The sequence below is a fragment of the Cryptomeria japonica genome, chromosome 8 (genome assembly GCF_030272615.1).
Source record: "Cryptomeria japonica chromosome 8, Sugi_1.0, whole genome shotgun sequence".
Taxonomy (NCBI): domain Eukaryota; kingdom Viridiplantae; phylum Streptophyta; class Pinopsida; order Cupressales; family Cupressaceae; genus Cryptomeria; species Cryptomeria japonica.
The window spans coordinates 116,938,497-117,226,854 of record NC_081412.1 but is presented as its reverse complement, the minus strand read 5'-3'; the positions used below and the strand labels follow the sequence as shown (position 1 = coordinate 117,226,854).

Below are 288,358 nucleotides of genomic sequence, written 5' to 3'. Positions count from 1 at the left end.
GGAGATTCGCTAGACTAAAAACTCTTCATTTCTTAATACAGCCTGAGTTGGCTTATTGGTGAGAACTTGTGCTCTTCAAAGAGAGGTCACAAGCTCAAATCCCACAGGGGATAAGGTATGTATGCCTCGTTTGTAGAACACTTAGGTGCCTCCCACAAGGAGAACAAGGTAGTTGCATATTGCTCTAAGTCATTTGTAGACCCACATATAGACTGCCCGACATGAAGGAGAACGAGGTAGACGCATATTGCTATAAGCCATACCTAGACCCATATACAGATTGCTCGGCATCGTGGACTATAAAAGATATGTAGACCCATATATAGACTACCCGACATCAAGGAGAAGTGGGTAGTCACATATTGCTATAAGCCATTTGTAGACCCACATACAGACTACCTGACATCAAGGAGAGCAGGGTAGACGCAAATTGCTATAAGCCATCTGTAGACCCATATATAGACTGCCCGACATCGTGGACTATAAAAGATCTGTAATCCATATACAGACTGCCTGACATCAAGGAGAATGGGGTCGTCGAGTACTGCTATAAGTCATCTATAGACCCACATACAAACTGCCTGACATCAAGATGAACGGGATAGTCACATATTGTTGTAAGCCATCTGTAGACCCATATACAGACTGTCCAATATCGTGGACTATAAAATATCTTTCTTTCTTCTTGATTAGAAAAAAATATCAGACTATCCACTTATCCGCATACAAAAATGACAAATAATAATCTTATTTCAAAATTAAAAAATTCACCTTTAATTGGAAAAGGCCCAAACAAAATAGTATACATATTTTAACAAAAACTTTCCTTCACAAATTTTGATGACTTCAATTGTATATTTTGCAATGGGACAAAAGGCCAAGCATGCATTGAATGCTGTTCCAAATAAACAAACGATTCGAAAGCAGTCTATTATGGAGGATAGCACTACGTAACTGTCTCTCCACCATACCTCGTCACGCCACTTTGTCAATAGCCTTCTTATCATCCAACACATTAAAAGCATAATGACAGAATACATCCATCAACACCAACCCTTTTTGTTTTCAAGTTATACACTTCTAAACGGCTGGAGAAAAATTGTATTTTTGGACACATCATTCCTAAAGCTTCCTATATATATAAGTAGGAAGTGAATGCATTACTTCAAAGTAGAGCGTCACTGCCATTATAATCAGCTTGGGAAGTGTTTTAGTTGTTTGCAGAGTGTATTACCAAATGGAAACCAGAGGGTTTAAATATGGTGGAGCAGTGTTGGTCTTTTTTTGGTTGATAAGCTCTGCTTCTACAGCAAACACCAAATTCTTCCACTTCAATGTAATCTTGAAGACTTACTGATGATGCCCTTTTAAAGGCTAAATTCATCATTCAAGTTTTTATGTTTACATATGATTACTAGGCTTCAGGATACATTTTTAAGTTTAAGTTTTACTTGATTGTACTGTTTTAGTATTTTGTGCATCAAATATGTGTAAGTGAATCTAATATGATTGGAAGAGGTTACTTACAGATTAATTACATAAAATAGTTTCAAATGTAAGTTGGGTGAGTTGTACAAGGTTCTAGACTCTTTAAAATCTGTTTTAATTAATTATTTTACTATTGATGGACAATTTTTATACTGATATTTTGATGCAAATAAAACCCACTAAAATCTAATTGATCTTGCAATAGAAAAGATGAAAAAAAAATTTGAATAACCAAACAAAGTTATGACAATATTTATGCATATACGGTGATCACCTTTGAAAGATTGTTATTATTTTTGCCAGTGAATTGTTGTATGTGACTTCAACTGTTGTTGGTTGTATGGTGTTGCAGGTGCAATATGCTAATATCACCAGGCTATGCCATTCAAAATCTCTTTTAACAGTGAATGGGCAGTATCCAGGGCCAAACATTGCCATTACTGAGGGTGATAATGTGGTTATAAAGGTCTCCAACCATGTCAAGTCTAATACTACTCTACACTGGTAAGTATCATGTGGTATATCGTTTTATATTGCTTGAACAAGTAGCTTTCTAGTTAACTTACTGAAGACTCTTGATATTGTTTACGACTTATTTAAGGTAAAAGAAGATATTAAGAATGAGAGTACAGATCCCGTTTAAAATCATCATTTTTTCATCAACTTACTTCGTATGCACTAATAACAATCTATGTTCTCCTAACACAGGCCGTTATACTGATTTACTCTCTCTATAAGATAGTCTAATTAAAAAGCTGTTGTGATAGCCATAGTTGGAAGATTCTGCAGACTCGCGAGCCGAAGACTTCCGAGTTTTTTGGGCTGCCGAGTCTGCAGCGAGTCCGAGTTTTCCAACTATGGTGATAGCTCTAGTTTATAAAGGCTAATAACTCATGATTTTTTTTTTATATTATACATTAAAATGAACTTTTTAATTAGGTGGCATGGGATTATGATCTGAAGTTAAATTGGTAAAGTTGGGATCAGGACAATCATATTGTTTCGGAAATAAGAACCAACTACAAAATAAGTTCGTTCATAGTCTCATAACTATCAAGTTACCAATCTAACAAAAATAAATAAGAACCAATACATTAATGTCACAAGGATACACTAATATAGGATGGGGACCTTCCTCATTAGTTTTATCCCATCCACCACCTAGCAAATCCTTACCATTTTCTACAAACTCTCAACCAATAAGAATAACATTGCCACCATCCTTTGGTTATCCTTTCCCTTGATTTTGTACAAAGCTTAGCTAAAAAATGGTGTGTCAACTAAGAAAATTTTCCCTAATCAAGCGGGGCCCATCCACACCATTAAGGTAATCAAGAGTGATGTGAAGTTGCTTAGAGACCATCAACTTTGGTTGCTAATGAATTAAGGTGGAGGTGGGGTCTAGCAAGAATATTGTTTTGCCAATGATGGTGGCAAATGAGTGGTGGCTCTCTCACCACTATGTTGGCGATTATATGAGGACTTTGAGTACCTTTGCCTCCAATCCGTATGAGAAGATTTGACATTATAGGGTCGTGAAGAAAAAACCCTAGTCCAACAAAGGGCATCCCCCAATGGTCCAACAAAGTTTGAATATGCTAAACTTCAAACACAATATTGTTGACTAGGTGAATTTGAATAAATACATTAGAAATCACCATAAACACATTTAATTCAAGTTTAAATGAATTTGATTAATGATCAAATTTTGTTTGAATTAAAGTTAAAATCTTAACTCATATTAAATAATAGATAGTAATATTTTAACTAGTTATTTAATATAAAACTAATTGGAATGGTCATATTCTAAACTATTACTATTGCTTTATCATTCGAATATATTGGTAACTTATGTGTACTCTATTGATTGATTTATTTTTTTTGGTTAAAAATAACATTTTTATATTATTAAATGGATGATTTATAAGATAATATTTGTAAAAAAATAAAAAATAAATAATAGATTAAATGATTTGCTGAAGGAACTCTATAATTAAAAGGGATGATAGATAGCCTCTTATAAAATTACTTCACTTCTATAAACTTCACACAAATGCATAAAATGTATATGTTTAAATTCATTTTTTCCCCCTATTTTATGTTAAATAGAAAATAAATATATTTGGGTTGACATGTCAGGCATGGAATTCGACAAATTAGAACAGCATGGGCTGATGGGCCTGCATATGTAACACAATGTCCAATACAACGAGGACATTCATACACATACAAATTCAGGGTTACCAAACAAAGAGGAACTCTTTGGTGGCATGCTCACATTTCATGGCAGAGAGCATCTGTACATGGTGCTTTTATCATTTATCCAAAGAAAACAATTCCATATCCATTTCCCAAACCTGACTTGGAAGTACCCATCATATTCGGTATTATTTTTATTTATGTATGATTTTTCAGTCATCAATTTTACTTCATATTTATCTCAAGCCATCTACTCTTTATACATTTATTTTAAAACTTTATCAAATTGTGTCATTTTATTGAGTTTTCTCTTTCTTTTTTTGAACCAGGTGAGTGGTGGAATGAAGATGTTGAAGGAATAGAAAAAGACATCATTCAATATGGTGGAGGTCCCAATGTATCCGAAGCATATACTATTAATGGCTTGCCAGGGTCTCTTTATCCTTGCTCTAACAAAGGTACAATATTTGATTTGTCATTATTGCATACATATCAATCAGAATAATAATTAAACAATCAACAAATTTTTTATATTTCATTTACATTAATTGACAAATAATTATTTTACTTTTATTCATAAAATATGATTATTTAGACTTGCTTTGAATTGGTGGAGGCTGCAACGAGGGACCTTTCCTCTTAATCAACATTAATCCACTTGATAGTCCAGTTCACTAGGCAATTAACCACTTTATAATACATAGCCAATTACATGAATTCAACCACCCTAGAGTGGCCAAATAAATGTTGAGAGGTAGCAATCACAACAAGATAGTCAACCACACATTAAGACGTAATGACCACAACTAGACGACAAACAATGCACTTAAAGGTGACAATCACACCACTCAAGTACTTAAATATATACATATGCACAATAGAAGCTCATAAATTATCACTTGAAAATCCATAGTAAGAATCCAATGCTTTCACAACTTTATCTAGCTTATTCTAGCAAGGGCATTAATGAACTGTTTGCCCTACAATTCTATGGAGCGCATGAATGACTGATTAATTTAAAGAGGGTTGCTCTTTAGCGATATTGTTTATTCTAGCCTATTCTAGTAGGTTTATTAATGAACGGTTCAAATTTACGTATGTGGGACAATTTGAGCAGCTTGCTAAAATAAGACGACATAGCCCTACAATTCTATAAGACCATATTAATTCTCCAATTAATTGATTGATTAATTAACTAAGTAATCAAGTGGAAAAAAATAGAATTAAATAAACCCACCACTACCCTCGAGAATAGTAGGAGAACTAATCCCCTTTCACAATTCTCTCCTATTGTTAATAGCTAATTTTTAAGACTATTTGTACAAATGACACAATTTATTTAAGAGTTAAAGGTTAACACTTTGAATGAGCTTTTTGAAGAGACAAACAAAACAGGGAGTTTCTTAATCAAGATTCATAATAGAAGAACCATTCTTAATCAAGATTCATAATAGAAGAACCAACATGATAAAGAATTTGAAAACTTGACAATAGATTAATTTTGATTCATGATCTCTTAAACTGCTGAATCTCGTAGAAATCATTAAAATTCCTTCATTGATTCATTAGTTTAAAAAATTCATCATAATCATAATTAATTTAATCTTAATTCCAATATCATTGTGCAGATACCTTTGTGCAAAAAGTGGAAAGCGGCAAGACATATCTGCTACGTCTCATAAACGCAGCGTTAAACGACGAGCTGTTCTTCGCAATCGCAAACCACACGATGACAGTTGTCGAGATCGACGCCTCCTATACAAAGCCATTCACGACAGAAGCCGTGATGATAACTCCAGGCCAAACAATGAACGTCCTTGTCACAGCCAATCAACGGCCAGCAAAATACCACGTGGCAGCTTGTCCGTACGTCACGTCAAAAGCGCCATTTGACGAAACAAGGACCACAGCACTCTGGCTTTACTCAAAACCATCTCTGTCAATTGACGGCAACCAGGACGAACCAGTCGTGACGGAGAATCTTCCCGTCATGAGAGACACGGCCTACGCCACAAAATTCACTGCAAGTCTCAGAAGCCTCAATTCCAGAGATTATCCGTCAAATGACGTGCCTAAGAAAATCGACCGTGAATTCCTCTTCACCATTAGCCTCGGCCTGCAAGATTGTCCAAGGGGGAAAATTTGCAAAGGATATTATGGAGGCAGATTCTCGGCTTCAATGAACAATCAGTCATTTGTCCGTCCATTAATGGCAATGTTACAGGCTGCTTATTATAATATGAGTGGGGTTTTCTCAAAGGATTTTCCCGCCCAGCCGCCGAGAAAGTTCAATTATACAGACAATTTGCTTAGTATGAACATGAATCCTCAGTTCGGATCCAGGATTGCAGTCGTTAATTTCAATGATAATGTTGAGATTGTTTTGCAAGATACTAGTCTTCTAAGCTTTGAGAATCATCCCATTCATTTACATGGCTTCAATTTTTATGTTGTGGGGAATGGATTTGGGAACTTTGATCCAGAAAAGGATCGCGCTGCTTTCAATCTCGTGGATCCTCCTCTGCGTAATACTGTTGCTGTGCCGAGTGCAGGGTGGACTGCATTGCGGTTTAAAGCTGATAATCCAGGTATGAAATCAACAGAATTATGTAGAAAAGTATTTCAATTCAGCTCTTAAACTTTAAACCTTAAATTCTTAAACTCTTAACCCTAAACCTTAAAACCCTAAACACCAAAACTCAAAACCCTAAACCCATAAAATAGTGCTGTAGTCTTGTGGATCCTCCTCTGCGTAATACTGTTGCTATGTCAAGTGCAGGCTGGACTGCATTGCGTTTTAAAGCAGATAATCCAGATATGAAATCAACAGAATTAAGCATTAATGTTTTTTCATTTTCATGATGGATCATGAAATGTAATTCAAAAGGTTGATGAAAAAAAATTCTATACAATTGAATCCAGAAACAAAAAATAAGAATCATAGTAAACTGAAAAAATCTAATCTCTTTTATATAAAAGATTTATAGAAAATTATCTCAAAACTCTAAACCCTTACTTATGCTATTTGTCTATGGTTAGAGCAATAGGATTTTTATTCTTTCAAATATGCTGTAAATCCTTCAAAGATTATCCACCTCTCTAACCACCGGATTGTTGCAGGAGTAAAATAGGTTTGGGAGAAGAACATGATTAAATTTATTTTGAAGAAAAATTTAGAATACCTCAATGCTAATTGGATTCTTTGTGTTTTATAGGTGTCTGGTTCCTGCACTGCCATCTGGAAATACATACAACATGGGGTTTAGCCACAGCGATCATGGTGGAGAATGGGCCTGGTCCTGGGCAGTCTATACTTCCACCTCCCAATGATCTACCTCCATGTTAATCACACACAGAAGCTTCATGCTTTGAATGTTTTGAAGAAGTATTAGCTTATGGTTGTGTGGCGTTTGTTACTTTTTTGGTCTTGAAAATGCGAGCATACATACCATCTTGGAGTTCCAAGGGTATATTGGGAGAGGCTATACCATATGAAATATGAAAGTTCATTTAAAAAAAATAAAATTTAAAGTTGTAAATTCGAAATCTATGTAAATATAAGTGATGTTTAGAAACATATTTTTTTTAGAATCTATTATTTCATGTTCTCTTTAGTTAGATCTCTAGTTGGATTGATTTAATGGAAATGGTTCAAGATTGAGGATAATAAGAAAGTGTACAATAGATCTAAGATGAGTGCTACGATATAGCTTCAATAAATGTTGATAGAATGCACCAAGATATTTTTAATTATTTTCCAATCAAAGAAACTTCAAATTCCACTAACAACAATAATGTATTTTTAAATAGAGAAAACAACCATAAAACAAGTTTATGGTCTCACAAGAAAAATAACTTTCAAGTTACAATTTATAATAATAAATAAAAACTAACAAATCTATGTCGCAAAGACAATAATGGTATTAGGAGAGGGATCTTTCTCATCGAGGTTATCCAACCCACTAGTTGGAAAATCCTTACAATTTTCCATTGAACCCAAGACAAGACTAAGAGGGGGGGTGAATCAGTCCAAACAAACAATCACAACAACACATGTAAACAATTGATGAACAACACATATACAATTAATGAACAACACATATCAAACACATGAACACCAAGATTTATAAGTGAAAAACACACAAAGGGAAAAACCATGGTGGGAGTTAACCGATAAGAATATATTCACTATATATAAAATGATTACTAAGATAGAGCTCACTGCTCCAAACTTGTACACCAAGGCTAATTGTTCATGGGACAAGATATAAAGAGGACTTACAAAACCTTGAAGCTAATTGCACTCAGGGCAAGATATAGAAAAAATAATCTGAAAAGAAGGATCTCTTGATCATGAAGTTGTCCTTGAACTCTGCATCAAGCAACCAACATCAACACACACAACTCTGATCTCAACTGCCAACACTCTATCTCAACTCTCTATCACAATCACAACACAACTTATATATCATTTGAACACAACTCTTCTTCGATGTTCACACTTCCTCTAATCTTGGCACTTAACCACATCATCTACACTCTCTCATTTTGATTTTCCACTAACGCAAACATTCAAAATGCCTTATATACAAGATAGATCATCAAAGCTCAAAACAAGTCGGCTTGAAACAAAATTTACTTTTCGAACCAAAAAAATACATGTTGATCCACTCTAGGAGAAAGAGAGGACCAAAACACATCTTCCAAAGATTAATTCATCAATCTGCAATCACTAGAACCTAACCAACAACATATCCACACGCTACGCAACCATATAAGCAACTACTGATCAAAACATACTCTTAAAAGAAAATAACTCAAATCTGAATCTCCACAAGCTATGATGAGACCCATAAAACATCAAATAAGCTTCCCCAAATCATATCCAAACCTAAGGATAGGTCAAACATAGAATCTCACAACCAGCAATGAACAATACCACAACTATTACAAATTGCCACAGAACACTGTACATACGCAAATCTTGTCTACAAATGTACAAAAGGAGCCTGCACGGGCGCAAGAGCAGCCTACATAGGTGTAGAAGCTCTGGGTCACAACTAAAAAGCCTTTTTTTCTTGCAAAATTTGACCTGCAACCTGATAAACACTCAAACAACAACAAAAAGATAAAATCGACCCTTGAAGTGGGTCCCACCGGGTGTGCCATAAAATGTGTGATGAAAAATGTGTGCAAATACGAATGATTGAAAACCTAAATTAAACAATCCAAGCTAACACAAAATTCATTCAAACACCTCAATATTGAGAACGTTATTTAAAAGGAAATTGGAAATATCAAATAACAACAAGTAAATGCAAATCAAAGTCCCTTTGATTTGATTGTTCTTCAATCGGATGTGTGCTCGATGACGTCGTGAATGCTCGATTCTGCTCCATGATATGGGACATGCAAGATGGATTCAAAATATGAGTGTGGGATGATGGGATGATTGTGCAAATGGGGTTCAAAAGCATGAAAAGATGGATAAAATGGTTGGATGGAATTTCTGCATTATGGGGGTATGATTGCAATAACATAGATGAAATTCGGCATTATGGAATTATGAGCATATGAAAGTGGATGAATGGCTTAGAAAAGGGAGTGGTTTAGAAAAGGAAGGGAGATGAAGGGTCCCTAAAATGCAACACGTCCTCAAGGAGGACAAGTGGCAATCCTAAGGGGGCCATGTGGAATGTGATTCCACACTTGTCCTCGAAGTGAATCAACAAGGAAGGACAAGTGTCCCCAAGTTGGACAAATGTCAAGAAGGGGCATGACATGTATCCTCAAAAGACATGTCCAATTTGGGAGATGGCCACCCAAAATTGGTTGCAATTTCCTAAATATTAGGAAATTAGGAATGTCCACACACGTGTGAGGGGGGAGGTTAGTTAGGAGGATAGGGTTGGTTAGAACCCAAAGGTTAGGTTAGAAGAGGGGTTAAATTTAGGAGGCTCAAATGAAATATTTGAATTAATTAAATTCAAATAAGGAGATGGAAAAGGGGAATTAATTATTTAAGATATTTAATCAATTAATTGGATATGGCCCTATTAATTAAATTAATTTGACCAAAGGGGGATGTCATATTTAATTAAATGATATAGACTATTTAATTTAAACAAGTGACCAAGGGAATTCAATTTGACTAAAAAAGCCCTAGATTGGACTGACGACGAACGAAGAATGAGGGAAGGGGTGCCCCCTCGAGAGGGTGCACAGGAAATAGGGGCTTGGGCGGTGTCTCAAAAGAAACAATTCCCTAACTGACAGGATGGTATGCAAGAAGCAGACGAAAATAGGAGAAAATACAAATGTAGTGGAGATGGAGATGGAAACATTATAGAGCGCAAGCACTTGCGAAATGAGATACCATGTAGCGAGCACTTATTTTGAATTTGGAATTGTATGTGAGTCACTAGGGTATAAGGAACCAAGGTGGGATTTCACAGCCAATGCATGGACTGACACAGATAAATAGACACACAAGCTAATCTACCACCACACAAAGTTATAAAAAACACTGTAGTAAATGATGCTACAGCAACCACAAGAAGAAGATATGCCCCGGTGTAACATAAGATAGCTGAGACCTCATGAGGGTACAAAAAGGAACACATCCAAAAGACACACCAAGCAAAAACCAAAAGCAACAATCAAAGCTATTAGATTTCCACAATCCATTCAATTAATGTATACAATTTCTGGATTTGATTGTGTAAAATTTTTTAACCATCAATGTTTTGAATCACACTCAGTGATCCATCATCAAGATGAAGAGAGCTCAAGGTGTTGTGATGATAAATCACAAAGTGTGATTCAAAATGTTGATGGTTAAAATTTTTTACACAATCAAATCCAGAAATTGTATACATTAGTCAAAAGCAACAAGATCACATCCCAAGCCTTTCTATTCCCAGCACAACATGATATAAAATATCGTGGCAACCAAGAGGAAACAAGGCCCGAGGAGCTTTGAAAAGATAAACAAAGATTAAAAAAAGAACCAAATCCAACACAAGTGTCTCAGATATCTTTTGTTAAAGGATGACTGGCATATGAGGATTGATGATGATGTCTAACTAGAGGAAGGATACATCCTGCATAGACTGATGATGAGATGAAGGATCAATGAGGCTGACTAACAAAAGGAACCTGATAGGATTGCGATGACAATGATGCTGAAAGATAATTGGTGAAGAACTATCTGATAGGATATGATCTCGAAGGACAAGACCGACACTGCAATATATACAAGATGTGCAAGAGCTATGAATGATGGATGGAGACCCAAGGATAGGCATGATGTTGCCCTAGTCAAGATGAAAAGCCATGAGAGATTGATGATGGATGGGGTGTTGTTGATGTGAGAATGATATATCCAAAAACAACACAAGGATTGGGAAGGATGCATCCCAATGATGATGATTGGATTGCGATCAAGACTTGCAGCAAGGTGGGGAACAAGACCAAGGATGTGATTGGATGATTTGATTGGTGCTTGAATTTGTATAGATGAGGGATATGGATAGGATTTGCATGTGATGGTGGATTGCAAGAAACAAATGGATTGATTGGGTGGATGACATCGGGTTGCGTGGGGGTAGTCTAGAGCTAGATACCAATGACATGGGATGCAAGAGGCGATGGAATGATACAAGAGGAGGGATGAAAGGATGGTGGATAGGATGAAAAATATAATTTGGAGACAGAAACATTAGGGATGTGGTTGGGAGATGAAAGGATGAGTGACAAAGGGATGGAGGTAGATGAGAATTGGGAGAGGATCAGGTTATAGATGAAGGGATGGAGGAATTGGGAGATAAGGATTAGGGGATGGATAGATATGATAAGATGATTGTCAAGAGGATAGGAAGTTAAGGGAAGTGGATGGAAGATAGGGTGATGGGTAGATAAGGACTATGAAGGTATGCAAAAGGATTACATGGAAGGGAGAAAGGATGGGTGGATAGGAAGGCGAATGAAGGAAAAGTGTGATGGGGAAATAGAGGCCAAGAGGTGTCCAAAGCATGTATACATGGTGGCATTTTCTTTTTATCAAGATCCAAGGGAAGAGGGAGGAAGTGAAATGGATAGGATACGATATATTGGGTATGGTAGGTAGATGGAATGGAGGGGGTGATTTATGGATGGCTAAAATATTTTTCCCCCAAGTGTAGAGAACAAAAGGATGAGGGGGAATTACACATGACGCCTGTTTGCCAGGTTTTCATCATGGTACTTGTCCAAGGCACCTATTTGTCAAGTTTTCATCATTGGACAAATTTTTTGATTTTTAAGAGGAACTTTATGGATGGAGATTGATTAAATGGATTTAGAAGATAGGTGATAAGGGAGATGGATGGAGGAAACAAGCATCAAGTTCCATATCAAGGTAGTAGGAGCTCATTTAGAGTGATCACTGGATGTTTGTACAACTTTTATTAGGAATGAGTGGATTACGCAAAGGCTTGGATTAGATGGTTTTGATGGGGAATGTATGTGGTGTAAGGGATATGGTAGTGGCAATTATTTTGATGGAATGAGGGAAAGTGAATGTGATGGGGGGATGTTGTCAGGAACAACATTGGCACATGTTGTGGGGGATGTAGGATGAGTGGAGGGGAGATCGATGTAGCATGTGGATATGATTAAGGAATTATGATAGGTAACTTTGGGACATAGGGACCCAAAATAGATTTAGGATATGGATTGGATGTTTAGCTTGTGGAATACCAAATTTGAATGCCATTGGAGATTTTACTTTTGGATGTATTGCTTCTTTTTTCTTTGGGATCCACATTGTTTTTTCTTTTACTTCAATGGGCCTTTGTAACCTTTGGGATTCATTGCATTTTTGTATCAGATTTTTCTTTTTTGGAGCACATCTTTTGAAGTGGACATGGTCATCTTTATATTGTTGTGGATGTTTATCTTTATGCATTTGTGATTTGGCATCCAAACTGCTACTAGTAGCCTTGGAAGGAGTGTGCGAAGGTATGGGAGATGGAGGGAATATGGATGGAGTGATGGATGGAGGATGTTGGATGGAATATGGGGATATGTGTCTTTGTTGATCTTGATTGGGAATGAAAGAAGTAGGATGTTTATGATGGGTGATGGGGATATGGGATCTATATCTGAGGGGATGAGTAGGGCAAGATGGAGCATAGGGTTGTGGGATATAAGGGCCCAAAATGGATTTAGAATGTGGGGGATATATTGAGATATAGGAACCCAAAATGGATTTAAAGGATGAAGGAGGGAAATAGATGGATGTTTTTTCTTTAAATGATGGAGGAGGGCAGATGGCAAAAAATAATTTTGAGGAACGATGGGAAGATGGGATGGTAGGTTTGGAAACACACTTGGATTTTGTATTAGTTGTGCCAATATTTTTGGATGACGTACCTTGAGATGTAACTAAGACTGTGAGATCTTGGATGTACTTTGGACATGGATTGGCTCCAAAGTACCTTTCTCATGTAGACCTAATCCTTTACCGTGCTAGTTCATTTTTTTGAGAATTTTATCTAAAGTAGGATACTTGTTCTCTGGGTAACAAGATGTGAGTCCTTTATCAAATGGAGGATGGGTGGTGTATATGAGATGTTCTTCTACTATGATTGAACTACCATGGATGAATGTAAGCGAACCAAGGGGATATAGTGATGGTAGTGGAATGGTTTGCATAAGAGGAATGAAGGATCAAGAAGTGGAGTATATGGGATGTGAGAATCTTGACTTGGATGGGGGGATGATAAGGGATCTTGAGATGGGGGAGGTGGAACAATAGGATCTTGATTTGGATCAATAAATATGTCAATATGCTCTAGAACAAGATCTTGGCATGATGGAATTGGTGTAGATGGTGTGATGAGGGGTGAGTGGGTAGACTCTTCAGATGGAGTGGAAGGAAGGATGGGAGGTTCATCAACTAGGGTAGACAATGTGGATGGAAGGATGGGAGGTTCTTCAACTAGGGTAGGCAGAGTGGATGGAAGGATGTGAGGTTCATCGACTGGGGTAGATGGAGTGGATGGAAGGATGTGAGGTTCTTCAACTAGGGTAGATGGAGTGGATGGAAGGATGGAAGGTTCTTCAACTGGGGTAGACATAGTGGATTGAAGGATGTGAGTTTCATTGGATTGAGTTTGAATGATGGTAGGAGTAGGTTATGGGGATTGTGGTTGGATGGTCCTAATGGATGGGAGGTTTTTGATGGTGTTAGGAGGTGGGAGAGGAATGATAGGTTTGGTTGTTGGAAGTGAAGTTGGTGGATTGAGGTAATATGGGGTGGACGATGGTGGATTAAGGTAGGATGAGATGGATGAAGGTGTTTTAGTGTATGATGGAGTGGAAGATGGTGGATTAAGATAAGATGGGATGGATGAAGGTCTTTTGGCGTACGATGGAGTGGAAGATGGTGGATTGAGATATGATGGAGTGGATGAAGGTGTATTCATGTAGGATGAAGTGGATGGTGGGTTGAGATAGGATGAAGTGGATGGTGGATGGAGATAGGTTACGGATTAGGATTGGATGGAAGCTTGAGGTAGGATGGAGTTAGGATTGGGGGATTAGGATTGGATGGAGGAGTGAGGTAGGATGGAGGATTAGGATTGGATGGATGAGTGAGGTAGGATGGGGGATTAGGATTATGGATTGTGTAATGGATTTGGGGGTGATGAGATGGTGGATTTGGATCATGGACATAAGTGGTAGTGTTGTTATGAAAAGATGGAGGTTGGGATAGGATCATGGGAGAAGATGGAGGCATGGATGTTGCATATGAGAGATATGTGGATCTGATATATGAGGGAGCTTTCGGTGGAAGACATAATGGATTTACCTTGTCCAAAGTGAGATAAGGATTATGAGTGGATGCACATGGAGGAATGGTAGGGTATCTAGAATGAACAGTTGGATTTTGGTATCTGACATTTGGTGCAAGCTTGCTAAGGATGAGGGTATCGAGGTTTTCAATTTCATACTCATCTTGATCAACAAGACTCTCATTGTCATCAGAATGGGATGAAGTGGAAGAAAATGAAGGAAGACCAAACTCATCATAATAAAATTGTGACATGACGATTAGTTGATGAGTTGGAGAGATGAAAGATGAAAATGGAGGATAGACTAAAGCTCATAATAGGATGAATGACAAGCATTGACTAGGATGGGGACTGACTTTGAGGAAGTTGAAAAGTGGATGAAGTTTGATGTTTGATTTTGGATGTATGATGTTCTCTAACTTAGGAAGGAGGCATTGATGATGCAAATTGGGAGACAAGAGGTGACAATGGATGATAATGACAACACAAGAATCGAGAGGATGACAACCAACATGACAACTCAAAAATTGGGAGGATAAAATAAACAATAGAATCAAGACCCTGGGAATAAGGCAATCCTCCCAGACTATGAAGCAAACTTGCTAGATAGCTTTTGGCATCATAATGGGACAACCAATGCAAATTCACTAGAATGAGAGGAAAATTCGTTGAAGGACAAGACCAAACTAGGACCTAATGATGTGAAATGTTTGACACTTTGGATTGATTTTGACAAAAGGTTTTGTGACACCAAACACGACAAACACACAAGTATAATAAGTGCATTAATAGTCATGTACTTCTTAGACTAGTCAAATGACAATATTTGTTGAATCCCCTTGCCTAGAATGCCACATTCAATTGGATAGATAGAAGCTTGGCAACATTGGTTTCATTGGCTCCACACCACGACACACACTTCTTGGGCATGCCAAGCTTCAAATTTCTAAGGACCCAAAGATCCCAAGAAATTTACTGTCTCAAGTTGAAGAGTACATGAGGGGTTTCATCGGCATGTGTGTATCACAACACTTGAGTCAACAAGTAGAAGGTTTTTGGCAACTAGAACAATGGTTCATAGTAATTTTTCGACGAGTCCAGTCCAATGAAGAATTCTTTAAGAAATCCACTTAAGGATTTAATTGAGCTTATCGATGCAAAGAAGGCCTCCAAATATGACAAATTCACTCAACACTTCAGCCTCATGACCGAGTTTTTTATATAGCATCTCAAAAAACACTACTTGAGAACCTGCTAAGAGAGACGATACCACGAAAGTGCCTCTGTTTTAAAACACTCCATTGAGGTGTCGAGGTTCCCAATATGTGATTCTCTACTCAAAAGAAAAAAAGTGTCACTAACACTTTTCTCTTGCACCTAGGACCACGAGAGCCAAGGAGAGGATAGTGTGCGTTAGCAGTAGGTCCACTTTAAATGTGCACAAGCGTGCAAAACACAAAAGACACTCGATTCATTTTAATCCCCAATTAAAAGATTGTTTACTCTAAAAGGAAAACACTCTCCTAATCTACCTCTGCAAGCAAATAATTAGAGGTTTTATAATAGTCTTTGACCAATCGAAACACCTCTGCAAGCAAATAGTTAGTAATTTAAATGTAAGTCTTCTCCCAATGAGCACCAAGTTGCTACATAGATAATCAGTAACACAGAGAGAATAGTTGTTTTTCATTAACCAAAGCCTAATAAATGTTATGTGAGTTCATTTTATCCTTATTGATCGATTAAAAAACCTATTCTAACCTTGCAACCACCAAGAAAGTGAGTAATGTTGAACATTGAAGTAATTATTACAAACTGCCACAAAACACTGCAAAAGCATAGAATTAGACAACACATGTGCAAATCTGGGCTACATAGGCGTAGATCTTACCTACACAGGAACAAAAGGAGCCTGCACAGGCATAGGAGAAGCCTACACAGGCATAGAAGCTCTCGGTCACCACTAAAAAGTCTCCTTTTCCTGCAAAATTTGACCTGCAACATGATAAACACTCAAACAACAACAAAAAGATTAAATCGACCTATGAAGTGGGTCCCACTGGGCATGCCAAAAAATGTGATGAAAAATGTGTGCAAATACGAATGACTTAAAACTTAAATTAAACAATCCAAGTTAACACAAAATTCATTCAAACACCTGAAGATTGAGAACGTTGTTAAAAAGGAAATTGGAAACATCAAATAACAAGTAAACGCAAACCAATGTCCCTTTAATTTGATAGTTCTCCGATCAGATGTGTGCTCGATGATGTCGTGGATGCTCGATTCTTGTCTATGATGTGGGATTATGCAAGATGGATTCAAGATACGAGTGTGGGATGATGGGATCTAAGTTTGAAAATTGGCATGATTGTGCAAACGGGGTTCAAAAGCATGAAAAGATGGAAAAAATGGTTGGATGGAATTTCTACATTATGGGGGTATGATTGCAATAACATAGTTGAAATTCAGCATTATGGAATTATGAGTGTATGAAAGTGGATGAATTGCTTAGAAAAGGGAGGGGTTAAATAGAAAAGGAAGGGAGATGAAGGGTCCTGAAAATGCAACACATCCTCAAGGAGGACAAGTGGAAATCCTAAGGGGGCCATGTGGAATAAGATTCCACACTCATACTCAAAGAGGACACATATCCCCAAGTGGGACAAATGTCAAGAAGGGGCATGACATGTGTCCTCAAAAGACACATTTCCAATTTGGGAGATGGCCACCCAAAATTGGTTGCAATTTCCTAAATATTAGGAAATTAGGAATGTGCACTCACATGTGTGAGGGGGGAGGTTGGAAAGGATAGGGTTATTTAGGAGGATAGGATTGGTTAGAACCCAAAGGTTAGTTATAAGAGGGGTTAAAGTTAGGAGGCATGTGACTCAAATGAAATATTTGAATTATTTAAATTTAAATAAGGAGATGGAAAAGGGGAATTAAGGAATTAAGATATTTAATCAATTAATTGGACATGGCCCTATTAATTAGATTTAATTTGAGCAAAGGGGGATGTAATATTTAATTAAATGATATAGACTATTTAATTAAAACAAGGGACCAAGGGAATTCATTTTGACTAAATTAATTAGTTAGATTTAAGTGTCTACACTCTGTTATACCTTATATCTTCTATCTCTATTCTTCTTCATTCTATCATCATCTATATCTCTTCTTAATCTTATTGTATAAGGTGAAAATGAAATATAAACTATTGCAAAACCAACAAAGATCCAACCACATACATGGGGGCTTCACTTAGTGAACTTGGGTTATATCACATGTGATCGTGGCATACTAAAAAATCCCCCTATTTTCAAAAAAAATTGCCCTAAACTATTATTTTCTCACCGCCTCCTAATACATAGCTTGAATTAAACCCCCCCCCCCGCCCATTTTCACCAAATATTGTATTTTTTTCATAGCCCAAATTAAAACCCCCCTATTTTAACCTAATAAGCAATATATTATTTTTTATTTTTGGGATATTAAACCACCCAATATGAACGCGTGTGATATAACATTGCCTAGCCAGTGAAGCCTCATGACCACATAAAACCCTAGTTCTATAGTTAAGAATCCACCATACACCAATGAAGAACCTAAAACATGCAAAACATCAAAAACATGAAAGATTAAACTATTCACATGCTTAGTAGGGTTTGATCTCCATTTTTTCCTATCTCCATTGATCTTCCTTGATTTGGTTTCTCTTAGATTTTGTATTGTGCACAAGAGCACAACAAATAACAGGTTGTGGTTGTGTAGATGCTTGATTGCTTGATCGCGTGAAAGATTGATTTTGCTTGTTAGGGATATGAAAGAATGAAGGAATCCTCTTATATAGAGAGTGCCCTAGCAAATGGAGGGATATGATTAAGAGGTGAAAAGATAAATGGCCGGCTAGGATTAAAGGGTAGGTATAAGAAATAAAAAAGTATTAGAGAGGTGGTTAAAGGCAAATTAAGAGATGAATGACAAGTGTCATGGAGGGAAAAATCTAATGAATTAATTAAATAAATAAAGATCTATTTAATTAATAGAAGAAGTGGGACCAATTAAATAAATAAAATAATTTATTTAATTTAGGGAAAGGATAATTTAAATAAATAAAAACATTTATTTAAATGAGGAGAGGCTAGAAGAGGATTAATGAATTGACTAAATAAATAAATAACTATTTAATTAATAGACAGCTTAGGATAAAATAATTAAATAAATAAAATATTTATTTAATTAGGCTAGGACAATTTTAGGTGTCTACACTTACTATCTACTTATATCTTCTATCCGGGATGCAAACCTTAGATGCTATCCTTATAGACTAATTTAGTTCCTAACTTATTTATTCAGGAACTTTGTTACCAGATTACATCCTTATTTATCCAAAATTGTGTTTGTATCCTGTTTTTCATCAATGTCATCCCCTCGACAAAACTTGATGTGTCCTCAACTCATCTACTCTTCTTCTGAGGTAGAATGTCTTGATAGATAACCCGTAGTGATTGGAATTGGTCATCCCATTGCTTCTTCACCGTTTGTAGCTAGTTGATGTGAATGTCGAGGTGCGAATACTATCTTTTTGCTTCCGACAGGGATGTCAAGATCTATATGTTTAAGAGAAAGAGTTGTGCTTCATGAATTATCTTGATAATATGTGTCAATCTCAAACAGATAAACTCCCTAAGTTGCCATAATTTTCTTTTGGTCTTGTCCATCTACTATTGATGTTGTAGATGTTTTTGATTAGTAAAGCAATGTTAACAAGGGCTTTGACCCTTAACATAGTAAAAAATTATCAACTAAAAATAGAAATACCAAGAAACATGATGTTGGCAACAAAAACAACAGCCCAGAGGTAGCTAGAAACAAACACAATCAGACAGGAAAAGGAAAACCTATCCAACCAGAAATGAAGACCCCCAATTAAGGGGTGGGGGGGGGAGACACCCAAACCCCAACAAGGGGGGTATGGGGTAGGGGAGATGACTTCCCATTCTTCCTCCGAGCAACCACAGTTCAGGTGATGTTGTCATTGGGACCATCAAAAGAGAGATCAATTGGAAGGGACTTCATAGGGTTATAATCAGAAGAGTCAACATAGTGTTGCAATAGAACAACAGGAGGTTGTTGTAGAACAATAACAGGTTGAGATGAAACAACACCAGAAGATGTTGGTCATGTAGATTCTCAATATTTGTCTGGGTTATTCTATCCACATCTTGCATGGCATCATATTGCTTGTAATTATGAGACATCTACATTTCAAACTACTCTAGTTTATCCTCTATGCGTTTAAGCATGTTAGGCCACTACAAGAAATATAGATAGAGCTCATCAAATCATGTTGTAGTCTTCTTTGTGGTGGCCAATTTTGTCTCCAAATTAGTTTGAGTGTTGGCACCCCGATGCCTAGCCTCATCTTCCTTGGTCTTTTCAAACTCCTATTTCACATCCTTCCACAGACTCTTTGTGTACTCCCAAATCTTACAAAATCTTGTCAATGAGTAGTTGGAGATGATCCAAAGTGGATTGAGAGGGGTCCCATTTTATTTGTGGGAACCTGTTATGTATATCGTTGATTATTTCATCCAACTAATTAGTTATATCTACATGTTCCTTTTAGACATCTTCTTTTGTTTTCTATTACAACATGTCTCCCAATCAGAATTTTCTAAGTGGTGTGATTCCTCTTACATCCACTCACTCTCCAATTGCCAAAATATTGAAGAGTTGGGTTGTTGTTGCCACTTGTTTTTGTTGTGTATGTGTCTAAATTTGTCAGATTTATGTCGTTGTAGAGGTCTATGTGGATGATGTTATTGATGCTCCATTATGAGGTAGTGGGGGAGGGGCCATGAGGGGACCCTTCAATTTCTTTGTTTTATCTTCTTCACACATCATCTAATACGCCTTAGTGGTAGCCTCAATAATCTCCAATTATGCCTTCTAAACCTCTTCTAGTTTGTCTAGCATGACCTTAATTAATATTTGCTTGTTTTAGAGTTTAGTGCTTAGCTTTTGTACTTGTGGTGGTGTCAGGTCTAATACTATTGTGTTAATAGTTATCTACTTTAAATTCTCCTCTTTTTGTTAGGCTCTTGATCTCTGGTCTCTTATTGTTGTAGCTAGGGGATCAAGAAGATTTTGCATGAAATCTTCTACATTATTATTTTAGGCTATCATATATCATATTAGGGCATTTTCAGTAGTGTGCTTATTAAGGATGGGCATGGTGGGGTATGCACCAAGGGTTTTGGAAAAGGTTTGTGGAATGAAAATGGTCCGGTAAATTTGGTCTTCATCAAGGATTGGAGGCTTAGGGGGGAGTGGAATGGCTACGAGGACTAGCCCTTCTTTGATCAGTGCTTTGTCTTCCTCACTTGATGTGGTCAAGGATGGTGGTGGTTTTTGTGCTTGCAGCTTCCTCATGTTCCTTTTTTCCAATCCTATGATTAACGAAGCCTTGGATACCTCTTTCTTTGATGGTGTTGCTTTCACTAGTTGGTCTCTAGCTTCCTTCTCACATATCGGGCTCCCTCTACTTTTGTGGTTGTTGGTTGTCCTCTCGAAGTTTGCAATCTACCAAACCACCTTCGGTTGTTTGGTTTGGTTTCCTTCCTTTTTCTTCTTTTGCATCACTTTCTCCCGAGCTAAGGAGTCAAATAATTATTTTGCTATTTGATTATGGGGCTCTTCCGAATCCTTACGACGCTTAGGAAAGCTATGTGCACAAGCCTCTAATTTTGTATTTGAAACTTCATGATGCAGAGGAGGGATCCATGATGTACGAAGCTCTAATGCATCCATAAGTATTGAGTATTTATCCATGTAGAATACAATACCATCAATGTAATTTAGGGGAATTTGGTAGGAGATCCAGTATCTATCTTGCATCTTCTTTTGAAAACTTTGAAATAGGCTCCAAATAATTGAATGTATGTGTGAGGTCTGAGAATACCCTAACATAATTTAAGATCTGTGTAGCTTCTAGTTTGTCTTAAGTCTACTTCTTGTCACCAAATTGAGGTAGTTGTCTAAAGAAGCAAAATATTAGGTAGATTAACATAGTGCCACCTCAGAATCGGTAGTTTGTCTACTTTGTCCGAGCCAAATTCTCAATAGTTCTTTCTAGAGGACTTCACGTAAATTGAAATATTTTCCCTCCATTATCATCTAATAAGTTGTATGTATCACTACAATTGTGGTGGATCCTTCCTGATTTGTGAAATAAACTTTATAGGCATATACAACCCCTTTGTCAATGATGCTGCCAATAGTCAAGCTACAATCATCGAACTTTGCTTCAATAAATTTCACTACCTCCATATTTTTTATGCCTTTCTTGGGGGGTAGGGCTCCCTCTCCCATCATCCTAATGATCTCTTGAATGACCTCTTTATTGATTTGGTGGGGCTTGTCCAAATACAAAAAAATTACCATGTAACCAACTTAGAACCAAGTGGACCTACTCATCCTCTTGTGTAAAATCCAGGAAGTGTTTGAATACATCAAGCTTCTTCTTTGCGACCCATTATACTCCAACTTATATGCAAATTATTTCACTTTAGTAACTATCCTCGAAGTGTCTCAAAAGTGTTGTGGTTAATCTCCTCCAATGGTGCATGGAAATACCTATGGATATCTTCAGTATAGATTACATCAACCTTCAAGAAAGCTTTGATTGGGTCTATCTGTAGGGCTTTGTTTGGAAATTTAGAATAGATAGGGTGAGTTTTGGTAGAGTTAGCTATTAGGGCATGTGTGGCAAGTGAGGCTAAGGCACATGTATGTAGCTAGAATGAGAGGATTTGGAGTTGGGGTTTGTATATTCAAGTTGTAGAGCTTAGGGCACAGGGTTATAATCACACTAGTATGAGTTGATAGAGAGAAAGTGAAGTGTTTAGAGTAGTCATATAGTCCTTTTATAATTGTTTCTCGATGGTCAAGTTAATTTTTGTAGTTGTTATCTCTTTTTCTCAGCCATGTTTTTTCCCATTATCCATTACGACTAGTCTTTTTCAATCATTAGCACCTATTTCCTGCTAGCAAGTAATGTACAATAGCATTACAATATGTTATAAAAATGGTATATTCTTTGTGTCCTATTCCCTGGTGTCATGTCGAACATATCTACAGTTTTGTGCTTACTTAAGGTGTTGTATGATGTATGTTTTAAGGTGTATCTTAGTAGTCACCTTTAATTGCCTAGACATGTGCTAGCTTAATGCATGCGCTTCCATGGACTCACCTACATCATCTCCCTCTAATCTCCCTACCACTATCTTTACCATACATACCTACATGGGAACATCCTACAAAAGAACTGTCGGTAATTGACACTCATCCAGTGACTTCTGATACTTGATTTATGGTCTAGGGTTGTCATTTATGACAACTCTTCAAGTGGAGATTCAATCTTGAGGTCATGATTCATCTTGTCCAGAAGCTAGAGTTAACTGGTAGGTAGTTAACCGATAAAATAGGGCTATCTCGGTAATGTTTTGGTCCGGAATGATTTCTGATGATTGCAGTAATTTTGGTGGTTGATTTTGTGTTCTTGGTGAATGGGAAGATCGTTAGGAAGTATGTGAATATACTCTTTTGGTTTGATGCTATGTTTTTGTTCGAGATTGAAGCCAACTTGAAGCTACACATTACACTTCTTGGAGCCGACTTGAAGGAGATTATTTTTGTGTTAAGACAGGATATATAAGATCGAATTGGCAATTGATTTTCGGTGAGTTAGTATTGTGGTGATCAATTTTGGTGCGATTGAGTGTAGTTTCACGTGCGCATTTGATTCACAGACAATCTAGTAGCTGACTGAGATAGAAACAAAGTATTTAGTAGCGTGAAGACAGTCAGAGATTCAATGCTTAATTGGAACTCATTCTTGCATTATCATATGCTACTTGAGAGTTCATTCAATTGTATTTCCTCATTATAATCAAATTGTAAGTCAATGAGACTTCCCTGAAGGTTGTAGCCTTCCGGGCAATTGTAATTGAGTAGTGAGCTCTAGGCAGTGTGCCTGAATGCAAGTGCATTCCCATCTATGTAATATTTATGTACTCCTGGCCATAGTATATGAATATTGTGGGTTCCAGCCCCACCATGGTTTTTCCCTTTCTGAGTTTCCACATAAAAATTCCAATGTTGTGGATCTGTGGTTTATTTGTTGCATGTTGTTTTTTATTATGCATTGATAACTGGTGAATAAAGAATAAGTTTGTGGTTTTGATATCTGGTAGATCACTGATTCACCACCCCCTGCCTCTCAGTGATCCTTGATTCTAATAATTGGTATCAGAGCTTAGTTCCTCTGAGGAAGCTTAATCGCTTGAGGAAGATCTGGGAGATTGATTCAATGAATTCTAGGTTCTAGAGACAACTCAATGTGGTACTTGAGGATCTTGATGCAGCTACAAATGAGATCTGTACCTTGAAGAAGAACCTGAATGTTGCTGACGAATTCATTAGTGAGCGAAAGGATCAAGCAAGTGTATGTAGAGAAAAGAGGAAGGAATTAATGGACAAGTTGAAGGAGAAAGAAGATCCGATTATGGAATACCAGGACAAAGTTGATGAAGTTACTAAGATTGAGAGAGAGAATGTTGCTTTGAAGAATGAGATACAATCTATTGTGATGAGATTGACTAAGGAGATTGAGGACCAGAAGAAGAATGAAGAGAATTTTGCACAATCAGTGAAGAAAAGAGTTGATTAATGCTTCAGGCTTGCCTATGAGAATGATTAGTTGAAGCTCTTGAGCTAACACAATCAAGAAATAGTCAAGAAATTGAAAGATGGATTGCTACCTTGAGGGATGAACTTGCTACTACCAATGAATACAAAGACAAATTCAAAACCAGTTCAACAAGGCTTGATGAGATGCTGGAAAGTCAGAGACATGGAAAGGATCAGGCCTAGGATTTGATAAAGGTGAATCCTCCAGATCTGGACAAGGCAATGCAAAAACTGATCATAAGAAGAGAAAGAATCCTCTGGTAAGACAACCTAATGATCATAAATTCAACAGGAGATGTTTTACTTGCAATAAATCTAGTCATATGGTGAGTCAATGTAGAAGTAGGATGAATAATGGAATGATGAATAGTAACAATATGATGAACAACATGAATAATGTTCCTACCTTTACCGGTCAATGTTTCATATGCAATAATTTTGGACACAAGTCAAATATGTGTAGAGCAGTATTGAATAATTTTGAAAAAAAGAGATGTTATGATTGTGGAATGTTTGGACATATCTCTAATCAGTGTAGGACAAGACCAAATCAGATGAACTTCAAACCTATGCATAATAATGTTGTTTGTAGAGCATGTAACAAAACCGGACACATTGCAAAGTACTGTAGAAGCAAAAATAGTGCTCCGCTAGACAAGAACAAATCAAATGAAAAGGGAAAGGCAAAGGTAGATGAGATCAGAGATCAACATAAGAAGTTGTGGGTAAAGAAGGATGGATCTAAGGTATATAATGGATATGTACCTGAATCTGGTGCAGAACCTTCATCCGGTAACTAGAGCTTTTGGCCTTAGGGGGAGGCAAACTCACACAAATATTGCAATACCCCTTGATGAGATCTATAATCAATGGATTACAAATGGGAGGAATTGAACTTTAGTTCACATTCAGAATTCAGATGACTAATTTCGGGATCCAGTAGTGAAATGGGGCATCCGGTTGAATATCTGAGGCGCATTTATTTCAAAGTAACATTAGGGTTTGCAAAGTTAAAAGAGAAAATACAAGAGTCATTCTTCACTTTGTGAATAGTGTTTTTGAGCTGAAGAACAAGGCGATCAAAGCCTCCAGGTGATCAAAGAGCTAAAAAAAATCCGGTGAATGATCTAGGGCATCCGTCAATCAGTTGAGGTATTTTTTGTAGAGCTTTTCTAAATTTAGTTTTCTGAAAATTTGAAATGGCATCCTCGACTTTCATTTCTACTCCACTGGTTGTTGAGATCAAGGATATGACTTATCATATGTTCAAGAAGCACCCCTACAAATCCATGGAGGTCGACCCGATTGATGATTTCTCTTTCATTCCGCACGGAGTTTTGCACGTTGATGATATATGAGCTTACATTCACTATGAGATTGAGGAAACCAAGATTGAGGATATCTTGGACCTATATACCAACAACATCATGGATGAGATTGGAAACCCCAATCCATAATTTGTGCAACTGCAGAGAAAGGGCTTCACTCAGTTTGTAAACTTTCCATCATTTGATGAAAATGAATGGGTGAGGTATGTACTGAGTAGGATCCATGCTGAATTTATATGGCTAAACCAACCTTATAAGATCATTGCAAATGAGATTAGGATGGTAACCTGTTTGAATGAAACTAATGACAAGCCAGGGTTACGCAAAGTGACAAACCCTACAATCAACAAGTTAATCGGTGTAGAGTTTGGTGGGCATTTAATGAAGATTAGCACAATTAAGGAAGATGATGTTAAGTTTGTTGAGATGATAATTGGTTACAAAGTGTACCAGTCCAGCCAACTAAATTTTGTATTTGGCACTGCCATCCATGCAACCTATCATATGGTCAAATAAGATGCTCATTATGACTTGTGCTATGTTCTGTTGGAAGAGTTGATGATAAATCTAAAGAAAATGAAGCAAGATAAAAAGCATGTCTTCAAATTTGCTTCCTTGGTTATCTGTCTAGCACTCTACTTCATGAATCAGATCCCCAGAACTGGTAGAGTACAATGGGCTTTTGACAGACCGGTGTCCCAACAAATAAAGTAGGGGCTTGATAGACTTGGCAACAAAGACAATCATAATGCTACATTGTGGGCATTCTTCAAGACTTTTCAGGACAAGATGAAACAGAGAGTTAGAATCCCCAAAGAAATTGTAAAAAAATATGAGGGTACAATCTGCTTTATGGTGAACAAAGATGAATGTCTTATGGAAGTGGTTCAACCCTAGACAGTATGGATAATGCCTATGGGCTACGAGGTTGATAGACACCAAAGAAGAAAGGTTCGAAACTTGCCAAGAAAAATCAATGGAGTTTCACACCAAGTTCACCGAACCAGCAAGGAAGAGAAAAGTAGCCAAGATGGTAGGGGACATTCTTGTTGAAGGTCACCCCCGGGAGAAAGTTAGAGCTTCTAGAGTTGCCAGGGATGCAGTTGAAAAAGTGAAGAAATAAAAGACTGCACCTGCGCTGGTCAAAGTAAAGGTGACGGGGTCTTCTCCCGCTTCGATGAAGACACCTCCTGCTAAAGGAGAACCCTCTTGTTCATCTGCAAAGGGTAAAGGTGTTTTAAGGAAGAAGTAGAAACCCTAAAGAGAATACGTGGCAGTTTATCCAGTGCAATTAGAAACTGAGTCAGATGCAGACATTCCCAAGGCCCAAAGAAAGGAGAGTTTGCTAGAGTGATCCGAAAGCCCCAATCTGATGTTGAGAAGAAAGGGGAGAAGGATAAGAATTATAACTTAGACCATGTTCCTACCAGGAGGCCTACAAGAGGAAGGAAATTTAAGACTCAACCGGAGTCTGGTGCACAAAAAGGTAAATCTGAATATGTTCCTTCATTGACAACAGATCAGTTAATAGATGAGATAATAGTAGATGGCAAATTGAAGAATGTTGGAGTTTGTTATAAAAAATTTGATGAAGGTGACAAGAGAAAAGTTGAGGAAGAAGTTGTACTTTATTTACACAATTTTAGTAAAACATTGATTGAACTAGAAAAGTCCATTCCAAAGGACCTGTACAGTTTAATAGATGCTAGAAGAATGTATGCAAGCAAAATTGACAGAGAAATGAAGGAGAGAAAGCTGGTAAATGTATGTACTTGTATTACTCATGGTGAAATTAAGAGGCTAATTGAAGAGGCAAATAAAAAGGAATTCAGAAGTAAAAACCGAATTAAAAAATTAATGATTGGGAATGTAAAGGAGGTGAGGAAAGAGACAGAAGAAATATGAAGAAAAATTATTCTAAATGATCCTCTATGCAAAGATGCACTTAAGCCATCTCAGCTAGAAGATAAGCAAGGTGATTCCAGAAGTCAAAAGGTGGAGACTCAGTTTGAAGATCAACCAAAAAACCAAGGCAATACCACACTTGATGTTGAGACCGGTGACAATCCTCTGGTAATATATAACTCTGCATCCCCCGAGATTCAACAAGTTGACACTACACCAAGTGATGACACCAGTGCACAGAAGGCACCTAAAGAAGACAAATCCGATCAAGTTGAGGCTGAGAAAAAGGAAGAAGAAAAACATGAGGAACCAGATAAAGGGAAGGGTAAGGTAACGAAGACTTTGATCCTTATGGCAATTGATACATCAAAAATCCAAATCGAAGGGAGCTTTCCACAATTCAATATCAGTTTTGAAAAACCCTTCAATCAGATGTCTCCAATAGAAAGGATGATTGTTGTTGCTGTTCTCCAAGCACAAGCCAGTCAAGAGTTAGCACAATGCCAATTAATCTGGTAAGATTCAGAACTTAATAGATCATATATCCACCCAGTTTGATTATTTGAACAAGGCATCAACATGGCAGGCTATGGAGAAATTTAAAGATGCCAAAGTTCAAACATTTTTGCAAATGATTAGTAATGATAAGGCCTAGCTAGATAAGGAATTAAAACTAATTGATGAGGCCTTAGCGGAAGGTGGCAAAATTTATAAGTCTTGTCTAATTTTGACCAATTTTGCTACTAAGATAGACAAACAAATAGATAATTGTAGAGGACAATTAGCCTAGATTTCTCAGGCTTATGATCCTACAACTAACTTAACTGACAGTATTGAAGGCCAAATTTTGAGAATTATGGAGCAGATTAGGAATTTTGAGAAGGAGAAGGAGAGAATGATTAGGCAGACAGGTGAAATCCAAAACCTAATTGGTCCCCCGTTGGACAACTTAGTGTATCATAAGATGGATTGCATTCAAAACATGTCTCAGGAGACTCCTACTAAGATTGCGGTTATAGAATTTCATGCTTATGTTTTGAATGGTTTTGTTTCAATTTTGAAGAAGTTGAGAGCAGGATGGAACACATATATTGGGTTCCTTAAGATGGCATATGCAGATATACTGAAGCATGTATAGATTTGATCATCTGGTGTGTGTATATATGTACAAGCAATTTTCATGCACACCCCATCTTTGGCATTGTTGTCAAAGGGGGAGAGATGAGGTGAAAAATGTACAGATTGATTGTATGTATGGAGTGTATAGTTCGGTGATGTAGATTTTTGGATTGTTGATTTAAGGGGGAGTCTTAGAATTATTTCATTCTTGATTCGGTGTACAGGTTTCACAAGTTTCAATACACACATTTTTCATAGGTGTTGCCATCAATGCCAAAGGGGGATATTGTCGACAATTGACACTCATCTGATGACTTTCGATGCTTGATTTACGGTCTAGGGTTGTCATTGATGAAAAATATTCTTGGAGATTCAATCTGGTGATCGTGAGTCATCTTATTCGGAAGCTGGAGTGAATCAATAGGCAGTTAACTGGTAAAATAGGGTTATCTCGGTAATTTTTTGGTCCAGAATGATTTTCCAATGATTGCGGTAATTTTGGTGGTTGATTTTGTGTTCTTGGTGAATGGGAAGATCCTTAGGAAACATGTGAATATACTCTTTTGGTTTGATGCTATGTTTATGTTTGAGATTGAAGCCAACTTGAAGCTACACGTTATACTTCTTGAAGCCAACTTGAAGGAGATTATTTTTGTGTTAAGATCAGATATATAAGATCAAATTGGTGATTGAATTTTGGTGTGTTAATATTGTGGTGATTAGTTTTGGTGTGATTGAGAGCAATTTCACTTGCGCATTTGATTCACAGACAATCCGGTAGTTGACTGACACAGAAACAGAGTATTTAGCAGAGCAAATACATTCAGAGATTCAGTGCTTAACCGAAACTCATTCTTGCATTATTAGATGCTACTTGAGAGTTCATTTCATTGTATTTCCTCATTGTAATCAAATTGTAAGTCAGTGGGACTTCCTTGAAGGTTGTATCCTTTCAGTAAATTGTAATTGAGCAGTGAGCTCTAGGAAGTGTGTCTCAATGCAAGTACATTCCCCATCTATGTAATATTTATGTACTCCTGGCCATAGTATATGAATATTGTGGGTTCCAGCCCCACCATGGTTTATCCTTTTCCAGGTTTCCACATAAAAATTCCGGTGTTGTGGATCTGTGGTTTATTTGTTGCATGTTTATGATATTTTTTGTTATGCATTACTAACCAGTGGATAAAGAATAAGTTTGTGGATTTCATATCTGGTAGATCACTGATTCACCCCCCCCCTCTTAGTGATCCTTGATTCTAACATTAGCATCTTTCATCAAAATGTCTCTATTATCCTCTCTATCGTATCCCACCTCTCCCCTATTGCTCATTCTACATGTGTCTCCACCCTCCTATGTAGCCACTGCAACTAACAACATTGTCCTATTAGCACTTCTTATATGGTCGCATCTAGTCCCCAATTGTCACAAGTGACAATTTCATCAATCATTATGGTTTATTCCTGCCCACCATGCATTGTATCCTATCCTTATCAACCCATCTACCAAATTAATTTATGTATCCTACTACACAACAACTAGCATCATACAACTATCTAGCACCTCCTATTGGTCTATGTGTGGAACCTAATGCCTAATCTCTCTAGTCACATGTGGCAGGTCAGGAATACCCTCTTATATTTCCTTGTCCATCATATATTGCTTAATAATAAAATCTTAGTGCCATGTAAATAAAAAACCATCTACACATATCCTAGGTACAACTAGTCATCAACTCCTAATTAATACCCCACCTTAAATGGCCTTCAATTAATGTCAAATGCTATAATTTTTCTAATGTGTACCTATAAAATTGATCTCCCCCAAACATCTATTTCAACCTCTGTGCAATATTTTCTAGTTGTATACCATCAACTTGTTCATTGTTTACACCACACACACACACACTCCCTTGAGCTTGCCAATGGCTTAGATACTATATCCACCCCTATAATAGTGTCAATACTACTATACATATACCATTGTGATACATGAACAAGTATATTAGTAAAAGTGCACTAGGATGCATGAGGCCAATGCAAATTATGTACCTTGCTCATACATGTTTGATACCATGTCTACAAATCCAATCATAATACATTTTATAGTCTTGTTCGCTAGCAATGTGCTACTAACAATCATCATCGACACAAAGGGTACCCAATGTACACTCCCCATACATGAATCAATATCCAAAGGCATCCCCTAGATCAACAATCATAGCCTACTTGCCAACCCTTATAGTCCTTCATATGTATATGTTATTTGTCAATACATCAACTCCTCATGAACAAGGATCCATATGATGTGTTAGACATCCTCCAATGTCTCCAATTGATATCTACCATATCTACCTTGATCTTAGACATCTACACCATGTATCATAGTTCAAACACCCCCATCACTCACCATTGATCCTCATAAAAGTCACACATCATCCCCAAAACCATTAACCATTTCTCTATTGCTACTAAGGCAAGCAATATCTACACACATCCTAATCAATATTACTTCTCTTGCTAAACCATCCCATATTATTTTATTGTTTCTCCCTACTTCCCAACATGTTTAATAATTTTCCACCCCATTTTCCAACCTAATTTATCATTTCCCACACCCATTTCCCAACCCATTTTATCATTTACTATTTTAGTTCCCACCACATTATATGATTCCCCTTGTTTACCAGCTCATTTTATCATTTCCCACCATGTTCTATTATTTCTCCTCCCATTTCCCAGCATATTTTTCCATTTCCCACCTTGTTTTTCCATTTCCCATGCTATTCCCCACCTCATTCTATCATTTCCCAATGTATTTTATCATTTACCCCCCATTATATTAGTTTCATACATGTTTCGTATTCCTTCCACCTATTACTCACCCTACTACCTCATTTTCCTATATTATCTTGTTTTTCCACTTCATTATCCAATCCACCTACCCATTTTCCTCTCCAACCTATTTTTTTCCATATTACTTAACCCATATTTTCATTTTCTAGTATACATTTCACCTAAATCATTACACTAACCTAGTAAATTCCTAGCACCACATTTATCTTTCATGCACATACACCACTATTGAAGGGCATGCACCACTTGTTCCTTTGTGTGCATTACACAAACACATGTGTCATGTGTGCCTACATTCCTTGCATAGTGTAGCACCTACACCATGTAGGCTTGTATGACACACCTAGTTGCATGTGTCAAATGTGCCTACACATGCACAAAATCATGTTTGGTGCATGCTCAAATCTCACCTTCCCACTCCCTAATAAATGCACAAACACATTTAAATTTTAGAAAAACACACACACACATATGTTATCCTTCACTGCTCACTAATACTCTTGCACTCACTCTGAAGTTGCTCAATAGTCATTTGCTCCATTTCTCCTTAACTCCCCTCTCAACTACATAGAGCTCTAATCATATTTCTTTCCTTTCACCCCACTAACCCATATTTATACACTTTCCCTTTGAAAATTCACATGTTCATTTCTAACATTACCCTCTTTTCCTACTTTTAAATTCTTTGAGGCATATTTTCTTGTAAATACCCCATCCAAGCCCCATAAACCTCTCAATGGGGCGCTCCTACCTCATACATATTTTCCAACCATCTTCCCACAAATAGGATCATATCTTATTTAAAAAATTGATACATTTTATTTTTCTTTGAAATGACATTATAAAATGTCATCTCAAAGAGAGGAAAAATGTAGACACCTAAAGTCCATTCCCACATCTATGTCATTAGGCATATTAGGTCTATCCCATAAACATGTCTCCAATGTTAATTAAACAAACAAAATTTAGTTAATTAACCCATTTGATATATCCTTAACATTAATTAAATACATAATATTTAGTTAATTAATTTTCTCAATCATTCTTATAATACTAGCATACCTAAATTTTGAAAAATCTATGTAAAATACGTTGAGAGATATCAAACTTTAAAATATTTATCAAATTTATAAAATATTTTGATTTTTGGTTTGGAGAAAATGATTGTGAGATAAGCAATGGTATAGAGTGATGCATGCATAGATTCAATTTAGAGCATATTTATCTATAAGTGAACTAGTGGGCAATGACTTTTCTAAAAACTTGGGCATCTTCAAGCTTCTATAATGCCTAAAAACTTATAATAATAGAAGTTCACAATTAAAATTAAAAAAAAAACTATTAAAGTTTGATATCTTTAAACTATTACCTTTATAAAAAACTTTGAACTAAAAAATGAAACAAAATCTATGAAACCATTTGATTGTCAAAATCTCCTAAATAAATTTAACAACATTCCAATCAAAAAACTTAAATGGACCCCTACATAATATTTGTAAATTCTATTAAATCCAAAATCGTAATCACCTCCCTTGTAATTAATTTCATATCACAAGCCCACAATCACCTCCCTTGCAATAAATTTAAAGAATAATTTTTTTACAAATGGCTAATTCCAAATTTACGCCAAGAGGCATAGTATACTCACATAATGGACTAAAGAATGTCTATCAATGAAAACCCTTGATTAAAATTGATTCTCTGCTATTGTTTTTGATTTTGTTTATAATAATAATAATAATAATAATAATAATAATAATAATAATAATTGGATTTGAGTTATTTTTATTTTTTATTGTATAAAGTGGAAAGGATGGGTGTATATTTTTTATATTGAAAAGTAGCAAAACAAGTGTGTTGACCCTATATACAAACAACCTATAGGAATCATAAAAGTAAAGGCAACCCAACAAGGGCGTTGACCTCATACAAATTTAGGTTAAACAGTCCATTAACAATAGGTCAAATGACCACTGTTGAAAGGTCAAATAGACCATCAACAACATAATAGTAGAAAGCTAGGATCCCAACTCAAGAGTGGGAAGAAACACCCACAAATCGACTCGGAAGAGTTTGTGGGAGGGGGGAGAGAGGGGGGAGAATCACCTTTTTGCCTACGACAAACAACAATCTAGACAATACCACTATCAAGAACATTGTTATGAGTGGAATCAAGGGGGGAAATCCTCTTAGAGTGACTATCAGCAACAAGAGCAGATTGTCACTACAAAACAAAAGCAACATGAATAAAAACCTGTCACAACTCTTATTATTTTAAAATTATTATTAAATAATTAAATTGATTGTGTATGATTTTTAATATTAAAATTAATATATTTGTTGATTTTTTCTTTAAATTCTAATTTTGATAAAATGGGAGATTATATTAATAATTAAATATATCAACATTGTTAAATTTCTTTGCTAATATATTAAAATAAAATAAAATTATATTTACAAAACTAAAAAATAAAAATGAAATTATATATTAAAAATAGTATTTATGAACTTTAAGTAAAGTTCACATAGTCTATTAATTAAAAAAAGAAAAGGTTATAAAGGAAAAAGCTTTTTTAATAAAACTTAACTACATGAAAGTAATTTTTTTTCCTCTTCTTAAAAGCTAAAAAAACAAAAGCACTTCCTTATTTTCCATGTAAACAAGTTCCTTAAACTCGATTCAGTTTGTTATTTTTTTGAGATTGATTTTGGTTCTAAGCTAATAAAAATGTTTGTAAAAAACACACAATTTTCTAGTCCATTTTATAGTCTATTAATTCTTTGACTTAAGGCTTTGCTTTCAAGATCATATGTTTGTTGATTTTATCACTCTATGATCGGACGACTTAAATCACACCTATCAAGGTTTGACTTCTAGGCTTAAAAGTGTTAAACACTCAGAGTTGACTGACATTCTCTAGGATTAATATGTTACTTAGTGTGTGTGGTTTAAGACTAGCCCTCTATGATAAATAGTGCAACAAATATGTTTATCGACCTATCTTCTATATTGTATGAGTTCTAGTATATTCAGAGGAATTATTATAAGACATCAACTTTTTTTCCCCAAGGAATTGATTGTGCTTTTTAGTCCTCCTATACATTCACCATGATCATGGCTTCCTTAAAGATCACTTTTCTTGCATGCATTAATTTTTAGCTTTATTGAATTCTATGAAAGCCATCACATGATCTGATTATATTTCTATATCTATTTGATCTAACCACATCATCATTTTGGAACACCTTAAATCACACACACTAATCTTACACTTCTAGACTTAAAAGTGTTACACTCATAATTGACTAACATTTTCTAGGCTTAATATGTTGCTTAAGGTGTATGGTCACACCAAGAATACACTTCTAGGCTTAAAAAGTGTGAAACACTCAAAGTTGACTAATATTCTCTAGGCTTAATATGTTGCTTAAGGTGTATGGACACACCAAGAATGCACTTCTAGGCTTAAAAAGTGTTAAACACTCAAATTTGACTAACATTATCTAGGCTTAATATGTTGCTTAGTGTGTGTGGTTTAAGGCTAGCCCGTGATTTTCCATTACTTGTTTTCTATCTACCCCTCTAACCATCGCATCCCATAAAAGAATAATCTCAAAACAATCATGCACCCATGTCACTTAGGGTGATTGAATCAATGATCTATAAAATCCTTGTAACCTACATCCATGCTTTTTCATGATTTATTTTCAAGTACATCTTTGAATCTATTTCATGCAGATTTTACTTGACCAAGGTTCTATGAGAATTCTTGTTTTGTGGAACTTTTGAGAAGGTTAGAATACTTTGCTTATACATTTTATAGTTAATGCCAATGTACCCAACACATGATCAATTATATACCCTTTGTGTATATCATACAATATTCTTATTGATCCAAGCTAAGATATTAACTTAGAGACATTTTAGCATGCCATTCATGCCCATTATGATTGGATTATTTGAACTTATAGGTAGAAAGATTTGTTTAGTTCTAAAAAGGATCTTATGAATTCAATAATTATATTATAATTTCAATAGAATCTTTGTGAGATACATAAATTATCTAGTTGGTCTTAATAACTTATTGTTATGACTATGATACAATGATTACCATTAAAAGATTACTAAGGTAACCTAAAAGGTTCTTATGCTTTCTTGATTAATCTAGCAAGTCTAGTGAAAGACATTTCTTAGGAATTACCCTTAGTTCGTAATGGATATTTAGCAAAAATAACTAGACTAACTAGTGTTAGCAGCAACCGAGAAGGAAAACTAAGAGGGGGGGCTGAATCTGTTTTCACCGGATTAAAACAGTTTAAGCATAATAAGATGACACTATGTAATAGTATGTGAAAATATTATAATGAGGAATACACATGCATTCAGGCACACTGCCTAGAGACCACTGCTCAAAATAAGATGACCCAGAAGGTTCCAACCCTCAGGGAAGGTTCACTACCTTACAATAAGATTCAGACTACAATCCAGATTACATGAACTGCAAATATACCATCTCCTTATGCCTGATGATAGTCTTGGTTAAGCACATTTGTTTGCCTTGCAACAATCTCTGCTCCATAAACCACACTGAAGGATAAATTCACTTAAGCACCATATACACCACTCTCTAATAATGCAGACATAACACACCCAAATTACATGACTAAACCACCTATTTATACAAACCATCAACCTTGACTACAAGGTCGGCTAAACCCTCAACTCACAATTACAAAATAACATCACACGATACATATGAGAACCACCAGATCAATATAATGGTATACATGACATAACATGGACTTAAATCAAATCTCCAAACAAGCGTCACCACATGCCAAGATCAACTGCAACATGCTACACCACCAAGAATACCACATAACATGAAGAATATCATCGAATTAGCAAAATCAATAAGAACGTGGACGAGAATCAATACAAACCACCAATAAAAATAGGACATGACCAGGAAACACCAACAAGCACATTAGAACCATCCACAATAGTTGCACCAACACCACTTATTCAAATCTTCATCAATCAACATGCTAGCTCACAGGAATACTCAATAGCATCAATTCGAACTAGAAAGACAGCTTGCAAAGCACCAAATCATGAACCATTTGAACTAAAGATACACATGAATATCTAAAACATTCTCCCAAAACTGCAGCTAAAGATATGGCCATACCAAAGCTCACTAGAGCAAATACCAAACTCTACCAACCACTGCATAGAAAGACTGAACTACAAAGTGGATCAAATAATATGATCAAGCAATCTCCTGGATCACTGAAACCAATAAGGAATAAAGTATTCTAGCATTCCAAATAGATAAACCATCCATATCATCTCAATGCAATCACCAGAACACCAAACAACTCATCTGCAACACCAGAATATGTTGACATCAATGACAACATATCCTAGCAGTAACAATATCCAACAATCTCCACCTTTGGCATTGATGACAACATATGAATGTGAAAAATAATCAATGCAAAGGAATAAATCAACACCAACAAACTCCCCCTAAGATCATGCACACAAGGCTCCAAAAATAAAGTAGTTTTTCACATGACTCTATCCTCCTTTGACACCAATGCCAAAGATAGAATACAAATTATGCTCTCTTTCCCAAAACTCATGTTCTAAGAAGGACAATCTCCCCCTTAGGATAAATCCACAACTGAATATTTGAACCATACACTGACTACTCTGGCTGAGTAGCAACACCAACTCATCAACCTGGACAAAGAGATAAGGCTTTGAAATCCACCGGATTGATGCAACTCCGTGCATCTAGTTCTCAACAAGATGGGCAAAGACCCCTAACTTGTCTCTAAAATAGACAAATGTATCTGCAGGCAAAGGCTTAGTGAAAATATCTGCAATTTGATCCTTTGTAGATACATATTCCAATTTGACTTCCTCGTCACTAACTTTCTCCCTCAAGAAATGATACTTTATGGACACATGCTTTGTTTTAGAATGCAACACCAGATTCTTTGAAATATTGATAGCACTTGAATTGTCACAATATATAACAGTAGGCTCATCATAAATAACTCTGATATCCTTCCACATCCGCTTCATCCAGATTACCTGAGTACAGTTACTAGCAGCAACAATATATTCAACTTTAGCACTAGACAAAGATACAACATCTCATTTCTTATTAGACCATGAAATCAACTTCTTTCCCAAAAAGAATGCTCCACCGCTAGTGCTCTTCAGGTCATCAACATCACCATCCCAATTAGCATCAGTGTAAGCACATAACAAGAAATCATCATTCTTCAGATACCATAGGCCAAAGTCAACAATTCCCTTCAAGTATATGAAAATCCTCTTCACAACAGTGACATGAGTTTCTTTGAAATCTTCTTGAAATCTAGCACAAAGACAAACAACATGCATAATATATGGTCTAGTATGAGTTAAGTACAACAATCCACCAACCATAGATCTATACAAAGTTTGATTAACTTTATGAGATTCATCATTCTTAGATAATTTGCATCCAATCACCATAAGAGCTCCAACAGGCTTAGAATCAGCTAATCCAAATTTCTTCAACAGTTCTTTCACATACTTAGATTGAGAAATGAAAATATCTTTACCGGTCTGAGTAATTTGCAATCCTAAAAAGAATTTCATCTCACATATCATAGACATCTCAAATTCCTTTTACATATCGTCAACAAATTTCATACTCAAATCATCATCACCACCAAAAATGATATCATCAACAAAGACTACAACAATCAAAATTTTATCTTTCTCAACTTTGGAATATAAATTACTGTTAGTAGTACCTTTACAGAATCCCAACTTCAATAAATACTTATCCAATATAGCATACCAGGCTCTAGGGGCTTGCTTCAGTCCATATATAGCTTTCTTCAATTTGCATACCATATCTCCTTCATCAAATAGAAAAAATCCATCTGCTTGCTCAATGTATACTTTCCCTTCAAGATCTCCATTCAAAAAGGCTGACTTGAAATCCATTTGATATACCTTAAAATTCTTATAAGCATCATATGCAAGCAACAACATAACAACTTCATTTCTAGCTACGGGAGCAAAAGTTTCTTCATAGTCAATACCTTCGTTCTGAGAACATCCTTTACACACCAATCTTTCTTTGTTTCTAACTTCACTGGCTTAATTCAGTTTATTCTGGAACACCCATTTCGTACTAATCACATTCTTGTTTTTAGGCATCTGAACAAGCTCCCAAATGTTATTCTTTTCAATCTGATTCAACTCTTCTTCCATTGCTTGTATCCAATTTTCATCCTTACATGCTTTTGCAACATCCTTAGACTCAATCTTTGAAATCAAACATATCTCTTCAACAACAATCCTTCTCCTAGTCATTACACCTTTATTCTTGTCACCAATAATCTAATTTTTTGAATGATTCAATCTAACATACCTTTGTGTCTTTTGATTGTTTTGATTTTCAGGTTCTTGCACTTGTTCACTGGAATTAGCAATTTCTGGATTACCTGTCTCCACCGGAACAATCTGCTTCAAGATCTTTGTCTACACAGGCTTAGGAACAACACCAAAATCATCAAAATCATAACTGCATGCTCTAATCTGGTTTCCAAAATACTCATCCACCTTCACATTTTCACTTTCAACCATCTTCTTGAATCTCTTATTATAGCACCGGTAGGCCTTGCTCTTAGTAGAATATCCCAAGAAGATTCCTTCATCATATTTTGCATCAAACTTTCCTATATCCTCATCTCTCTTGATATAATATTTACTTCAAAAAATTATGAAATATCTAACTGTAGGAACATGACCAAACCATAGCTCATAGGAGTCTTACCGGAATCACCTTTAATATTCACCTGGTTGAATGTGTAAACAACAGTGCTAACATTTTCTCTCCAAAAGATTTGTGCAACAATTCCTTCAATCAACATAGTCCTTGCAGCAACTAAGATAGTTATGTTTTTCCTTTCAACAACTCCATTTTGTGAGGGGATCTAGGAGCTAGACAATTGTCTTTTGATTCCATTCCTCTCACAAAATGTATCAAACTCTCCTTATGTAAATTCTCCTCATCTGTCAAATCTTAGGAATTTTAGCTTCAATCTTGTTTAAGTCTCCACTCTGGCTTTGAATATCTTGAATTTCTCCAACGCTTCTGATTTCTCCCTTAGAAAGGTTACTCATATCATCCTTGAATAATCATCAATCAAAAACATGAAATATCTCCCTCCCTGCATTCTTCTCACTCTAGTAGGACCACATAAGTCAGTATGAACCGGATCTAGCAATCCATTAGATGAATATAGTTTACTCTTAAATGAAGCTTTTGTTTACTTTCCCATGTGACCTTCCTTACATACCGGATTAGAAGGCTTCACAATCTTAGGCAAATCTCTAATAGCTTGAGTAGAACTTATCTTTACCATGCAGTCAAAATTAACATGACACATTCTTCTATGCCACAACCAACTTTCATCAATTTGAGCAATCAAACAACTTCTCTCACCAGCATTCAAGTGAAAGATATTACCTTTTGTTTTAGTACCTGATGCAATCTCTATACCATAGGCATTTAGGATCTTAGACTTATCATTCTTGAATTCCAAATCATATCCCTTATCAACCATCTATCCAATGCTAAAAAGGTTATGCTTCAAACCTTCAACATACAAGACATCATTAGTATTATGCTTACCATTGAAAGATATAGAACCTCTACCACGAATCACACAAGCTTTGTCATCTCCAAATCTCACTATTCCACCATCATACCTTTCCATACTCACAAATTTTATTTTATCACCTGTCATATGATGTGAACAACCGTTGTCAATCACCCATTCATATTTCTCTTCAATCTTAGCAGCCAAAGCTTTCTCCTCAATAATGCAACTTGTACGATTCACTGATACCGGATCATCTTCCTTGATAGCAAGAAATACAAATTCATCTTATGAATTCCCATTCTTTAATTTCTCATCTATTACACCTTAATCAGTAGCATAATAGCATCTCTTCTTATTTTTGTACTTCGAGTAGGGCTTATAAGGCTTATCATATTTCTCATATCTGTCGTTTTTATCAGATCTATCATGCCTTTCAAATTTATCATGTGTATCATATCTAGACATTCTCTGGGGGTACCTAGAAGAAAAATCTCATATCTTATTACAAGAGAAACATTTCAAAGGTATATTTCCATCATACTTACCGGCTCCTTTAGGCAATCTCCGAGCAATAAGAGCTTCAAGCTCATCCAATTCTTTGTCTTGCTCTTCCATCTCTCTCTTTTCTCTTTCAAATCTAAATACCCAACAAGAACTTTCTCCCGGATCATACTTCTGCTTCCCAGATACAGAGGCTCTGAATGCAGTTTCAAATTTACCATGTGATTCTCCAAATTCGCTCAACTCAAATGCAGTAAGCTTTCCAACCAACATGTCTCTAGTCACTGTAGTCACACTCCGGATCTCATCAATAGCGGCTACCTTATGTTTGTAAGCAAGAGGCAAGGATCTCAGCACCTTAGCAACAATCTCATCTTCTTCAAGGGTTCCATCGACATATCTGATATTCATGACAAGATCATTCACCTTACCCATAAAGGTTGATATATTTTCATCTTTTGCCAACTTCAATGCTTCATACTTCCCTTAAGCTCTACAACTTAGCAACTTTAACTTGCGCATCTCCTTCATACAAAGTCTCCAACTTCTTCCAAATCTCATGTGCATTCTGCAAACCCATCACATTAGTCATCTCCGAATCAGTCAAGGTACTCAACAATGCTTCCTTAGCTCTTATGTTCTGTTCAACATCCTTGATCTTAGCAGCAATAACTGGTCCATTCTGAGGAACATTATAAAAATTCTTTGTGATCTTCCAATACTCTTCTCCAAGGCATTTCAAGTGAACTTACATCCAGTCCTTCCAAACAATATAATTGCTTCCATCAAATTTAGGATTCTCCTTCTTGAACACATAAGTTGCCATCTCGGATCTCCTCAAGTGGTCAAGCTTCTTTCAGAGGATCTAGCTCTGATACCAATTGTTAGCAACAACCAAGAAGGAAAACTGAGAGGGGGGGGGGGGTGGTAAATTAGTTTTCACCAGATTGAAACAGTTTAAGCACAATCTTTGATCTAAACAACAACAATGGGAATAAAGATAAGAACAATGAAACCACAACAAATAACACCAATATTATGACGTGGAAAACCCGGTTAAGAAAAAAACCATGGTGGGAACCTACCCATAATAAGATTATACTTTGCAGTAGTATGTAAAAATATTACAATGGGGAATGCACATGCATTTAGGCACACTGCCTAGAGCTCATTGCTTAAAATAAGACGACCCAGAAGGCTCCAACCCTCAGGGAAGGTTTACTACCTTATAATAAGATTCAGACTACAATCCGGATTACATGAACTGCAAATATACCATCTCCTTATGCCTGATGATAGTTCCGGTTAAGCACATTTGTCTATCCTGCAACAATATCTTCTCAATACACCACACAAAAGTATAAATTCGCTTAAGCACCATATACACCACTCTCTAATAATGAAAACATAACACCGATACCCAAATTACATGACTAAACCACCTATTTATACAAATCATCAACCTTGACTACAAGGTCGGCTAAACCCCCAACTCACAAATACAAAATTACATCACACGATACATGAGAACCACCAAACCAATATAATGATATACATGACATAACATGGACTTAAATCAAATCTCCAAACACATATCACCACCATAAATCACACCAAGATCAACTGCAACACGCTACACCACCAAGAATATCGCATAACACGAAGAATATCATCGTATTAATAAAATCACCAAGAACGTGCACAAGAATCAATACATACCACCAAGACAAATAGGACACAATTAGGAAACACCAACAAGAACGTTAGAACCATCCACAATAGTTGCAGCAACACCACTTATTCAAATTTTCATCGATCAACACGCTAGTTCATAGGAATACTCAACAACAGTAATTTGGACTAGAAAGATAGCATGCGGAGTACCAAATCACGAACCATTTGAACTGAAGATACACATGAATATCCAAAACATTCTCCCAAAATCGTAGCCAAATATATGATCATAATGGAGCTCACTGGAGCAAATACCAAACTCTACCAACCACTGCACAGAAAGACTGAACTACAAACCAGATCAAATAATATGATCAAGCAATCTCTTAGATCACTAAAAACAATAAGGAATAAAGTATTCCAACATCCCAAATAGATAAATCATCCATAGCAACTCAATGCAATTGCTGGAACACCAAACAGGTCACTTGCAACATCGAAATATGTTAACATCAATGACAACAACATATCCTAGCAGCAGCAATATCCAACACCTAGCATTGTAGCGTGTTGATTTACTACTTGTAAGCCATAACCTGGATGCATTTCTATAATCAAGCTAACAAATGAGATAACATGATAAAACCACATTATACATCATCACAAAATTAATATATGAACTTCTATGCATATAGATGAATTGAAGGATTTGTAGAAAGTATTGTAAATTTGTTTAATAGTGTAAACACCCTATTCCAGGTTAGGCGTATTGATTAAAGTTGATATCTTACCTAGAAATTTATAAGTATATGACAATATTATAGTAGATTTTCTTAATCTTTGTTTGTTGTTAGATAATATCTTAGGATGTATATAATTAATCTTATATGCGAGTTCCTCTTATAGACTAATTAATCAACAAAATTCAAATTTAGGATGATTTTAGAACAAAAATTGTTATCTTGAATATCCTCAAGATGTTGGCTATTATCCTTCTAACCAACACTCCCTCTAGAATTTTCTTAGAATAAGGATACCTTGAACACGGAGGGAATGGTTGAATCTTGATTCATGTTTTGTCTCTATTCTCAATGGCAATTCAATTATATTACTCTATAATGAAATCATGTATAACATCATATATGGTTGTCAATAGTAAGAATTATCCTAGTATGCTACATTTGATTTATAGAAAAGGTGGTGTGAAATTACTCTTTTAATTGAATTGATTATGAAATGGTTTGTGAAGTATTATGAGTTTTACCTATGTGGTTTCTTTTAGATGTGCTAGATATATACAAGAGAGTTGACTTAACTTTCTAGTACATACTACCAATGACCCATGAAGGATGTGGTATCATCCACCTTCAAGAAACATTTGATAGAGCTGCTAATGGCCTCATAACAAGAATGCTCCCATAAATTAAGAGGAAAATCGAGAAGATGCACCCACATTGGATGCACATTGAGTGGTTCAATAAGAGGGTTAAAAGAAGTTGTCCAGTGTTTGACCAAGAGAGTTAACTCTCCAATCCCATAACTTGCTCAACACCAAGTCACGATCATCAGAGGAAGCAAATGAAACAATAAAAAACCTTTGGCACAAGGATAAAGCTCAATGATACCAACAACCAAAGGCATTCAAGAATCACTCCCCCAAATTTCACTTAAAAGATTTTTTATTTCATATTAGATTTGATTTCAATTTAATCACTGCAACTTTCTATTTGCAAACATGATTTCAATAATTTAGTCTTAATATTAATTATCATAATATAATAAATTAATCTAATATCAATTAAGATAAATAATATAATAATTTTTTAATTAAATAATGAACCAATTAAATATTTGTTTTAATAATGATATCTATCTACATTTTTTATATTAAATTTTCTAATTCGTATCACTTAATGAAAAGCAAGTGTTATTTTCTTCTTATCCTATCAGAAATGCCAATGCCTTCCATTGCCTCTTTTTACCTACAAAACATGAAATGCAAGATAAAAAAAAGGGCAATGGCTCCGAATTCAACCTGTAAGTCTCTCCATTGATTCTTGAATGAATGATTACTCCAACATATATTATGCAAGTGTAACAATTTTTTGCAAATTGTAGTTTGTATTTTGTATCTCAAAACAATTTTGTAATGATGGCTATCAAATACTATGTACTCTCTGCAAGTTTTCCTCTTATGGTAGATCTTATGGTCTTCGTCTAGTTAATTTAATTAATAGTTGTGAATCTGTCATTTTCTATAAAGTTTGTAGTTAAATCTTCATCTCTGGGTGGTGATGGCATGCAATTCAAAACCAAGGAACTCATTAAGGCATAAAGGGTTCATGTATAGTAGGCTACATAATACTTTCAATTGTAATTCTTCAAAGAATTTGAGGATGGTGATGAAGGTTGTTTTGATATGAGAGGAATTGTGGAACTTAGGTTTGTTGCATTCATGAGTCCTGATAATGTAAGAATTTGGAGATTAATTTAAGGGAGATGGTAAAGAATAGTCTCTCAATATGTCTCAATAATATCTTCCAAATTTGTTATTGTCTATTGCAAGAGAGGGTATTAGGCTGAGTAATCCCTATGTGTAGATGTCCACATATTGCAAATATGCAGATAATTAATGATAGCCAAAGCAATGCTAATATCAATGGAGTATAAAAATGATTTTAGATTTTAAATATAATGCTAGTTTTTTCACAACAAAATTCAAGCTTTATTTAAATTGGAATTGATAAGTTTTTAAATTTCAATGAATATTTAATCAAATAATGTAATGCTTTCCTAAGTGCCATATTCTTTCTTTCCTTTGAGAGAATTTCCTTAACATTTTGATTATTAATCCACGAGAAAATAATTCTCAACAATCTTTACTTCAATTTTAATTATGAAATGCGGTCATTTCTAAAAGAATTCTCTCATGGAATCATAGATGGTTAACTTTGGCGGGTAAAATTGTTCTCATCAAGTCTGTTTTGAATGTTGTTCCCATATATCTCATGTCTGTTTTGAAGTCTCCAAAAGCAGCCATTGTTAGTTTACAAGATACTCTTAGAGATTTTCTTTGGAACAATAATAAAGATGGCAAGAAGAAACTCCCTTTAGTTGCATGGGATAAGGTATGTTTGCCTAAGGAACTTGGGGGAACAGGAATTTGGAGTCTAGAGAATTAGAATTTAGCCTTAGGTGCTAAGTTGGTTTGGAAATTATATGACAAGCCTAGCTCCTTATGGGCACAGATTATGTTTGCCAAATATTTAAATAATGGACCGAGAGAGTACATTTTTAAAGTCTCAAATTTGCCTTCGGGTTCTGCTATTATGAATTTCCTTTGTAAATGAAGATCAGTTATTTTGCCTCATCTCTCATGGATTGTTCATAATGGTCGAAAGGTCAAATTCTGGGATGAAGTATGGAATGGACACAAACCTTTGGTGAATATTAGGGATTGGTCTCCTCTAATCATTGTTCTTTCCTCCCTTTGGGGTATTTTTGTAGCAGATTATTTTGAAATTGTGACTAGTGGACCCCTTAAGCTAGCTAGATGGAAGTCGATTGATTTCCTAGATGTTGATCAAAGCATGAAATTAGATTTTGAAAAGATTTTGGGGGATAGAATTGTATTTCTTTCTAATTATAAGGATGACTTATTTGGACAAAGAATATTTCTGGTAAGTACACTGTTAAAGATGGTTACAACTCTCTTATGGTTGCTAAAGATTTATCTTCTTGGCCTCATAAGTTGTTTTGGCATTCGGGTTGTCTTCCCAAAGCTAGGGCCTTTGCTTGGTTGGCAGTTTGGGATACAGTCCTTACAGGTATGAGACTAGACAGGCTTGGTATTACTGTTGTTTTCCCTTGTGTCCTTTGTAACAAAAATTTGGAATCTTCTTCACACCTGTTCCTACATTGTAATTATGCTTATGAATGTTGGCAGTGGTTGTTTGAGAAGTTACATTTATCCTTTGTTATTGGTAAGGATCTCATTTCCCATTTTAGATCTTGGCCCTTTATGTTTGCCTCATCTTTTTATGCATGCCTTTGGATCATATCTCCATCTATTGTGATTTGGAATGTTTGGCTAGAGAGAAACAACATGATATTTAAAAAAACAAGGTCTCCTGTGTCTAAGGTTCTATTAAAAATTGAGTCTTCAATCTCTGAGGTTGCTTTGTCATTTATTTATAAGAATTTGGAAAATCTTACTTCTTTTTCGCACTGGGATAGTAGAGTTACTAGAGTTTGGAAGTTGTTGTCAGTTTTACCCTCTCATGGTTCAATTTTAAAAAAGAATGATGCAATAGGTAAGAGATGCTCTGCTAGATGGAAACGTCCTCCGTAGGGGCACTTTAAACTGAATTTTGATGGGGCCTCTCGTGGTAACCCTGGGCCCGCTGGGGTAGGCATGGTAATTTATGATCACAATGCAAATTTCATTCGAGCTAAGTGTCATGCTATTGGTTTTAAAACTAACAATTATGCGGAATTTCATGCTTTGTCTTTTGGATTGGATATGGCAATCTCTTTGGGAATTAAGGACTTAATAATTGAAGGTGATTCTATGGTGATTATTCAATGTGTTATGAAAAAGAAATCGAATTGTTGGAATTTACAGTATATACTTGATTCCATTTTACAAAAATTAGAATTGTTTGAATCTTTCTTGGTATCCCATTGTTACAGAGAAGTTAATAAGATTGCAGATTATTTGGCAAATTTAGCCATTGATAGCAATGCTAATCAGCGAGAGGTGGGTTTTGAGGAAATTCCTTCTAGGGTATGGGAAGGTTTGCAACAATAGTCATATGATTTTCTTGAGTAACGTCGATGTAAAATTTTATGATGATAATTATTCACGCTTTCCCCTTTCATTTCAAGTATTCATGTTCGTTGTCTAGAGAAGAGTTCGAGGTCATGGTATTTGATATAATAGTGTTTTTCCAAAGGGTTTTTGATACTTTCTTTTTCGGCAGGAAGGTTTTTGGCTCATGGGATTTGGCACAGGGCTTTGGAAAATTTTGTCTTCTTCCATTGATAGCAGCTATGGAGTCTACATTTGAAAATTATCCGATGGGTTTTTTTGGCAAATTGTCACATGGGCTCTATGCAAAACTGATATTATATGTGTTGTGACCGCATTTTGTATGTGGTTTTGGTCGGGGTGTATAAATTGATCCGTTAGATACTATAGGTTTATTTTATAAGCTGTGACCAGAGGTTTTCTTCCTAGGGTTCTTTCCTTTGGTATGCTCTTTGAATCCTGTGTAAAAAATAAAAAATATTAATAAAAAAGTTTAGTGGAATAATCCACTTTTATTGAAAAAAAAAAATTAATTATGAAATGGAAAGATGCAGAAAATTTGTTTATTATAAGACATGAAGCTAGAATGTAGTTCTAAAAATGATAAGATTAGCATTTTAATATCTAATTAATTCTTGATAGTTTTTTATAATGACTTTAGTGATTTATTTATATTTACAAAAGCTAAATATTTTAAAAATTGATATCTCTTAGTGTAGATTACATAATTTTTTTTAAAAATAGGTATGTTAGTCGTTAAATTTCTCATATATGAAAAGTCAAATATTTTTCTAGATTTTTAATAATGTGATAAGATAATTTCTCATTTCTTTTTATTTTTTCAAGACCTCATAATTAAATAAGCTTCTTAATAATTTAATGTCATTTTTCTAGCAAATTATTCTTTCCTTCCCTCTTAACATGTCATCCACAATAGTGTAAAATAAAAATTCAAAACAGATTTATTTTTTTACAAAGGATGATTGTTTTGGAAACATCAAGTTTTCATTTCTATCAAAATTAATTAAACATCCTTTAAAATTTCCATGTGTGATTGAATGTTAATAATGGCAAGCATAGATGACTCCAAATATTCCACAAGAAATAGATTGCATATTTGTAGTAAGTGTTTTTCTCTCATTGGTGTGTTGAATGTATGTGAAAACTCCTCACTTTTTAAATTGCATGCATTTAGTCCAAGTAGTTCTAGAGATCTCACAATGCTTTCAACTGCAATAACTAAAAGAAAAAATCATTTTCGAATAGTAAGCAAAAATATGACATAAATTTCAAAGCTTCAAAAAAAGTAACTCAAGTTTTTAACAAAAAGATTAAATTTTTGAAGTTCTATTGTAAGCAAAGAGAAATGACATGAATTTTAAAGCTTCTAAAAAAATAATAATAACCTTTAACAAAATCCATTTGTAATAGTCGTTAAGTGACCATCTGATTGATCACACATTCATCAACATTTAACACATGATGAGCTTCAAAACATATGATGATTACTCCTACAAAATTATTACGATTGGTGATCAACTAAATTTTAGCCATTTATGTTTGCCCTTGATTATCTCTATCAAATTCACTTCTAGAAATATTATGACAAATAACTCTTAAAATGTTCAAAGTGGTTGCCTCTGCAAATTGACTTTTAAAAATATTATTACAAATACCTCTTAAATTGACTTGTAGAAATATTATGACAACTAACTCTACCGTTTAAAGTGGTTGCCTCTACAAAAATAGTGTTGTTGATTGCTTTAAATGTAGACAAAATTATCTTGTATTTATATTCATTAATTCCTATTTTAACAAACAAAAAAATAGAAATAGAAAATAGCAAAAAAACAATGATTTAAACTATTACAAAAAAAAACATTTAAATTACATTTATAAATATTAGATTTTAGTTTTATAGATTTTTTTTTTAACAATTACATTTTCATAAAATAAAATATTTTTATGATTTTATTTTATAATTTAAAAGCGCTACTATTTAAATAGTTTTCTTGTAAGTCTTAAATTTTATTATTAAAAAATATTTTAATTTTCTTACAAAAATTTAGATTACTACTTTTATTGTTTTATTGAATTTTTATTTTACAATAGTTTTGAATTTTAGAATAAATTAAATATTTTTGTTATTTTTAAAAATTTCTTTTAAAATTAAATTATTACTTTTGCAGCAATAGATATTGAATGACAATTTATAATTGAATAATTTTTTAAAAATCTATTTTTTGGAAGGATATCTTTTCAATATTAATCTTTTGTTTTTCAAATATAACGTTTTTTTTTGTATTCATAAAATAATAACATACTTTTTTAATATTTATAAAATATTTACAATTTAAAAATTAAAAATTTAATTAAAAATAAATAAATCACTAAAATTGTTAATATATTAAAAAAACAGACATGTGTCAATTTAAATTGCATGGAATTTTTATTTACGAAGATTTTTTCTTTCATTTTTGTAAATGTAATACACCTCTCGACGTAATTATTTAAAAGTGTAATTGTTTAACCAACCAATTAACCACTCTTCTAGCATTATTTGAATACATCATATTTACTTATTCAAATAATTAATCAATTTAGCATATGTCACTAAAGTTTCCACCTTATAAATTCAAACATTTGCTTAAAGTTCTCCCATGGACTAAATAAATACACAATATTTATTTAATTAGTCTAAAATCCCCATCATTAATTGATAAATAAATCAAGTTTATTAAACTAATTTATCATTTGCACTTCCTCCAAATTTATCCTTGCCCAGGGCTCCAAATCTTAGATATGTCTCCAAGTGCACAACCAAGTGCACAAGGCTCCCAAAAGAACCTTTTCAATGTCCACCCTTCATCAAGAATTGGTCAAATCTCCACACTCCATCTTTCATCCATCCTTTCCCTAATCATATGTTCCAATCCCATGATATCACTTATCACTTGTTCATTCCCTCCTACATAAAAGCTAACCATAACCCTCCATCTCTCAAAATGCAATACTATATGTTCATCCAACATAGACAAAATGTATAAATCAATTGTTTGTCAAGCCATTCCCAAAGTAGGAAGTAGTAGCTATAGTAAAAACCTCTCAATGATAATAAACAATCCTACCACCTCGAAGCAAGACAACACTCATAACATGTTCACTAGCATCAATTTCTACCTTAAATTGTTATAATTAGGATGAGCAAGCATGGAAGGGTGATTGGTTTTATATGTAAAAACTCCTACCATTGCTACAATTTGATGTAAAGGTGAGGCTATGAAGAAAAGGAATTAAGTAACTTTCTCATAAAGTGTGGAACCCCAATAAAACTTCTAATTTTAGTAACATTCTTTAAGTGGACCATTTTAATATTGCTTTTCCTCTTGAAATGTATGACACTTGTTCTCTCCTCCTAACATATCCTATAAAGCAAGTACTCTTTTTCAAATTCATATTTCTTAATATTGCTTTTCCTCTTGAAATGTATGACACTCGTTCTCTCCTCCTAACATATCCTATAAAGCAAGTACTCTTTTTCAAATTCATATTTCTTTATGCTACATAGAAATTTTCTTTCTTTCAAATTTGCAACTAGTTTTAAGTGAGTGAAGTGTTCTTCCCATAATGCACAAAATAGGCTTTCATCTAGATAAGAAATCACAAATATATCTATAAATCTCTTAAATTGTCATTAATAAGCCTCATTAATTAGCTAGCGTGTGACACAAACCAAAAGGAAGAACCAATCATTCATAAAGTCATTGCTTAGTTCCGATTGTTGTTTTCCATGTTTCTACCTCCTCCATGTGCACTTGATAATCTAATTTAAGAAGCAGCTTACTAAAATATTTTGCATATAGGTTCATTTAAAAAATCACCTATATGTGAAAAAGTGTTTATATTATTTTTGGTCACCACAAAGTGAAGTACTAAAGTGTACAACCGTACACTTGTCCAAGCAGCTCCAAAAGTTGTTGCTTGGCATCATTACTTTCTAGAATTCATTGGTGATATAATCTAATGTTTGGTATAGGAAATTATGGTAGGAGTTGAATCTCATCCTCTGTCTTCCTTCTTGGTGCAACCCCCTTAGCTCATGAAAAGCTTTCATAAAAATGACAAGAATTCATCCAAACCTTTTAATTTTGAATTAGTCATGGAAAAAAATTGTAATTCGTCCTATTTTTATCTTTGAACAAAAAGTCACAAAATTGTTTGGTTTCCTGAATTAATTTAATTGCTTGATTAGAGCCTATCATTGTTACTATTGTCATGTTTTGATGCTCTCTAACAACATAGTTGATTCAATCCTCAACCCATTTGTACGTATTAGCTCATCATAAAAATAACATCTCCAACTTTTAGATATGGACCCCCAAGTACTATGCTATATGTATAATAATACAACTTTTATCAATTTAAATTTTATTGATCACAACAACATCATTTACTCAATTTCAATAATTATGCACATAAGAAGAACAAAATGATACAATAATTAAGTGGAAACCCTTAAGGGAAAAGACCATGAAAAATTACTTGCATATATAATGATTTCTTACAAATTTCATAGGCTCAACCTACTAGAGGCTCCAATCCTTCATTCAAATTTTCAACTTATCAATGTTGCTACTACAACGAATGATGTACAATTCAATATCCTTGACTCATATACCTTCTATATTTTTTTTGCACAAACTTGCATATGATAATCTTTTCAATTCTTCATTGTTTTCCTTCACATACAAATCTGACTCTTATGTTTTCTTCAAATATTTCTGCCTTACTCAAATATGTACATAATCCTCTTCCTAATGAATAGCATGCATTGCATTTGTTATATATATTTGCACATATACTTGCACATATTCTTCACATACAATTCATATACTCATTCCTCATTAATTATGCTTGATAACATGATTTTCATTATTTACTTATGCTTACGCTCCACACCACCTTCTATGGTTTATTCATCCCTATTCAATTCGCAGATCAGCTTGCACTTATATATATTTTCTTTATATCTACTTGGATCTTCTTTACATTTATTGGTGAAAAAAAAAAAACCCTCGTAAAATTGAATGATATCTCATTGTAACTTCTTGCACTCAACACCACCTTTTTTTTTACTTCCTTTTATATCAACGGAGAAATAAAAAAGTATGTGCAAGGAAAGTTCAAAGAAAGCATGTGGAAAGAGCCACTTGGGAGGAAAAAACAATACTATGTCAAACATTTTAACCCTACATATGACCACACACAAAAGACCTACATAGGAATGGAAATAAAATAGAAAGCAAAAATGCTAATCGCTTGGATAAGAACAAGTTCGCACCAACTTAGATGTGAGACCGGAAGATGGATGACACCTAAAGAGGAGTGGGCAGACATAAGGTGTAGATATTGCAATCAAGAAGCAATTGAAAAAAAATGTTCAGCTTACAAGGACATCCGGATCAATTATATTGAGACATTGAAAGAGAATAGCTTGGGTGACTTGTTCGAAGAAGAGAAGATAATAAGGGTTGCATATTTTTTGGTCAAGTTACATAGTAGAAGATCCAAGATTTTGAAAGAAAAGGAAATATAGGTGTTGGGTTTTGGATGTACAGGTTTCTTCGCTGGCTATCTGTGGGTCCCATAGGTTGCTTGACCTCGTGGACGTAATTAAAAACATTCATTCATTCATATCATGTCTCCTTATAAAAGGTGCAAACTATTCCTAAAGGATGCAATTCCTAAAGAGGAGTCCACCTCTTTTATTCTTTTACACAAAAAATTATAACTCCTATGAAATCGCACTAGTCTTAAGCGTTGCTTTATTTGTTGTCATTTACTTGTTATTAACTTGATTAAATGAATCTATTTTCTTGTATCTTTGATCATTAGTCAAAGCGATGTGTAAGACTATAGAATCATTCTTAATAAATGATTAAATTTATTTCTCTAAACAAAGTCGATCTCCTTTGCATTATGCTTCTGATTAACTATTGTTTTACTCTTAATAACAAAGCACTTGTTTTATTCCTCAAAGAAGATGACCATCTTTATTACAAGTCACTCGAACATGAATGAAGTAGCTGCCATTAATTATTGTTTATTCTAAGTGACAAACCCATGCATTGTCTTGTCTTTTTCTAAAATAACTTCAATCGTTGCTAATGAAGTTGGCCATAGTATCTTAGGCTATGAACTTGCCAAGCATTCAAATCCATATGTTAATGCATTGCTATCAAATGATATGTTGTTCATTTGGTGTATTAAATTGATGCTTTTAGGAGATTTATTGCAACAAAATTACTATGACATATGATCGTTGCATCTGAAGAGATGTATTCAACATGATTGGCCATTCTGAAGTGGCTTTATCACTTCTTCCTTAATGACATCGACCCCTTTTGACATGACGATCAAAACATGGTACATAGAGTTGTTTTGAATTCTAGTTTTAGGCACCAATAAGTTGGCTATAATAACTTGTCTTAATAATCTTCTCCCTAATAAATTGTTGTCCATCTTTATAGTAATTGCTACTACGTTGATCATTGTCTATTATATTAACTGTTGTCACTTTTGTTCATTCAATTGTTGCTCTTTATCCATATTCCCCACCCATAATCCTTGTCTTCATGCATCACTATTCTTCAAACAATCTTCATTATTCTCCTTGTGTCACAGTCAGTCTTAGGCTGATTCAATGACAACAACAATTGCATCTATACACTTTTGACAACATGCTCTAACTATCTTGTCCATACATATTTGACATCAATGACAAGAAAAAATCACTTTGACATCAATGACAATATTTTAAGCAAAATGCATCAAGAAGAATATGCATCTACTTAACCTATATATTGTGCACTTATCCCAAAATTGACCTTGCAATTTCTAGTAACTTGAATTTCTACACCCTTTTTGTTCATCCCAATGGGTATTGATGAGGATGTTCATGTGTTTTCAAACATCTTTTAACCAAATTCTTTAAAATTAAATTGTATTGTGAATCAAAATCCACCAATACATTTATATTCGACTTTTTTACTTGCAAATTTCAAAATGAAAACTTTTCCCTCTCCAATTTTGATTCTTTCTACAATGTTGATGGTTGTGCAACCAAACCATCATCTACATCAAAACTATCATTTGTGTCCCTTATTCTTGAATGTGATTCAAAATGTATACTTTGGTATCAACATGACCATCAATTTCATAATGACTATAACGATTATTTGTTCTTTCTTTTAGCACAAACAATGGACATTTTAACCTTCCAATTACCTTTGAAATTCTTGACTTCATACTTGAAAAGCACCTACATCTTCTCCTCCTCCCTATAATAAGCATGAACGCATGCTTTATGCAAATCCTTTGGATGGTGGTGACCACCCTACTCTGAATCTGAGAATATAGCCATCTTAAATACTTTGTAAGCATGTGCTCCTAATTGAATTCCATGCCATTCAATATGGCTTGCCTCCTATACTTGTAATATAGTCCTATACAATATGCCCATTTGCTTGCTTATGTTAAATATAATTACTTTTTTGTTATGTTTTAATTAATTGCAATGGTCTTCTTTTTATTCAATTAACAAAATAATTTCCTCATCATAAAAGGGCATACCCTTCTATTTTAAGACATGCAAGAACTTTTTAATGCATCGTTAACCTTATGCATACTACAATATAATTGCAATGGTTCAATCTAAGAATGTAGCATCCCAATAATCATTTGTCCATAAAATTATAATAATAAAAAAAATTGATACATGAAATGGACTGGTACCTCTCCCTTTGTAAACATATCAAAGAAACAAAATGCATATCAATTATGTTTTCAACCCTCAACAAGAATATCAAAAACCACATGACTTCAACTAAAAACCTAGTAAATCCATCTAAAACATAAGACTACTAACCTAAGCTAATCAAAAACAAAGTAAAGGCGATTACTGAACTAGTTCACCTTTATCACCCCCTAGAGGCTCACCTTAGCCACAAGCACAACCATCCTCTTCTTCCATACTAGTCACTTGAACCAAATATGTCATTGCTCAATTGGCCCTCTCTGCCTATGCATTATCCTAGTTGGGCGAAGGACAACAAAAAAGGAATTTACATGCATGATAGATCAACAGTGGGGACAAACCCTGCCCCTCTCATAACAATTATTTGTACATTGGTAATGATGCCCACCAAAGCCAAAGAGCAAGCTTCCCACTCCTTGAAGGACACCATTGAAACCACTCAAAATTCAACATCTATCATTGATGATGGTTGAACAAGGAATGCTTCAATAATCTCCAAAGGCTTCTCAAGTAAACCTCTAAATTCTTCACTTATATAGAAACTTATCTAAGCTTTCACCAACCCCTTCGACAAATTTCAAAAATTTGAAAGAAAAATAAAACCAATATAAAAAATTACACTACTATGAATTCAATTCCAAGGTAAGAAAAACCTAATACCTTCTTAAGCGTGTTCTCAATTGACTCCAACTACAACACAAAAATGATCCCCAACTGTTGATCTGAAACAAAGTCCCCCAAAGACATATCTTGCTTCTCAAAGAAGCTAAAACCTTTCCTCCATCGGTAGGTATTTTGATAGCAACAAGAAAGAGTTGCCTTCAACATCTACTAATTCCATTTTCTAAAGGGAGAAATACTCAACCTTTGCACACACCAGGTTTGGAAAGACAATCATTAACAGAGAAGCCACCTCCCTAAATCACTAAGATATGCAAAGTTTTCAGAAATCGATAAGCAATCACAATTTAAGCATATTGTTAACCAACTTTCCACCTTTCAACTTGCCCCTCTCATATCTTCATGACACTATTAATAATTAACTCTTCCTTTGCTTTGATGTCATTGTTCGCCAAACAAATTGCCACCCCATTTGCCTCAAGTATAGTGGGTGAATGAGAAGGCTGAAAAGAATCTAGAAAAAGCCAGGTTTTGCAAAGAACATTCGCCAATTTCCAATTTAGGAAGCCATATTTATGAATAGCATTAGAAATTACAATGAAATCTCCTTCAATTTGTAAAGAGGAAATCCAACACTAAGCAACAACATGTACACCCAAAACCAAAGCATGAGCCTTGTGATGTCCCCATCAACAACCTAGTTATAGTAACAATAAAATGATGAAGGGTGGCAGCCTTGATAGTAACTTCCATTAGTTAGAAGTTAGGAAGAGTAGTCATACAACAGATTAATAGTTAGAATACATGAGTGAAAGAATAAGATGTTAGGAAGCCGTGTGGTCTTATAAATAAGATGGTTTCCTAGTTACCTTAGGAGGAATGAGAGATTAACATACTATCCAACCATTAAGGATAAAGACTTCCAAGCACCTAGGTTCTCATGATAATGATCTCGCTAACAACTCTCACCATATGAGGATCCAAAAATCAGTTAAAAGATATTAGTGGTAAAAAATGTGCATCGAAAATGGTGTCAAAGACTAACAATTTCTCAATTGTTGTCCAAGTAATCTAGGTTTGCGATGTCTCCCGCACAAAAAACTTCAAACTCTTCCTCCTTTGCTCGTGTCTCCTCTACTGCTGTGTTGGTTGTGCAGGGTGATGCTCGGACGACACTTGGTGTGGATCCTCATGTCCAGGGGGAGTGTGATGCCTCTCAGCCCTTGGATGCTCCTGTTGGAGTTTTGGGTGCGATGGGCTCCTCCCCGTGTCCTCCCGTCCCAGTGTTGTTGGTGTGCGGCCTGGTCTAACTTGGAAGCCAAGACCTAGACCGTTTGGTGGTTTCGTTCCAATTACTAAGGCCATATTTGTCAATCTGAAAGATTATATGCCAGAGGAAATTGTTTATAATGCTTATATCCTCTCTTTACATGGTGCAATATGCTGCTTTAGGGGGTTTTGGCCTTCTCTTCCTCAACTGTATGGATGGATATCTGAACACTGGGAGCCTCTTATCACGAGTAAAGTTCATATTTTCCCCATGGCTAAGGGGTTTTTCGTTGCAAAGCTTGATAATGCCCACAAAATTTTATGTGATCACTTTTTAGCTGGGAGGATAAATTTGTGTTGATGATTAAGCCTTGCACCTGTGATTTTAACCCTTCTACTAAAATGTTTAATAAGATTTTGATCTGGGTTCGCCTTCCTAATCTCCCACTTCATTTATGGAATGATTCTCTTTTAGAGGAAGTGGGAGATGCCCTTGGTGATTTTCTGATGGTGGATGATGAATCCTTTGATATTTTCCACTCCACTTTTGCCTGCATACTTGTTGACCTGGATATCTCAAATGGGTTGCCTGCTGAAATTTTACTTAATTATTCAAAGGGTTCTTGGGTCCAATCTTTGGACTATAAAGGGATTCCCTTTTGTTGCAAAAGATGTTTTAAAACTGGGCATGTTGCTGAGCATTGTGGGTTTGAGAATAAGGCAACTCAGGCTACATGGTGGAAAGGCGCATTGGTACAACATTATACGGTGTCAAAGTTACCCGATCAACCTAGGAGTTTTTCTGAGGTGGTTGCTTTGGAACCACAGGGTCCTGAGGCATCCCCTCCGGTTGTCTCTCTTGGTGGGGCTGCTGAAATTGTGCATGTGTCTCCTGATGTCTCCCTTGTGAAGGAGACTCAGGAGGCTTCTTCTAGTGATAATAATTTGGCTAGTACTCTTGTTTTTACCAAATCTATTGACTTGCATGCTGATGTTGGGGTTTTGCCTTCTGCTGGCTCTAGTGACGTTGTGTTTGTCGGACTAAAGCAGACTAGTGATGCTAGGGTTTTGCCTTTGATGTTTGTTGGTTCTGGTGAGGCCGAGGCTGTTGGCTCTCACTCTCAAAATTTTGGTGCGCTAGATTGGCATGTTAAGGCATCACACGTGGAAGAGGGATGGATTTATGTTAAAGGCAAAAAAGCTAAGTCCTTTAAGCCTTCTTTCGATATGACTCTCTGATCCCATAAGAGCAATTCTAAATGTAAACCTTGATGGTTCTTGGGTTGAGGATGGTTTTTGGTTGGCTGCAGGCTGTTCTTTCTACAACTTTGTTGTTTTAGGTTATGGGTATCCTTTTTACCCATGGTTGTTTGGTGCTTTCCTACTCCTTTTTTCAGACAACTTTCTGGTTGAGGATTCTAGTTCCTATCTTTTTCTGGTTGTAAAGGGTTTTGGGTCCCTTCAAAACCTGGTTTTCTCCTAATCAAAACAAACCTGGTTTTGGGTGTGACATCTTGCTTCGGACTACTTTATTTCACACCACAAAGGTGTTGCTACTTGGTGGAAGGATGCTACTACTGATCATTTGACCATCCATGTTGTTGCTCTTGGTTCGTATAGCTCCTCTCAGGAGGTTGAGGTGTCTCTTACTGTTGTTGATGTTGTGGTCGATTCCACTATTTTGGCTCCTCCCGCCTTGTAGGATTCAACTCATGTTGCCCCCGACTTGCAGCTCCGCTCTACACCTATTGGTTCTGCTCCTGATGTCGCTCCTCTATAGCAACCTATTGTTCTGCAACAAACCCTTCTTGTTTTGTAACAATCGGTTGTTGTCCCACAACAGCTTCTACTAGCTCTACTGATGGTTTCCAAGTGGGATCCTTACTGCTTGGTCATTCCCTTGATGGTCCCAATGACGATATCGCCTTGATGGTATGTCATCAAGAGATCATTCAACCAACATCCTTAGGATGATGATCAAATCTGGAAGAACTTCATCACCTTGATCAATGACAAACAAATAATAATCTACCTATGATTCGTATCTAGTCATTAACTGGAGATTGATGTGATTGTGCTTAGTAGATGAAGCACGATGAAAACCACTTATCATTGAAGAATAATGCCTTACCTTGTGGTCCATTAAGGAACCCAAATTATGTGTCAACAATCACTAAGAGTGTGAAGAGATATTTATGAGAGGACACGATTGGGAAAAGGTTTATCTACAAACGTAAGGGCACAACTCCTCACCGTCTCAACCTTCCATCACATATTAAGGGTGTATCGCATCCTCACAAAGATATCATGGAGTTTATATTTCATTTCTTCATACAGTATTGGATCACTCTTTGAGAGCAAACTGTTGTAGGCACAATATCAGGTGCATAAGGACAAAGACATCAATCAAAGAAGACACCAATACATTGCATTTCCCAAGTCATAATCAGAAAAAAACAATCATTCTACATCACTGTAGGTGATAGAAGAAGATTAGCAGCATATTGTTATCACCATATCAGACACAACGCTCCATAGCATTATTTCTATCAGCAAGAAGATCATAGCATACATCTCACATTGACACCCCCGAAATAGCAGAGATCTCTCTATACTTCTACAGATAGGAATATCCATAATTTGCACAATCCCTCAAGTCATACCTGATACAACAATAATCTACCATCCCAAGCACAGATTGTTATTTGCAGAATATATATTACTTATATCATTTTATGTTTCAAAATTGATACATTATCATTCTAGTAAGGATTTGTTATCCGCAGTATCAATATTTCATAAGAATTTAGAGTTTGGTACAAAGGAGTTTCTTACAATTGATTTTTGAAGTCAATTGTCCCATATTCTTGAAATTAACATTAAGGGACATTACAAGCCTTTTCTTTGTTGTTTGTTCCATCCTTCAATTTCTTTGAAGAACTCCAAGTTAGAAAGTATGAGGAAACTCAAATCACACAACCAACTCTAGAGGCACAATTACTCTGTGAAATCCCACCAATGTTTTTATTGGATAAAATGAGAAACAAGGGTCCTAAATCCATTACGAAGTAATAGTACAAGCAGAGACAAATACACCAACCTCTGAAATAGGAGTAAGAAATAACTACAACCAAGATGCCAAGCATAAACCAAGAGATACAACTAAAAAGCATGAAACAAAATTACTCAACAATTCCAAAAACAACCCTATTCAAATCACACCCTTCACTCTAATATGAGATAAGGAAACAAATTTGGAAAGACCTTTCTTTCACCATTGTACAACTATCCAAGAAATATAATCTTCCAAGTCCTCAAATCGAGGAGAAATAGGTGGGAATTCCCCCACAAAGGTCTCATCCATGGGAGCATCAAGTATAGAGGAATGTCAAAACAAAGTACCCACATGGCAAACAACCACCCACTGTTGTATAGAAGATTGAGCAACCAAAGCAAGAGGTGGGTAAGACTCACCAATACGAGTTGATGGAGCAACATGAGGGGCACTCAAATACTTAGTTTGAGAGAAAGATTTCATTCTAACTCTTTATGCAGAGAGAATTTGACTAAATTCCTACATCCCCATGAGCATGAGTATCCATTATAAGCTCTAATTTCTACTTTAAATGGATTTTGATTTTTCCCTTATTTGCATTACACTCAAAAAATTTCTTGTTTCTATACCTTCACCTTCTTCCTTGATACCAAATTTATTGACATGATCTTTCACCAAATCACCCTTGCTAGATTGATCTTATGCCATTTTCATTTGTTGCCTTGACAAATGCTCTTGTTGGTAGGCTAACTATTTTTGCTTTTCTACTACACCCCTTATCTGGGTTTCCAATGTGCTTAGACTTGCACTAAATTCCTCCATTTAGGATTTTTTTGTTCTTTTCATTATCATATAAACATCTATTCCCACAATAGACAAAGATCCAGCCACTTAAGTACTACTTGGTGAAAATCTCAACGCTCCAAAGAGGTGATGTTTTCACCTTATTACTACATAATTGACATTTTTCTAAGATTTTTCTCCATTTCAATTGAATTTTGTCTATTTGTGTAGGAATACCTATCAAACTTTTGGGCAACAGTACACACAATTTTGCCAATATATGTGTATCATTTCATTGTCCAACTGGTGTATTTTATCATCTTACAAATTTCAAATTACATCTTACACTAGTCTTCTCTTCTTGAGAAGATGATTTAGAGTTCCATATTCAATGTACAACTTGTTTTCACCTTGGTCTGTGTTGATGTGTTTTTTAGGCACATGTGAACACAAAATAAAATACCCAAAAGTATCTCATCCTCTCTTGAACAAAGTTACTCAAATGCTGAAGATTATCTTAAGGATCACTTGAGACAACTCCAAGGTTCAAAATATGTCGAGTCACAATGTGTGGATAAGCACGAGAGGTCATTGTGATTGTTGTTTCATCAAGGGGCCTTATGTATGAGAAGACTTCATGAAGTGCTTTACGGATGATATGCAATCAAGTTCTTTCCTATTACTACTAGATGCTTAACAAAAAAAAGTGCAAAAGATGAGGGTTGAGAGATACTAAGTTATTTCTAGGAATGGATGGATGAAGGACGATTTAAGTGAAACTCTACTAGTCTTAGCATTGCCATACAAAAACCACTCCACTAAAACTAGTGCAATCTTCTAAGGACATTTGAAGCTTTTCAAATCGCTACTAAGCATAGACACCATCTCTTGAATGCATATCCATGATTAAGCAACAATTGAACTCAAGCACTTTCAATAATTCGAGTTGACCACACAAGGCACGCTTACAATCAGCAAGACGCTAGTGGTATGGATTATGAGCTTCACAATAAATCAAGTACAGCATTCCATCATTCTATCTAAATACATAAATCAATATCAAAGATTGACTTGAGAGGATGAAAAACCATGTAAGAAGCTTCAAGGATTGAATAGAAACATCATAACTTCAATGTTTTATTGATCCAATAGCAAAGTAACAACAATTCTTCAAGTTCTTCTCTTATCTCTCTTGAACACTAATGTCTATTGTCTAATGTCTAATCTCTAATCTTCTAAAAATGAAATGAGTGGAATTTATATATCACTCCCAAATACAATTAAGGGCCAAGATCCAATGAAGATCAGGGCCAATATTTTGCTACCTAAACCCTAATTAGGGTTTGATACAAACAAAACCCTATCTAGACAAACATTATCATGAAATCAACCAATGAGAAAATAATATGAGCTGACACAGAAATCGAGGAAGCATCCTCCAATGAGAAAATGAGTTGCCAAGTAGGATCATAACAAACTGTCTTCTAGAATCTTGTTTCCTTTCTCCCTTTCCCTTTTGGCAAATTCACCAAATCTGGATGTCATGCCCTCTATCTCAATCATCGGAACTTCTGGTAGAGTAGTCTTCAACTGTTCTTCCATGTGTATGACTTCCTCAAAGGCCTTGATGATAGTATTCTCCCATTCAAGTTCAAGCTCTTGTGTTTTGTTGGCTAATACTACAAGTGCAAGCATATCATTCAATTGTCTTCTGGTGATCATTCCATCAGTTCCATGAAAGATAACTTTTATTCTTTCCTCCAATTCTTTGGCTTCTATAATCATTTCAAGATCGATCTTCCCCTCCAAGACGATCTGTGCTACTTCCACTATCTTATCATGAATAAGATGCATATCATCTTGAACTTGACTACATCTGTTTCCAATATCTTCAAAAACAATGATACTCGTAGTTCAACACTAGTCTGGGATACTCGTAGTTCAACACTAGTCTGGGATACTCGTAGTTCCTTGCAAGAAAGTATATAACATAGGAACTCATGTAGAATGTCCTAGTGCGCATCATTCTTCTCAACTGCACATCGATACGGTTGTTGATGAGTCTCGCCCAATTGATTGGGTTCTTGCCATTAGTGATTGTCTGTATGAAGAAAAACATCCAATCCTCGAAATATGAAGCCTCGGGTGCACCCACCACACGATGAAGTAGGGTGATGAAGTCTCTAAATTCATCTTTGAAGTCCATGTCTAATCTGCCAGGTATTCTGCTCTTACCACCTCTACTCTTTGATAACCAAAACTTGTCAATGATCCTTAAACAAGCTTTTGGATCATCATCATGGGCTGACTTAGCTCCTTCTACACTCACGTAGATCATGTCTTTAGGCTCAAGTAGATGAAACGCTTCACTAATGGCTCTCTCTAAGAGATAAGCAAGTACTCTTCCATCCTTCGCCACTATTCTTCTTGAGCGAGAATCATAGTGTTGAGCACATTCAACAATTAACTCATAGCATCGCACCGCAGGAGGGAAGCCAGCTGCATTTACAATCCCGCTATCCATCATCTTCTTTGTTGTAGTCATAGGTTCACTTGTGTACAATGGGCTCTGGAACTTCTTGGTGTCAAATTTCTCGAGATTGGTGTCTCCTATTTTGCTCCAATGAGATGTGATCTTGGTTTCGAATGTACCACTCCTCGAAACTTCTTTGATGAGTGCTTGACAATTTATAGTCCCACTAGGTTTAGGTGTCACCATCCTTCACCTATGGGAGATGTGTAAATTAGGAGATATGGTGAAAGATATGTGAAATATTAATCTAATGAAGCCTATTTGACCTTAAGAACGATAGTAGATAGCTTATAATATCAATTCAAATCAATCTTAAATTCTAATGAATCTGAAACAAAATGCTAAATAAGACTGATTTATCTACACTTCCTCATGAATCAGCATCAATAATGGTGGCATAATTTAATGAATATATCAGTATTTAGCTATAATTAGAGCTGTTTCCAATTTCCTATCAGTCAACATGCAATACTTACCTTTGATTTTTAATAGAATAACCTTGAACTTGATCAAAAGGTGACTGATGATATGGAGGAGTTCGTTGTAACTTGGACAATTTCGCCTTGTGAAGGATGAACTCGCCATACTTTAAGATGAATTTTGCTGCTCAATGATGGAATTTGATCCTCTAGATTGCTGGATATGTACCTCGAATCTTCCTTTTGTGACTGAATTCACTTTAGTGCTGATTGAATTTGCTATCTTGCTGATGAAGTTCGGTAATCTGCTCCTAAAATTCGCTTATTAGAGAAAGATTTTCTTTGATTTGATGTTTGAAATGAATGATCTTGATTCTCTCTTATGGGCGCTTAAGGAAAGGTTGTGTCTCTCCCTAGGTAGGCCAACCTGGTTTAATAAAAAATTAAATTAAGTTTGTTTTCCCATGCTGGCCGACTTGACACAATTTAAACAAATTTGTATTTTCTTTTGGGCGCCAAATTCGTGTTTGATTAGTCTTTGATAAGCACGAAAGTGCATTCAAACATAATTTGCCCTTTTCATGAGCAAATGAAAGGCATTTCGCTCTCAACAATTATCACATGAAGTTCGCTCCACAAGGGGTGCAATTGAAGTTCGCTCTAAGAGGGGTGCACTTGAAGTGACTCTCAAATCTCACCTTTCATCATCTAAAATTCAAGATTGTTCTTTTCTAAGCATATGAAGACGTCAAATCAGCTCAAGGGAATGATCTATAAGCAGTTTTGCATCTTGTCTTGGGCAAATGAGGCAAATTCGCTCTCAATTAGGAGCAACCGAAGTGAAGTTCGCTCTTAAACCCATGCACTTGAAGTTCGCTCCAAACCTCATGCACTTGAAGTTCGCTCCAAATCACATGCACTTGAAGTGGGTTGAAACTTGACAGATAGTGATTTCTTGCTCATTCTCTTTCATTCCATCCATTCGAGTTTGTTGAACCTAGGCTCATGGTGCGTTCTAGGAACAACTTCGCTCTCAACTAGGGGCATTTGAAGTGAATTTCGCTCCTGAAGAGGAACACTTGAAATTTTTTTCCCTCAACCTTGACCACTTGAAGTGCCATCAAAACACACTTTTGAGTTGAATCTAATTACTCTATGCCTTAGTTTATGACCTCAATATGCTGTAAGACCTCAAAACTCACCTTGAATATGATTTATCCTTCGACTTGAGGCAACAAGAGTGAAATTCGCTATGAGAGAGGGGCACTTGAAGTGAATTTCGCTCCAGAAGAGGAGCACTTGAAGCATCCCTAACTAGCAATCTCTCATTCATTCCTTGGTTGAATTCATGATGGGCTTCACTTCTCATGTGATGTAGACATTACTGGAGGCTAACAGACTTAGAGTAAGAGACTAGGACTTGAGTGAAAAAAAGGGGCTCCCCATTTCGATGGAGCGATGTGTGAAATGGTCACAACAGTCTGGTCATAAATATTTCAAAATTAAGTGTAACTTCAATGTCTGTTACATTTCAAGAAACACATTTATTTCATCATCTGTAAAACTGCAAATTTTACCATGGCTGTACCCAGTCAGAATTGGGCTTTGGTCATATGTAGACATAAATGTAATCGCACAATTAAGAGAAACACATTTAGTCCATCCTCTGGACATTCCAATTCTGTATTAATTTTCCTATGGTTATACCTTATCATAACACCAAGAGAAAGATAGTTTTCAATGACGTTGGATCAAGATGGTTTTCAATGAAGTTGGTGACTGCTTTTTTGGTCGTTCATGTTTCCTCAATATATACCTTCTGCTGCCACTATAGAAGTTTAAACATGTTATTGGTGCAAGGACAATTTAAGCATAAATCCTTTGGAGGTGTTGCTATAATAAGTTTCAATATGTCCAGCATATATAAAATATGCAATTTGTTGATTACATTATATTTATGAATACATTAATCAAGTGCAATTATGCATTCCCCATGTGTCAGCATAGTTGTCAGACAACAAAGCAAATAATCTTACAAGTGGCTCATACCTTGAGATAAAATCAATTGTTAGGTTTCCTGATGGCACCACAAGTACATAAATCTTCTAAGAACCAAATTTAATCTGATAAAGAGACTCATTTTCATGGTCATAGAAAAACTTGCATACAAAGTCAGTAATCCGATCATCTACCCTGACACAAGATGAAGATTTCATATCTTTTTCACATTGACCATTCAGCGGAAACCTCTTGCCTTCCACCATAAAAACTATCGAGACTCTTCTTTTTATTTTTGATACCTGCATGCATAATATAAGAACATCAACATTCAACTGACAGACCTAATTACAAAGCCAAAATAAGGTAGGTAAGAAGCTGAGTCAGAAATCTTTTCTCTTAAAATCAACAATGGAAAAGGAACGGGCTAAAGACTGCTTACTGGTACATCAGAAAAGTGATTAGAAAAATATGTTTCTTTTCCAAAACCAGAGCATGGAAAGCAAGTATCAGAGGGCTGATAGAACCATCTACAATGTAGAAACATTCTTTCAGAAGAATCTCTAACTGGGTAACTTCTAGGTTTCATCTTTGCTACTTGCTCCAACCAAAGGCTTTCAACTCAAGCAAAGCTTAATCCTTTTGCATCAGATAAGGGTTCTAGCTGTGAAACCAATTATTGGAAATACTTTAGTTCAAGCTAATCATAGACTCCATGTATCTAACTAAAAGAACATAGGAATACAAACAATCTCTGGCCAATTCCTACCTCCACAACATCACCAACTGAATAACGAGCACCATTTAAGGCCACATATTGATAATATAGATAGTTTGCTTGATGCTTCTGTTTGGCAGGAAGTTCTGCATATTTTCCTGGGAGCTTTATGCCCAGTTTTGGAACTGCAAAAGGAATGGCTGAGACTTCTGAACTACACACAATAGACAATCCGTCAAGTTGTATATCCTCTTTGCTAAAAGCATCCTTCACATTTTTAGATGGTTCGTCATCAACAGCACCAATATACTTAACTCCCGAAACACTTGCTGTGCCTGAATTAGTTATGTTGCAGCATCTGGAGGTCTTCTTTATGAGTGAGCTCTGAAAATACCTTCTTTTCCCAAGAGACTGTAAACCAGACGAAACATTTGACCAAAAAGGTAGCAGTCGACCAAGAAGTAAGCTCTCAATTACCCAATTTCCTGACTATCACAAAAGAGTAAACATTAAAGACTTCTTTCTCCAACCCTCATTCACAAATCATGAAGTACAATATTTGAAACTTAATATCTCCTGGATCATTCTTCACTACTACCAGCCAACATCTCTTGGCTCAGACATAACAGGCATACACTTTGGCTAAAAAGAAATATTTCTATTTAACATGGACCTTTTTATATAGTTACTTTAAAACAGAGATAAGTCTTATGAAAAGAGAGCCCAGTGCAAAGATAGTTACTCCATATGTGAACTACACATTGAAACAGAACCCTCAGAAATTTTGAAAAGAGAACTTAATGATCAAGATTTAGGACAAACCATCACAGGTAACTTATATTCTGCAGCGCATTGCCTCAAATGCCGGGGTGCTGCCCTCACATTCTCCACAATGATCACTGCCAAGGCAGCTCTACCAGACTCACGGCCATGTATTAAAGATTTGATAGTCCTAAATACGAGACCTCCACCATGCTGCATTCAATTGAAGAGAAGCAAAGTTAGGTACCATTGTAAAAGGAAAATAAGATTTATCTAAGAACCATCAAATGGACCTCCATTATTTTTACGAGACCTCAACCGTGCTGCATTCAATTGAAGAGAAGCAAAGTTGGGTACCATTGTAAAAAGAAAATAAGATTTATCTAAGAACCATCAAATGGACATCCATTATTTTTAGGCAAGACTTCGCCTCATAAGATTTCAAATTCCATTCCTGTGAAAATTAATAAATAAAACAGCTAGCTTCTTTAACAAGTGGCTTCTTCAGTTTTGAAATCATAAATGATGAAAGCCAATCAACTCCAGGAATGATATACTTTCACCTTCAAACAAGTATAAGACATGGTACACACCGTACACCAATACCAGCCAACCTCCAAGGACCAAAATCCTCTAGTTATCAATGAAGAATCTTAAAGAGAAGATAAATTCTTAGAGATGAAAAGTAAAACATGAATGGTTTATGGGCCTAAATAAGAAACAGAGCAGATGGTGGACACAATGTATACATAGGACAATAGAGCCCCAAACCCTGACTAACCTACAGAAAAGAGCTAGAGGTATTCCACTGTTAATCATTGTGCATATATAAAGATCAAAATTAACTCATAACCACGTCCAGCTTGCCTTCAATTTTATGTTCCACCAAGTTTCCGGGACATGTGGATGGGATTTTTTGAGGCCATTTTTGGAGACGGCAAGGGACGGCAAAGGGAATATATATATATATGTATACACACACACACACATACACATACACATACACACATACACGTGTGTATGTGTATGTGTATGTGTGTATTTGTATGTGTATGTGTGTGTGTGTGTGCACACACACACATATATATATGTGTGTATGTGTATGTATCTATATGTGTGTGTGTGTGTGTACACACACACACACACACACACACATATATATATAGTGGAAGAAATTTCCTACCTCAAGGATGATAAACGCAAGAAAACAAATTGATCCTCCAGTACCTCACTTAAATTGGCGCTAAGGGTGAGCCAGGGGATAAAATGCAGAACTAAGCTATCGAACAATAAATGTAACTATCGGATGACCCTGCTTGGTCTCTGTCTGCAGGACGAGCGCTCAGAACTGAGACACCAGTGCAACGCCCTGTCGTCTTGTACGAACAGAGCACAGAATCCGTACAACAGTGACAAAAGTGACTAAACTATTAGCTAATTAATGTGGCAGAATGAAATAAACAACAAATGGCAAAATACGAAATAAAAGAGTAAAATAAAGTAAAATGATAGAAGCTCACAATCGGTCCACGATTGAAGCCTCCCGCAAGATGATAGTTTTCTCACCGTTGTAAGCCTACACACAAACGAGAAGAGAAAATGTTGGGGGTTGTGTTTTGGAGTCTGCCTCAGTCAGACCCCCGTTTTGGTGTTTCCACTTCCACGGACAACCCAAATAGTAGCAGCGGGGAAAAATCGAAATGATGAAGATAAAAGAGATACAACTAAAATGATAAATAGATTGAGAATGAGAGATTATGGATATACAAATGAATCAAGAAGAGTAAGAGAAACTCCCCTCAACACTTGTGAAGAAAGCACCGTGAGTTTTTCGAAAGGTTGCAACAATGGTAGTCTCGTGATAACTTGAAAGTATTGCCCAAGAAGATTGCTAAGAGCTACAACCTGCAAGAAGTGATCAAAAATGCCAAAAAGATCCTCAAAATGCCTTCAAATGGCACAGATATAGGTCCTAGAAGAGAAACCAACATCAGTGGACACATGCAGAGGTGTTACAATTCCTTCCAGGCATAGGCGTCACAATTCCTTCCACAGACTGTCAGATTCACGAGACACTAGCGCGCCGCGCAGACGTCTCAGCGCCATGCTAGACCCCGAAGGTGACGAGTCAACACAGTTGGCGAAATTCCAGTTTGAAGCTGACAAAGAGATTCAAGTGGACAAGAGGACAAAGATGGCAGTACACGATCTCCGATGATGTTGAGGAAGGCGCCATTTGTTGCGATGAATAGAACAAGGTGTAATTTTTTATATTACATTTTGCCCCCACTTTAGCGAGCATGTCTATGCTAAGATATGCAAAGCTAAAGTAGAAAAAGATAAAGAAAGGAATCGTGGCAGGGAGGCAAAATTTCGTTGATCAGACGAGGTTGCCACCACCGAGATGAAACTGAAGTTTGAAATGGATATTGCTAACTAATACATCGCAAACACGCTAGCTGCAAACTAACATGTTGGATGGTAAAATAAAAGGATATATTAAGACGGATGATAGATAAGATAGCGTAACGGAAACAAACCTCGCTTGGAGGAAAGTCCCTTATTATGAAAAGATACAAGATAAGTGGTCACCATGATATGAGATATGTTGGTATGGATAGCAAAATGTGTTATGCTAGATAGCCATACAATAGGGCGAGATTGCGCCGGCATGGGTAGTGATACACTAGATAGCCATGCGATAAGACGATGATTTATGCCACTATGGATAACCATACGATCAAGCGAGATTTTGTCAACATGGGTAGCGATACGCTAGATAGCCATGCAATTGGGTGAGAGATTTGCTAAGCAGTAGATTGGCCCCTACAAAGGCAAACATAAAAAAGAAAAAGAAAAAGATCAAATGGTTTGGCCCCCATCTAGGTGAAAAGATCAAGTGGTTTGGCCCCAACCTAGGCAAACATGAAAAAAAAATGATCAACAAGAATCATGCAAGGGACAAGCTAACAAATGCAGATCATGCAGATATGATGCCCCCCCCCCCCTCTTAGAATGATAGGCATGAAAGGCATGTCATTCTAAGGAGAAGAGCGGTTGTGGCACGTCAACATAGCGAGATGTTTCCATGGAATGCCACCAGTCGCGGGTGGCACATAAATATCCACAACATTGTTGATGAATACAAGAGGACAAGGGGATTCGATAGTTTGGTATCAAAACCCATAGCAGCGAGAAAAGATATATATTATAACTGTTCCAGAGGTATTAGCTGATGAATCAGATGAACCACCTTTAGTACTAGATCAAAAGCCTGAACCTTTCTATATATATTTGTTTATTAATGGTTATAAACTCAATAATTGTATGATTGATTCAGGAGCATCAGATAACATCATGCCTTCTTCAGTTGCTAAAGCATTAGGCCTTTCCCTCACCAAAACCTTTGGTAAGTGTTATTCAATGGACTCAAAGCAGATCCCTTTGCTTGGTCAAATCAAAGATGCTCAAGTTGCTCTAGCAGTACATCCTAGCAAAAGAGTGAAATTGACTATTTTGGTAGCTAATATTCCCGCAAGTTATGGCATGCTGCTAAGTAGAACTTTTTGTAAAGATCTAGGAGGAGAAATCAAGATGGATTGGTCCAAAGCAATAATTCCTATTGGTAAGCAAAAAGTTGCCCTTCAATCAGAGCCAAAATCCAAATATACAGTTTTCCCTTCTAATGACCCAAAATCTCAAATATTGTATCAAGAATGTGATTTTGGCAATTATTTGCTTTTCTCTGATGACACGAGGAAAACACCAGAGGATGTGTTAAACCTTGCTACTGACTTAAGGGTAATGGAATTTGATGGAAGTTGCTCATCAACTGGATCCAGTGTCGAAGTGGTGCTAATTTCTCCAAAAGGTAAAAAGATTTCTTTTTCATTAAGTTAGAATTCAAAAACACTAGTAATACTACAGAATGAGGCCTTGTTATTAGGACTCGAACATGCTAAGAAAAAAGGAAATAAGTTGTTAAGCATCAAAGGTGATGCAGAATTAATTGTCAATCGGGTCCGAAATCTCTTCTCAGTAAAGAATGAAAGGCTTAGACATTACAGGAATAGAGTCTGGGATGAGATGGAATATTTTGATGCTTTCTCAATTGAGGCAATTCCCGTGCAGACTCCTTGGCAGTTTCAGCTTCTCTATTACTCCCACATCCAGACTTTGGTGCAGATGTTTATAGGATTGAAGTGGTATATCGCCCTAATGTTTCAGATAATTCTGATTTCTGGCAGGTGTTTGAAAATGACAAACAAATCAATAATTTCCTTCAAAATGCTGAGATGTTTGTCTCCTCTTTCTTTGAAGGGTCTGAGACTGAATGTAATGAATTTTGCCCAGATTCAAGAGAGGATTCTAATAAAGAAGTTATTCAGTTGAAGGGAAATAGAATTCCAAAAGGCTTGGTATCCTTAGAACGTCTCTTTGATCGTAATGACAGGTATGTTGGAAGGAACAGTTCTCCGAGTACCAGTAAGAGATTATGAAAAAGTTAATATAGGTGATGAAACTAACCCAAAGTTGGTTAATTTGGGTAAATGTTCTACTCCAAAGGAAAGGCACTTGTTCATTATGTTGTTATGCAAATTGCTAGATGTTTTTGCCTAGTCTTATGAGGATTTGAATGATTTTAGAAATGGTCAGTTTCAAGTTTCAACATCATATTCCCCTCAAACCTAGAGTGACTCCTTTTAGACAGAAATTGAGAAACTATAATCCCCAAGGTTGCAGATGCAATTTTCAAAGAAATAGATAAGATGCTTCAAGCAAGGATTATCTGTCCCATCCACCATTCAACTTGGGTAGCAAACATTGTTCCGATTCGCAAGAAAAACGGAGAGATAAGGATCTGTGTGGATTTTCGGAACTTGAACCAGGCCAGTTTAAAAGACAACTACTCGTTGCCAGCAACGGATCATATTCTCCAAACTATTGTCGGATCAGAGATGATATCGATGCTTGACGGCTTTTCTAGCTACAACCAAATAACCCTGGCGGAAGCGGACCAGCACAAAACAGCCTTTACAACACCTTGGGGCACTTTCGCCTACAACCGCATGCCATTTGACCTAATAAACGCAGGAGCAACCTTCCAAAGGGCGATGAACCTCTCATTTGGTCACCTCATTGGTAAGATTATAGTTATCTATCTAAATGATTTGACAGTTTTCTCTAAGAGAAGGAGAAACCACCTAAGAGATTTGGAGACCATGCTACAAAGGTGTAGTGATCATGGTATCTCCCTAAACCCAAAGAAATCAGATTTTTGTGTCACAAAGGGGAAGCTATTAGGGCATATAGTTTCACAAGATGGTATTAAAATTGACCCTGATCGAGTAAAAGCTATCCAACAGTTAAGTTTGCCGTCAAACAGAAGTGGTGTCAAATCATTCTTTGGGCAAGTGGGTTTTCTTAGGAGATTTGTGCCAGATTTTGCTGAAATTACCAAACACATTGTAGGGATGATGAGTGAAAAGCATATCGAAGCAAAAGGAGCCTTTGAAGAGATTAAAGAGGCAATTGCTCGTGCTCCAACTCTGATTAATCCTCATTTCAGAAAAGATTTTATTATGTATTGTTATGCCTCAGAACACACAATGTCCGGCATTCTTCTGCAAAAGAATGAATTGAATGAGGAAGTCCCTATTGCATTCATGAGCGTCTCACTCAAAAAACATGAATTGAATTATTCATTAGTTGAGAAGCAAGCCTTTACAGGCGTTAAGGTTGTCAAGCACTTTAGGTATTATATACTGCATTCCCATCCAATTGATTGCGTGCCAAATCCCATGGTGAAAAGTATTTTGACCTAGCTATAGGTGGGGATGAACAATAGAGCAACCTGGGTTTCAAAGGTTCAGGAATTTGACCTGGATATCAAGCCATCCAAATTAGTCTGGGGAACAAGGATTGTGTCGTTTAATAGCTAAAAACAAAGATGAAAAGGAAGAACTGCCACTAGCCTTATTTGTCAGCTTGCAAGATGAATGGTTCACAGATGTGGCTCATTACCTGACATATGGAGAATGCCTTGAGCATTTAAGTCCTAAAGAAAAGAGAAATCTTAGACTGAAGGCAGTCAAATATGTGATTGTCGATGATATCTTGAATAAGAAAGGTTTGGATGGGGCATTCCTAAGGTGTGTTGATAAGGAGCAACAGGAAAAGATTCTTAAATCTTTTCATAGTGAGGCATGCAGAGGACACTATTTATCAATTGTAACAGCTTTCAAGATCCTCAGGAGTTGTTACTACTGGCCAGGCATGTTTAAAGATGCATACAAATGGGTCACAGGCTGCGAAAAATGCAAGCTTTTCTCAGGAAGACCCCAATTAATTGCACTACCGTTAAGGCCGGTAGTCATAGACGAACCCTTTAAGCAATGGGGTTTAGATTTCATTGGCCCATTGAACCCCCCATCAAGTGCAAGTCACACCCACATTCTCACGGCCACGGATTATTTTACAAAATGGGTAGAGGCAGTTCCCGTTAAGAAGACTACTTCAGAAATTGTTTGTAATTTCCTTAAAGAGAACATCCTGACTAGGTTTGGTGTTCCCCGGAAGATTGTAACTGATAATGCCACAATTATTCCTCGAAAGAACTAAGCATGTTTTGTTATGATCATGGCATTCTTTTATCCCATTCCTCAAATTATTATCTGCAGGGAAACAACCAGGCCGAATCTAGCAATAAGAATCTGATCTCTATTATGGGGAAATTGGTGACTGAGAATGCAAAAGATTGGCATAAAAGGCTATATAAAGCGTTATGGGCAAATAGGACCTCGCCAAAAAGGGCCTTAGGTATGAAACCATTTGAACTTGTATATGGAGTTGAAGCTCAGTTGTCTTTGCCTCAAGAATTGTCAACAACAAGGTTGCAAAAGGTGATTGAAGGTGAATTCTTTCAAAGTGCTCTGGAGAAGAGAATTATGTACCTTTCAAAAATTCAGGAAGAAAGGCAGGAGTTGGTTGATCACATCACTGCACATCAGGCCAGAGCAAAGAAATTTTTTTATCTTAGAACTAGACCGCGAAAGTTCATGTTGGGAGATCAGGTCCTGCTCTGGAACAGACATAGAGAACCGAAGGGAGCTCACAGGAAGTTTGATTCTCTTTCGAAGGCGCCTGTTGTGACCTATTTCACACATTGCCCCATTGCAAATGGGGACCCCCTTCTTTTTTTTTTGCTTTTTACAGTTTTGTTTTGGCGTCGCATTCGCTAATCACCAATCTTTTTACAATGAGAGTTTAGAGTTAGAGTTTTGAGCTCATCCGAGCTAGATTGAGAATTTATGCTCAGAATTGAATTTGAATGCTGCCAAAGTGTTCAAAAGGTCTAAAGGACGAAAATCGCAATTGCTTTGAGCCATTTCTGACAACCTGCTATTTTTAGAAATTTTTACTTTTTGCTGCTTTTTTTGCTTTTTTAAAACTGGCATCTGGGTTTTGTTATTTGAGCTATTTTATTACTACCCATTTTGTCGGAATTTGAAAATCTCGCCTCTAGATAATAAAAAAAAAATTAAAAAAAAAAGCAGGGCTTCGAAAATTTTGCTTTTTTCTTAGATTAGGGTTTTGATCCCCATGTTGAATTATTCCTACCCATGTTCTCAGATTTCAAAAATGAGGTCTCCAAGTGCAAAAAGCAAAATGGAAATCCAGATTAGGGTTTTTGTCTAGATGAAACAGCAAGGTATGAACATGGCATGAACACTATTGACCAAGTCAAAAGAAGGCAAGTGGAATGGCACATCAAAAATTTCGTCCAGGTTGAAGAAATAAAATTGGCAGACAAGTTCAACAAGATTCAAGGGTAGAATGGCAGACAATCAGCTAAAATGTGGAAGAAATTTAAGTGGGATCGATTTAAAAATTGTCCAAGAAAAATTGTCCGACAAATATTAAACTCCTACTGAGGGTTAACTAACTCATGGCAAGGGTTACTTAACTCTTGCCTAAGGTTAAGCTTATTCATGCACCAAAAATGTCTGACAATTTTTAAAGTTCACCTCAGGTCCAAGCAAGAAATTCTTTCCAAGTCCACTTTAAAAACATGGCATAAGGAAGATGTGCAAAACTCGCCAAAGCTTGAGAAAGAATGTAGGGCCCACTTGAAGATGGCATAGAATAAAAATGATATAAATTTCCTAGTTGGCAATAAAAGATGATATGGCATTCCAAGAGAACTAAAAATGGCAAGTAAGATGACTTGGCAATTAATATATTAAAAAATTAAATTAAATTAAAAAAAATTAAAAAATAAAAAAATTGTGGCATGCCTTCCTTAAATTCGAATTTCTAGGAGATTTAAAACAAATAAAACTTTCTAAAACATGATGGAAGCTTCTAAGGATAAATTCCAACTTCTTAGAGGGAGGATAAAACAATAAAACTTTCTAGTTTTTGAGAATCTTCCAAGTTTCCTTCTAGAAGGCAAAGGGTTTCAATTTTCTAAAAATAGAATAAAACACAAAGCTTCTAGAAATTGCTAAGAAGCTATAAAGACATGATGCCCATTCATTAATACTTTGTTTGCCAAGAAGAAGTTTGTATAGCAAAGAAGGAAGCATCAAAACTTTGTCAAAATTCGCCAAGTTGAGAGAAGCTAGTAGCTTCAATGCATGATCAGATTATCCAATTTCAAAAGCTGCCATATCTACAGGTTTGGAAATCAAAGTGAACAGCTCTCAGGCATAAAGATTATTAGATTCATGCCAAAATCTGATCATATTATTAGATTACCTTTGCAGAAGTAAAATAAATTCAAGGGTTTGAAGAAAAAAATTCGAATTCTTCAAAGGAAGCAGCTTCAAAATCTACCTAGATTATCAAATTTTTAGAAGAATTTGGATGAGAAATAGAGCCAAATCAAGAGTTTGGATAAAATAAGTTCGATATTCTCCTTAAATTCGCCATTGATAACAGTTTGAAGGAGAAAATTCTACCTTGAACATCTCCAAAAGGAAGAATAAAGCAGGTCCAAGGGTTTGAAAGGGCCATTTAAAAGGTTCAAGTTCGCAATCACCAAGGTTTGCTGATAAAATTCTGAGTTCACCATTGATCATCCTTGAATCTACCTTGGGAAAAGAATTCAAATCTGAAAATAAATTTCTCATAAATCTTTCAAATCTGCCAAAAAATAAAATTCATCCAAGATCGTCCAAGACAGCAAATTGAAAGTGGACTTGCCCGAGGAAGAATAAATTCTGCCCTGTCAAAAAAAAAGTAATCTAAATTCACATTGTCAAACTGCTGCTATCATGGTCAGCAAGGAAGTTTTAATCATTTCCAAACCCTCCTTGGAAGAGGAAGATTGTTTATATCCGATATACATGTGATAACCTTCCAAGTTTGAAGTGAAGCATCAACCAAAATCTGTCCAAAGATGTGGAAAGTCCGCCCTTTCATATCCAAGGAAGAAAGTCATCCAAAATTTGTTGAGGAATAAGAGATGTCCAAAGAAAAAACTAAGCACAAAATTTGAGCAAATAAAAAATTGTCCAAGGATATGTGAACTTCACCTTGCCCAGAGGAAAGCCTTCGAGCATGCCAAACAATCCAAAGCATGAAATTTTTCTTTCCAAGAACAAGATGGCCTGACAGATTGGAAGACAATTTGTCCGATCATACTTCCAAAGCCTGCCAAGATGACATGACAAAGAGCAAGACAAATTGTCTGATTATATTTCCAAAATGTGCCAAAGACAAGAGGACATGTGACTGTCTGAACTTTTCCGATCCATCAAAAATGAAGGATGATTATCCAAAAATATTCCAAGTCCGAGGACAAGCCAATTGACATGAAGCATGCCAAGACATAAAGACTGACACAAATTTGTTCCAAGACACAAACCTTAACATGTCAGACACATTCAAGTTCCTGGTTTAAGACAACCTAAGAGGGAGAAAAATAAATTGGCACATTCACAGTCAGGACATAAGACATGACTGAAAATTGTCCAAGCCTTTGTCCAAGCAAGTTGATCAAACTCAGACGCAAATTTGTCCAAGGCATAAATGAAATATGTGAAGATGTCGGATCAGGAACCTCAAATTTGATCCATTAGACAAGAAGACCATCAAGCCGACACGCTATGAGGAAAGGCTAATTTTGACAAATTCACATGAAATCAGACCAACAATCGAGCAAGAAAATAAATTTGACAAGCACATGAAATCAAGGGTCAATCAAACGAACGGGTGGATAAAGGTCCGATACATGAAAAATGGCCAAGTGTGGAATTTCCCACAACCAAAAGAATCAAATTTTGACTAAATGTTGGACACGAAACATGAAGAAAGAAGAAGAACAAAGAAGAAAATAAAGAGGAGATGAATCAAATTCTTCTCCAAATACAAGGCACCTGAAAGAGTCTTCGAGCATCAAGAAAGAAAAGTCTTCAGACTCGGCAAAAGTATGGAAAGAAATTCCAGATTTCTTGTAGGATTTCATTTCTTAAACGTCAAAGACAAGCTCCCACGTGCAACATAAATTGGCGGCAAGAAGAGTATTCAAGACAAATTTCCATACTTACGCAAATTTTTCGACACAAATTGGGGAATTCAAGTCAACATGTCCAGGTTCATTGAACACGCTACCTCTCAGCAAAAGACGGGGGTGCAATCCTAAAAGATAGCATCTTGTGCCACTTGTCTCTCATCCAACGAATATTTGATCTATTTTGGGAAACCCTAATTAGGGTTAGGTTGTTTTAATCTCGACCGTTGATTAGAAATCAATCCTGGCCATTTAATTGTAATTGGGGAGCCTATAAATTGAACTCACCCCCTCATTTGTAAATCATGGGAGCATGTTGCAAAACATGTTGAGATAAACAATTGTTGCATACAATTGCCAAAGTAATAAGTAATGCATTGTTCGAATTCATGGTGCTTACCTCTTTTATTTTGGAGTTGGCATGGTTCTTATCCCTCATCATAGTTTAGATTTTATTTCATGTATGTTAGAAGAATGAAGGATTTGATATTTTAGATTGGTGAAACTTTTTGCTCATACTTTTGTTGGATGGATGATTTTCATTCGATATGTAAAGTTAGCCTGAGCTTTTGATGTGGATGCTTAACTTCTACTTTGAGTAATATTGTTCAATTGTTGGTGTTATTCATAAGTGTGAAAATCTTGAGCACAACCTTCGAAGATTGCACATGCTTTGCGTAGTTGTCCTAAGTGTGGCGAAACAAAGTGTTGTTATTAGTTTCACCCAGTCTTTACCGTCTCCTGAATTCTTAGGAATAGATTAGAATTTCTAAACCATATCTCCTTTTCAGTTTTCTTGAAGTCCGCAATCGAAAACCCACAAACGATAAACCTCCATTGTGAATTGAACGAGCCAAAAGTAAGTCCCTTTGTGTATTACCAGCATATCACGACGCCCATTGAGCTTATCCACATGTCAAGACCTAACCAAAGAAATCTTGGAATCGCCATATAGTCTTCTTGCAACTTTAACATAAGTGGTGGTTTTTCTAGAGAGGATAGAGTATCCTTGGGTATTTTATTCTAATGTTCGGTATATGATAAAACGTACACCAACAGGACCGTTCGTGATTAACGAGATATTGGGCCCTAACTCATTTAAACTTGAATATCCTAATGGAACTTCACTGCCCCTATCCTACAATGGGCAGGATTTAAAGATTTATCAGCTGTAAGCAAGCGTACTCCTGCTTTGTACATAGGTTTTTGGTGTGTTGTCTGTTTTGTTGTGGAGTGGTTTGTTGTCTTTGTTGGCTTGCACGCGAAACCAGAGATTCTAGATTCATTCCCTAGTCCTTCTCAGTCCCAGTCCCCAATCAGAGCCGATGTTACCCCTTTATTTTGTTGAAAGTCAAATTCCCCATCTTTGGCAAAATAAAGCATAATTAATGTTGTCTCCCCAAATTCAGCGTGATCCATCTTGATTATGTAGCTTTCTCCTTTCGGTCTTACTTGTTTTGTCTCAGTGAACTCGTATGTCGAACCTGTGTTTCGGTTCAAAGTTGACCTTGTGGGTCCCACAGCTTTGTTTTGTTGTTAAGGGACGAGCGTAAGTATGTTAAGTCGGTTTCGAACTTGAACCTTTGAACCATTCTCATCTGGTTCAAGGTTTAAGGTTCATCTTTGTGTTTGTCTAAAGTCTTTGCTCGTTCCCAGTTTAGTTGTGTGTTGAGCCGCAAGGTGGTTTTTTATTATACATCAAGTCCTCTTCATTATTGTTCTCCCATGTTGAACTTGAACCATTGAACCTCTTGCAAAATGGTTCACGGTTCAAGGTTCATTTTAAGTTGGCTCCAGAGATATAACAAGGTGAAGCAAGATAATGAAAGGCGAAGGTAGCGAGGTAAAAGGAATATTCCGAGCATATCAAGTTCTAAAATTCTAATTATGGAAAGTAATCCAGAAAGCTCGAGCAGCTTGTGTGGAAGTGATTTGTAATAAATGCAGTTGTCAAAATCCCATCAAATCAGGAGTTACTTCACACGATTGTATGAGCTGTTAAGAGGCATGCGTAAGTCTTATTTAGATTTTCTTGCCTTCAATATGCAAACCCTTAAGTTGTTAATTCAGTAGCTGCTTATTGTTGAAGAAGCGAAGGGCACTAAAGGTAATTATACCTCCATACTTCCAAGGGTTACAAATATTTGATGATAACAACAGGTGCCACAGGACAGAAGGCCGAAAAAGTTGGAATTAAAAGGTCAAAGAGATCTCCATTGAATCCCTCGCCAGTTCGAGTTACATGCTCTAAGAGCAAAAAGGAAAACAGGAAACCTACAATGGAGCATATTGTTGTAGACCTGCACTCAGGCGAGGAGACCCAAGCGACCATGGATGAACAAGTGCCAAATAATCCTCCGGTTCAGGATGTGGATAAGGAAAAAGAATCTGAAGAGAACCAGGATCCAATGAGCACCAAGACCATTGTTGATTCAACTAGCTACCACAAGCCTCCACCCAAAGGTTCCTCTAGTGCTTCTAGATGGTTAGGGACTTCCATTAGCAAAAAACGCAGTGTGGTTCCCAACTTCCCATCGCCATTCCCATTGAAGACATGGTCAGTAAATGTTTTGGGAAAACATCTAAGTCCAAGAAGTTTAAAATCGAGGCTATGATAGATATTGATGATGACACAGGGCACTAGATAGCAGAAGTGGCTAGGCCTATCTCAGATAAGGATGCAGAGAATGCCACTGAAAAGGACTTTGTTGTTGAAAAGGTTGATCTAGGAGTTGCTTCCAAAACTGCAGACGCCAAGCATTTGGAGTCCTCCACCAAAAGATGATATCCAGAACCTGGAAGGATGAAAAGGACAAACAGGAGTTGAAACAGATCGTCAAATAGATGGTAGAATATATCAATGCCATACATAGCCCGAATCCCTAGCCTCTGTCTCAAATGCCACTATCTTTTGATCCTAAATCACCAATGAACCATAAGCTATTGGATCAAGTTCAAAGGAGTCGCATGATAGCTGAGATTTTTGATAAACGGCTTGAGTCCATAACACAACAAGGCACATATTACATTGACAATCTGATAAAAGTGTTTGGGGATGTCGTGGTTGTAAGGAAGGAACTGGAATTGGAAGCTATAGCATGGGAGAAAGAAAAGAGTAAATGGGCAGTGGTATTGACACAAATGAATGATGTGCAAATGTTTGGGGTTATGAAATTTCTTGCCGAGAAGCCTGTAGATGATTGAGATGATAATGTGTTTTATGTATCAAAAAAAAAACATCGAATGGAGGAACTTGATTATCAAACAAAGCCATGAAGAGTCCATCAAATTGCTAAAGGAGTCAAAGGAGCTCATTAACACAATGCAAAAGGATCTGAAATGCATCAATATACAGCTCTTAAAGAATGATGGACAGACAATCGAGGATGCAACAGGCATGGACAAAGCTTTCAAGGAGAGAGTGCAGCTCGTCAAAGAGACAAAATCCCTAACTATTGACGACTTCTCAAAAGTGGTGAGGATTGAATCTATGTTAACAGTTTGTTTTGATCATCTGGAAGCACATAAGATAAAAGTATTACAGGTAAGCATGGACAAAGAGGTCTCGAAACAGCGCATTATACATCTTGGGCTTCCCATTATTAGGTCATCCTCAACTTCTCAACGGCACATCTAGAGTGGCGGAACATACGTGGCGCTTCAGCAAAACAGGATAAGCTAGTAGATTCCTCAACCACATCGGAGTCTTGAGCGTGCTACCAATGAATTTTCACCTTGTTCACGGCTCTTGGCCGATTACCCTTTTTTAGTTATGTTAGTTATAAGCAAGACGGTTTCTTTAACTCTTGAATAGGGTTAAAATTTGACTCTGGTTATTTTCAAAAACTATGAGCCTGGAGGCTATTTATGTAATTAAGCAAGCCTTTCCAAAGGTCCAAAAACTTTCAGATAGATTAGCAAACTTTGTTTTTGATATGTTATGGATTTTCAATGAAGAAAGTTTTATCTGTGAATGAAATCATACATTTTTTGTCGTCTTCAAATCTGTGTGTTTGAATCTGAAAAGTGGATCTTTGTTGGGGTTTATTTTCATGTGCAGAATTTGATATCTTCTTGATTATCCATTTACATGTGTGAGTGAATAAGTTTGTGAATGAATCTATCTCATAAAATGGAACTGATTTGAGTGCAAGGTCTGTGAGCTTTGCGTATTGTTGATGAATAGATGCGGGACTCCTTTCTTGCTTTCCGGTTAAAAGTGAAATCATTATTTTGTTTTGTGTTTAAAAAATTCATTGAACATCATACGGGGACTTGTAACCTTATGCAAAGGGTTAACCAATAATCGGTTCACCCAACTGTTGGTTTCTTTTGCCTTTCAATGAGGGCATACATGAGTCATTTATTAAAAAATTAGAGAAGGGCAAAATCTGTTAACCAACAAGTTGGACAGGAGAAGTCAGTCTCCTATCAACCGTAGCAGGCTAAAGGTCTCTAGGAAATCTCTGATGTTGGAACAGCTACAAAACAAGGGGAGCAGATAAAGTTGCGTTGGACACCACCTGCGTATGCAGCATATCAATGGGTCGAGACAACGGAGGTACGTCCGGCAAGGAGGTGATGAGAGGAGGCTCCAATGAAGGAGCAATGAAAAACTGCACCCGCTTAAGGGGATGCTCATCAACAAGCCCCAAAGCAACGAGAAGCAAAACCAAAGATGATGGAAAAACAGGAGCAATAGACGAAACAAGATCTGATGCAACAGAACTAGACACTGAAGACGCACCACCAAATTGCAAGGCAGCCTCGTGCTCACAAGCAATGGCCTGTCAATAGCGCTTATGCTCACGCGCATGCTAATTACGACGAAGATGAGGGCTGCCACCTGAAGCCCGAGAAGGCACAAGAGCATCATGCTCCAGAGGAGAGGTCTCCGGAACCGTGTCAGGGACAGGAGACCTCTTCAACCGATGGAACAGGAGGTGCATTCGAAATAGGTACTATATTCACAGCAATAGGCACTCTACCTCACTTCGCTCGAGGAGCAGCGAGAGGAACTGAGGGTGCTGATGCAAACTGTGAAGCAAGAGCAAGCGGTGACGAACGAACACAAGGAGAACGCCTCTCTTTCTCGTATCAAGAGGGCAAAGGGATATCAACCATGATCGGGAGCTCGAAGGGAGGCTGGGCTGCAGACTTTGACAGCACAGGTGCGTTTCCCTTGTTCACACTAGATGCATTCACAAGAACAGAAGACACCACTAGGGGCTGTGCAGTCTGGGGCGGACGGGGAGGCCTATTTGAAGGAACAGGCTTAGCCTCAGTACCTGACGATGAAGGGACATGAGCTACCACTCGTTCCAAGACAAGAATAGACGGAGCAGAGGTTGATGCAGGAAGAGGCAATGAATAGCTAGGTTGACTTGACTTAGGGGCCAACTCCCTCGTCTTATACTGATAATAAGCGCGATACAATAGATCACAACAAGGACACATGGGTCCCACCGGAGTAGGACAAAAATGATCCAGCGAAAAATCCCCATGGGCTACTAGGGGTCGATATCTAGTATCCTAGATGGCATGCACCAAACCCTCGTGGGGAAACTTGAGACATTTATGAATCACTGAAGGGACCGCATCCATAGCAATCAACCAAGGAATACCTAGTTTAACCCGAAATAGGTCCGATTCAAGGATGATCACAAACGTGGAAGACGCAACCTTGGGTCCTGTTGATGTGTTTTTAATGCACATAACAATACAGAATAAATTACCAAAGTAATTTACCCTCTCTTGAACAAAATCACCTCAGATGCTAAGAATGAGATCAACTAATGTGATTCCAAGGTTTCTACATGTCAGGTCTTGACGAGTGGGTAAGTTCAGTGGTTGATGTGAATTGTTGTGTTTCACTTGGGGACTTACGCAAATGTTTGGATTATCATGAATGATGCGGAATAGGTGTGTTGACAACTTAAGATTTATCAATATGGCTATGGATTTACTTTACTAAAAAAAGGGGGAAAAGAATAGGGTTCAGGAAATCTATTCTAACCTAGGAATGTAGGAAATGATGAATGGATCTAGTGGAATCAAACCAGGCAAGGTCTCACAATCAAGTATTGACATAGGCTTAGTGCAATCGTCTAAGGTATACTTAAGGATTTTCAGGCTATCACCATCAAACATAGACACCATCCAAGTTGATGCTTTTCAATGGACGCGTAATAGTTGAAGTTAAGCTTACTTAAATTCCAGTTGACCACACAAGGCGCACTTACCAGCGGCAAGAGGCTAGTGGTATGGATTAAGTATTCCACACAAATGAATTCAACAAATCTTTCACTCAATCTAACATACATGAAAATAAATTCTAATCTAACTTGGAGGAATTGAGAACCATGAATGCAAATACAACACTTGAAGAGCAAAATCACCAACAATTGAACAATGATTAGGATTCAAATAGCTGCAGCATATACCAACAATTCTTCAAAACTCTCCCTTACAAATGAGAGACAAAGGGGCATATATAGAGTCTCTTACAAAAATGGATGGCCCAGATTGATCTAAGATCCACGACCGAGATCATGCCAACAAAACCCTAGAATTGCCGTAATTAGGGTTACATCAAAATGGCGCCACCAACATATGGCCCAATGAAAAGATACCTAGTCATCAAATAGGGAATCTTCTAGAAGATTCCTCCCTGCATCTCTCTCTCTCTCCTAGCATACTCCAAGAATCTAGCCAATACTGAATCTAACTCCTCCATGGAAATGCTAGGCAAGGTATCCTGCTGTAAATCAATCACATCCAATGAATCCAAGCAAGCATTCAAAGTGTTCTCCCATTCTGGCATGAGCTTCTGGGAATTATGAACATGAATCAACAAAGAGACCAAGTCATCTATCTGACTCTTCTTCAACAAAGAGTCCAACTAGCAAAAATACATAAATTTTATTTTGTCTCTTAATTCGGCTAAGTGTAAACCACTAGCATCACTAACATCAACACCCAATAATTCCTCAATCGAGGCAAGGATCTTCATCTGAATGTCTTGAATTAATCCTTCCATCTCCATACAACTCGATTGGGCGTTCTCATAAGCTAATTTCTTCAAGGCTAATGCACAATACCAGCGATGGAAATCATATATGTCTCCACTGTGCACAATGTTCTCACTGACCAAGGTAGAATTAGGAACCTTCTTCAATGCCAGGAGACGTGGAATAGTTTTGTCCTGAACAGGCCGGAATTCTTCCCAAACTCCCTCCAAATACTGGATTCTGAATACGAGGGTTGTTGTCTTATCATATGCATGGACAAACTGAGTAAGGAAATCATCTGCCTGCTTTCTTGTACTCTAAACCTTGGTCTCAAATATGAGAAAGTCGATCTAGACCTACACGGATTTACAGACTCAGATTGGGCTAGGAGTGTGACTGACAGGAAAAGCACTTCAGAGTGTTGCTTCAGTTTAGGATCAGCCATGATATCTTGGATCAGCAGAAAACAGTCTTTTGTAGCACAAAGTTCCACCGAGGCCGAGTACATTGCAGCTTCCATGGCTGCTCGAGAGGCAGTATGGCTTAGGAAGTTGCTTGTGGGACTATTTGGTGAACCCATGAAACCCACTGTCATCCACTGTGACAACCAAAGCTGCATAAAGCTTTCTATAAATCCAGTATTTCATGACAAATCTAAGCATATTGAGATTCCATACCATTATGTATGAGACATGGTAGACAAAAATGTGATCAAATTGGAATATGTTAGTATCGGAGATCAGACTGCAGATATTCTGACCAAACCACTTTCCAAAGTGAAGGTTGATCACATCAGAAAAGGTTTAGGTATGATAGAAAGGTAATCTGCTTTGTAAATAAGATGTTTAATGTGTAAACTTCTTTTGTCATGTTGGGACATTCTGGGTTTCACCCCCTGTGTTCATATCTGAGAGGTGACGATCTCTCAAATTATGAACACTTGTATGCAGACATCATAAGGTGACGATCTTATGATTCTCTAAACCAGTTATCATGTTGGATCTCTGGTATGTCATGGATGTGCCATGATGGTGTTGTGATAAAACATTTGTATAAAATGTTTGTGCACATATCACAACCTGGATAAGATGAGAATCTAACCGTCCTCATATGTTTATCCTTAGTATTGCGTGTTTAGGCAATACTAATATCACGTGTTCAGGTGATATCTTGTCATAATAAAATGATGAATCTTTTATATCACATGGTTAGGTGATACTCTATGTCACATACTTAGAGTGATGTTTTATATTTGTATCTTATGTCCTGATGGTACTTCATATCATATGTATAGATGATATATATTCTTGGAGACTGCCATTATGGAAAAGAAATGTGATGCAGGTTCGTTTATCTATCTTCCAAAGCTAAGAGGGAGTGTTAATGCATTAGTAGCTTCTGCAAGATAAGACTTTCCTAACCCTTTAATCTCCTCTATTCTGTTTTGGTTTACTCATCTGATTTATGCTTTCCGAACTGAATATGTTTATCAGATTATAACATTGATCATGATTATGATATTGACATTGGATAAAGATTGACGACTTGCTTAACATAGTTAAGCGTCGATCTAAATGCTATCGGGCTAGTAACCCGATAGCATATTAATGTCGACTCATTTATGAATCGGCATTAATATGTGTTGATGTGTATTTTGTACACGACCAAACACAGAATAAAATACCGAAGTATCTTATCCTCTCTTGAACAAAGTTCCCGATTGCTGAAGATCTCGCTGAAGGATCAATCGAAGTAACTCCAAGGTTCTGCTATGTAGGATCTCTACGTGTGGATAAGCTCTCTGTGGTATGATGTGATTTTGCTGGAATCACAAGGGGACTTACACTTCACGACCTAAACGTCTGATTTGCTGGAATCACAGGATTTCACTAGTCTAGATTTTTTGAAAAAAAGGAAAAAAGGATGAGGGTGAGGGAAGGATCTAATTCTGACACTAAGAATGTAGGAGCAATGAATGACCTTTAATGAAATTCTAACTAAGTCTTGTTTTGACATCCCGAGACCATCTCCACAAGGTTAGTGCGATCTTTGGAGGAAAGCTTTATGATGTTCAGACCATCGCTACAGGCATAGACACCATTAGGCTGATGCATGTCAATGAAGAAGCGACAATTGAAGTTAAGCTTAAGCTGAATGATTCCAGTTGACTACACAAGACAAGTCTGCAATCAACAAACTGCTAGTAGTATGGATATACGAATTTCATCATCAATCAAACACATTTCTTCCACTCATCTAATAACATGAAATCAAATCTGAGAAGTATAGAGACCATGCAAATTGTTGAATCGACCCATAGATTTCACCATTTCTTCAATGAAGTTTTACAAGTCTTTTATAACAATATCTTGGCAACAATCTTTGCCTTCTCTTTCTATTCTACTTCAATTGCTATTCTATCAACTGACTATTCACTATTTCTAACTATTCACCTACTATCAACTATTGACTAACTATTCTTTGACTATTGACTAACTATTAGCCTTTACAAAATGAAGAGCCAGGCTTATATAGTGCCCACAATACAATTCAATGGCTTATAGATCAATTTGAGATCAATGGCCGAGATTTTACAATGAAAACCCTAATTAGGGTTTGTTACAACAAACTTAATTCTGACCAATGAAATAATTGCATTATTTGGACACATGTCTTCTCTGGAATATTCGACCAATGGATAGCCGGGGTAGGTACATCGAAGTTTGCGTCTTTTTTGATGAGTCAAGTACATTGAACCTGGACATGTTGAGGTGGACCAATCCAAATGGAGGGATGATGACTGGGACGCCACCTTGTCTGACACTTGCAACTTGGTAGATATTCAATTTGATGATGTTGAGAAGATGACTTTAATTAACTTTTTTGACACCGTCTGCTTCTTCAACGAACCCTTTCTTTAATCCTCTTTTGTCTTTGATATGCAGGGTGGATGGTGTACCTTCCCTTAAAATGCTAGGCTGGAAGAGGTCGTCCCTATCGATGTTGGACCAGAGAAGGCCGTCCTTGATGATGTTGGGCTGGAGAAGGACGTCCTTGTTGATGTCGGACTGGAGAAGGTCGTCCTTGTTGATGCTGGACCGGAGAAGGTCGCCTTTTAAATGCAAGACAAACAAAAAGATGATTAAGGACACATAATAAATTCATTTCAACATAGCATTTTATACCTTAAATCATCAACAAAAAAACATCAAAATTAAGTTTGTTCAAGAGTCTTTCCAAGGACAGGCCCTATAAGAATTTCGCCCTAGACCCTCTGGAAGGGTCAGGAGCGAATATTTTGCTTGTAGCTCACTTCTCCATCATTTCAATTTGAATTCACCTCACAAGGCAAGGAAACACCTCTCTTCTCTCATCCAACCCAAGTTTGACTAGATTTTGCAAGGAGAAAAGGTGATTTTAAGATTTTCGCTCTGGACCCTTTGGAAGGGTCAGGAGCGAATTTCCTGTTTTGAGCTTGTTTTGGCTACTCCATTACCTCAATCCAATATTCAAAGGCACGAACACATCAAAGTCCACCCAACCATACCATAAAACTCAAGCATTTGACCATCTCCAAGGAGAAAATATGAGTTTCCAAGAATTTCGCTCTGGACCCTTTGGAAGGGTCGGGAGCGATTTTCAAGTTTTGAACATGTTCCTCCATCCTTTCAACTTCAATTCACTTCCAAGGCTAAGCACACATTGCCTCACTCCTATCTAGGCCATAAAATTCAAAATTTTAACTTGTCTTGCAAAGAAAGTAGGTGATCCTAGGATTTTCGCTCTGGACCCTTTGGAAGGGTCAGGAGCGAAAATCACTTTTGGGCTCAATTCCCTCAATCTTGATAATAATTGGCAATTTGGAGTCATTCCTAAGGCCTTCTTAAATCATGATCCACACTAGATTTGGCATGAAACTAAGGGAAAAGATAGGTTTTGCACAATTTCGCCCTGGACCCTCTGGAAGGGTCAGGAGCGAATTTCCCTTTCTAACCCAAAATCATAATTTTTTGAGACAACAATCAATTCAAGGACAATCTCAAGGGCATCCCTCACCTTGGTCTAGGCATGGCTTGGTACAAATTTTGGAGAAAATGATGGGTTTCAGGATTTTCGCTCTAGACCCTTTGGAAGGGTCAGGAGCGAAAATCTTGTTTGAGGCTTATTCCTCCATCATTTCAACTTGAATCCACCTTAAAAGGCAAGAAAACACGTCTCCTCACCCATCCAAGCTACAAAAACCCAAGTTTGACTTGACTTTGCTAGGAAAATAAGGGATTTTAGGAATTTCGCTCTGGGGTCAGGAGCGAAAATCTCATTTGGCTTCAAAATTTGCATTCTTGGTGACCAAAATCCACTCCAAAGCAATCCAAATGACCTCTCTCATGCTTGTCCAAGCTTGGCTTTGCTCAAAATTTGGAAGAAAAGATGATTTTAAGGATTTTCGCTTTGGACCCTTTGGAAGGGTCAAGAGCGAAAATCACTTTTAGGCTCAATTCCTTCATCTTTCATGGTTTCTAGCAACTAAAAGTCACTCTTATGGGCAACTTCCTCTTGATTTTACCTTATCCCACACTTGATCTAGCAAAACTTGATAGCAAAAAGAGGTTTTGAGAAAATTCGCTCTGGACCCTTTGGAAGGGTCAGGAGCGAAATTCTCATTCTTGACCAAAAATCATCATTTTTCAACTTGAAACTTCTTTGCAAGGTAGGATTTCGTCTTTCATTGCTCTAGAAACAAGGTTTCATGTCCAAGAAAGGTCAAAAAGTAGGTTTATAAGGAATTTCGCTCTGGACCCTTTGGAAGGGTCAAGAGCGAAATTTCCTTTCTTGACTAGAATCCTTCATTTTCATAACTTCCAAACATTCTCAAAGGCTAAATCATGCTCATTCTTCTTCTCATCATGTCTTGGTCATCAAGATTTGGCTAAACAAGGAAAGAAATGCCTCTTAGAGAGATTTTTGCTCTGGACCCTTTGGAAGGGTCAGGAGCGAAAATCTTGACTTGCGCTAGATTCTTCATTTCTCCCTTTCAAAACGACCTCAAGAGGCAAAGACAAGTTATTTCTCTTCCATCCACGTCATAACAAATCAAAACTTGATCTTCTTCATTGCAAAATTAAGAGCTTTTAGGAATTTAGCTCTGGACCCTTTGGAAGGGTCAAGAGCGAAATTTCCCTTTTGGTCCAAAATCCTTCATTTCTCAACGCTTTCAAACACTTCAAAGGCAACAAGAATGTCCATCCTTCCTTCCAAGATACCCTGCAAATCAAAAATTAGTCAAACTTAGGAGGAAATGAGCTTTCAGAAGATTTTCGCTCTGGACCCTTTGGAAGGGTCAGGAGCGAAAATCTCATTCTAGGCTAGATTACTCACTTTTCAAACTTCAAACCACTTCAAGAAGCAAACTTAGATCATTTTCCACCTGAGGAAGAAGGTTTCAAGGTCAAACAAGGTAGCAAATGAAGTTTATGATGAATTTCGCTCTAGACCCTTTGGAAGGGTCGGGAGCGAAATTCTCCTTTAGGCCAAAATCTTGTTTTTCAAAATCAATCAAACTCCCTCTCAAGGCAAAAACATACCCATTCATCTCCCATCAAGCCAACACCTAGCCCAAATAAGGAGGAAAACAAGAGTTATAAAGATTTTCGCTCTGGACCCTTTGGAAGGGTTAGGAGCGAAATTCCTAATCTTGGCCAAGATCCTGACTTCATTTTCACATTTCTTCATTCAAACAAGCGTTTTTTCCTTCATTCAAGCTTGGGAATGCGTTAGTTCTAGGTTTTGGTCAAAGTAGAATGTCCTATGGAGAATTTCGCTCTGGACCCTTTGGAAGGGTCAGGAGCGAAATTCGCTTTGGACTCTTTGGAAGGGTCAGGAGCGAAATTTGACATTTTGGACTCTCCGTCAGGATCATTTTATGGAATATAACATTTAAGTATAAGAACTTTCTTATACTTTAAATTATATTCCATATATACTTTCAGGATGTTTGAGAGTGGTTTCGGACCTCCAAGAGTTATATTGCAAAATCTAGTTTTTGGAGGATTCTTCAATTTTCCAGACTTAGTCAAATTTCAGGATCAAGACATTCCAAACTTAGCCAAATTTCAGGATCAGGACATTCCAAACTTAGCCAAACTTCAGGGCATTTGAAGATCAGGATGACATTTCAGACTTCATCACTCACCAACTCGACCTAGCTCGGACCTTCAAGGATGATACTCACTCACAAAGCAAGACACAATTAGCAACAAGATCAAAACCAGGCCCTAAGGAAGATTCTCAAAGAAACCCTAATTTTGGGGCCCTGTGGACTCACCCTGGCTCAAGCAAAGCCTGTAATCCAACGATCCCCTTGACAACACTCATCTTGCAAAGGCTAACAGACAAAACCCTAAACACCTAGAAAGCGAACCCCAGAAAGCAAAAAAAAGCAGCGGTCCCCATTTGCAATGGGGCGATGTGTGAATACGTCACAAGAATATGCTATCGAGGTATTAACCCGATAGCGTATGTAATGCTTATTGTTATCGAGATAAACATTTATTCGGGCCATTAACAAAGCATCATAACTAACACCGTTTCAACCGAGTGTTAAGTATTAAATGTTAGTTAACAAACATAACCGAAATCGGGATGTGCACCAATCAATAGGTGCCTTGATCGGTCATGTCTAAAAGACATGACCGGTCAAGACATCTATTGACCGGTCTTCTAAACATATAAAGCCCGACATGAATCATTTGGAGAAGGCAGATAAAAATATTAATGATCTCTCTCCTTCTGCCTGCAACAAAACAATCAGATTATTAGACAATATAATCATATAAAATTCTCACATATAATATGTTCTTTTATTGCAATTGAATAAAACTTTACATGGTATCAAAGCCAGGTTGATCGAACTTGAGGCTATTCAATTTTGTGAATAATTTAAGAACAAGGTTATGTACTACATCACATTTCTCCAATGGCCAGCGCTATCAAATGCGAAGACAAACTCGGAGGTGGTGATGATTTTTCAGCCTGGAAGTTCAGAATCCAAATGATCTTAAAGGAGAACAAAGTGTATTCATTTGTTCAAACTAAAAATGATCAACCTGAAAATGAACCTGACAAAACAGCATGGATTGAGGGAAATGAAAAGGCCATCAAAATAATAGTTGATGGGGTGAGAAACAACATAATGCAAAATGTTCAAAGCACTTGAAAGCACATTTGAGATATCAAATGCAAGTCGAACTATGGCATTAAAACGAGAAATAAATCATATCACCATAAACAAAGGGGAGACAATCAACGCCTACTTTATGCAGATATCAATTCTAAGAGATGAACTAGCAACTCTGGATTACGAGATCCAAAGCAAAGAGTTAACACTCATTGCTCTAGATGGGTTGCCTAATGGATGGAGTACATTCGTCCAAGGCATCAGTGCAAGGTCTAAGTATCCTAAGTTTGAAAGATTAAGGGACAATTGTCTCCAAGAAGAATCAAGATTGAACAAGATGGGAATAAAACAAAAGAACATAGACGAAGACCTTCAAGTTCTAAATACTAACACAAATAAGAAAACCAAGAAGCAATTTAGGAAGAGGAAGGGTCATCAAGGCAAGAACACTTCAAAGAGAGACCTATCACATATTCAATGCTATAGGTGCGATAAGTTTGGGCACTTTGTTGCAAAATGTCCAGAGAGAGCCAAACAAGCCACATTTGCCAGAGCAGGAAAATCTAAAAGAGAAGATGACTCACAAAACTATGTCCTCTACTCAGCACTTACAAGCCATGCATCAAATAAATCTAACTCCTGAGTGATCGACAATGGCTCATCCAGACACATTACAAGGTTTAGAGAAGTGCTAGACTCCATGACAGAGAATAATGATGAGGAAGTAACCATCGGAATTGGTTCTTGCACCATCAAACTGAAGATAGGCATATCATTGCAACTCGAAGGAGTACTATATGTCCCCGGCATCAAGAGAAATCTAGTCTCCATATCAACCTTAAAAGATAATGGATACAAAGTAACCTTCATGGAGAACAAGGTGTTGGCTTGGCCAAGAAATTCTTCCATCAAGAAAGCTAAAGTCATTGGTCAAAGACAAGGTTGTTTGTATGAGCTATGCACAGAGCCCAACCTAGCCCTAATTCATGAAGCAACAAATGCAAATGAGGTCTGGCATAGAAGACTAGGCCACCTGAATTATAGAGCTTTATCTCCTTCCATCTGGATGAAATCTTAAACTCTGGATAAAATTAAGTCTTCAGCAGCTCTTTCCTTTCCTTGTATCCTGACTTTGACATCGCACCTGTACGAGGCTCGAACTTAGACTTAGGAAAATATTCGTAATAAAATTCCTGACTTTCTAAAGATTTAGCTAATTTAGAGCATGGAGTCAGGAAAATAATCCATACACTTGGTTAATTTTAGCAATTATGTTCAAAGTGTGACAACACTAAGGCATGGAAGTCTTCCATAAAATTCATTTAATACCTCCTTATGCTCAGAAAATATGCAAGCAAAAATGCAAAGGAGTATACTGACTGAGTGATGACTAAGGAAAGGTGTGAAAGGTTGTGTTTTCACACAATGAATGTCTGAAAACACCTTCCGCAGTCAACAATGGAGGTCAAAATTCTGAAGACAACTTGAAAATCAGACTTTTTAAAACATGTTGTAATCTTCAAAATGTACATAAAATCAATAAAAATCAGTTTTATTGATGAAAACAATCATTTTCTGGAATGTAAGTATGGCTGGTAAAATTTAGTTTTCTGAGGACAAGTCTGAAAATCGGATACTTCAGACTTACCAACACCTTGCAAAGTGGTTCAAATCCCTGAAAATGATGAAAAATTGCTAAGGAAATAGCCCCAAGCAAATTCGCCAAAATTGGTTAGGTGGCTAGAAAAGAAAATTTATGAGGACAAGCGCCTAACAATGGAGTTTCAAACTTGCAACAGCGATAAAATGGTCTAAAAAATGCACATAAAACTCCATAAAACACCTCCAAATGCTAAATGTTTAAGTTGGAATTGGCTGGGCAATAAAAACTTAAGTCTAAAAATTAATGGCAGCCATTAATGGAGGTCAAAATCTGAAGCAAACCTCAGATCTGAAGCGAATCAGCAGGCTGAAAATGATGGCAACCAACAAGAGTGCACGAAAATCATCAAAATGTGGCACCAAACCACCTCCTAAGCAAAATCGAAATTTTCCCAAGTCTAGCGCCAAAATGGAATTTTGAAAATTGATGTCAATGGTAGCTTAGATCTGCAGCAATGAAGGATGGCAGCAATCTGGAAAAATAGCCCAAGTTGGGGTTGGATACCCCAAACACAAAAAATTGCCTTCCTCAGCAAAAATCGAAAATTTCAGAATTCTGAAAAATGTTGTTAATGGCAGCAATCTGCAGCAATGAAGGTCTGAACAGCAAGCAGAAATGGTGGAGGAAAAATCACCCAAGTCTCCAATCATGAAATTGCCAACTTTCACCAAAAAAATGCTAAATTTGGAAAAAATCACCAAACTTAGCAAAATCGAAAATCTGAAATTGGTCTTTAATGGCAACCAAGAGGAATAAATCAGCAAGCTAGAAAAAATTGAGGAAAATAAATCCTCAATCCCACACTTCACAAAAACGCCTTGCTAAAAATTCACCCAACTTGGAGAAAAAAAATTGCTTTCATGGAGACACCTGGCAAAAATAATAATAAAATAATGTTGAAGTTCCTCTCATATACTTGCTTTCATCTTTCACTTTCACCACACAAGCAATGTGGGATAAAACACTTGTATAAATACTCGCTTGGTGAAACCCCAACTTGCTTCTAGAAGGTTCAAACATTTAATAATTATTGCAAATTATTAAATTTTGCTTTTAAATTTTAAATAATCATTAATAATTATTTAAAAGCAATTAAATGGGGCTTATTTATTAAAATATCACAAATTAAATCCAAAATAAGCCTCCAAGGGAAAATCGATATCAGTTGGGATTGAAAAATCCCTTTAAAAAATCACTCAAGTGTCAAAATTTACCCCATGAGGGAAATTCGACCCATGCTTGGACAAAAATTCATGCTCAATTTCATCAAAATGCACATAAAAACCCTGCCAGAGGAAATTCGATGTGAGTTTGGACAAAAATCCAGACAAAAATGCACTCAATTTGCAAAAAATCACCCCCAGGGGAAATTCGATGTGTCTGGACAGAAATCCACACTCAAAACTCACTTAACTTGGAAAAAATATCTCCCTGGTGGAAATTCGACCTTAGTCTGGATGAAAATTCGGACACAAAACTCTTCATAATGTTCCCAGTGGAAAATCGATCCCTATTTGGATGAAAATCCGAACAAAAATCCTTACAAATATGCTCAAGGGAAAATCGACCTCTATCTGGATAAAAATCCAGACAAAAATCCTCACTTAGTTGTCACAAAAATCCTTGTGGAAAATCGACCCAGGCATGGAATTATCCTCGCACTCCAATCCGCACTCCTGGTAGAAAATCGATGGCAGTCTAGATAAATCCTGACACTTAGCCAAATTTTAACACTTCCAGGGGAAAATCGATGGCAGTCTGGATAAACAGTGGGGGAAATTAGTGGCCAGTATGGATTCCAAGGGAAACCCATGTGTAGTATGGATTTTGAGTGGGGGAATGGGTTGGGTAGTTTGGAATGTGAGGGGAAAAGCACCTCTAGCATGGATTTTGACCCTTTAACCCTTGAAATATGGATTTCCCTTAAGATTTTATCATTTTAACCACTCAAAATCACTTAGAAACTTTAAATTTGACTGGACTTATACTAATTTTCCAAAATATGAGCGAAACGCTAAGAAAATATTGGAATAAAGTGCGAAATCAATTTAAATAATATCATAAGAGCGAGAAAACAACTCCAAAAGGTCTGTGAATATCTTGGCACTTTAAAATCACTGATGTGCGTGTTTAAAAACACGTTAACGCTCAAATGGTCAAACACTTAGCAAAACTTAGGATCATTAAAAATATCATTTTTTGCAACTTGATCCTATAACTTCAAAAACCCTATACGGCACTAGGCATGATCAAAACTCCGAGACTCGGGCACAGGAAATGCAAAATTGCCTACTAAGCAGCCAAAACCCTAACCCAACAACGCAGAAAGCTGGCAAAGAGGGGGTCCCGGTTAGCAATGGGGCGATGTGTGAAAAGGTCACAACAAGTCCCACGAGGACCGTCAAAGCAATGCTTCCCAAAGGAGGGATGGAAAAACTGTCAAGCGTCCTCAAGGTTGCTCGACACTCATCATATGTAGGCCTATGCCAACCGTTCACAAATAGAGTCTCCTCTGTGATAACATCGACATTGCAAGATGGGTCAACCATCACACCTGTAACAGTTTGACCGTTCAGCTTATCAGGGATGTACAAAGGAGCAGGCTCTCCATAGTCTGAGGCATCCAGAGGGGTGAATGACACGTTAGACACTTTCTCCTTCTAGCTAGGAGGTGAACAAATAGGAGTGATGGTGACCATGTTCACAAATGGACCATCATCCAAGGAAGGATCTGATGCAAAAATGAAATTTGTCGAATGCGGAGGAAACGGATCAGTGTAGATCTACAAATCCTTGTTAGTTTGATAAGGAGATTTGTTTGACTTATGCTTTTGCGCATCAACTTTAATCGCCCCACTGTCGATGTAGTCTTGGACGATATTCTGAAGACGATAACATCGCTCAATGTCATGACCACACGATGGTAATGGCAAAATTTTGACCCATCATACGAATGCGGATAGGGTCTATTATCGAGCAGCGGTCGAACCTCGGGAAGGGTAATCAGATTATCTTTTAATAATCGTTGCATAATGCTTAAGTAAGAATTATTCAATTTGGTGAAGTCTCTATTTTGTTGTGATCCTTTGGGACAACTACAACATTTGTGACAACCTTGTTCTTTCTAGACCCTTTTGTGGACGTGCCTACGAAAGACCCACCACGGGAGTATAAAGTAGAATCTCCGAACTACATCATAATAACAATTACAAGATAGATTTTCCCTCAATGTTGGTTGCAAATTGCCGATGACCTTCCTCTTCAGATCGCTATCTGGCAGGGCAAAGGGGATTCTAGTAGAGATCGATTGATACCTTGAGATAAAATCTATGAACTTTTCGTTGGGCTTCTGCTTGCAGTGAACAAGGTCAACGATAGTGACCCTATTGCCAATGTTAGCCTAAAACCGTCTAAGGAACAGATCCATGAGCTAATCAAAGGTACAGAATCCAGATAGAATGATCCGATAAGGAGCTATACCACTCTAACACGGTTCCCTTAAGGGACCGTGAGAATATTTTAAGTAGCACAAAATCCAGGTTGTGATAATCACTACACATGGTCATGAAAGAATCAATGTGCACATTACCATTGAACCTATCGAACTTCAACAAGGACATGTTTCCATGATGGTAGACGAGTTGTAGAGGTCAAGGTACATAGCTTCATGTATCCATAGCAATGTCAAATAATAAGGCTAGAGAGGCCAACAGAAGCAAAGCATGATTCATACAAATAACATCCAAAGATATGGCCGAATTTGATAAATCACCACTAGGACTGATGCTCAAAAACATCATGCAGTAAAAAGAAATTTAAACTATAGTCCCTATTGTTGGCAACAACAATGAAGGAAAACTGAGACGGAGGGGGGGGGGGGGCGCGAGGTGGGGGGGGCAAGGGGGGTGAATCAGTTTAAACAATTTAAGCACAATCTCAAATCTGATCAACATCAATAAGAACAAAAATAAACACAATAACAACACACATAACACCATGATTTTGATGTGGAAAACCCAATTAAGGGAAAAACCACAGTGGGAACCTACCTCAATAAGATGATACTTTGTCGTAGTATGTGTAAATATTACAATGGGGAATGCACATGCATTCAGGCACACTGCCTAGAACTCACTGCTCAAAATACAATGACCCAGAAGGCTACAACCCTCAAGGAAGGTTCACTACCTTACAATAATATTTGGACTACAATCCGGTTAAGATGAATTGAAAGAATAGCATCTCCTAATGCCTGATGACAGTTCCGGTTGAGCACAATTGTCTGCCCTGCAACAGTCTCTGCTCAATACACCACACCGAAAGATGAATTTGCTTATTCGCGCATACACCACTCTCTGATAATACAAACACAACACCGATACATCACCAATCTCTCAATTACATGAATATGACACCTATTTATACAAATCATCAACCTTGACTGCAGGGTCGACTCAACCCTCAACACCTAATTACAAAATTACATCACACGATACATAAATCAACCACCGAACCAATACAATGTCATAGACGACATAGCATGGACCCAAGCAAACTCCTTGAACACACAACACCACCAGAAATCTCACCAAGATCAACCGCAACACGTTACACCACCGAAAATACTACATAACACTAAGAATATCACCGAACCCATAAGATCTTCAATAACATGCACAAAGATCAATGCGGACAACCAAAACAAATAGGAAATGATTAGGAAACACCAACAAGCACGTTAAAACCATCCGCAATAGGTGCACCAACACCACTTAATCAAATCTTCATCGATCAACACACTAACACTCACGAACACTCAACAGCACCAATTCAGACAAGAAAGATAACTTGCGGAGCACCAAATCATAAACCATCTGAATTGGAGATACACAAGAACATCCCAAACACTCTCCCAAATCCGCAACCAAATATATGATCATACCGGAGCTCAACATATCAAATATCAAAACACTACAACACAGCCAGCTCAACTCTCTACAATCACCAAAACACCAAAACAACTCTCTGCAACACCAAACCATAGGAATATGTTGACATCAATGACAACAACATATCTTAGCAGCAACAATATCCAACACCTATGATTTCTTTAAAGTTTATTTTTAGTACAAAATTTGTTGTATAATAAGAACATTTTAAACAAAAATTTGTTCTCCAATTTTTAGTCTTGTTCTAGAATCTCGGATTACTAGCAGATTAATAGTTATCTACTGCTTTCATCATGGCTTGGAGTTAGACAATGTATCTTAGACCAATAAGCCTAAACTCATGGTAGAAGGCCAGATGGTTGACCGTATAGTGTTGATAATTGTGAACCATGGACCTGTAGATGTGTCTTTTATGCACATAACATTCAGAATAAAATATCAAAGTAATACCCTTTCTTGAACAAAATCACCTCAGATGCTAAGGATAAGATCAACTAAAATGATTCCAAGGTTTCTACAGTCAAGTCTTGACGAGTGGGTAACTCAATGGTCGATATGAATTGTTGTTTTCACTTGGGGACTTACACAATTGTTCGAATTAACTTCATTTATCATGATATGGAATGGGTGTGCTAATAACTTAGGATATGGCAATGTAGCTCTGGACTCTAGACTTACTAAAAAATGGCAAAAGGGAATAGGGTTCAAGAAATCTATTCTAAGCCTAGGAATGTAAGAAATGATGAATGAATTCAGTGGAATCAAACTAGGCAAGGTCTCACCATCAAATCGAACAGATTTTGACACGAGCTTAGTGCAATAATCTAGGGAATACTTCATAGATTTTCAAACTATTACCATCAAGCATTGAGACCATCCAAGTTGATGCATAACAATGGATATGTAATAATCGAAGTTAAGTTTGCATAAATTTCCAGTTGACCACGCACGGCGCACTTACAATCAGCAAGAGGCTAGTGGTATGGATTCATGGATTCCACACAAATATACTCAACAATTCTTTCATTCAATCTAACAAACATTGAAAGCAAATTCTAATCTAACTTGGAGGAATTGAGAACTGTAGCGTCCTAAAATTGCGACACTTGCAATTTCGACTGCATTTGGGACTTCACGATGGCGATGCAACACGGAACCTGAATGGAGACCCCGAAACTTATTCATGACATCAAAAACTGCATTTTTCAGCACCCTGGCCTGATCCTCCTTGCACCCTGCTGTCCCTGGAGGTGGGACCATGGCGCCCAGTGCCCTGGTCCTTCAGGACGAGGGCACCCAGCGCCCTGGTCCCCCAGGACCATGGCGCCCAGCACCCTGGTCCCTGGCCCTATTTTTGGGCCCGGTCTCCTATGGGACTTCGGGTCTTTTTGTTTGCAATTTGGAAAATAACATTTCCTGGTCGGCCTAAGGTCGGGAAAATCAGTCTTTCAACCCTAATTGGCAAGTATATAAACTACATTTCCTCTCCCATTTTGAGGAGGAAGGACAGATGTGTACAAGACGCGGAAACGATATTCAAACATTCAAGCATTCAAGCATTCAAGCATTTCCTTCAAGCAATTGATCATTCTAAGTCTCCATTCAAGGCTAAGTGTTGCATTCAAGACAAGGATTCAACCATTGAAGAGGAGATCACATGCTACAACATACAACATACAACAAACAACAACATCTATACCTTCGCATATAAGGATACAAACATCCTTACAACAAGGTACTAGTACTTGTTTTACATTACAGTCATTTACATTTACAGCATTTCTCATTTCTTGGTTAATTCCAAAACCGGGGTTTGACCTAAGGGCAAACCCCTAATCCCTAACCCCCCAATCGTCTTCGCTTTTCTATGTGTAGGTTGCAGGTACGCAGCTGAAATTGAAGATCTGGAATCCTTGTGCAGAGACGAACAGATCCCCCTTCGTTTCGCGGATTTTTCGGAGGACCGTGTACACGCCGGGCGCCATCGTCCCGTCAACTTTTGCTCAAATTTGCAGGACAGCGCCGTCTCGACATTTTACTGCTAATTCCAGGTCCGCAACTTCATATCATATCCCTATCTCTGTTTATAAGCGAATATTTCCCACTTTACATGCATTCCTAGTTCAATCTTTCTATCTACATTTCTTTACAAAAGAGGGTATCCTTGCTATCACAACCCTTGAAACTCATATAGAATCCAATCTTGCATTGCGTGGGATTGGATCTTGTGGGTTTCAACCCCTCTTTTGAATGTAAAGTCTCTCCTAAGTGAAAACCATCAACCCTAGTGACTCTCCCTTCTCTCTCCTCGGAGTTGGGGAGGGGAGGACAACTAGGGTTCGATTTTTCCGCTTTATAAGAACCTTGAATGCAAAACAACACTTGAAAGACAAAATCACCATCAAGTCGAACAATGATTTATATTCAAAAGCTGCAGCATATACCAACAATTCTACAAAAACTCTCTCTTACAAATGAGAGGCATTGATGTATATATAGAGTCTCATACAAAAATGGATGGCCAAGATTAAAACCAAATCAAGGGCCAAGATCGTGCCAACAAAACCCTAGAGTTGCCCTAATTAGGGTTTACATTAAAAAATGGAGCCACCAACATATGGCCCAATAGAAAGATACCTAGTCATCAAATAGGAAATCTTCTAGAAGATTTCTCCCTGCATCTCTCTCTCTCCTAGCATACTCCAAGAATCTAGCCAATATACAATCTAACTCCTCCATGGAAATGTTGGGTAAGGTATCCTGTTGTAAACCAATCACGTCCAATGCATCCGAGCAAGCATCCAAAGTGTTCTCCCAATCTGGCATAAGCTTCTGCGAATTATGAACATGAATCAACAAAGAGACCAAATCATCTATCTAACTCTTCTTCAAAGAGTCCAACTGATTGAAATACATGAATTCCATTTTGTCTCTTAATTCTGCTAAGTGTAAACCACTGGCTTCACTCGCATCAACCCCCAATAACTCCTCAATTGAGGCAAGGATCTTCAACTAAATATCATGAATTGATCCTTCCATCTCTGCACAACTCAGTTGTGCGCTCTCATAAGTTGATTTCTTCATGGTTAATGAACAATACCAGCCATGGAAATCGTATCTATCTCCATTGTGCACAACATTCTCCCTAACCAATGTGGACTTAGGAATCTTCTTGAAATGTCAGAGGCGTGGAATAGTCTTCTCTTGAATAGGTCGAAATTCTTCCCAAACTCCCTCCAAATACTGTATTATGAATATGAGCCCTCTTGTCCTGTCAAATGCCTGGACAAACTGAGTAAGGAAATCATCTACTTGTCTCTTTTTATTTTCAATCCATTTCTCCACCTCCGAGAGTGTATCTCTTGCTGCCTCATAATGTGAATGTAGTCAACGATCAATTGCAATAGGGGAAATAAGGGTGGGATTCTCGTGCCTTATCCTTGCAATGTACTCTCTAAGTCTAATATTCTCTTCTTTGTACTTCTCCTTTTCTTCCATTTCTCTATCCAATCTCGCACTGATTGCCCTAAGGTTATCACCAACCTCCTGAAATTCCTGCTCTCTTGTAGTACGGCCAAGGGCAACTGAAGAAATCTGGAAATCCATGGGAGTAGCAATGTCTGTCGTCACACCTGCGATAGCAACAACCACCTGCCCAATCTGCATTTCTGTCTCATCTCTAGCTATGTATGACAAAATCTCAGCTCTCTTAGGCTCTTTCTCCTTATTGCTCCTAGCTAAGTAGTCATCAATGTCATCAATAGGTTGCGCCTCTATCATTTTCTTACTTTTCTCCATACTCCTCATCAGCCAATCAGGAATAGGGGCCATCTCCATACCATCATCGAGACACATCTCTCGATCAAGCTCCCTCAATGACCAGATAACATCATCATCATCATCAAGATTATTCCTAGTCAAATCACATACATTCTTTCCCAAACTAACCTCCAAAAGGACAGTAGGGGATCCCGGCTGATCATCATCCTCATTAGGTGGAGCAGATGTCGTTGTGGCATGTAAATCCTAAATATTCTCTGGTAGTATCACTGTGTTGGAACATTGCTCAGTTACCTTGTTTTGTTCTGGCATTTCAACTTCTTTGATTGATGAGACACTGAGGGGTGGTGAAGGAATGATAGGCGAAGGAATGATAGTATTTTCCTTCTTCTTTACCTCCTCAATCTTCTTTCCTCTAGCCTTGACTTCTCCTGGTGTGTTCTTCCTTCTCTTGGGAGCTTTGTTGGCAGCATTATTGTACACAGGAATAACATTAGTTAATTATGTGTAATTGAAAAATAAAAAAAATAAAAAAAAATCGTACAAAATGGAACAAAAAAAAAAAAAAAAGAGGGAAAATGGCCATCGTACGGTGGAACCACCAAGGTGACACCACTGTGCGGTGAAACCACCAAGGTGACTCCACCATGCGGTGAAACCACCAACGGTGACACCACCGTGCGGTGGAACCACCGACGGTGACACCATCGTGCGGCGGTCACACCATGCGGTGGGAGCCACCGAAGGTGGTCATCGCAAGCAGCCGTGCAAAATAAAGCACCGCCTCGGCATTACAAACCCCCGCACAACACCGAACACCGACGAAGGCACATCACCGCACAGCAAGGGGAAAAGGAAGAAGACGCCGCACACCGCATAGCCCGACCACCACGCACCACACGGCCAGACCAAGCCCGCACAATCCCACGCAGCCACGCCAAAAGTAAACTACACAGCCACGTAAGGGCAAAACGACCGCCACAGGTAGACCAAGCAGCCGCACGAAAAAGGAGGTCGTTACAAAGGTGCCTAAGCCAGTACGATTGTTTTACAGGAAACCAGTTATACAGAGATTGATGGATTCAGCAGGGAAAAGAAGCTGGAAGAAACAGCTGCACGCTTCCTCCAGTAGCAGCCAGAGGGATAGGGATAGCAACATCAGGGTTTTAGCATCGGGAGTACGTGTTGCAGGCGACACCATGGATGCCAGCGTCCGACAAAAACAAAAACAGAAGGCACCACAGGCTGCCATAAGTGCGAAAAACACAATGACGCCACAGAATGTTACTTTTGAAGGCCTGAATGGATTGGAATGCCGAAAATGGTGGCAAGACACCCCCGATAATGACCTGGTAAAGCAAAACCTCCGTAAGGCACAAGTAGAGTGGGCTATTCGGATGCCGGTGTTCCCTATCCGGGAGTACGAGGGTGCCCTACCCTTCATGGTGGACACCTTCGACAGGCATACATGCACGAGCACGTTTGAATACCTCTGGAGGGATGTTACTATATCCTTCAAAGCAGGGGATTTCACGAGGGTATTCGGCATTCCGGGCAGCCAGGGCAAGAAAATAGACTTGAAGGCCAAAAAGATGACACGGGAGAAGGAGCGGTGGATTAAATTAGTCTCCCGGAATTTGACGACAGCAGAGTTGGACAGCGTGGCTAGAGCCACGAAGAGTCGTGGAATCCGTAAGACTTTTGTTGCGGAGGGCCACTGGAGATGCATTATGGATGTCATCAAGGGTAGATTGACAGGGTCGGGTAGGGCGTCGGACATTGCCCTCCCTCAGATTATGTTGATGAATGGGCTGATGAATGGCATCGTATATGACTGGGCCGCGTTACTGGCAGAGCGTATGTATGAGTTTTTGACGCTCCAGCATCGCACATTCTATATGCCTCATTACGCTATAGGGTTATTCCTGGAGGCCACGCAGGAAGCAGTGCCGGAGGACGAGTTGGAGGTACGGCCGCAAGGACCGTTGACAGCAGGAGAGCCTCCAATAATGTATTGGAGGCACTTAGACATTGGGCACTCTTCCGCAAAGCGGAAACGAGCGGTATATAGGGCCTCGGCCTCAGGGGAGCCTGACAGCGAGAGGGAGTCCAGCAGCACGGAGGATTCGGAGGCGGAAGATGAAGAGGACGATAGCAGTCAGGCAACGGAGGAGCTTGTACGAGTCCTGTTTGCCCCACCTCTGTTACCGATGGGCACGCCTGTGCTAGCATCTAGAGTAGGCGGCACCTGTATTCCGGCCTTCGGGCAAAGCCATACACCTGTTACACTTGATCCCCTCCAGCACGAGCACCAGGGAGCACTGTCCGGCCCAACCACAGCGGCACTTACCGAGGACATGGCAGAGTCAGGGACGGAGGAGTCACCGCATCGGGTAGTGGTCGTTGAGGAGCAAGGGCCGACGGAGGTGGAGGATACCGAGCCTCACGTGCGGTTGGACGTCGTGGGTAGTGACGCCGTGGTGACTGTTTCTGCTTCGTTGTTTGAGGAGCCGACGACAACGAACCATCCCCCGGTCACGGAGATGCGTGCTGACCTCGAGGCTATGCAGAGCTGGCTCACACAGTGATTTCAGATGACACTGGCAAAGCCGGAGGGAGCTGTTGTATTCTCACCGTGTCAAGAGACTAGAGCGAAGGTAGTCGACTTGGATGACTCGTCAAGGGAGGCACATGGACTCACAGTTGGGAACGAGGCGGGGGAGGTCGCCTCTGCTGGGCAGGCACCAGGAGATGGTGCACCTTCGGTGGCGAAGGCAGTACCTTCACAGCAGGATATAGCAGTGACCGTTCCACTTGGGACTTCACAGCCTTCGGCATAGACGGGGGAGGATGTTGAGACCTATCTCGCTGACATGGCTGATATGGTGACGAGGGGTAGGTGGGTGGTGGCCGCCGCCCAGACGCAAGCATTGCAGCAGGTGGTGGTGGAGCTAGAGCAGGTCTTACAGTTTATGCGAGTGGGCTGCCCGACAGCCTTTGCTACCTGCTTTGAGTCTTAGGGGTGGCCGACTGCGGAGACAAAGGAGATGCTCCAGGCTTGGAGGCTGCATCAACCCGTTGTGGAGAGTCGGGTGACGGCAGTTGTCCATGAGATCGAGCAGGTCTACCGGGATGCCTATTATACATTGAGGCGTACACAGCAGGATGCAGTCAGGGAGGCTGCCCGAGTAGCGTTGGAGAGGGAGGTGGCCAGTCAGCAGGCCTCATGGGCAGCCGAGAGGGCACAGTTGTTGGCACAGCTAGAGATGGCCCGCACAGAGACGATTGAGACCCAGGCAGCGAAGGTCGAGGTAGAGACTCGTCTGGCAGCCGAGCAGACTCGGTTGGTCTGCGTGACGGAAACAGTGGATACAAAAGAGGAGTTGCTGGAAGCAGCACACATGGTGAAGACAGCTTTAGAGAAGGTACTGGTGGCAGAACGGGATGTGGCTGCACACACTCAGCAGGTGTATGAGCTCCGCGCCCGCTTGGCGGACCAGACACCGACATCTCACACTTCTGCTTCAGGGACGCTTTCTCAGCCCCCTCCCTAGTCTTTCAGATATGTATAGGTTGCATTATCTCCATTTTTGTAAGTCGCCTGGAGACGACTTTTCTTTTTGGGGGGGATGATGTTGGCAGCATTATTGTGCACAGGAATAACATTAGTTAATTATGTGTAATTGTTTTGGTTAGTTTGCAACCGAGAGGTGGAAGTTGTTGTGCGACGGTTGGCGCTTGCACCGCCTCAGTACCCTTTTATACTTCGGAATGTAACTTGTAAAAGACACTTATTGATGAATAGAAGATCCGATATACTTTGTCTGCTATTTACAGCATTATTCTGCGTTATGTTCTTTATGTCTTAAGTTATTCACCCGAGAGGGCAAACAAGCTTGACTCTCCTCATTCGCATGAATTTCGATATCACTGATAGTCCTCTGATCATCTTCGGAAGAGGATTCCTCTGGTTTCATTTTTTCATAAGTGAAGGTAACACCCATATCAACTAACTTGTTCATCTGAATATCCACCCATGCTCGGGAGAAACTCAAGGCCTCTCTCATCAATACATTCAAATCTATTTCTTCTGATTCTGACCAATTAGGCAATAGAATCGCCTACTTCATTTCATTTTCATATTGTGGATGCGTATGATCCCTGTCATCTAACACTTGGTCAAGAATGAGAAAAAGTCCACACTTCCTCATGGAATCCACTAACATTTTGGACCACATTCTTCTCTTTACTGCCTGCTCGTCCATCAGGTTGGCCCAATAATCTTCTATGTCTACCATGTCGATGAACTTTTCTCCCCCGATCCTTCCAACTTTCTTATCTGGATCAAATCTTTCTCTTTTCTTGTATGTTGTGAATCAATAGAATGCAAGTTCCTCACTTGTCGTGCTAGTTGCTAAGGTGGACTGGCAAACCTCCAATGTCTTCCCAACTGAAATAGGAAATGACATGCCCGTTCTGTGCTTTTCCTTCTGGATAGAATCAAACTCCAGAAGTTGTCTCACCACTTCCAACAAGATCGCTATGTCAGAAGGATACCTAGGAAGCTTGTAGGGTTCGAATTGAAACCCATGAATCCTAAGGTATGTGAAAGTGGGAAATTGTATATACCACAACCCATATTTCTCTATCAACTCCGTTGCCTCCTTGGACAACCTCCTGTGGACTCCACCTTGCAACATTTGCGTTATGTACATTGTGAATACCTCATTCATTCTCTTATAATCTTCAATTCCATACATGTTCAGCTATGGATAGCACTCATAACTCCTGAATTGTCCATGTCCATTCCCGACTTCACCTTTGCATATCAATCCCTTGTAAGTAACAAATCGTGCAAGCAGGTACACCAAATAGGAAGTCATGGCGAATGACCTGGACCGCTCCACATTCCTCAGCTGAAAGTCCAGATTGTCACTTATGATTCTAGACCAATTTATCAATGTTCCTTTTAGACAATCCTAGATGAAATAGAACATTCATCCATCGTATATTGCACCCTACGGCATCCCCATCACTCGGTTAGGCAGGAATACTAAATCACTATATTCCTCTTTGAAGTCTGTGCACATGAGTGTCTTGGGAGCCTTGGAATGATGAGTCCCGGGCTCGATCATCCACTCCTTGTTTACTACGGTCTTGCATGCATCCATCTTCTTCTTATATTTGTTTTCATATTCATCCTTAGTTATATCTTTCATGTCTACTCCACGTGTAATCCCAAACACCTTAGCAATCGCATCCTCAGCAAGGTAGGCAATGATGGCACCCTTAGGAGTCTTGATCATTCGGGCGCGAGGATCATAACATCGTGCACACTCCAGGATAACCTCACTGCTCTATATGGATTGCAAAAATCCAGCAACCTGATAAATGCCACTCTTCATAATGTTCACATAAGCTGCGGAAGGAATCTGGATTCCAATTCCAAACATATGATGTTGCATCTGGCTCATGTTCAGGGAATGCATGTTCGTGTCTGTAACCTCCTTCCATCTGGATGACATCTTGGATTCTGGATAGAATCTAGTCTCAACTATCTTCTGTTGTTCTCTCCTTTCCTTGAGTTTGGACTTCGACATCGTACCTATACGAAGCTAGAAGTTAATACTTCGGAAAATATTCCTGACAAAATTCTTATTTCCTAATGATTTCGACAAATTTGGGTATGGAAATCAGGAAAATAATCCACTCTCAATAGATTTTAACAATTGAATGCAAAAATGTGACAAGGTTAGGGTATAAAACCCTCATTAAATTCATTGAAATTAACAATTTTCAGACCAAAGTCTGAAAACACCCCCTTATACTTACAAAATTTATCCAAAATAAAGAGCAAAGGAGTATACCGGATCAAACAATGACTAAGGAAAGGTGTGAAAGGTTGTGTTTTCACACAAAATTATGTCTAAAGACACCTTCCGAAGTCAACAATGGCTGCCAGCAAATCTGAAGACAACCTGCAACTTCACAAATTAATCTCTAAAAACATGTTGCAATCACCCAAATGTGCACAAACTTGATGAAAATCAACTTCAATGATGAAAACAATCATATCTGAGAATGTAACTATGGCTGGTAAAAATAAAGTTTTCTAAGGACAAGCCTGAAAATGAATTGTTTCAGACTTACCAGCACTTTGCAAAGTAGTAAAAATCCCTGAAAATGATTAAAAAATGACAAAAGAATGAGCTCCAAACAAAATCGCAAAAGTGGGTAGGTGGCTGGAAATGAAGATTTTCTGAGGACAGCTGCATACCAATGAAGTTTCAGACCTGAAAAAAGCGTTCAAATAGTCTGAAAATGCACTAAAACTCCACAAAACATCTCCAAATGCAAATTGCCACCCTCCAAAAATCGCTGAAGTCTGAAAATGAAGCTTTAATGGCACTCAAATGGCAGCCAAAACAAATCGCCTTGGCTGGGAATGGAGGAAAAATAACAATAAAATCAACTTGCAGCTCAATGGTGTCAACTTGACACTTCACCAAAAATCGCCAGCTGGAGAAAGAATTGCCCTTTGCAATCACACACTTGGCAAATATAATAATATAATAATGCTGGGATCTCTCCTTTTAAATTTATTTTCACCTTGAACTCTCACCACACAAGCAATGTGGGATAAAAAACTTGTACCTATACTTGCCTGGCAAAAAAAAATCAATTTGCTTCCAAAAGATAAAATTCATTTAATGTTTATTGCAAATCATTTATTAATTGTTTTTTATTTTTAAATAATCGTGGCACTTCATAAAAAACAATTAAATTTGGGGCTCATTTATTTAAAATATTCCAAAATTTGAATCAAAATGGCCACTCGGGTGAAAATCGATTTTAATTGGGATAAAAATCCTAACAAAATTCATTAAAATATCCCCTTTGGGGGAAAATCGATCCAACTAGGGAGGGGAAAATCGATTTGGGTCTGGAATGAATATTCCAACTAAAACTTCATCACTTTAGCACAAAAATCCTCCTTAGGAAAATCGACCTATCTAAACAGTCATCCAGACACAAAATTTATCAAAATCATTCTCAGTGGAAATTCGCCTAGGATCTGGAATGAATATCCGCATAAAAATCCACAAAATCTCGTCACAGAAGGTCCTGGTGGAAAATCGATCCATGTCAAGAATCATCACAAAAGTCATCCACAACCTTATCCATACTCCCAGTGGAAAAACGAAGGCAATTAGGAAAAAACCCCAACACTTAGTCAAAATTAAAGCATTATGGGGGAAAATCGATCCTAGTATGAAATCTGAATGGGGAAAAACAAGGCATGTCTGGATTCTAGGGGAAATCCACGTCCAGTCAGGATTTTGAGTGGGGGAAAATCATGGGTAGTCAAGAATATGAGGGGAAAAGCACCTCTAGTGTGGAATTTTGACCTTTTAACCCTTAGAATATGGATTTTCATCCAGAAAATGATGATTTTTCCACTCAAAATCACTAGGAAACTTCAAAACTCAATAAAACTCATTGGACTTAGGCAAATTTACCAAAAATTTGAGCGAAACAAAAGGAAACCTATCGAGATAAAGTGCAAAATCAACTTGAATAACTTCCTAGGAGAGAGAAAACAACTCCAAAAGGTCCTGAAACACCTTAGCACTTTAAAATCACCGACGTGGGCATTCAAAAACACATTAACGCTTAAAAGGTCTACACTTACACAAAATTAGGATCATTTTAAATCTCAACTTTATGCACTTGATCCTATAACTTCAAAAACCCTAAATGACAATAGGCATGATCAAAATTCCGAGGCTCGGGCATGGTAAAAAAATTGTCCACTATGTTGCCAAAACCCTAAACTAACAAACGCGGAAAGCAGGAGAGGAGAGGGTCCCCAATTTGCAAAGGGGCGATGTGTGAAAAGGTCACAACAGGACCCATCATCTTTCGCATGGACATTCTTGAAAAAAAAAAGATTAACTAATGCAATCAATTACAGAGGATTAAGAGTTAGACTGATGCACAAGCTCACAGTCTTGCCACTAAATTGCAACCTTGGGTTTCAATGATTACCCTTGTTTCATAGAACATAAAGGGTAATCATTGAAACCCAAGAATTCACTACAAACTTGTACTGATCTCTTTTTGTTTACCATAATATGAAGCTTTGTTTGATTGGGTGGACTTTCTTCTATGATTTGGAGTAACAACTTCATTGGAAAGAGGTCAAGGTTTCTACTTAGCAAACTCTCTTTATTTGTATCGATAGGGAAAGGTTAAAAGACAAGTGGATATTGAAGGAATGGAGATCCCCAAACACAAAATATAAGGCAAAACATATGTAGTGTGTCAAACATGATGAAGAAATTTCTCCAAAAGCTCAAACTTCCATATAAAAATAATAAAAGAACTTTATGTATCTACATTTGCCTCATATTACTGAATTTAAATCTTAAAATAACTTGAGGAAAGTTCTCCATGTTCTCTAAAATAATGTATAGAAGACAAACAAGATATGGCATTCGCATAAACATTATAAACTTATCAAAGTCAACCTTACCTTTATAAGAATCGTGAGCTTTGAATAAAAAGTAGGTCTCCCATATAACATAATTCCCATGCCACTAAATAAAGGCATAGCATTTTCAATCGTTGCATTGATGTGTTTTTGCTTGTCACAAGTTCTTAAGGTTGCAGCATTTGACTGTAGTCGATATCTGTCCACATTGATCCAAAAAAAATAAAAAGTTAAAACCAATAGCAATGCTTCATTAAAAACAGTTGTCACTACTCTTCAAATAATGCACTCTCAAGTTCATAGAACTTAAACTTGATAGTAATTAATTGTATAAAGCACCTAACACTAGCCAAGACACATATAGATACCAATTACCTATTTGTAAAAAGCAACTGGCATAATGCAAGGAGAATGTGTTCATTTTTTTACATTGAAAGCAAAAAAAAGGTGAAGATTCTTTATAAAAGCATACATGTAATCCCATCAAACACCATGTCAAAATCAGAAATTATATCAAATGTTATCTTATATTCATTCAACTAAATGTACAAAACAAGTACACCTCAGCAGCACACATCTATCTTAGACTTCCTAGGTCAATATTATTTGAAATGGGATATTTTGAATTATTGATAACTAAATCAAATACCACTTTAGAAAATTACTCACTTGTCAAAAGGCAAGCAACATTTTGCTGCAATAGAATCAGCAATCCAACTAGGTTGCAAGAGTAAGGTTCCAACTGCACAACCGTACAAGAACTTAGTTGTGTGTACCTGAATTAAAAACATATGCAAACATCTATTAGCTGAAATGAACTTCAAACTATTAGGAACTTGATGTTTATATTACCATTAATAATCCCCAAAAGAAGTGCTTTGTTGCATGCGATATAGCATAGGACTACAAGTGTAAATCAATTAAAACAAAACTCTTAGAAAGCCAAAGCTTAGAAGAGTTTTGTTGCATGCAATATTACACTACATCATGAAGATCATTGTACTTTTCAAATACAATTCAAGAAAACTATATATCAATCAAAACAAACTATCAGACAGCCAAAGCTTAAAAGCTTATACATAAGACTGAGCATCAAAGGATTGCAAGATTTAATCTTCTACTACAGAAACTGTTAGAAAGGTATTAAAGCAAAAAAATCAATCACCACTACTGTATATCACATCAAATATACATAAAAAAGGGTAAGAAAGGCATCCCCAGCCCAATGTATTCTCAAAGTTTCCTGGATGAGGAAATGGGACTGGGGGATGTTCTCAATGACAGCAACAAATTTCATTCATATATACCGAACAAACTTTACAAAAGCTAAAGTCACCTGTGAACAAAAATAAGGAAAATGGTGACAACAAAGCCAAAAGATATTTTCTATGATCTACACCAGAAAAGTACATTGATATACAATGCACATAGCCATTCCATGCCTACTCTTTCGTTATTTCTTTTCCTAACAATCATCATTGACTGCCAAATTATTTTTCTCTACATAGCACACAATTGCTTTTAGTTGATCTCATTTATTGCCCCACATATACACAAAAACTTTTGATTGAGTCAAGTTTGAGAAACTCAGAGGACTCCTTGGAATAAAACAAAAGTGGAGAAGAAACAATAGATGAAAACAGACTTTGTATCACAGAGATAAGCTAGAAATATTGATTCTAAGTAAAATAAGTTAGTTTTGTACAAAACACATTTATTATTTGTTTTTGTGTGGACAAGGATGGAAATTCAAAGATTATCCACCTCAATTCTTGTCTTTAGCGTATTTTGTAGAAAAAAGAATGTCAAGGGTCAAGCTCTTCCACTTAGTTTTCCATCTTTGTTAAGACAATCGTATAAGTATGGGCAAACGGTCTATGGACACCCATCACAAACTTCGTAATCCTTTCCATTGAGATTAATAAAATTGCCTCAGCTAAGATTGTACTTGGGGAGACTTGCTCTTTGTGGATTTTGTTTCCCCCATATTGCTATTCTTATTGGATTTTTAGCCATTTGTGTTGGTGTTGTGCTGCTTCATTTGGGTTTTAGTGCTTCCATTCCTTTCTTTTGCTTTCCTAGGATGCTCTCTTCCTAGAACTTTCTACTGTTCACTGATGTTTTCTTAAGTCCCACTGACCTTTTGGTCACTCAAGGACATTAATATACTTATTTAGTTTTTACAAAAGTTGCGCTTCTATATCTCTACATTTGCTTTGGGACTGAGCCTAATGCCAAGCCCACAAAGCACTGCATACCACAATGGATTTCATCAATATAAAAATTACATTATGAGTATTCTTGTGTACTTGTGCACTTGACCTTATGTCACTATGATGAATCATCTAAATATGTGTGGACTCCAGATACAGAACAACATCTTAAAATAGTGATCATATATCAAACTTGTATGGATGCATAGAAGATGGACGTTAACTTTAAATAGTAAATCATTTTTCAACACCACGGCTATTTTTATACATTTGTGGAGGCAACTCTTAACAGAATTTATGGATCAAGACATCTGGACAACATTGCATGGACACGGATACGGTATCGGATACGGATATGGGCATTTTTTAAGAACCCCACTATGGATACGGCTGTATACGACATTCATATAAAACACATACACATAAATTTAACACAATTTTCTAGGTTATTAGAAGAGATTTTCATTACTTCAAAAGCAATATAGACACATAATTGCTACATAAATAATTATAAGTTCATTTAACAATTTACAATATGTAAAAATAGTAGAGTTGCATTGGAAGATAATACTCATTTGATGTAGGTTTTGTTTATACCAAATTTTTTTTCAAAATTGCATGAATGAAATTCTTTTAAATTAAACTCAAGAATATTTATGTCAAATTTTGAAAAAATCAAATCACATAGTATTTGGCACAATTGGAAATCAAGGTTTCTTGCGCATGCATGGGTATAGTATCCGACGTGTATCCGGGCTATATTGGAGATGTATTCGTTTCGAATATGGGGATACGCACGCCCATGGAGGGACACGAGTTTCCAGCTATAATGCATATGGAGGTTGTACATCCATTTATATTTAAAGATCACATTGCAGCTCCCTATTTTCACTACATTCAATCCAAAAAAACTACTGTTTTGTTGGATTTCTAATTTCACACATTGGGTGAATAGTTAGACAATTGTGCACCATTGCTGAAATCTGATATTTCAATTTCATGTGTAATCCAATTCAATTGTTAGAATTTTATCTTTTTGTGGTAAATTACTTAAAATTTAAAAATTAAGTTTCTAACAGAATTTAAGTTCCTTGGAAATTGAAACCTAGGTTTCGTGTGACATTTCCACACATTGTCCCATTGCGAATGGGGACCCCATTGTTTTTGCTTTTTATGGGTAGTGTTTTGGTGTCTTAGGGTTTTGTTTCTGATTTCTTGCCTCTGCAAATGAGTCAGATTTTTTTTCGAAAATTGGAGTCACCAAAATCAACGAGTATTGGTCAAAAGGACATTTTCATGCTACAAATGTGCTTAGACAGGTCAAAGGAGTAAAATTGCAATTTCCTGGGGTCAATTCTAACAACTCCCTGTTTTTGGGGGAATTTGTTTTTTTCTAAATTTAGAAAGATTTGGTTTTGGCATTTTGGGGCCAATCCGAGAACCTGCTTTTTTGGCCTACTTTTTCTCTAAAAATAGAAAGTTGCTTTTTGCTTTTTCTGGGATTATAGGTGGTCATTGGGTCAAGAGAAATATCAAGTCAGGAGAATGCATCAGAACAAATCAAGTATGAAGCTGCTTTCAAATCCAAAGGATGTTTTCTAAAAAGCTAATTGAAGATCATGAAAAAATGGTTAAGTCTGGAGCTTGGATCATGGGATTCCTTGTTCTTATCGTGAAGATCATCAAGGCATGGCGAAGATTTCCAATCCAAGATGAAGTTCGCCCTCCCTATGGCAAAATTTCCAAAGCAACTTCAAGTCTGCCATGGCATGAGGGGAAGAATTTCTTGTTCAATGGCAAAGTCTGCCCATGCCTTGGTGAATTTTCCCTACCCTGGCCAAAGTCCGCCTAGGGAGGTGTGCATAATCCTTTTCTATCATCAAGTCCGCCCTATGCAATCAAGGAAAATTCCTAAGTCAAGGTGAAGTCCGCTGTCAGGATGGATGAATTTCTTGTATCAAGCAAAGTCCACCCTCCATACAAGGTAAAAATTCCTTGCAAGTATTAAGTCCGCCTAAGGATGGAGAAAATTACTTGTGCTCATGCAAACTCCGCCCCCCTTGGTGAAAATTTCCTTAGCAAGACATGAAGTCTGCCCAAGGAGGATGGAGAAAAGTTCGCTAAGTGTCAAGGGAATTCCTCAAGTCTATGCCAAGTCCACTCCAATCAAGCATAAATTCCTTGAACCTAAGTGAAGTCCGCCCATGACAAGAGGAAAATTTTTGGTGGCAAATAAAGTACGCCTCCTTGGTGAAAAAAAAAATCCTTGGCTAGACATGAAGTCCCCTCAAGAGGGATGAGGGAGAAAGTTGCCTAAGGAAAGATGTTTAAAGCAAAAAAATAAAAGCACAAGGAAATTCACCTAAGTGTTGAAAGAGAAAAGAGTTTGAGACTCTAACTAAGTATAGGTGAAATAAAGCAAAAAAAGATACAAAGTCAAGGAGAAATTCACCTAAGTGTTGAAAGAGAAAAGAGTTTGAGACTTTAACTGAGTATAGGTGAAATAAAGCAAAAAAAGATAGAAGCAAAAGAAATCACCCAAGTGTTGGAAGAGCGTGTTGAAGGCATAAATGATTAAAGTGTAAAAAGATACCAGTCAAGGAGAAATTCGCCCAAGTCTTGGAAGGTAAAGCTTTTGAGAAAATTTGGCTAGGTGTTGAAGAAGTTCAAAATTGTAAATTTCGAAGATATCTCCTGGGAGAATTTCAAAGCCAATTTCCACGCTAGAGGTCAAAGTTGGAGTGACTCCTTAAAGAATTTAAGGAGTTTTCATCTAAGGGCAAATTTTCATTCAGAGTTCCAATTCCTTTCAAAACTTGAAGAGTTCTTTCAATTGGAATTCCTATGATTCCGGACTTCCAGGACAACATTCACTTCAAATCATCTTGTTTTTTTATGCTTTTTAGGGGCAAATGCTTCAATTTTCAAAAAAATTATTGTCTTATTCCTCGAATTTCATAAGTTGTATAAGAATTATCCTTTGAAAATTCCTTCAAGCTTTGCACTCTAGGCTGGAAATTAACATCAAACCCCCCCTAATTGTTTTTAACTTAGAAAATTTTCATCATTTTCAATTGGTAAATGTCAACTCAAGAAGGGATTTCCAAATAGGCGCAGATGAAGTTCAATAACAAAGAACCAAAGTTGGAGTCCAAGATCATGATGGAATGGAAGAGAATTGAGGATACCAACCTTGGCCATATGGACCTCATAGACTTCAAGAAAAGGAGGCAAGGAAATATTCCTTAATCCATAAATATTCCTTGCAAAAGATGAAGATTGATGATGCCAAAATAGAAGAAACAATCAAAACAATCCAAGACAAGGTCTTCGTCACAGTCTCCAATGTGCTTGAGCGGGAAATAGTTTGAGACAAGGACATGAATGTAGAGAACCCGAAGGCCAAAGTTCAAAGTGACTTCATCACTTCCACAAATCCAATCCAAAAGCAACATTTTGGCAAGGCATCTTCATTTTTGTCCATTGAGGATGGTTTTCAAACATTGATAAGATGGACCTAAGGGAATACAAGGTCAACATTATTTGCTGCCAAAGGAAAGGATAAGGGATGCCCACTCCTAGAAGAAAGCTAGATTTGGTGGTTGTTTATTTCCCTTTGGCCCACTTTGGATAAATATTGTAACAAACCCTAATCAAGGCTTTAATGTTTTAATCTTGGTCATTGATCTTGGATCAATCTAGGTCGTTGTTTTTAATGGGGTGTCTATATAAACCCTCCTCTCATTTGTAAAGGGAGAGATTTCTAAGAAATTGTTGTAGTGATACTTCTTAAGTGCTAAGACATTATTCATTGTTCAGTTGTTGGTGACTTTTTGTCTACTTTTGCAAGTTAGCATGGTTTCTTGGCTCTCAATAGAATAGATTTCATTTTCAAGCTGATAGATTGAATGAAGGATTCGATAGAATTGATTAATGTGGAATGGATGTGTTCATACTTTTAATAATTGGATGATTTTCAATTATTGTGCAAAGTTAGCCTAAAATGAAAAGTCAACTTCTATTGCTATATTCATTGTTCAAAATGTTGGTGAATATTAGTGATATGAAAATCTTTTGAATTCCTTAGAAGATAGCACCGTTCTTATGCAGATGTTCAATTTGACGAAACAAGAATTGGTTTTGAATTCCACTTTAGCAATTTTTGTCTCCAGAGTTCATAGGATTAGATTAGGGTTAGAATTATCTTCCTAAACCCTCGTCCCTTTTCCATTTTCTTTCCAAGTCTTAGTAGAAGTAAGATTGAAAAGAACTTATTGCAAAATTATTTCAAAAAACAAAAAGTTACAAGTGTCGACAATCAACAAAATCCTTTGATTAATTCACTCCTCAAACAATTGAGTCCCCCTTGAGATTACCAACATATCACAACAAACCAACTGAGACTATCCGCATAAAACTGGAAACTTGGAGTCGTCTTTGTGATCACATAGTCCATCTATTTAGCACATAGAAGATTTTGATCAAGAGAGAATAGCATATCTCTGGGTATTTTATTCTGAGTTGCGAGTGCATAAAAAACACACCAAAAAGTTCCTTAGTAGTTCAACTTTAAATCGAGAGAAATGCTTCTAACTAGCTCTATACTATTCAAAATAGGTCACCTCCTTGGATCTCAATACATAGAATCTCTCCCTTCAAATATTGTACTCCCTCTCACGTTGTTATAACAAGAAGAGAAATTAATATTGTTGTAAAAGATAACTATAATATATAAGCAATATGTTATGGACCACGGCTCTCCCCTTTTCATTCTTTTAGCCATTGGATGTTATATTAAGCATTTTGTGTGGATATTCATTGGCATTACTGAACATCCCCACCCCTTTTCATTCTTTTAGCCACTGGATGTTATATTAAGCATTCTTGTGGATCTTCATTGCCATCACTGAACATCCCCACTATAGTTACTTTTAACTACTAAACCCTACAAGCAGCTTCTGAGATCACCAAATTCAAAACTTCTTTAAAACAACTTCAGCCATTAGGAATGTTAGTCCTTTGAACCCGCAGTGACAACAACAAAAGATTGTGGATCCACAAGAAATTCCCACTCGTGAGTTGTAGAAACCTAACTCTTAAGCTCAACATTGAGTGTCAACTGTTCTTCCCAGCTCACAATCTAATTCTAGATTACAAAGGCAATAGCACAACAACATTTTTTGTCACTTCCACAACTGTCAACCTTGAATGTTAGGACAGCTCTTTGTGCAGTAAGCCAATTCCTCCAAAAAAATTATTCAATTGGGCCCTCAAAGCCCAGGCCATTCTAAAAATCACATAATAGAACTTAGTATTCGCCCTCTTATTGTAATTGACAAGGATGATAGGCCTTCTTCTACTCCTGAAGGCTTGCTTTCATAGGAATTTTTCATGTCATATGGCTATCATGCATACTAACTTGTCCAACGTTTGCTTGATTGGGTTTAAACCTCCACTTCCTTTCTTTTCTCTCAAGTCTTTAACAATCCCTCTTTCAATTTATCCTCTTGATAATTAAGAATCATACGAGATGTAGAATAATTGGATGCAACCCTCAAACCTACCTAGAATCATTTGACAATACGTTGCCACAAAATGTATTTTCAATATAAACAATTGACAATCACATTATATGTGTGTGATGTCCCCTTTCAAATCGACCTTAGATTATGCTCTAGAATCACAATTGCAACAAATTAGGGTTAGGGTTACATCTTACCAAGTAAAATATCTCTTTAACCAATGTGATCCTGGATTTAAATCCTTTAAACTAAGCACAAACAAACACACACTAGGAAATAAGATTGTAAAAATTCTTTAGCCCATTCACGAGGGCATAGAATTAATGCTCAATAAACTTGCAGTACCCTTCACACTTGTTTTTCTCCAACACCACCCAAGTAAGAGAACATGGGCACCCTTGCACCATGAGACAGAAGTCCACCCATATAGTTTTTTTCCAAAAAAGGTCACAAAATCTATAAAATAGGAGCCATCCCCTTTCTCCGACACAAGAAAATTATGCCTTTTCTATCTTGCAATCATGTGGGGCCCATTTTATGCACACACACAAGCACACAAGCACACACACGCACACACAGACATACACACACACACACACCCACACACAAACATACATGCACACACGCACACACACACAAACATACATGCACACACGCACACACACACAAACATACATGCACACACGCAAACACACACAAACATACATGCACACACGCACGTGCACATAGGCACACACTACTCCCTCTTGGCCTCGACGGGCAATCAATATGAACATCCACCGAGGTGGCCTACTTAGTGGGTTGCTTGTACCTGCTTTCCCTATCAATGTCTCATCCTCCTAACGACTAGTGTCATCATTGTGGAGTCGGGCGGAGGTTGTAAGGGGGTTTTTTGGTGGTTCTATCTAACCCAAGAGCGGATAAGTATTCAAAGCCCTCTTGGCCCAAGGGTGAGTAATACAATCATCCCTAGGGTGGCCTACTTACATAACCTTCCTCTTAGACCCCAAGCCCTTGCTGCAAGATGGATTTCAGATAGTCAAGCATATCTTATATTCTATCATATGAGTATACACTTATGCCTTTATCTATTTAAGCATAAGCAACATATATATATATATATATAGATAATATCACACTGTTGTTTTAAGCCTAATCTAAAGATTAATTCCTTTGTTATGCCACACTTAGATAAATTATAGTTGCTATGTTTTGTTATATAGCAATGTAATGAACAGTTCGTTCCCGTAGGGATAGGTAGTAGTCTGGCGGTTGGCATCTTAACCAACCGCTTGGAGGACCTTACAAAGCTGCCCATGTTCTACTGCATGCACTTGGAAACTCTCACTGATGCCCACATCCAACCACCCTTGAGGAAGAGACGAAGGCAAGACAATGGGATGAGTGGGGAGGTGGAGACAGAAGAGGAAGACTCTTCAGAGGAAGAGGAAGAAGACTCAGACGACACGGAGAGTGTTAGTGGAGATGATAGCTTCATGATGGTTTCGCACACAAGTGACTGAGAGGACGATGCCGACGGGTGTGGAGGAGTGGAGGAACACTTGGCCAAGGAGGACACTATCGTTGAAGGGTGTGTACTGGCAAGTTCACCAGCCACCGAGAAGCTCACGACAAGGGTAACATTTGCACCCCTCTTGGCTATCCCCTACGACACAATTGGTACCAAGTAACCAAGTATGGGTGCCCGCTAGCCAAGTCCAGATCACTACACCATTGGGTGAGGTGAGACCCATTGCTATCTTGTTGTAGCCCATCGGCGGCACCCCTGCACCAGCTGCCCAAACCGAGGTACCTATTGAAGGGGTGACGAAGAGTACTACAACCCAAGGGGTGACAAAGGGTACTACAGTCGAAGGGGTGATGAGGGGTACTACGACCGAAGGGGTGACGAGGGGTACTACCGCAAAAGGGGATACTACAGGAAAAGAAGCGGATGACAGAACTGATAGATTTCTCAACCACTTTCACATAAGTACGGATACGCCCCCACCATCACCCAGTCTGACACTAGGTGAGAAGGAGCCTCAGGGAACACTAGAGGAAGCTAATCGACAAGAGAAGCAACCCATCCCTAATGTGATAATCATTGAAGAAGAAAGCATACACCATGGAGGTGAGGAAGATGCACCATGAAAGGGGACAGAAGCACGAGCGGAAGCATCCAATGGACAGCCACCACAAGAGGGACATGTTTGAGTTTCTGAACTTGACCCGGAGGACGCCCTTGGTACCATTCAGAGGTACCTTACGAAGATGGAGGGCATTGTTGTTGTCAAAGTTCCCAAACTCGGACTTGGCAAGGCTGACTTGACTCGTGACTCGGCAATGACTTGACAACGACTCGGCAATGACTTGACAAAATTAAAAAACCCTTGAAATTTAGAGATTTGTAACGATTTAACACTTGTTTCATGCACCCATTATTGAATAAAGCTTAAAAACACTATAACATCATCAAATAGAAGCTAATTTGATCACATACATAAACATACATCCATCACATGCGTAGAAATGTAAATTGTAGTTGAAGAAAATAGAAAACATAGATATATAGAGTTATAAATGTTGTCAAATGTATATAAAATCCATGACATCAAATGTTCCCAAATATATATGTATTTGTAAACAAAAACAAGTCTATGGCTCAGGCTCTAGCTCATCCTCAACCTCAGCCTCAGAGTAGTCTATCTGCCTCCTACAAAGTCGTCTAAGGTAGCTCCCAGATGACTGAGCAGCCATAGTCTCCACCTGTGAGGTGCCACAATGATCAACATCAGTTGTGCCTATGTCGGATTGTGCTCTATCCTCCTCCTCTACCATAGCCACGGCCTCAGCCTCTTTGTCTGCCTGGTCAAAAAACTTAGTTTTTTTGTTTTTTGCAAGTCAAAACGTGACATGCCGCAGCACGAGCCCTGGAGCTTGAACTCGGTGAGTTTGTCCATAGCTCGCCTAACTCGCGAGTCATGCGAGTTATGCGATAAAATCACCGAGTCCGAGTCACAAGCTACCAAAACTCGTCGAGTTTCACTCAACTCACCAACTCGGGAAACTCGCTTGATTCGCGGCGAGTTTTGATAATTTGGCTATTGTTACTAGGGAAGTGGTTGAACTAGCAAAACGGGTAGATATCAGCATAGTACCAGTAGAAGCAGACAAACTCCTTGCATTCATGATGAGTGGATGTGGGGAGGCATTCCAATGACACTTTAGAGCTGCAGGTTGGCCAGACATTGAGACACCCGAGATGGTAGATTCGTGGCACCAGCTACGGGTGGGGAAAGGACCGCGTTGGGTACTGGGAACCCTACGAAGTATGGAGAGCTCATTCCAGGTTAATTTCTATGAGTTGCAAAACGCAACCTGCTTAGCCAAGGAGTCAAAGGTTGGTAGATTGGCGGCGATGGAGGAATTGGTCGCATGGCAGCGTTGACTGGAGAATTGGAGACCACTCAGAAGGATCTTATGGAGGTCGTTCAACTGGTAAAGGTGGCTTGGGAGCGTCCAAAAAGTTGCAGAGAGAAACCTTTGGATTTGAGCTGACCAGGTGCAACACCTTCGTTAGCATCTTTCTGCGTATTAGAGCACTCCTGCACCAACTTCTTTAGCCACTCCAGGGGCGTCCTCTCATCTTCCCTCTTCTCAATAGTTTATAGTTGACCAGCCTTGTTTTTGTTCTGTCGTTTGGAAGACGACTTCTTTGGGGTGACTGATGTAGACGGCAATTATGTCACACTTGAATGAATTATAGTTTTTATGTTTTATTAAATGGCAATGTAATGAACTGTTGGTTCTTGTAGGGATAGGTAGTTGTCTGGCGGTTGGCATCTTAACCAACCATCGAGGGTATATGTACTCGAGATGGTACCAGGAATGGATTATTATTGTTGTTATTGTATTGTTCATTACATGAGGAAATAAAGCCATATCTTTCTGCCTTAAATATTATGTGAATGGTGTTCATGTACATGCTACATTCTATTTACTTCTGCCAATCTAAGAACTCACATCGTAGGGAGTAAACAAAGTATTTGTTGTAACCTTGTGCTCGAACTAAAATTGTCTTCCTCCTCAAATGTTGTCTTGCTATCTGATAAATGTCCCTCCTCCCCTTTTGTGTTTGATGATGATCACTTACCTTATATCCTTGTGTCGCTAGAAGACTAATTGCTGACCCAATAGGAGCGTCACACCCTTCCTCAATAATGCCTCTTCCTAATTTGAACTAATCACTGCTTTAAGTGCCTTTAATTGTAATTCATTGATCGCTATGATGTTGTCTTCCTAAATATTAGTCGGTGTTCCTAAAAGGGGAATCTTTGTCATTCCACTATTCCTCTTATTATTCACTGATCTAAGGAGTAGCTTCTCGTTGTGTTTGGAGATATTAGTCATTTGTTACCTAAGGAGTCCTCTCTCATCCACAAATAGATGGCTGCTTTATTCTGCAAATCATATATAATAATCAATGCCTTAATCCATGGATTGATGTATGTTGTTGTAGGTTTAGGAATTGATGCTCTGCAATAATTAGATATGCCCTTTTTTACCTTCTTTCTTGTTTTCCCTCGTCCTAGGCATCATCGTATATCTTTTGCCTCCTTAAGGTGAGGTCGGCCTGTTGTGACATTTTCACACATCGCCCATATGTGAATGGGGACCCCCTACTTTTTAGGCCCTTCCGGTCTTTTGGCTTTGTTTTTTGGATCTTCTCACAGCAGTCTCGTCAATCTCTCTGCTTTGCAAGTGTTTGGGGATCATTTTGTTCAAGTCTGCTTTTCGTTTGAACTAATTTGGTTAAGTCTAGGGCCCCTTTTGGTCATTTTAGGTTTTTGTCCTTCGGTCCTAGATTTTAGGAGTTTCTTTTAGGGTTTTGGAAAAACTGAATGTAAAACTGGAATCAGGACCCTTCAAGGAACCTCCCAGTACAATTTGAGCAAATTATGAGCACTTACTATTTTTAGTAAGTTTCACTATCTCCGGGATTGGTCTAAATTTACCAAAAATCAAACTTACTATTTTTAGTAAGTGCTTTCCTGACCTGTTTTGTCCAAACCCTAACATTTTGAAACACTTACTATTTGGGAAAATCTATTTTGGCAGCTTCATCCCTGAAGATGTTGAAGACTGAATGTTCCTAAAGATCATTTCTAAATCCGAAAGAGTCAGAAGGTAAACAAGTTGGATCAAAAAAATGGTTACGTATGGAACTCCTATTCCAGAAATGGAAAGCTCGAAAAATCATCTAAGTTTGGAAATTCACATCAATCCACAAATGTCATCCTGATCCGGAAATGGCTTGAAATTTGACTGTCAGAAAATTTAAAAGATCTTCTAAAACCTAGAATTTGCATTATAATTCCTAGAGATCTGAAACCACTCTCAAACATCCTACCAATATATATGAAATATAACTTAAAGTATCCTTTCTTATACTTAAATGTTATATTTCATATATGTTCTGATGAAGAGAATGAGACCGACTTGGTAGAAATCATCAAATTCCTTCACAAGCATGGAAATCCGTCCAAGCAAGGATGAAGGCGCCAAAGTGGAGTAGACAGGGAAGGATGAAAAAAAGTGTGAATTCCTCCACCTATGCAAAAATCCACCCCAAACTAGAGGAGGGCGCTAAAATGAGTTGTTCATGGAAAGATTGAAAAAGGAGAAATTCCTCCTTCCTTGAGAAATAGCGCCCAAAATTGACGAAAGGCGCCAAAAGTAAAAGGTCTTGGAAAACATGGAAAACATGAAATTCCCTCCTCAAGTCAAAATCCCGCCCAAGAAAGTCAAAGGGTACCAAAACATGGTCAACAAGGAGAGTGGAAAAAAGTGTGAATTCCTTACCTTAGGCAAAAATCTGCCCTAGACCAAGGGAGGGCGCTAAAATAAACTATCCAAGGAGAAATGGAAAAATCATGAATTCCATGAACAAGGTGAAAATGCGCCTAGGCAAGGCAGAAAGGCGCTAGGAAGAGTAGTCATGGAGAAGCCAAAAAAATCATAAATTCCTTCCTCAAGCCAAAATTTTGCCCTAGGGAATAGTAGGGCGCCAAATGAAGGGGATGAAGGAAAATGTTAAAAATCATGAATTCCTCCCTCAATGAAGAATAGCACCTAGCAATGGAGGGCGCCAAAACACACAGGGCATGAAAAATGGAGAAAGTTTGAAATTCCATGGCAGGGAAGAATCAACACCTTGGTCAAGGAAAGGTATTGAAATGGCTAAGGCAAGGATGAAATGATGAATTCCGCCATGAAGAGTGAATTCCACGCCTAAGTTGGAAAACCGAAAATTTGTCTAAGGCATGAAAATCCAAGGGTCAAGGAGGAATGGAAAGCATAAATCCCCTTGAAAAAAATTTTGAAATTTCCATTTTTAGACACCGAACCTTATCAGAATCCGGAAATTTTTACAGATTTGGAATCGTGAGAGATTTCTCTCTCTCTTGGACCCGGGACCTAAATTTTAGGAAAGTTCCTAAAAAATAGGAGATGGTGGAAAATTGTTGAAAATCTCTTCCAAAGCAAGGCAAGTTCAAAAACCTTCAAGAAAATGCTTCTAGAGTCAGAGATTCTCCCTCCTAAAGTTTTCTCTCTCTAGGGGTTTCTCGCCAAGTGGCAGCCAAGTCAGCGCATATTGAATTAATGGCAAATTCCTTTTGCATGCGGTCGTCACGTCCAGGAAATGATGGTGCATTTATGGCTTCGTAGTGGTGCACTTATTATAGAAACATTTTGACCAAGTGGTGGATTAGTCGATGCATGTTGAATGCATGAACAATCTTTTTGCATGTAGCCGCCATATTAATGATTTTATGACAAATTCCTGCCGCATGTAGCCATCGCATGGAGAATGATGGGCATTTATTTCTTGCATGGGAATATTCATAGTATTTTGGGCAAATTTGATGTAATGGAGTGCATTTAATGCACGAATGGATGTCATTCTGGGATTGTTTGAATTCATTGTATATGGGCTTAGTGGGCATTAAGAGTTGATTCCCACCTTGTTGCATCTTGAGTGGGGAATCTTTTAGGGAAAACCCTAATTAGGGTTTTGCATGTAATCATGGCCTAAGGCCTATATAAAGGGGTGACCCCCCTCATTTGAAAGGCAAGAGGGAGATTTGTATGAAATTGTTGCGATAAGTTTTTGAGATAATAACAGTGAAACATTGTTCTTTAATGGTGTCCACTTAAGTTATTTTTTCAAAACTTGCATAGTTTCACCTTCCTCACTTAGAGTAGAATTTTATTTTCTCAATTGTTAGATAAAGTGCTTTGATTTCAATGGAGAATGTAATGGTGTTTGATGAATTCCCATGGTTAATACTTTTTGCATCTTTTTGATTGTAAGTTGCAATGTAAAGTTAGCCTGAACCCCCAAACTTGTGCTAAGTTCGGTTGTGGATAGTCGTTTGGATTGCGCTTGGGTATTCAAATGCACTTTCTCAATGTGAAAATCCTTCAACATCCTCAGAAGATTGCACCGGTTCTTGTGTAGTTGTAGTTAATCTTGTTGAAGCATAGCTTGGTTTATTTGGAATTTGTCCACCAAAGCATTAACTATTGATATCATTGTCCTTAGGAGTAGATTTAGGCCTTTCTAACCCTTTCCCCTTTATTTTCAGTTCATTTTAGTTCATTCGAAGCAGAAGCATCACAGAATAGCTATATCCAATGATGGAGTTCCAGCCACAGCAAAGAAGTGAAAGAACGATCCAGACGTAAGGCCCCTTGGATTACCAGCATATCACATCTGCCAACTGAGTCACGTCCGAAGCATAAAGGAACCTTGGAGTTAGTCGTTTGATCTTTTTGCAATCTTAGCATACGGCCTAACCTTGATCAAGAGAGAGTAAGGTGACCGTTGGTAACTTTATTTTGTGTTCAACGTAGTCATAAAAGACACGTCAACACGGACCTCAGCCCCTTGTATAAGGATCGGCCAGCGTTTCTTTTTACTAATTTTCCTCAACCTCAAGAATGTCGGTTTGACTCAAGAAAATGGTGACGTCTTATAAATAAGACCATTTTCTAATCAGTCAGATTTTAGGAAATATCAAAGCAGGGCCACGGCAGTGTGTGTAACTTGATTTTCATAGATGTGTGTATAATGTAAATAAGTCATGTCATCCAATTAGAATCATCAAAGATTCAAAAGAATGTGCCCATTCTCTCATAACTATCACACCTACATAACCTTAAACCTGAAGAACAATATCAATAATTAACAAGCAAGTGATAAACTCACAACCCCCACACCAACATATGTTAGATTTGAATTTCATGAATGCATTTATAACGTAATTAGGTCATGCCATGCAATTAGAATCATCACAACAATGCAACCATTCTCTCATAATGATCATCGCTGGCAAACCTTAAACCTGAAGAACAATGTTGATAGTTAACAAGTGATGAACTCACAAATCCCAACACCACAATTTAAGATCCATCATTAATCACATGACTGCAGGCTCTTCATTGTGCAGTACATGAAAAAAAGCCTTTCTAAAGGTCCTATAATCTATTGAGTCAAACTCTAGGCCATGGAATATGATCAAAATTTTGTTTCAGCTTTGGCTTGGCGACTTAACTGCTTAAAACGATACATCAAATCATCACAAGGAATATAAACATACAGATGCCTTGTCCACTGGCAAACAGACTATGGTGGCTAACTATATTGTGACTTCTAACATGACACCTATCTATTTATCTTTGTTGTGCTACCTCACATCTCCAAGAAGAAAGCACACCAACTCTGGCTTCAAAAACTAGAACTCAGCTATGTGTTATTACCTGAGAAGACTTCAGAAATGGTTATAAAAGTTTTATATATCACCATGTGTTAAATATACCCTGCACTAATCAGTCAAGCCTTAAAATACAGTGACCTGTCCATAAGACTGTAATCTAGCAATATGAAAGCCCTTAACACAACAATGACAAAGGTTCAAGACCTTATGGACATGCAAAGATCATAGGCCATTAATCTTTGTCAAAAAAATTATAATGACCAAAATTTTGTACCACCCATTCCAAAGGACAATCATTCTTGATGAAGAACAAGTTCCAGAACATTCAAACTTTTGAAGTTCTATATTCTACTGCACTATCCCAATATTTTGCGTTGAAAATATCCACAGTATATTGAAGATATAGTGACTAGATTGCTACAGACAAAAATTTCGAGAATCCACATCCGTCACCAGTGTGACAAGAATCATGCAAAGCATCTTCAACATACATAACTTTTGTTCTTTTACTTGTCAAACCCTCCACTTCAGAGAATATTCCATAATCATCAAAATATGCCCAATAAATGTGGATGTTAACAACTCTAACCAATAAAAATAAAAGAGGGAAGACATGATAAAATATTATTTGAAACAATCACACAAAAAGTGGAAGGTTCATGAATAAAAGAAGCATTTGGCCAACCTGCTGTGAAGATAAAACAATGGGATAATTTCTACCCAGGTCATCTGTTTTTGGTCTTCCTCTCATATGCATACGTAAGAGTGGCGGAAGATTTGGAAGCACAACACCACCATTCTCTCTGATCAGTTTCTCGAGCTCGGCTTTTTTAGTAGTAGACAGTCCTGTTAGAAGAAAGTCTAGGCCCTGAAATATCATATCTTGCCCATTCTTTTCTTTCTTATTCTTACCTTTCCTGAAGCGCTTTCCTATCTTCTTTCCCACTTCAACACTCTGCATTTTGAGTGATGCTTCAAATAGATTTCTAAATCCAGAAACATCAGAATACACTGATCCACATATAAAAAGAAATATAAATAAAACCCCATCTGTCAGCCAAAGAGAAGAAAATTCTCAAAACAAACATTTCAAACTTTACAGCAGAAAGTTGAAACTGCATGTAATCAAATTACATTACCTTTGTGCTTTTCAGAGGACCATGTACACAAATTTTGATAGTGATCTTGTTGGCAGTTATCAATACCTGCCTGGTGTTCGATAATTTTATTTTTTTCTGAAAAATGTACTCTCTTTTTATTTTTTATGTCTTGTACTTTTGAGGATAACTGTTCATGTGATTCTTGTTGACACAAATCAGTACAGCCAAAGACTTTCCTTGCAAGTTCAAAGCATTTAACATTGTCAGAACCTGGAGCAGTAGATTGATTTGGGCATGTTGAAGCGCCTTTGTCCCATTTATTATCTTTTGAACCACTTTCAATAATTCGAGCAGCTTTAAATCTTCTCTTCCTACGATGTAATAGTAATGGAGAAGATTCTTCAACATCAAGGGAAACATCAAGTTCCATCCCAAGATTACCAACATCATTCTGTGTACAGTCAAAGTCCTTGTGCTCACTACGATTTCCAGTGGCAATGCTATTTACGGCGACCACATCTTTACGATGGTCCTGAAACATGCTTAGGTTTCTGCCAGGTGTCCCTTTGTCAGTTGAACCATTATGATATCCTACATCTCTGGTCAGACTCGTAGGTGCAAGCTCTAAAAGAACATCAGGCAGTTTATGTGCAACTTCTCTGTTACTGTTGCTAGGAATGCCTATACCAGCACCAGCACTTAGACAAACTCTAGTTAACTTCTGCCCAGAATCCTGGATATCTAACTCCCTCGGAGCACCAGTTTTCATATTTACAAATTTCTTGTCATTAATATGAGTGACTATATCAGCACCAGGACTTACTAGCTTCGAACTTTCCATAGAGAAGTTGTCGTTACTAGAGCCTCCTAGAAAGCCTGTTTCCTTTGTTTGGCAGGGAACCTCAATAGACTCGCATTGAAGAACTCCTGGTAGAGTACTATAGTGCTTCAGTGAATCAACTCTTTTGCGTTTTGCACAAAACTGTGATTCACAGTTAAACCTGGATATAGCCTGTCCAGAATCCTTAAATGGGTTCAGCTCAGATGGTTTGCTCAATTCTACCATTATTTCCTCTGGCATAGGTTTTAAACCTTCATGGAGTTGCACAGAACTTTTTATACAAAGTTTACCAGAACAATTTTGATCTCCTTCACAAATATCTACATTATTTCTTTTTGTATGAAGATCATCTTCCTGAGGTATGCTGCAAGGTACCATGGAACACAGGGGATCATACACAGGTGAGCTCAAACACCTTGCAGAATTTTGAGTCAAACTATAAGATACTTCATTGTTGGTGCTAAGATCTTCAATGTGCACCTTTGAGATGGGATGGATATTATTCAACGGCAATTTTAAGACTCGGGTGAAAAAGGATTGCACTGGTGCAGCAGATCCTTCATCTCTATCCAAAGACTCTGTGAAGTGGCTGATCTCCTCCACATATCGTTTTTGTATGCGTATGGTGACCTCGCTCTTTTTATTTGTCTCCATTTGTTTATCCTGTTTGGAAATAATCCACACAAAAAATCTGGTTTAAAAGTAATATTAAAATATATTCAGGATTTCCATACTGTATATCTAAGAACATCTGTTTAGCATTGTAGAAAATATGCTACTACTATAATGAAATCCCAAGATTTTATGATAGTAAATTGAAGTAAATAATAGCACTAAGATTTCAAAGGTTGCATCTGACCAATCCTGTCCAGCCTCCAAACCATCGGCTAGCAAATGGTCTCAGGCACTCACTCAGAGGTATTATTGTATCTTGCATATAATCTGCGTTTTCTGATCCTTTGCTGTGATGATTTCCAGTTTGAATTTGGTTCTGACACTCCACAGAATCACAAGATTCAGAGATATCAGGTCTCAAAATTTCCTCGACTTTATTTCCTGGAAGATGAAGCCAGGATGGAGAGCTTATCACATTTGATTGAACAGAATTGGCTGTTTCTTTTTCACTTTCAGAGTTCATTCCCTAGAATTAGAAAAAGAAACAAAATATTAATTAATGCAAACAGATAAAACAAAAGTGTATCTAAGTTGAATATGATATAACACTGAAGGTTTAACAAATTCTAGTTATCATTAAACGAAACATTAATTGTGCATAAGCCTTGTAAGCCTACTTTTCATCAAATGCTAATTATGACGATAATAAACCACATAAACAACAAATGCCACCTACTGACTGAGCTCAGAACAAAAACAGAGTGAAAGAACAAAAACAGTCAATAATTACACATTCTGACTGAGCTCAGAAAACCATAAAAGACCTCCATTTGGTTTTTTATCTAAGTTGCCGGATTCTTCCCTCGCAGCCCAGGGTCCCAGTCCAGTCCGGCCCATATACTGGTCCAGATGTGGTACGGCATAAATACAGCCAGGGTCCTGCATTTGGAGTCTGGACTGTGGATTCGTTGTGAAGGACCCAGGGAGAATTTGGATGAATTTGTAGCAAATTTTGACTTGAGCAGCAGAACCCGGGCAGAATTTGACGGGTTTTAAACATTTTTTTAATTTTTTTAAAGTTCTTTTTTGGTCTATTTTGGTCAACTCGACCCTCCAACCCTAAAATAGACCACTAAAAAGGCCAAAAAGGTGAAACATATCTCATTTGTTAATGTTGACTTTTGATGATATTTGATCAGTGATGGCTGATTGTTAATGTTGACATTATTATTTTTGAACTGAAACATTGATATAGTAGTGTATTTTGGCATTTTGCTATGTTATTTGAACTAAATTTAAAACATTAATATATATGGTGGTGTATTTTGTTATGTTACTTTACTATTAGCATAGTTGATAGTGGTGTCTTATGAACTTATTTGCTACTGCATATATGTATATAATTTTTATTTTTTATTTTTAAATGTTTTTGTATGGACGAACCCAAAGCAAACCTGAACCCACCACAAAAAAAAATTGAACGAACCCGCGAACCCAAATCTATAACCCTAATCCAAATCCGAACGAGGGCTGGCAACTCGGTTTTTTATCCCAAAACCAATAATAAGAAAAAATTAAATGATAAGGATCAATACAACCCTCAAAAACCCCATTCAATGTGGAAGAAGGTGCACAATATTGCAAATAAAAGAAGCCATTGATGCAGAAGAACAAAATAGGTTGCAGTTTCTCTTAAAGCGGCACTTGGCCAGACAGGATATGAGAATAGATGGAAGCAGAAGCTTATCTAAGAACACAGATCTAATATTACAACTTTTTAAGGAAAAAACTAGGAATACAAGACACACTAACCAGATGAATTTTGATCCCTGTTTCCTGAGGCAGTGAGGCCACATGGTAACATTAAAAGCATTATCAAATATTGGTCAGGGCAATAACCTGGAAGAGAGAAGGTACACATAGCATATGTTTTGGCACTGACACTAACCAGTTCAAAATCTAATCATTTTGGAGGAGATTTTCCAACACAATCAGAAGAGATCTAGCCTTCCAACATGGTCCTTTCAGTTATACATGTTAAGTTCCACTTACATGACTACTATATACAAAAGGTTCAAGTGAGAACATGGCGCATAGTTCGTGTGTTGTCGAAACAGTAATCGTTAATGTCATTGGTATAAGCTTTACATTTTGATATCTCCTTCATGCTCCAAACCCTATCCAACCACTCTCTTCCCCCTGAATCTTCCCTCCCCTCCAGTTTCTATAGATCTAAGCAGCCGTACAAGATGCTGAAAAAAATATGAAGGGAAAATCCCAAAGGAGGGCATGACCTCCTCCAATGGCTGCAGTTCACCAATGGATATAAGAACCTATAACTTCAAAGAGAGAGTCACCTCAGAACCCAGATAAATATGCAAAGAGGACTCTCAAGGTTTCATCAAGTATCATTAGAAACACCTCCAAGCCCATCCTCCCATCAAGAAAGAGAATGGGTGTTACCTGAAAATAGAAAATCCCCCAAAAATCAGCTTCACCATCTACGAAATGTAAGATCAGATTTGGCTTTTCAAGGAACAGGCTGAAGAGCACACGGTTATACTGAGAGGGGGGGTGAATCGGTATAACAACTTTTACCAATTTAAATTTTTTCCAACTTCAATCACAAGCATATAACTTATCTCATTAACATATTCATTGCATATTACCATTCACATGAGATCAAACTATTATGAACACAATTAGAACACAAGATATATATGTGGAAACCCTTGCGGGAGAAAACCACGGTAAATCAATGCTTTTATATATTTCTTCTTTTACAATATTTCATAGGCACCAACCTACTAGAGGCACAAACCCCTACGTTTGTTTGTGAGCACCAACCCACTAGAAGCACCAACTCCCAAATCTGATTTCATGAGCAACAACCCACTGGAAGCACCAACTCCCAAGTCTAAATTTGTGAGCATCTACCCACTGGAACCATCAACTCCCACTTCTGAATTTGTGAGCACCAACTCCCACTTCAGAATCCGTGAGCACCAACCCACTTCATACAAATCTGATTTTCCACCTTTACAATGATGCTGTACCAACTGATGATGGATACTATTTCTTTTCACAAAACTGACCATATCTTCTTCAAAAAAATCTGCTATAATTTGATGAAAATCTGCCACCAAAATGGTCAGTCTTCACTTCAAATCTGTTATAATATTGTCAAATATCTGCTGTACAAGTCTGAATGCTATCTTCACATAAGCTGCTTAAATACCCATAAATCACCTCCTCGTAGTTTTCTTTCAGATCTGCATTTAATCTTCTTAAGAATCACTTTTGTCTGATTTATTTTTGTTATTATGCAGCCATACCAATACACTATATCTTCTATCTTCTTTGATAAATCTGCTTCAAAGATTACTTTACAGTTTACTGTATAATGTTCTTCAATCAGTCTTCTTTCTTCACGTGCTCTTCTCATATTTTCTGTCCCTTGAACCCTCTTTCAAATCTGCACATTCATGTTCATATATCTGCTAGTATATATGATATGTCTTTAACACGCAACACACCTACAAATCTGGAATAATTTTCTTTGATAAAATCTGCAGTGATCTCATTGATATTTAATTAAATCTGTATGCTCATCCTTTTGGTGCATAAGCCTTTTCCTACTTATTCTCACCCATACAACTCACGTACTTCTCCTATATTCTTACTCTCAACACACCCATACTTCATAATGTCTTTATATACCTTTTACAAGAATCGTGTCTCTTTACAGCCACATTGTAGTTTAATCATACCTCATCGGTTATGATTTATTTGCGTTACTTCTTAACACAGCTTTTTACGGGTTTGTTTAGCCATTTTGTTTTGACAACAGATAAGAGTTATGCTTCTTCATAATGTTGATTTTTAACTAGGAAGAAAAATATATTATCGGATTCCAATTGCCATTAAGGCAACATTGGAATCCGATGTAAGGCTGGGCCCCCTTGTTCACCCTACACGTTAAAAGGAAACGTGTGCTCCTTCCTCAATAGGGCCGACCCTATTTACATTCATCTAGCATGGAAAAGCTAAAAGAAAATTGGCGCCAATATAAAATTAAGCTGACTCAAATAAGGTTAAGGTGGCATATAAGTAAAGGACCTTTTGAAGCATTCAAATTACTCTCATTCACTTGCAAATCATTTCATGCGAATTGTATATCTACTTAATGCGAAATCTGGAAGATTGAAGAAGGAATATGTGCGAATCATATCTGCCATTGAAGGTGCTAACATCAAGTGCAATACCATCATAAAGGAGTGCGAATTGCTCTAGATTCAAGGCGCTAAGGTTGCAGACCTGTTTCAAGCAAAAGTGCAGACTTAAGATACACTAAAAGCGCAGATCTAGTGCAAACAAGAGTATGGACCTGATTGCTGGTTGGTGTGCTAAAGGGGCAGACCTAATGCTTATGAAAGTGCAGACTTGATTGAAGATTTCATCAGCCCTAAGAGTGAACATCTCAGACCTCTTCAAGTACTTGAGATAAGTGTTGTAATCAGAATATTGAATATAATCCATAATCAGATCTGAGGATCTTTTCTGGCTGCGTTTTTCCTCCTAGGAGGTTTTCCCAGGGTAATTGTGTTTTGTTCTTATTTTGTTCATTTCTATATTATGCCTAAATCTAGAAATCTCTAAATTTTACAGCAAACAATCTAGTTAGAAACTAAATTCTGATTTCTGAGTTTTATATTAATCTGAAAGTATAAAACTTAACACATAAGTCGTGTCTTGAAAAGACACTACAGCCCGTGTACTTGACAATTCTTAATTTAACAAATCTTAATCTTTAAGAAATTGGAAACCATCTATATTATCGGTAATTATCAACTATGTTTCCCGTATTACAAATATTCTTTTATCATACGTAGCAATCTACTTTTTACTACTAATTATTATTTTTAATTGAAACTTTATCACAACCTTTGACTATTAAAAAAGTCATCGCATCTTTCATATGAAGAGGTGACCCCTTTAATACGATTTTTAATAATTTGGTATTTGTTTAAACATTGAATTCAATGTTTTGTTTTTTTAGTCTTAAAAAGAATGAGAATCATGGGTTTTTATTTTTGTCCACCCGTGGCTTTTATTCTTTAGTCACAAAAGAATAAGGATTAAGACTAAGAATTTTGTCAATCTGTGCATCTTTTATTTTTATTATGGATGTAGAGATCTCTGGTTACTCTTACTTATGCAATCACTTTTCCAAAAAATAAACGTTTTCTGTATGTAGATGTTTCTGAACTTTATCAACTGAACTGTACCAAAAATGTTTCCTGTATGTAATCACTATACCTAAAACGTTTTTCTCTGTGTGAACAATTTCTGCCATACTGCTCATTGTCTAAATAATAAATTTCTGCCATTGTAATCAGACTGGGACTGTGAACTTGTTCCAGACTTTGAACTTACATACTCAGGAATGTATATCTTAATCAATACTCGGAAATATATTTTCAGAAATATATACTGAATCTATACTCAGAAATATAGATATCTGAATCTATATATCTGGGTCTTCTTTATGCTGCTGTATATAAACATATATATATTCTGTAGCCATTTGTTGTTGTAGTCATGTCTTGCTGTGCATGTACAGTATTATATATCAGAATATACAGTATATATTCTCAGTCACTATGCTCTGATCACTGTATACTGACATCTTGTATATGGAGTTCATCTTCAATACTGATCACTAATTGTCTTCTTACGTCTATGATATCAAAGACATCTAATTCTTTTGACATCAATGACAACATTTCCATCAATCTCCCCCTTTGTCATTGATGGCAACATATTCTTTTGTCATCTCTTCTAACTCTCACCCTTTCTATTTCTCTCCCCCTTTGACATCAATCAAGGGAACTTCCCCTCAAGCCAAAACCTTGAAGGCTTGGGACCTAGACAACTAGAAACCTACAAGTTCATATACCTGCTCTTGATGCCAAGAAGGCATTTCATGTTGATCTTTTCCTTGGGAAAAACGATAAAATCTTCCAAGCTGGTCTCTAGTTCATGAAAAAGGTAGAGCACTTCATGAATCATGAATCATGAATCCCCAACATTCAACCCAAGGATGGTGCCCCATGCATTGTTCCAAAGGATAAGAAACAGATGAAACAGATCTTCAGAACATTGGGGAAGAGTTTGCTATTAGATTTGAACAAAAAAGAGAGTATTGCATTCACATGTCAATACAACAATCGATAAGCTCTTGAGTCAAGCTGGGACATTTAAACTTTTGAAGGCCTACTTGCAAAATATTCAAGTCTAATATTTATCCCTGTTTAAGATTCCCCAAAACATGGCTGATAGAATTGAGAAAATCCAGACGATTTTTCTTTGGAATGGTACTGGGGATGAGAAGAGATTGACTTTGCTTAGCTGGAAAACTGTATGCAAAAGAAGAGAAATGGTTTTCATCATTTTAAACATATTCTATTGGAGATTGATAGCAATGCTAAATGAAACACAGTGGAAAATAGATTTGTACTATAATAATGTATGTTGTATCAAATATCCAGCAATAGGAAGTGATGTCCACCAAAACATAAATTAAGATAAACTTGTCAGATGTTGTAGTTGCAACTCCCCTGCTGGGCACGCATGCAAAATGTGCAATCATAAAAAAGCATCTGAATTGTTTGACAGAATGCCTCAATGAACTTGGCTTTCATGGAAGACCAAAATTACAGGATATTCACTAAATAGATTTGTTGAAAAGGCTCTAGTTCAAGAAAATGTAATTTGCAAGTATAAAGTTATTTGCCAGTATCCTTGCTGCCTATTCCAAAATACTACATGTGAAATCCCAATTCAAGTCTAATGCTATGTATTAAGATTCTACAATGTCTATGATGAATGTTTTACCATTGTTATGATTATGATATGCATCTTTGAAATTTCTCTATATTTTTAAAAATCCCCCTATTTTTTTAACAGCCGTCCCCTAAAAAGTGACCCAAAAGTACCCTTGTACTAGAAACGCGGCCCTCGTCATCCCCTTCCTTGAAACTCAATGAAACATAGATAATAATTATTCTAGGTCAAGTCTAACATGCCCCACCCCCCTTGGAGGATTAATGTGTATATTGAAGGCATAAAAAACTTTTTTAAAAATCAAAAAATTAAATATTCATTATATATATTGTTAAGGAATCAAGATGGTGAACAAGTTGGCTAATTTTGGTCTTGAGTTCGATAGCAAGATGTATTGGACTAATGTGAAGGGCCTCCGAACTTCTGTGGGAAATATTCTTAATGATGAGGCTATTTGTAGAGTGTGTTTGTTATTTGAATATAGCTATATTTGATGCGGTCATATTACTGTGTAAGGTTGTTATCCAATCCGAGCACCTTGATACCAATTGGAAACATGTGCGAAATAAACATCAAATTTATTGTACTCCTTGGGCCACTCATGCTATGACTCTTCCTTACTTGATGGGGAGTAATGATAGCTTGATTAAGGATGGCCGAAGGGATTTTCTCATCATCATTCCTAGCTAGCATACATGGGTTATGAGTTCGCAATTGTGTACATCTCTATGACTCTCGTTATTGTTTGCCTTCAAAAATAAAACAAGCATTGTGGGACTTCTGTTTACAATGTCTGCAAATATGGGTGGCAAGCGACTTAGAGTTGAACCTTCCTCATGCTCTAAACTAAAGAAGTTGGAATAAACTCAGGACATCTTTGTGAAACGAGAAATGCTCCTTACTTTGAAACCATGCAAGGGTACAATGAGACCCTTACAACCTAGATTATGAACTCCTACAATGAATGGTAGGTGGCAGTTGCTGGCATAAGATTCACTGTTATAGAAAGGCTGATAAGCTAGGCTACCAACCTCAACTACTGTACTAGAAAGGTGTCGTGTTAAGGTAGTGGAAAATAGAGATATGTGAAAGAATACATTGATTCTTTGCTCAAGCAAGGGGAATCCCTCATCCACCCCCAAAATGGCTACCTAAGGACTGCTCTTCCCCAGCCATGGCCTAATGTTAGCTGGTATGTAATGAAATACTTTACTCTGGAAGGTTGTTTCTCTATCGTCCATGGTTATATTTCCTCTTCACTAGATCATTTTAGGCACAACTTATTAGTTTCCCCTTTTTCTACTTTCATCTTTAGCCTGTTGCGTTAGACATGGAGCTTTGCCTCCTTACCATAGCTTAATATATTGCCTTTACTAGTATAATTTAAGTCTTACCCCAATCATCCTTCCTATTGTCAATGCTCCTCCCTCTTCTCTGCATAAACCCTAAACATATCGATGCTAAACAACAAAACTCTAGACCTAGTCAAAAGGGTAGTAATAAGTAAAACAATTCTGCCATTCTATAGACTAGTAGGACCAAAGATAAGAGTGACAAAGCAAAGGAGGAAGAAGATTATAATTGTTCAGGTTGACACATCTCCCTAAAATTTCCCTACTATTGTTGGCATTGCAACCACAATTGTTGGCCCTAGAAAATCTAAGGCCAATAAGGGTAAGAATATTGTCCAGCCTGAACAAATCTTTTTGTAACTTAAGAATAACAAGAGTATAGATACTTCTTCGAAGGATTTAAAGAAAATTGTTAGAATTAAGTCTACCTCAATTGATATCAATATAGAAACTACCTTTAAGAAACATTCCTTTAAAGAAAAAGATAATAATCTTGTTGACGTATATGCTAGAATTGTTGATGGTGAGAGGTCAGCTAGGCTGGCTAAAAATTCTAATGCTACTATTAGTGGAAGTGTTATATTGCTAAAGAAGTAAAATAGATTGGGGATGTCCCCATGCAAGAAATTAATTCTTACTCTTTGCAACCATACAATTCTATTAGTTTTGACAATCCCCCTCAAGAGGTTGCGCGTCTTTACGATTTCCTCCATAGAGTATGATGATTTTGACTCTCTTACTACTAACTTTGTGGATGTTGTTGAGTTGGATTAGGAGGAAGCTGAAGAAGATAATGAGGTGAATGTGGAGGATAGTGCTCATGAAGATGCTTTGAGGGAAGATGCTTGCACGGATACCACTTTTAAGGATAATTTGGTTGTTTTATATGAAAAAGTGGGTGCTATTCTTATCAAAATAACTGTTGTTGAACAACCAACTAGAAATGCACAACTTTGTAATAGGCACAAGGGTAAATAAGAAAGCATGAATGGTAATATGAAAACTTTTCATGATAAGTTGGCCAAAACCGAGGCCATAGATGTCTTGGTTAATGTGAATGATGAAATGATGAGGAAAGCAATTTATAGATTGTTATTCTTCACACTAAGTTGAATAAGCATAAACAAGCTCAAATAGATGAGTTTCAAGAAAAGAAAAGAAAAAGTTCTAATTTGCAAAAGGATACAGCCACTGCTTGATGAAAAGAAACACAAGGATCTGCAAAAGAACAGGAAAACCCTTGCAAAAGATGTGATCTTTGTTGTCTTGGTGTTGTCTTGTTGTTGCTCAAGGTGCTGCTTTTTGTTGTTTTTCAGTCTGCTCTGTCTAGCTTTCTACTTTGCTCCCTGGCATAGTTTGGTTATGCTAGCCAATGCTTTTCTCTATTATTCTTGAATGTAAGGAACCAGGACCCTTTTCCAACTTATCTAATAAAAAATAATCAATAATATGATGCATCACATAATGATAAAAAATCATCAAAAATTACAATTTCATTCGAGTTACAACATTTTACATTTTTCTCTTCCCCATATACACCATAGTGACAATTGAGGTCCTACTCTATATTGATTGCAGCATCATCTTTGCCATCAAAATCATGGTAATGACTCCTCATGATCATCCTTGTCCTCAGCCATGACCTCCTCCAATCCAAGGCCTCGTACTTTGTTTCAACTCCACTATTGTGACGTTTTCAAACATCGCCCCATTGCAAATGGGGACCCCCTAGTTTTTGTTTTTTAGGGTTGTGTCTTAGCATCTTAGGATTTGTCTCGGGCCTCTAGCCTCTGCAAATGAGTCAAATTTATTGAAATTTGGAGGAGTCTTTAAAATCAATAAGGAGAAGGGATGGTCAAATGGACATTCTAATGCTACGGATGGTCTTAAATAGGTCAAAGGAGTAAAATCACAATTTCCTGGGCTCAATTTTGACAACGCTACGGATGGTCTTAGATAGGTCGAAGGAGTAAAATCACAATTTCCCGAGCTCAATTCTGACAACTTGCTTTTTTTAGGACCTTTTTTTTGTTTTTTCTAAATTTAGAAAGTTTTGTCTTTGGCACTTTGAGGCCAATCCGAGAACTTACTTTTCCGGTCTGTTTTTTTCCTAAAAATAGAAAGTTGCTTTTTTGCCTTTTTTAATCATAGATGGTTTCAAGGTCAGCGAAAGTGTCGGGTAGGAAAAAATTCATCCAGAACGGACCAAGTGTGAAATATCTTTCGAATGCAGAAGATGTGTTTTGAAAAGCTAAGTTGAATAACATGTCGAAATGGTCAAGTTTGGAATCAAGATCAAGAAATTCCTTCATGGAGGTCGCCTGGAAAGAGGAAAATTTTCAACAAAGTGTCTTGGCGTGGTAAAAATTTCTCAAGCTATCATCAAGTCCGCCCAAGCAAGTGAGAAATCTTCCTTCGCTTGGTAGCAAGTCCGCCCCACCTCATGAAAGAAGTTCTTTATCAACACATGAAGTCCGTCATCCTTAAGGTAGAAAATTTCTAAGACACCTTGAAATCTGCCCTAGGAGTGGGTGAGAATATTTGGTCAAGTGTTGGCACTGTGAGAAGGGAAAAATCAGGAATTTAGTTAAGTGTGGCAACAACATGGAACATTCCTCCTAGAAGCACTAAGTCCACCAAGGGAGAGGCATGAATTTCTAAAACAAGCTGAAGTCTGCCCCAAATTTAAGGATTTTTGACCTCCGCTCACTAGGTGAGCAAAGTTCCTTGACCTCACATCAAGTCCACCCTCATGCATTAGAAAAGTTCCTTGGTACTAGGTGAAGTCCGCCATTCCAAATAGAAAGTTCCTTCGTGTTGACTTGGTGGTCAGCACGACCTTCGGGGTTCACGACATGGCTTAACCACCTCTCGTAGATCTGGGTAAGTCTGGTGTTTGTAGCGAACGTTGATAGCTCGAACTTTTGGCGCCACAGCAAACATACCTACAATTGGTATCAGAGCCTTGGGTCACTGGTTCGAATCCTGTGAGATCTCCTTCATTCCGTCGATGCAAAACCCTCGGTCAATGTTGAGGAGGAAATTGTTGACTTGAAGGTCAGCACCTCCTTCGAGGTTCGTGACATGGCTTAACCACCTCCCATAGATCTAGGTAAGTCTGGTGTTTGTAGCGAGCGTTGATAGCTCGATCTTTTCGCGCAACGGCAAACATACCTACACTTGGTACTAGGTAAAGTCCGCCCATACCATGATGCAATAATCCTTGTCCTACTACCAAGTCAGCCTAGGGAGATTGGAACAATTCCCTATCAACATCCAAAGTCCGCCTAGGCATGAGGAAAAGTTCCTTGTGCTATCGTGAAGTCCGCCTAGGTGAAGAGAAGAGATTGTTGATGGTAAAATGAATTAAAGCAAAAGTGAAATTCAAAGGGAAATTAGCCTAAGTTGAGAAGGAAAATTGGGTGGATTAAAACAAGAAAAGCATAGGTGGATTAAGGCAGGACAAAAACAAGAGCAAAATTCACCTAAGTGCTGGAGATAAAGGAATTAAAACAAAAAGCTAGAATTCGCCCAAATCATGGAAGAAAAGAGTTCAAAGTTGGCAAGGTAAGGGAAAAGAAAAAGAAAAAGAAACAATTAAAGCAAGGAGGAATTTGCCAAAGTTGAAGAGGCTTCTAGAAGGAACCAAAAAAGAGAAATTGCCAATAAATTTTAAAACACAAAAACAAAAAAACAAGGAGGTTCGATCTGAAGAGCAAATAATGACTATATTCATTAATGCTCATTAAAGCAAAAAAAACAATGCAACGAGGGGTTTGAATTTTCTATAAGACATCAACTTTGCCTATTCACTATTCACAATTTTTTCTCTTCATCCTTGTGAGTTGGAACTTCTTTTCTGAGTTGCAAGACGAATTAGAAGTGTAATTGCAGGTTCACAGCAACTTCAAGAAAGGATTCAGACAGTTAGAGGCCATCCTTCTTAAATTCTTGCAGGTTTAGAAGCATTTTTAAGGCATATTTTCATAATTCCAGTCCTTCTGAAGCACTTTTCTCAGTCTGAATTTTGTTTCTCAGGCCTGCACGGAGACTTTCTTTCACAAAATTCTTCAAGTTTCATGTTGCTTTTTCATGCTTTATCAATTTTAGATGCAGAAATTCCCCAAATCAGACTTAATTTTATGATTTCAACGAGTTTTTCTAAGTCCGATTTCAATTTCCAGAGTGTTCCTAAAGTCTGATTCTCATTTCTACATTCATAATTAGACTTAGTTTCATAATTTCCAAAGGTTTTCTAACTTTGATTTTCATTGTCAGACTTAACTTAGTCTGATTTTGGGTCTGATTTTAGCAATTTAACAGGACAAATCATAGTGATCCTTTAAAAAAATTCAAGTAAACATCAAGCTTGTCTTTCTAACTTTGGAATAATCTTACTTTATCATGCTTTTGCAGGAGATGGATGTCAGCTCAGGAAGAGATTTCTAGAAAGGTGAAGATGAAACAAGGAACCAGTTGAAAAGATGATGGAAGGACAACATAAGCGCTTCAAGGTGGAATCCAACGATGAAAGGAACAAAGAAGGACTTATACTTCATCAAGACATTCAAGAAGATTAAGTCAAGACACAATGAGAATGAAGAAAATGTCTAATCATCTTGAATTTCCTTCAGAAGGAGGTATCTTGGTTGAAGAAAATTGCAACATGAAGTCAAGAAACCCACCTGGGAATCAAAGTCCAAGGCAAGGACTTTCGTGATCAAGGAAGGAAGATAGTTTTAAAAGAGTTAATCAAAGTTAGAAACTTGATTACCCAAAAGATATTGGCTAAAGTATCAACACTTCTTCATGATGGGGAATCAATCTGCAAGGCAAGCTGAAGTGGCATCACAAAAGCTTGCACCCTTGTTGAGCTATAACCTAACCTTGTGAAACATGGAAACAACCCCGAAGTGTGCGACCTTGCACAAAGGGGTTGAATCTCCGGAGAAAGCCGACTTCCATCTCAATCCAGGTGCAGGTCTTGAACCAACTCAACACTTCAAAACTTATTCCTAAGCCTATCCTAACAACTTGCAGAGGAAAAGGGAAGAGGGAAATGCTTAAAACGAAAGGAGGTGATGCAACAAGATAAGAGATTGTTTCTCTCCCTATCCGAAATGACACAAAGAATCAACTAAAATACCCAGGAGATGCACAAACTTTAGTTGTATGAATGACCCCAATGCATGTATGGAGGTTAGAATTCGTTGAATGTCAAGAGGGGAGAAGGCTTCCCACAAGTCACTCAGAAATAAATTAACACAGCATATATGAGAGAAGAACCACAAAACATACACCTATGATGAAGGTAAGAAAACATACACGGCATACATATGTTGAAGGAAGGCAAGAATAGCAATTTCAATTCATTCAAAGCCCAATGGCCAAACTTATAGTTGCAGAAATGCAAGATAAATACAAGAGAAGTGAAAGAGCATAGAATAGCTCAAGCCAGCAGGGAGAGAACCCTTTACAATGAGGCTTAACAACCTTTATATAGAAAACTAGTTACAAGGGTGATCATGACCCTTGTGTGTGCAAGAAAATGTCAGTCTGGAAGTGCAGGGAAGTGCATGCACCTGACTTTCTGTACATGAAAGCAACCTAGCCATACCCTAAAAATGCAACCCTGAGAAGGGTGGATTGACTGACATTCCAAAGTCAGAGCATGCAGACATGACATAAGTTACCACAACAAGCATGGCTTTGTACCTCTCTTGATGGAAATCCAACCAAAATCATCAAATGCACCCCTGTAGCTCCACAAAAGAAGGTGCACAAGTCACAAAAGTCGCTGGAGCATTTAAAGCTTTGAGTGTTGATCACGCCATCCGGAAGTGTTGCAAACCAGAAGGAAGTCCGAGGACTTCGAAAACTCGGGTTCCTGAAGTGGGGAAGACAAGAAAGGAACTTCAGAACCTCGGGGTTTCAGAGTTTCGGGAAGGAGAAAGGAGAGGCAGCAAGGACTTCGGAACATCGGGGTTCCGGAGTTCTGGGGAACTTCAAAGAGAAGGCAAGGAAAGGAAAATTCAAGACCTAGTAAATGAACTTTGGAACCTGGAGTTCTGGGAAAGGAAAAGGAAAGCAACTTTGGAAGCTCGGGGTTCCGGATTTCCGGAGAACAGAAGAGGAGGGGGAAGGAAAGGGAGGAACTTTGAAACCTTGGAGTTCCGAGGTTCCAGAGAAGAAAAGAAAAGAAGGCAAAGACAAGGAACTTTAGAACCTCGGGGTTCCGAAGTTTCGAGGAACATGAAAGAAAAGGGAGCAAAGGGAACTTCGGAACCTCGAGATTCCGCGGAAGAAAGAAAAGGCTAAGGAAGGAACTTCCTCCAGGCTGGACAACACTTCACACTTCATAACGCCACTGTCTTTCTCCCTGATCAACTAGGGCGGTGCCGGTCCATGGATCGTATCTCTAATAGGTTCACTCTAATGGACCAAGGGTGTCATAAAATGACAACAGTTACCAAAGCGCTTAGAGACCAACTACAATAGGTTCCCTCAAAGTTTACAGATCTAAGCCCTTACCTATCTTGGGTCTATAGCCTCAAGGCTTATGGGTCGATGATCCACACCTCATCCCCGTCTTCATAAATACTGATAATAGCAGCAAGAATGAATAGTATATACATGTTCTTCTTAATGTTTAATGTTTAATGTTTATTACCTTAAGAGTTCTTTCTGATTTACAAACTAATATTATTATTTTTTCTTCTAATCAAGACATATATATATATATAATTCATTTATTTTTCACACATTATTATAAATATATAACAGAAGAACAGTTCTCAGAAAGAAGCCTCGATACTATAACAATTTATGAATAAAACATATTGATGGCAGCAAGATACAGCAATCTGCTTATATCTGTTAATTTTAACACTTTCATATTGACATAACTTAGAATTTAAACTTAGTTTCTAATTAGTTTGTTTAACTGAAAGAAAATGAAAATATAGAAATGAACAAATTGAGAGCAAGACACAGTTACCCTGAGAAAACCTCCTAGGAGGAAAAACCCAGCCAGAAAAGATCCTCAGATCTGATTATGGATTATAGTTATATAATCAGATCCTCAGATCTGATTATGGATTATAGTTATATAATCATTACAACACTTATCTCATGTATTGGCAGGTTCAGATGTTGCTGTCCAAGAGGTATTAGGTGACTGCCTTCAACATTCACTTGCTGTCATATGAAGAATAGATATTGCTGCTCCCTTCTCCAAATTGTAAGTTTTTAAGGAATTTGTTGTGTATGACCTTAAGATGACAGTCCTTCAATCAGTTCGGTTTGTATACATAAGTAACTATCCTTCAAGTACTTCGTTGGATATGTATGACTGGTAGACCTCCAATCAGTTTGTTGTGCATACACTGAATGTTGCCAAATACCCTAAGGTGAATTTTGCACCTCCTAATGGTGGATGAGGTTGTTGTTCTTGAAGGTGACTGAAGTTCGCACTTTATGCAGGCATAAAGATTTTCGCATAGGATAAGGAAGCTTGCTTGACTTGATTGCCATAACAATGAATCTTAATCTTTATTTATATGGAGCGAAACCCCTTAGCTAGGTCGGCTTCCCAAATAATTAACTTTTAATTATTTCCTCTTAATTGCCCTTATTTAATAGGGTCGGCCCTATTGGACAGCACGTTGAGTGTTTGGTTGATGTGTGGGTTGTAGCGTGAGGGATAGGGCCACGTTTGAGGGAAAAGGGGCCAGCCCCTTTTTGGGCGGATTCCAATGTTGCCCAAGGCAATATGAATCCGCCCTTCCCTAATTAATATCAACACTCCCTCTTAATTAAGGACGAGAACATAACTATAATCTTCCATCTTGCACACAAGCAAGGAATGGAATTACATAACATAATCTTCCATCTTGCACACAAGCATAGACTGGATCCACCTTACATTACCCGCAGAGGGTGGAGAGGATGTTTTCGACCATCTTACATTGCCCGCAGAGGATGGTCAACAATTACACTAATACCATCTTACATTGCCCGCAGAGGATGGTTTAGCAATTACACTTCTCCCTGAGAAGTTTTACAATACCATCTTACATTGCCCGCAGAGGACGGTTTAACATTTAAAATACCATCTTACATTGCCCGCAAAGGATGGTTACTAATTACACTTCTCCCTGAGAAGTTTACAATACCACCTTACATTGCCCGCAGAGGGTGGTTAACATTTACAATACCATCTTACATTGCCCGCAGAGAATGGTTAATAATTACACTTCTCCCTGAGAAGTTTACAAAACCACCTTAAATTGCCCGCAGAGGGTGGTTTGATACAACACAACGTATCACTGAGATTGAGACTCCCTCTCAATTAGGGTTTCATTTTCCATAATACCAAGTCTGTCCCTGAAGTACACAAACTTCACTTTGGATAGAGGCTTGGTAAGAATATCTGCAACCTGCTCATCAGTGCTGACATACTTCAGCTAAATAGCTCCTCTTTGCACCATATCCCGAATGAAATGATAGTGGGTTTCCACATGTTTTGACCTGTCATGAAACACTGGATTGATGGACATTTTAATACAACTCTGGTTATCACAGTGAATAACGAAAGGATCCCAAGCCTGACCAAACAGCCCTGCAAGAAGCTTGCAAAGCCACACTGCTTCTCTAGAAGCTATGCTTGCTGCAATATACTCAGCTTCAACAGTACTCAATGCCACTGAGGATTGTTTTCTGCAAGCCCAAGAGATCACTGTGGATCCCAAGCTAAAACAAATACCGGAGGTGCTTTTCCTGTCTTTGACGCTTCCAGCCCAGTCTGCATCTAAATAACCTTCCAAGGTTATTGGAGTGTTAAGTGGATACTTCAGCCCAAAACCAACTAAGCCTTGCAAATATCTTAGGATATGCTTGGCAGCAACAAGATGAACACGTTTGGGTATGCTCATAAACTGGTTGAGAGCATTCACAGCAAAACATATGTCTGGTCTAGTGTTAACAAGATACATCAATGATCCAATCAACTGTCGGTATTCTGAAGGATCTACAAAACCAGAGTTAGCTACAGAAACACTTAACTTCTTTAAGTTAGATTCCATAGGAGTAGACATGGGTTTACAATCCATCATTCTAAATCTTTTCAAAATGTCAATAGTATACTTTCCTTGACTTAGAAAAATTTCGTTAGATCTTTGCCATACTTCTACACCTAGAAAATAATGCATTAGACCTAAGTCTTTCATTTCAAATTCTGAAGCTAATTCTTTCTTGCATCTAGTAATAAGTTCATCTTTACCAGTAAGGAATAGTTCATCGACATATAGAACTAGAATTAGCATTTCATCATTGGCTACCTTAAAGTATATGTTAGAGTCAGCATCATTTTTACAGAAACCTAGACTTAGCAAGTATTTATCAATTCTTTCATACCAAGCACGAGGAGCTTGTTTAAGGCCATACAGAGCTTTCTTCAACCTGCACACATGAGTTAATTTATCTTGAATCTCATAACCCTCAGGTTGCTCAATATAGACTTCTTCCTCAATGACACCATTAAGGAAGGCAGTCTTAACATCCATCTGATGTAGTTTCCAACCCCTAGCAGCAGCAATAGCTATTATCGTTTTAATAGAAGTATATCTAGCAACAGGAGCAAATGTTTCTTCATAGTCTATGCCTTCCTTTTGAGAAAAACCATGAGCTACAAATCTAGCCTTATATTTTTCAATACTACCATCAGCATTATGTTTAATTTTAAATAACCATTTAGAGGAAACAACAGATTTACCTTTGGGTTTGGGCACAATCTCCCACACATCATTCTTGATGATTGACTGATACTCTTCATCCATAGCAAGCTTCCAGGCATGATGAATCAAGGCTTCTTCAACATTGCAAGGTTCAGTTTCGATGAGATTGCACATCAATGCAACATAGTTGGAGAAAACTTGAGGTCTCTTAGTTCACGGAAGGTGCCACTAGGGGCTGCAAATCTTTCAACTTCTTGAATGGTGTTTCTTACCCAGAGAGGCCTCTTTTTGGTAACGACAATGTCGCTAGGAATATCAGTGGGATTCATGGGCTCTGGTGGATCATGATGATCATCTTGAGGAGGAGGATCAACAGGCTCCCTCGAAATCTCAAGGTTAGTATCAACATTCATATCTTGATTGTCATTAGCTTCATCGATAACACAAGAACCTTTTGATTTCTTAAAAGCAATATCTTCTTCAAATGTAACATCCCTACTTACCTCAACATACCTTTGACCTGGGATGTATATCCTGATGCCTTGGAGGATTCACTGTAACTGACTAGCATGCCTTTCTTTCCGGAGGGTTCTAACTTGGTTCGCTTTTCTTTGGGCACATGAACATAAACAGGACTTCCAAAAATTCTGAGGTGATTGATGTCTGGTTTGGATCTTGTGAAGGCTTCTTCAGGGGTCATGTTCTTTAGAACACGATGAGGGCATCTATTCTGGATATATACTGTTGTTCTGGAGGCCTCTGCCCATAAAGAGGTCTGCAAGTCTTGATCGTGAATCATAGCCTTTGCAGCCTCAATAATAGTCCTATTCTTTCTTTCAGCAACTCCCTCTTAATTCCTAACTCAACACAAAAATCATAAAAGCTACCGGAGGTGTAGACATTTAATTCTTTTACCTGAGGAGTTTTCAGTTAGTGCCTTAAACTCTTTAAATTTACTTAAGACTTCATCAGATTCTTTAGATTTCAGGAAGTAGATCCAAGTTTTCCTAGAGAAATCATCTATGAAGATCACGTAGTAAAGAAATCCACTAGGAGATGCTATAGACATAGGACCACATAAATCAGAGTGAACAAGTTCTAGTTTGTCTTTAGCTCTATTTTCACTTTTATGAAAAGGACTTTTAACATTTTTACCTATAGCACAACCCTTGCAAGAGTTATCATGAATTTGACTGAGTTTAGGCATACCTTTGACTAATTTTCCAAGAGAGGGAAGAGCCTGATAGTGCAAGTGACCAAGTCTTCTATGCAATAGCTCAGAGGATTCTGGAGCCTCATTAATGAGGGCTTGAATAGGATTAGTAGAAAGCTTATAAAGACTATCATATCTATTACCGATTATACGAGTAGATTTAAAACTGGATTTCTTAGGCCAAGCAAGAACTTTACCCTCAGAAAATGCAATTTGATAACCTTTATCTTCAAGTGCAGAAATGGAAATAAGGTTTCTTTTAATTCTAGGAACAAACAAGATGTCACTAAGGTGCAGAGAGATGCCAGAGTCTAAATTTAAAGAAGTAGAACCAGAACCTTTTACCGAATAATGAGCGTCATCACCAATTACCACGTGAAGGCTGGTATCCTTTTCTACTAAGTCTGAAAGATGATCACAGTAGCCTGTAATGTGTCTGGAGGCACCACTATCAATCAGCCATGTATTACTATATGTAGGAATACTACTAGACAAAGCAGAGATGAATAAGAAGTCATCATTTTGTTCTGAGACTTCATTTACGTTAGCTTCTCTTTGGTTGGGGTTAAACTAACATTCTTTAGCATAGTCACCAAGCTTGTCACATCTAAAACATCGAACACAAGAGGTATCTCTTGGTTTCTTCCAAAAGTGCTGGGAGCTAGAAGGTTTGAACTCTCTATTTCTTTTTGGATAGGGCTTCCTCCAATTTCCACCTTTCTTGCATTGGGTTGCAAGCATGTGTTGATCATCAATATGAGGACTTTTGGTTTGCCCTCTTGTGATGAGGCGAGACTCTTCTTGGATGCAATCATTCTTAAGGCAATCAAAGGTGGGTAACTCAGTTCTACCACTTATGCTTTGGATAAATGACTCCCATGAGTGTGGTAAGCCATTTAGGGCAATCATGACAAGGTCTTTATCTTCCATGTTATGACCAATTAAACCTAGCTAATTCTTTAGTTCAAAAATTCTTATAAAGTAGGAAATAATAAAATCTTCTTTTCCCATTTTGATATTAAATTGTTGTTGTCTTAAAGTAATTGCCCTACTGAGATTGTTAATTTCATATGTACCTTGTAGGTGGCTGAACATTTCCCTTGCAGTAGTAAATGATGCAATGGATGTGACTAGGTGGTCTTTGACTGAATCGATGATGATCTTCCTTGCTTTGACAGCATCCCTTTTGAATTGTTTTAGCTCAACTGCATATGTCAGTTCAGTTAGCTTTTTTTGCTTCGATGAATTGAATAAGATCTTCTTCCTCTAGAGCCAACTTGATTCGAACCTTCCATGCAGTGAAATTAAGATTTCCATCAAGCCTATCTTCAACTTTCAGCCCCATTGACCTAACCTGTAAATGAGACACCAATCTGGAAGTAAAGGAGTACTGAATTCTGAAATCTGAAAGTTGATCTAGCCTATAGCTTTGATACCATGTTGATTTTAACAATTTCAAATTGACATAACTTAGAATTTAAACTTAGTTTCTAATTAGTTTGTTTAACTGAAAGAAAATGACAATATAGAAATGAACAAATTGAGAGCAAGACACAGTTACCCTAGGAAAACCTCCTAGGAGGAAAAACCCAGCTAGAAAAGATCCTTAGATCTGATTATGGATTATAATTATGTAATCATTACAACACTTATCTCATGTATTTGCAGGTTCAGATGTTGCTATCCAAGAGGTATTAGGTGATTGCCTTCAACATTCACTTGCTGTCATACGAAGAATAGATACTGCTGCTCCCTTCTCCAGATTGTAGGCTTTTAAGGAATTTGTTGTGTATGACCTTAAGATGACAGTCCTTCAATCAGTTCGGTTTGTATACATAAGCGACTGTCCTTCAAGTACTTCGCTGGATATGTATGACTGGTAGACCTCCAATCAGTTTGTTGTGCATACACTGAATGTTGCCAAATACCCTAAGGTGAATTTCGCACCTCCTAATGGTGGATGAGGTTGTTGTGCTTGAAGGTGACTGAAGTTTGCACTTTATGCAAGCATAAAGATTTTCGCATAGGATAAGGAAGCTTGCTTGACTTGATTGCCATAACAATGAATCTTAATCTTTATTTATATGGAGCGAAACTCCTTAGCTAGGTCGGCTTACCAAATAATTAACTTTTAATTATTTCCTCTTAATTGCCTTTATTTAATAGGGTTGGCCCTATTGGACAGCACGTTGAGTGTTTGGTTGATGTGTGGGTTGTAGCGTGAGGGATAGGGCCACATTTAAGGGAAAAGGGGCCAGACCCTTTTTGGGCGGATTCCTATGTTGCCCAAGGCAATATGAATCTGCCCTTCCCTAATTAATATCAACAATATCCACCAATCTCTATTTTCTTTCCTTATCATTCGATCCTTCTTCCCCCTGGGAAACCTGTCCTTGTAACCTTTTTCAATGGTCTTGTGTGCAAGGACGTGGCTCTTAGTCAACACCCTTTCCTTGCACCCCCTTCCGTCATCATGAGTTTCTTAATAAACTGTTGCTAAGAATTAATGGAATCGTGCCTTTTCAAACAGCACTTCAATACTTGGGATTTATTTATTATATTATTTAATATTAATTATTATTGATTGTAAATTAATATTAAATATTAAACATTGTTGATAAATTAATATTTAGATATTAATTATATAAAAATATAAGATAGAAATTCGTTATATAAGAAATAGATTAATAAGATGAGAAATAAGATAATTGATTATATATCAATATTTATGTAGGGATATTACAATTGATCTTAAATCAAGCCAGGGCATTGCTTTGTAATAAGGGTGCCTATATAAACCCTCCTCTCATTTCTAAAGGGAGAATTTCTGAGAAATTGTTGTAATAATACTTCTTAAGTGTGTTGACGTGTATTTTGTACACAATCAAACACAGAATAAAATACCCAAGGGTACCTTATCCTCTCTTGAATAAGGCCTCTGATTGCTGAAGATGTCACAAAAAAGGATCAATCAGGATGACTCCAAGGTTCTTTGATGTAGGGTCTCTACGTGTGGATAAGCACCAGTGGTCGTTGTGAATGTTGTTTCATCAAGGGGCCTTACGTTTCCGTATTGTAGGAACAGGATTTCCTAAAACTAACAAGTTCTCAAAAAGATCAAAAGGTAGGGTTTGCAAGGGATGAATTCTAATCTAATCCTAAGAATGACTCAATGTAGGCTAGACTTGGTAAGATTCTACCAATTTCAATATTGCCAAAACATAACAACTCAACTGAAATTGATGCGATCTTCTAAGGTGAATAATGATTTTCCAATTCATCAAGGATCGTAGACACTACCATGAAGGTACATATTAATAGTTCAATGATGATTGAAGGTTTAAGTAATCCAAATATCTCCAGTTGACAACACAAGGCGTTCTTACAATCAGTAAGAAGCTAGTGGTTTGGAACGTGAATCTCACCAAAGATCAAGCCCAACACTTAGTCCTTCAAATCTAAATACTACTTCGAACAAGAATGATTCAAGAAAGTAAGCAACCATGAAAGTAGCCACAAGGATTGCAATAAAACACCATAACTTCAATATTTTATTGATCTCAAAGCCAAAATAGACAACAATTGCTTGAAATTCTCTCTTCAATGCTCAATCTTGCTACAAAATAACTTTCTTCTCTCCAAAAGCTCTAATCTTCTAATTTCTAACTTACTATCTTCTAATCTCTAATGACAAAATGAAAATGAATGAGGGTATATATAGCATCCTCAATTACAATGAACGGCCCGGATCAAAAGAAGATCAATGGCTGAGATTCTGACACCTAAACCATAATTAGGGTTTATTACAAAAAGCTCCCCTTTTATTGAACAATATTAAATGCATAGCCAAATATTTAATTGGCACAAAAATCTAGGAAACATAGACCAATGATAATTAAGGTGCCACATCATCTATAACAACCTCTCTTCTAGAACCTTGTTCCCTTTCCAATGCTCCTTCTTAGCATATGCAATGAATCTGGACACAATTCCTTCAATCTCAGCAATAGGAATCTCGGGAAGATTCCTCATTCGTTCCTCCAAGTGGATGACCTGATCGAAAGCCTTGAGAAGCGTTGCATCCCATCCAGGTTCGAGTTCCTTGATTTTCTCAATCAGGAGCATAGTAGCGAACATCTGATCCCTTTGCTCATCTGTGATAATATTCTCATCTTTGCAAAAGATGACTTTAACTTTCTCTTCCAACTCTTGAAGATTCACATCTGTCTCATCTTCAATCCTTCTGCCAAGAATAGAACATAACACCTCAAACACCTTGTCCTGAATTGGATGGATGACCTCCTCAACTTGATTGCATTTGGTACTAATGTCTTCGAAAAGAACTTCCTTCATCTGGAGTAGGGTTGACCACTGGAGTAAATTATGAGCTCCTCCATCCATTATCTTTTCTTGTGCTAGGATCTTCCTTGGTGTTTGCCTGATTACTTGCAGAACAGGAATGATAACATCTCTAGTGTGGGCAAAGGCGGCTACTGTTATCATTAGGTTGTGGATGATCTCAAGGACCTGGATAGCTCGATGGGTGGTCTGCATCATTCTTGTTGCGAATCCAACGGCAACTGTATGGGATTTGTCAATCCAAGAGCTCATAAGCTGGACCAAGCTCTTAACACTTTCTACCTCACCAACTGATTCAAGGGGAAGTGCTTGCACAGGAGATACTGCTGGATCCTGACGTCCCAAAGGCTGATTGAGATGGCTAAAGTAGCCTCTCCAAGCACCGACCTCTGGCTCAAGCTTTCTATTCTTTTCCATTTCTTCTTTAAGCTTGTCTTTAAGTGCCTCAAATGAATCAGTTGCCTCATCCAGTGTCTGCTCGGCTGTGAGTGGACCAAGCTCAAATGTTTCTACATCATACTCTTCTACAAGGATTTCACCTTCATACTTGTCCACTGCCGGTGTAGCTATCTGTAACTTCCTGGACCCTGTCTCATCTCTGATCATCTTGGACATCTTGGTGGCCTTCTTCCTTTCTGTTACTCCCTGAGAATTTCCTACAAGGCACTCTAAGTCAATTACATTATCTTCACCTTCGATCACAATCACCCTTGTTAGCCTCTCCTTGAACCAATCTGGAATGGCGGATCTTGTCTCTCTAACTTGTATCTCTTTAGGCAATGGTTCTTCTTCTCGGAGAGGAGATGTCACTTCATCATTATTCTTGTCTTCATGTAGCTCATTATCTTGAGGAGATTGACTTGATGAATGTTGAGACGCTTGCCCTTCTTCGTGTGTATCATTTTGTACCATTGATTCCATAGATTCCTCAACTTCAGGTACCCTCTTCTCTTGTCCTACATTCTGACTTGTCCTTTTTTCATGTCGAGAAGATGTACCGGATGAGCGATCTCGATTGGCCTCTTGCTTCTTCTTGGAGGGTTCTCTTTTCTCGGGTCTTTCTTTCCTCTTTGCACCTCTAGGATGAGGATTGCCTTCACTTGCGCTTCGAAGATTACCTTCACTTGTGCTTCCAGGATGAGCATTGCCTTCACTTACACTTGCTCGTCCTTCCCCTGGTCTTTCCTCCAAAGTAAAAGTCATAGGTATGTTCTGTTCTCTCAACTTTTGATGTTGCACATCAACCCATCTGCGAGTACAAGACAAAACTGGAGCCATCAAAGCTTTTAAGTCAAAAACCTCAGGTTCATTCCAATCTATCTTCACTGCTTTGTCTTCTCGGTCATAAGATGATTGGAGATGTCTGCCACTGTCCTGAGCTTGATCAGCCACTCTGTAAACTTTGCATTTCCTGATGAGATCTAAAGGTAACCTGGAATGCATCTTTCTTTTCACTTCTAAATCATCTGTGAGATTCATCAAAAAGTCCTCTATCTGAAATTTGTGCTTGTACTTTCTACCAACTGTTTCTTCTATATATCCATAAGGATCAAAATTCTCCCTCAAGGCAAAGAATGAAAATGAATATAAGGCCAGCTCCTTCTCTGCGTCATCCATGGCTAGAGCATTAGGACATACCTCAACTGAATTCCCTAGTATGATAGGCACAGAAATTCCATTTCCATGCCTGTGTCTGAATGCCTTTGCATAAGCTGCCAACTGCCTAGTCACCTCAAGTAGCACTATCCTGTCTGTCGAATATCTTGGCAACATATAGGGAGGCGAAGGACACCCATGAACTCTAATATATGTAAATTTTTGGAATTGGATGAACCAAGCACCATACCTCTTCACAAGCTCCTGTGCATCTTGAGATAACCGGTTGTGAATCCCGCCTTGCAATGTCCTGGTGATGTTCATCGTGAAGGTATCATTGACTAACTTGTAATCACTTCCAGGTGGATGATGCAAATGGACATAAGAATCACAAACTCTGACCTCTCCGGGCCCTCTTCCGATCACTCCTCTGTGAGGTAGTCCTGCATATTCAAAACTCCTGATCAAGGCATATATGATGTACGAGCTCATGTGGAAGGATTTGGTAGCCTTCAGTCTTCTTAACTGCACGTCCAAGCAATGGCTAATAATTCTAGCCCAATGAATTGTTCCTTTTCCTTGAACTATCACTTGGATGAAGTAGAACATCCACTTCTCAAAATAGAAGGCTTGAGGAGCCCCTGTAACTCGATTGAGTAAAGTTATCAAATCTCTGTACTCCTCCTGGAAGTCGATCCTATGTGGTGTGCTGGGAATCTTGCTCAGGCGAGGACGACGTTTGAGTAACCAATTCTTATTGATGATGCTCAAGCAAGTGTCTGGATCATCTTCATACATAGACCTGGCTACTTCTAAGCTTTTGTAAATCATATCCCTATGTTCTGGAAGATGAAGAGCCTCACTTATAACCTCCTCTGAAAGGTAAGCCAAAGTGTTTCCTTCCTTGGACACGATTGATCTTGATTGTGGGTTATAATGGCGGGCGCACTCGATCATTAGCTCATGGCACTGGACTGCTGGAGGGAAACCGGCCGCCTTGATAATGCCACTTTCAATTATTCTCTTTGCGACAGGTGATGGCTTTCCAATGTAACGGACCTCTCGAAACTTCTTCACACTGAAGTTTCCCAAGTTGGTATCTCCGATGTTGCTTCATTTTGACACGATCTTGGTCTCCAATTCTTCATTCCTTTGATCTTCCTTCATGAGAGCTGGACGACCAATGGATGCTCCTATCTTTGGGGTCGCCATCTTGACACCTACACAACATTTCATAATGAGTAATATATTTTGCAATTTAAACATTTAGGAAACTTCATGATAAATCTTTGAATTATCATTTCCTAAATTTAACTACGCAATTTGAAATTCAAAATTTAAAATTTCAACGTTGGAACTAGGAAAATCAAGTCATACCTCCACTTGAGAATTAATTCTAAGATATGATGCAAAATTAGGAAAAATTGCTAGGCAAAATGAAGATTGAAGACTCCCTTTAGCAAAGTGCGCCTCCTTCTAGTCTTCGCAAGCATCAATTTACCACCTTTATCCTTCAATACTTGAGGAAAATTCGCTCCAACCTAGACCAGATTTCGCACCCCTTCTTGATCTTCCAAATCGCACTTGAAACAATAAGTGAATGATTTGAATAATGAAAACACACCCCAAATATATAGAGCGCTCACCATTTCAATCTCCCATAGGCCGACTTGGAAAATAGGCCAAAAATAAATAAAAATTAATAAAAGAATAAGGCCGACTTGCCAAAATATTAAAATAATACCCCAAAGCGCTCCATTTTTAAATTTAATTTAATAAAAAAATAATTTTAAATGCCTTTATAATTGAAATTTTCGATTTTTTTTTAAGGCTCAAAAATTAATTATTAAATGCTATGCGCTTTTATTAAATGTCAATTTAATTTTTAAAGTAGTTTGGAGTTTTAGTGAAATTGGCCTTTAATGTGATTTGGAGGACATTGGCGCCTAGGCATGGTAGAAATATCAATTTGTTAATAACCTCGCTCTGGTCCCTGGGAGAGGGACAAGAGCGCCTTTTCATTTTTTGGCCTTGTATTCCTTGCTTTCACGTTCAAAATCTCTTCCTGGACATCCAAAATGGGATTTTCATTTGGAACTTTGAGTTTGATTTATTCGATCCTTGGAAGGAGCTTGCCTTAAAGCATTTTCGCCCTGGTCCCTTGGTGAGGGACAGGAGCGATCTCACCCTTTGTCCTTGGTCTTTGTCTTTCAAATCGCCAATTCAAGTTTGGAGGTAAACAATGATCTTCATTCGTCCCTTCAGTGCATGCTCAACTCGTTTTCTTAAGGCAAAATAGACTATCCAAAGATTTTCGCCCTGGTCCTCCAGTGAAGGACAGGAGCGATTTTTACATTTGAGCCTAAGATTGTCAATTCTTGGGGGCAATTCCTTGTTCATCATCTTTCGAAAGATATTTCTCATCTTGTACAACCTTGTCTTGGCGTGATTCTAGGGGGGATTTGTTGATTTTATGAAAATCACCTTGGTCCTTCAGTGAAGGACAGGAGCGCCTTTTAGTTTATTGTACGAATTCTTGACCACATCGACCTCCAACTACCCTCAAGGCATAAAACGTGATTCTCCATTCTATCTCGAGTCCTGGAAACAAGAAATAATATTTCAAATGTTAAGTGTTTAGGCATACTTGAAGATTTCGCTCTGGTCCCTTGGAGAGGGACAGGAGCGCCCTAGCCCATTTTCATCGAATTTTGTGGTCCTTGCAACTCCATTCTTCCTTGAAGCATTTTTAAATATCACTCCAATCTTGTGCCTTGACCTGGATTCGTCCCAATTTGAGGAGGAAGGCTTGTTAATGTGTTTTTCGCCCTGGTCCCTTGGTGAGGGACAGGAGCGCCTTGGCAATTATGAGCCCACTTATGTTTTGCTAACTTTCAAAATTATCTTCAATGGACCGATTATGCCTTCCTTCATTCATCCCAAACATGAAACTTGCTTTACCTTTGCCAGAAATTTGCCTTGTGAGAAAATCGCTCTGGTCCCTTGGAGAGGGACAGGAGCATCCTTTGAAAATCGCTCTGGTTCCTTGAGGAGGGACAGGGCGCCTTTTGTTACTTAGGTTGATTTTCTTCATTGTGGCCCACTTAAGTTATATTCAACGGACAGAACACATTCCCCTTGACCTCTTCAAATTGTAAAATCACTTAAATCTTGCAAGGATAATGCAAATTTGGAATTCAAGCTCCGGTCCTTCAGTGAGGGACAGGAGTGCCTTTTAGTTTCAAGGCCAAATCTTTTCACTTTTCATCTCAAATTTCCTTTGCTGAGGAAGATATCATCTTTTTGCAATCCATGAACGAGAGCCCAAATCCAGAAAAGGTCCAAGAAGGTGTGTACAAAGAAAATCGCTCTGGTCCCTTGGTGAGGGACAGGAGCGAATTCATCTTGTTAGACAAAAGGTCCAACCTTTCACTGCTTTTAACTGAGTCTGGGTGCTCCATTATGCTCATTTCATTCTTCATTGTGTCCTTAATGCTTCAATTTGATCAACCAAGGCCAAAAATGACCAAAATAAATCATTTCGCCCTGGTCCTTCAGTGGAGGACAGGAGCGAATTTATCTTACTCCTTCAAATTTCATCATTTTCAAACCTTCAAAATCCTCAAAATCTTCAATTCACGTCCAATCATCTCCCCTGGAGACCCTGCACAAAACAATTTAAAGGAAGTTAGAGACAAATATGCACTAAATAACATTTTCGCCTTGGTCCCTGGGAGAGGGACAGGAGCGATTTCACCTTTATAAGCCAAAATATCCATAATTTAAATCTTCAATCACTTCACCAGGCAGGGTTAGATCATCTTCAAGGCCAGGGACCAGTTAGCAAGCCTTCAAAAATTTGGTCAAAATTTATCCAGACAAAAAATGTACAATTCCATCATCAAAATGCTAACACTTAGACATAGCTTGAATTTGCCTCAAAATCCTGATTAGACCTAACCTGAGACATACTTGACTTTCTGACAGGCTCATCCTACTTCAAAAATTGCAATCTTCGGGAGGATGCTTAATAATCTTCAAAATTTGACTGGACTCGGCTTGAAAATATCCAAAAGAAACCCCTAAGGCTTAACCCTAGTCCAAACAACTCACTCACTTACTCAAAACCCTAAAAGCAGAGAGAAGAACAGGCAAAACAGAAGCAAAAAAGAGGGGGTCCCCATTTTAATGGGGCGATGTGTGAAATGGTCACAACAAAGTGCTAAGACATAATTCATTGTTCAATTGTTGGTGATTTTTTGTCTACTCTTGCAAGTTAGCATGGTTTCTTGGCTCTCCTTAGAATAGGTTTTAATTTCCAAGTTGTTAGATTGGATGAAGGATTTAATAGAGTTGCAATGTGGAAAAATGTGTTCATACTTTTGATAATTGGACGATTTTCAGTTATCATGCAAAGTTAGCTTGAACCAGTAAATGAAATTTAACTTCTATTGCTTTATTCATTGTTCAAAATGTTGGTGAATGCAAGTGATATGAAAATCTTTTGGTTTCCTTAAAAGATTGCACCATGCTTGAGTAGTTAATTAATTTGGCGAAGCAAGAATTGGTTTTTTATTCCACCTTTGCAATTTTTGTCTCCAAAGGTCATAGGATTAGCTTAAGATTAGAAGTCGCTTCCTAAACCCTCATCCTTTTGCCTTTTTTTCCAAGTCTTAGTAGAAGTAAGATTGAAAAGAGCTTATTGCAAAATTATTTCAAAAAAGAAGGTGGTTTCAAGTGTCAACAATCAGCAGAATCCTTTGATTGATTCACTCCTCGAACAATTGTGTAAGTCCCCCTTGATATTACCAGCATATCACAACAAACCAACTAAGACTATCCCCATTGAATCCAGAACCTTGGAGTCGTCTTTGTGATCACACAAACCGTCTGTTTAGGTCAAAGAAGATTTTGATCAAGAGAGAATAGGATATCTCTAGGATTCTGAGTTGCGCGTGCAAAAAAAAAACACACCAACAAAAAACTACAATAGTTTGCGCTAAATAGATTTTATGTTTAATCTTGGCCATTGATCTTAAATCAATTCAGGCCAGTGCTTTGTAATAAGGGTGCCTATATAAACCCTCCTCTCAATTGTAAAGGGATATTTTCTGAGAAATTGTTGTAATTAATTAATAATACTTCTTAAGTGATAAGACATAATTCATTGTTCAATTGTTGGTGAATTATTAGCAACAACTGGGTTCCTACTCTATCTCAATTGCAGCATCATCTTTGCCATCAAAATCATGGTAATGACTCCTCATGATCATCCTCATCCTCAACCATGAACTCCAATCCAAGGCCTCGTACTTTGTTTCAACTGCACCCACCTCAACTTGTTTCTCAAATTCAACAAACTTATCTTCTATATACATGGAGTTCTCATCAAAAGTAGTCAAATCACTATATGAATCAATGTTCAATTCAACTACCACATGACTAATTAAGCCCTCCACCTTTATTGAGAACAAGCAAAGATTGTATTGAACAAAGACAAAGGCATTGAAGCACTTTTGTGTCCACCTATTATGCTCCTTCATGTCTTTTGTTACCTACTACTACTTGGGTGATTGTCCCTCTAATAGCTAGTGGTAAAGTGAAGAGCCTCCCCTCAAAAAGATTGTATCCCTAAAACTCTTTCCTATTTAGATCACTAACCTCAACCTTAGGTAACATCTATGAAATGCAAGTTAAGAAGTCTTCCATAACCTCTCCACCAACTTCCTTGAAGTCCCCCAAGAAGAAAAAATCAGGATTTAAGTAGTACCCTAGTTCAAGTTTCTCACCTCTACTGAATGCAACATCACGTTACATTGAAAAAAATTGAGTTTGTTTGCAATTGTCAATATTGCCTTCTCTTTTGCTTGTACCTTCCTTCATAATCCTAGCTCCCAATAATCCTAAATCATAGGCAATCATTAATCAAACAATGCAAAGTAATCAATTCTCAATTGATTGTACTTCACTACCAAGCCCCTCCCTAAATCAACAATAGTTAATTCATCAATCTATCCCTCAATGACAGGTGGTTAACTATATAGTCGACTATTAGAGCCACTCCTCGATCAATGTAGAAACCAAATAGTTAATTCACCACCTTATTCCAAACCACTGCAAACCTAACTAACAAACCACACACCCATCTTTTTTCAATCCTAACCATCTAGCATAAAGTACAAAAACACCCATCTATGCTACTTCTATACTAACATATCAATCTATCAAGATGGGGAACATTACATCTTTACTCACAAACATCTAGTTCAAAGGTGTTATCAAAATATGAATTCTCTATGCATTGATCAATTTCGTAACAAACTTGACAGTATTTGTTTGCAAAAAGTCCTTCTACTTGGTGTGCTCCCTCATGAAACTAAGTACATAAGGACAATTCTAGATATTTTTAGTAATATTCTTGGTGTTTTCCATCATGAACTTCATCCAATCAAGTTTGCCTATGTCCTCCAAGAGATAATCAAGGCAATGCATAACACAAGGTGTTCAAAGAAGTGATGGGTGCCTTTTCTCAAGTAGTCCTCTTCAGCCACACACATTTTCGCATTATTTTTCACAACTTGAAGCACATCCTCTATGCACTCTAGTACAACCTCCTCAATCATTAGACTCAATTTCTTCACATTCTTGAATATACTTAAGGCGTTGATGGACTTCAAGAATACGATTTAACCACTTGAAGCAAGTAAAATATTGGTGAGTGAGTGATTCATTCTAACTATCCACCCACATAACAGTATGTTACATCCATACTTGCACCAAGACTTTGATAGTAAGTTATATTCATATTTGTGCCAAAATTTCTTCTACTCTTTCAAAACTAATTGTGAATTTGTTGTTGCCTTTTTAAGCAATGCCCCACATGATGACCTCAAAAGAAAAAAAATTAAAACCAAAGTTCTAAATATAGAATGCCAAAAACCCTAAATTAATTTGAATAGAATGGATGCAAAACAAATCTAAAAACGGAATTATTACAATAATAAAGAAATGCACAAGAAATCCAATGGTAATGCTGAAAAAAAAGGTTCAAAAACATACCTAAAGAATTTGAAAAAATATATCTTCATCAATCCCTACAATAACAAGATCAAAGAGATCAAATGCAGTTGTGGGTGACAGAGAAGTGACCAACACAATTAAAAAAACATGTTTTCAGCTTTTTTCACCATTGACAATGCATCTTTAGAGCACATGCCTTGTTTTTGCCACATTTAGATGTGCATAGTATGAGTAAATGAATTTGCAGCAAGTACTCATCAAGCTTCCAGATTACTCATCAATTACCACAAACACATAGCCAATGAGCCAAGTGCGAGTTGCTCAATTGTCTTATCAACTTATAAGAAAAAGGAGTGCTCATCAAGTATTGATACCCTAGATTAAATTATGCTGTTTTTGGCACCACAATAATATATACTTCAATGTAGTGAACAGCCTATATCGGTAAGGGTTGGTAAATGCATTAACAGTTGCCAATTTGAGATTTAATACTCCAACTAAAGATTTTGGTGGTCATTGCTAGAGGAAGCACAAACACATAGCTTGTACATGATGATTAGAGGAACGTATGGCGGAGAAACAGTTGTAGCATTTTATCAAATGGATGCAAAAATGGCAGCAACAACTTTTAAGTGGCTTCAAGTGGCACGTGTTATTGAAATCCATAGATGCCTGGCACAAAGTCAAAAATGTTAAGACTTTGTGCAATTCATTGGAGGGGATGATTTTGGAGGTCAGGATAGAGAATGTTGTCCAAATTGTTAAGGGCAATGCAACAACATTTATAGCCGTAGGTATACTTATTCAGAAAAGGCATCCCACAATTTGTTGGAATCCTTGTGCTGCATATTGCTTTGATTCAATGCTTGACAACATTGGGAAGACTGGATCGATCAAAAGTGCAATCGCAAATGATAGGTCAATTCCCAACTTATATATAATCACACTTAGGTCCTTGGTTTGATAAGAAAACACATGAATGGCAAGAAGCGAATGCGATTTGAAGTGACAATTTGCCACCAACTTCCTCAATGTGTAGAACATTGTAGAAAACAATTCATTTTCTCAAGGATCGCTTGGATGGATACTCTATGTTCCCAAAAAAAGTAAGCAAAGAAGGCCACAAACATTTTTTATGAAAAAGCTAAGGAATACAAGGTAAGTAACAACTTTTTTGTAGTAATGATGCAGTTAATAAGGTAATGAGAGGACTTTTCAATTATTACTTTCTTGATATTCCATACCAGATGTGTATTTTCCGAAGGATTGTGTACTTTTCGATGTTCCTTGCATTAAAATTTAAGTTAACAGTTTTCTAATAATAAAAAATGTAAGTTACAATTTTCTAATTGTTAAAAAAAAAAATTCAATTTTTAAGTTTTGGTCAAGGTTTCGTGTTTGGGGGATAGGGATGGCATGTCAATGGGTTATCTCTATGAGGCTATAGATAGGGCAAAAGAGACCATTTTGCATTACTATGGTGGTAACAAAAGAAAATATTAAATCATTTGGTGCATCATTTCTCTAACGTGTTTAAGGTTGATGAGGACATCATAGCAAGCCTTACTTCATGCATGGAGAGGATGGCAACAAATGAAGACATCAAAGGCCAAATTTTAGATGAGTCGGAGGTCTAAACAAGTGTCGAGGGCCTCTTTTCTTCACCTCACGCCATTTAAAGAAGGGAATCCAGCAGCCAAGTGTAAGAAAAATCTCTTTTAGTTTTTAGCTTATAATAGAAACTTGAAAGCTTTTAGTTTTGAACCTTTTACTTAATACTTAGATTTACAATCGTTATAAACGTTGTATTTAAATATTTGTGGAGGGAGATTTATGGTGCCAGCATACCAAATCTTTAGAGATGAGCTATCTATGTTTTGTCACAACTCTATAGTGCTTCTGGGTGTGAACATACTTGGACGCAATTTGAGAGAATTCACACAGAGAAGAGAAACAAATTGAATCAAGAGCACCTCAATGAGCTTGTCACCATTCAGTACAACCATCACCTTTGAATCAAAAAGTTGAAGGGTCCTTCTTAGTATGCCATCAACTTAGATGACATCGATCCATTTGCTGATTGGATTTCCAAAGTACATGTTGTAGTTACTGATGAAGATTTCACTGAATTGGAGAGAGAAGCAGCAGCATCAGAGGCAGTGAAGAAAGATATTTGGGGTATCATTCCCTCATGTAGATTCCAATTTACCTTCTACTTGAAAGCTCGAAAATACTGGTGCTTGGAAGGGGAAGAAGAGGATGTAGATTGTATTTGGCTGTTTATAACAAATTTTAACAGTTTAACAACTATTAATGTATTGTTTGACTTTAAAACTTCAAAAATTAAAATTTCAAGAGCTTGGGGATCATGACATGTAAACTTGCATTACAGTAAATGATAATTGAAATAGACTTATGTATTCGCTAGATGCGTTAAACTCTTTTTTGTGTAAATATGTTGTTTTTTTGTCAAGACTTGAGTCCAAGTGAAAATTTCAGGCTGCCAAGTCCGAGTTTTCCAACTATGTACCTCCCTACTTTTTAAGTAAAATTTTCTTTTATTGGAACGAAGTGTCACAGCATGAAAGCTTTTGCTGCTACACTTAGTAATAGCTTGGATAATATACAAAGCATTGAAATTTGAAATATTTTTACAAGTTCAAATGGACATCAGAAATAAATTCTATCTCAAGTGACCCAGAACAGAATAAAGCAAAACATGCAATTTACCATATAGCTCTAACTTCGAAGAAATACAGATTGTAGTACCAGCTCAAATCTAAAGCCTTAAAATATCCAGATCAACAATGGTTATCCTCTCATTCCAACAAAATGTTCATTTCGACTAAACTTTTTATTGCATACCTAATGTGTGTACTTCTAAATGAATAGACAAGGTTATTTTATCCATTTATCATCAATATTTGATTGTAATATGCTACTTAATATTCAAAAATAAGGGTACTACAAGAGGATATGAGCTCTACTTTTCCCTTGGACACTAAACTTTGTTTGTTTGGAGCATTGAAGTATGAAGGCACTTTGTCAACATAAAATTTAAAATTACCAAATAACAATTATATAACAATCAATGGTTCAATGATAAAATCTTCTTCTAAAGCAACTAACATGAAAAAGTACACAATTCTTAGGAAAATAGTCATCTAATATAGAATGTCAAGCAAATGATCGTTAGACATTCCTCTCCTTACCTTATAAACTGCATCATTGTCACAATGTGGCGTTGCAGATACAATCTCTATTGTTTCATTTGCCGACTCATGTGAACAATGAGCCAGATTTTCTATAGATGGAAAATCAGTCTCAAAAGAAGTGTCTTTATCAGATTTTTCATATGCTATGAATGGTGGGCTCTGTTCTAATTGTCTAGCATTCATATCCTTGTCAAGACTATTTTCTGAAGATCTAGTAATACATGTAACAAACAGACCACTTTCACTTGGCTTGGTATTGACATCATGATTAACAGTGGACCCAACAGCATGCTTCAGGATGATCTGTGCTTTTCCCATACTATCACTCTGCTGACCTTTGGTATTAACAACCCTGTTATGTAACCCCCGATCACCTGAATCTGAAAAGGAAGCCATAGCTATGGAAACATGAACTCCATCATCTTTCTCGTCATCAGATCCCGCAACCTTCACTTCTAGTTTTGAAAGGGTAAATCCCATCTCTTCAGAAGGATGTCCAAGCTTGTCTCGTGCAGGTAAGATTGAACATTTCTTTTTACCTGTAATTCTTTTACTATCTTCAGATTCAAATACATCAGCAGAGCATAGACCAAACGGAGGTGTTCTACTTTCCATTACAAAAAGGCCAACATCTGCAAAGGCATCTTCCATGTAATTATCATCTAAATCATCCAAACAAGAATCGTCAACTTCATCCATAGGCCCAGAGGAGAAATCTGAAAATTTGTCCAGGCCGCACATTTCTCGTGCTTGTTTAAGTTTAATGGCAGCTTCCAGTATTTCAGAAGAACCAATGCTTTCAGATAACCTGCAGGTTTCTAGTAAGTCTGAAATAACTACTGCTTCAGCTGCTGCTACAGTAAGTCCAATTGCAGCATCTATATCACTTGTTTTATTTCTCAATTGCCCCTCCCTCTTATCAAGTAGCTCTTGTTTTCCACTTTGTTGTTGTAATGTCTTCTGGTCACTTCCCATAACAATCTGCTGAGGGACAAAAGTTTCAGTGTTTGATGTATCACATGCAGAACACAGTATTGTTTTACTGTCCAATACTTCAGATTTTGTAGCAAAAAAGGTGGCACTACAATCAACAGCACAAATGGTACTTTTTGTATTATCTCCTTGTTGGATATTTTCAGGGACATATAGCTCAGTACAGGGTGTACATTCATCTTGAGTTGGGATTTTTTTTCCAGGAAAAACATTAACACGCATCAGATCCTCAGTCGCATCTTTCCGATTCCCGGTTTCTCGTTGGGAACAGAGACTTTGATTTATGCCACTAACAAACTCTGGCTTGTCCAGGGTTACATTGCAGTGATGTTTTTCTTGTAAAGGACCAACAATAGCTTTCGTTGCAGAAAGTTCCACATCATTATCTGAGGACAGAGATAGATAAAAAGCTAGTTCCTGCAACTAATGAAATACACATTTATAAATAAACCCAAACAAGAAAATGATAACACAATTAACAAAAAGTCCATAAAAAATATACTTAAAGTTAATATTGATATAATTGAAAAATGTATAGCAAGGCTCCTTGATAGCCATTACACTACATGAACATAGCTTATTCCAGGATTTAACTACTCATTTAGCTGCCCAACAAGAGGCAAATAAATTGGTGCCATTTAAATATATCCATTCAATATGTGAACATTTGTCTGCATAAATATGAAAACATCAAGTTCTTTGCTATCCTTTGCTCCAAATCAAAGGTAATGATAAAGAAAGTATGAATGATTCTGGACATAAACATCCTTTGAGGAATATGAATATCACAGTGATAATTTAATGAAATTCTTAAGTTCAAGCCACTGCTGTATCTATTGGAAGTCAGAGAAAATATTTTGATTTCTAAATGAAGGTTTTAGCTGTAACCACAGATATTCTACTGAGTTGTGCTACTGTTGGAAAGCAATAGCCCAAACAACTAAATTAACCTTTTCTGTTGTAATTTGGACATCTTGGAGATCAGCCTCAATGGAAAGTTGGAAACTGCCAAAAAGAATGAATAACTAAATAAACCTTATCCAACAGCATCTTTCACTCTTATTAAATTCATCAAAAAAACAAAAATACAATAAATGCAGCAAAGAAAGCCAGATAATGTTCTGTAAAACTTCCAGACAAGAGACACCACTGAAGCTTGACATAGAATACACTAGCCATGGTAACGAGTCACAACCTTCCTCTTCAATCACTACATTTATCCAATATCTTTGAAGATATCATCTGGAGAAGAGCATACAGTTATATTGCATCATATCATTGCTCATCTATATTGAGTTTTTAGCTCAATGTGAACATGTTGAGAGTGGTTCAAGTTATTCTACTTTGCATTTTACTTTTAGTTAAAAAGGGAAACTCTTTTATTTAACTAATTTAGTCTACTAAAGTGTAGATATACATTAATGATTGCAGTGACTAGGACTGGATAAACCCTGGCCTGTTTTTTTATGTTTTCCTTGCCTGACAATAGAGATGATAATATTGTTTTCGAATTTGTTAACTGAACCCCAACTGGCTTTATTTGAGTCTGATGTGAGTAACTTTTGCTATATTTGCCTTTATTTGCTTACACATATAAGCCAACCTGGATTCTGTGTGATGTAATTGCAAATAATTTCCAGATATAACCAGATTTAGGAGCAGCTTACTGCATTTATGAAGAATAATTAGTATTATGAGGCAGACAGTACGCACAGCTGGAGTCAACACTGGCATTCATGACTCAAACGCTTTGAACAATCAAAAAAGAAATGAGCAAGATTATATCTACATAGCTCTTCACCATATATCACAATCTTTTTATGAGATTGGAATTGTTGTTATCTGTAATGCCCCGCCAGGAAACCCCAAAGGGATAAGCCAAAATACAAGAATAGAGTGTAATAATTTTTATTTTTTTTAAGTTACACCACATTAAGATACAACAAGATATCAAAGATTCAGAATTACATAGCGGAAGACATCAACTAACACCTAAAGAGTTTCCCAACGAGATTACTTAATTTTCACAATTCACTTAACTTACACAATTAATCCAATAAGCTGATTACCTTAATAACGAGATAATTCTTAATTAGGATAATTTCTTTCAAAAGATGGAAATATAAATCACAAGCAAAGACTCATCCATTAAGATCTATTCATAATCTTCATTCAAACTTTTCATTTAAAATTACAAGCCCTACATCTAATATCCTAACACACTAGAATTTCATCATAAACATAAGAGATCTTTTCCAGCATACTTAATTTCCTTAACAACAACTGAATATATTCCATCACTCTAAGTTACATCTTTCATATTCCAATTTATTGCATTTTAAAAGACGATTGCATACATGCATCTACGATAAATCTCATCTAAACCACTTATGCATTTGATCAAAATGGCATTCGAGAAAGGACTTAATATAAGCATTAAAAGTTAATTCCATCTTATCCACTTATACATTCTAACATAAGCTATTCATACATGATAAAGCTGAATAAAGGAAACATAAGAGAATAACATCACATAACACCAAAATGATCTCGGAGTTCACCCCTAAAGGGCTACATGTCCGGGTTTGCTCAACTGCAAGACCCCTCTGATAATTAATAAGTTAAGAATACATGAGGTTACACCATTACAATCCGGCCATCAAGGCGAAACATAAACAATATACAAACGACCACATCGGTCAATTAATACATAAACGATCCTTGAAAAGGAAAGGATCCAGCTGAACTTAATCAAAGCTAATACAAAGGTCCAGAAGAGCATCCATAAGACTGAGTCTTCACCACACAAGGTCTAACATGAAAACGATACTCACAAGGGCATACACAAAAGGACGACCCACAAAGGTACTCCTAACAGGACAAAATGACAACACACTAGCGAACATAGGGACAAGTGTCATCACACAACCTGGTACGGTTACCATGGTAGGTCTTCATAGGTCTCGGCCCCATACATTGGGTTACCCTGTCAACCTAATCCGAGCCTCTGGCCCATCCAAGCCTCATGTGGACCCACACATCCTCTCGTGAAGACAAGGATGGTGGTTTGCCATTTCATGCCTTCCCACAACATGTCGGGTCTATGTTAGCACTCGTCCCATGTGTGAGGCACATTATCTTACTTAGAGATTACATTCTAATCTACTGTTAGGTTATCACTTATTAGACTCACTTTTGATGGGTTACCCAACAGCCACTTTGGGCGCGGCCCCCAATCGAAAGCCACTTTCCCATACGACACTAGACTATACTCAGACGAACTCAAAACCCAAGGAATACACATGATCAGACGAACGGAGTTCAAGAAGGAGGGAACAACTATCTGGTCAAACACGACTCATCATTCGACACCCACACAAAGGATATGACCAACTATGACACCACCACAATACAACAGTCAACTCGGAATCGAGGACTGAAACAGGTACCCCAAATCATTCCATACGACAGGGACCTATCAAACAAAACACGACTTGCCATTACATAATCAAAAGCGAATACAGAAATTAAACTCGCATAGGCAATAATCGGAAAAGACAATATTTTCTCAAATTGATTTAAGCATTAACAGTTGATCCAATTCTCTGATTGATCTAAGTTTTCAAAATGCATTGACGGGAAATCACCGTTACCAGGTGAGTACAATACCACAATTAGCAATAGTACCATTGTCTATTTCTCAAACAAAGGGAAAAATATAAATTAACCATTCATTTTACTAAATGAGAATATCAGTAATTAAACAATTTTCCCAAATGATACTTAACTAAATTTCCAAAAGCACATCGTTTAAATTCATAATGTCCAAGGGTTAAATATTCATTTCTAACATTTTCAGATGGCCTATGACATTAAAATCTTCAAACAATATATATTCGTGAATAAAGTATGTTTTAACTCAAAAAGATTCTCCAGTATAACAATATTTCATCTTCCCAAAATATACACAATTAAAAAAATTAAGTCTTGCATAATAATCTACTAAAAATTCATCAACATATATACATTTATGCCATATTGCTCATCATTAATAACTTAATTAAAAATTTTCATTAAATAATATTAAAATATTATAGTTTTTTTTTTGATAAAAAAAAATACATAAAAAAAAAAACATTTTTAAAAAAACAAATTTAAAAAAAAACACCATTTAACATGGGGGGCGGCGAAGGCCGAGCCCACCTCCCAACGCGGGGGTTGGGCGAGCCAAACCCCAGCCGCAGGCGAATCCCGCGCGGGCGGCGCCACTACGGTGGACGCAGGTTCCGCGGCGCCCTGCGGCCACCGCAGTGCACCTACGACCGCCGCAAGCAGCACACAGGTGCGGGTAACTAAGGGAAAGGGGGACGAGGAGGCAGGTGGAGCTCCGCTCCCCGCCCTCCAAACCCCAACCAAAGTAAAACATTAATAATCACGCACAGTTCGATATTTTTATTTTTATTTTTTTTTAAACCACAAACAAAATCTGTTTTATAAATTTCGGTTAAATAAGATCCGGTTTCACTAAAATATGTTTTGGGTATCATAATTTCTTTTGATGGTATTCATTCTATCCAACCACAAATGGGATACCAAACCACCCAAGCAAAGAAATGTGGAATAACAAAACCTCAAATAAAATTTCCAGCCAAACTCATAATGGGCCAAAGAGGGAACTATTTTTACCACAATGATGCAACCAAATTGTTTTCTTGAAGATCATAAGCAAATAAGCATAGATCTAAACCCATAAGTCCAAAACTAAAACTAAAATTCAATTTTAACAGATTAGATCTTTAACAACCAGCATTTTGTTTTCTACCAACAGAATATATTTCCATGGCAACAAGGAAGAACAGTTAAGGTAATTCCTACCTTCATACGCATTCCTGAAAGAGCTGAAGGAGAGCCCACCTGTCAGATCCAGAATAACTCCTTCCTCCCAAAACCCCCAAATTTCAATCCAAAAATATTTTCCAACCAACATTTTTCCAAAAACATCCATCATCCAAAATTCCCAAAAATTTTAGGTTATAAGGAAGAGTTGACCAAATTCCATTTTTGGAATTAAAATTTTTATTTAAAAATAATTCTCAAAATTAATTCTTTTCTAACTATATCAACAATTAAATTGTTTTTTTCCTCATTTAATTCAATTTAACCTTTCTAATTTAAAAAGCCAACAGAATACAATTAAATCTATTGCAATTAAATACAAAACTTTCTTTTTCAACAGCATATACAAAATGCATTTATTATTCAAAATCACCCATTTAATTGAACTTGCTCCCAATTTAAATCGAGAAATTCAAATCAATGATAATTCACATAAAGAAATCCTGATTAATTTAGTCCATTAATCTCTAATGCACGAATACATATTTAATCAAAATAATTACTAAGGACTAATTAATCAATTTAACCATACACACCAAGCACGCAAACCGCGAAGGTCAACCAAACAGACGACTCACAAACCCGAACAAAAAGGGATTACCGACGACGACTGACGATGCTCACCTAAGCACGACTAGGGTCAACTAGGGTCTTACAACCACCTAATCCAACTCTAAGGATTAAAGAGGTACACTCAAACCTGCAAATCCAGGTGAAGACGAACCTCGCACTCATGCGGCGTTGTACCTGAAATCTCCTGCAACCAAGAGTCATACATGCATACATATATAAAATTTAATGAAAGCGTTAGCCCGATATTAATACCACGAAATAGGAACACTAAACAACTTGCATACAACTAGTGTGGGACCCACATCAACAGCTATGTGTTAAATCAAACATCTGACTATAATCATTATATTAAGATACACTAACCAAGAATAAACCAAGATTAGAAATTGATTAGTGCAGGGGTACTACATTATCAATCAATAAAAGGCCAATGTAAGTAGCAATGTTGTGTTCGATATCAGCCAAAGCTCATACATTATAACCTAAGTTACCAGTACATCTAGGTTTTCCCCCAAATCCGGATACGATTCGTCTTGGATTCGGATTCGGATACGATTCATCTTGGATTCGTCGAGGTTGACTTTCACGGAAGGAAAATGGGTTATTTAAACCCTAAAACAAAAACAAAAGACGTATTTACGATTTCTCTTCGGCGACGACAGCAGACAGAAAACGCATTTGGGATTTGTCTTCAGCAACACTTGTCTTCGTTTGTCCTCGGCTTACGACAACGGCTCACGTCTCACGGCTCATGGCTCACAACAACGCTCAGGCAACAGCTCACGGCAATGCTCAGGCGACGGCAGTAGTTTCTTCATTTGTCCGAGTTGAACAAAAATGTTTTAGACAAATGTAGTTTGTGCGAATGGTAATAACCATGACGGAATCCATGGATGCTGTCGCAAACCTTCATCGTTAATAATGGAATATACAAAATAGATTTTTAAAAAGTATTATACATTATCTTAATATATTGTCTCGTAACCTATATATTAGTAGTTATATAATTAGATTACAAATTTAAAATAATATAAATTTTATAAGATATATTTAATATTAATTTATAATTAATATGTTTAATTTTTAATAATGAAATATATAAAATAGTTTATTTTAAAATTATTAAACATTATATTAGTATATTGTTCGTAAAACTATATCTTAATAGTTATATAATAAAATTATAAGGTTAAAATAATATTAAATTTATAAAGTATATATTTAATATATGTAATTTTTAATATATATAAATATTTTTTTAATTTAGAATTAATATATTTAAATTTTAATATACATATTTATGATTTTTATATGTTTTTTATACCAACGTACCCAGCTCCCTCAAAAAATTTTTGAAGTACCTGCGTACCGTACCCACGTACCCGATTCCGATTCAGATTCCGATTCGGTAACTTAGATTATAACTGTCATCAAGTTCTGGAATGTTGAGTGATGTGTATGTCTTCCTGCACTACAGTTTGTCTTTTTGTGTGAGCACTTTTGATAATTTGGACTAGCTGATGTGGAAGGTATGTTTCAGTGTCCCACTAACCTTTAAGGCAGAAACAATCAACATAGAAATCAGAAAGGCATTACAAATAGAAGAAGATGCTGCTTTCGATTCCATGGAAGGAGGAATTCAGTCTCGTTTCTGAGGCAGTAGGAATTGAGGGGTGAAAATGAATAGGAGTGAAAATATCAACCTTCTTTCCCTTCTATCTGGGACAAAACGTCAACATTGATGTCTCTTTTGGTCTGATTTTGTGGACATAGCATTTCCTGTTTGGTTGAATCATGAGTCATAAGCTTCAAGAAAATTTTCAACATTTATGTCTCTTTTGGTTTGATTTTGTAGACATAGCATTTCCTGTTTGGTTGAATCATGAGTCATAAGCTTCGAGAGAATTTTTTGGAATCTCCTTATTTATTAGACATTGAACATAGTTACAAAGCTGATTGGGCTGAGTAAGACATAAAGACATCCTTTTTGTTTTTTAATATCAAGTCATCAAACAAGGCATCAGCAATTTGATTCACTGCTCTCAGTTTGTGCTGATACCTTGTTTCAATGAAGCTTTGTGACTTGTAGTTGTTCATAAAAGAAGCATATAACAGGGCCTGTTTTCAAATTTTTACAATCAAATCAAGAAATCTTTGCAATCTATGCTACAAATTTTTAATCTCCTTCTATTTCCAACTTGATGTTTTGAACTTTGCTAACCAAAATCATACACACTTTAATTGCACAGATTCTGTCATGCTGTTGGCTTATCTTCCCAGATATCATTTGAACATGGAGAGAAATCCCACCCTAAGTTATAATTGCTCCTCAAATTCCAACTTTGCCTGGATTCTGTTTGCTGCCCTATCAAACTTGAGTTTCATTCCATTAACAATGAAGGGGCTTTGGGTGGGGTCTCTATTTTACAGTAGCAACCATTTCCTTTTTGGCTAGGAAAGCAGGTCTAAATGTGGTTTCAGAGCAAGTTGTTGCAGGAAAATTTTCAGTTCAGATCATCAACCAATAGTTTACTGTGACTATATACAAGTAAGAAGGCCCTGACCTCCTCACCAGGATGGTTGGGAAAGCTATAGATCAGGCTATAGGTCCAATGCTTGATGAAATGAACACAAAAGGAGATTAGATTCTGGTAGATAGGAACACAATATTTGGTTGGTGTTTTTTTTCTGTCACAACATCTAACCTTTTCAGTCCAGGACTGCATGCTGCATAGACAAACAGCTGTAATTATTTTGAACAAAACAATTCTGAACGTTAAGTTGATCCGTTGGAGGCTTAGTTTTTCTCTTCCGATCCGAAGCTTTTATAATTTGGAAATTTCAAATCTATTTTAAAAGCTTTCCCATAAGTGTTGTCCACATGTTGAATGTTAGAATAGATTAAAAGCTAAGTTGCTTAATTGGAATTGGAACCGTGGGTATGGTAGGATCGTGGGTACATGTTGACGTGTCTGAAATCGCATTGCTGCAAACTCCATACGGCCAACGCAGAATAGAATAAACTCACTGAATATCCTACCCTCTCTTGGAATAAGGGAATCCCTAATGCTATTTTCTACGTTTTGATCAAAGGGGATAACCTCAAGGTTTCTTTTGTCAGGTCTTGACTGCGGGATCTCTCAGTGGCTTGATGTGTTTATGCTAGAAACACAAGGGGATTTACGTTTAATTGGCAATTCTATGTATAAATTCCCGGGGACCTTTTACGGTTTTCCTTCAGGTGATGTTGGTTAATTTGAAGCTGATTTAGCAGGACTGCAGACTTCTAAAAAAAGATAAAATAGGGAGAAAAGAAAGGAAGGATAGGGAGAGAGATGAACCGAAAATTCTAACTAGAACAGCAGATTCAATCAAGCAGACAGACACCTCCAGGAAACTAAATTAGGCATCAACAGTCATTCAGACGCAATGTTTGCATAAACTTAGTGCAATCTTCAAAGGAGAAACCAGATTTTCACATTACCAAATACGATATTAGAACTTCTACATTCATGATATATATATTTGATAATCGAACTGAATCATAAAATAGTCCAGATTAACCATGCGGAAAGGAAAAACAATCAGCTATCCTCTAATGGTATGGACTGTGAAGGCTCTATCAGATGCTTGATTAAAAAAACTGCTATGCAAAATGAATAGACATAATTAAAAAAGCTTTCAAAATTAAGTGAAGAAGGAGACCATGCACTCACAAGGAGACTTGAAAATAGTTTTAATCTATTGTATTAATTCCTGCAAATTCCTTCAGAGCTTTCGCAACAATCCAAGAACTTCTTACAAAATGAGGGAAAACCAGTCCCTTAAATAGGCCTCAAAAAAAAGATGAATGGCCTGGATTAAATCTTCATAAGTGGCCCAGATTCATCTATAAAGCAGGGCTGCCCATACCCATAAATGGGAGGCAAATATCAACAACCACCCCCAAAGGGAGTAATAACTACCAAAAAAGGATAATTACAACAATTGGAATAATCCAAAAAAAAGGTGTATAAAAGTTTTACAATTTGTTGACCAGAAGTCAACTGTCACCTTTTTGGGACAAAAGTGCACTTTTAAGATTTGGAGGGAAAAAGGCACTTTTGAGAAACTACTTTCTCTATTTTGGTTTCACATTCTTTCTTTAGAAACTGGTCCTCGTCATGCAGGTATTCCTGCCATAAATCACGACCTGCCGCTCGTTCCTTGCGAACATATTCCTGAAACTTGATACATAACTGGAAGAGGAGGCTAAAAGGTGGCATGGGAGGGTGGCGAATTTTGTACTGCATGCCCTCAAGATACTGGTCCACGTGCCCTAAACCGTCCTTCCAGCTGGAGCGATTACGCTCGAAGCACAATATGTCTGAATGGAACTGACCAGCAAAACTCAAGTCTTCAACGGAATAAGAAACCTTATCTGCTCCAAACCTTTCTTCCCAATCCGGCCAGATTACACTGTTGGATAGGTCATTTATCCACCCCGAAACCATTGATCGGAGGATGGTCTTGCCTAGTTCTTGCATGTTCCCCAGAATTGCCTCACATGCGAAATTTTCTTTGTCAATAATTTCCTGGGCGTTGTTCTTCATGGTGACGGTCCAGTACCATTCCTTGAGAACACTGATGCCATGGGGATCTAGGATGTCAGGCAGTGTGGGAATCTGTGTATGCATCCAGAAAAGAGCTCTTATGAGGGGAAGGGTAGAGGCCGCTACCTCGTGCATGTGAAGGGATTCCCTCTTTACCTCCAACAGCCTAACTAGAGTGAGCTCTTGATGGAGAGCCATTTCCTTTACTTCTCTAAGGATCTGTTCTCCCTTTTTCTTGATGTCCTGCATCCATTCCTTGACGGCCTTTGCGGTATCCCGAATTCCTTCAAATTCAGTGGTGGTCCTTTGTGCCAATGCTATTGGGGGAATATGGGATTCAGAGGGGTTGTGTAATGGCCGTAGGAGCTTATCGATGTATCCCTCGGCTTGTTCAGCACGGGCCCGATACATATCCTTTTCGGCAGTGATTTCCTCGAGCTGTCTGAGTATGTTCTGCACTGAGTCCTTAAATTCCTCCTTTTCTTGCTCTTTTGTAGCTCGTCCGATGGGGACAGTCGTAATGCTATAATCTGCCAGTGTTATTTGATCTGCTGGCTTGTCCACGGGCGGGGTGGCAATATGAAGAGTGCGGTTCCTTTACTCATCCCTGGTTACCTTAGAGTATGCTCTTGGTTTCTTCTTCCCTTTAGCTTTTGCTTGTTCCATTCGTGAGAAGATGTCCTCTAGATCGATGGGTGCCTTGGCGGCGGCCCTGCGCTGAGCTCTGGCGATCAGCCACTCTTGAGGCACCGTCTGGGTTGAGGATAGGGTTAAGTTAGCACCCTGTTCTCCTATGCTCTCAACCGGCTGATCACAAATTAGCAATTGCCCCGCCATCTGAGGGGTGAAAGAAGGAGGAAGCTCCTTGCTTGCATCTGAGTTCTCCCCTATTTCACTGAACAATTGTCTAACATCCTCCTGTGAAGGTTGCTCCTCGGTTCTCTCGAGCTCATGAATCTCGTCTGTTCTTTGTTCCCCTTCGACGGTCGAGTCGTCCTTGGCTGTATTGAGGAGTAGCAATTCGTGACGGCTCTGCTGGGTAGGTTCATGCACTTCGATCCCCTGGGTGGATGGGATTTCTCCTTCCTTTATTTGGTCACCCAGCTTGGCCGACCTGGGGCCCTTTGGCTCGGTGTCCGGTATATCAGGTGCAAGAGGATCATTGGCCTCAAATGCATCGATGTCGCTCTGGGAAGGCGGAGCAGGTACGCAATCCAATTCTATGGCGTCGTCGGACGAACTGCGGTCCTTTGAAGATGAAGTGGCCTCTGGCCTCCTTATGGGAATCTTCTCCCTTCTTGTTCTTTTGGACGTCCGAGTCCCTCTACAGGCCTTAGCTTTCTTTCTTTTTTCTGGTTTCTCAGCTGATGTCCTTTCGTCTTCGGAAGACTGAGAGTCGAGACTGCCCATCAAATGGTAAGTAAACTGGACCCCCTCATGGACTAGCCTCTCGATCTGGTGATGTAACCATTGATCTGTATATCTCGCTGGGGCGGCCATAACTGCTTCGAAATCCGTGATTGGGTCTTGAGACCAATCAACGCCTGGTAAGAGGTGCCTTACTGCCTCGAATTCTCGGACTTGGAGGCAGTTCCCCGAGTCCGTGAGCTGATCTGGGACCTGACGGTATTCAAAGAGTCGCATCTGCTGCACACTCAACCTAGAATATTCCCGTCGCCTGACTTCGTAGTCATCGGAGCAATTTTTCCAATAGTCTTCAATTGACTCCTTTGCTCTGTAGCGCCTTCCGTAGGCTCTCTTCGCCAAATTGTCATGATCAAAACATTTCCTTGGGAAATGTTCCTGTAGGCCATAAGAGGCTAGCTCCGTAAGGGACTCCTCTGCTAGGGTGGGGGTTCTCAATTGGACATCATGGCTGCCTATGATCATAGGAAATGTGAATCCAGCCTACTTGCTCTCCCGTAGTAATATGCCAGCGGGGCGTGATTGCCTTGCCACCTCCATGAGGATTGCTTTATCGGTTGGGTATCGCGGAAGTCGAAGGGGGGCACCATCGAAGCCAGCTATTCGGATGTAGGAGAACCTTTGGAACTGAATGAACCAGGCCCCATACCTCTGCACTAAGGTGGTAGCTTGCTCCGAGAGCCTTATGTGTAACCCTCCCTGCATTAGCCTGACCAGGCGCATTGTGAAGGCGTCGTTGATGCGTTCGTACTGACCAACCGCGTAAGTCGGGCTGTTCTTTTCCCTTTGAGCTATATCCTGGTAATGCAGCTGCGGGTAGCAATCATAGACCTTCACCTGACCAAGCCCATTCCCGATCTCACCTTTCATTATTAACCCTGGCAGTGGCTGGTTCTTTGCGAACATATAGACCAAATAGGAGGTCATGGTGAAGTACTTCTTCGTTTCGAGCTCAATCAGCTGAGCGTGGATGTTATCACTTATGATCTGGGCCCAGTCAAACTTAGACTTTCCGGCAAAGACCTGCTCTGTAAAATAGAATATCCACTCTTCAAAGTAGCTGGACCTAGGAAGTCCCATGACTCGGCTGAGTAAGGTGACCATGTCCCCATGTTCATCATGAAAGTCACTTCTGGGGGTCTTTTTCACAATCCTGGTGTTCAGAGGCCTTTTCTCCTTGAACCATTCTTCGTTAATCAATGCCCTGCATCGGGCCGGATTCATATCATATGCCCCTTGTGCTTCGTCCATTGTTGTAGCTATGGGATTATTTGGAAAGGGGATATCAAATGCATCACCGACAGCCTCAGGGGAGAAGTCGGCGATAGTCATATTTTCCAGAAGCACTAATCTGGACTTTGGTTCATAATGCCGAGCAGCCTCCACTACTAATTCATAGTTCTGGATTGCTGGAGGAAAACCTGCTGCTTGGGCGATGCCACTTTCCACCATTTGCCTAGGCCTGCCATATGCGTTGGGTGAGAAGACCCGATTCCTGAAGTCCTGAATATCAATGTGGCCAAGGTCGGTGTCACCAATGTTGTCCCAGACGCTCTGAACCTTCGACTCTCTTAATCCTCCCCTCTGATATTGATACTTCATTCTTTCAACTTTCCGCGGGATGTCTGATTTAGATGCTCGTGAAGTTTCGGCTGCAGCGGGTGTTTTTGATGATTCCGCCGCCGATTTAGGCATTTATCCTGCACAGCCAGACGCGGATTACAAGGTGATACAAGAACGATAATGCGGGTTAGATAACAACAGAAGTGTTTCAGCAGGCCGGGATTAGCTTAAATATCATTTTAGCTAACAACTTGATTAACTTTAACAGCATCATATTCCTGAAGATTTACGACTACGCATTATCACTTTCGGATTTTGGATTAATTTTCAACAGAGGCAAAACATGAGAAATTTGAATTTGAAAAGAGATGCAGTTTCTGGCTAAACCTCGGGAGTGAATTCTAAATTTCGAATGTTTGAATAACGCTTTACAAAAAAGAGATGTAGACCTCAAGAATTCAGGCATTTGCCTATTTGATTTACACATTTCAAATGACCATATGCGTTAAAGCGTACTTACCTGATGGGAGCGGATGGCGAGAGATTACCCGACCTCGTCGCGTGAAGTGAGCGGACAATCCTGCAAAGTTTGAATCCCAACGGTTATCCTTTTGATTTAAATTTTCGCGGCTTGGCGGATGAAAGGGAATTTATCAATTTTACATGGTTCTATCCTTGGCAATCTGAATTTAAATGGTCGACGGGGAGGGTGATGCGGCGTCTTACCTCCTTGTTTTCGGATTTGAGAACTCTTTCAAATTTTGAATTGCATTCTCTCTTCAACTTTGGATTTTGACAAATTTGGAGGCTTCAGAATTTAACCTGGCTTCACTCGGCCTGCACGAAATTCGGAGCTTGGACGCTATTTGCAACCATGGAGATCTCACCCTGCTGGCGAATTTCGGAAGTCTCTGGGGTTTAGGCGGGCTGGAGACACTTTCGAAGCTGGGAACGTCTTTTGAAGCTCTTCAAAAAAAACTCGGACCTGAGCGCTCACCTTGCGTGCCTTGGCAACTTTGGAATTTCGGAGCTGGGAGCGCTTTTTGAACCTCGGCAAACCTTGGAGATCCCAGAGCCCATTCAAGCCTTGGCGAATTTGGAAGACTCGGAGGACTAGCCGTCTATGCTGAATGCCCGTCCAAACTTCGGGGTTTTGTTTTTAAAAACTTTTCGCACTTCCTCTTCGCGACTTCGGACCTGGGTTTAACTTTGGCTTCGCGATGCGAACTTTGGCTCTGGGGTTTAAAACTTCGGCTCTTCCGTTATAAACTTCGGCTTCGCGTTTTAAGTTCGGACTTGGGGTCCGAAAAGGAGCCTCGCGTTATAAACTTTAGCTTTCCTAAAGGATCCGAAATTCGGACTCCAACGCGTTTTAACTTTGCTTTGCGCTTTAAACTTTTAGTTTGCGTTAAAACTTCGGACCTCAACGCGCTTTAACTTACTTCGCAACCTCGGACCTAAGGTCGAAAATGAGCTCCTTGCGTTTTACGAACTTCGGACCTGGGGTCCGAAAGTGAGCGCCTTAAGTGACTTCGGGTGTTTCTAAAAGACGTCGCGCTAACTTCGAACTTGGGGTCCGAGAATTGGGAACTAAATGCCTTTTCGGGCTTTCGAACCCTAAGCGCCCCTTTTTGTTTTTCACCCTCTGTTAAAACTTTCTTCGGGGGGGCCGAAAATAAAGGTTTGCTTTTTAAACTTCGGACCTGGGGTCCATTTTAAACGTTTCGCGATATAAACTTCGGGGTTCGAAAATGGGCTTAAGTGACTTTCGGAGCAAAGCACCATTTTGTTTCAAAATATTGCATGATTTAAACTTCGGACCTGGGGTCCGAAAATGGTTTTATGTGTCTTTCGGACTTTCGGACCTAATGCATCCTTTTCAAAACATTCCGCCTTCATTAAAAACTTCGAACCTGAGGTCCGAAAATCGTTTTTTTTTGTGATCTTGGGGGGGGCGGAATCTACTCTTTAGAGAATTTTGGAAACTTGCACAGAATGTCGGACCTCCCACCAGCTTCGCCAGACTCCACAAATCTGGCCTTGGGAGGCATCAAAATACCGAGGGACTCGGTCGAGCGATTTGATCCTTTAGGAGGTGAAAATCATCTCTTGCCCAAACCTTGCAAGGGTCGGGTAGCAAACTTTATGCAATCGGCCTTATAGCTCTGGCTCGGCGGGGTTCGTTAGTTCTTACCAACTTACGCCTATCCAAGGCAATCTTCAAAATTTTGGGACAAAGCCCTTGGCATTCACGCCCGAGAGCTGGACCAGTCAGGAGGACTCACTGGTCCATTACTCCAACGTCAATCAGCTTACGGATTGGTCACGAACTCGCTCGAAGAGACACGAGAAACTCTGCTTGGATCCTCAGGACAACGATCGAAAACTCAAAACAGGAAAAGGGGACCCTGTCGGCGACAGGGAGCGTGTGCAACGCACAACAGTACGGTACAGCAATTTGTATCTTTGTAAAAAAATCATAAAGATATCTATTATAAAATATTTATTGAATAAATATAAATAATTCAATAAATTATAATATATATTATAAATTACAAATTATTATATTTATATTTAATAATGTTGTATAATATAAGTTTTTAGTTTATCGTTCTTAAATTTTATATTATTTTTATTTTATAATTTTATTATATAAATATTAACATCTAGTTTGATAAAAATATACTAATATAATACAAATAATTTAAATTTAAAACTTATTATTAATTATTGAATTATTTTCAATTATGCCCAATGAAGCCATGATTGGTGATCGCATGCACGAGCACAGCCAAACCAATGCCTCGTCGAGACAGCCTATAGAAGCAATATCTATTTGGAGGATATTTTATAGGGTTTAGAAGGTTGTGCGTGCATCAGGGATGAGGGTCTTCTTTGCAGACTAGTGCAGGTGGTTTGGATGCCAACATTAAGAAAGTGCAAGCATCTGAGCATGGAGCTCTAGCCTTCGACCTGTTGTGACCTTTTTCACACATCGCCCCATTGCAAATGGGGACCCTCTCTTTTCCTGCTTTCTAGGGGTTTGGTTAGTGTCTTGTGACCTTTTGCTGCAGTTTCACCAAGCCTTGTCCAGTTCAGAGCATTTCAGGTCCTGACGATTGAAGTTAGTTTTTGCAAGTTATGTGATTCTGAAATGCAAACACCACCAGAGTGCTTAGAGAGGCCAAAGGACGAAGATCGCAACTGATTTGGATGAATTTGGACAACTTTCTATTTTTAGAAAGTTTGCTTTTTTGCTTTTTCCTATTTTTAGGAAGTTTCGTTTTTGGCATTTTTAGCCCGATCCCCGGTATGGCTATTTTTAGAAAGTTTTCCCTATTTTTTAGGGATGTCTGCTTTTTTGCTTTTTCGGAATGGGAACCTAGGGTTTGCACTGATACCACTGACCAGCTTCAACTGGAATTTGAAAATTCCAAATTTTGATCTAAAAAAGCTAAATCCCTAGATTTTAGGCTTTTTGCTTTTTCAAGATGCAAACCTAGGGTTTACACTTGCACCACTGACCTGCTTCGACCGGAACTCGAAAATTCCAAGTTTTGATCTAAAAAAGCTAAATCCCTAGATTTTAGGCTTTTTGCTTTTTCGGGATGCAAACCTAGGGTTTACACTTGCACCACTGACCAGCTTCGACCGGAACTCGAAAATTCCAAGTTTTGACCTAAAAAAGCTAAATCCCTAGATTTTAGGCTTTTTGCTTTTTCGGGATGCAAACCTAGGGTTTACACTTGTACCACTGACCTGCTTCGACCGCAATCCAAAATTTTCAAGTTTTGACCCAAAAAGCTAAGTTCCTATATTTTAGGGGGTCATGGCACCTTCAAAGGATAATCAGCTCAAAAAATCATCCTGATCCTCAAATATCCTGAAATTTGGCGCTGTCTGGAATGTCATCCTGATCCTGAAATTTGACTAAGTCTGGAAAATTGGAGAATCCTCCAAAAACTAGATTTTGCATTATAAGTCCCAGAGACTTGAAACCACTCTCAAACATCCTGACAATATATATGAAATATAACTTAAAGTATAAGATACCACTTATACTTAAATGTTATATTTCATATATAGTCCGCCCTCTTGAGAGCCTCCAAAAGTCCGCATTGAAGAGCAAAGGTCTGGAAGACCGCCCATGTTGGAGATGTCTAAAAGTCCGCCATGTTGGGAGGTAGACCAAAAGTCCGCCCATGTTGGAGATGTCTGAAAGTCCGCCATGTTGGGAGGTAGACCAAAAGTCCGCCATGTTGAGAGGTGTCCAAAGTCCGCCATGCATGTTGGAGAGGCTATGAAGAGGGAGCATAGAACTCCGCCCTCAAGGAGACCTTCCTAAAGTCCGCCTTGAGAGGCTTCAAAACTCCGCCATGTCTTGTGGACTCTCCAAAGTCCGCCCAAACTTGTTGGTGAAGATGGTAAGGACATCAAAACTCTGCCCAAGCATGTCAATTGGTGGTCATTGCCTCTTAAACTCCGCCCTATGCCTTGTGGAGTGAGAAAAGAAGATGTGGGAGCACTCTCCAAAGTCCGCCCAGCCTAAAGAGGCCAAGGTGGCCAACATTCTAAAGTCCGCCATAAGCTAGGAGGGTTATGTAGGAGCTATGCTTAAAGTCCGCCCAAGGTGGAGAGCCTTCTAAAGTCCGCCCAAGGCTAGAGAGGTCATGTGGGAGCACTCACCAAAGTCCGCCAAGGCTAGAGAGGTCATGGGGGCGCTAACACCAAAGTCCGCCCAAGGGGAGGTTGCTTGAAGTCTGCTTAGGGGATGGGTTTGAAGTCCGCCAAGGTGGGAGCCTAGCCTAAAGTCCGCCAAGGTGGAGAGCCCTCCAAAGTCCGCCAAGGTTGGGAGGCTAAGGAGGAGGAGTGATAGAAGTCCGCCCAAGTTGGGGACACCACCAAAGTCCGCCCAAGATGGGAGCCGCCACCAAAGTCCGCCCAAGATGGAGGTCATGTAGGAGCTCTCTCCCAAGTCCGCCAAAGTAAGAGAGCAAGGTAGGAGGTGCCAAGTTTAAAGTCCGCCAAGGGTAAAGAGAGCTATGAGGAGGGACCTTTAAAGTCCGCCCCATGCCTTAGCCAAAATTCCGCCTTGATGGAGAACCATGAGGAGAGACCTTCAAAGTCCGCCCCATGCCTTAGCCAAAATTTCACCATATACAACAATTGCTTGAATTTCTCTCTTCAAGACTCAATCTTGCTACAAAATAAAAAATTTGCTTACAATTCTAATCTCTCTATTTCACTCTTAACTCTATTACCAAAATGAAATGAAAAATGGGGGTATAAATAGCATCCCCAGTTACAATGAAAGGTCCAGATTGAAAGTAAATCAATGGACAAGATTATGACACCTAAACCCTAATTAGGGTTTGTTACAAATGACCTCCTTTTTACTGAACAATATTAAATACATAGCCAAATATTAAATTTGGCACAAAAATCTAGGAGGTATCAACCAATGAGAAATAAGATGTCATGTCATCTGTAACAACCTTTCATCTAGAATCTTATTCCCTTTCCAATTCTCTTTCTTAGCATATGCAATGAATTTTGTCACGATTCCTTCGATTTCTGTGCTTGGAATCTCGGGAAGATTCTTGATACTCTCTTCTAAGTGGATAACCTGATCAAATGCATCTAGAAGAGCTGTGTCCCAAGTAGGTTCAAGTTCCTTCGTTCTATCAATCAGGAGCATGGTAGCATACATCTGATCATATTGCTCATCTGTAACATCTACGTCCTTGCGAAAGATGATCTTGATTCTGTCTACAAATTCTTGTAAATCCACATCTGTCTCGACCTCGATCCTTCTGCCAAGAATGGTACGAAGTACCTCAAATACTCTGTCCTGGATCGGATTGATCACCTCCTAAACTTGGCCACATCTAACACTGATGTCCTCAAAGAGAACACTCTTTATATGGAGTAAGGTTGACCACTGAAACAAACTGTGAGAATCACCTTCTAAGATCTTCTCTTGTGCTAGAATTCTTCTGGATGTATGTCTTATAACTTTCAAGACAGGGATGACAACGTCCTTGGTATGGGCAAATGCAGCTACTGTTGCCATCAATCTGTGAATAATCTCAAGAACTTGGATAGCCTGATGGGTGATCTTCGACATCCTTGTAACAAACTCAATGGCCACCGTGTGAGATCTATCCATCCAACTACATGTACGCTGGACCATATTCCTGAATCTTTCTGCTTCATTGATTGATTGAAGGGGCAATGCCTGCAATGGTGATCTAACTGGATCCTGACGTCCCAAAGGTTCATTGATGTGACTAAAATATGTCCTCCATGCACCGACCTCTTTCTCAAGCTTTCTATTCTTTTCTACTTCTTCTCTAAATTTGTCCTTCAATGCCTCAAATGTGTCGGTGGCATCATCTAAAGTCTGCTCTGCTGTGGATGGTCCTAACTCAATAGTCTGTATATGATAGTCCTCTGCTAGGATCTCACCCTCATATTTGTCTGCTGCCGGTGTAGCTATCTGCAGTTTTCTTGATCCAGTCTCATCTCGAATCATCTTGGACATCTTTGTAGCCTTCTTTTTCTCTGTTGTCATATGTGAGCGTCCAACAAGGCTCTCTAAATCAATTACACTGTCCTCGTCCTCAATTACGATCACCTTAGTCAATCTTTCCTTCAACCAATCTGGGATATTTGATCTTGTCTCTTGAACTTGAATCTCTTTATGTACCATTTCTTCTTGTCTGGGAGGAGATGTTACTTCATTATCATTATCTAAATCATAGTCTTGGAGAGATCCATCGGATGAAACATGCTGTGCCTGTTCTTATTCCTGTCTGTCTTTCTGTACCATCGATTCCATGGATTCTTCCACTCGAACTGTTCTATCCTCTGGCCTGGAAGAAGTACCTGGTGTTTGATCTTTGTTAGCACCTTGCTTTTTCTTGGAAGGCTCTTTCTTTTCTGATCTTTCCTTTCTCTTTGAACCTCTCGAATGGAGATTGCCCTCACTGGCACATCGAAGGTTACCTTCACCTGAATTCCTAGGATTAGGATTGCCTTCACTAACACTGGCTCCACCTTTGGCTGGCTTTTCTTCCAAAGTAAAAGACATGGCTATGCCTTGTTCTCTCAACTTCTGATGCTGAACGTCTACCCACCTGCGAGTACAAGACAAGACTGGTGCCATCAAATCATCTAAATCCACGGCCTCGGGCTCATTCCAATTCAAACTTATTGTTTTGCTTTCTCTATCATATGAAGATTGGATGTGCCTGCCGTTGTCCTGAGCTTGGTCGGCTACTCTGTAAATCTTACATTTCCTGATGAAATCCAAAGGCAATCTAGAATGTATCTTTCGTTTCACTTCGAGATCATCTAGGAGATTCATCATAAAATCTTCAATTTGGTACTCATGTCTAAATCTTCTACCGACCGTCTCCTCTAAATGTCCATGTGGATCAAAACTATTCCTCCAAGCAAAAGATGAAAAAGGATACAAGGCTAACTCCTTCTCTGCGTCATCCATGGCTAAGACATTGGGACATACCTCAACTGAATTACCCAAAATAATAGGTACCTGAACTCCATTCTGATGTCTGTGTCTGAATGCCTTCACATATGCTGCCAACTGCCTTGTTACTTCAAGTAACACAATTCTATCTGTCGGGTACCTTGGCAACATGTATGGAGGTAAAGGACATCCATGCACTCTAATGTAAGTGAACTTGGGAAACTGAATGAACCAAGCACCGTACCTCTTGATGAATTCCTGGGCATCTTGAGATAATCTGTTGTGAATCCCTCCTTGCAACGTCCTTGTGATGTTCATTGTGAAAGTATCATTGATTAACTTGTAGTTCTTCCCTGGTGGATGATGCAAGTAGGTATAGGATTCACAAACTCTGACCTCGCCGGGTCCTCTTCCAATCACTCCTCTGTGAGGTAGTCCTGCGTACTCAACGCTCCTGATTAAGGCATAGATGACGTATGAACTCATGTGGAAGGACTTAGTAGCCCTGAGTCTTCTCAACTGTACGTCTAAGCAATGGCTAATTATCCTAGCCCAATGTATTGTACCCTTTCCTTGAACAATCACCTGGATGAAGAAAAACATCCATTTCTCAAAATAGAAGGCATGAGGTGCCCCTGTAACTCTGTTGAGCATGGTGATCAAATCTCTGTACTCCTCTTGGAAATCAATCCTGTGTGGTGTGTTCGGTACTTTGCTCAGACGGGGACGACTCTTGAGTAGCCAGTTCTTGTTGATTATGCTTAGGCAAGCATCTGGATCATCATCGTACACTGATCTGGCTCCTTCAATGCTCTTGTATATCATGTCCCTGTGCTCTGGAAGATGGAAGGCTTCACTTATGGCTTCCTCTGAAAGGTATGCCAAAGTGTTTCCCTCATTGGACACAATTGTCCTGGACTGTGGATTGTAATGACGGGCACACTCGATCATCAACTCGTGGCACTGAATGGCTGGAGGAAAACCGGCCGCCTTAATGATGCCACTCTCTATTATTCTCCGGGCGACAGGGGATGGCTTGCCGATGTAAGGGACCTCTCGGAACTTCTTTGTGCTAAAGTTCCCCAAGTTGGTATCTCCAATGTTGCTCCACTTGGACACGATCTTGGTCTCCACTTCTTCGGTCTTCTGATCTTCTTTCATGAGAGCCGAGCGACTGGTGGATGCTCCCGCCTTTGGAGTCGCCATACCTACACAACATTTCATTATAAGAAATAGATTTTGCAATAAATAACGTAAATAAGAGAGATAAATTTTAGGAAACCTCATGATAAGTCTCTAGAGTTATCATTTCCTAAAATACAACGATTGAGCCAAGAGATATTCAAGAATCAAAATCTCAAAATTTGAAATATGACGATAAATGAATAAAGCAATAACAATTAAATCGCCATACCTCGATAGAGAGCTAATTCTAGAATGTAAAAACAAAATTTGCCTAGGCAAAATTTGAGGTATAAAGATAATCTTCAATATGATCCCCTCAAATTTGACTTCGCCACCTCTGGATAGAATGTGATCTTCACTTATCGCCTTGGACGTGGTCTTAGATGGATCTTCAAATTCGCATCACCTTTTGATTGCTTACGCCACCTTGGATGGAATTCGCACCTCCTTTAAACACACTTCGCACTCCAGGCAAGATGATACTAGCGCCACCTTTGGTTTGAAATCGCACCACCTTTGGATGAATGAAACTTGCACTACATTCGCCTCTTCTCAATTCGCATGAAGGAAGGTAAAATAATGATGTAGAAAATGATAATTCTACCCCCCTTATATAGCGCATTCATCCTTCACCCCTTAGGCCGACTTAACAAAAATAAAACCATTTTAAACGATTTTTTAAATGATTTGCAATGATATGACAAGGCCGACCTCCATATATGAGCGCTCCAATTGATTTTTTATTAATTAATTAATTAATTATTTAATGCCTTGCGTTTTTTTTATTTGAGAATTTCGATTTTAAATAAAGGCAAAATAATTAATAAATGTCTAACGCCATATTAAATGCCAATTTAAATAAGATTTTCAATTTCTAAATCGATTTAGCATTTAAGGAAATTCGAATTGTTTAATTTGGCGCCAAAAATATGAAAATAAAGGGACGTACCTCATCGCTCTGGTCCCTTGGAGAGGGACAGGAGCGATCCATGATCTTGGTCTTGATTCTTGCGTTTTCAACGTTTCACTCCTTCATTTCCACGTCCCAAATCGATCATCTGGTGGTCCTTCGATTTTGAATTTCTTTCTTGTGCGAGCAAATGCATCTTATGACCATCATCGCCCTGGTCCCTTGGAGAGGGACAGGAGCGATCCTAAGTTTTTTGCTTGAAATTCTCCATTTTGGTACGATCCTTTCCTTGTATCATCTTCCAAATGCCATTTAAAATCCTGTGCGTCCTTGTCTTAACGTGACTTTCAAAGAATGTCATGTGTTTTGTTTAACATCGCCCTTGTCTTTATGTTCATCTTGTATCTTTGACCTTCGAACTTCCATTGTAAGGCGAATAATATCATCGCTTGTCCATTCCACGCATGTCCCACTTGCTTTTGCAAGGTACCTTCGATGTTATAAGGATCATCGCCCTTGTCCCTTGGAGAGGGACAGGAGCGATCCATTATTTCTCCTTGATCTTGGCGACTTTTAAACTTCGATCTCCTTTGCAACGTCTTCCCAACGATGTCCCTCGCACTTCCTAACCTTGCTTCGTCTTGATCTTTGAAGGAACGCGAGTGTTTTGATAGGATCGCCCTGGTCCTTGTCCAAAGGACAGGAGCGATATGGGCTTTGACCTTGATTAGCAATGTTTGGACGTTCAAAACTCTTGTTTATCACCTTGTTGTCATACCATGGACCCTCCAGAACATTGCAATATATTGTCCTTACGTGAATTTTGTATGAAATGATCAATACATCTAATATCGCTCTGGTCCCTTCCTGAGGGACAGGAGCGAAGTTCATCATTATGTGCTTGTTCTTGTTTGTACCAACTTGCAATCAACTTCATTGCGTGGAATGACGTCCTTTCGACCTTCTTGGTTGCTCGAAACTTGTTTGCCTTTTGAAATCTACGCCATTATGTAAATATCGCTCTGGTCCCTTCCCATGGGACAGGAGCGATCTGGGTCTTTAGAGCGCAAATCCTTCCATGTGATGACCTTTACAACCTTGCGTTTGATGGAAATGCCTTGAAATGTCTTCGCCACCCTTCGTCTTGACTTGGAGCGGTCTTGAACTTTGGAGGAACGACCTTGAACTTGCGTAGAGAGTATTATCATCATCATCGCCCTGGTCCCTTGGAGAGGGACAGGAGCGATCCTTCCCTTGTGGCCACTATCTCACTTTGCCTGGTTCCAAGTTTATATTCAACGGACTCGTCCTTCTTCCTTCTATTCGTTCATGCCTTGACATCATTTGTAACTTTGCAAGAAAAGCAATTATATTAAAAATCGCTCTGGTCCCTTCCTGAGGGACAGGGGCGAACTAGTCATTTAACACTGGTAGGGACGTCCCAAAAATCTTCAATTTATATTCAATGCGTTCATCTCATGTTCTCCTTTGTTTTTGAACGTAAACTTGCCTTGACCCTTGTCTGGATTTTGCAAAATGAAGGAAATCGCTCTGGTCCCTGGGAGAGGGACGAGAGCTACAAGGTACCTCGCCCTGGTCCCTTGGAGAGGGACAGGAGCGATTTAGTCAATATAGGTCATTTTCCTTCGTTTTTGCATCTCAAATTATATTCATTTGGCAAAGCATCTTCCCTTGGACGTTCTCAAATTGCTAAGTCATCAAAATCTTGCAAGGACGAGGCGAAATTTGATTCGAAGCTCCGGTCCTTCACTGAGGGACAGGAGCGATTTTCCTCCTGGAGGCATTTCTGTGCTCACGAAAATCTTCAATTTATATTCAATGGAAAGATCTCGTCGTTCTCCATCACTTCAAACGTAAAATTTGTCTGGACTCTGCAAGGATGATGAGATATTTGAAAATGAGCTCCCGTCCTTCACTGAGGGACAGGAGCAATTTTGCTCCTACAGGCCAAAATAACAAGATTTTTCACATTTTAACACTTCACGAGGCGAAAACAAATCAATTCCAACGCCCAGGATCAAAATTCAAAAAAGTCAAAATTTGGTCAAAATATTCAATCAGACAAAAATTCATATTGACGGTCAACACTTAGACAAATTTAAACTCTGCATGAACATTCCAATTGAAAATTAGACCATTTTGGCGAAATCATTGCATTCAAAATTTGCATTCTAGAAAAGAAGCTCAGAAGCTCTCAAAAATGACTGGATTTTGGCTTGAAAAGGCAAAATTTAAAACCCTAAGGCTTGGCCCTAAATCCAGACAACTAACCGACTAACAAAACCCTAAAAACAAAAGCGAAAACGAGCGAAAAACAAGCAAAAAGAGGGGGTCCCCATTTGGTATGGGGCGATGTGTGAAATGGTCACAACAGGTAGTTAGTTTTGGGAAACCCTAATTAGGGTTTATAGCCTTCAATCTGGGCCCTTGATCACTGTTTGATCTCGGCCATTCATTTATTTTTGAGAAACTATATAAGGTTGCCTCCTCTCGTTTGAAAAGTGTGAGGTTTTTGATGTATTGTTGCTTAAGGTCATTTCCAGATAATATATTGCATGTGCGTTGCTTTGTAATCTCTATTATTTGAATGATTTGCATGGTTTCAATTGCCTCAACACTTAGTTAGAATTAATTTAGATTTGCTTTCATTGTTGTTAATTTGAATGAAGGATTTGATAAGTGTCAATTGATGGTGTATCTCCGCTCACACTTTTGGTGTATGGATGATTTCCATCTCACCGTGCAAAGTTAGTATGAGCCCATCCCCTGTGCATCCCAACATCTCGATCATAAGCACAACCCATTGAAGATTGCACCAGCCTTGTGTAGTTGTCCCTAGTGTGGCGAAGCAAGGTTTGGTTTCTCAAGAGCACCTAGTTGATACCGTCTCCAGACTTCGTAGGATTAGATTAGCCTTCCTAAACCCTATCTCTTTTTCCCTTTCTTTTGAAAGTCTAAATCCCAAAAAATCCCAAAAAAAAAAAAAGAAAGAAGAGCCTAAATTGCTATATCCATCTAAGTCCAGCAGTTCAAGAATACTTGTCAAACGTAAGTCCCCCTTGAAAATTTCAGCATACACTACCCAAGAAGCTATTCCACTAAAGTCGCTTGTTCGCACATATAGACCTTGGAATCAGTAGTGATTTTTCATGAGAGGATAGAATACCTTCGGGTATCCTATCCTAATGTTTGGTAGATGATAAAACAAACACCAACACGACCCACTTGGGAAGGCTTTCCTCCACCTTTCCCCACCCCAAAATAATGCAGAGAAGCAGGTTCCTGATGTTTCTTTACCCTTCTGTGCAAGTTCCCCTGTGCCTAGGGTTTTGAATGGCTGCCCAAATTCTACAAACCCGTTTCATCAATGCAGCAAATATTGAGGAAAAGGACTTTGTGCCCTCTAGCCCTATTTCAAAGGATTGTGGGGTTGATACTCCTCTAGATCTAGGATTTTCCTCAGCTACAAATGTGACGGATGCCTCACTCTCTCCCAAACCACTGCCTCTTAGCTTAGGGTAGGCTTCTTCTTGTGCCTTCTCCATTGAAGACAATGTGGTCACATTGGCAAATGGCCCTTTGGATCTTCACAATTCTGATGAAGCTATTAAGGAAATCTCATAAATGTGGGTTCCAGGTCCCTTGTCTTCAAGAATTTAGGGAAGTGCCCTTCATTGGAGGATTTCTTGCTCTAGTGCCAAAATCTTGGAGTAATTTGGCAACTCCTTTAGTGGATTTGTTGGACCATGGTTTTTTCCTGGTCTGCTTTCAGCCCTCGGACGATTGCAGATTTGTCTTTGATCATGGTCCTTGGTCTTTCATAAAACAGGCTTATTCATGCAACCTTGGTCCCCTTTTTTGATCCTACTAGTGCATACATTAGTATCATTCCAATCTAGTTGCGCCTCTATAATCTTCCTCCAGTCATGACGAACTCTGGCCTTATACACAATCTTGTGAATTTGATTGGGACTTTTGTCAAGATTGAAGAGAATATCACTGGCCAAAGTAGCAAATTCACCAAAGTTTGTGCTATGATTGATATATCCAAGCCTATTACGCACAAGATCAGATTGCTTTCATTGCATGGTCATGGATGCAATATATTAATTTTGAAGGATTGTCGGAGCATTGTTTCAGATGTAATCACTTTGATCATAAAACTGCTGGCTACAATTCTAAGTCTGTTCAAGGGCTTCGGTCTTACAATCTCAAAAAGTGGGTTTGCAAAGAGGGCATCCCTAATGTCGATTTCATCTGGCAATATCATGGACAATTTTTTGCCTATCGTCAATCTCCTTCCTACTATGATGTTCTGGCTTGTGCTGCCTTGATGGATATCATGGACAGTTTTTTGCCCATCGTCAACCTCCTTCATACCATGATGTTGTGGCTTGTGCTGCCTCGATGGATAGTCCTTCCATCTAACAGTGTTCAAATTGTTAGTACTAAAAAATTTCAATTGCATAAACCTCCAACATATGAGCCTTTGATTCAGGATTCCACTGATGAGAATGAGAACCTTGAAGATTTTCTTGTTAACAAATTGGTTACTCCTAACTTTACATTCATTTCTCAGAAGCAAAAAATCAAAGCCTGTTTATGACCAGTTGGGTAAGCAGAGGGGCAAGAAGACTGAGGCCCAGGATGTTGTGGGAGTAGGAAATAGATGGACTATGGACGCTCTTCTTACACGGGGTATGGGCAAACAAAAAAAACGTGAAGTTTATGACCTTTTTCCTTGATTTCATTCAAGGGCCGATTTTGATATGTGATTACATTATCCGTAGCTTTCTATAGATTTACTTTAATTTCCCAACTGTTAGACTGTTGTCATTAGTCTTTCTGCTTCCCAATCTTTGGGTCTGAAGCTATTCTTGTATTTTGATTGATCAATAAAAATGGGAGTGGGCCCTTACCTCACAGCTTATTCATCAAAAAAAAAAATCAATTATATATTAAATATATACTAAGTTAAAACATTAAAAACAAAATTAAAATATTAAAAACTAAGAAAGTCTATAAGTTTTACAGAGTTTGATTAAAATTCAAAAAACAAAATTTGGGGCATGATATACTTGATTCAGCGTTAAAATCTGAGGTGCACACCCCGATATCCATACTTGGTAAATCGCAAGGGTCTCGCACAGGTGATTCTGGTCGTTTATGGAGAACGGTTTCGTGTATAGCAAAACATAGAAGATGCATTACAATATTCATTGAATGCAAAAGTTAAAAAATTCAAATCCGCACCTAAAGAACCCGAACCCTAATCAAATCTCAGGCGATTACAAATGGTACCCGATTTGGGTTTGACTCCTAATGGCTCTTCCATTTTCCTAACTGAAAGCATATATTTTTTAATATTTCAAAATTGAACAATATATTTTCTTTCCCTTCATCTATGATATTTGTCTATTACTATGACAAAAAGAAATAAAGTTTTCTTAAATACTAAAAGCATATTAAACAAGAGCAAATAAATCTAATTATCAGATATAGACCATTTTTAATCTTTAATAAATATAAGATTTTCATTTAATTATTGAGTAAATAAATTATTTTTTGACATTTCCTCAATGTTATGGGAATAGTTAAATAAATAATTGAGAACTATTATGTAAAAATTAAGTATAATTCACATAATATGTATAATATTTTTTATTAATTCACATGATTAAGTATAATATGTATTTTTATTTTTTATTTAATTATATTATCTTAATATTACTATCTATAATATTATATTATATTATACTATACTATACTTCTATCATAATATATGGACTTGGGTGCAATTTATTTTGTATGTCTAATGTCTAATATAGTATTTGTGGATAAGAATTCTAATCATACTATATCAATAACTTTCTAAAAGTTACAAATTCAATTGTCAAATTTTTATGTTATGATCTTATTGATTAAGAGATTTTTGTTTTTTCTAAATGTATATTTTTTAAAAAGTATTATGATATTAATATGATAATTGCATTACACAATATTGTATTTTTTATTATAGTTTTTATATTAGATTAAGTTTAAATTATTTAATAAATTAAATTAATTTATATTAATATTTCATTTTAACCCACACAGCCAAGGGTTTCCCAAAATGTTGTCTTCGTACGCAGCATTTCCAAGCACAGACAGCACTGGCTCGATTAAATGGTTATCTGACACATCGAAGGTACTCAGCTTCAAATTTCCTAGCTCTCTAGGTGTTGGCCCGAATAATTCATTTTCAGCGAGGTCAAGATATTAAGCACAAGCAAGGAGCCTAAAGCCCAAGGAATCAAACCGAAAAATTGGTTATTGTTCAAATTGATTCAGATTGAGATCAATGACCTGCTGCAATGATTGTATTTCAATGAGAAGATTACCTATTACCTGGTTGTTGTCGAGGTCCAGCCTACCAAGGAGACAGAGGTTCACCAAGCTCTGAGGCAAAGTGTTGCTCAATCAATTATTGCTCGCTATGTTCTCTGTGATGTTCTAGAGCTCGCTGATTTCTTCAGGAATATTGCCAAAAAATTTGTTACCGGTGATGTCGAGCTGCAATAGATTTTTTGCACTAGCAATAGAGGAAATCAAGCCTTCAAATTTATTGTGCCACAAGTCGAGCAATGAGACATGAGAGAACTCCCAAAGAGATTTGGGAACCGTGTCGTTGAATTCATTATTGCCGAACCTTACCCTCATTAAGCTTGTCCAACTTCCTATGGTTTCAAGAAATGTTTTAGTGATAGGATTCTAGGTCCCGTTGAGCTGAAAATTACTTGTTAAGTTTCTGAGATATGCCAGAATTATGGAGTTGAGAAGATTGGCATGGAGGCTGAGAACCTCCAACTTTAAGAGATTCCCGAAGCCCAGGGCAAATTCGTGAGCAGCTCACCAACGAGGATATTTTGAGACAAATCCATCCACTCCAATGTCTCGAACTTCCAATTTCCGTTGACATTGTTGTACACCAGGGTGAGATTCTTGGTTGGAAAGGTCGATCGTTGTGACATTTTCAGTGACATCACAAGTGATCCCCTTCCACTTACAAGGAGGGGCATTGTTCTCGTTCCAGCTGAGAAAAACACCGTTCGACCAAAGTCATAAAAGAATGCACCAATTTATTTTACCGGCGTGAGACATCACACACTTGGTGGGAGGTTTTTGACATATAATAGCCTATCAACTAATTACTCAATTAAAATTAAAATAAGGGAACTTGAGTTGTACCTTGACATCTTGTTAATTGTCATGGTAGCCAGTGACAATCCATTGATAGAATACTAATTTGGGTTTCCAATGTATATTTAGATAGGAAGAAATGTATTTAGGGAAATGCTAATTGAGCACTGACATATTCAGGTAACAGGCCTACACCATGTGATCCTAAGTTTGACTAGAAAATAAAGTGTACTTTCCAAATTAGCACTGACATATTCAAGTAACAAGCCTACATCATGTGATCCTAACTTAGACTGGAAACAAGCTTACTATCCAGACTAAGGCATTGACTATATGTTGTGGAATATCCACTAGACTAACTAAACATGCCTACCCTCATTTGCATAAAAGGATGTGGGCCCCAACCAATCTTAACACACATCACTTTGAATTGCAAGAAACTTGGAATCACTCTACTTACCAATTCGAAGAAGTGTGTGCTAGCATGGCCTTTGCAGTAAATAAAGAAGCTTTGATTGGGCTAATGTCTAGAAAATTTTCTCTAGATTAGTTTTGGGCAAAAGTAGTTCCCTTGAAGGTGGTCAAAAATACTTCTTGGCCCTTGAAGACTAACCTTAAATCCTCCTCCTTAAAGTTCACACTAGCTCAAGAGGCCATCATTTTTCCCTGAATATCAGCTCTCTTAGTCAAGTCCTAGGAATTTGTAGCTAATGATGGCGACCTTGCACATTTCTCAATTCTGTGAGACGATGCCATACAATATGAGGATTCCCACCTCCATCTCTCAAGACAATAAAGTGAGGCAAATATATTTCTACTTAGCAGTTTCCTTTGTCTAAAGCAATTTAGATGTCTAGTAAAAAGTTTACAACCATGTCATGAAACTTCATAGTGTTAATTTTACTAATCAGATATAACAAAATTCAATGTAAACTGAAAATGTAATGAAAACACAATGCTCATAAACAAAACACAGCGATACCCTGGGAAAACCTCCCTCTTGGAGGTGAAAAACCCAGTCTTAAAATCCAATTATATTATGTCAAATATGAAGGCAATTACAAGATATGAAACTTATCTCCAACATCAGATCAGTTTGCTGCTAAAACAGTCTTCAGTGAATTCGCTTGACCAAGATGTATCAATTCTGCCTTGCTGTCTTGGAGATGTGATGTACAGATCTGTAGAAGGAATTCGCTTGCATGGAGATGATCACAGCCCTTCCAGAAGTCTGTCTCAGACATAAGATGACTATTGCAGACTTGACAACTTGCAAATCAGACCAGCCAATGGAGAGAGATGAGCGCTGACCTTCAATAAGCTTGAGATAACAATTTCGCTGACTTGAAGCTCACTACAAGTTCGCCGACTTAATTGATGTAATTCGCATAATATGATTGATTTATTATGCCATGCAAATGACTTGCTTATATACTTGACTTGTGGTGTCAAGTCTCAAGTCGGCCTGCCTTATTAATTTAATAATAATATTATGTATATCGTTCAAATAGGTCTTGACCTATTAAGACGTTATTGCTTGATTGCCTTTACTACAAGCTACATGAGTTTGGGCCCAGCCCAATTACATAAATGATCGCTCAAATACATATTCGATTTTACCGCCCAAATTGGGCCTACCCTATCTACAAGTTACAATAAACAATTTTGGGCCCAGCCCAATGTAAATACATTTGTTCATATTTATTTGCTCACATAATCCGATCTAGCTATCAGTTTTCAACACTCCCTCTTAGCTAGAGAGGATTCTAGCAAATAGTGTAATCATGCATCATGGACTTCTTCATCTTACATTGCCCGCAAAGGATGAAAAAGTAACCTGCAAGAAAACAACAAAACTTTCCATCTTGCATTGCCCGCAGAGGATGGATCCACCGTGCATTGCCCGCAGAGGGTGGAAGAGGTCTGTCACCTCAACCTTCTCCCAGAGAAGGAAATATTGTCACCTTGCATTGCCCGCAGAGGGTGACTCCACCATGCATTGCCCGCAGAGGGTGGAAGATGCAACTTAATGCATCACTGAGACTCCCTCTCAGTCATAGCTGGATTCTCCACAACTCCAAGCCTATCTCTGAAGTATTCAAACTTCACACGAGCAAGAGGCTTGGTGAGAATGTCTACAACCTGCTCATCAGTGCTGACATATTTCAGCTGTAAGGCACCTCTTTGTACCATATCACGAACATAGTGATAGTGAGTTTCCACATGTTTTGATTTGTCATGAAACACAAGATTAGCAGACATTTTAATACAACTTTGATTATTACAATGAATAACTGTGGGTTCCCAAGGTTGTCCAAACAACCCGGCAAAAAGCTTTCGAAGCCACACTGCTTCTCTCGATGCAATACTCGATGAATATACTCAACTTTTGCAATACTCAAGGCTATAGAAGACTGTTTCTTGCCGACCCAAGAAATCACAGCAGAACCCAAACTGGAACAAATACTTGAAGTGCTCTTCCTATCAGTAACACTTCCTGCCCAATCAGAATCTGAGTAGCCTTCCAAGGTAACAGAAGTGTTGATTGGATATTTTAGCCCATAGCCAACAGTTCCACACAAGTATCTCAGAATATGTTTGGTTGCAACAAGGTGAACATACTTTGGCTTGTTCATAAACTGGCTGAGTGCACTCACTGCATAACAAATGTATGGTCTAGTGTTAACTAGATACATCAATGATCCAATCAAATGTTTGCACTCAGAAGGATCTCCAAAATCAGAGTTAGCTACAGATAAACTCAATTTCTTCAAGTTAGTTTCCATAGGAATAGACATAGGTTTGCATTCCAACATTCCAAATCTCTTCAAAATATCAACAGTATATTTTCCTTGACTTGGAATAATTTCATTAGGTCTTTGCCACACTTCTAACCCTAGAAAGTAATGTATTAGACCTAGATCCTTCATTTCAAATTTCGTAGCTAATTCTTTCTTACATCTAATGATGAGACTATCTTCACCAGTTAGAAATAAATCATCCACATATAAAACCAGAATTAGCATTTCATTATATACTTTAAAGTAAATGTTAGGATCAGTATCATTCTTACAAAACCCTAAACTAACCAAGTACTTATCAATTCTTTCATACCAATCTCGAGGAACTTGCTTGAGGCCGTAGAGAGCTTTCTTTAATCTGCATACATGTGATTCTCTATTACGAGTCTCATATCCTTCTGGTTGCTCAATATAGACTTCTTCCTCAATGACACCATTAAGGAAGGCAGTCTTTACATACATCTGATGTAACTTCCAACCCTTAGCTACAACAATGGCTATAATAGTTCTAATAGAAGTATATCTAGCAACAAGAGCAAATGTTTCTTCATAATCTATGCCTTCCTTTTGAGAAAAACCACGAGCTACAAATCTAACTTTATATTTCTCTATGCTACCATCAGCAGCATGTTTAATTTTAAACATACATTTAGAAGAAACAACAGACTTACCTTTAGGTTTAGGTGCAAAATCCCAGACATCATTCTTGATGATGGATTGACACTCTTCGTCCATAGCTAATTTCCATGCTTGTTGGTTCATAGCTTCTTCTATACTGGATGGTTCAGTCTCAATGATGTTGCACATCATTGCAACATACTTAATGAACTTCTGAGGTCTCCTACTTTCTTTGAAAGTGCCACTAGGAGCTGCAAATTTTTCTGCTTCTTGAATTGTGCTCCTAACCCAAAGTGGCCTTTTCTTGCGAACTGCAATATCTCTAGGTCCATCACTTGGATCCAGAGGTTCAGGAGGATCACCATGCTCAATAGGTTCGGGAGGCTCAATAGACTCATTATGAATCTCAGGGTTAGTATCAATATCCATGTTTTGATTATCATTAACCTCTTTATCATCATTGACAAGGGAACCTTTAGATTTCTTAAAAGCAATATTTTCTTCAAACGTAACATCTCTACTTACCTCAATATACCTTTGTCCCGGAATGTAGATACGAAATGCTTTGGAGGATTCACTGTATCCAACAAGGATACCTTTCTTCCCAGATGGCTCTAGCTTGGTTCTCTTTTCCTTCGGCACATGAACATAGATAGGACGTCCAAAAATCCTTAGGTGACTGATATCCAATTTGACTCTAGTGAAGGCCTCTTCAGGAGTCATGTTCTTCAGGACACGGTGAGGGCATCTGTTCTGAATGTATACTGCAATCTTGGATGCTTCGGCCCATAAGGAAGTTTGCAGATCCTGATCATGAATCATTGCTTTAGCTGCTTCAACAATGGCTCTATTCTTTCATTCAACCACACCATTTTGCTAAGGATTGTAGGGAATGCAGAAATCCCTCTTAACTCCTGTCTCTACACAAAAGTCATTGAAACTACTTGAGGTGTATTCACCTCCATTGTCAGATCTTAACACTTTAATCCTTTCACCAGACATATTTTCAGCTAGGGCTTTAAATTCTTCAAACCTACTTAGCACTGCATCAGATTCTTTAGATTTTAGAAAGTAAATCCAAGTCTTTCTAGAAAAATCATCTATAAATGTAACATTGTTAGAAATCCGCTAGATGAAAGAACAGACATGGGTCCACATAGGTCAAAATGAACAAGTGCTAATTTTTCCTTAGCTCTACTTTCACTTATATGAAATGGACTCTTAGTGTTCTTACCTAATGCACAACCTTTGCAAGTATCATCATGAAAATAACTAAGTTTAGGCATACCTTGAACCATCTTTTCAAGTGAGGGAAGTGCCTGAAAGTGAAGGCGGCCAAGCCTTCTATGCCATAACTCACTAGATTCGGGAGCTTCATGGATGAGTGCTCGAATGGGATTAGCTGAAAGCTTATACAAACTATAATATCTATTTCCAATAACACGAGCAAATTTAAAACTAGATTTATTAAGCCAAGCAAGTACTTTACCCTTAGAAAATGCTATTTGATAACCTTTATCTTCTAGGGCAGAAATAAAGATTAAATTTCTTTTAATTCCAGGAACAAATAAAATATCACTAAGATGCAAGGAGATACCAGATTTCAAATTTAAGGAAGTATTGCCAAAACTTCTTGCCGAATACTGAGCATCATCACCAATTACCACATGAAGATTGGACTCTTTCTGCATTAGGTCTACGAGGTGCTCCCGGTATCCCGTGATATGTTTGGATGCACCACTGTCTATCAACCAAGTGTTGTTGTCAGTTGGCACATGGCTAGATAAGGCAGAAATGAAGAGGAAGTCTTCATTATCCTTCGAATCTGCAACTTCATTCAAGTTCGCTTCTCCTTGCTTGGGCAGATTCTGACATTCTTTAGCATAGTGTCCAAACTTATCGCATCTGAAGCAACAAACATGTGAAAGATCCCTTGGCTTCTTCCTTGAATCGTAAGCAGCAAGAGATATGAAGTCTCTATCTCTTTTGAAGTCGTTCTTCTTCCAATGATCACCCTTTCTTTTGACATGTTGCGATGCAAGCACATGATGGTCACCTCCATGAGTGCCTTTGAGTATTCCTCTTGCAGCTAGGCGAGATTCCTCTTGAATGCAATCAGATTGGAGGCGATCAAAGGAGGGAAATTCAGCTCTTTCGCTTATGCTTTGAATAAATGGATCCCAAGAATCAGGGAGACCATTTAATGCAATCATGACAACATCCTTGTCCACTACTTCACTTCCAATGGAGCTGAGTTGGTCCTTCAATTCTGAAATTTTCATGAAGAAGGACATGACTGAATCTCCCTTGCTCATCTTGATTTGATTTGAAGAAGTTGTTGCCTCAGAGTAAGAGCCCGGCTGATGTTATTGATTTCGAACATTCCTTCTAGGTGTTTGAACATCTCCTTGGCTGAAGATAACTTGGAGATGACTGGAACAAGATGATCCTTCACAGAATCAATTAGAAACTTCTTTGCCTTAAAAGCATTCTTCTTGAACTGCTTTAACTCATCTGGATCTGAGGGTTCAGGCAGATCCTTGTCGTCCACAAACTGTAACAGCTCAACCTCTTTAGGGGCAAGAAGCACACGAACTTTCCAAGAGGTAAAGTTGAGAGCACCATCAAATCTGTCCTCAAACTTCAGTCCTGTAACCATCTTGCAAAACTAAAACACCAAACTAAAACTGAAGGATAACCAATAATCTAATTTATAATGAACCTAAAGCTTTGATACCATGTTAATTTTACTAATCAGATATAACAAAATTCAACGTAAACTGAAAATGTAATGAAAACACAATGCTCATAAACACAACACACCAATACCCTAGGAAAACCTCCCTCTTGGAGGTGAAAAAACCCAGCCTTAAAATCCAATTATATTATGTCAAATATGAAGGCAATTACAAGACATGAAACTTATCTCCAGCATAACATCAGTTTGCTGCTAAAACAGCCTTCAGTGAATTCCCTTGACCAAGATGTATTAATTCTGCCTTGCTGTCTTGGAGATGTGATGTACAGATCTATAGAAGGAATTCGCTTGCATGGAGATGATCGCTGCCCTTCCAGAAGTCTTTCTCAGACTTAAGATGACTATTGCAGACTTGACAACTTGCAGATCAGACCAGCCAATGGAGAGAGATGAGCGCTGACCTTCAATAAGCTTGAGATAACAATTTCGCTGACTTGAAGCTCACTACAAGTTCGCTGACTTAGTTGATGTAATTCGCATGGTATGATTGATTTATTATGCCATGCAAATGACTTGCTTATATACTTGACTTGTGGTGTCAAGTCTCAAGTCGGCCTGCCTTATTAATTTAATAATAATATTATGTAAATCGCTGAAATAGGTCTTGACCTATTAAGACGTTATTGCTTGATTGCCTTTACCACAAGCTACATGAGTTTGGGCCCAGCCCAATTACATAAATGATTGCTCAAATACATATTTGGCTTTACCACCCAGATTGGGCCTACCCTATCTAGAAGTTACAATAAACAATTTTGGGCCCAGCCCAATGTAGATACATTTGTTCATATTTATTTGCTCATATAATCAGATCTAGCTATCGGTTTTCAACACATAGGTCACTATAGTTAGGTGGTACAATTGTGCCTTCACATGCTACTCAGGCATAATGAACCTTTTTTCTCAAAATGCATGAATGCCAAAGGCTAAATTTCACAAAAGATCTTGAGAGCTTTCCACGACTCACCGTTAACAAGACACCCAGGTTATTTCAAAACTTGCAGGCAGGTGAGAGAGCATTTTACATGGAAAGGACTCGAGACGGAGGTGTTACAGTATGTGAGGGAGCGCCCTGTGTGTCAGCAGAATAAGCATGAGCACTCTTTTCTAGGAGGATTATTGCAGCCCCTCCCTATTCCCAAGAGGAAGTGGGACAATGTGTTGATGGATTTCATTACAAGCCTACCTAAGGTCCAAGGCAAGGATTGTATTTATGTTGTGGTGGACCAATTGACGAAGTTTGCACACTTCTTTGCTATTTCATCTACCTATACAATGGTTCAGACAGCTGAGTTATTTTTTTGAAAGGTATTCAGGTTGCATGGGTTGCCACGGAGCATTGTTAGTGACAGAGAGTAGGTTCATGAGAAAATTTTGGCAAGAGCTCTTCAGGTTTTGTGGGACGAAGCTTACCCTGAGCACTAGATATCACCCGCAATCAGATGGGCAGACAGAGATTGTGAACAAGTGGGTGGAAATATATCTCCGTAATTATATTGCAAGGCAGTAGAAGGCATTGGCGAAGTGGTTGCATCTAGGAGAATATTGCTATAACACTACTTATCATATGTCTATCCATATGTCGTCGTTTATGGCTCTTTATGGTTACGCGGCTTCGGGTTTCTTGGATTTGTTGTTTGGTAATAGCCGTGTACCTAAGGCTAAGGAGCTTTTACAAGAGAGTTAGGATATTATGAGGTCCTTGAAGGAAAACATGCAGAAAGCTCAGAACCAACAGAAACAGTATGTAGACCAGTGTAGAGTGGAGAGATCTTTTGAGGTTGGTGACATGGTCTATCTCATGTTGCAACCTTACCGACAATCCACTCTCAACAGGAGTGGTGTAGAGAAGTTGAAGCCACGCTGCTATGGACCTTTCAGAGTTATCAAGAGGGTAGGTGAGGTGGCTTATGAGCTAGAGTTGCTAGCAGACAGTAAGGTACATAATGTTTTTCATGTGTCTCGCCTCAAAAAGGCATTGGGACATAATGTGGTACCTTCAATAGAGTTACCTCCTTTGGATGATGAGGGGAAGCTTATTCTAGTTCCTGAGGCCATTCTTGATACTAGGGAATGTATTTTACGGAGGCAGGTCATCAGGGAGTATTTGGTAAAATGGAAAAACTTGTCGATAGAGCATGCTACTTGGGAGAGCGAACATGTTTTGCATCATCCAAAGGTGAGATTGCTTGAGGACAAGCAATTTCAAGCGGGGCGAACTGTAATGTCCCCCTTTTAGCCAATCATGTGGTGATCTGTCGTTAGCCCATTTTGCCTTTGTCCTAAGGGCTAAGTAGGACTTTACAGGGATCAGTGAGGGATTTGGCCTAGGCGATTTCAATTTCAAGTCAATTGGAGGTGTTTTGGTAGGGTTTCTAGATACTTACTATTTATAGTAAGTCCGCAGTTGCTCAATGGTTGGGATTATTTGATGTATTTTATAATGCCAATATTTATGGTGATCATTATTTGTCATCAGGTTTGCAAATTTTATGAGTCGTTAATCATTCAAGCAATTAAATTAAAAGTTTATAAAGTTAAATTTAAATATTTTACTTAATTGTTTTTTTAATGCTAGGACTAATGTTGGGAAAGAAAATATTAAAAGTCCCCTTTAAATGGGAGACAAGGAGATAATGTTATTTTATTATAACATTCTTTAATCCCACATTCTTGGTGCATTGGGATTTGTGCCCAAATGGAGTTATATAAGTAAGCTTGTTGAGCATTAATGGCATATTGGAAATTGTGTTATCTTGGTACTGGTGATTTCTAGAGAAATTCACAAGTCTTTTCTAGCATTTGGGGACGTAATCCCTCAAGTGTGACATTTCTTATGCCCATGAAAGACAAGGTCTGGGAAATTTTAAAAAACAAATTGGCAATGAATGAGTCATTGGGCATTGATATTTCAACCTGTGTGTGAAAGCTCAACTGGGAAGAATCCACAGCACTTAGACAGGTATTCATTCTAGTTTCCAGCACTAAAGAATAATGTTGCAGATCGATTAGTGTCTTGAAGGAGGGTTTGATTAGTGTCTAAGAATGGCGTGACTATTTCTAGTTCGACTTGGCAATCACAAGGTAGAATCTCGGTCTTAATTTTGTGTTGAGTGCCCAATATTCACATCGCTAAAGTTTAATGTCTCAGTCTTGCACGACTTGCACGTGTTGAACTGGCTTATGTTGAACCACAATACCAGTCACTTGAAACCGAAGTAGGCTCAAAGGAAATCAGGCCATTTATCAATCGCTTGAGTCAATGTATGTTGGGCGAGTTTCGTTGGTGCCCTACTGAGACTAAGCACGATATAAGTTGCAGGGCACATTGATCATGCTGGATAGTGATTATACAGCCACGTTTTTCTGAGATGAGTGCTTCAATATATGTTGGGCGTGATACAATCGCTGCAGCAAAATCATCTGTAGGAGTCGACTTATTTGAGCATAACGAATTGTTTACTATTGTTGGAGTTGTGACTGAAGGGAGGCTGCTATCACTATTGTCGCCGCTGTAGATTGCAAACTTCGTTGCTATTGCAAACCGTTTAAGTCACAAGAACCACCTTCCAGGTTCTATTGGTTTTGGTCATTACATTCTAGTGTTAGCTCAGTTCCTCTTGATTCATTATTAATCTTGTGTGCTCTATGAGAAATGCCAAACTGTAATAATACAGTAGTTAATATTCAATGAAAGTTCAGTTAATTGCTTCAAATAAAGAAATACGATGTTTGTTAATGTGAATGACCTCCATGTTAATAACATTTTAAGCCCACAAGCACAATAAACGCACCACGTTCAGCTAAACTTCAGTGATTTACCAAACAAGGAAACAATCAAACTCCTTAATAGCTCAAACAGGGCAAACAAGGCAGTCCATTACATTTTTGCAGAAAAATGCAGAAAATTGCAGAAAATAATAGATCTACAATGAAAATCCAAAAACCCTTGTGTAGGAAACTTGTGACATTGCGCCAAAAAGAATAGCCCGAAATGCAGAAAACCCAGGTCAAAGAAACCGGATCGTCGCCGCCAAAGAACACAATGCCAACGCGAAACAAAAATCGAGCAAAATAACCTACGAAATCACATAAAATCCTACAGGTCGTCGCGAGGCTAGAGGACGTGAAATAAACAAAGGAGAAATCCATCAGGTGGGAAGAGCAGAGGTGTGCAGAGTGCACAGAAAAAATGGTGGCACAGAGAAAACGCGTCATGATTTTCTGAAAAATTGTGCACAAATATGCACGAAAATCCGACGCACAAAGAAAGAAGGCACTGTCGCGTATACACAGGTCGCAAAAAAACGCAAAAAAAACACGTGCGAAATCAATCGCGTGCAAAGAACAAATCCGCCAAAGATCACGAGCCACGAAGAGCGGGTGTTTCAAAACACAAGTCGAAAATAAAATCGAAAAATACGTCGCAATTTTCCCTGCAAATCCGTCACACAAAGCCCTCAAAAATTTGCCAACAAAAAACGAAAAATATTTCGCATTGTGGTTGCAAACCGACCAGAAACCCAACAGCAGAAAACAATCCTCAGAAAAAAAAAATATATATATATATATATATATTTAATATGTTTCCCACTCTGATACCATATTACGAAAACTAATTGGTAAAAACTTAAATGATTTATTTACAAACATCGAAAGATCTTATAGAGTTTACAAGGACGACGTTTCTAAAAAAGAAACAATCGTAAAAATAGAAAGAAGATAATATTACAAGATATTTACATAATTGACCATTAATAATAGGAATATAACATATTCTAACAAAACCTACACCAAATGAGAAAGACAAATGAAATGTTTTTCTATTTTAATGACCCATTTTTTGGGTTATCTTTCAATGCAACTCTACTATTTTTACATATTGTAAATTGCTAAATCAACTTATAATTATTTATATAGCAATTATGTGTCTATATTGCTTTTGAAGTAATGAAAAACTCCTCTAATAACTTAGAAAAGTGTGTTAAATATATGTGATGTGTTCTATATGAATGTTGTATCCAGCCGTATCCTTATTGGGGGTATTAAAAACTGGTCGTATCCGTATTTGATACTGTATCCGTATTTGTATCCATATCTGTGTCCATGCAACTTTGGAAAATATTAATCACTGGATAGGGAGAAATCAATTGTAAATCATAGAAGGTGAAAGATAAAATCAGCTAAAAAAGTTCATGATTTTTATGGGAAATGAATACCAACGGTTGTTTGCACCATAGCTTGCATACTACGCAAGTCACTGAGTACTTGCTATTTTTTTCACCCTAGAGTTTTATCTATGTTCACACACTGAGTTAATTTTCCAAGTTTTTTGAAAAAACTCGCCAAGTTTTTGGTGAGTACCCTCCAAGACTCACCCAAAAATCATCAAGTTCCATTTAACTCGGAAACATGTTAAAATTGAGGAAAAAAAAGTGGGTTAGAAATTGCAAAAACCTCGTTCCTTTGGCCTTTGCTTTTTAAAAAATTATGAAAATGCTTTTTATATTAATATGATAGCAGTGAGATTGTGTTCCACGCATCAGTTTTTTCAGAATAGGACCTGCTCGAGAGAATTGGTGTTTGGCTTAGGTTTGTTTTCTATTTGCATGTGTGTGTTATTTAATTATTATTATTTTCAGATTTAGACTGAATACTTCATAAAAAGGTTGTTTTGATTTAATTTCCAATGTGTTACAGCTCGGTATTTAGAATTATTTGCAGTAATCTCCTTCTAGTTTGAAAGTAGATTCAGTGTTTCCTTTGCTCTTATCACTTTCTACTTTCTTCCAATCTATCTGAGATCCCTAAATTAGATCAGATCTGCATTTCATACTCATATTTAAGAAGGAACTTGGGCTCTTGCATATTCTTTGTCCTAGCCAAAAACCAAACATCCCTAGAAACAAAACAATATTGAGCTGTGCTCAACAATCACGCTAATATACATCCCTCCCAACACAAGTCTCAAACCATTCGGATCTCTTCTCATATTAATAGAACATGTGCTTAAAAGATTTGTGCATGACAAACTTTTTAAAATCCACTACTGAACTCTGACTTTTTAAAAGCCAGTTCTGCAATCCATTCTCCAACAGCCAATTTATTTCACAAATACCACTAAAAAGACAACAGGTCCTCCATTACAAAAAGGAAGAAGGCTTAGATTAAAACCTATCACACTACAAACTAAAATAAACAACCAGAAATAAAACATGGACTGTACTATCTCTATTTTTCTAGACATTTCTAACAGTGAAAAACTAAACATAGGAGCATTTCCAAAAGGAGATGTTCAAAATAAGAATAAAAAGTAACCAGAGTTATCAGTTTGAGTTGCATAGTTATCAGATTAATGTTGAAATAATGTAGATAATTACATACATGGGGACATAAGACAATTCTTCATCTAACAAAGGATATAGGACAAACATACATTTTCAATTGACTGGCTCCTATCTGATGCAGTACAATCATCGCCTGAAAAAATTAATGAGCAAATTTGTTGTCCCAGCGCAGAGCAACATGCAGCCTCTTCTCCATTCCTTATACTTTCAAGCAAACCTTCCAAAGCCTAATCATGCATTATTCCAAAATAGAACACTTCAATTCAAATTATCTTCACTAGAACACAAAAGATCAAAATTATAACTTGACTTTTCAATTTAACAATGATTAAGTTAAGGCTAAAATTAACCAAGACAGCCCAAGTTACTACATGACTTGAAAAATAAAAATAATGCAAAATTATTTTATTTAGAATAAGGCATACAAAAAATCTTGAAAGAATCAATCCTAGTCTAACTAAATAACTATTAGAATATTTAATTATATTTTAGTCACCTACATTTAGTTCCTTGTTTAATGGTCATTTAGTTTTTTAGTTATTTAGCTTTTAAGCTTTATTTAGCATTTAGCTTTATCTTTTTAGTTAATTAGCTTTTAAGCTTTGTTTAGCGTTTAGCTTTTTAGTAGTTCACTTTAAACGACTTGTTCTTAATTTAGAATGTCGTCTTGTAATCTCTATATATACGCTTGTATATTGTTGAATAGATTATCCGATTATTGAATCATTCATTCAATTTATTTTTCATGGTATCAGAGCGGGTCGATGTGATTCTTTAAAGTTTGGCGAATTATTTAATAAAAAATCATGGCCTTCTTTCTGGAATATTTTCCAGATTTTTTTTAATTGTTTTTAAAAATAAAACAATTTTGCTTTTTTGAAGGCTTTTTTAGGGTTTCGAGGGTTTCTAGTTCGTGGGCGAATTTCTTTGTGCTGGGCAGCAGTTCATGTTTTTTTTAGCGTTCTGGAGATTTTCGGGCCTGCAACTTAGAGTTTTTTTGCAAATTGAAAAATTTCCTAAAATTTCTGCAATTTTTGACTAGGGTTTTGACCCTTCAGTTCAAGTCGAAATTTTATTTTGCTTGCAAATTCTTGGTGGTTTTTTGGAGACCTCAACTGGGTCGTCGTCAGATTTTTCTAGGTGCATCGTTTTCAGTGCCTCGATTTTTGAGCCGTCAGATCTGTATTTTGATTTTAGATTCTTGGTGGGTTTTTCGAGAGCTTTTTTGGGTTGATCTCAGATTTTTCTGGTTGCCTCGTTTTCCGTGCCTCAAATTTTGTGCCTTCCAAACCTCGAAATTAGAGAAAATTTAATTTCTGGGTTTCTTCCAAACCTCGAAATTCACGCTTTGGGATTCGTGTCAGAATTCTTCTCCAGGGTTTCAGATTTTTTGTGCAGCTGCTTCTATTCTGATTTTTGAATCAGATTCTTCTGTCTCATGCTTTCATTAGGTTGACCTCGTTCAACCTCCATTTTTGTGATGCAATATTTGACCAACATCATGTTGGAACACAAACATAAGTTCAACGGCTGCCACAACACCTGGAAACAGTGCATGTTCACAATATCTGAATATCGTTGCCTTGATCAGATTGATTTAGGCCAAACCTCGTCTTACAGGTCCCAAGGTTTTCACGATTTTTTCCTGAAAAATTGTCCGTCGGTTTTTTGATTTTGTCCACAAAAAATCATGGGAGGGTTTTTACGATTTTTTCCTCAAAAATTGTTCACAAGGTTTATAATTTTCCCTTAAAAATTATCTCATCTGTAATCCGCGATATTCACGTAAGATTTTAGTTATTTGGGTTTTACCATTTTTTCCACAAAAACGATGATTTGTAACCCTCAGATTTCTTGATTTTTTTATTTTCTCCTCAAAATCGTAAATTCTCTTTTCGAGGGTTCCTATTTCAGGGTTTGATGGTTTTTTCCTCAAAATCGTGCTTTGTTGCAGTTAGTTTAGGTTGCACCTGCCAGGGCGAACATCTGCAACCATGGTATCTTGCAGTCAATTTTGGAGTTGATACTCTTCTGCAAAAGGGTTTGCCGATTTTCCTCAAAATCATGGTTTCAGTTTTCAGTTTGGTTACCCAACGTTAGGTTGGATGGATTCTGGTATTCTTGGTCATTAACACTTTTCAGATCCAGGGAGGGTCTCCACTGCAGCAGAGTGTTCTTTTCATTTGTGATCAAAAGACCTGCAGTGTCTTCTGTAGGGTAGTTAGTAGATAGAATGACCATTAAGGGAGGGTATTAGAATATTTAATTATATTTTAGTCACCTATATTTAGTTCCTTGTTTAATGGTCATTTAGCTTTTTAGTTATTTAGCTTTTAAGCTTTATTTAACATTTAGCTTTATCTTTTTAGTTAATTAGCTTTTAAGCTTTGTTTAACGTTTAGCTTTTTAGTAGTTCACTTTAAACGACTTGTTCTTAATTTAGAACGTCATCTTGTAATCTCTATATATACGCTTGTATATTGTTGAATAGATTATCCGATTATTGAATCATTCATTCAATTTATTTTTCAATAACATCACAAGAAAAAATCAATTACCAGTTCAAACAATTCCTAGTGGTTTAGATTAAATAGAGTTAAGTTATTCTATATTTAAGAGTGTTTTGTTTGCAGAGTACCAAATTGCAATATTCCTCTGGCATCAACTTCATAGTTTTGTTGGGTTCCATAATTTTGGGACTCGCTGCTAGACCCATTGTCAGAGATGGATCAAAGCCAATGCATATATAAACTGGAAATAAATTTTGATGTTGGAAAAACTTAAGCTACCTATTTAATACAAAAGAATTGTCACAAGAATGCATGTACATTTGATCTGATAAATTATTATATACTTGCAAGATTACAAAGGCTATCAAGGAGAGACATCTTATGAAAATGTCAAAATACATCAACATCACATACTGGTGAGATTGTAAGGGTCTATCACCCCCTCTTCTCTATATAAGGGAACACAAAGAGCAGAATCGCTACATGCATATGCATGTGCATACCAATACATATGGGCATGTAGCACATACATGTATGCATTTGTTTCATATAAATGTGCATACACATGTGTCTCCTAATTCAGGATAAAAATGTAACTAACTTAACAGGCATATAAATAATAACAAGGTTGTGTAAGGACTGCATAAGCCCAACCACAGGACCATAACACCATCTAACTTCATCTACTAATGAAGTTCAATTATTGTAACCAAAAAACAGAACTTAATACGAACAAAGGATGTGCATGTGGATATAAAAAAGACAAAATTGATTTTGAACAAGCACACAGTGATTCTCATCTAAGGCGGGTCATGGAAAGCTTTTATGTGCTACAAACCACCCACAACAAAAAAACCTCTAAAAAGACTTCAGAGCTTATCCATTATTTTGGGCAGTCAAGGCAAGATGAGTGGAGTAACTTACACATCAATGATTTTATTTGCAATTTCTCAAGTTGAATCTAACAACAAGGTTCTGGTTGTTGGTGGATAGCTTCGGTTGGATCCTACAGGACCGACTTTGCCATCAAATGTGTGAAGGGCCTAATTGGCCTTACACATTTAATGTGTTCAATTCCTCAGTTTCGTCCTTTATAATGAAACGACTTGTTAATAAAAACACAACTAATAAACAGCCACCTTGGAAGTCGTGACCTTTGGCATGAGACCTGTTATTAGAAAGTCATGTTGATTAATATCATAGCCGACCTATGGAGAAGTCGTGTTGCTTGATTAAGACATGGTTGGATATATATAGATCGCCTCCTTCATTCTCCTTGGCAATTCGTATACATACAGATCAGATCGTCTTCTCCTTTGACAGCAACAACGATATCCTTCAGCACTTCGTGTTCCTCAAGCAGATCGACTTCATTCATTAGTGGTGTGCTCTCTTCCTCTAGGCGATTCATCCATCTAGAAGTTAGATCAAATAAGGATTCGTCTCCATTAAGCAGTCCTCACTTTTACAGCAGATCGAATTGGTTACAGCAGTCAAGGGTGAATCAATTACTTCAAAGACTGAAGTGAATCATTGGAAAATTACTTGTCATACTTGGAATAATAAATTATACTTCATTGCTGGGTTTTTCACCTTCAAGAGGAAGGTTTTCCCAGGATAATATATGTGCATTTGTGTGAATTATTATGTTATCTAATCTGATCATAAAACTTAACTTGGTATCAGAGCCATGGTGAAAGAAGATCGTGATCAGATTCTCTACAACTTCTAAGTATTCTCTCATCTCTCTCTCCTTCGAGTAGTATCTCTAAGTCTCGAAAATGAACGGTCTTAAAGTCGAAGATAGGCTTGAAGGTGCATCTAACTTCACCTCATGAAAGTTTAGAGTGCTCATTGCACCTGAAGCAAATGATCTTCTTCAATTTGTGGAGGAAATGGATTTATCCGAACCTGAAGATCATGAGGAGAAGCTTCAATTCAAGAAAAATGCCATCAAAGAAAAGAAGATATTAATCGACTCCGTGAGGGATCACTTGGTGCCTCTCATCTCCACGATGACAACTGCGAGAGATATGTTCAAGACCTTGGAAAATTTATATGAGATTAACAACGTGAGTAGAGCTCTTGCCTTGAGGCAGCAACTCCACCAAGTCAAGATGGCAAAGGGAGATTCAGTCATCACCTACTTCGTGAAAATTTCAGAATTGAGAGATCAACTAAGTGCAATTGGGGATCAAGTGATTGATAAAGACCTTGTTGTGCTAGCCTTGAATGGTCTGCCTCATTCATGGGAGCCATTTATCCAAAGCATAAGTGGAAGATCCAACTTACCTAAGTTTGATCGACTCCGTGTGGATTGTGTTCAAGAAGAATCAAGATTGACAGCTAGGGCAATTATCAAAAGCTCTCAAAATGAAGATACACATGTTCTTGCCACTCAATCTACCAAGAAACCTAAGAATTGGAAGAAGGGCAACTTCAAAAGGAATAGAGATCTGAAATCAGATTCAGCACCTAATTCTAGGAAGAAGAAGAAAGATCTCTCTCGCATCCAGTGTTTTAGGTGTGACAAGTTTGGTCACTTTGCAAAGGATTGTTTGACAAGACCAAATCATCAAGGAGCAAACATCAATGAAGTCTCATCTCAGAAGGAGGTTGAAGATAACTCCAATGGTTTTCTTTTCATATCAACATTATCAAGCAATGTTCCTACAAACAATGATACCTAGTTGATTGACAGTGGAGCCTCGAGACATATCACCAGCTATCGAGAGCACCTTTCTGATTTGGTGGAGGAGTCACATCTTCAAGTTATTATTGGGGTTGATGCACGCTATTCTGTAAGAGGATTTGGTGCCAAATCTCTAAACCTTGAATATGGAGTTTCTCTACACCTAAGTGATGTTTTGTTCGTGCCAGGGATCAAGAGAAACCTTGTGTCTATTTCAGCCTTGGAGGATAAGGGCTATCAAATTGCTTTTTCTGAAGGAGAAGTTCTTGCTTGGCCTAAGAACTCCAGCATCAAGACTGGTCGTGTGATCAGAAATCGACATGAGAGTTTGTATAAACTCTCCACTCTCCCTGTTCAAGCTCTTATTCATGATTCTTCCAGTTCCAGCAAACTTTGGCACAGAAGACTTGGACATCTTCACTTCAGGGCTCTTCCAACATTGAAGAAGATGGTAAAAGGTATTCCTAAACTTAATCATGTACATGATGGTACTTGTAAAGGTTGTGCTATGGGTAAAAATATTAAGAGTCCTTTTCATAGCAGTGAAAGTAGGTCTAAAGAAATACTAGATCTTGTACATTCAGATTTATGTGGTCCATTGTCAATTCCATCCCTAAGTGGATGTTTGTATTATGTAACTTTCATAGATGACTACTCTAGGAAGACTTGGATTTATTTCGTAAGGTCTAAAGGTCTGATGAAGTCCTAGGTAGGTTTAAAGAGTTTAAAGCTCAAGTCGAAAATTTATTTAGAAAGAGAATTAAAGTTTTAAGGTCTGATAATGGAGGTGAGTACACCTCGGGTAGCTTTCGTGATTTTTGTATTGAGGCAGGGATCAAGAGGGAGTTTTGTGTCCCCTACAACCCTCAACAAAATGGGGTTGCAGAAAGAAAGAACAGATCCATTGTTGAAGCTGCAAAAGCTATGATTCATGATCAAGACCTTCAAACTTTTCTCTGTGCAGAAGCCTCTAGAACAGCAGTATATGTTCAGGACCGATGTCCTCACCGGATATTGCAAATTATGACTCCTGAAGAAGCCTTTTCAGGGATCAAGCCTGATATCAGTCACCTGAGAATCTTTGGTTGTCGTATGTATGTTCATATTCCCAAGGACAAGAGGACCAAGTTGGAAACTTCTAGCAATAGAGGGATATTTGTGGGCTACAATGAAACCTCCAAAGCCTACCTATTTACATCTCTGGTCAAAAGCAAATAGAAGTAAGCAGGGATATCACATTTGAGGAAGATGTTGCATTCAAGAAATCAAAGGGTTCATGCATGGAGATAGATGATGAGACTCCTCAAGACATGGATGTTGATCATGCTCCTGAGATTCAGAGGGAGTCTACAACCACTGATGGGCCTAGAGATATTGTTGTGTCTCGAAAGAGACCTATTTGGGCAAGAAACACTTTGCAGGAGCATAATTGTTTGCCGCTCCTAGAGGCACATTCAGAGAAAGTAAAAGACCACAGAGATTCTCTAATTATGTTGCATTGATGTGTAATCTTATTGAGTCTGAACCTTCCAACGTAGAGGAAGCCTCAAAACAATAGGTTTGGAAAGATACAGTGGATGAGGAATATCAATCCATTCTCAAGAATAATGTGTGGGATATTGTGCCCAAACCGAAAGGGAAGTCTATTGTATCTTCCAAGTGGTTGTACAAGATTAAGCATGCAACTGATGGTAGCATTGAAAAGTACAAGGCTAGATTTATGGCTCGTGGCTTCTCTCAACAAGAGGGAATAGACTATGAAGAAACATTTGCTCCCGTTGCTCGCTATACTTCCATTAGAACCATCATTGCCATTACAGCAGCTAAGGGATGGAAGTTGCATCAAATGGATGTGAAGATTGCTTTTCTCAATGGTGTGATTGAAGAAGAGATCTACATCGAGTAACCCATAGTTTTAAAACTCGTGGACTCGCCACGGACTCACGAGTCCATGGGAGCCACGAGTCGACTCGCCAAGGACTCGCGAGGCGAGTCCTGGCGAGTCCATTTAAAAGACTCGCGAGTCTTTTGCAAGGACTCGCGCGAGTCTTTTGCATGGACTCACGAGTCTTTCAGATGGACTCGCGCGACCCAGAAAAAAAAGTCATGCAAGCTTTTAAAAATGGTTTTTTTAAAAAAAAATTGCCTTCATTTGGCATAACTGAGGGAGTGAAAAATAAAAGAAAAATAACACCCGACGCCTTTATAAATAATAAAACTATTTTTGGCCTCGCGACAGGAAGCGCACAAGGGGCGCTGCCCCTTGACCCCAACTTGGGGGCGCTGCCCCCAAACCCCCATCGAAAAATATAGGGGGAAACTGCACCGATGGAAGTAGGGAAAATTTGACCTCCGAGTCTGATTAGGCTCCATATAACAACATAATTGCATTGAAGAAATCTTGGTATTATACATTTTAGAGTTGAAAGTTTGAAACTATGAGTATGTGACATGTGTAATGTTTCAATTATGGCTCTTATGCTCTCTAAATGCATTAATTTCTTTATGCTTTTTTGTAAAACTACGGTTTTTCTTTTTGCCGAGTCCTGCCAAGTCTTTCACGAGTTTTTCACGAGTCTGAGTCCGAGTCCAAATTTTTGGTTTGCCGAGTCCGAGGCGAGTCCGAGATTTTCAACTATGGAGCAACCTGAGGGGTTCATGATTAATGGGAAAGAGTCTCATGTGTGTAAATTGAAGAAAGCCCTATATGGTCTTAAACAGGCTCCTCGGGTTTGGTATGAAAGAATTGACAGATACTTGGTGGGTTTGGGTTTTTGCAAGAATGATGTTGATCCAAACCTTTAGTTCAAGGTATTCAATGTGATATGTTGATCTTGGTACTTTATGTTGATGACCTATTTGTCACAGGAGAAGATCATCTCATTGATAGGTGCAAGGAGTTGACTTCAGAATTCGAGATGAAGGACTTAGGACTCATGCACTTCTTTCTAGGGTTGGAAGTTTGGCAGAGGCCCAATGAGATTATCCTTAAGTCAAGGAAAATACACCATCGATATCTTGAAAAGATTTGGAATGTCAGATTGTAAATCTATGTCTACACCAATGGAAACTAACTTGAAGAAATTGAGGGAAGCTGCAGCTAGTTCAGATCTTGTGGACCCTACAATGTACAAGCAATTGATTGGGTCATTGATGTATCTGGTTAACACTAGACCAGAGATTTGCTATGCAGTGAGTGCACTTAGCCAGTTCATGAGTGAACCTAGACAGATACATCTACTTGCAGCCAAGCATATCTTGAGATACTTGAGTGGCACAATTGGATATGGCTTGAAATACTCTTCCATTGTGGACCTGATACTTGAAGGATGTTCTGATTCTGATTGGGCAGGGAGTGTTACTGATCGGAAGAGCACCTCTGGTTGTTGCTTCAGCTTGGCATCTACTATGATTTCCTGGTGTAGTAGGAAGCAGTCTTCAGTGGCTCTGAGCACTGCAGAGGCAGAATACATTGCAGCATGTGTGGCTTCGTAAGCTCCTTGCAAGACTGTTTGGACAATCATTGGAGCCTACTACCATTCATTGTGATAACCAAAGCTATGTGAAGCTTTTAGTCAATCCAGTATTCCATGACAGAACAAAGCATGTTGAGATTCAATACCACTATATCAGAGATATGGTACAGAGGAATAATGTTCAGTTAAGATACATTTGTATTGAGGAACAGACGGCTGACATTCTCACCAAGCCTCTTGTGAAAGTAAAGTTTGTGCATTTTCGAGACAAGCTTGGAGTTGTGGAGAATGAAGCCCTTGCTGAGAGGGAGTCTCAGCATTAGTAATTACTTGATATGTATTATAATGCATTCTTCTCTGTGAGAGAAGTTTGAGTTGCAAGCCCTTGTTATGCATTCTTCTCTATGAGAGAAGTTTGAGGTATCAACCCTTGTTGTGCATTCTTCTCTGTGAGAGAAGTTTGAGGTTCCAGCCCTTGTTCCACCCTCTGTGAGTAGGTATGGTGGATCCACCCTCTACAAGTAGGTATGGTGGATGTCATGACTTTGCACTTGTGCGTATTTACTCTATGGGAGTTGCCATGGTGAAAGTCACTATGTCACTCAGTTATCAAGAAGGATTCCTCCCTAGCTAAGAGGGAGTGTTGATGGATAGCTTCGGTCGGATCCTACAGGGCCGACTTTGCCATCAAATGTGTGATGGGCCTAATCAGCCTTACACATTTAATATGTTCGATTCCTCATTTCCGTCCTTTGTAATGAAACGACTTGTTAATAAAAACACAACTAATAAGCGGCCACCTTGGAAGTCGTGACCTTTGGCATGAGACGTGTTATTGGAAAGTCATGTTGATTAATATCATAGCCGACTTATGGATAAGTTGTGTTGCTTGATTAAGACATGGTTGGATATATATAGATCACCTCCTTCATTCTCCTTGGCAATTCGTATACATACAGATCAGATCGTCTTCTCCTTTGACAGCAACAACGATATCCTTCAGCAGTTCATGTTCCTCAAGCAGATCGACTTCATTCATTAGTGGTGTGCTTTCTTCCTCTAGGTGATTCATCCATCTAGAAGTTAGATCGAATAAGGATTGGTCTCCATTAAGCAGTCCTCACTTCTACAGCAGATCGAATTGGTTACAGCAGTCAAGGGTGAATCAATTACTTCAAAGAGTGAAGTGAATCATTGTAAAATTACTTGTCATACTTGAATAATAAATTATACTTCATTGCTGGGTTTTTCACCTTCAAGAGGAAGGTTTTCCCAAGATAATATCTATGCATTTGTGTGAACTATTGTGTTATCTAATCTGATCATAAAACTTAATACTAGTGACATCCAAAGAAACCAGGGTTTACTTCCCATGCATTTGATGCATAGGCAAACCAACATGGGATGTCCTTTTTCCTGCTTTCAGAACACTTACCTCTAGAGATTGATAGCTGTATATGATGCATCCTTGCAAGTACTTATATATCAAGCAAGCAGAAGTATCTTGAAACTTTAAATTGAGTGTGGGAATAAAATACATCTAAATTTGCCATGCATAGTAACTCCAGTAAGTACTTTAAGATATTATCTAGCTGCTTACAAAATTACAAACAAAAAACTGAAAATACAAGCAAGCGTTTTCAAACATCTACATACAAGCACAAGTATTGTGAAATTATTAAGAGGAAGTTTTCAAATAAATCCTGACCTTGCATTCTATCCTGGATGTAGAATTACTGTTGCCCGGTTGCATGCCACGTTCTAAGAAATGTGCCTGAAGCCATGTTGGAAGCCAAGCCGAATCCTGTAAAAAATATGATATGCAATCATATAACAAGGCATGTAATGTCCCCACTTGAAAATAGAATTTAATAATAAATAATAATAATAAAATTTAAATATTAAAAATTAAATTAAAATATAAAAGAATATAATTAAATATAAATAATTAAAATTTAATCAAGTTAATGAATGGTCAAAAGACACGGAAGGAAAAGTTGTGACTCCCTCAACAATGAGATATAAAGGGAGAAGAGAACCTCATTTGAGAGGGGGATAATTTGGAAATGAGAAGTGCACATCTGATTGAAATAAGAAGTGCAGACCTGATTATGAAAGGTTACGTCCCTTTCAAAGGGCAGAAATGATGAAGAGTTGCACTCTTTCAAAAGGTGTTAATGGTGAAAGTGTGTGTCTCTTGCCAAAGGGCATGCATGATGAAGAGGTGTGACCTCTCCCTCACATCGAGAGATATAAAGGAAAGGAATCAAAGCATCGAGCAATATCACCATGGATTGGATCAGATCAGAAATGATATTAAGTTACAGGCAGTAGCATCTTTGTTCTTGGTGAGGAAAATATAGAGACTGCCAGCAAGACAGGAAGGAAAAAGTAAGGAGCAGTGACAGGTACCTTTTCTGAGTTAATATTAAATATAACAGTCAGCATCTTATATATATATTAAAATTCAATATGTACATTAATGAATATAAACCATTGTGGATAATCTTAATCAAATTGATGACCATTAATATGATATAAAATTGAAAAGGCAAATAATATACAATTATTCAAACAGCATTTTAATAACTACACACAACATCACTGTTGGACATAATATATGTACATATATCTGTTAATAAATCCAGAAGGAATAAAGCAAATCAAATTCAGATTGTATAAATTATAATACTGTAAATTTGCACAGTGCTAATATGGTGAGAAGTAGCCACGACAGAAAATAAATTATTCTGATACAAAGTAGTACTAACAGAAAGCATGAGACAGTAATGTAACATAATGTAATAGAATTGTAATGACTATGTCAAGTATAGTTAATTATCATAATGGGTTGAATTGAATAATAAATATAACTTAATTAGAATATCACAAATGGTTCATTGTATATGAGGGACTCTCTCTTAAGTATGCCACTCCATAGCAGATGCCTAACACCTGCCACATGGAGCCAAGAGGGGTGTAGCATCTGCTCTTGGGCTTAAGAGGGAAGGTCGTTGTGATGAGAGGGAACAGAGATAGGACACCTTACTGGGTATGCCACTCCATGATGGATGCTTAACACCTGCCACATGGAGCCAAGCGGGGTGTAGCATCTGCTCTTGGGCCTAGGGTGGAGGGTCTCTTGGACACCCTATCCAACCAGCCTACCCTAGTGCAATAAGAAATTGGATAATGAAGAATGGCAACTAACCTACAATCTGATTTTATCTAACAAATATAATGCTAATGGTAATTAATACATTAAAAATTTATATCATTCGATCTAATTCATTACATATGTTTCAGCTTATAAGTATTACTTCATTTATGTTCTCTAATTTTGTGTTGCAGGAAAACAGTATACAAAGGTACTCCCTTAATACTTAATTACCTGTTTCAGAATTGGGAAAATTTAAGATAATTTAGAGTATAGCTAATTAGGGGACATTACAAGGCACTACAAAGAATGCATTATTTGGTTAAAGAAACTTGTTTTCTATATTACCAGATTCATTCAACTAAGCCTGTTGTTTCATTTTCATAGGTAAGCCAAAGTCGGCTCAGTTTATATACATTCTGAGGTCATAATTTTGCAGTGTGCACAGAGAAATTTGTGTCCTCTTTTTCTATGGGCTCAAAAATTGTTATGAATGTACAAACTACTTATCACTTCTTTGCGTCTTGTTAGTCCACCCATAAGTTTTCCTTTTAAAAAAAAATATATTCCAATTTGCGGGTTGTCTTTTTGTGCCTTTTGTTCTATCGGGTCATTTGTTCTCTTCGTACTTGAACCGTTGAACTCTTTTTCAAAAGGTTCAAAGGTTCAAGGTTCAAAGCGTAGTGTTAAAAAAGAAAAAGTCAGTCGTTCCGGTCTTCGTCACCAAAATTTCAAACGTGTTCACTTGGTCTTCGGTCATTGAAGTTTTGAACCCATTGAACCTTGTGTTCAAGTGGTTCAAGGGTTCAAGGTTCAATAATGCCTTTGTAATGGGTCGCGGCAATGTATTGTTATATGACGAGCGCGGGTCTTTCTTTTTATGTTAAGTTGATATGCGGTCTTGAACCTTGAACCAAATTTCAAGCGGTTCAAGTGGTTCAAGGTTCACTTTAATTATTCCTTTTTCTCTGTCGCTCGTTCCCGATGTTGTTTATGTGCCAACTGTTACTGTTTTATTGCTTAAATGAACTTGAACCATTGAACCTCGTGTTCAAGTGGTTCAAGGTTCATAAGTTCTTTTCAAACTAATCCGAAAAGCTTTTTCGTGGAAACAAAAGCGGCGCGACAAGAAGGAATATTCCCTTATTCGGCTTTTTGAAATTCTAAATGTGGAAAGTAATCATGAAAATATCAAATTTCCTGTGCGGAAGTGATGGCTAATTAAGGTGGTGTCAGGTTTGTCATTTCACCATTACTCCACACGCTTGAAGTAAATCATGATGAAGCGTGTGCAGCCCAATTGATATTTGCCCGTTTGATTAAAGGAAGATGTATGAGTTTATTTCCATATTTAGGAAGGTCACAGTTGCCTAACTTCAATTAATTGGAGGCGCCGAAGGTAAATCCAACACTGTTCTCCAAAAGAATTTCCAGTTTTCATGGTGTTATCGAGTAAGTTCAGTTGTCTTCTCCTATGTTGTGTTTCTTTGTCCATTGAAGTTTTATCAGTATAGAAAAGGGGGAAGATCTGAAGAACTGTTGGGGTAGCATATTGTATTGTTGTTAGAATTTCTTGGTTAAGGGAATAGATTGTTAGAATGAGGCTTGTGCTGCCAAAGCTTGACCAAACCTCATGTTTAGTGAGTATCTTGCCGGAAATGGAAGACACCTCCTTAGTTCATGCAGATTTGGGGAATTTCCTTGAAAGGACTAAGAATCCTCAGGCCGGGTCACTAATGGAGAAGATAGTTAAGAGTGGTCTTGTGGAAGCTGTTGCATTTCCATTAGCCGCGTCGTGTCCAGATTTAGTGTTGGCTTGTATGAACAGATATGATTCTGAGAACAGATGTATCAGAACTAGTGATGGTGAAGTGTTAGTCCATATTAATAGGGAAACGGTGATGGCGACAATGGGAATTCCGCATAAAGTGGAGTATGAGGATTGGACCATTGGAAAATTCATACGCCTATTTCTCGGAGAAGAAGAGCAAGTACAGAAGTGTAATTGCAAGAAATTGGCTCTTGAGGGTTCAGAAAGGAGGATCCCGACTACCCAAACCCTTAACCAGAGAACACCTCATCACTGAGGTGCAGGACATTGTTGTGCTTTTAAACAGAATAAAAAGGAATTCACATTCCTTCTATTGGGAAAATTGGATGTACTTTTTCGTCCAAGTGGTTCTATCTAGTGACAGATTTCTGGATTGGTCTCAGGTAATTGCGGAGAGGCTGCACGAAGGGCTAAGCAACTTTGTGGGTATGAGTGGGTTTTACATGTCTTCTTACCTGTTTTATATTTTAGCCTACACAAAGGATTGGCCTGGATTACCCAATGAACCTTGGATTGATGGAATGAGGGTTTATGATTTTTACCCTTTGTTACAACAACAGAGATATGTTGACCAAATTGACAAATGGAATGGAGTCTTTGCGGGAAGATTGACCTTTGAACTCCAGGGTGATGCCAACAAGAGGATGTCCGCAGAGGCTATGGAGCTAGTGAGTATTTATGGAAGCTTCTTTATCCAGTTTCCACAGTTCACTTACATAAGGGTAGGTGGTTTTGAAGGCCAACCATTCAAATTGCCCAGGTAGGCCTTTGATAGCTTCGTACTTACAGAGGTGAGCAGGCAGCTAGCCCATATAGATAAAAGACTAGGGGCAAAGGGAGAATCCAGGGTGGTTTTTCCCGTTGAGCTTGGGTATTACAGCTGCAAATTGGTATCGGATGCTTTGAATCTAGAACTAGAGTTCAAAAGGATGACTCTGCAGCCATATGTAGCCAGGCGAAGATTTGACAACAAAGGTTATGCAAGGGAGAACCTTAACATAGACAGTCATTTCTGCCATGAACCCCAGATAGAAGATTATTGGGAAAATTGCAAGGATGAGCATGAAGTGAGAAAGACGCTGTGGTCAAGATTCGCTTTGCAGCAGATAGCTGTCTTGAGGCTCCCAATTAATACATCAGGTGTATTGGTAGATACAGAGGAAGATGTCCTGGACCCTGAGTTTGGTACTGAGATTGAAGGGAAACCGATTCTAGAAATTGACTGGAACAAAAAAGAAGATGATAGCATTCAAACAAGGACCTTCAATGTTGTCAAGAGAACAGAGAGATGGCTGAGGAAACTGAAATTCAAGGAGGGTTCTTCCATGTCACCACATGAATCAGGAAGTGATTCACACATCCTAGTTCAATCTCATGTTTTTACCACTAATAAAATTGTTGATATTGCAGGTGTCTCAAAGCCCGTTGTAGAGAAAATACAGCCAAGAAGGTCAGGAAGGTCGCCATCCAGTCTTACAGTTGCTCGAGTAACCCGGTCAAGAAGCAAGAAGAAGACTAGAGAGCCTATTCTGCAACAAGTTGTACTGGATTTAGACCCCAGTGAAGAGCCTAAACAAATAATGGACTCACAGGATCAAAGTGAACCTGGGATACAAGAAATGGATACAAATGAAGGGGTAGGAACTCAACAGGATCCCATGAATGCCCTGGTAATCGTTACCTCCCTAGATACACAAGTCACCTTGCCACCTAAAGGATCTACCAATGCTCCAAGATGGCTAGAAGCCGCCATTGGAAAGAAAAGGAGTGTGGTGCCGGTCACCATCCCATTGGAGGGCATGGTCAATAAATGCTTAGGAAAAGCATTAAAGCCTAAAAAGCTCAAAACACAAGCGATGCTCAATGTGGATGACACAACAAGACACTGGACAGCTGAAGTGGCCAAGCCCATTCCTGGGAGAGATGCAGATAAGACCACGGAGGAAGATTTTACTGTGGAGAAAATAGATTTGGGCATTGCATCAAGGGTCGTGGATGTAAAACATTTGGAATCTTCTACAAAGAGGATAATCTCCAGGACTTGGAAAGATGAAAAAGACAAGAGAGAAATGAAACAAATGGTCGCACAAATGGCAGAGTACATCAATGCTATTCATAATCCAAATCCTCAGCCATTGTCACAGATACCAGTGTCGTTTGATCCTAAGTCCCCAGCAAACCAGAAGATGTTTGAACAAGTTCAAAGGAACAGGGTAGTGACGGAGATGTTCAACAAATGGCTGGATCTAATAATTCAGCAAGGATCGGAATATATTACTAATCTGGTCAAGGTTTATAAAGATGCAGAAACTGTGAGTAAGGAACTTGAGCTGGAGACAGTCGCCTGGGAAAAGGAAAGGGTCAAGTGGGTAGCGGTTCTCGCACAAGTGAAGGATGTTCAGAGGTATGGATTGATGAAGTTCTTAGCTAAGAAACCAGTAGAGAACCTAGATGATAATGTGCTATATGTGTCAAAGAAAAACGTGGAATGGCACAACTCAATCATTGGGCAGGGTCATGAAGAATCCACTAAGCTACTCAGGGGACTGACTGATTTGATTGACACTATACAGAAGGACCTTAAATGTATTGATATCCAACTCATGAAGGAGGGAGAAAAGGTGATTGAGGAAGTTGCAGACATGATCAAAGTCTTTCAAGATAGAGTTCATTCCATTCAGACCACTAAATCTTTGACTACCAATGATTTTTCGAAAGTAGCAAGGATTAAATCAATGCTCATTGTCTGTTCAGATCACTTGGAGGTTCACAAGGCAAAGGTCACGCAGGTGAATATGGACAAGGAAGTGTGGAAGCAGAGGATCATACACATTGGCCTACCCTATTTCCAAGTTATCCTGAACTTTTCGACTGCACACCTTGAATGGCGAGGATCCGCGACAAAACAGGACAAGCCCGTAACTTCCTCAGTTGCGGAAGATGCTGCTTAGTTATGCTACAATGAAATGCCGGCTTTTCAGCGGCTATTAGTTTAGTTTTCTTTTGTTTCATATGAACGGTTTCTTTCACTGAGGTGAAAATAAATGTTATTTGTTAATTATGTAAAAACTATGGCCTGGTGGCTATTTAAGCTGAAAAGCTTGCTTTTGAATGGGTTCTAAACTGTGATTTTGGAAAAAATAGAAGAGTTTTTGATACGAATTGGGGAAAATGAAGTAATGACTGATTATTAATGAAATGATGAGACATCTTTGGATCTGTGCATTCTGAGATTCTTAATTCTTCTTAGGTTGTTATGTGGGCATAATTTAATCTGATAATCAGTTATCTCTGCATTTCCTTTGGGTTCATATTTATTATAGATTGTTGGATGACTCGCATGTTGTTAATCCGCTTGATCCCCCTTGCCCTGTGAGGCATGAGAGAGTCTCGATTAAGCTGCTAGTTTCTTGTGTTGAGTTCCCATTTTGTTTTGAATGTATGCTAATCAAAGTCTGTGAACTCTTCTTTGAGCAATTTCTCAAAAAAATTTAGGCGTTTATTTGTGCGGATGGATAAATGCTAAAGCCTTTTCAATACTTTCTGGTTAAAAGTGTTATAAAAAGAAATCAATTGTACAGTTAATTCATTGTAAATCATAGGAGGAGCTGCCCTCTAATGTAGAGGTTGAATTATCCTTAATTATTCCAACTGTTCGTATTTTTGTTTTGTTTCTAAAGGGGTAAAACGGAGTCACATTTTTGCTTAAGAAGTTAATAACTAAAGTTTCAAGAAGGAGACAAATCTGTTTACCAACACCTCTAGAACTCGTATAAGCATGACAAACATGTCTTGCCCTCTATTATTGAAGGCTGTAATAGTAGAAATAAACCTCATGTTAAACATCTTGCGTCGAGCACAAAGTTCTATTGAGCAGAGACTTGTTTCCAAGCTAAGTTATCGGTTCAGATTCAGGCTCGAGAATCCAATTTGCCAGTTCAGCAAAATTTTGAAAATAGGTTTTATGTTTATTTGGGTTCGTTACTACAAAAACAATATAAAAGTGTATCTATATATAATATTATTATACAATATAATATAATTATATATTATATATTTTATTATATAATATATAATAATATCATATATAGATATACAATATAATTATATAATATAATAGTATATTATATTATAACTTATTTGGGTGGGAGCTAAGACATGGAGTTATAATTCCAAGGATGGATATAATGCTATTATAAAGAAGCGACAATTTCATCAGACAGAGATTCCTATTCAGTTGTGTTGGAATAAAATGTGCCTTCCCAAAGCAGGGATCTTCTCTTGGGCAGCTCTGCAAGGTCAAATCCTCAGTGTCACAGCAGAGTGGTTCAGGAAAATTGGTTTTGAAGGACTATCTAGATGTGTCCTCTGTCAGAATAATGAGGAAACAGTCAATCACATCTTCTTGAGCTGTCCCTTCTCGTAGAAATGTTGAAGGTGGCTATGTGCTAAATTAGGATGGATAACTGCACTTCCCAATGACATTCTGAGTCTGTTTAAATGTTGGCCCTGGATGTATAAGTATTGTCTGTATGGTGGTCTTTAGGTTGCAGGCCCTTCTCTAGTTTTGTGAGAGCTTTGGAAGGAGAGAAACCATAGATTTTTTAGAGACAAGAAGATGGTATGGGGATCATTTATTCATAAGTTAAGGCAGCTATTGTGGAAGTGGTCAACTGCAGGATCGAAACTCATCCTTCGAAGGATCCTCAATTCACCAATTGGGATGGGAAAATTGGAGGACAGTGGCATGGCCTGAGGATCCAGCCTTTCTTTGGCAAGGGTGGGTTAGAGAGCAGAAGTGAAAGAGCTAATTGTGTTAGGAGTCCTCCCAAACTTGGGTGGTATAAGTTGAATTTTGATGGAGCCTCCCAGGGTAACCCCAGGGTCTCAGGGGCAGGTTGTGTTGTTCACCATTGGGATGGGACTATGGTGGCCAAATTGGCTAAGCCATTGGAGGAAGACACTAATAATATGGCAGAGTTCAAGGTCCTCACGGAACGTCTGCTTCTCTGCAAGGATTTTAAGATTCGAAAAATCGAAATTGAGGAGGATTCAGCAGTGCTGATTAATGCAGTTGGAACTGGTTCTACCCCAAATTGGAAACTTAATACTTTGCTTGGTAGAGCTTTAGATTTGCTTAAATTTTTTGAAGCTTTCACCATCAATCATATTTACAGAGAGGCATATTCTATTGCAGATCAATTGGCCAATATGGGGGCAGATGGGATCGAGTTTGGTCAATTGGGTCTGGCAGATTAGTCTATTTTTGTATCCTCAATAGAGATTGTCAAGGGGATGGAGCGTCAACTTTTTCAAGAGTCTCTTTCCTTTCAGTATTTTCTTTGACAGATAAGCAAGATATTTAGGACAAGTTGGCAACAATGGTGTGTCTTTTCAATCTAAGAGTTTCCTTGACAGATAAGAAAGCCCCTTTTTGAATTTTAAATCTCACATCTCGAGTTGGCCGTGGTCATTATTATCCATATCTTTGGCGGCGGATGAAATCATCAATAGCATGGTGATGAATGAATTCGTTTGGCTTGACTATACGGCAGCCTCTTTTGGGGGAAGAAGACTCTCGACAAATTTGGCCATTATGAAGTCATTAATGGCATTTTTTCTCGTGAAAACAGGACATAGGAGCAATTTTCTATATAATCAACCCCCGAGAGAATGTTTTTTCACTCTTTGTTATGAGCTTATCTTATAGTGTTCTTATGCATTCCCAGTTTAGATCTCATGGGTTCGCATATTAGATTGATGGCTAGCAAAAGGCAAATGTCATTTTGGGGGCTGGTGACTAATAAACACTTCAAAGAGGTGATGAATCACTCCCATAGATTAATTTTTTATGCAGTCAAGTGTATTCTGGGTGGGGAGTTTCTAAGAGCAGATCATAGATATAGGATAAATACAAACATCCCGACCATATTTCTTGCTGCTATTTTGATGGTGAGCAGAAAGTGGTGGCAGAGGAGTTGTGTAGGTGGATCTTCAATGCTGCCTTTTTGGGAGACCTCGACTGTATCATGCATAATATTAATGGGAATCTCACCATTCCTTATCCTATGCACCATTTTGTGGTGAAACATGCAAGGAAGGATGTCCCCAGATTCCCAGTGCTCTTGATATGGGATTTAGTGACATTTGACATTCGGAAGTCCATCATTCATAGGAGCTTGGATTTCCTGAAAAGGCTAATGGGCTTTCACACCGGATGTGGGTTTCCAGTAGAAGTTATTGGAGATGTTGTTGATGAAACTGTGGATTGGGTCTTGCAATTCAAACACAATGAAGGCCTAGATGGCCTAGGTAGCGAAGACTCTAGTGAGGAGGAGGAGGCAAGGATTCAGAGGAGCAAGGGCGTCTTCTAGTGGCAGCTGTGGGCATTCTTCAGGGTTCGAGCTCAGGAGAGGTTGGTCCTTCGTCATCCCCTATTGGCTGAAGCAAAAGGAAAGCTCTGGCAAGAGCTCAATGTGGTTTTTTCCCTCCTTTTTGAATATTTTTTATGACTGCTATCATTTCTATGTTATGGTTTATATTCAATGGAAGGGTTTTTGATTCCATGTTATTTTGATGATATAGTTTGGTTTTGATAGATGGCCTAGAGCCATGCTTGACCTCTGCTATCGATAATAATCCTTTTTTATTTTTAATATTAAACTGTATTCGGCTCAGCCTGTTACCGATCAAAAAAAAATAATATATTATATTATATTATATAATAATCGATGAATTAATAAAAAACTTTAACCAAATCAAATTAATAATTTTTAACCAAGTGTTATCCATACTCATGCTTATGGATTATTACTTATCCGTACTTGTGGCTTATAAGTCTACGTGGCATAAGCCATAATCTATAAATCTTATAGTTTGACTGTTGACTTGGAATGCAGCGAACCCGACCCTGCACCAGGAGCGGACCCAAACCTGGGTCGAACCCGGACCACATCTGGGCTTCCGATGCCGAACCCAGTAACATAGTTTCCAAGCTTTTGAATCTATTTGGTGGAATCTCACCCAAAAAAAAAAGCCTAGCCTTGGTTGCCTTCATTCGGAGCTGTTCTGCTAAAAGTTGATTTTCTAGAGGAATCAAATCTTTTGTTGACATCAATCATGATAATAAACCCATTCCCCACAAGGATATTAAGTTGGTGTATAATGTCCTAGACTCCAAAAGAACTTACCTAATGTTAGTAATTTCCTTGATGGGGTTTTCCTCTTCGGTGAGGTTAAGCATTTTGGTGTGATATTAGATGGATTCTAGAGTTTCCTTTAGAGGAAGTTTCAGCTAAGCATGTCTCTGATAAATTAGCTTTCTGTCAAAACCTTATCAATAGTCTTGATAATAGCAGCAAAAATCCCTAATAACTCACAACTTAGCCTGATAAATCACTGCTTGGCCCAAATGGCAATCCAATCTAGTCACCGGCACAATTCCCAAGGCTGCCAATTTTCCCTTTGATTGCTAGCACAATTTCCAAGGCCAGTTTAATCACAGATAAAACAAAGCTCTAGCCTTGGTTGCCTTGGTTCAGAGTGTTCTGCTAACAATTGGTTTTCCAGAGGGATCAAATCTTCTGTTAAAATCATTCATTATAGTAAACCCATTCCACAGAGGGTTATTAAGTTGGCGTATAATGTCCCAGACTCCCAAAGAAGAACTTACTTTATGCTAGCAAGTTCCTTGAAGGGGTTTTCCTCCTTGGTGAAGCTAAGCTTTAATACTGAATTTTGGTTTTATATTAGATGGATTCTAGAGCCTCCTTTAGAAGTTCCAGCTGAGCATTCTATGATAAATTAGCTTTCTATCAAAACCTTAACAATAGTCTTACTCATAGTAGCAAAAACCTTTAATAACTCACAACTCATTGGCACAATTCCCAAGGCTGCTTGTTTTCCCTTAAATTGCTGGTAAAATTCCTGAGGCCAGTTTAATTGCAAATAAAATAAACAATTTATCCATTTTTTTCAATTTGCCTGTAAAATACTTGTTTTTTGAATTTTCTGTCAAAACTTTATTTCTATATTGCAGATGTGGACTCTGCCAAAGTAACTAAACATTCGATCCATTGGGGTGCAGTCAAGGGCATTCATGGAAGAGCAAAAATATAAAAAATGTTTTGAGCTGCACTGGATGCAAAAGCAACATATTTTCCTATATTTGGCATTTAGTTAAAAAACATCTACTTCTTTATTTTTATGAATTATTGAGCATTTTTTCAAATTCTCAATATACTGAAAAAGGAAATCTTATCTTTTGGTTTGTCGCATCAATTTTAAAAGAGTTTTTGCTATTATTATCTTTATGATAAATGCAACTTTATTAACTCTCTTAGAAAATGGTCTGATAGGTCAGTATCATTTGGTCCTTGCATATTGAGCCTAAAATACTCTTGTTTTAAAAGGTTTCTTATTCATCAAAACCTACTTGTCGGTTCAGCCCTAAAAAAATGTGGCTTAAATGTAGAGCCCTGCCTGATAGAACTAGGAAAGAAAATTATACCTGGAATAAGGATGGTTGGAAAAAATGACGGTTCTTTACAAACAAGTGTAAATGCATAAACACTCATTCTCCTGAAATAACTAAGGAGACGCTCACTTATATGAAAGGATCTTCATGTGCATGATTTAAAAGAGGACCACTTATATAAAGACAGCTTTGGGTAACACATACACTAAATTATAAACATGTAACTATTTTGTCACAATAAAACTTTCTGCCATTGTTCCACGGTCGTTGGGGACAAAGACACGAGGGGACACGGGGACGGGCTTCCGGGACGAGGGGACTTGGGCCTGGAGGGGGGGAAACACGTTTCGCGGAACACTAAGTTTCTGCTAAATTTACTTGTGGTGGGCAATGGATCATGCTACCCATGTGTGGCAAGTGAATGAAGAGGACTCTTGCTCTTTGTTTCAATTTTGAGGACGCATGGACACAAAGGCAGTGTTTCTCCAAGTTTCAAGTATGGAGGAACACAGGTATGGGATTCAAAGATGGCAAAAACAAAAGCTTCAGGTCAGAAAGTAAATTGGAATAAATCTAAAATATTTTTTTTCAACACTAAACCTTGTAAGCAGAGGGAAGTTTGCAGAATTCTGGGCATGAAAGTGGGGTCTCGTCCAAGTAAGTATTTAGGAATCCCCTTCTTTGGAGGCGCAAACATATCTGATTTGTGGAAGAATCTAATTGATAGCTGTATAAATAAAATGGATGGGTGGAAAAGTAGATGGCTTACATCAGCTGGTAGAATTTTAATGTTGAGAACTGTAGTGTCAGCTATTCCTATTTACTCTATGATGTGTTTAAAGATCCCAAAAAAGGTTATTAATTCAATTCAACAAAGGATGAAAAAATTCTTTTGGAATGGGGCAAATGAACAGGAAAAAATTCCATTATTGGCATGGGATAAAATATGCTAGGCAAAGATTAAAGGGGGTGCTGGTTTGAGAGACTGGCATAAAATGAATACTGCCTTAGGGGCTAAACTGGTGTGGAACATTTACACTAATCAAAATCAGATGTGGGTTAAAGTGTTGAGAGAAAAATATTTGGATTCTCCAGAGGATCACAGAGTATTCACAATTTGCAACCCCCCTAAAGGGTCTGCTATTTGGAATTTCATAATGGATTGCCGTGGGGTGGTTACGGATCATCTAACATGGCAGATTGGTAAAGGGACAAAAGCTAAGTTTTGGGAGGATTCATGGGCAGGTTTCACAGCAATAATAGATCTAGGAGACTTCTCAGAGACAAAGGAACAATTGGTGCAACTTTGGGGAGATAAAGTAAAGGATTACATGAGGTGCATTGAGGGTGAAATAGGAAAGGAATGGGTTTGGAAGGACCTTTCGACAACAGGTCTATCGGCTCAGTTGCAGCAAAGGCTCAGGGATGTTTTTGATCAAAGGAAGATCTTTCTTACAGGCACAGAGGATAGAGTGATTTGGTGTGGTGCAAGGGATGGGAACTATTCAGTTAAATTGGGCTACCAATTTTTGGAAGGAAGGGAGGAGAACCACTCAAGAGTATGGGACCTTTTTTGGAGCAAAGAGTGCCTCCCGAAAGCTGGTGCCTTTGCATGGTTAGCTGTCAAAGGTAGAATCCTAACAGGGGAGAGAAGGAAGAGGATAGGTTTTGTGGGCCCGACCAAGTGTGTGATGTGCAATAAATCGGAGGAGTCTGTCGATCATTTGCTTCTAAATTGTGAGGTAGCACAGAGGTGTTGGTCTGATCTTCAAGGGAATTTAAATTGGCAGGGTCCTCTTCAATGCTCCCTCAAAGAGGTATTTGAAAGTTGGCCAAGGCAACCTAGTAAGTCGACCCTTTCAAGTGTCTGGAAAATAAGCCCCTTTGTAGTAATATGGGAGATCTGGAAAGAACGTAATCATAGAATTTTTCAAGATAAGGCCGAGGATGTGAGGAGGCTACTACTCAGAATTAACAGAGCTATTGAAGAGGTTGTAGCCTCAGCTGCATCACAAGCCTTCTCAATGACTACCCCTTTCACCTTAATGGATAGGAATATGCAGAAAGCCTGGCCGGGAATTAAGATCAGGCATGGATCCATGGCAAGCAACAAGGGGCAGAATAAGAAAGTATTGGAAGCTCGGTGGAAGCCTCCAGAGAAGGGTTGGTTTCAAGTAAATTTTGACGGGGCAGCCCAAACATCCAGAAGCTTAGCAGGAGCAAGTTTTGCGATGTGGAATGACAATGTAGATTTAATTAAATGTGGAACCAAAAGACTTAGGAAAAGCACGAACAATGAGGCTGAAGTGCAAGCAGCCCTTCTAGCGGTTGGATTAGCTAGAAGCTTGAAGGAGACTCCCTAATTATAATCCAAGCTATAATGAATGGGGAGATCAAAGCATGGCATCTTCAAGGATTCATCGCTATGATAAAAGGGGAGTTAAATTTTTTTGAAAATTTCAAAATTAGTCATATTTGAAGAGAAGGCAATCAAACTGCTGACAGACTATCCAAATGGGCTCTTCATTTGATTTAGAAGGTGAAGTTAAACTGGAAGATTTCCAAGGGATCCCATCGCTGGGAGATGTGACAGTGCAATGAGTGGATGTCAGGCGTGGGACGGGTGACGTTAGGAGGGTGATGTCATCTTGCAACAAAATTAGTGCGGCTCCCTCTCTGGGAAGTTTGATTTGAAATCTCGCACAGATTAGGAAATGATGATCCGTTAAATTTTGGCAACAAAAGTTGGATGTGGCGGCATCTATGGGATGCTCAACTTTTAATGATTTCTTTCTTCTTGGAAAACATTTAAAGCTTTCATAAAGATAAGTGAGCAAGTTAAAGATAGAGGGCCAGTGTAAGGAACCCTCAAGATTTTTAGAGGTGCGTCGACATGATTAGAAGGATGGCATGTCACATCAATAACCAAGACATGCGCAAGGCCTATAAAGCCGAGGGTTGTTGTGTAAATTTGGGTAAGGTGAGAAGCGAAGAAATCTAGGAATCTCTAGGGAAGATAGGAGACGAATTTAAAGAAGTTAGGAAGCTCACAATTCAAAACCATGGAGGCAAACTTCACAGTAACCACTAAAAAGCAGCAGAAGGGATTTAAAGGAGTTGTGAGCAGAGATAGAATGTCGGGGCTGTTAAGATTCAAGGATGCAGAGATGGTCAACACGGTGATGGAGGTTGTGGGGCCTTTTTTCATGGAGAATGTCTCAAGGTGACGGTGAACTTGCATATTATTTCGATGGTAATAGCTTGGGGTTTGGAATCTAGTGATAACACAGACACAGTTAAATGGGCAGTTACATCCATTTTTGAAGATGCAATGCTCGAAGGTTTGGACTCCATTCTAGAATGGGCGGTGCCTGGGGTTGGTTTTGATTACTCAGAGGGCTTTGCAGAAGCTAAGGATGCTGATGAATTCGGCATAGTTTCTTTCGTCCGATGGATTGGGAAAGTTGACAAGGAGGCCTATGTTTTGGAAAGGGCGAGAGCCTGGGAGAACGTAAAGAGGATTATTCTGAGGCATAAGAAGGAAGACATTGAGCTGACACGAGCATGGCCGGAGGCTTTTCCTAAAGGCAAGCGGTCAGGGGTGAGGAAACGAAGAGCTTTTGAGGCAAACTTCACAGACGACGCTGGAGCAGCTCCGATTTAGACTAGGAGGAAGGTTAATGTATACAAATAAGTCTTGGTTAGTGTAATAAGGTAGTAACAGTTGGTTTTTTAATGTGTTTAGTTTTATAAGGCGGATTATAGATGCCTCATTTTCTGCAAGATATAGTAGGGTCTGGGTGGTTTTGGATATAGATGTTCAGGGATTGTATTTCACCCTATGGGAAGTAGTGAAAGTTGGACAGTATGGTAAAGGTTTGTTGTTTAGATGTCTTTTGATATAAGGGTAAGGGTGTTTATGGGTTATGAAAGTAAGGAAAATGACTATAATTGGGCAAATTCGCAGTCTGGAAGCCCGAAATTTTCTGATGTAATTTCTCTATATTATAATGCAATAAAAAACAATTATTATCGACCAAAAAAAAAATAGATTAAAAAATAGCTAAAAATAACATAAACAAACCAAAAGAAGCTGGAATTCTAAAGAGCAACTACAATAACGATCCGTTTATTCCCCTTCCCCCATCCCCCACTCATGAGATAATTGGAAAGAAAAAAAACATTTAGAAAGTAAATGGCATCTTCCTTGTGAAGATACATTTAGCTAAATTTGATGATGCTGCAAAAGATAGCATGGGTTTAGCAGAGCTGGTGTACTTATCAAATTGTTCTTTACTGCCTTCTTAAAAGGTGGTTCTTTTTTCTTAGGCACAAAGCTGAACAATGAAGCAAAACTTTTAGCACTTCTTGAAGGGATGAAACTAGCAAGCTCTATGCATTGCAAAAGGCTGAAGGTTGAGGGTGCCTTAAGGGAAAGCAAGCTTGTTGAATTGGAAGTTCAATCACATCTTAGAGAAGGATAGGTTGATTGGAACCAACATTGAGGCCATCAAGTATAGCTATTTGTTATGAAGAAAGTAATAATATTGCCAATCTCCTAGAAAATGTAATGGTTTCTCAAATTCCTTTCTCCACAAAGACAAGTGTGAATCCAAGTGAGTGGGAGATTGAGGACCTTCTAAAAGTTGATGTAACGCCTTTGGTCTTGTCATCAGTACCAAACTTTCACTTGCCCAAATGATTCTTATTTTCTTGGGCAAGTGGTTGTATGATTTCATTGCATTGATTGCAAAATCATTATCATTATTATTTGAAGCCAACAGAGAATTTATTTTCCCCATGTAGGCTTATGTGAGCTGCTTATTGATGCAAGAAGACTACCTTTGGTCTGCAATTTGACACAAAAAACACAAACAAAACTATAGAGTCTCTCTGTTCCAACACACACTCAATTTGTAATAAAGAGATAAAAATTTATTCTATTCAAGCTGCAAACACTTTATTAAAACTTTCTCCCTATACAAGCTCTTTGTTTATTTTATTCCAGCTCTATATATTTTCACTGTTAATTCTCCTCTGTAACAGTCACCCTATTCTTAGGTTGAACTCCCAATCTTCTTTCCCTTCAATCACTACTAACGAGGCTCCTTTCTCTTTCTTCGCTAATTCTTAAGCAGAACTATGCATATTCAGTTCTAAACCTTTTCAAATTCCCCTTATCCTGCGCAAGTTCTATCCTCTGCTGCGCAACCCCACACCATCTCCATTTCACCTCTATATTTGTCAATTTATTCAACTCCTCTAACTCTTGGCTCTTCATTCTCTTGGGCGATTTGTTTCATTTCCACACACTTTGTCTCTTGGCTGTGGTATTCAATTACCCTGTTCTTTTCATATGCCATTCTTTATTATTTAATTGCAAGCAAAAATTAAACTGCACACTGTCTTTTTATTTAAATCTGCCCTGTCCCAATGTTTTTCCCACACGCTTCAACACTGTTTTCTGCTATTTTTGCTGTGTAGCCTGCCATTTTCTTTTCCTTCTTGCCACCATTAACGAGCTGAACCAATTCAAGACCTGTCCACTTGGCATTTGTTGGAAAAAAATTTAAAGATTTTATGCTTTGATGGACATTAAAACTCCCATTTTGACTCACGCTGGAGAGATATTGGCAAAATTTGCAATATTTGGTTTCATGATTGCCAAGTTGATTTGCATATGAGACAACAATTCATTGAGGCATTCTGTCAAACAGTTCAGATGCCCCGTTTCTACTTCCACGTTTGCATTCAAGCAGTTGCAGCTACAACACTACTAGTTGGTGACTGCATAACTTTTTGTGAGCCAGAGTGAAACTTTGAAAGAGAGATGCCAAGGAGACTACTAAACTAAAACAAACTGGAAAGCAAGCCAAAATTGAGAAAACAAAAACTGAAAAATCATTTTGGGTGATGTCGATCGCCATTTAACCCGGGATGCTCCTACATCAAACACACCAGGCAGGAAAAAATTGAGTTAGGTAGCTGAACTACCCTTTCGGGTAGTAAACAACCTGCAGTGAACTCTATCGCTGATGTAGACAGAGATAGCTTCTTTCTCTGCCTCTTCTAGCACTTAGTTGGGACACTTGCTGTCCTCCTCCACCAAGCATTAACCAATCTCCTCTTCACCCATGTGGATTCTCCTCCACCATAGACCATCCTCCTCCAACAAAGGCTCCTCTTTCTCTTCATGAAATCCAACCCACCATCAGCCGACCTCCTCAACCAAATAACCTCTCCACTCTTCCTCTCGTGGATTTTGACCCACCACGAACGGACCACCTCCACCAAATCTCACCGGCAGTACCCTCTACTACTTTGACATGTAAACATGCTGCCTTTTGACGCCAATTTGCAATACTTGCAAAATCCACTTGCGTTCTCCCTCTAACTTCTTCATGCTCATATGTAACATTTGCAACTAACTCATTTTTATTAATCTCTTTTTCACAAAACTCAAAAAAATCAATTACCTCTACTAAAACGTCCTCTTCATCACTTTTCGCTGCGGCTGCAACTTCCTTAAGTAGCTCTACTACATCTTCACTCAACACGAAAAACTCTTCAATTTTCACAACTTCTTCTTCAAACAATGCATCGTCACCATCAAGTCCTTGATCTACCTCCTCTACCTTCTAAACTTCTTCCTCTAACATCTTCATGCTCATATGTAACATTTGCAACTAACTCATTTTTATTAATCTCTTTTCACAAAACTCAAAAAAATCAATTACCTCTACTAAAACGTCCTCTTCATCACTTTCCGCTGCGACTGCAACTTCCTCAAGCAGCTCTACTACATCTTCACTCAACACGAAAAACTCTTCAATTTTCATGACTTCTTCTTCAAACAATGCATCGTCACCATCAAGTCCTTGATCTACCTCCTCTACCTTCTAAACTTCTTCCTCTACTATGTCAACCTACGAGGTATTTTCATCACATCCGCTGCATTCACTCACGATCCTCCATGACCATGCTCTCCTCTCTTTTCTCTTCATTTGTGTGGGCTGCTATCACTTCTCTCTTCTTCTAGCTGCAACTATCCTTCTTGAATAGGATTCTCCACATTCCATAGCTCTCTTCCCAATATCGTTCCACAAACGAAATCAACATGGGCACCCTAACGCACCTCGTCCTCTTCTTCAGACTCATCCTCTCATCTGCTGCAATCTTTCACCTTCACTTGTCTCACTCTTCAATATGTATAACATTCACCTTCGCAGCTTCCTAGCGCTCAATCGGCCGGGACTTCGCACACTTGCATCAGTCCTTTTGAGCTCTCCACAACCACTTCACACTCTCAAGTGCAAACTGCCTCATGGTCGACGATCTGTTCACACAACTCCACTATTCAACTGCAAGTCCTGGCATATGCTGCCTCATGTTTGGTGCTCTGCCTATGCACTCAAAACCTCTGGCTTTGATAACATTTGATGCAAGACTTTGGTCTGCAATTCGACACAAAAAACACAAACAAAACTACAGAGACTCTCTGCTCCAACACACACTCAATTTGCAATAAAGAGAAAAAAATTATTCTATTCAAACTGAAAACACTTTAGTAAAATTGTGGCTTTACAATGTATTTTCTCCCCATACAAGCTCTTTCTTTATTTTATTCCAGCTCTTTATACATTCACTGTTAATTCTCCTCTGTAACAGTCATCTCTGCACACTCAATTTTACCCTACTCTCAACTTGAACTCCCAATCCTCTTTCCCTTCAATCAATACTAACGAGGCTCCTTTCTCTTCCTTTGCTAATTCTTATGCATTACCATTCGTATTCAGTTCTAAACCTTTTCAAATTCCCTTTATCCTACGCAACTTTTATCCTCTGCTATGTAACCCCACACCATCTCCATTTCACCTCTATATTTGTAAATTTATTTAACTCCTCTAACTCTGGGCTCTTCATTCTCTTGGGCTTCCTTTCCACGCACTTTGTCTCTTGGCTGTGGTATTCAATTACCCTGTTCTTTTCATATGCCATTGTTTATTATTTAATTGCAATTTGCAAACAAAAATTCAACTGCACATTCTATCTCTTTTTATTTAAATCTGCCCTGTCCCAATGTTTTCCCTGCACACTTCAACATTGTTTTCTGCTCTTTTTCCTCCATAGCCTACCGTTTTCTTTTCTTCTTGCCACCATTTATGAGCTGAATTGATTCAACACCTGTCCACTTGGCATTTGTTGAAAAAAAATTTAGAGGTTCAATGCTTCGATGGACATCAAAACTCCCATTTTGACTCACGCTGGAGAGATATTGACAAAGGTTGCAGAATTTGGTTTGATGCTTGCCAAGTTAATTTGCATATGAGACAACAATTCCTTGTAGTATTCTGTCAAACAGTTCAGATGCCCTGTTTATACTTCAGCATTTGCATTCAAGCAGTTGCAGCTACAACACTATTAGTTGGTGACTGCATAACTTTTCGTGAGCTGGAGCGAAACTTTGAAAAGAGAGATGCCAATGAGACCACTACACCAAAACAAACTTGAAATCAAGTCAAAATTGAGAAAACAAAAACTGAAAATATTTTTGGGTGATGTCTATTGCCATTTAATCCAGGATGCTCCTGCATCACTTATATATCCCAATGCAATGAGGCTTTGTTTCAACTATTGGCTTGCCTAGAGATTCCTTTGGAATTGCAAGGTTTGCCACAGCTACTTTCTCTATATTGCAAGATATATCATGAAAGAAGAGGATATGTTATTCCTTACAGTGGAGTAGTCTCAAAACAATGACACAAATACACCTTCAGAATCAGAAATTTTGAGTCATTGGCATTCATCGAGGAAATTCTTAATTGACACAACTTGGATCAGAATGCAGATCTATGCATGCAGGATCAATTACTATTGACTTTTCAGCCAAACTAGAAGCCAAGTTCGGTGATCTCATTGTAAGGTAGTGAGTCTTCCACGCCCTTTTCCTTTCCTAGAAAGAGGTCTTGTAAGTGGGTGAAAATTTGGGGGAAGATTCTTTGTTATTAGACATGGGTGGTGGGCCAACTAGTATGCATGGGACTTGTATGTCGGGAGCTCCTCCTGCTTCCTCGTCAATTCCTTCTTGTGATTGATTGGACAGTGTGGTTCTATTCTGCCTTGACTTTGCACTATATGTAGATCTATTAAGATTATCACAACAAATGGTAATCTTCTCATCTCCAATCTATTTACTATGCCTTCATTATCACAAAGAATACAATGAAAATGTAGAAGAGGCTACAGCTCCTAGTATTTAGTACCTCCCTAAGTTATGTCTTATACCTTGAAGATTTTTGTGAAGTATTTACTTCTGTCGTAGTCAAGCTATGTTATTTCTTCCAATGTATATGCATTCAATTTCTAACTTTAACCCTTATAAATTGCTTTGCTTTAATATGGAAATGAGCACCTATAGGATCCACAAATTAATGATTCAAGAAACAATTCTTTGATTGCCCTTGTTCATTGGGTAATTGAAAGGCACATTGTTCGGACTCAACAAAAATGGATGGAATCCCTAGCCAATTTTCTCAAGCTTAATTTTCATGAAGCTTTAAGGAGAAACCTTGGCTTAGTAGGATAGGTTGTGTCCTTCAAGATTCTCAAGGGTTGTTGGATAAGGGGGGACCTTTTTCCCTTAGTCTCAAGACTAATAAGGAAGTAAAATGGATAGCAATGGTTCAAGGCCTCTCCCTAGTTGCTTTGATTTGCAAGAAGATTATTGTGGAAGGTTAATCCTCTCCAATGATCACAGATTTGAAAATAATGGTTTCTCCTAGCTAGAAAAGCAAAAGCCTCTTACAAGAGGGGCTTGGCATTTGCAAGGGTTTCAGGGATTTTATTTTCCCACTGTTTCCATGAATGCAACAAAGTTGGCAACCTTCTCACCAACACCAAGATTGATCAAGCTCTTCCTTTGATTTGATCAATGAAGAACTTAATGCTTGACGAGTCTTAGCCCCTCTTCTATGTTTAGATATACCTCCTTGAAAATGATTTTACTTTAGCCCCTTTTTCCATGCTTGTGATCTAAATTATATTACCTCTTTGCATTTTCTACTTTTGAGAATTGTTTTTGTTTTTGCAATGAGAGTGTTCACCCTAGATGGGTTTGAGGAATGGGGTGATTATTGTGCTTGCACATGTCGTGGCATTAATCAAAAGTCCATTATCATGTAAGGAAACATATAGTCCACTTTTCAATGCTTGTTAGCATCAATTTCTCTATTTAGTCATGTAGGTCTATTGGTTGTCTTGCTCAATGGTCAATTTTGTCTACAGCTATGGCATTGCTAAGGCCTTCAAGGAAAACATGGGATCTACTTTACCAGGGTTGTTTTTGACAAATGGCTCTATTAGAATCTTCCTCAATTATAATCTTATGACACTAAGACTAGTCAAAATTGTTTCAAGACCTATTGGTTTGGAAGAGATTGAAAGTTTATAGGACTTGTGCTATAATTATTGTTGCCTTCATGTAGAACATAGAGGAGATGATGATGCTCAAGCAATTTAAGGATTGGATTTTCCATGTCTTGATGCCAAGCTTCAATTTTCCTTTGTCTTCTTTGTCTTGTAGTGAAAAGTTGAAGTTGGTCGGCAATGGAGCTTTGCCTTCCCAATTGTAGGTCTTACAGGGAGATCTCAATGTCCTAAGAAAAGAGCTTCTACAACTGCATCAAGCTTAGAAGCAAAATTCTCCAAAAAATTCCAATAATACCCATTTTTTTGTGAATTGGTCCTGCAAACAATTCCCCAAAAAAATGTCATCTTTTTAAAAAATCATTGACTGTGATTTTTAACAATTTTATTTGTTTTATTTGTATTAGAATGATTTTTAATATTTTTTTGTTGTTTTTGAGTGTCAATGTGCAGGACACCCTAAAGTCTCAAGGTATGAGCAGATGACATTGCGTCCAACTCCCCCCATTCCCAAGATGTCCCTCAAATCCAAGGGGCGCATCATGAAACAATGCTAAAAGGAAACAACTGACTTGACGTTCAAGAGATTAGAAATAGCCAATAAGAAAGGCAAAACAATCTATAACTGCATGTTAAAGTTCAAAATTTTACATATACAGAAAAATAAGGATCAAGGAAAGTGGTTGTGGATCCCTGTTGCCATTTAAAAAGGTTACAGATTCATGTGTGCATAAAATGGATAAAGCATTATCACAAGCATATTCTTACCGATATTTGTTGGAGGCATTATCACACGCATATTCTTATTGATATTTGTTGGAGTTTTGATACATAATCAAACAAGGCCCAAACCTATTAAAGATTGATGACTATATGACAGAATGCCCATAAGACCTATCAGATATCATAGGTTGAAGTACTAACATGTCCATGTCATACAACATAATCAAACATTTTATTTTGACTACAACCGAAACATACAAACTAGCTGTCTATTTATGGAATTTATACATGTAGCTGCTAGTTTCAATCTAAAAGAATCTCAAAAACAATGGCATCTAAATTCCTATTAAGTTTTAGCAATAACTCCCCTTCAGACCAAAGTCATGGATCATACCTTACCCAATATCTTTTTTCATAAATTACTGGTTCAGGATCGGGTTTGAGGGTTCAGTCAAGATTTTTTTAAGGGTTGGGTTTGTTTTTGGTTCATTGCTAAAAACATATCAATATATATATTTATCGCCTAAAATAAAAATATCAAACGTAATGTACATATTTTTAATGTACAATAATATTTATAAACATTAAACCAGAGTTTCGTGACTCGCGGGGAGTCACGCGAGTCAGCGGGCCGAGTGACCCCTGTTGGGTCACGGTGACCCTGACCCGGGCTCGGACGGGTCAGGGGGCGTGACTCACCTAACTCGCCGAGTTAGCGAGTCGCTCCCTGACCCACCGAGTCCGAGGGTTGTGACCCGACTGGCGTCACTTAAAAAACTGCAGTCAAAAAAACAAAAAAAAAAAACATTTTTTAATGATTTTTTTTGCCATTTCCCTTTCTTATAACCCTAAAAGGGATTGGCATTCACTTTTATGAGTGGAATAGAGGAAAAAAGAGAAAAAAAGAAAAATAGGAAGCCATAGTTTTGCAACCAGTTGAGAGGAAGTGGTGAAAAGCTTGCACAAATCACATTGGGGCAGCACTACAGTTGCATTGAGAGCATCAAGAAGTCCATAGAAGCTCATTTAAAACACTTCTCAACAAATTTGAAAGAGGTAAGTGTTAATTTTTATTGATTATGTTGGTTTTTTTTCTATATTTATGGATTTTTCATTTTGTTGTTTTTTTTTTTTAAGTTCAACTTTCCAAATCTATATTGCATACTTCAATCACAATGAGATAAATAGAACAATAGCATAGCAAACCCTAGATTTTTATTTTTTTTTAATTGTATACATGTATTTACAATTTTTTCTAAAAAAAATCTAGGGTTTGCTGATTTTTCTCAATTCTTAATTTCTTTCTTTGAAATTTGAAAATTTTCAAGATAAAACACAATGCACAAATTAGTTTTTGCTGATTTTTTTTAATTAGTTTAAATTTAAAACTTTGTAAAACACAATGCTCAAATGGTGATTTGTAAAATTGTCTTATTGCAGCAGCCCTCACATTTTGAAAACAATTTTTTCTCCTAATGGCTCATCCTAATCCTCCACAACCTAAGCCTAGGAAACATGGTCAAAAAGATGAGGCATGGAAATACACTGAAGAATTCCCTGGTAGACAAAAAAATCAAACCAAGTGTATTTTTTGTAAGGAAATTAATCATGGGGGGATAAATAGATTGAAATATCATATTGTTGGCATACGTGGTCATGATACTGAGCCTTGTACGGAAGCACCTCCCGAAGCAGTTCGTTTTTGTTACGTCCAATTAGAAAATTTTGAAATACATAAGCAAACAAAAAAAAGACAAAGAGAGGAGTTGTCATATTGGTTCCCCTCCACCTACATCCGCATCCGCATCCACAGCTGCATCCATAGGTTGTGTTGGGGAGGGTTCTTCTATGCCTCCCTTTCGTCCTAGTGCTTTTGCTAGTGCTAGTACTTCTATTTCTACTCCTACTAGTCACACTTTTGGTCCTCGAGTGCGAAAATCCAAGATAGACAATTTTTTTGTACCACACACTACTCCTAGCGCACAGTGCTCGCTTGAGAGCATGTCTTGGAACAAGGAGGTCCATGATGTAGGAAGAAAAGCAATTTGCAAGTTTTGGTACTTCTGCAACATTCCATTTATTGCAGCCAAGTACTTTTTTATTTGATTGTTTTAAATTAAAATTTAAAATTTTATGGTTTGAAGTTGAAAATTGAAATTGAAATTGAACTTTTCTTATTTAATCTATTTCAATTTGTGACAGGTCTCCTTATTGGCAAGGCATGATTGATGCAGTAACCATTTGTGGGACGGAGTTTAAAGCCCCTAGTGATACTGAGTTGAGCGGCCCTCTCTTGTTGGAAATGGTGGAAGATATGAAAGTTGACCTAGAGGAGCACCACAAATCTTGGAGCCACAAGGGTTGCACCATCATGATAGCTGGTTGGACTGATAGGAGGAATAGAACACTCCTAAATTTTTTTGTTTCCAGCGGAAGTGATTGATCATTTTACTTCTCTAAATGCATTGTGATTGAAATTGAATAATTTACATTCTAATTTATTGATAATTAATTTGTTTTATTTTCAGGATCCACCATGTTTTTGAAGTCCATCGATGCTTCCTCACATGTCAAAAATGCGGCATACTTATGTGAGGCTATTGAGGAAGTTATACATGAGGTGGGGGAAGAAAATGTGGTACAAGTGGTGACGGATAAAGCAGCAAGTTATATTGTTGCAGGTAAACTTTAAAAGTTTTCTTTAAAGTTTTAACTTTTAACTTTTAAATAGTAATGGTAAAATTTCTTCATACTTATCACATCTAATTCTTTAACTAATTTAAAATTGTTGCAGGAAAACTTTTGATGGAGAGGCACCCAAAAATCTTTTGGTCTCCATGTGCGGCCCATTGCCTTGACCTCATGCTGGAGGATATAGATAAGCTTGGATGGGTGAAAGAATGCGTTGAAAGGGCCAAGAATATATGCAAATTTATTTACAATCATGCATTGGTCCTTAGCATTATGAGGCAATACACGGGGGAAAGGGAGTTGGCTCGTCCTGGTATAACGAGATTTGTCTCGAATTTCCTCACATTGAAATCCTTGATAAAATCAAAGCCATCTTTGAGGCGCATGTTTGTTGGTGAGGAGTGTACTTCCTCATCCTATGCTACGACCACTGCAGGGATGGATGTAGCAGATTGCATTTTTTATGAGCCAGGTTTTTGGACCCCTTATGCAGAGATTGTGCAGGTAATTTTATAAATTTATATGCATGTTTTTGTTTTGTTTGCATTGTGCAACTTTGCAATTTTTCTTATTTTCATGCACACCTGTGACTTAACTATTTTTGTTTAACATTATTTGCAGGTCACTGAGCCCCTAGTAGTTCTCCTACGAGTTGTTGATGGGGAGAAGCCCGCTATGGGCTACATATATGAGGGCATGGATGGGGCCAAGGAGGCCATTAGATCTATATATGCTGGAGTTGAGGATAAGTATAGGCCCATTTGGAACATAATTGATAGAAGATGGCATACCCAGCTTCATAGGCCCATCCATGCAGCAGCTTATTACCTCAATCCATCATTTCGTTTCCGTGCTGATTTCAAAGCGAATGAGGAGGTTCTTAGCAGGCTATATTCAGTAGTACAACGGATGAGCACTGATACCACAACTACACTGCTCAAGATGGATGCATTTAATAATGCAGTAGGGGCGATCTTTGCCAGCCAATTGTGCAAAGAGGGTCGGACAAAATTGCAACCAGGTAAAAAATTCTAAAGTTTATGACTTATGCATTTTAAATTTTCATTTTATAATCTACCTTTAAAGTTGGAAATGAGACTAATGTTTTTTTCTTTTCCTTATCTCAGATAGATGGTGACAAATGTTTGGGCCTTCAACCCCAAACCTTCAAAAAATTGTCATCCGCATATTGAGCCATCCATGTAGCGCTTCTGGATGTGAGCGCTTTTGGATGTGGGCGCAACTGGAGCATGTTCAAGCACATCCACTCGAAGAAGCGAAATAGATTGTCTGTGGAGAGGTTGAATGATCTAGTCTTTGTTCATTACAACCTCTGTCTCAGGACCAGACAGATTTTGGACACTGACTCCTCTCCGATCACCCTAGAGGAAGTCGACCCCGAGTCCAATTGGCTCACTGAGTCCACCGATCTAGTCTTCACTGATGAGGACCTTGAGTGGGTTGACCAGGCAGACAAAGAGGCTGAGGCTGTGGCTATGGCAGAGGAGGAGGATAGAGCACGATCAGGCACAACACCTATGGCTACTCAGACTAGCACATCACAGGCAGAGACTATGGCTACTCGGTCATCCAGGACCTACCTTAGACGCCTTTCTAGGAGGGAGATAGACGAGGTTGAGCCAAAGCCTGAGCCATAGACTTGTTTTTGTTTACACTTTACAGTTACATATATGTTTGGGAACATTTGAAGTCATGGATTTTATATACATTGGACAACATTTATAACTCTATATATCTATGTTTTCTAATTCCTTCAGCTACAATTTACATTTCTACGCATGTGATGGATGTATGTTTATGTATGTGATCAAATTAGCTTCTATTTGATGATGTTATAGTGTGTTTAAGCTTAATTCAATAGTGGGTGTATGAAACAAGTTTTAAATCGTTAAAAATCTCTAAATTTCAAGGGTTTTCTTATTTTGTTGAGTCGTTGCTGAGTCCGAGCCAAGTCAGGAGCCGAGTCAGCCTTGCCAAGTCAAAGCCGAGTCCGAGTCTGGGAACTTTGCATTAAACAGTATTAATTATATATAATATTATAATATCATAATTAAATTATAAAAAAATTAATATTAATAAATAATAAAGTTAATATATAATATAATATTAATAATATTGGTATATAATATTATAATATAACAATAAAATTATAAAAAAATATTAATAGATATAATATTTAATTAATTTTAACATACATTACCCAGTAAATGTATCTGCATTCAACAACAATGGTTTAATATTAAAGAATTGAATAAAAAATATAGTTTCTACAACTTATAAATTACAAGTATTGCTTGAAGTTAAGCATGGATAGAGGTTTTTGTTGGCCATTTGTAGTGAAAGTGTTTAAATTGTTAGAGCTGCATCCTGTGCATGTAGCTTCGTTGAGCATGGATAGACTAAGAAATGGTTCGATTTTATTCCACGCTGATCGCAACTACCGCACTCTGTGCTTGCCCCACTCTCATCCATTGGCCCACACAAAGGAATTACACTGGACACAAGCCCATTAGACACAAAAACCTCCAAAATTCTCCCTAAGTTCTCGTGGGTTTATCCTAGATGAACCCACAAGCTCTAGGCGGGACCCTGTCTGAACCCTCGAGGGACCAAATCCAGACCCTGGAACCAGGCCAAACCAGACCAGGACCCAGGGTCTACAACCCGCAAACAATTAACAGAGCTTTTTTAAAACAATAATATTTAGGCTGCATACATTTTTTTTCTGTTATCATAAAACTTCCCTGTTTGGTTAACTTAAGCTTATTAGATACTACAGCCCAAGGACATCTCTTCCTAACAAAATCACCTAGAACTTGAACTTGGCATCATCTGTGGGGTATGGCATCCCAATAATTCAAAGTCATTTCATAATCAATATTAACATTTCACAAGACTTGTGTAGATTAGAACAGAGAGCTCCATTATGAAAGATCGTTGTCTCTTGTGGAATAGAAAACAGGGCTCTCCATAATAAAAGCTTGCTGGTTTATGACTTAACCTCATCTTACTCAACAAGGTTGCATAAAAGCAACTGCTCATAATTATTCTTCCCAAATTTGAAGCAGTGTCCTCTATGTGCCCCTGCATTGCAAGAAACAACGAAATTGCTGCGTTTTAAGTTTTTCACGTCCACAACCATCGGCAACAGCAAAGGACTGTTGAGGACAGGGCACCTTGTTTCTTGTGCAGATAGAAATGTTTTGGTGTGTGCAAACCTATTGCAAAAACTCATTTCTCCTATTTGCTAAATGGAGCTTATGGTAAATGATACATATCTTTCTATATTTCCATTTTTTTCCAAATAAATACAGCAGATCCCCATGGTTCTTGAATTAACTGTTACATGTTGCAATACGATTGCCATGCCACAGTTAATCCCTTGTTGCATTATGTCCAACCTTTAGACCTTCAAAACACTGACAAAGAAAATTACGCCCAAGCATTTCACAATCATCAACATGGTGGTGTCACCAAATTCCAACTGGTAAAGAGATGGAAAAAGCCCTCAAAGCAATTTCACAAATTTCTCACCTCGTCTGCAGTCATGGACCAAGGGTAAATATTTACTATGTTCCCTGTAATCTGAATCTGATAGAGAAATTTTATCTGATAGAGAAATTTTAAACTATGTGTAAGTTTTCTCTGCTGCACTGAGCCTGGTAAGAATTTGCCCATGCTTGTGCATCAAAAGCATTTGAGATCTGTCAAAATGTTTTACTTCCTAATGTATGCTTGGAATTATTAGTATAGTTTTTGGAAATTAATGAGTATATTAAAATGTTTTTACTCATTGGTTGATGATTTAGATATGAGAAACTTAATCTATATTTTATTCATACATAAAAGTGTAGTTCTTATGATATCGCGTATCCAGGCTTCATTGTTCATGTCATGTTTCATAGGAATATAAAACTCAGAAAAATGTAAATATATGTATGTGCATGAAACCATTTCTTTTGTGCAACCTCATCCATTCCCATTTTTTGGCATGTCGTTTCCATCTACTTTCCCATTTCTGTTTTGTGATAACTTAGATGTGCCCCAAAATATAATGGAGACACATTGCACCAACTCAATTCTAAAGGTTCAAACCCTTGATATCTAAATCCTGCAGCCTTCTAATGTTACATAAAAATCAATGTAAAATAGCATTGATCTTGCAAGAAGGGTCCCTAGTCCTATGGTTGATATCTAGGCATCTTCCCTCTCCCGAACGATGGCATCACTTCGAGTTATTTGTGCTCTTTGTGTCTTCCCTTGCTTCGTGGCATGACAGAAAGATTATAGAATAATGACTATTCTTGAAGATTCGATATTCAAAGTTCTAACAGGGACATTATAGAAGTCTAACCGGTTTAATCAAGGAACATGAAACAACAGAGACCGTATTGAAGGCCAAGGTCTAAAACTCGAGGCAGAATCCCAGTATTAAAGCAGTTATATGAAAAAAAGCGGTGCATGTTGCAAAAACGGACTTGAAAACTGGTGGTCTACAGACATGTAGGAAAAGAAGCATAAAGCTTGTACACGAGAACGATAAATGGAATAATAAACAGTCGTGTATTCGAACCCTGACATTCTAATAAAACCATAGTTAAACAATGCATAAGGAAAAAGCAGGAGTATGTTTGAAAGCACCTGCGAAAACTGTGGTTGGCGGAACTCCTGCTCGCCCATTTCGATGGAGGGGATTCCTTAAAATCCCTTACATGGGTTGCAGAGCATTTGGCGGCATTTCCTCCCATCTAACATAACGTTTAAAAAACCTGTATAGCTTTGTGCGTCGGAGACGAATTGGAGGCTATGCGAATGGTACCAATTCCAAACATCTCGGTAACTACAATATTTCAAATTTTATTTTATTTTCTAAAAAATATATATATACTCAAAACATATTGCAATATAATGACTCTAGATGAGCTCTATGAGAGGGTTGACTTTTATTGTTCTCCATCTCAAGAAAAATCAAAAGCAATTATAAGTTTGGAATAGAGGGAGCCATCTATTCTCCATACAAAATTGTTCTTAATCAAAAAATACAAAATCTATAAATCATAATGGACTTTTATGCGATTTCTATTAGTTAGATCCTCTTAATTTACCTTCTCAATGATGTAAAAATGCAAAAAGTCCATTGAAAACTAATTGTCTTGTGCAAATTTGTGTTTTTGATTAGGCGTTGCTTTATATAGAGAATAGTTGACGCCACAGTTTCTTATTAGCTAGGTTGGTAAGAAGAAGTCAGCGTGCATGTTAAAGAAGTATAGAGTTGTAGTCACTTGTAGTCATCAAACTTGCTTTGCGTTAGAGAATAAAGTAGAGTTTCAATGTTGAAGCTTTTTTTGAAGATAAAGAACCCTACTCAAAAACATTCAAATTACAATTTTCTTGTGTAGCTCATTTGGCAAGACAATATATAACCAAGATTCATTCTTGACAGATATGGATTCGAAGAAGTAAGGTGAAGACTTTGTTCAACTAAAAAACAACTTGTTGATAGAATTTGTGAGTCCTCCCTATATTCAAAAGAGAAATCATGATTAAGTAGTCAATTTCACAAATAATCTTCTTCCATCCTAATGCATAAGTTTTTTCAAGACCCTGAAGAGTAGCATATGTTTCCATTTGATTTTTAGTGTGAACCTTGTAGCAATAAAGAAGAAAAAACAAGCAGACCCATCTTTAACATACTTGACCCCTCCAAGCGTAATAGTGCTTGGATTATCATAAAACGCACCATCAATATTTATTTTTAGAAGATCTGAAGAGGGGAAGACCATTTACCAAAATTGTTCACCTTTCTAGAATCCCATGAGGTAAGGTAGGAACAATAAGAGGAGGCACCATTAGAGTGAAGCTCAAGGATTTTGAAATATAGAGATCGGGTGAAAATAAGTCGTCATCCATATAGGAATTGGCACAACAATCTCCTTTATATAGTACAAAGCCTTCTACAAAATTTACAAGATGAGACTCAAATAACTTTGAAAAATCCAATGATTGTGTTTAAACCAAAACTACTAAGGAGGAATATAGGACCAACCTCCCAAGTCACCTTGAGAATGCTAATTGAATAAGGTGATTGACCCATTCTAGCCCATAACTCATATGAGGAAGCAGCACATATAATAGGTTGGTTTTAGATCTACCATCATTGTCCCCAAATACCTTGAGCAAAAGAGTATTAAAAGAGTAATTGAATGGAGTATTTTTTACTTTGTACTGCATAGAACATGTTTTGAAATGCCCCAAAAACCATCTCTTTTTATATTATCCCAAGCAAGACATTTATTGTGACATAGAAGTCATAAGTAAAAGTTGCATTTAAACTAGGAGAATTGGTTGTAGCTTTTTCTCCACCAAGCAAAGTCTCAATTCCCATCAAGGGAGAAGCATATTTAGAATCGTGGCTCCATACAAAAACATCAACGCCCTCTAAAGAGTGGCACAGTTGATACAAGAATAAAAAAGAGGGTGGTTCAGGCTTAAGGAGAGACCCTTTTAGGGCAACTAGAAAGAAATTTTGCACTAATATATATTATTCTACATAACCCTCATGAGAGACAAAAATATGCAAAATAAGTATTAGAATTCATAATGTAGAATAATAACTAGGATTCCACGAGATAGTTCCAGATGTATCTTGGAAAAACCCTCTCAAGCAAAAAACCTAGCCTCCAAAAACACCTACGCAACTCAATATATTATCTCAAAGCATAGGATTATAATATACTTTAAGAGTTTCCATGCAAGCTTCCGAATAATCAAATGAGAACCATGTAGCCATGCATATGAATCTATGTTTCCTCTAGATACTCACATGTGCAATATAGAAGAGGTGTTCAATCTAACCTTATCGAACAAGTCAAATGTTATAAAAGTCAACCTCAACAACTATTCATGTGCTTTATTTTATAGAAACTAGCCTACATAAAACCACTAAGCAATATTATGTAAACCAAGTGCCTTAAAATCATGAGCTCCCTAAACCATAACACCAAATTAAATATTTGGCACTAAATTTTCCCAATATTACACCTGCATTAAATATTTATCCAATGTCGCATATAAAATACAAGTGTCCCCAAGAATACCTAATCCATGTGGTATGCATGCCTCTAAAATGTACCGTTATCAATTATCTTTTTATACTGGTATTATTGTGCATAGTGTCTAAAACACATTTCCCAATGTTCTCCCATTTGTTATATGCATTGCATGCGAGGTCAAAAGTAAAATGTATTTCAAACATGTATCTATTGAGATACTTGCAACAATAACCAAGGTGATTGTCATCTTAAACAAGAAATGAAAGAAGATAATATCAAAAAGAATATATCATACTAACTATCACATGGAAACATTAATATAATCCTACCTTATATCAATATTCAAACATAAATATCAAATCTAATTGTAACAAATAGGCCTAATTAGTTGTTAAGAACTTGTCAACATAGCTACAATGACAATTGCAGCTAGTTGTTAACACATCCAACCAACTATACATCAAATTCAAGGTATACACATCATAATAAGTAGACCTTATGTAATCAACACATGCAACACAATCTATGATCACAAGTCCTTGTATATACACTACACACAAAGAAAACATCCAAGGTAACAATCTGCATAAATGTGTAATAAAAAACCTAAAGACCTCCAACATTGTAGTATAATTAGAAAATGAAAAAAATGAAATATATACATCCTAGAACTAGTTGGATGTTGTTGAGAGTTTGTTGGAATAATGTGTTGCCATTGATGTCAACATATTATTCTATGTATTCTAGTGTTGCAGTCAAATTAAATGAGTTGGTTCGGTCAGTGTGTTGCAGTTGAGTTGATGTGATTCAATGGATTTAGAGATACTTATCTCTAGTTGATTTGGCATAATTTTAAGTGGTATGTGTGATGTTCTGATCAATTTATGAGATCTGGTATTGAGATTGATATTCAGTTGTTCATGTTATTCGGTATTCTGGTTTGTGCTCTGAATGCTTCGGAATTGCTATATCTTTAGTTACAGATGTATGGGAAGTGTTATGTATGTTGATGTATATCATGAGTTCAATTGGTTCATGATTTGGATGATGGTCTTGTAAAGCACTGAGAGGGGGGGTGAATCAGTGACACCAAAAATAATATTACTTTAAACACTGACTAGTGAATAAACTTAACAAGTTTGATAAACAATATGCATGCAATAAAAAACAATATAACAACACCCCTAATAAGTAAAACATCCACCATAACACAAGTGTTTATACGTGGAAAACCCAAATAGGTAAAAACCACGGTGAGATGGGACTCACAAGTTAACTATCTGCAGTAATAGATAACTGACCGGTTAGGGTCTACAAAATGCTATGCTAGGAGCGAATACTGTTAAAGATCCCAAAGCTTAGTTAAAAGCTATAGCCTATAAAAGGTAGTACCCTGTAAGGAGTAACCTCAATGGAGGATTTCTGATTCCAAACTAATGGATCACCCGGTTAAAGGATTTGAACAATGAAGCTTGTTAGAGCTTACCTGGTTAGGGGATTTGATTGTTGCAATGATTAGAAAACAACGAGTAATGTGATCTAGTGATAGCACAACTTGTTTGTATAGATCCTCTTATGTGCACTTAATTCCTCTTTACCAACATACTCTGTGACTTAACACTTCTGCCTTTACACATAGCATATCACTTTTGCTCATACAAAATAATTCATTGTGATGTCAATATATAGACATTTAGATTTCATGTCGGCCTCTAGAAATCATAACACAATTACCTAGGTGCAGTGTATCTGGTCAAGTGATCATAACTCATCACAAAAATACCACCAAAACTTATCGATAAGGATAACTCATCGCGACTTGTGATAACTCATCACACAATCAGTGAATACCGGTTGGAGTTAAACATATAAACCGTTATCCTTGATGCTCCTGTGATAATCTTCGCTGGATCTTCATGTTGATGCGGAGTTTTGTATATCCCCTGGTTGTCTCCATATATAGATACCGGTTGTCTCCATATATAGATATCGGTTGTCACCTGTACCAGTTGGATATAAATCTCTAGTATACCAGTCGTAGTATAAACAACTTGAAGTTATACCAGTAGACAATATGAACATATGTGTGTATGTGTTTCATCAATGACAACATATGATGAATTTTAATCATTACAATCATCATCAAGCCAACATCGGATGTCCACAAGCGATTCTTTCATGTTGAAAGTCAATTATGATTTTGTTCTCAAGCTTTAGTGATGAGATGGTATTGATTCTGGTAATCCGAGTTGTTGTGATGTAATTCACATTGCTTATGAATATTTCTAGATCATGTTCTATGAGTATCGGTGGTTCGCATTGATCGTTGTGTGCGTAATTGAAGATTTTCCATGTCCGGTGATGTTCTTCATGTTATACGACTTTCTTGGTGGTTGTAGCGTGTTGCAAATGATCGAGGCGTGATTGTTGGAGGTGTTGTGTGTTTGCGGTGTTGATTTGGGTTTGAACTATGTCTTAGTCGACATTGTTTTGGTCCACATATGTTGTTGTAGTGTGTGAGGTTATTATTTTGTAATTTGTATTGAGGGTTTAGCCGACCTTGAAACATAGGTTGATGTCTTGTATAAATAAATGTAATTGTATATACATAAAATTGGCTATGAGCAATTAAATAAGTATTTTATATTTATTTAATAATTATTCTTCTATTAAATAGTTAATTTGAAAAGATAAATTTATTTAATTCATTTCATGTCTTTCTATTAATTAATTCATTTATCCTTTTCCTCTAATCAATCAATTAAATATCTAACATTTAATGGTTATTCTTCTATCCTATAGTCTTAAATATTAAATAATTTCTAAATTATTTAGTTTCATTTCCAACTCATCCTTTCATCTCCACTTCATCTTTCCTTTGCCAACTCATCCATCATGTGGCTAAATTAATTCAACAAAATTAAAATAAATAAACATTTATTAGCCACTTATCTTCAACGTCAAAAATAAATGAAATATTGTGTACGTACACATATTTCTTAACCTTCTTCTATATTCTCTCCAACATCCCTACATCCAAGGAAGGACTTGAGTCCACTTGTCCTCTCATGCCTAAATCTTCTTCAACCATCCATAGATTCCCTCAGTTAGCAACCCAATCAAGGTGAGATGAGTGACACTTGTCTTCTCCTTCCCCCTTTCTCTCAACCTTCACCTTTGCTCACAACCATCAAAATTTGCAGATCTGACCATGACCGTTGATCTAGGCCACATCATCTTATCCTCTCAAAGTCTATAAATGTGGGATTTTGAGTTGAGAAAGAGTTATTCTTCAAGTGAGTTTTCAAGTTAACAATTTGAGAAAACTTATGCATCTGTGAGTTTTAATCTTGAAGCAATTTAGCATAATCATTTAGAATTTCTCATTTAGCATAATCATTTAGTATTACATATCACAGTATCAGTTATCAGTCCCTTTTTCATATGCCATCTTGGAAGCTACCAATGCTTGTCTAAGAGCACATCATCTGCAACCAAGAACAGGGGAGTTAGGACATAATGAGACTTAAATCATGAAGGTAAAAATAATGTTTTTATTTTAATATTCATTTCATGTAGTTCCATTGGCTGAGTTTGGATTGCATGTGACATTTCCTTTATATTTTGTGAAACTAACATGTTGCAGGTAGTATTTTGATGATGAAATTCAAGTCGACACATTTTAGCGCCCACCGTGGGGCTAGAGCCTCGCATATATCTTTCTAATATCTTGTCTAGTTCTCGCAAAAACAAGTTTAACGCATTTGTAATCCAGATTCACGCCTGTGTGAGTTCTTATAGCGCTTTTGTCTTGCAGGTTAGCGCATTTGACATTTAGGCTAGCGCTTTTGTCTCACAGGTTAACGCATGTGTCATTTTGGTTAGCGTTTTTGTCAGTGAATTCTTGCTTTTTAGTCCTCAGAGCAGCGCTTTTGTATCGCAGGTTCACGCTTTTGTCCTCTAGGTTAGCACTTTTGAGGTGAAAGATAACGCATTTGTTAGGATAGCGCTTTTATTTGCAACTAACAAACTTTTTCTGCAGGTTCGAATGTCCAAGGACTAAAATTTTCAAACTACTGACATATCTATGTGCAGGATTGTTTTTAAGCAAATTTCATGCATTTCCTCATGTAGTTAATTAAGAGTTTTATTTTGGAAAGTAACACATCATATCTTTCTCATTTTGCTTAACTAAGGGGATAAATTGACAACATGCAACTTGCAATTTGAGTGACTTCTTTAAAGTAGTTGCACATAGATTTTAGGAGGCTAAAATAAATTTGTGTTTTATGTGCTTGATGAAGTAGCCGGTAAGTATGCTCTCACCCTCATATGGTGATCAGAAAACCAGACCTACTTTCTTTTATGTGTAACCTTTAGAGGGCCTGCCTTCCCGATCTGCCTTGAGGGGGCCAATGAGAGGGGAACGACCCAAAGTGGAAATGGGCTAATACCGAGTCCTTATGATCCACTATAAATAAATCATGTTTGTGATGAAATTCATAAGCAACATGAGCTGATAAGTTCATACCGACACTATGTTTCCCCATAAACCCTATGGAGCATAATCTTTATAGGCTGAGAACCTTTTGTATTTACAGAGCTGAAAGTGTCGCATGTATGGCCACATGACTGGAAGCCTTTACTAAAAATCACTTGTACTAGTTGTCAAAATCCTTCTAATTGTTGGTGCAGGAGGTCGGACCTCTGAAGCGGCTCACACACATACGGTTCTTAGTAGAGATATAAAGTTTGTCATGGGGAGTTTTCATGGAAACTGGTGCTTGGCTGCCCCAGAGCAGTGAGTGCTGAGGGTGGAGCCAGTGGGGTCAAGCATCTAAATATCCTCTTTGAATAGCGTAGCCTCGGGGGAAACCCCATGTGAGATTCAACAATTATTGTCTCAGCCTTCCATTAGATTTGTACTTACTTGTGTATTTTGTTTTTCAAACATTGTGTCTTCTATGTTTATAACATGCTCGTAATGGTCAAGAATTGAAGAAAGTCAACATCTAAAAATGAGCAAAAATCCAATAACTTGCTGGAAAAGTTGAAAAGAATCCTTGAAACGTAGTTAGAGCAACGCTTTCAAGCAACAAAATAGCGCTTTTATCGCATCAATTAACACTTTTGACCAAAAAAGTTAGCACAAATGCTTTCTCACATCCAAGACAAAGCATATCAAACCAAAATTTCAAAGTCAGTATCAATGCTTTCTCACTTATTTAGTAGATTTGTCTTTAAACTATCACACATTTTTCAAACTAGTTTGATAACTAGATTGCCAATCCAACAGGCTATTTCCAAAAAGGTTTCCATAAGCATAAAACATTCAACAAGCTATTGATTCAAAAATCTTAAGTGCAAAAATCAACATCATTGCCAGTTTCTCATCAGGATGTATCAAATCCTCTATCACGAAACTTGATCAATCCACCTTGTGTTCATTACCTTGGATATATCTTTCCTATTTTGAACCTATGTTATATCAAAAAAACAAAATTGCGCTCACATTGGAATAAAGAAAACTTGTAAACTATCATATGCTTATATGACTTTTAAGTATCTCCTTAAGAAAATAAAACCCAGTTATAAAGCTACTCAGAAAAGGATAAGATTCTTGTATATCAATCGCAAGATCTTATTAAAACATAGGACATTCCTACACCGTTTTCGTCACTATTTACGTGGCTGTGGGATAGAATTTGACGAAGAAATTTTGCAAGGACGTGCTTTTCAACAAAGGGACGCTTTATCACAGTGAACAAACAACGATGGTAAAAACAACAAAGCATACCTTCCTAAACCAATAATCACCTATTGAGTTGTATTTAGAAAACTTCAAAAAAATTGAAACAATCACATGCCGGTTTGGACTAGAGCTCAATACGAACAACTTAGAAAATGACAAAAACAAATGGAAGAAGAAGATAATTCAATGTTCCACACTTTTGGGTATACGACTATTGATGAAGAAGCGGTCAATAACACCATTAGAGATCTTGAGCAAGATTTCAAATTTGATAGAGCAATGAAAAAATTATTAGCAAAGCAAAAAGAAAAATATCTTTTGATGTTGGCAAATTCAGGAGCTAAATTGCCACAAGACTTTAACATAGAAGGCTTGAAACAATATGCAGAGACAAGTAATACTCAAAACACAGATGATCTAAATAACGAAGATATAAACAAAGAAAGCCATGAAGAAACGAGAAAAGAACATGATGACATAAGAAGAGAGCATGGTGATAGAAGAACTTACGAAGAGACAAGGAGAAACCGTATGGATAATCCATTGTTAAATATCACCCAACAAATGCAAACTCTACAACAACAGATACAAGATATGCAGATGGAACAAGCTCCAAGAAGTATTCATTGGAAGATATCTGTCCATATCCTTTTGATAAAATTTTGAATATGATACCATTTCCACAGCATTGCGAGATCTCTAAATATGATAAATACGATGGGAAATTTGATCCTCGATATCACATTAGGGAGTTTTGTACTATGAGTATGGAATTTGCACGTGATGAAACTTACTTGATGCGTCTATTCCCTAGGAGTTTAACTGGACAATCATTGGAATGGTTTTCATGATTACCATCTAGAATCAAATCTTTTGAATAACTCGTGAATAGGTTAATTTGACAATATTCCTACAATGTAAGGAATGACATAACAATGCTAGATTTATGCAATGTTAAACAAAAGAATGGTGAATTTTTCATGATCTTCTTGCAGCAGTGGAAACGAATGTTTAATAGGTATCCAAGAGATGTACCTAATCAAGAAAAGATGGACATATTCATTGATAATCTTACCAGTGAAATGAGTTATCATCTAAAAATGCAATGTCCTCCTTCTTTTGCCAAGATGATTGAGAATGGTCTAAAAATAGAAGACGCGATGGTAAAGAAAGGAGATCTAAAGCTTTACAATAATTCTTACAACCACAACAACAACAATGACAAACCCAAGTTTTGGTCAAAGAATAGGAATGTCATCAATGAAGGAAACAACGACAATAATGCTACAAAACAACAACCAATCTTTAATCTATCAAATCAAATCCCAAACAATAACAATCAAGAAAATGATAAATCCAAGTCTTTCTTCTCCAATCCTCGCATGAAATTCACAAACATTGGAGAACCCTTGGAATCAGCTTTGAAAACTCTTCTTGCGAACAAACTGATTATTTTACCATAAGTAAGAAGTTATGAACCACAAGTCAAACCTAATTGGTGGAACGACAATCATTTTTGCAATTACCATCAAAATAAAGGACACCAAACTAATGATTGTCAAAGATTGAAACATCTTATCCAAGATTTAATCGATAATAGAACTATCATAGTGGATAGTCATAAGACAAATGAATCCCACCTAGCCTTCAAAACTTCGCTTCCAAACTATGAAAAAAGTGAACAATCTAAATCAAAAGATGACAAAGGCAAAGCCAAAGTGAACTACACTTATACATATGATGATGTGGTAAATGTCATCATCGTTAAAGATAACACACCTTAAGAACCAATCAACGTTATTATGAGAAGCAAAGCGAAGGTCATATTTCCTGGTATAACGAATGAATCAACCTCCACTTCATGACAATATAACTTAGTGGAACAATTGCAAAGAATACCTACTCAAATATCAGTTTTGGAACTTCTCAAAGTTTCACCTATGCATACGGAAATTTTAGAAAAAGCTCTAACAAAAACAACAGTTTTAAAAGACTTGGATGTAGATCAGTTCCAAAACATGGTGGGAAACCTTATAGCCCCTCATTGCTTATCATTTTCTGAAAATGATGACGCATCCTTGCAATATCCTCACAATGATCCCTTGCATGTTGAAGTCACCATTAATAAAACTTGTGTCAAATGCGTACTCATAGATGGTGGAGTTGGCTTAAACATTTGTGCATTAAGTTTAATAAAGGCTTTGGGATATTCAGAACATGTAGTAGATCTAAAGAAGAAAATAACTATTAAGGCTTATGATGAAGAGGAGCATTCTTCTAAAGGAATTGTGGTGTTACCAATCAAAATAGGACCTATGGAAAGGATTACATTATGTCAGGTTTTAGATTTGAATCTCTCTTATAATTTTCTTCTGGGAAGGCCATGGATTCACAACATGAAAGCAGTTCCTTCTACATATCACCAATGCGTAAAGTTTCCTCATGAGGGACAAGAGGTCACTATAATTGTAGACTCTAGCCAATATTGCAATAATCTGAAGCCAACACAAGATACAAGAGTTCCACATAACAGATAATCAATATATCCTACCAAAGAAATTCAAGAAAAGTTATGGGAAACTTTCGAGAAAAAGCTTAAATTAAATGATGAAGGAATGGGAAAATATTCTTTGCATAATTTTCCACTTTCACTCGAATCATATGAAAAGCCTACAAATATCCAACCACGGATCTCAGAAAAATCAAAAGAAATGTTTAATGGAGCATTTGTTAGAGATGGAACACTTGCAGAAGAAACTGAAGACAAGGACATTCTTGGTTGGTTGTACAAAGATGAAAATGAAACTATAGCAATAGCTGCAGAAGTTAATATTCCCATAGAGCAATATGACAATGGTTATAGGATCATGCAAAAAATGGGATATGAAGGAAAAGGACCAATTGGTAAGCGACATCAAGGTATTTTAGAACCTATTTGTCCTCACTTGCAATCTAAAGAAGATAAATCAGGACTTGGATATCCAAAATCAAATCAAAAGCAACATAATTATCAACAGCCAAAGTGGAGAAAGAAATCAGTCTCTAAAGAAGAACAATGACAAGAAAAGCTACATCAAGCAGCAAAAATAGTATAGTAGCCAATAAGCAAAAACAAGAAGAATATGAGAAACAACAAGAAGAACTTGCAATCAAAAGAGAAGAAGAATCTTGTAAACAAGTTCAAGGAATATGAGCAAATGCTAAATCTGAACAAGATATTCTAGAAGCAGTAAAAGCAGAGATGGCAGAAATCAGAGAACCATTTTCACCATACAATATTTTTGTATGGTACAGTGGTGTAATCCTAGACAATGGTTCAAAGACATATTCAAATGAGTATGAATGGGGTATAGATGTATCATCTAGTATATCAAGTGAAGAAAAGAATGAAGAGCAAGAAGCTATCACAAATGAAGGCTTGTCTTTTACAAAGGATAGAGTTAGAAAGAAGACAAGAAGAACTCAGAATCCAGAGAAAAGAGGCATATACAAGACAACAAAAGAAAGAGGATGAAAAAGGCCAAGAAGTAACGCCATAAGAAGCACAAATATATATTGATCAAATATTGGGAAATATCATATTTCTATCAAATGAGGAGCAAAATGTACCAAGGTATGGAAGAACCATAGAAGAACTAAGAGATAGTGAAGCAGGATTGACTATTAGTCCAGAAGAAGCTGAGTTCGAGAGAAGACAAAAGCTAGCAAAATAATCCTCTATATCATGTGCACAAGTATGTCAACTTCAAAATAGAAATGAATCTATTGAAATTAATCAAGAAGGAACTTGCAGTATTGAAGATGTGTGTGTTGATATAATCCATTCGTTTGAGGGAAAAATGTCAGATGAAGAGTCACTTGAGCGTGAGCCACAAAATACTAATTCTGATTTTCTTAGAACTGATTGGAGAACACTTGGGAGGGACTATCCTCAAGATCATTCTATCTATGACATTACCTACTCTATGCCAAAGTATGACTATTGTGTCATGAAGCTTGAAGCACCTAACAATGACGATGACTATGACTTACCCCTTCTCCATCCATAACTAATTGATTGGGATAACCTAGAAAATCCCGAATTTGATGTCTTTTCCAATGACCATGACTTAGTTGTGTATCTTAATGTTGTTGAACCCATAACACCTAATATATCTTCCATCACAGAATCAAGTAACATTTCTTGCAGTCAGGAGAATGCCAAACTTTCCAATCGCAAAATTGAAATAAAACAAGGAAAAAGACCTAGTGCTGAAAACCATTTCATGGCAACACTAGATCAATCAAAAGGAAAAATAAAGGGCGTATCTAACGGTGAAAACCTCTTTGAGGCGTCAGAAGATGGAAAGTTTGACATCCTCCTTGCATATTTTTCAGGAGAGATCTGCTATTCTAATAGAACCAACATAAGCAATAAACATCGGCACACCAAAGGATCCCAAGATACTTCATTTTGTTGCATCATTATCAGATAAAGAGAGGAAAGAATACATAGAATTCTTCAAATAAAGATAGATAAATTTTGCTTGGTCCTATGCAGACATGCCAGGACTTAATCCAAATCTTATCATGCATCATCTCAATGTGGATCTAAAAGCAAAACCAGTCAAACAAAAGCTAAGGAAGATGCATCCACCCATCGCTCTCCTTGTAAAAGTTGAGCTAAATAAGCTATTAGATGTGGGTTTTATAAGACCTGTTGCCTATCCAGAATGGGTTTCAAGCATTGTGCTAGTGTCAAAGCCAGATAAAAGCATAAGAGTCTACATCGATTTCAGAGATTTGAACAAGGCATGTCCCAAAGATGATTTCCCACTACCCAACATTGATATAATTGTGGACTTATCAACACGACATGAGATGTTTTCATTGATGGATGGATTCTTAGGATACAATCAAATAAGAATCACCCTTGAAGATCAGGAAAAGACAACATTCACCTGTGCATGGGGTACTTACTGCTGGAATGTTATGCCATTTGGGCTTAAGAATGCAGGAGCAACTTATCAAAGAGCCATGACAACAGTTTTTTATGATATGATGTATACATTTATGGAAGATTATGTAGATGATATACTTGTAAAATCTCATACAAGAAAAGAACATTTGAACATCTTGGGCAAGATCTTTGATAGGCTTGAAAGATATCAGTTAAGATTAAACCCAAAGAAATGTGCATTTGGAGTAACCTCTGGAAAACTTCTTGGGTACATTATATCAGCTCGTGGAATTGAAGTAGATCCAGAAAAGGTCAAAGCTATCAGGGCAATGGAGTCACCTAGGAACATAAGTCAATTACGTTATTTACAAGGAAGATTGCAATCAAGCAGAAGATTTGTCTCTCAATTAGCAGATAGATGTCATCCATTCACTCATCTTTTACATAAGAACGTTCCATTCAAATGGGATCAGAAGTGTGAAGAGGCTTTTATGCAAATCAAAGAATATCTCATGAATCCTCTAGTACTTGTATCACCAATTAAAGGGAAACCATTGTTACTTTATATCTTAGCGACAAATGTATCATTAGGAGCTCTCCTAGCACAACATGATGAAGAAGGAAAAGAAAGAGCAGTGTATTACATCAATAAAACACTTGTCAGCTATGAATTGAATTATACGTCAATAGATAAGACATGCTTAGTAGTTGTATTTGCAACTCAGAAGCTGCAACATTATATGCTGACTCATTCTATGAAACTGATAACAAAAATAGATCCACTAATGTATTTTTTGAGCAAGTCAACTCTGACAGGCAGACTGGCAAAGTGGGTTATGGTACTAAGTGAGTTTGATATAGAATATGTTGATTGAAAAGCTATCAAAGGATAGTTCATTGCTAATCAATTAGCTGAAGCACCTTTACAAGATGACATACCATTGCACATTGAATTTCCTGATGCAGACATTCTGACAATAAGTACAAAATAATGGGAGTTGTACTTTGATGGTTCTTATACACAATATGGATCAGGTGCAGGAATTTTGTTCATCACACCTCAAGGACACACAATTCCAAAATCTTATAGACCGCGGTTTCCATGCACAAACAATACTGCAGAATATGAAGCATTGACTATTGGTCTCAAAATGATTATTGAATGGAATATTAAGGAATTACATGTCTAGGGTGATTAACAACTTCTCATCAACCAAATAAATGATGATTATCAAACTAAGGATGACAATCTCATGCCCTACAAACAGTTGGTAGAAGAGTTTAAAGAACACTTTGAAGAAGTATCATTCACTCAGATCCCAAGAAATGAGAATAAAGCAACAGATGCAATGGCTATAATAGCATCTCTCTTGTAGAATCAGGAGAATCAACAACGTTATGAATTCCCGTTGGAAGATATCTTAACCCCTACCATTCAATCCCAACATACCTACATGATTTTCCATATTTATGGAACCAGTCAATCCTTATACAGCCAAACTTATCAATACTTAAAAGAGAATATCCTTTCTCCTGACCTATCTCGCAGTCAGAGAATAAATTTTATCCTTCAGTCATCCCGCTATACTATTATTGTCGATACCTTATATAGGCAAGGTCTAGATAGCACTTTATTGAGATGTCTCGAATAAGAAGAATCTGAGAAAGTTCTTAATGAAGTTCATGCAGGTATTTGTGGCACACACTCAAGTGGATTAACACTAGCTAAGAAACTTCTTCACATAGGTTACTATTGGCCTACTATGGAGAGAGATTCATTCACATATGTTAAGAAATACAAACAATGTCAGATCCATGAGAATGTCATCCACACACCAGCACAAGAATTACATCCTATAGCAGGATCATGGCCATTTTCTCAATGGGGCCTTTATTTGGTAAGTAAGATAAGTCCTTCATCCTCTAATGGGCATAAGTTCATTCTGACTGCTACTGAATATTTCACTAAATAGATTGAAGCAGTACCTTTGACAAAAGTGACAAGAAAACAAATATCATCATTCATCATGAATTATATAATTTGTCGCTATGGAGTTCCTATGACCATTATCACTGATAATGGTTGACCATTTAAAAATCAAGACATGAAGGAACTATGTGAGCAATTCCATATCCAACATATGTTTTTAACTCCATATTATCCACAAGAAAATGGTCAAGCTGAGGCATCAAACAAGACTATCTTGAAAATCTTGAAGAAAACAGTCAATGAAGCTGGAAAAGACTGGCACATTCAACTAAATCCTGCTCTTTGGGCATACTAAATTAGCATCCGCACACCAACGAGGGCAACTCCATATTGCTTAGTCTATGGATCAAAAGCCATATTACCAATAGAAGTAGAGATACCTTCTCTACGAGTTTCCTTGAAAGGACTTATACTAGAAGAAGAAGAACGAGTCTCTAGACTTCAAGAACTTGAGTTGATTCACAACAGATCATTTGAAGGTATATCAACAAATAATGGCAAGAAGTTATAATCACAGAGCCAAGCCACACATTTTTTAGATTGGAGATATAGTTCCAAGAGAGAATCCGAGAAATCAACAAAACTGCGAAAAGAAGGGTAAATTTGAACCAAATTGGCTAGGTCCTTTTGTCATAGTAGCAACATATGGCTCAAGAGCATACAAGTTATCTACCCTTGAAGGTGATTGGTTTGACGAACCTATCAATTCTATCCATCTTAAGAAATTCTATGTTTAAGATGTAAAGTCCTAAAAAAAATCAATAAAAGGCATATAAAGCCCTGAAGAAATCAATAAAAAGCAGAAAAGCAAAAAATCCCTAAAAAGCATTAAAAAGTGAAAGCAGAAAAGAAGAAGAAATAAATCAAAATAAGGAAAAAATGCAATAAATATCTAAAAAGTGAGTTATTCCATCTATGAGATCGCTTTGCGCACCTATCTATCCATCCTTTTGCATCTATCGCTTCCATCTATCCTAGCTCATCCATTTCATCTTTCGCATTCATTGCTCTAAACCATTAGCAGAAAATATGCAGCTTACCAACACTTATCAATCTTTGACGTACTTGTCATAGTCACTGTCTTAGATTTTATCAGAATCAATCATACCTGCATTTGTATCCCACCATGGTTTGGATCTTGATCAACTTCATACATCCATAATAAAGTTTTGTTTCTGCTGGGGCAAAAATCCTAATTCCTTTTGCAAAGGTGATCTTTTGAATATTTGAAAATCCAAAACATTTAGAAAATTTAGAAAAACAAAAAATACCTAGGATTTTGAAACAGATAACGAGCAAGAGAGCAACGAAGATCAAGGCATTTTCTAACAACTGAATCATGCAACTCAGAAAATAAACAATCAACCAACAAGTAATAAAAGATTATCAATGATCATTCATCATGATGATTATAATAGTTAATGACTATGAGAACATGTGAATGACATACAAGATTCAGTGTTTATATCTTGATTTTATTGCTAATCATGTACTCCATGCGACTCAAGGATGTTCATGACTAGAGAAGCTATGATGGGGCATGATTATTTTCTTTGATTGTTGTCTGTGGTTTATCTCTTATTAAGGTATGCACTTGTCTAAGGATATGATCGACAAAAGATCAAGGAGGACGTTCCAAGTCATGCATGAAAGGGGATGATCCTTGTTTGTTTTGCAAGAAATACTCAGGTCAACCTGATTCATTATATCAAGTTGCTTGTATTAACTTGCTATATCAAAATCCATGCGATAAATACTCAAGTCAGCTTGGATCATTATGTCAAGTTTCTTGTATTTTCTTACAACATTTTAAAAAGCTCAATGATGAAATCAAGCACTGTTACAAGACAACATATGAAGAATGGCAGTATCATTTTTTTAGATCATTTTAGATTAGCTCATTATTCGTCTACATTATAAGCAATCATTTTCAATTGCATTATAAGCATATCATTTAATTCATAAGTCAACGGTCATAAATAAAGATTGAGTATACTTGGACAAACAAAAACAATTTGCATTTGATCATTGTAGGTGCATTAATTTTTAGAATCATTTCAATCGTCTTTCATTTCATTTAATTAGTTTGCATTCCATTAAGTGCATTTCATTAATCATGTAGTATATCATCATTATTATTTGCATTAGGATCTGTGTGGGGGAAAAAGTGACACTAAGCAAACATGCCCTAATCTCACTTTCAATCACACATTTGTGGAATACGAAAGAGCCTAGAGGTATCACACAATTGGCTACTCCCTTTTGTGGAAGAGAGAGCCATGGGCTACCTATTAGGATTTCTATTCCTTTGTTGTAATTGAAAGATAAAATGATGCCAGTTCAATCCCTGACCCCAAAGTGCAAGTATGAACTAATAACAAGATTGCAGAATTGAACTTAAACAATGGAAAGTTGTAAACACAAGGACAAGACAAGAATGTAAATGCGTACCTGGTGTTAAAATCTGAGTGAAAATGTTCGGGACGGGGGCGCGGGCGCCACTGTCCTGATTCTGCCCCTGAAACTGCTATTTTGCAACCTGAAAAGCTGTCAAAAATGTTGAAACTTGTTGTCTGATAGAGGGACCAGGGCGCCCAGCGCCCCTGTCCTGGCAGGACCAGGACGCCCCATGCCCCTGTCCTAGTCTTTTGCTCTGAAATTTGGTGTGTTGTTCAGTCTCCGTCTGCCTCTTCCAGATCTGCAACTTGTGACGTCGTCCGAATCCCGAAATCTGCACTTATATCTGAAAAGGTGTTTTGGGCGGCTATATAGGGTTTTGCCTTAGTCAAACCCCCGCTTTGGTGATTTCCACCTCCACGAGTAGCCAAGTTGTATTGTAAAAGTAATGTGTGTGTAGACCTTGTGTGTGTGCAAGATCCTAAAATGCAAGTAAGCAAACTAGAGCAACCTAGAAAGTAAACCCTAATTGCTTGTAAATGATAATGTAAATGCTCCAAATCAAGATGCAAAGTGATCTAAAGCATGAATACAAATGATATAATGAGGCTTATGCAAAGACATGAAAACAACATGAAATCATACCCAACCCCAAGGGAGGGGTACAAGCCAATCTTCAGTCGGTGATCCCTTATTGCTCTTCAATGTCTTCAAAGCCCTAAATGGATGAATGAAAGTAATGAATGCTTGATAAATGGATGTTGAATGTTGTTGAAGTCTTCAAAGATCTGCTCTTTCACTGCATAGAAGGTCCCCTTGAAACCAAAAATTTGGATCCTTTCAAATGAAGAAAGAGAGCTCTTATATATGAAACTCTAGGTCTTAATTTCAACTTTTGGCCGACCTAGAGATTGAATCTCCTGCCAATTTCTTGGGGTTAAGCTTTATTTTATGATTGGATCGTGCTCCTAAAATTTCGGGAAAAATGTCCGGGACCATGTGCACTCCGGGCGCCATGGTCCCGACAACTTTTCACCAAATTTTCAGGGTCGTCAGATATGATGATTTTAGAGAGAATCCCGAAGTTACAGTTGATTTCGAGATGTTTTGACCCCCGAAATCAAGCCCCCAAGTTCAAAATAGGACCTGATTAGGGTTTTTGATTAAATGATGTATTGGAGGAATAAAATGAAAGGGACACACTTTAATGAAAAGGGCCCAACTTTATGATATGAAAGATGATGAAATAGAACCTTAGACCTAATTAATTTAATTAATTAAGTGCTAAAGGGGAAATGCAATGCAAAATGCAAAAATGCACCAAGGCGGGTGCTAAACTAGGTGTGAAATTGTACCACCCTAGCAAGTGCGTACAATTTACGACGCTACAGGATCATTATCATTAAAGTTCATTAAGATCATTTAGTTGCATCTTTGCACTTAGATTCATAATCGTTATAAGCATTACATATAAAAATAAAAAAACATTTCATGTAGATCATTTGCATTTACATCATCCTACACATTAAAAATGAAATAAATCAATCATTCATTTGCATTCTCATATAGATCATTTCATTTGCATTATTTAAGTTAGTAATCATTTTCAAGTGCATCCATGATCACCAAGTCATCAAAAATCAAAAGCATTCATCATTGCATCATATAGAACATCATCGTTATAAAAGGAAAGAAAATCATCCATGTAATCAATGCATATAGATCATAATTATATAGAGTAACATGCATAATAAAACATCATCATATAGAGTCCATGTCTACATATAGATCATCATAAAACAATAAAATTCCAAGTATACAATGATATCAGATAAAAAATAAAAGTGCCTCATCAATATAAATAAAGTCAAGGTTGTCCTGTACCACTACCACCTGACTCTATCCATCTCTGTGGTTGTGGGTGAGAAGATCCTCTAGATGCATGTCTCACACAATCACCACTCCTATGATGAGCTCCCATGACTCCACCACTGCTAGTGTCCATCCTCACAGTGGTATGATAGCTACCTACTCTCTGGTTCTCTGCGACTAAATCCTCATATAATCATCACCAGTGTGATGTCTCCTTCTCGATGTGAAATAGTGCTCTAACAGTATCAGTTGAGAGAGTGCTCGATCCAACCTATTGAATGTGATCAAGAAGACCCGAAGTATCTCGTTGTCTCCTAACAACCCTATCTCTCTCTATCATGAGTGTTTGTACCTATGCTCTAAGATTATCTATATGTGCTTTGAAACTCTCCAAGGTATCCTTCTCTGACACATCCTGCTGAGGAACATGACCCTCAATCCCCTCATCTCCACCTCCCTGTCCACCTGCTAGAATCTCAGCCCGAGTAGCTCTCAGAACCCGTCGTCTAATGAGAGGAACATGATCCTCTGAATCCTCCTCCTCTCTACCAAGAGCTGCAATAACCCCAGGGTCTGGTTGAATCTGACCAAAATCAATGCCTCTCCCGCAACCCCCATCCAGTCCAGTAATCCTGCCTCCTCCTAAAGAGGGTAACCCTCTCACTGATCTCATACTTGTCCTGCCAGTATGCCTCCCAATTCGTCCTGCCTCTCTCCCACCCATGGTAAGTGGTCTCCCAATCCTGCCAACTGGTCCAAAAGGTCCTCCACAAACACTCAATCGACCTCCTCTTCGTTCGGGTCTCCTACCGCCCCCATCTCCTCCCTCATATCCATCACCTCTGACCTCTTGAGCAACTCTAAGCTCTCATCTCTATCTCCGTATCCTAATGATGGGATCATCTGAATCATCCTCCTCATCTCCTGAGCTGGGAGGAAGTTCTGCTGGATCGGTAATCCCAGGAAACGGGTGTGCAAGCATGCACTGAGTATAATCCGCAGTCACCCCAAGATCTAGAATGTGTGATCTCAAATCATAAGCCACCCTATGAGTAGCCATAAAGGTTGCATGTGCTATCTCAAAAGACAAAGACGGTCCCCAATCTTGCCTATCCTTGTATTGTCGTGCATATATCGTGACACCAATAGACATGTGTTGAATGATACCAAACTGTCTCAAAATGCGACTAATCAATTGTCGCTCAATAATGTATGGAGTACGACCAATGAGATATCTACTCTGCATAATATATGGTAATGTACGTGCATCATCCATCCATGGCTCACAATCGATATACGGTCTCCAAATAATACTATCCAGTGAATCCATAAGCCAAGGCCAATACTCCATCTTACCCAGCTTATGTTGAGTAAGGATACCTGCATATAAATAGACATATGGCTGCCTCTCACCACAAAATCTATGATGGATAGGTCAAGTAATAGCAATATTCTCCCAACACCAAATCTGTAAAACTGTGCATCATGTAGAGAGACTAGCACTCTCATTGAAAACAACCTAATGAAGATCATGATACAAATGAGCGAGCATACAAACACCCCACGCATATCGAGTCTGATGCTACATCATGCTTTGAAGAATCTCACCCCAACCAACAACAAAACCTCGAGATCTCCTATCTGGACAGATGAATCCGCCAATCAAACCTGCAAGAATCACTGGGAGAGTCTCATAGTACATAATCATATCCTCCCATCGGATCTCTCCTCTGGAAATGCTCTCATCACCAAATATGGCTCTGCAAGCCTTTGTCCCTCCATTATCTTGAAAATCATACTGGACTAACTCACCAGACACAGGGATATGAAGAATTTTGTAGACATCCTCAAGTGTCACACTAATCTCACCAGAGGGCAGGTGGAAAGTGTTATACTCGCTATGCCATCTCTCTGCTACGACAGTCAACAATCCCTTATTATGGGTAATATCAGGCATATATAACAAATGGCATAATCCACAGGCATCTATGTGTCTAATCTTAGCCTGTGTAAGCTCTAGCACTAAATGGTGCATAGCCGGGAATTTCTCCCGACACTGGAGAACATCGAGTTTCTCCTGTTTAACAAGAGAATTTGATCTCTATCAATTATCAATCATCTATCTATCAAATCAAAGAAATCGTTAATCTATCAATTTACCAATCCAATCAAATCAATCTAAACCTCTTAATCATGGTTTTCTATCAATAAATGAGTTCAATTAAACTCTGTGATGCTCTTCATCAGAAACTGCATCGGTTTCTTAGAGCTAATCTATCAATTTACCAATCCAATCAAATCAAATCAATCAATCGTTTATCCTATCAAGCAACATTATCAAATTTCTATCAATCAAGACATCAATCGAATACCTATCAATCACAATTGCACATCACAATACATCAATCACATCATCAAAATAAATTTTAACATGAACAACATCAAACAAATTCATCTGGAACAAAATGCTAATCTTTTTAACAAAAGCGCTATTCTATTGAACACAGGTGCTGAAACACACATGCGTAAATCATTTTCATGATAGCGCTAACACTTGGAACAAAAGCGTGAAACAGTCATATGCACTACCCTTTTTAACATATGCACAAACACTCAAAGCATAAAACACTGACTTAACAAAAGCGCTAACATAAATCATAAAAGCATGAACAAAACAAACAAATGCGCTAAAACTATCGAGAGTGTTAAAATCCAATGCATATGAGCTAACATACAAAACAAAAGTGTTAAAACATAAAGCCAAAAATTGAAAAAAATCAAAATAGCCTCACATGCATCAAAAAACAAGGAAAATCATACGACAAGTTGCAAAAAAATCTCGGGATAAGGTACATACCAGATAACCATAGTCAAGAGGTCGTTGATATCATCGAATGCGCTCAAATCGATGGTGATAGTTCTGATACTTAATATAAGTACAGATCCAATAGCCAACAAGATGAGACGGGGGGGGATGAATCATACAAACTTAATCATCCATAAAAACATCAGATTCAACCTCGGTAATACATATATCAGTCATATAACCAAAAACTATCAAACATGCAAACTCAAAAGCATATGAACAATATAAACCTCATAACACCAGATTTAACGTGGAAACCCAAATAGGGAAAAACCATTGTGGGATTTCGGACCCACTAAGAAATATACTCTTCTATAGTATGCTCGGTTAAAAGCAAATCTTGTTAAAGATTATAAACACATTGCTAGATGTGACCCGGTTAAGGGATTTCCCTCAAATCTGTTAGGATCTTCACTTTCTTAGAAGTGACATTGTCAAAGGATTTCAAACACTCAATCAGAATGTCACCTTGCTAGAGGATTTACATATAAGACTGTTAAGTCCACTCGGTTAAGAGATTTCCTGTCATTTTCACAAAATAACAGTAATAAAGATATGTCTGCAACTTCACATCTAAATATGCTAAAGCAGATTCCTATTTTTTCAATAGAATTTAGACATAGAACTAATCTTGTCTATTTGTTGGGCATCTACACTCTGTTATTCTAACAAGTCTTCAAGCTTTTGTGCTCGGTAATCACTATGTAGCATCCCTGTGCATACACTTGCCCGCATTCATTGTTTATCAACAGTTTCCTATTTATAAACAATCTTCTAACCGCTCAATCTCATTGATCACATTTCCCATGATCAATCATAGCCATCAGATCTTCAATCTTGTCCAGGTTCAATGTATCTTTCGATCTGAAAATGTTTTACCTCGCCTTGGAACTTGCATTGTCACCTTGGAACTTGTGTTAGGGTATTGCGGTTCAATCTGAGCTGTAGATCTTCATGCCAACTTTCCATTGCCTTAGATTCGTTAATAAACATCTTCCACGGCTTACCAATCATTGATCCGCTCTAGCTCATCAGCTTCTTTCATTAAATATCACATGTAAACATTTAATGCATTCTGTTATAGCTCGGTTGTAACTTGGTAAATACTAAACTTCACTCGGTAGACATTCTGCCTTCATTAACCGATAGCGATAACCTTAGGGTTTACCGACTAGGTTCTTTGCCTGATAACATAGTATAGTATTAACCTTGACATTTTACAACATATGTATGATGTTAAAACAATCTAAAACATCATGATCTCATCATTGTCTGACTTGGTAGTAGTTGCCCATTGAATAACTTATCCCCTTATTCATCATATTCTTTCCTGTGTCTTTTACCGACTTCTTTATAATCTTCATATCATACTTCTCAAGATATGGCAACATCATACTGAATTAGAAAAACAATTTCTTGACATCAATGACAAAATAATAATATCAAGATCGTAAAACATCTTTAATCAGTTATGTCCATAATCATCAACAACCTTCTCAATATCCTTATTGAAATGTCAACAATCTTTCATTGTCTGTTATAATGTAATATTGCCAACAATATCCCCCTTTGGCATTGATGGCAAAACCAATTGATTTGACCTTTAAATAAATTCGGATTGCTATGATTATGAAATGCTTGAAATGCTCTCCCCCATTCATTAGACTTCTCTTCTGTTTTCAGTCTTTATTTCAATCTGTAGTCTTCTCTCAGTCTTCTCCCATATATTAGTCTTCTCCCCCTTTGGTAGGTCTTCTCCCCCTTTGACAACAATGCCAAAAAGAAAAGAACTAAAACATAGTTTCTTTCTGTAAGAAGTTATTTCCTGTTGTTGTGTATCAACCGAGTCTCGGTCAGAGCATTTGTCTTCAATTCCTGTTCCCTATATCATTCTCTATAATATTCCAATATTAATTCCAGTACACTTTTAGAAAACCTTCTAAAGTGTATAACTCTACCATCAACTCCCAAAAGAAATTCAATAGAGTCATCGAATTGATGCTTTCACCGAACTCGGTCAGTGAATGGAAGATAGGGGTAGGACCCCTAACTTGCTTCTGAGATATTCAAAACTGTCCTTTGGTAGTGGCTTGGTGAAGATATCTACTATTTGCTCCTTTGTGCTAACATATTCCAACACCACTTTCTTCTCTTGAGCTTCTTCTCTAAGATAATGATATTTGATAGAGATGTGCTTTGTCTTAGAGTGCATAACAGGATTCTTTGAAATATTAATGGCACTAGTATTGTCACAGAATATAGTTACTGGCTCGGTAACTTTCTCATTTATACCTTCCAATAGTTGTTTGATCCATGGAATGCTGGTGCAATTTAGTGCTGCAGCAATGTATTCAGCTTTTGCTGTTGACTGAGAAACACATCCTTGTTTCTTGCTAAGCCAACTCACTAGTCTTTCTCCTAAGAAGAAAGGTCCTCCACTTGTGCTTTTCCTGTCATCAATGTTGCCTGCCCAATCAGCATCAGTATAAACTTTTAAATCAAAATCATTTCCTTTCTGATATACTAAGCCATAATATTCAGTGCCTTTTAAGTATCTGAAAATTCTTTTGATTGCTTTCATGTGTGTTTCCTTAGGATCTGCAGAAAATCTTGCAACAATACCTACTGCATGTGCTATGTTTGGTCTGCTATGAACAACACATTGCAACTTTCCAATCATAGATCGGTAAAGTGTCTCATCAACGGATGTAGATTCATCATTCTTTGATAGTTTACAGTTGGCAATCATGGGAGTACTTACTGGTTTTGAATCCTCCATTCCAAATTTCTTCAAGATTTCCTTTATGTACTTGGATTGAGTAATGAAAATCTCATTTTTCATTTGCAGTATTTGTAAACCTATAAAATACTTTATCTCATCGATTAATGACATCTCAAATTCTTTGCTCATTTCGTTTCCAAAGTTCTTGCATAAAGAGTCATTTCCACAAAATATAATATCATCAACAAATATGGCTAAGATCAGTATTCCATTTTCATCATTCTTCATGTACATATTGTTGTTCTCACTTGTCCTTATAAAACCAATCTTAATCAAATAAGAGTGCAATCTTTCATACCATGCTCTAGGTGCTTGTTTCAGACCATATAAAGCTTTGTACAATTTACATACCTGATCTTTATTATTGTCTTCAACAAATCCTTCAGGTTGTTCAATGAAAACTTCTTCTTCTAATATTCCATTCAGAAACGCAGATTTGACATCCATTTGATATACCTTGAAGTTCTTGAAAGCAGCATATGCCAACAATGTTCTTACTTCTTCAAGTCTAGCAACGGGTGCAAAAGTCTCACCATAATCAATTCCTTCTTCTTGGGCATAACCTTTGCAAACTAGTCTTGCTTTGTTCCGAATGACCTCACCTTTTTCATTTAGCTTGTTTCTAAAGATCCACTTTGTACCGATTACATTTTTGTCCTTCGGTCTTGGGACCAATGTCCATGTGTCATTCTTCTTGATTTGATCAATCTCTTCAGTCATAGCATTTATCCAATCTTCACTGTTAAATGCCTCTTTCACTATTCTCGGTTCAAATTCAGATATCAAACATGTATTCTGTCTCAGTTTGTTCCTTGTCATCACTGGATCATCCTTATCTCCTATAATCTAACTTGGTGCATGATGTCTTCTGACATACTTGGCTAATACAGGCTCGATAGGCTTTGAATGATCTTCTTCACCACTCGGTAACTGAATATTTTCTTCATTTTCTTCAACAGTTTTCTCGGTAGGACTTCTCGGTTGCACATAGACAAATCCATCATAGTCTTCTGGTTCTTTGGAATTTCCTTCATCATTTCTTTCTACAAATTCATCAATTTTCACATTTGCACTTTCTACTATTTTGTTAGATGATTTGATCAGACATTTAAATGCTTTGCTTCTAGAAGAATAACCTAGAAATGTTCCTTCTTCACTTTTCTGATCAAACTTGCCATTTCTATCATCTTTATGAACATAGCATTGACTTCCAAAGATTTTAAAATAACTTACATTAGGTTTCTTGCCATACCAGATTTCATAAGGTGTCTTCAAAGTACCTTTCTTCAATTGAACTCGGTTCAAGGTGTAAACAGTTGTGCTTATTGCTTCTCTCCAAAATGTTTGTGGAACCTTCTTCTCAATCATCAGTGTTCTAGCACAATCCACAATAGATCTGTTTCTTCTTTCAACTATTCCATTCTACTGTGGAGTTCTCGGTGCAGAGACTTGTCTTTTTATACCATGATCATTGCAAAATAGGTTGAACTCATCAGATGTGAACTCTCCTCCTCTATCTGATCTAAGACATTTGAGTTGTCTTCCTATTTCATTTTCAACTCTAGCCTTGTACCATTTAAACATTTGAAAGGCTTCTGATTTTTCTTTTAAAAACATTACTAACATCATCCTTGAATAATCATCCACAAATAATATGAAATACTTATCACCATAATAACTTTGAACTTTCATAGGACCACAAAGATCAGTGTGCACAAGATCTAAAATTCCCTTAGAAGTGTAGGACTTACTTGTAAAGCTAGATCTTGTCATCTTACCCATCTGGCATCCTCGACACATAGCATTCTTAGGTTTTTCAAGACTCGGTAGACTTCTTACTCGGTGCTTCTTACTTATTTTGATCAGATTATCAAAATTAACATGACAAAACCTTTTATGCCATAACCAGGTATCATCAATCTTTGCATACAAACACTTATTGGAAGTTGAATCAAGGTGAAATGTATTACCTTTTGTTTGTGTCCCGGTAGCAGCTAACTTTCCATTCTTGTCATGAACTTTGACAATTCCTTTCTGAAATTCTATTCGGTAACCTGTGTTATTTAGCTGTGCTACACTCAACAAATTGTATTTCAAACCTTCAACCCAATAAACATTATTGCATCTTGCATTATCAAGAAGTGTTATAGATCCTTTACCTCTTACCAGACATGGTACATCATTACCAAATCTAACATAGCCTCCATCATAATCTTCTAACATAACAAACTTGTGTTTATCTCCTATCATATGATGTGAGCATCCACTATCTATAATCTAAGAATCATTAGTGTTTATGTGAGATATTAGGGCTTTTTCTTCATACCTTTATTCATCTGATCCATCCTTGATAGCCACATAAACAACTTCCTCTGTATCAGTTTCATCTGATTTATCATCATTAGATTCCTCATCAACTATTAAGCATGTCTTTCTATCTCTTCTTCTGAAGTCTCGGTGTCCTCTGTAATGGTTATCTTTCTATCTGTCATCTCGATAATCTCTCTTTTTAGTAAAATCTTTGTCAAGAAAATTAGAAGCCATATGTCCAATCTTATCACAATTGAAACATTTCAAAGGTAGTTTTCCTTTATACTTACCTTTGCCTCTCGGTAACCTTTTGGCCAATAGTGCTTCAAACTCTTCTTGCTTTCTGATTTCTTCATACAGTTTGTGTACTTCTTCCATGTTCTTCTGAAATCTTTCACTTTCTCCACTGTGATCTCCTTCAGAGTACTTATACTTTCTTTCATTGTAATCATTAGATTCATTCAGATGAAAAGAACTAAATGCAGATTCAACTTTATTTATCGATGACCCACTGTTATCAAAATTACTTAACTCAAATGCATGTAGCTTACCAATAGTAGCATCCAAAGAAACTGGCATATTGGGTACAGATCTCAATTCATTGATTGTAGAGACTCGGATTGCATAGGTAGGTAGAAGGGTTCTTAACAACTTACTTGTTACATCCTTTTCTTCAATAGTTCCACCTGCTCCTTTGATTTGATTTACAATCTCCTTTAGTCTTGTACTGTACTGGGTTATGTTCTCACCTTCATTCATCCTCATAGATTCAAGTTGTCCTCTTAAACTATCTACTTTTGCTCTTTGAACATGTTCATCTCCTCCATATACAGATATGAGCTTAGTCCACATTGCCTTTGCATCAGTACATCCTTCTAGATCATTAAACTCTGAATCGGTCAATGCAGATGTTATTTCAATCATTGCTTGAATATGTTCTTGCTTTGCCTTTATCTCTTCCATTGTCAATGTATAGGTGCTCGGTGCAACAAAATCATTCTCCAGATAGTATATAGCATATTCTCCAACTCCTGATAGATGTAGCTTCATCCTTTTCTGCCATGTAGAGAAACTTGACTTGTTCAGCTTTGGTGCATCCCTCTTATGCATCTTTGGATCTTTAGCTCAAGTGCCTTTAAACTTTCCTTTCGGAGTCCAAAGCTCTGAAACCAATTGATAGTTCTGATACTTAATATAAGTACAGATCCAATAGCCAACAAGATGAGAGGGGGGGGGGGGGGGGGGGTGAATCATACAAACTTAATCATCCATAAAAACATCAGATTCAACCTCGGTAACATATATATCAGTCATATAACCAAAAACTATCAAACATGCAAACTCAAAAGCATATGAACAATATAAACCTCATAACACCAGATTTAACGTGGAAACCCAAATAGGGAAAAACCACTGTGGGATTTCGGACCCACTAAGAAATATACTCTTCTAGAGTATGCTCGGTTAAAAGAAAATCCTGTTAAAGATTACAAACACATTGCTAGATGTGACCCGGTTAAGGGATTTCCCTCAGATGTGTTAGGATCTTCACTTTGTTAGAAGTGACATTGTCAAAGGATTTCAAACACTCAATCATAATGTCACCTTGCTAAAGGATTTACATATAAGACTGTTAAGTCCACTCGGTTAAGAGATTTCCTGTCACTTTCACAAAATAACAGTAATAAAGATATGTCTGCAACTTCACATCTAAAAATGCTAAAGCAGATTCCTATTTGTTCAATAGAATTTAGACATAGAACTAATCTTGTCTATCTGCTCGACATCTACACTCTATTATTCTAATAGGTCTTCAAGCTTCTATGCTCGGTAATCACTATGTAGCATCCCTGTGCATACACTTGCCCGCATTCATTGTTTATCAACAGTTTCCTATTTATAAACAATCTTCTAACCGCTCAATCTCATTGATCACATTTCCCATGATCAATCATAGCCATCAGATCTTCAATCTTGTCTAGGTTCAATGTATCTTTCGATCTGAAAATGTTTTACCCCGCCTTGGAACTTGCATTGTCACCTTGGAACTTGTGTTAGGGTATTGCGGTTCAATCTGAGCTGTAGATCTTCATGCCGACTTTCCATTGCCTTAGATTCGTTAACAAACTTCTTCCACGGCTTACCAATCATTGATCCGCTCCAGCTCATTAGCTTCTTTCATTAAATATCACATGTAAACATTTAATGCATTCTGTTATAGCTCGGTTGTAACTCGATAAATACTAAACTTCACTTGGTAGACATTCTGCCTTCATTAATTGATAGCGACAACCTTAGGGTTTACCAACTAGGTTCCTTAGAGTTTACCGACTAGGTTCTTTGCCTGATAACATAGTATAGTATTAACCTTTACATTTTACAGCATATGTATGATGTTAAAACAATCTAAAACATCACGATCTCATCATTGTTTGACTCAGTAGTAGTTGCCCATTGAATAACTTATCCCCTTATTCATCATATTCTTTCCTATGTCTTTTACTGACTTCTTTATAATCTTCATATCATACTTCTCACGATATGGCAACATCATACTGAATTAGAAAATCAATTTCTTGACATCAATGACAAAATAATAATATCAAGATAGTAAAACATCTTTAATCAGTTATGTCCATAATCATCAACAACCTTCTCAATATCCTTATTGAAATGTCAACAATCTTTCATTGTCTGTTATAATGTAATATTGCCAATAGATGGTTCTCGAACGGAATCACCATTTTGCCACCTCATCGAAGACAATTCTCTTCACAAGCTGACAAGGATGTAAATGAGATTAAAATTAACTTTGGTTAATTTTATATTTACCATTTGGAAGGGTAATTAATACTTTTAAATGGGGCAATTTTATTTATTTTTCATAAATGAATTTAATTGAAGGACCTTTTCAATTATCGTTAGATCAATCGCTTATCCAAACTTTTCAACAATTTCATGATCAATCTCCGGAGGGGGTACACAATCAAGATTTTTATCTCCATCAGGCGCACTATCGAGACTTGATTTAATCTTTGAAACAATGTTGTCTCAACATAATTTCAAAGAGGGAAAAAATGTATAAACATAAAATTGGCTATGGGCAATTAAATAAATATTTTATATTTATTTAATAATTCTTCTTCTATTAAATAGTTAATTTGAAAAGATAAATTTATTTAATTCATTTCATGTCTTTCTATTAATTAATTCATTTATCCTTTTCCTCTAATCAATCAATTAAATATCTAATATTTAATGGTTATTCTTCTATCCCATAGTCTTAAATATTAAATAATTTCTAAATTATTTAATTTCATTTACAACTCATCCTTTCATCTCCACTTCATCTTTCCTTTGCCAACTCATCCATCATGTGGCTAAATTAATTCAACAAAATTAAAATAAATAAACATTTATTAGCCACTTATCTCGAACTTCCAAAATAAATGAAACATTGTGTACGTACACATATTTCTTAACCTTCTTCTATATTCTCTCCACCATCCCTACATCTCAGGAAGGACTTGAGTCCACTTGTCCTCTCATGCCTAAATATTCTCCAATTATCCCTAGATTCCCTCAGTCAGTAACCCAGTCAAGGTGAGATGAGTGACACTTGTCTTCTCCTCCCCCCTTTCTCTCAACCTTCACCTTTGCTCACAACCATCTAAATTTGTAGATCTGACCATGACCGTTGATCTAGGCCACATCATCTTATCCTATCAAAGTCTATAAATGTGGGAGTTTGAGTTGAGAAAGAGTTAGTCTTCGAGTGAGTTTTCAAGTTAACAATTTGAAAAAACTTATGCATCTGTGAGTTTTAATCTTGAAACAATTTAACATAATCATTTAGTATTTCTCATTTAGCATAATCATTTAGTATTGCATATCACAGTATCAGTTAACTATTAGTTATCAATCCATTCTTCATATGCCATCTTGGAAGCTACCAATGCTTGTCTGAGAGCACATCATTTGCAACCAAGAGCAGTGGAGTTAGGACACAATGAGACTTAAATCACGAAGGGAAAAATAATGTTTTTATTTTAATATTCATTTCATGTAGTTTCATTGGTTGAGTTTGGATTTCCTGTGGCATTTCCTTTGTATTTTGTGAAAATAACATGTTGTAGGTAGTATTTTAATGATGAAATTTAAGTCGACACAGTAATAATCATGTAAGATGTATGTCAACAAAGGTATGCAATCCTCGAGTGTGTGTACGATCGAGTTGTATGTGTGAACAAGTGATTTGATCTTTTAGAAGTGTGAAGGAGAGAAGAGAAGTGTTGCAGAGTAGACCGTGTGCTTAACTAGAACTGTATCTAGGCATATGCAGATGCTATTTTCATAGTTCATGTAATCCAAATTTTTGTCTAAATATTTTTGTAAGTCAGTGAGACTTCTTGTAAGGCAATGAGCCTTCCCTTAAGGTTGTAGCCTTTCTGGGTTTTTTGTTTGAGTCATGAGCTCTAGGAAGTGTGCCTGAATGCATGTGCATTCCCCATTGTAATATTTTATTTACTCCTAACAGGGTATTATCTCATTGTGGGTAGGTCTCCACCGTGGTTTTTCACTTAACCAGGTTTTCCACGTCAAAAATCTTGGTGTTATGTGTGTTATTGATGTGGTGTTATTTAATGCTTTAATTGTACATTGTCATATTAGAATTGTGGTTTAAGTTGCAAAAGTTTTTGGTGCAAACTGATCCCCCCCCTCTCAATTTGGCGACAGGTATTTCATGTTGTTGATTGATGATTATTCAAGAATTATGTGGGTTACCTTCTTAAGGGGGAAATCTGAAGGGTTGGAAAAGTTCAAGATTTTTGAGACTATGGTTGAGACAAAGACTAGTTTGAAGCTGAAGTGTATGAGATCTGACAGAGGTGGAGAATTTACCTCTAGTGAGTTTAATGTTTTTTTGAAGAGCATGGAGTCGAGAGATAGTTATCTGCTCGCAGGACACCACAACAAGAATGGTTTTATGGTAAGGAAGAATAAAACAGTTCAAGAAGCTGCTAGAACTATGATGATTGAAGGAAATGTTTCGCATATGTTTTGGAGAGAAGCTATGAGTACTGCAGTATACACTCTTAACCGAGTAAATGTCAAAGTTGGTACTGGTAAGACTCCTTATGAGTTATGGTTTGGTCATGCTCCTACTATTAGATATTTTAGAATTTTTGTTAGTAAATGCTATATCAAAAGAGATTAAGATCTTGGAAAGTTTGATGCTAGGTGTGATGAAGGAATCTTTCTTAGTTATTCTACTAAAAGCAAGGCCTATTGGTGTTATAATAAAAGATTGAGAAAGATTGTTTAAAGTGTTAATGTGAAGGTTGATGAAGGTAATATGTATCGGATTAGATCTTGCGGATATGATTTTGATGATCAGGATGCTAGTTCAAATAAAGGAAGACAAGTGCAAACAAGTCAAGTTCAGACTACTCCAGAAAAGCCTAAAAATGAAGGTGTAGATGCTAATATAGAAGAAAGAGTTCAAGCCTGAAATTCTTGAAAATCCTAAAACTCTCAGGTGTGTAAGGTTGAATCATTCAAAAAATCAGATTATTAGTGATAAGAATAAAGGTGTGATGACTAGGAGAAGACTTGTTGAAGGAATTTGTTTGATTTCTAAGATTGAGCCTAAAAGTGTTGATGAAGCTTGTAAAGATGAAAATTGGATTAAAGCTATGGAAGAAGAATTGAATCAAATTGAGAAAAATGATACATGGATTCTCATTCCTAGACCTAAAGATAAAAATGTAATTGGAACTAAATGGGTATTCCGGAATAAGTTGAATGAGAAGGATGAAGTTGTTTGAAATAAAGTCAAACTTGTTTGTAAAGGTTATTCACAGATGGAAGGAATTGACTATGAGGAGACCTTTCCTCCGGTAGCTAGAATTGAAGTTGTTAGATTATTTCTTGCCTATGCTGCTCATAAAGATTTCAAGGTTTATCAGATGGATGTCAAATCAACCTTTCTTAATGGTAAGTTGAAAGAAGAAGTCTACATTGAGCAATTGGATGGATTTCTAGTGACAAAAGAAAAAGACATGGTTTGATAGTTGAAGAAAGCATTGTATGGATTAAAGCAAGCCCTTAGAGCCTGGTATGCCAGATTGGATAGGTATTTGATGAAGCTTGGAATCAATAAGGGTATTGTTGATAGTAATCTTGATGTAGGAGCATCCTCGATCTATGAGGAATCTCCTATCAACCAAAAAAATATTTGCTTTTAGTTTTGTTCTTGTTGCAATTTCTGTGTTACTTTTAGCATTTTCCAGCAGGTGTTCCTTTTTCGTTACGGATCAAATTTCTGGTTTCCTGGCATGTTCATGTTCCTTGTTCCATATTTCTAGTTCATTTGGATTTTTTTCAGGTGAGATATTCCTTATGGAGTGTCTATTTCTTGGTTTCAGAGTAGTTTTGAGCTCATTGTCTATGTTGGAGATTTCATCTCGTGTGGAGCAATTTCTTGGCTTGCAGATCTATTTGGCATCTTGTTCAATGTTGTTGGGCCCTTAGTCGACCTTCCTATGTGGTTTGCACTTCGTGTTTGTTCTTGGCGGATGAGATCTTCACATTTTGGTGCCGACCTATTTTACACATTTCATTTTCCTCTCTTGGTAAATGTAATCTTTTGTGGTCGACCTAGATGTGTTCCAGATGGTATATATATGGTTGTATGTGATCTTTTCAGGGATAGGGAAGTAGTATGATGATCTTGATTCATAATTGGTAATTCAGATACTTTTAGAGGTCTGGATGAATTGTGTTATGGAATGTATTCTGTGATTGGGCATGTGAGCTTGCATGTAACCGAATGTTACTGGATGTTCTATGATGAATATATGATTTTTCATTTTATATGTTATGTGTTATTGCTTCTATTGTGTTACTCTTATTGCATGATCTAGACTGTCATCTTTGAGGATCCTCTGAGTCATGGCTATGTCAAATCTCTATTTCAAGATTAATTAGAATAACATTTTGATTGTTGAAGTTTTTGTTGATGATATTATCTTTGGAGGAAATGATTGCCTATGTAAAAAATTGTTGAAGAAATGCAGAATGAATTTGAGATGTCTATGATTAGTGAAAAGAAATTCTTTATAGGATTGCAAATTACTCAGTTGGATAAAGGTATTTTCATATCTCAGTCTAAGCATGTGAAGGAACTGCTAAAGAAATTTGGTTTTGAGGATTCTAAGTTGTTGGTACACCTATGGTGATCAGATGTAAGCTGACAAAGGATGATGATTCTCTAAAAGCTAATTAGACCAGATATAGATCTATGATTGGTAGTTTATTATATTTGACTCAGACTAGACCTGATATAATGAATGTTGTATGTCATGTTGCTAGATTTCAAGTTGATCCTAGAGAATCTCATGTTGCTGCTATAAAAAGAATATTCAAATATTTGAAAGTGATAATTGATTTCAATTTGTGGTATTCCAAGAATGATGATTTTACCTTGAGTGATTTTACAGATGCTGATTGGGTTGGTGATGTTGATGACTGGAAGAATACTATAGGTGGTGCAAGAATGTTATTTCCTTATCTACTGCAGAAGCTGAATACATTGTTGTTGTTAGCAATTGTATACAAGTCATTTGGATGAAGCAGATGTTGAAGGATATAGGATTTATTTATGATAAGCCTATTCCTATATACTGTGACAATTCAAGTGCTATCAATATTTTAAAGAATCTAGTGTTGCATTCCAAAACAAAGCATATATCGATCAAGTTTCACTTCTTGAGACAAAAGGTGAATGAGAAAGAATTCAGATTGGAGTATGTATCTACAAAGGAATAGGTTGCAGATATCTTCAGGAAACCTCTGCCCAAAGATACTTTTGAGTATCTCAGAGAGAATTTAGGGGTAATTACCCCTCTTGATAAGAACTAAGATGCATGGATTTGCATCGGTTCGGTGAACTCAACAAAGATATCTTGTGATCTAGATTAATGAGTGAGGTTGCTACTCAGGGGGAGTAGTCAGTGTGTTGTAGTTGAGCTGGTGTAGTTTAATGGATTTAGAGATACTTATCTCTAGTTGATTCAACATAATTTTCAGTGGTCCTCGTGATGTTTTGATCGAGTTATGAGATTCAGTATTAAGATTGATATTCGGTTGTTCATATTATTCGATATTCTGGTTTGTGCTCCGAATTGCTCCATAATTGCTATATCTTTAGTTGAGGATGTATCAGATGTGTTTTGGATGTTGAAGTGTATCCACAATTTGATTGGTTCATGTTTTGGATGTCCACAAGCAAATCTTTCATGTTGATAGTCAGTTATGATGTTGTTCTTGATCTCTGGTGATGAGATGGTAATGATTCTAGTAATCTGAGTTGTTGCAGTTGTTGTGATGCAATTCACATTACTTGTGAATATTTCTAGATCATTTTCTATGAGTATTGGTGGTCTACTTTTATCGTTGTGCATGTTATTGAATATTTTCCGTGTCCGACGATGTTCTTTGTGTTATATGATTTTTTTGGTGGTTGTAGTGTGTTGCGAATGATCGAGGTGTGATTGTTGGAGGTGTTGCATGTTTGCTGTGTTGATTTGGGTCCAAAATATGTCTTAGACGATATTGTTTTGTTCGCATATGTTGTTGTAACATGTGAGGTTATTATTTTGTAATTTGTATTGAGGGTTTAGCTAACCTTGAAACATAGGTTGATGTCTTGTATAAATAAATGTAATAATCGTGTAAGATGTATATCTGCAAAGATCTGCGATCCTTGAGTATGTGTATGATCAAGTTGTATGTGCGAACAAGTGATTTGATCTTTTGGAAGTGTGAAGAAGAGAAGAGAAGTGTTGCAAAGCAAACTGTGTGCTTAACCAGAACTGTATCTAGGCGTATGCTATTTTCATAATTCATATAATCCTAATTGTTGTCCGAATGTTTTTGTAAGTCAGTGAGACTTACTATAAGGCAGTGAGCCTTCCCTTAAGGTTGTAGCCTTTCTAGGTTTCTTATTTGAGCAATCAGCTCTATGCAGTGTGCTTGAATGCATGTGCATTCCCCATTGTAATATTTCATTTACTGCTGACATGGAATTATCTCATTGTGGGTAGGTTCCCACCGTGTTTTTCCCTTAACCTAGTTTTCCATGTCAAAAATATTGGTGTTATGTGTGTTATTGATGTGGTGTTATTTTATGCTTTAACTATTCATTATCAGATCAAAATTGTGGTTTAAGTTGCAAAAGTTTTTGGTGCAAACTGATTCCCCACCCCTCTCAGTTTGTTGCATTGTTGCCAATAGAACTCACATTGCATGTGTGATTTCAAATTTGAAAAAATAATCAAAGCACAAAAAATTCCACTAGTAGCACTCACAAGAATGTATGCTTAATTCCAATTTCCCTTTCCAATACATTCCAACCTTCTCAGAGAAACACCGAGTTTATTAAAAAAGAATTATGATATTTGTAGTGAGTCCAGAAAATCTGGGTGAGTCAAATAATACTTTTTGGATTTAGTTTCAAAATTCTATGAGCTATCCACACTTATTGAAGAAGTTTGCTATTTTTGAAAGGCACCAATTTTTATAAAGTTTAATATCTTGAGAGCCTAAGAATATTTTGGCATAATCAGACTTCATTTCTAGTCTATGTTAATATTTTCATAACTTTGGGTGGATTTGTGAAAAATAATTAAAAAGTTAAGTATTAAGTTGTTAAAAAGATAAAAAAATTAAAAGACAACTTATATATAATTATTTAAAAGAGCTTAAACTCACTTTTTGGAGGAAATATAAGAGGACACGAATAATAATAATTTATTGTTCCAAAAAGCACAAGCTTATACAAGGAGGTTGTGAAGAGACAATTTGTTTTTCTTGGTATTTGTTTTTTTCTTGAACCCTGGTTATGGAGGTTCAGAAGGTCTATTAAAGAATGACCCTAGGATGAAAATATAAGGCAAATATTGGTTCAGGGAAGGATTTCTCCCTAGCCAATGTAGAGGTGGATGCACTCAAAATTCATAGGTGTTCAATTAGAGGCAAGATTTAAAAAATAAAATTATATTGTAGGAAAATATGTTAGAACATAATGTTATTAGGGTCACATCCTTATATAACCTTGTATACTTTATAAGCATATCCCATTTGAAATAATCATAATCTAATAATTATTTGTGAATGGGGTTATTGAAAAGGTGTGACTAGTAAAGTCACCCTTCCTCCTATATTTAAGGAGGTTCTCTCTCATTTTAGAACTATGAGAATTTGGAGCTTTGTGGTGATTTGTATCACTATGCACAAGAGGTATTATTGGCCATGTGGAAGTATTGGAGGAGTGTCTCCTAGGTTCTATTCTATTCTACAATAAACTACACTTGTAAGCATTTTAATAAATGATGTTTTATGGGGTTTTTTTACCTGAAAAGGTTTTCCACATGTATATCTTGTGTAATGTGTACCTTTATGTGTGTATGATTCTCACTTCATTTAATTCATATGTTATTTATAATAATTAGTATCCTATGATTCTAAATTCTAACAAAATATTTATAGGGAAAGTATTTACCTAACAAATTCCAATCAATTTATTCTAGGAGAAAGGGTTCTATTTTAAAGATATATTTGCTAAAAAAATTACTTCAAAATGATTGAAAGAATAATTTGTGTATGAATTTGTTGGTCATGTCATACTAAACTAGGATGAACTAGTGCTAAACAAGCAAAGATAATTATTTGGACCAAATTAATATTATTAATGTCAATCAAGAGTGCCACCTAGGTTGTGGGTAAGGTGTGAGAGAATCAATTAAACATTTTAATAGACCTGTATTAAAGTTTATGAAGGGTTTAGAGGTCGCATGACCCAGCCACACCATCTCACATTTGTTGTCAATCTCCTTTGGAGGAAATAAAAGCTTCATTTGGTGTATCTCAACTATACAAGATAAAAACTGAAGGTTTAAAATGAACATGGGAAGAGAGTAAGGTTGGAAAGTGTTTTTGGGATGAGTCATGAAGCTACTATGACTCTAAATTACCTTCAACCTACCTTTCCAAGTAACAATGAAAAAATTCAAGATAGCAATTCACCCTACTTTATTATATTTATGTAGCTTGAGGACTATGGACTTTAGTGAAGATAAAATAAAGCTTAAGTTAGCAAATAGTTTGAATAGCATAAATACAACATAAGTGGAAGGAAAAGTAACTTTTCATAGTCTTGTTGTTGTTAAGACTTTTCATCCTAATTAATAAACACGAGATTATATTTCAAGGCTCAGAGAGGGGATGTAATAGTATTCATCTACATACAACAAGAATAATTTTATAAACAACCTATGCGAGAGGTTAGAAATCTATTTTAACTTTGTAAATTGAATGCAATAATAATATATTTGATTAATTAAAAACTTATTTAGATATGTTGAATCAATACTTTGAATACCTCCAGTTTAGATGAGCATATTATGTGAATAAATTTGATGAAACAAAACACACACAGATAAATCAAATACAATGTGAAACCAAATATAGACATTTCATCATATATTTTAAAAGAAATCAACCTAACTTGTTAAAATGGTATTAGAGCCACATTTCATACCAATCTTTTAGGTTGTTAATGTTGCTTGCATGTCAACATTCAATAATTATGTATACGAGTTAAATTGGTTACATTATAGTTTTAAAATTATGAGTTACGATCAAGTGTTTGCATCATAGTGTTAATGGCTACATATACTAAAGGCCAATTTAGTACTTTTGGCTTTGGGATTTAGAATGATTGATCTTTTAGAGGTTTTCAAATCATTGAGTCTTTCAACTTATTTATCGATTCAATCATGGAGATATAAGAAAAATAGATTATTAGCTTGCATCTCCTAAATAAAGTCAAGATTAATTGGAAATAACATTACAAA

General features: G+C 37.5%; 2 protein-coding genes across 10 annotated transcripts in view; one reads left to right on the top strand and one right to left on the bottom strand.

Annotated features, from left to right (window-relative positions):
• The window catches only part of LOC131031252 (laccase-1), a 7,847-nt gene extending 583 nt beyond the window's left edge, over positions 1-7,264 (top strand). The window contains exons 2-7 of the mRNA XM_057962309.1: positions 1,272-1,336; positions 1,841-1,992; positions 3,628-3,872; positions 4,017-4,145; positions 5,316-6,275; positions 6,903-7,264. Coding sequence (XP_057818292.1) covers positions 1,272-1,336; positions 1,841-1,992; positions 3,628-3,872; positions 4,017-4,145; positions 5,316-6,275; positions 6,903-7,033 — 1,682 coding nt within the window. The 3' untranslated portion in view covers positions 7,034-7,264. The remainder of the gene's footprint in view (positions 1-1,271; positions 1,337-1,840; positions 1,993-3,627; positions 3,873-4,016; positions 4,146-5,315; positions 6,276-6,902) is intronic.
• A 58,246-nt stretch (positions 7,265-65,510) lies between these two features.
• LOC131031267 (uncharacterized) lies at positions 65,511-249,303 on the bottom strand. Of its 9 annotated transcripts, none has more exons than XM_059209686.1 (14): positions 249,122-249,301; positions 218,865-218,960; positions 208,568-208,705; positions 165,123-166,541; positions 130,035-130,316; positions 128,374-129,838; positions 127,920-128,284; positions 111,386-111,492; positions 110,759-110,915; positions 67,191-67,343; positions 66,684-66,857; positions 66,420-66,582; positions 66,093-66,314; positions 65,511-65,952 (listed from the first exon to the last, which is right to left on the bottom strand). In XM_059209686.1, the coding sequence occupies exons 1-12, from the start codon at positions 249,158-249,160 to the stop codon at positions 66,430-66,432; spliced, it is 4,548 nt and encodes a 1,515-aa protein (XP_059065669.1). In that variant the 5' UTR covers positions 249,161-249,301; the 3' UTR covers positions 65,511-65,952; positions 66,093-66,314; positions 66,420-66,429. The 9 variants fall into 9 exon arrangements, with proteins under 9 accessions (XP_059065669.1, XP_059065670.1, XP_059065667.1 ...); XM_059209687.1 differs by having other exon boundaries at positions 66,420-66,577; XM_059209684.1 differs by having other exon boundaries at positions 65,512-65,952; positions 66,420-66,857; positions 127,920-128,059; positions 128,147-128,284.
• Positions 249,304-288,358: the final 39,055 nt, after the last annotated feature.

Bases quoted from the DNA above. Each gene is read 5' to 3' on its own strand.
- LOC131031267 (XM_059209682.1), bottom strand. From the start codon at position 249,160: ATGGGCGAGCAGGAGTTCCGCCAACCACAGTTTTCGCAG. The intron at 130,317-165,122 runs GTAAGGAGAGGA...TTCTAATTCTAG, and splicing joins ACAATGATGCAGTTTATAAG to GGAATGAACTCTGAAAGTGA. The intron at 66,858-67,190 runs GTTTGTCCTAAA...CTTTTGTGATAG, and splicing joins AATATAAGTTACCTGTGATG to TCAGGAAATTGGGTAATTGA.